The 288,358-nt window shown below is 41.0% G+C and overlaps 7 protein-coding genes and 1 long non-coding RNA gene across 10 annotated transcripts; 5 read left to right on the top strand and 3 right to left on the bottom strand.

Moving 5' to 3' along the window:
- The first annotated feature begins 5,258 nt into the window (after positions 1-5,258).
- LOC106568052 (uncharacterized) lies at positions 5,259-6,398 on the top strand. The gene is made up of 3 exons (XR_001320221.2): positions 5,259-5,460; positions 5,617-5,685; positions 6,002-6,398. It is a non-coding gene; the product is annotated as an uncharacterized lncRNA (long non-coding RNA).
- A 17,031-nt stretch (positions 6,399-23,429) lies between these two features.
- eda2r (ectodysplasin A2 receptor) lies at positions 23,430-33,701 on the bottom strand. Of its 2 annotated transcripts, XM_045692324.1 has the most exons (10): positions 33,481-33,701; positions 32,186-32,285; positions 30,754-30,932; positions 30,468-30,556; positions 29,946-30,110; positions 29,640-29,741; positions 28,809-29,425; positions 26,742-26,787; positions 26,279-26,398; positions 25,877-26,017 (listed from the first exon to the last, which is right to left on the bottom strand). In XM_045692324.1, the coding sequence occupies exons 2-9, from the start codon at positions 32,267-32,269 to the stop codon at positions 26,313-26,315; spliced, it is 1,368 nt and encodes a 455-aa protein (XP_045548280.1). In that variant the 5' UTR covers positions 32,270-32,285; positions 33,481-33,701; the 3' UTR covers positions 25,877-26,017; positions 26,279-26,312. The 2 variants fall into 2 exon arrangements, with proteins under 2 accessions (XP_013992992.1, XP_045548280.1); XM_014137517.2 differs by lacking the exon at positions 26,279-26,398 and having other exon boundaries at positions 23,430-26,017; positions 33,481-33,693.
- Positions 33,702-57,120: 23,419 nt separating this feature from the next.
- On the top strand, positions 57,121-123,594 carry LOC106567785 (androgen receptor). Its single transcript, XM_014137515.2, has 8 exons — positions 57,121-59,218; positions 70,346-70,497; positions 73,750-73,866; positions 114,060-114,338; positions 114,541-114,685; positions 117,349-117,479; positions 118,919-119,070; positions 119,244-123,594. The coding sequence occupies exons 1-8, from the start codon at positions 57,786-57,788 to the stop codon at positions 119,400-119,402; spliced, it is 2,568 nt and encodes an 855-aa protein (XP_013992990.2). The 5' UTR covers positions 57,121-57,785; the 3' UTR covers positions 119,403-123,594.
- A 6,167-nt stretch (positions 123,595-129,761) lies between these two features.
- On the bottom strand, positions 129,762-174,073 carry ophn1 (oligophrenin 1). The gene is made up of 23 exons (XM_014137514.2): positions 173,558-174,073; positions 161,196-161,291; positions 156,360-156,421; positions 150,429-150,500; positions 149,033-149,134; positions 148,709-148,819; positions 148,109-148,213; positions 147,844-147,973; positions 146,727-146,827; positions 146,383-146,474; positions 145,539-145,617; positions 145,271-145,304; positions 145,052-145,114; positions 143,947-144,021; positions 141,238-141,322; positions 140,225-140,283; positions 137,390-137,495; positions 136,820-136,979; positions 136,471-136,621; positions 134,781-135,104; positions 134,421-134,568; positions 132,939-132,989; positions 129,762-132,000 (listed from the first exon to the last, which is right to left on the bottom strand). The coding sequence occupies exons 1-23, from the start codon at positions 173,709-173,711 to the stop codon at positions 131,946-131,948; spliced, it is 2,415 nt and encodes an 804-aa protein (XP_013992989.1). The 5' UTR covers positions 173,712-174,073; the 3' UTR covers positions 129,762-131,945.
- A 6,423-nt stretch (positions 174,074-180,496) lies between these two features.
- Positions 180,497-187,306, top strand: LOC106567783 (protein YIPF6). The gene is made up of 7 exons (XM_014137513.2): positions 180,497-180,629; positions 181,170-181,298; positions 184,582-184,660; positions 184,986-185,028; positions 185,147-185,272; positions 185,464-185,621; positions 185,886-187,306. The coding sequence occupies exons 1-7, from the start codon at positions 180,597-180,599 to the stop codon at positions 186,005-186,007; spliced, it is 690 nt and encodes a 229-aa protein (XP_013992988.1). The 5' UTR covers positions 180,497-180,596; the 3' UTR covers positions 186,008-187,306.
- Positions 187,307-197,651: 10,345 nt separating this feature from the next.
- stard8 (StAR related lipid transfer domain containing 8) lies at positions 197,652-237,367 on the top strand. Of its 2 annotated transcripts, XM_014137511.2 has the most exons (15): positions 197,652-197,815; positions 198,831-198,864; positions 212,099-212,170; positions 215,403-215,484; positions 220,251-220,314; positions 220,595-221,931; positions 222,142-222,315; positions 223,991-224,150; positions 224,384-224,582; positions 224,996-225,206; positions 232,762-232,876; positions 233,244-233,465; positions 234,215-234,432; positions 235,327-235,503; positions 236,217-237,367. In XM_014137511.2, exons 1-15 carry the CDS (start codon positions 197,771-197,773, stop codon positions 236,332-236,334), a joined length of 3,228 nt encoding a protein of 1,075 aa, XP_013992986.2. In that variant the 5' UTR covers positions 197,652-197,770; the 3' UTR covers positions 236,335-237,367. The 2 variants fall into 2 exon arrangements, with proteins under 2 accessions (XP_013992986.2, XP_013992987.2); XM_014137512.2 differs by lacking the exons at positions 197,652-197,815; positions 198,831-198,864 and adding an exon at positions 207,799-208,113.
- Positions 237,368-239,798: 2,431 nt separating this feature from the next.
- Positions 239,799-242,541, bottom strand: LOC106568031 (relaxin receptor 2). Its single transcript, XM_014138037.2, has 4 exons — positions 241,813-242,541; positions 241,249-241,659; positions 240,548-240,760; positions 239,799-240,411 (listed from the first exon to the last, which is right to left on the bottom strand). Exons 1-4 carry the CDS (start codon positions 241,832-241,834, stop codon positions 240,215-240,217), a joined length of 843 nt encoding a protein of 280 aa, XP_013993512.2. The 5' UTR covers positions 241,835-242,541; the 3' UTR covers positions 239,799-240,214.
- Positions 242,542-270,878: 28,337 nt separating this feature from the next.
- On the top strand, positions 270,879-277,248 carry steep1 (STING1 ER exit protein 1). The gene is made up of 7 exons (XM_014137510.2): positions 270,879-271,152; positions 271,830-271,947; positions 272,166-272,207; positions 272,568-272,712; positions 273,395-273,484; positions 273,703-273,795; positions 276,945-277,248. Exons 1-7 carry the CDS (start codon positions 271,029-271,031, stop codon positions 277,005-277,007), a joined length of 675 nt encoding a protein of 224 aa, XP_013992985.1. The 5' UTR covers positions 270,879-271,028; the 3' UTR covers positions 277,008-277,248.
- The last annotated feature ends 11,110 nt before the right edge of the window (positions 277,249-288,358 follow it).

The raw sequence follows: 288,358 nt of genomic DNA on the forward strand, positions 1-288,358 counted from the left end.
GTTGGGGTATGTAAATACCGTCACTGTGGGTGCGACGTCATCAATGCACTTATTTATGAAGCCAATGACTGATGTGGTGTACTCCTCAATGCCATCAGAGGAATCCCGGAACATATTCCAGTCTGTGCTAGCAAAACAGTCCTGTAGCTTAGCATCTGCTTCATCTGACCACTTTTTTATTGATCTAGTCACTGGTGCTTCCTGCTTTCATTTTTGCTTGTAAGCAGGAATCAGGAGGATAGAATTATGGTCAGATTTGCCAAATGGAGGGCGAGGGAGAGCTTTGTATGCGTCTCTGTGTGTGGAATATAGGTGGTCCAGAGTTATTTTTCCTCTGGTAACACATTTAACATGCTGATAGAAATTTGGTAAAACTGATTTAAGTGTCCTTGCATTAAAGTTCCCAGCTACTAGGAGCACCGCCTCTGGGTGAGCGTTTTCTTGCTTGCTTATGGCGGAATACAGCTCATTCATTGCTGTCTTAGTGCCAGCCTCTGACTGTGGTGGTATGTAAACAGCTACAAAGAATACAGATGAAAACTCTCTCGGTAGGTAGTGTGGTCTACAGCTTATCATGAGGAACTCTACCAGAGGTGAGCAACAGCTCAAGATTTCCTTAGATATCGTGCACCAGCTGTTGTTTACAAAAATACATAGACCGTTGCCCAGTCTTACCAGACGCTGCTGTTCTATCCTGCCGGTACATCGTATAACCAGCCAGCTGTATGTTGATGTTGTCGTCGTTCAGCCACGACTCCGTGAAGCATAAGATGTTACAGTTTTTATTGTCCCTTTGGTAGTTTAATCTTCCGCGTAACTCGTCGATTTTTATTCTCCAAAGATTGCACGTTTGCTAGCAGAATGGAGGGAAGTGGGAATTTATTTGATCGCCTGCGAATTCTCAGAAGGCAGCCGGAACTTCGGCCCCTCTTTCTCCGCCTCCTCTTCACGCAGATCACGGGGATCGGGGCCTGTTCCCGAGGAAGCAGCGTATCCTTCGCGACGGGGTCGTCAGAGTCGTGAAAGGAAAAAGAGGATTCTGCTAGTGCGTGGTGAGTAATCGCAGTCCTGATGTCTAGAAGTTCTTTCCGGTCATAAAAGACGGTAGTGGAAACATTATGTACAAAAGAATAAAAAAAAGAAGTTACAAACAATGCAAATAAGCGAACAAAAAAACACAATCGGCTGGGGGCAGGTAAAACGTCTTCCATTGTCACGCCTTGACCATAGAGAGTCTTTTTATTCTCTATTTTGGTTAGGTCGGGGTGTGACTAGGGTGGGTAATCTAGGGTGTTTATTTCTATGTTGGCCTGGTATGGTTCCCAATCAGAGGCAGCTGTTTTTTGTTGTCTCTGATTGGGGATCATATTTAGGCAGCCATTTCCCCACTGTGTTTTGTGGGATCTTGTTTGTTTGTGTATGTGCTTGTGACACTATGACTTCACGTTCTTTGTAAGTTTTGTTGTTTTGTTTCTAGTTTCACTTATATAAAGATCTGGAACTCAAGACACGCTGCGCCTTGGTCCGCTCATTTTGAAGAATGTGACAGCCATCTTCTCCGGTGCCATCTTATGTGATGCATTTTCTGAATGTTTATAGAGTAATTGGTATTCATCATAAATACGGCATCCCTATGTGAATAAGCTATCTACGGCAGCACTGACATAACAGATATGTGTGTTTTTAGCAGCTTATACTGTGACACCTCATGATGAATGATCTTCAAGGTGTCACTAAAGTCCCTGGTTCGAATCCAGGCTGTATCACATCCGGCCGTGATTGGGAGTCCCATTGGGCGGCGCACAATCGGCCCAGCGTCGTCCGGGTTTGGCCCGGGTAGGCCGTCATTGTAAATAACAATTTGTTCTTAACTGACTTGGCTAGTTATATCAAGATAAAAATAAAAAATGCGCTTACATTTCAAGCCAGAACATTGTACATTTTTTGTTTGACTTCAATATTGTGAAAAAAGGAGGAGCAGAGGAAACAACAGACAATATAACATTACAATGCAGTGATACACACATCATACACACTGTATAGGCAGCAGATTTATAGATCAGTGTTTTAGAGGGAACAATAACAATCAATGAATCTGGCAGAGAAATTGTCTTTTTGTTCTAAGATAGCGAACTCAATGGATTGGCATGCATTCTAATAATTTTCACATGGTATAGGCATGTGTATTTCGTAAGGTGTAGAAAGAACAGCATTGAAAGAGAGATGTGCAAGGCCAAGGAGTTAGAAGACGGAATAGCCAGCTATGCAAGGTAGCTTTGCTTTTAATGAATGATCAAGCGAGCGGAAGCTAGCCTATATAGTTCAGCCCCCAGAATAATGACTTGACATGGGTTAATAGGACCTGGTTTGCTTGCTGAGAAATATGTGTAGCCCTAGGAAGAGCTACTGTCATAGGACGAAAGAGGTGCACGCGGAAATGAAATGGTTTTAGCTTCAAGATGAATACCACACAGTTTGGGGTCAACACACAAGTGCAAGAGCACCTTTCTTCTCAAACCAATCAATCAAAGGCCTTTTTATTCCCCCCTCTTTCCACCCCCTCTTCTTTTACAGTCCTGCATATTTGAGCAGCTTTCTCACTCCCAAATATACTAGTGTTACCCATCAAAGCATTTAAAAGATCCAGTGCTATGAACATGGGTCATAGGGTCATGATAGGCCTACCCTACAGGAGATGACACCTTATTTGCTGTAAGAAGATATTAGTTGTTCTACTGAACCTTTTTACACTCATATGTCAAACATTTCTTGTTTCAACAGTGTCTTAAGTGACTTGTATTTCCTTCAACCACACAGTGTAATAATAGAGAGAAGTGAATGAATGATCTGAGGAAGTGTTTTTTTTTTCTTTCTTTTAGAGGTGAACTGAATGTTCACACTCACACACCATGTGAAACAAAGCTGTGAGTTTATATATTTATCTCTGAGATGCACTCATTTTCAGTTATTATGGATGACATTTAAGGGAATCATATAAGCTAGAAAGCAACTGAAAGATACTACAGTAGAAGCTGCTAGGTTGTACCTGACTAAACATGACTACACGTTACTACACATTCAGTGACAGTTGTATAATTGCGGTACCATTGATTCAAAATTTAACCATGATAATACGCAGTGTTATTCTGTAGCTATTGTAGAACATGGACTTCTATGGTTCAATATCTTCAAGTACCAAGAAAATAGCTTGTGTTGTGTGACATGCATCAATGACCTCTGACATTGCTGACATGTTGAAACAAACATGACCCACACTCTATTACAAGGGTATTGAGTCCCTCTAATGTTATTGCATTGCATTGACAAGTAATTCTTCAAGGATTGGGTGAGAGTCAGGCTGGTAAAGAACACAGTGCATTCGAAAAGTATTCAGACCCCTTCACTTTTCCACATTTTGTTACATTTCAGCCTTATTCTAAAATGGATTAAATAGTTTCCCCCCTCATCAATCTACACACAATACCCCATAATGACAAAGCAAAAAAAGTTTAGAAATGTTTCTTAATTTATTGAAAATAAAAAACTTAAATATCACATTTACATAACTATTCAGAGCCTTTACTCAGTATTTTTGTTGAACCACCTTTGGCAGTAATTACAGCCTTGAGTCTTCTTGGGTATGACACTACAAGCTTGGCACACCTGTACTTGGTGTGCCATCACGTTGGATGGGGAGCGTCGCTGCACAGCTATTTTCAGGTCTCTCCTGGTATGTTCGATCGGGTTCAAGTCCGTGCTCTGGCTGGGCCACTCAAGGACATTCAGAGACTTGTCCCAAAGCCACTCCTGTGTTCTCTTGGCTGTGTGCTTAGGGTCGTTGTCCTGTTGGAAGGTGAACCTTCGCCCCAGTCTGAGGTCCTGAGCAGTCTGGAGCAGGTTTTCATCAAGGATCTCTCTGTACTTTGCTCCGTTCATCTTTCCTTCGATCCTGACTGGTCTCCCAGTACCTGCCACTGAAAAGCAAAACCACAGCATGACGCTGCCACCACCATGCTTTACCGTAGGGATGGTGCCATGTTTCCTCCAGACGTGACACTTGGCATGCAGGCCAAAGAGTTCAAATTTGGTTTCTTCAGACCAGAGACAAAAATTATAGTTATTTCAATCAAATGAAAGCATACTGTACATGTTTGTTTTATTAACAAGGAATAATGAGTAGAAAGCCGAGGACACAGACTGTTTCCAAACTCATGCTATCTACAAAGAACTCGTTACAGGCCACGGTCAGCGCAGTAACCAAGATGACAAACTCCTAAAAGTCCACTAACCGGGCTGTCATGTGCCTTTTACTGAGGAGTGGCTTCCGTCTGGCCACTCTACCATAAAGGCCTGATTGGTGGAATGCTGCAAAGATGGTTGTCCTTCTGGAAGGTTCTCCCATCTCTACAGAGGAACTCTGGAGCTTTGTCAAGAGTGACCATCAACCACCCGATTGCTCAGTTTAGCCGGCCAGCCAGCTCTAGGAAGAGTCTTGGGGGTTCCAAACTTCTTCCATTTAAGAATGACAGAGGCCACTTTGTTCTTGGGGACCTTCAATGCCACAGATATATGTTGGTACCCTTCCCCAGATCTGTGCCTTGACAAAATCCTGTCTTGGAGCTCTGCGGACAATTCCTTCGACCTCATGGCTTGGTCTGGCATGCACTGTCAACTGTGGGACCTCATATAGACAGGTGTGTGCCTTTCCAAATCATGTCCAATCAATTGAATTTACCACAGGTGAACTCCAATCAAGTTGTAGAAACATCTCAAGGATGATCAATGGAAACAGAATGAACCTGAGCTCAATTTCAAGTTTCATAGTAAAGGGTACTTATCAATACTTATGTAAATAAGGTATTTCTGTTTTTTTTTTTTTTTACATTTGCAAAAGTTCTAAAATCCTGTTTTCACTTTGTCATTATGGGGTATTGTGTGTATATTGATGAGGGGGAAAAAATATTAAATCCATTTGAGAATAAGGCTGTAACGTAACAAAATGTGGAAAAAGTCAAGGGGTCTGAATACTTTCCGAATGCACTGTAAGTAATATATTGTTTGTCACAATAGCTGTGGACTATTGAACGCAAATAAGATATAATGTGCTTTTACTTTCATCAAGAGCTAATTCCTTTTCAACATTGTATTTCATGTGCATGGATCTCTGAAACTGTATTGACAAAGTGGCTCAATTTCAAACTGCCATCGGAAGCATTTCACAACCATGACATGTTGTCACTGTGGTTCCAGATATTTCCTGCTAACTAGCCTTGCAGTTGTCTTCCTCATTTTAGCTTCCTCTTTGTGATGTTAAGGCTTATTAATGATCAGGCGTGTTGTCAGATGCACAGTATCATCAGCGTCTCTGTCGCCGTTTGGTTAAAGGAGAGAACTCAACCAAGGAATCATTGGGGCACGCACTAAACATCCACCATTTCAACTAGAGGTCAAATCATTCAGGTATAACATTATATTATTTCATGGTTTCATTTCTAATTCATTCAATGTACATAACAAATCTGCACAATTTTGGAATATATTATACAGTATAATGTATTGCTTTTTCTAAATGTAATGGGCCTTTAATCATTGTTTCTATTTGACTTGGGGCGGCAGGTAGCCTAGTGGTTAGCGCGTTGGACTGGTAACCAAAAGGTTTCAGGATCGAATCTTTGAGCTGACAAGGTAAAAATCTGTCTTTCTGCCCCTGAACAAGGCAGTTAACCCACTGTTCCTAGGCTGTCATTGAAAATAAGAATTTGTTCTTAACTGACTTGCCTAGTTAAATAAATAATAATTGTGGTTTTATGAAGATATGAATGGAAGTGTTATCTACCCTAAACAAACAGTTGAAAGGGGTTGGTCCACTGGTTTCACTGAAGTACAGTTAAGTACACCAAAACAAAAAAGTACATCAACAATAACCTGGAGTTAAATGTTTGGACAGGGAATACGTTAATGTTTAAACATTACACAAATCTCCCTTCTGTTCATACTACAGGTTCATCATCTGCAACTGTGAGAGCAGGCCCCCCACTTAGTGTATTTGACAAGCTGAGTTGGACACTCAGTATGACAGGGTGTCAGTTTGTCAAATACCCCAAGTGAGGGGTCACTTGTCTGCTGAGCATCTCCCATCAGACTGACTTCAAAGAAGAACACTTCATTAACCTCCAAGTGACTTTCACTGTTAAGACTTTCTCAGAGGCAAAACATTTTGATTATGTGAAAAATATTATATTTTTCTACTACGCGTAATTATGTGCAATTGATCACGCACTGTCACAAATGTCTCATGTATTTCGTGTAAGTTTGTATGATGGAACTTAGTACACTGTGTAACAAATGTGTATCTCTGTATTAAATACTGCATTAAATAAGTACTGGGTTATACAAAATTTAGGTCCCAAGTATATTTATAGACGATGTGTAAAGATTAATAGGAATGAATAGAAATGGAATTATGATTGCATTTATATAGATAACTTTTCATCAGGTTTCTATCCACTTTATGTAGGCCTGCATTATGTGTAAGGGCGACTGACCCGCTACTACCAATGTAAAGTAATCACTGGGTGATGCACAGGGACAGTGAGTGGTGGCACATTGCTCTAGAATTCTCAGCACACATCAGTTATCACAGAGGAAATTAAAGGAGAGTTTGTGCTAATATGAAGCAGAGTCTAAACATTGCTTTCAACTAATTAAGGGAGATATAGGGACGATATATCAGTTATTTATCTTGCACTCTGTGCTTTTACAAGGCCTATTATTATGGTCAACGACCTGCCTTTGGATACTTCTATAAAATACCACCCATTATCTGTCAGTCCCACATGCTTCCTGTGCTCACAAAGCCACATGAGCTAGAATAAGAGCGGATGTCTGTGCTATCTTGTGATTAGATAGCAGTGTGTGACTCACATACTGCATAGCAATGGCGGTCAAAAAAGATGGAGTCATCACCCATCAGTGTCATGTGTCATCAGTAACACTGAATATCGTTGTAATTTACCGACATCGTACCAAAACCACACAATATGACTATACTGTATGTATTTCCACACAGTAACTTTCCCATTGTGATTTCCTCTGAGATTAGACTAATTCAACCCCGTTGGTTGGCCTTGAAGGGAGTCTTCAATCAGTCAGGTAAAGGTATACTCAGGATTGGGTAGGTTACTTTCTAAATGTAATATCTGTTATAGTTACTAGTTACCTGTCCAAAATTGTAATCAATAACGTAGCTTTTGGATTACCCAAACTCAGTAACGTAATAGCCAAGCTTCCTGCAATCCAGGACCTATATAATAGGCAGTGTCAGAGGAAAGCCCATAAAATTGTCAGAGACTCCAGTCACCCAAGTCATAGACTGTTTTCTCCTCTACCACACGGCAAGCGGTACCGGAGCACCAAGTCTAGGACCAAAAGGATCCTGAACAGCTTCTACCCCCAAGCCATAAGACTGCTGAACAATTAATTAAATGGCCACCGGACTAATACATCGACCCCCCCACACCCATTTGTGTTGTACAGTGCTGCTACTCGCTGTTTATTATCTATGCATAGTCACTTCACCCCTACCTACATGTACAAATTACCTCAACTAACCTGTACCCCCGCACACTGACTCGGTACCGGTAACCCCTGTATATAACCTTGTTATTGTGTTACTTTTTATTATTTTTTACTTTAGTTTATTTGGTAAATACTTTCTTAACTCTTCTTGAACTGCACTGTTGGTTAAGGGCTTGTAAGTAAGCATTTCACGGTAAGGGCAACACTTGTTGTATTTGGCGCATGTGACAAATAAAGTTTGATTTGATTTGATTACATTCCATTACTTTTAGATGACATGGGCTCTCAAGCCTACACAGGGCTCCCGAGTGGCACAGTGGTTTAAGGCACTTTGTGCTAGAGGTGTCACTACAGACCCTGGTTCGATTCCAGGCTGTGGCCGTGATTGGGCGGCGCACAATTGGCCCAGTGTCCAGTGTCGTTAGGGTTTGGCCGGGGTAGTCTGTCTTGAGTCAATAAGAATTTGTTCTTTATTGACTTACCTAGTTAAATAAAGGTTAAATAAAAAAGTATTAAAAAAAGAATTAAGAGGCATTAGAAGAAGACATAAATGCATGTTTTCAATTGAACAACATCTATTGCAGGATAAATCAATGTTAAAGTTTACGTAGCTGGCCATATATGGATGTTACATTTTACTTTATGGGTTGGTTATGTAGGCTTCTTCTAAACCATCGCTTTCTAATACATATAATAAGACGATTAAGTTATAAGTTATATCTTTACATTAAAAACCAAAATCTATCAGAATTCCAGTCATTCCAATTATCAGACCTCAGGATAAGATCCAGATGCAGACAGTTCGAAGTAACAAAAGTTTATTACAAAACAGGGGGCAGTCAAACGAAAGGTTGAGGGCAGGCAGAGGTCGGTAATCCAGGGCAGAGTCTGTAAGGTACAGAACGGCAGGCAGACTCAGGATCAGGGCTGGCAGGGGTCAGTAATCCAGGGCAGAGTCTGTAAGGTACAGAACGGCAGGCAGACTCAGGATCAGGGCTGGCAGGGGTCAGTAATCCAGGGCAGAGTCTGTAAGGTACAGAACGGCAGGCAGACTCAGGGTCAGGGCAGGCAGGGGTCGGTAATCCAGGGCAGAGTCTGTAAGGTACAGAACGGCAGGCAGACTCAGGGTCAGGGCAGGCAGAGGTCGGTAATCCAGGGCAGAGTCTGTAAGGTACAGAACGGCAGGCAGACTCAGGGTCAGGGCAGGCAGGGGTCAGTAATCCAGGGCAGAGTCTGTAAGGTACAGAATGGCAGGCAGAATCAGGGTCAGGGCAGGCAGGGGTCAGTAATCCAGGGCAGAGTCTGTAAGGTACAGAACGGCAGGCAGACTCAGGGTCAGGGCAGGCAGGGGTCAGTAATCCAGGGCAGAGTCTGTAAGGTACAGAACGGCAGGCAGACTCAGGGTCAGGGCAGGCAGGGGTCAGTAATCCAGGGCAGTGTCACAAGGTACAGAACGGCAGACAGGCTCAGGGCAGGCAGAATGGTCAAAACCGGGAAAACTAGAAAACAGGGACTAGAGAGAAAAACAGGAGTATGGGAAAACTGCTGGTAGGCTTGATGAGACAAGGCGAACTGGCAACAGACAAACAGAAAACACGGGTATAAATGCACAGGGGATAATGGTGAAAATGGGCGACACCTGGAGAGGGGTGGATACAAGCACAAGACAGGTGAAAGAATAGAACTTCGAAATATTGAACTATATATTAACCAAATTGTTTTACATGAGCATAACCCCAAAACTAAGGACTTATTAGCCAGCCCTACTCTGTTGTTTATGTTTGTTTTGTTGTCATGGAGGACTGATTGGGCTCATTGATTCGAGTTGAAAAATAAATGCTGCGCTCATAGAATGGCATGCTTTGAGCACTACTGAAAAGTGCTATTTACATCTGCTGCATTAGCTATAGGCCTATTGTTTACCTTTTTGTTGGTGACACTTTGATATCTTGATAATATGCAGCTGTTTAAAGGGAAAATCCACAGATGAAACAATAACAAAATGGGCGCCCCGCCTTTGTTTTGGTAAAAAGATGAGGGATGGGCCTGGAGAAGTGTAACCACTCTCAGATTAATAGACAGAGCTATGGATGCAAGGACTGACCATCCACGATATGGCATTATTGTTTTAACCATGTTATGAGGCTATAAAGTATTTGTTTACATTTACAATGTTTACAAACATGGAATAAAACAAGCTTATATTTTGGGTTCTCATAGAGTGTCATAGTTGAACTAAGCTCATGAGGCCTTTATAAGTTATATTATTCAAGAATCAATGGATATATATATATATATATAATTTATAAACCTAAAAATTGACGTAGCAACTACAGATTGCCCCTTTAAATCTGTCAAGTGTGCAAGTTTGAGCATGTGTCCATTAGGCCTATGGATTTTATTTATCAGCATGAATTAGATTGAGCAATAAAAGCCCCACTTTTATTTCACTAGCTTGGATCCACACTATGCAGCTGTTGCAAGAGCGCATTCTTCACTGGCTGTCCACTGGTTTCAAAAACAATGATTGATAGGCAGCTTAAACTTCTTGAATTCAACCATTATTGGGTTCAGATACACATGTAGATTTGTGAACAGCCATCCACAACAACCACAATCCGTAAGTAACAAATAGCTAAATGATAGAGCAGCAGTAAGAATAATTCACATCAATGGGCTATGTAGATATCAATAATAAGTTATATCCGTATCGCCATAGACTACACCACTGCTGTCATCCTTACCTCCAAGCGTTAATTCAAATTGAATAATCTTTGGATCCCGACAGCAGTCGCACTTTTGGAAGACATAACTTGGACTGTAGACTACAAAAGCCTATTCCTGCTCTTTTCCAGCGATTCATCAAACCCATTTGGTTTGTCATCATAGTGGTCTCTGACTTCAGGTCAGACTCGCTCAGGCGGAACAAACTTAAATTTGCGCCATTTTTCAATACTGATTTGAATGTCATTGAGAAAACAGAGAAGTGTCAAATATTTTTTAAAAGTAATCCTCGAAGTAGTCATCTAGTTTTTCAAAATGATCTGTAATCTGATTAAAATATTTTTGCTGGTAATGTAACGGATTACAGTTATTGTTTTTGTAATCCCTTACATGTAACGGAGTAACATCCGTCACTCCCCAACCCTGGGTATACTAAAAGTAAAGTAAAAGTCTAAAAGAGAGAGAAAACATTCAGAATTTCCATACAATATTTACTGTAATAGGTATATCAAGAAGGCATAGCCACAACCTGTGCAATAGAAACAATGGAATAGTCCCAAAAGTGAAAACCCTGCTCATCTGTCACCCCAGACAGGCTCAAGCAAATACATTTGAATGGTTTATAAATATTATTTCAATCAAATGCTTCGTAAGCAACAAGTGTAGACTAACAGTGAAATGCTAACTTACGGACCCTTCCCAACAACGCAGAGAGAAAGAAATGAGCGAAATAATAGAAAAGTAATAACACGTAATAATAAATACACAATGAGTAACGATAACTTGACTATATACACGGGGTACAAGTACCGAGACGATGAGCAAGGGTACGAGGTAATTGAGTTAGATATGTACAAATAACTAGGAATAGTGTTACTAGCCAACATGATAGATAAGAAACAGTAGCAGCAGCGTATGTGATGAGTCACAAAAGTTTGTGCAAAAAGGGTCAATGCAGATAGTTAAATAGTTAAGCAAATAGCTACCTGGAATAACCATTTAGCAGTCTTATGGCTTCGGGGTATAAACTGTTCAGGGTCCTATTGGTTCCAGTGCATCGGTACCGCTTGCCGTGCGGTAGCAGAGAGAACAGTCTATGACTTGGGTTGCTGGAGTCTTTAACAACTTCCTCTGACACCACCTGGTCTAGTGTTCCTGGATGGCAGATGTACTAGGCCTTACGCACTACCCTCTGTAGCGCCTTCCGGTCGGATGCCAAGCAGTTGCCAAACCAAGCGGTGACGCAGCCAGTCATGATGCTCTCAATGGTGCAGCTGTAGAACTTTTTGAGGATCTGAGGGCACATGCCAAATCTTTTCAGCCTCCTGAGGGGGAAGGGTTGTTGTCATGCCCTCTTCACGACTGTGTTGGTTTGTGTGGACCTTGATAGATCCTTAGTGATGTGGACACCGAGGAACTTGAAGCTCTCAACTCGCTCCACTACAGCAGCTGTCGATGTGAATGGGGGCGGCCTTCCCTTTCCTGTAGTCCACGATCAGCTCTTTTGTCTTGCACATGTTGAGGGAGAGGTTGTTGTCCTGGCACAACACTGCCAGGTCTCTGACCTCGTCCCTATAGGATGTCTCATCGTCGTCAGTGATCAAGCTTACCACCGTTGTGTTGTCAGCAAAGTTAATGATAATGTTGGAGTCATGCGTGGCCATGCAATCGTGGGTGAACAGGGAGTACAGGAGGGGACTAAGCACACACCCCTGAGGGGCCCCCGTGTTGAGGGTCAGTTTGGCGAATGTGTTGTTGCCTACCCTTACCACCTGGGGGCGGCCCGTCAGGAAGTCCAGGATCCAGTTGCAGAGGGAGGTGTTCAGTCCCAGGGTCCTTATCTTAGTTATGAGCTTGGAGGCCACTATGGTGTTGAATGCTGAGCTGTAGTCAATGAACAGTATTCTCACATATGTGTTCCTCTTGTCCAGGTAAGAGAGGACAGTGTGGAGTGAAATAGAGATTGCGTTTACAATTTATGTACAGAATAACACTAAATCCTCTGAAACCAGGTTGTCTCCATTGGTGGATAGGTCGAGAGAATGGTTTATTTCATTACATGGTATCAACAGACACTAATGCTGAATTATTTGGCAAAATAATCACAAATACACAGTACACAAGATATCCATCAATACAATAATCATTATAATATCCTAATAATACATTATGTAGGGCTATATTCCCATTCTTTCATTCTAAGTTAATGGATTTTACATTATAACATATTTATATTTTATGTCCACCTATGGAAACCATTGAAGGTTCGTTGTTCAATGTAGGCCTAGCAGAATACCTTATTTCTGGTGCGAACGCAAGTCAAACAGACGACCTGAAAGAGCGCTGGATCTGTGGTTAGCTATGCTTCGAGTCAAATGATCTGACCAACCAGTTTAGACGCGGAGGAATACATGCTGCAGCACCTGTCATTTATACACACAAATGATCAAGGAATGGTGAAGCGAAGTTCCTCATTGCAAATTCGCGCGTGTTAGTTTTCAATGATGGAAAGAACAAATAGTTCCGCATACTTTTTACAAGATATTTACACACAGTCAGATCATTTATCATTTTGGAATTTTTATGTTGATGAAGGACTGTATGGCAACGGAACTAAATATGAGGCAGCGTCACAGAATTCAACAACCAAGACTTTACTCATTATAGTTTATTCAGTCATTATCATAATTTAATATTGTGGTTTGCCACGTTGTGATAAAGAACAAGAAGATGCATTCTGTCACAAGTTTGTTTATTATAAATTTTGCGGTTGCTGATTTAATGATTACTCTACTCAACACTCCTTTTACTCTGGTAAGTTACCTGAGCTAAATAGTTACCACAGATATGGTCTATACATGTTTGTGACTATGTCGTACGCTCGTTGTTTTCAAATGTATCATTTTAAATAATGACTATATTTTGCAGAATAGGCTTCTTATAAAGACATTTTTTTTTACATTTTAGTCATTTAGCAGAAGCTCTTATCCAGAGCGACTTACAGTAGTGAATGCATACATTTCATACATTTTTTTTTTTTGTACTGGCCCCCCGTGGGAATCGAACCCACAACCCTGGCGTTACACACACCATGCTGGCGTTGCAAACACCATGCTCTACCAGCTGAGCCACAGGGAATGCTACTTACTAAGGTTAGTAGCCTAAAACTCAACTTGTTAAAATGTTTGTTGACGCTGGAGAATTTACTCACAAATGTAGCATAATGTTTTCTCTCATGGAAAGATAAAAAATAATTTGCTCTATTGTTTACATTTTTATGGGTGGACCACTCTTTGGGGGTAGGCTGTGGTGTAATTACAGATCATGTTTTTTTTACACCAGTAAGCCAGTGACTCAGCCCCCGTAATAGGGGTAGAGGCAGAGAATCCCAGTGGAAAGAGGGGAAACCGGCCAGGCAGAGACAGCAAGGGCGGATCGTTGCTCCAGCCTTTCCGTTCACCTTCACACCCCTGGGCCAGACTACACTTAATCATAGGACCTACTGAAGAGATGAGTCTTCAGTAAAGACTTAAAGGTTGAGACTGAGTCTGCATCTCTCACATGGGTAGGCAGACTATTCCATAAAAATGGAGCTCTATAGGAGAAAGCCCTGCCTCCAGCTGTTCGCTTAGAAATTCTAGGAACAATTAGGAGGCCCGCGTCTTGTGACCGTAGCGTACATGTAGGTATGTACGGCAGGACCAAATCGGAAAGATAGGTAGGAGCAAGCCCATGTAATGCTTTGTAGGTTAGCAGTAAAACCTTGAAATCAGCCCTTGCCTTAACAGGAAGCCAGTGTAGGGAGGCTAGCACTGGAGTAATATGATCACATTTTTTGGTTCAAGTCAGGATTCTAGCAACCGTATTTAGCACTAACTGAAGTTTATTTAGTGCTTTATCCGGGTAGCCGGAAAGTAGAGCATTGCAGTAGTCCAACCTAGAAGTAACAAAGGCATGGATTAATTTTTCTGCGTCATTTTTGGACAGAAAGTTTCTGATTTTTGCAATGTTACGTAGATGGAAAAAAGCTGTCCTTGAAACAGTCTTGATATGTTCTTCAAAAGAGAGATCAGGGTCCAGAGTAACGCCAAGGTCCTTCACAGTTTAATTTGAGACGACTGTACAACCATCCAGATTAATTGTCAGATTCAACAGAAGATCTCTTTGTTTCTTGGGACCTAGAACAAGCATCTCTGTTTTATCCGAGTTTAAAAGTAGAAAGTTTGCAGCCATCCACTTCCTTATGTCTGAGACACAGGCTTCTAGCGAGGGCAATTTTGGGGCTTCACCATGTTTCATTGAAATGTACAGCTGTGTGTCATCCGCATAGCAGTGAAATTTAACATTATGTTTTCGAATGACATCCCCAAGAGGTAAAATATATAGTGAAAACAATAGTGGTCCTAAAACGGAACCTTGAGGAACACCGGAATTTACAGTTGATTTGTCAGAGGACAAACCATTTACAGAGACAAACTGATATCTTTCCGACAGATAAGACCTAAACCAGGCCAGAACTTCTCCATGTAGACCAATTTGGGTTTCCAATCTCTCCAAAAGAATGTGGTGATCAATGGTATCAAAAGCAGCACTAAGATCTAGGAGCACAAGGACAGATGCAGAGCCTCGGTCTGACGTCATTAAAAGGTAATTTACCACCTTCACAAGTGTAGTCTCAGTGCTATGATGGGGTCTAAAACCAGACTGAAGCGTTTCGTATACATTGTTCGTCTTCAGGAAGGCAGTGAGTTGATGCGCAACAGCTTTTTCTAAAATTATTGAGAGGAATGTGTAACGGTTGTCTTCATGAATGGACCAAGGCGCAGCAGGTATGTGAATACTCATGGTTATTTATTACCAAAACAAGAGTAAAGCATCCACTTGAAAAAAACAATGACGGTGACAACAGTAGCAGTTTTACAGGCTATACACGCAGTGTAAAAACAACTACCCACAAACCCAAGTGACAAACATACTCCTACATATATGACTCCCAATCAGGAACAACGATCCCCAGCTGTTCCTGATTAGGAGCCACAAGACCAACACAGAACACAAGACTGCCACGTCCTGACCCCAAAACTACAACAACAGCTCCATCTGCTGGTCAGGACGTGACAGTACCCCCCCCTCAAGGTGCAGACCCCGGAATGCACCTAACAATGAAAAAAACACCAACAAACAAAAATCCCCAACAAAACCCATAAACAATAACCCCTAAACAATAAGGGAGGGAAGGGAGGGTGGCTGCCGTCACCGACGGCACTGTGCTACACCCTCCCTCCCCAACCCACCTATCCTGGAGGTGGCTCCGGTGCAGGACGTGGACCCTGCTCCACCCTCGGCGTCGCCCACTTTGGTGGAGCCGATAGCTGCACCAGGCAGACGGACCCCTCGAGCCGGGCCGGAGGACAGGAGGGCCCCTCGGGCTGGGCCGGGGAACAGGAGGGCCCCTCGGGCTGGGCCGGGGGACAGGAGGGCCCCTCGGGCTGGGCCGGGGAGCAGGAGGGCCCCTCGGGCTGGGCCGGGGAGCAGGAGGGCCCCTCGGGCTGGGCCGGGAGCAGGAGGGCCCCTCGGGCTGGGCCGGGGAGCAGGAGGGCCCCTCGGGCTGGGCCGGGGAGCAGGAGGGCCCCTCGGGCTGGGCCGGGGAGCAGGAGGACCCCTCGGGCTGGGCCGGGGAGCAGGAGGACCCCTCGGGCTGGGCCGGGAGCAGGAGGACCCCTCGGGCTGGGCCGGAGAGCAGGCGGGCCCCTCGGGCTGGGCCGGAGAGCAGGCGGGCCCCTCGGGCTGGGCCGGAGAGCATGCGGGCCCCTCGGGCTGGGCCGGAAGGCATGCGGGCCCCTCGGGCTGGGCCGGAAGGCATGCGGGCCCCTCGGGCTGGGCCGGAAGGCATGCGGGCCCCTCGGGCTGGGCCGGAAGGCATGCGGGCCCCTCGGGCTGGGCCGGAAGGCATGCGGGCCCCTCGGGCTGGGCCGGAAGGCATGCGGGCCCCTCGGGCTGGGCCGGAAGGCATGCGGGCCCCTCGGGCTGGGCCGGAAGGCATGCGGGCCACTCGGGCTGGGCCGGAAGGCATGCGGGCCACTCGGGCTGGGCCGGAAGGCATGCGGGCCACTCGGGCTGGGCCGGAAGGCATGCGGGCCACTCGGGCTGGGCCGGAAGGCATGCGGGCCACTCGGGCTGGGCCGGAAGGCATGCGGGCCACTCGGGCTGGGCCGGAAGGCATGCGGGCCACTCGGGCTGGGCCGGAAGGCATGCGGGCCACTCGGGCTGGGCCGGAGGGCATGCGGGCCACTCGGGCTGGGCCGGAGGGCAGGAGGACCACTCGGGCTGGACCGGAGGGCAGGAGGACCACTCGGGCTGATCCTGACAGGCCGGGCACCCTGGCAGATCAGGGCAGGCGGGCACCTCTGGCAGAACAGGGCAGTCCGGCCACTCTGGCAGAACAGGGCAGTCCGGCCACTCTGGCAGAACAGGGCAGTCCGGCCACTCTGGCAGAACAGGGCAGTCCGGCCACTCTGGCAGAACAGGGCAGTCCGGCCACTCTGGCAGAACAGGGCAGTCCGGCCACTCTGGCAGAACAGGGCAGTCCGGCCACTCTGGCAGAACAGGGCAGTCCGGCCACTCTGGCAGAACAGGGCAGTCCGGCCACTCTGGCAGAACAGGGCAGTCCGGCCACTCTGGCAGAACAGGGCAGTCCGGCCACTCTGGCAGAACAGGGCAGTCCGGCCACTCTGGCAGAACAGGGCAGTCCGGCCACTCTGGCAGAACAGGGCAGTCCGGCCACTCTGGCAGAACAGGGCAGTCCGGCCACTCTGGCAGAACAGGGCAGTCCGGCCACTCTGGCAGAACAGGGCAGTCCGGCCACTCCGGCAGAACAGGGCAGTCCGGCCACTCCGGCAGAACAGGGCAGTCCGGCCACTCCGGCAGAACAGGGCAGTCCGGCCACTCCGGCAGAACAGGGCAGTCCGGCCACTCTGCCAGTTCAGGGCAGTCCGGCCACTCTGCCAGTTCAGGGCAGTCCGGCCACTCTGCCAGTTCAGGGCAGTCCGGCCACTCTGCCAGTTCAGGGCAGTCCGGCCACTCCGCCAGTTCAGGGCAGTCCGGCCACTCCGGCAGTTCAGGGCAGTCTGGCCACTCCGGCAGTTCAGGGCAGTCTGGCCACTCTGGCAGTTCAGGGCAGTCTGGCCACTCCGGCAGTTCAGGGCAGTCTGACCTCTCTGGCGACTGTTGACTGGCGGGCAGCTCTGACGACTGTTGACTGGCGGGCAGCTCTGACGACTGTTGACTGGCGGGCAGCTCTGACGACTGTTGACTGGCGGGCAGCTCTGACGACTGTTGACTGGCGGGCAGCTCTGACGACTGTTGACTGGCGGGCAGCTCTGACGACTGTTGACTGGCGGGCAGCTCTGACGACTGTTGACTGGCGGGCAGCTCTGGTGACTGTTGACTGGCGAGGCTGGGTTGACACACTAGACTCCTGATGCGTGGGGCTGGTATAGGACGTGCCAGCCTGGAGACACGCACCTCCATGCTAGTGCGTCTGGCGGGAAACACCGGACCGAAAGGGCGCACTGGCGGTCTTGAGCGCAGGGTTGGCATCACCCGTTCCGGCTCGATGCTCCTCTTGCCCTGGCACCTGCGGGCGCTGGTACTGGGCGCACTGGGCTGTGCGTCCGTATAGGCGAGATGGTGCGCACCTCAGCGTAACATGGCGCCCTCCACCTCGTCACGCACCTCCCTGTAGTCACGGATAGCTGGCTTACGGCTCTTCCCTGGCCTGGCCAAACTACCCGTGTGCCCCCCCCAAAAAAATCTTGGGGCTGCCTCTCGGGTTCCCTTAGCTCCCTTAACTTGTCCGCCCAGAATTTTCTCTCGTCCTGCCAGGTCCATTCCTCCATTTCCTTCTCCTGTGGCTTCCTCCTCTTCTGCTGCTTGGTCCTTTGGTGGTGGGTAGTTCTGTAACGGTTGTCTTCATGAATGGACCAAGGCGCAGCAGGTATGTGAATACTCATGGTTATTTATTACCAAAACAAGAGTAAAGCATCCACTTGAAAAAAACAATGACGGTGACAACAGTAGCAGTTTTACAGGCTATACACGCAGTGTAAAAACAACTACCCACAAACCCAAGTGACAAACATACTCCTACATATATGACTCCCAATCAGGAACAACGATCCCCAGCTGTTCCTGATTAGGAGCCACAAGACCAACACAGAACACAAGACTGCCACGTCCTGACCCCAAAACTACAACAACAGCTCCATCTGCTGGTCAGGACGTGACAGAATGGAAGATTCGATATAGGCCGATAGTTTTTTATAATTTCTGGGTCAAGATTTGGCTTTTTCAAGAGAGGCTTTATTACTGCCACTTTCAGTGAGTTTGGTACACATCCGGTGGATAGAGAGCCGTTTATTATGTTCAACATAGGAGGGCCAAGCACAGGAAGCAGCTCTTTCAGTAGTTTAGTTGGAATAGGGTCCAGTATGCAGCTTGAAGGTTTAGAGGCCATGATTATTTTCATCATTGTGTCAAGAGATATATTACTAAAACACTTTAGTGTCTCCCTTGATCCTAGGTCCTGGCAGGGTTGTGCAGACTCAGGACAACGGAGCTTTGGAGGAATACGCAGATTTAAAGAGGAGTCCATAATTTGCTTTCTGATGATCATGATCTTTTCCTCAAAGAAGTTCATGAATTCATTACTGCTGAAGTGAGGGCCATCCTCTCTTGGGGAATGCTGCTTTTTAGTTAACTTTGCGACACTATCAAAAAGAAATTTCGGATTGTTCTTATTTTCCTCAATTAAGTTGGAAAAATAGGCTGATCGAGCAGCAGTGAGGGCTCTTCGATACTGCACGATACTGTCTTTCCAAGCTAGTCAGAAGACTTCCAGTTTGGTGTGGCGCCATTTCCGTTCCAATTTTCTGGAAGCTTGCTTCAGAGCTCGTGTATTTTCTGTATACCAGGGAGCTAGTTTCTTATGACAAATGTTTTTAGTTTTTAGGGGTGCAACTGCATCTAGTGTATTGCGCAAGGTTAAATTGAGTTCTTCGGTTAGGTGGTTAACTGATTTTTGTCCTCTGACGTCCTTGGGTAGGCAGAGGGAGTCTGGAAGGGCATCAAGGAATCTTTGGGTTGTCTGAGAATTTATAGCATGACTTTTAATGCTTCTTGGTTGGGGTCTGAGCAGATTATTTGTTGCGATTGCGAACGTAATAAAATGGTGGTCCGATAGTCCAGGATTATGAGGAAAAACATTAAGATCCACAACATTTATTCGATGGGACAAAACTAGGTCCAGAATATGACTGTGGCAGTGAGTAGGTCCAGAGACATGTTGGACGAAACCCACTGAGTCGATGATGGCTCCGAAAGCCTTTTGGAGGGGGTCTGCGGACTTTTCCATGTGAATATTAAAGTCACCAAAAATTTGAATATTATCTGCGATGACTACAAGGTCCGATAGGAATTCAGGGAACTCAGTGAGGAACGCTGCATATGGCCCAGGAGGCCTGTAAACAGTAGCTATAAAAAGTGATTGAGTAGGCTGCATAGATTTCATGACTAGAAGCTCAAAAGACGAAAACGGTGTTGTTGTTTTTTTGTTGTTAAATTTAAATTTGCTATCGTAAATGTTAGCAACACCTCCGCCTTTGCGGGATGCGCGGGGGATATGGTCACTAGTGTAACCAGGGGGTGAGGCCTCATTTAACACAGTAAATTCATCAGGCTTAAGCCATGTTTCAGTCAGGCCAATCACATCAAGATTATGATCAGTGATTAGTTCATTGACTATAACTGCCTTTGAAGTGAGGGATCTAACATTAAGTAGTCCTATTTTGAGATGTGAGGTATCACAATCTCTTTCAATAATGGCAGTGATGGAGGAGGTCTTTATAGTAGTGAGATTGCTAAGGCGAACACAGCCATCTTTAATTTTGCCCAACCTTGGTCAAGGCACAGACACGGTCTCGGGAGGGGCAGAAAACAGTTTTCAACCAGCGATTGAGTTGTGAGACTGCTGTAGAGTTCATCACTCCCCCTAACTGGGAGGGGGCCAGAGACAATTAATTGATGCCGACACATCTTTCTAGCTGATTTACACGCTGAAGCTATGTTGCGCTTGGTGACCTCTGACTGTTTCATCCTAACATCGTTGGTGCCGACGTGGATAACAATATCTCTATACTCTATACACTCGCCAGTGGATACTGTAATGGTAAATAAAACTAATGTGATTTTGCATGTTATGTGTTTTTTCAAAACATGATAGCCTACGGATACAGAATTCAAGTAAAAAAATATTTGTTTCAGTGTCTATTCTTCTTTTATAGTATAATGTTTGTAAATGTGTAACTGTGCACAGAGTAAACTCGAAACATTCACTATCATGCATTAGTTCACGCTATTGCATAGGGCTATTCAATTATGTCCCTCAAGAGATGTACAGTAGTACTGCTGTTTTTCTTTCCTCCCTGGTAGTTAGTTGATCAGTGTATGTCATTGGCCTAAACTTGACTCACAATTTATTCTCAGGGCTGATTCATTCAGTCCCTGATCAGATGGAGGAAGTAAAATCACCAGTTCTGTGTGTGGCCCTCAAGGATTTTTCCTGGCCCTGCCATAGCATTATGCAATTAGTCAGATCCTATGAGCCAAGATTAAGCAAGTGTGAATACTTACTGGTGGGAGGGTGGGATCTTTTTTATGTGTAGGCTATGTCATTGAGGTTCATAATTAAATAGCTATTTACATAATTTTCCATTCACCACATATGTAGTAGATGGTATCAGACCAAGTTCACTTAATTGAATGATATGTGCTTTTCACTGAATTACCTTTAAAGGAGTACCCATAATGTCATGTCATTACACTTGAAATAATTCAAATAATCTGAGTTGAACTATCTACTAATATAATTGCTTTCCCATAAATGTTTTATTTTTCTTATAATTGCTTAATTCAATAATTTCATGAATTTATATAATTAGATAGATAGATGATCATTAAAAATCCCAAAGTTATTGAATGGCTTGGATTGACCAATCAGCATGCCTGATAGAAAAATGTACTTTTCTCACCAGACACCATCTGCTGGTTGAATCATAGACAATCATCATGTATAAAATTGGTTGAATACACACTGTGAAATAATGTCAGGGCCAGGGGAATCAGATGTGCTTATGTGTGAGTGTTTCATTTGGATTTAAACTAAATGTATTTGTATTTGAGTGTTTACCAGCATTTGTAACTTGAGTCTGATCATTATCTGTACAAAACAGATAATCTGATAATACTTGTGGAATCTAAAAATACTTGCTTGTTTTCCAGTTTCTTGAAATACTTTGCAAATAAGTATTTCTATGTGAAAACTGAAATGGTTTATTAATTCCTTTTACAATTTAGCAGATGTTCTTATCCAGAGCAATTTACAGTAGTGAGTGTTGCAAGTGCCATGTGTTGCAAGTGCCATGCTCTACCAACTGAGCTACATCATCACATCATCACAAACCACTTGATGTCTCAATGTAATCAATTACTGTATTGTGCATTGTTTTTCTTCATGGTGATGGAAAGTCTACAGGTACAAACCTAGATGACCAGCCTATGTACAATACAGTAATGAACATTTACATTAAGTGGTTTGTAAGGATGGTAAATAAATACTGCACAGAAAGTGGTTGTTTTCAATGTTATTTGATCTAGAAAAATAAAGCAAGGTATGACATCAATCCATGCTTTGGTTTAGTTTCCCTGGCACTGTTTCCACATACTAACGTTCTAGCATTTGTGGCACAAATCCCATTCAAGTCATGGGACCGATATCTACATTTTTCAAGTATTATGTCAAAATCATTCAAAACTATCTAAAATGTATTATGAAGCTCAACAAAGTCACTTATAGATGATTTGAACATGATGCGGGAAAAATGCTAATATCGGTCCGATGACAGAAAAATGCTAATATCGGTCCAATGCATGGATTGCTGTCATACCTTGTCAATAGACTGCTGGTTAGGAAACCAATATGTCATTTTGTTATTTTGGTGAACTATACCTTTAATGCCAACAAGCCAGAGACCTGGCCGTGTGGTGCCAGGATAAAAACCTCTCCCTCAATGTGATCAAGACAAAGGAGATGATTGTGGACTACAGGAAAAGGAGGACTGAGCACACCCCCATTCTCATCGACGGGGCTGTAGTGGAGCAGGTTGAGAGCTTCAAGTTCCTTGGTGTCCACATCACCAACAAACTATCATGGTCCAAACACATCAAGACAGTCATGAAGAGGGCACGACAAAGCCTATTCCCCCTCAGGAGACTGAAAAGATTTGGCGTACGACCCAGTACATCACTGGGGCCCAGCTTCCTGCAATCCAGGACCTTTATACCAGGCGGTGTCAGAGGAAGGCCCTAAAGATTGTCAAAAACTCCAGCCACCCTAGTCAAAGACTGTTCTCTCTGCTACTGCACGGCAAGCGGTACTGGAGTGCCAAATCTAGGTTCAAAAGGCTTAACAGCTTTTACCCGCAAGCCATGACACTCCTGAACAGCTAATCAAATGGCTACCCAGACTCTTTGCATTCCCCCCCTTTTACGCTGCTGCTACTCTCTGTTTATTATCTATGCAGTCACTTTAACTCTACCTACATGTACATATTACCTCAATTACCTTGACTAACCGGTGCCCCCACACATTGACTCTGTACCGGTACCCCTGTATATAGACTCGCTACTGTTATTTTACTGCTGCACTTTAATTATTTGTTGCTTGTACTTTTTAAATAGTTTTATCTATTTTTTACTTAACACTTATTTTTCTTAAAACTGCATTGTTGGTTAAGGGCTTGTAAGTAAGCATTTCACTGTAAATACCTGTTTTATTTGGCGCATGTGAATACAACAATTTTGGACCTAGACTTGGCACAGCCTATAAGACAATATTTCATCGCAGTAGAACATCATCCTACTCATGCCACCTGGTGTATAATATTGTGAACTACCTCACATTTGAATTTCCACTATATTTTCATAATATTATGGATTAAAGTGCCAGAATTATATTATTATTTTCAATAGATCACCAACTAGAAATGTCATATCACAAAATAAGACACACATTTTCTTTTACATATAGCATGTTTGTCAATCTCAAATTAGATGGTCTTTCTGGGAAGTCAGCTTTGTAACAGTTTACAGTTTTACCACATAAAAAACAACACCATAAGGTATAAGCAAATGATATTGGTATGGTTGTAAACAATACATTATGATTTTGGTTGCTAATACAAATTGGTTGTCTCATTGATGTCACTGAAATCATGATATCTACTGTAATACACATAGAGAACATCAGAGGGCTCCATCAGCTTGTTCATGACTGTAAAACAGTAAAATAGCTTTACTTGACCATACAATATAAAAGTAATAATATCCAGTCTCCTATAGATGTACAATTATTGTACTTTTTCTATTTTTGACTGTGGATTGTGATGTCTTCGTGTACATTTATTGTTATTCTATGCTGTACTTGTTTGGAAAAGTAAATGAACAATGCTGAGAAAAACTCAAGTTTCATTTCTTAACAAAATAATTTGTGTTGTTACACAATGTGAAAGCCTTGCTAAAAGGTAGCTTAGTAGAAATGTCAGTAGTGTGGCATTAGTTCTGCAAATCTTAATTTTACATCTGCTTTTCAATTATGTACTGCAGAAATACAGCAACTGGCCATGTTTTCTGTTCAAATCTGTCTATGACTATATACTTCTTTATTACGTAATGTTTATGACAAATTACATCACAACACAATTACCATGAATAGGAATGTAATTTTTGTTTTGTTTACAAAAGTCCAAAACATGTATAAAAAGTAATACTAATACAAAATTCAGTACAGCCATTAACATAGTTTGTACAGTATGCATTTAAAAGAATGTATCTTCTGACAAACCTTTTAGATATGAATGCATCATTTTCATGGATAGCATTTGATGCATGACAAAATATCTGAAACATAGAGTAAATTATGTCACATTAACATACATTACATGTGAAACCAGGTAAAAAATAACATTTGATCTATTCCGAATAAAAAATATAGCTGCCCAGGCTTGATGACAGAAAGGACTCAAGATTAATAGGATAAAAAAAATCAAGCACCCTATCATGTAGGAACTATCTTCCTTTATGTGGAATCAGTGAAAGCATTACCATGTTTATCTCTCAATACCACAAGGACATCCATGATAGCGATGACAAGTTTCAAGTTGATAGGCCACTATGTAGTGGATTTACAGTGGTTTAAATGGACACGTAAAATCAGATTTTTGATTTGTCAATAACTCAGCCATCTTTCGACCAATACGTTAGCTGAAACTAAGTTATGGCATGCACCATGGGCCTACATTCCAAAGTTGGTGTCATTTGGTCCAATGGTTCATGAGATTTAGATTTCAAATATGAATCTACTGGTATAGTGTGGACATCTTTGAATGTACCAACATTATTTTCTCAAATAATTATTTTCTCAAATGCTTTATGGACTACTGTCCAAAGACAAAATTTGGAGTGAATCTGACTTTTAGTCGATGAGAAGATTTAAAACAATTATTTTTAGTATTAGCGTTATATAGTGAAAAAAGGGAATTGTTAATAGTGTCCATATTTTTAAGATATCAATTCCAAGTGTAGCATGGCTCATCGTGGTAATGTATTTGATTATTCTAAAAAGTTTCAAGTTGATAGGCCATTTTGGGGTGGATTTACAAAGGATTTAAATGGACACGTAAAATCGGTTTTCCTGATTTATCAATAACTCAGCCATCTCTTAACCAATCGCTTAGCTTTTCTCAAACTAAGTTATGAAATGTACCATGCGCCTACATACCGAATTTCATGAGAAGAAGTTACCTATGGTTCATGAGAAATTTTTCAAAGGTTTTCCAAAATGTCCAAGATGGAGGAAAATCTGTCCCGACAGACCTTATGGGTACTTGAGGCAAATTTGTTCAGTATGGGGAACAACACCTAGATACAACGTTTCAAGTCTCTAGGTCAAATGAGGCGGCGGATATGAGGGTTTAAGTGAGACTGCTTATAACAGTGCCACATATAGGTCAATCAGTGCCATTATATTTGACCAAGTTATTCAGGTCTCTAGTTTCTGTGTGTAAAATTTGAAAAAAGTTTCCAATGTGTTATTTGACCATGTCAAGGAAAACAAATAATCTAATACTAACAATAGGTTTTACAGCTTTGCTGTGAACCCCTAAATGTTTACACATCCACATATGAGTTTGAGCAGTTATGTTGTTCCAGGTAGGTTCTAGTTCAGTAGTACGCATACTGATCATATTATAACCTGTTGATGTCAGCCTTCTAGGTTGTGTTGGCAGAAGTGTTGTTAGCATCAACAGTTAGCATGTTCATCCTGTGGCATAGCGCTGCAGGGCATATTCACATAGCAGGAGCAGGGTGTCAGGCCTTTGCAGGAGATAGAAGGTGTGGAGCAGTTCAGGTACCGTCAGCAGAGTGCAGGAGGAAAGGTACCGAAAGACCTGATCAAACCCGCGCAGGTCTTTCAGCAACTCGTGAGATATGCCCATCTTCAGCGCCACCTGCTGGTAGTTCTGTACTCCTGGGAACGTTGGGTCCAGCTTCAGAGCCAGAGAATCCACCAAGGCCTGCGGCAGCCTGCCTAGACGGACACCTGGAAGTAGAAGATTCACAGGCCAATGGGGAAATGAGCGCAGATCCCCCTGACCACCTACCACAAGTGGTTAACTATTCAGCTATTACTGGATGTTACTGTTTCTACATTCAACATTTGAGAATGTCTCATGGACAGTGACAGTGTGCAAATAACGGTATCCTCTGCAGACCACACACCAGGTCAGTTGGTGTGTTGCTTCACCAGGAAGCCTACAGGTAGCAAATTCTAGCAATTGTATCATGCTGTCATCATTACTACCTCAGGACTAGCCCATGCTGTAAAGGGAAAACATTTATCCTCTTCTTGAATATTTAGCCAGTGGTGCCAAGTATGCAGCTAAGTCTCTTGGCACAACGATTGTCTGTTTCTCCATGTGGCCTGTAGAACAGTAAGACATTGTATATTTGACTATTCCTCTTGGCCAAGATAAAGACATGTTTTAAAACCATCAAGACACAATGAAAAACAACTTTAAAAACTACTGGTATAAACTGCTGCATTAACTTTGAAATCCAGAACCATCAAGCACAAGATTTGAATCTGTGAATACGTAGCTCAACTAAATCCCTAGCCACAACAGCAACAGAACTTCACCTCATCAGTCACATATACTGTGTATTGTGGTTTCTTTGAGATTTGCAATGTTTCATTTTGTTTCTGTTGAATGTGCTCCAGCATTAAAATAAGCTTTAGATATCAAGTAAACTGAAGAATAACCCACCTTGCATGATTCGGATACACTTCTTCAGCAGGCTCACGGTTTCCATCTACAAATATAAATATTAATGAATGAATACTTTTTTTGCTTCGTCCAGGAAAACATTCTCTACTAAATGAGTGAATCTGTAAACTTAATTTGTCACAGCTACAGTGAGGGAAAAAAGTATTTGATCCCCTGCTGATTTTGTACGTTTGCCCACTGACAAAGAAAGGATCAGTCTATCATTTTAATGGTAGGTTTATGTGAACAGTGAGAGACAGAATAACAACAAAAATATCCAGAAAAACGCATGTCAGAAATGTTATAAATTGATTTGCATTTTAATGAGGGAAATAAGTATTTCACCCCCTCTCAATCAGAAAGATTTCTGGCTCCCAGGTGTCTTTTATACAGGTAACGAGCTGAGATTAGGAGCACACTCTTAAAGGGAGTGCTCCAAACCGCAGCTTGTTACCTGTAAAAAAGACACCTGTCCACAGAAGCAATCAATCAATCAGACTACAAACTCTCCACCATGGCCAAGACCAAAGAGCTCTCCAAGGATGTCAGGGACAAGATTGTAGACCTACACACGGCTGGAATGGGCTACAAGACCATCGCCAAGCAGCTTGGTGAGAAGGTGACAACATTTGGTGCAATTATTCGCAAATGGAAGAAACACAAAAGAACTGTCAATATCCCTCGGCCTGGGGCTCCATGCAAGATCTCACCTCGTGGAGTTGCAATGATCATGAGAACGGTGAGGAATCAGCCCAGAACTACACGGGAGGATCTTGTCAATGATCTCAAGGCAGCTGGGACCATAGTCACCAAGAAAACAATTGGTAACACACTACGCCGTGAAGGACTGAAATCCTGCAGCGCCCGCAAGGTCCCCCTGCTCAAGAATACATATACATGCCCGTCTGAAGTTTGCCAATGAACATCTGAATGACTCAGAGGACAACTGGTGAAAGTGTTGTGGTCAGATGAGACCAAAATGGAGCTCTTTGACATCAACTCAACTCGCCGTGTTTGGAGGAGGAGGAATGCTGCCTATGACCCCAAGAACACCATCTCCACCGTCAAACATGGAGGTGGAAACATTATGCTTTGGGGGTGTTTTTCTGCTAAGGAGACAGGACAACTTCACCGCATCAAAGGGACGATGGACGGGGCCATGTACCGTCAAATCTTGGGTGAGAACCTCCTTCCCTCAGCCAGGGCATTGAAAATGGGTCGTGGATGGGTATTCCAGCATGACAATGACCCAAAACACACGGCCAAGGCAACAAAGGAGTGGCTCAAGAAGAAGCACATTAAGGTCCTGGAGTGGCCTAGCCAGTCTCCAGACCTTAATCCCATAGAAAATCTGTGGAGGGAGCTGAAGGTGCGAGTTGCCAAACGTCAGCCTCGAAACCTTAATGACTTGGACAAGATCTGCAAAGAGGAGTGGGACAAAAGCCCTCCTGAGATGTGTGTAAACCTGGTGGCCAACTACAAGAAACGTCTGACCTCTGTGATCGCCAACAAGGGTTTTGCCACCAAGTACGAAGTCATGTTTTGCAGAGGGGTCAAATACTTATTTCCCTCATTAAAATGCAAATCATTTTATAACATTTTTTCTGGATTTTTTAGTTGTTATTCTGTCTCTCACTGTTCAAATAAACCTACTATTAAAATTATAGACTGATCATTTCTTTGTAAGTGGGCAAACGTACAAAATCAGCAGGGGATCAAATACTTTTCCCCCCCACTGTAGCTAATGATGTCTTAAATGACAAGTGGGAAACATGAAACAAATTATCTATGGGCTTCCAGTCTCTTGCCTATAATGGGAGGGTATCACAACTTATGAGATCAGCCAGTGTGTGTGTGTGTGTGTGTGTGTGTGTGTGTCTTTACATTGCATCCCATGGCCACAACTTAAGAGTGAAATGAAGGGTGCCATTTGCTTGAAAAAAATTCTGTGTAAGCATAAAATACAGCTACATCTAGTGACTGCTCACTCAAACTCACTACTGTTGAGTAAATGGTCATCTGTGTGAGAACAGGTGAAACAACTCTGTCTTTCCTAAAGGTAATTACCGCATTACTGCCTCCCAGACTTCTGTTGCAGGGTTGTTGACGGCTGCTCCAACAGCTGTCAGTTTGCTCCTCTGGGCAGTCAGATGGACTCCTCCTCAGTTGTCTTCCTCCTAACCTGTCTCCGGATGAGCCGTCCCTAATCTCAGATATTTCAGTAATCCCCAGGCTCACAGAGCTACAGTCTGGGTCTGTAGTACTGTCGAGGTCCAGTGTTGAGACTGCAGTGCTGTGGAAGTCTAGCTCAGTGCACTCCACTGGGACATGCTGATGGAGAGGGCTCTCCTGCAGCTCAGAGGCACAGTATCCCTCACTGCTCTGCAGGAACAGGGACCCTGCGACATACTCCCCACTGTCTATTGGACCCACAGGGATCTCCATTGTGAGTGGGACGTCCCCACTGACTGAGGGCGGCTCAGAGGATATCTGACAGACAAACCCAGATGAGCAGTTACTGCAGGTGGAGTTCTGCACCAGCGGCTGGGTCACCAGGAGGTATCTGTGGTCCTGAGTTTTAAGGTCAGGGCTTAGTACAATGGACCCCAGAGGGACAATTATGTCCACTTTGGACTGCAGTCTGGCCAATGTTTCTGCAGTGGTGGTAGAGTTATCACATGCACCTGTAGGAAGACAGGTCATCAGAGGGTTACATTAGTACCCTAACAAACCCCTTATGAACCATGCGTTCACAAATTGACTAGAATATGAGTCAATTCGGGGACGTTTAAGGCCCTTATTCATCATGTGTGATGTCTGTTTTAGTGAGACATCAATGGACTACTAATAATGTGCTGGTCAATAAAGCGTGGTGGGTGGTTTTACTCTGATAATTACCTGAGTCTTGGCCTTCCTGCTCCAGGTTCAGTGTGACCCTGTTCACTGGGTATGCTGCACACTCCATGTCATTCTGACTTGTGCTTTGAGGAGCCAGGCATCCTTTCAGAGAGAGAAGATAATTAATGAGCTAGAGGAGGCACAGTTTGAGGAGGATTACTTGTACCCTGCGTGTTACTATAAAAGTGATTTCAACAAACACACTGACAGAATCCACATTATTACAGTTTCATCAGTGGTTGTGTGAAAATCTCATGCAACAAAAACTTCATTAAAGGAGAGATTTGCATGTGGATAATGAGATACCTTTAAATATTTTCTTTAGTAAGGTATGTCTGAAGTATATAAACAAGGCAGCAGCTAGGATGATTGCCATGGTAACCAGGGCTACAGAAATTGTGGCGTTAACAGCAGCATTATGGGCTGGGCCTTCTGGGCTCCAGACCTTTTCCACATCAACTTCTCTGCTTCCTGCAAAACAAAAGGATTCAGGTTGGTGCTGAGCAAACGGCTGAGCAAATGCTTAAACACACAACATTTATTTGATGTTTTAAATTTCTGACTTTGATCCTTTGGCAAATACAATTATTATAACACTATTCTATTAATAAAGAACAGTGTTATAATTCTTAAATATCTCATAACCCAAACAATTCATTCTCTACGTCAACAATTGCACACAGAAAATTAAGCTAATAAAAACATGGGTAATTAAGTTTCCAGCACATGGAGGTAATTTTCTAATATAACAGTAGGCTACACAATTGACATCAATAATGAAGTTGTTTTCCTTTCTCAGAGTCCCGTCCAAGCTTTACTGAGACTTACGGCTGCACTGCTGCTCAGTAGTGGAGGAGGGACCACATGGCATGCACTCCAAGTCCTGCAAGCCATCTATCCGTGTCTTACTGTAAAAGCTGAAATCAGATAAAAGTAGAGCAGGAAAAAAAGTCTGAAATAGTTATATTTCAAGTAAACGAGCTAATAAAACTAAGTCCACATGTTCTGTTCTGGATGAAGAGCTTTTATGACTTAAAAGCACAGATATGGCTTAACTATAAAGATGTGTAGATACTATATGTAAGAATGCGATGAGATAATGTACAGTACAAACCCTGGTAAACACTCCCCACAGACTGCATTGCTTTTAGAGGTGCACAGTGACTTCTGGTGCCTGTTTATGCGTTTACATGACTGGCAGAATCTGCAGAAGTGGTAACCCCGACCCTCTTTATAAGTCTTGACATTACAGGGGATGCAATAAGCCGACCGTCCACTTCCATAACCACAGTCCTGCCGGGAAATAAGAATCAAAATATACAGTGCAGACCTGTTTACAGCTAAGGATTTCACTGAAGTGAATTTCTTAAGCAGACGGTTGCAAAACAGAAATAGAAGTGAATATGATGATTAGAGGTCTAGATTACAAAACACATGACTGTTCCCCCTTCCAATGAGCACTGGGGTTATTTTAGGTCATGGGTAAACCCAAATGTGAAGATCCTTAGCATGCCTGCCAAGTGGACTTGTGTGGATTTGGAACAAAGTTCTCTGCCAGTGGAATTATGTTAGAGTGAGATCACCACAGACAGTAAAACCAAACTTTTTGTGGTTTCATAAAAATGTAGGATGTTCATTTGAGCCAGTTTGCTACAGCAACAGGAAAAGTGAATTATTATGTGGATAACTAATGGACATTTCTGTAGGGGTTGAGAGGCTATATTTTTCTAAAGGAAATATCAAGGCCGACATTTCTCAATGGAAATTACACATTTCAGAAACTTTTTTAAACCTAAAATACACTACACGTTTTACATTTCCTGTATTGCAGGAAAGTTATCCTGCAAATTAAGGATACAATTAAGATCCTACACCTGTTGTAATGACAAATCCTGGTTCTGCAGTAAAAGGTGTGAACATTTGAACCTTAAAACATTTAAAGGAAATTGGGATCCTAAACGTTAAGAGAAATCCCTAACCGAGTTATCGTAAGCACCAGAGCTAATAAGTCTCCTCCGTTCCTAGAAGAATCTAATCTTGACACTCAGAAATGGGGAAATGGGAGTCGACACCGGGAGTTGACGTGCAAGGAGTCGATGAATCAATTATTTTGGAGTCAGTTGGAAAAATGGCAGAGAAAGGCAAGCGACAACTGTGAAATCCTGTCTGGCAATACATTGAGAACTTCGATGAGAAGTTAATGCAAGGTGGAATTGAGTTACAGTAATGGTAGTACAGGTGTAATGCTTAATCATTTGAAAGGGACGCACCGTGTGACCCAAACATGAGACCCAAACCGTTGCAGGCAGCAGCACAGCTGCATTCTGAATTCACGTGGAATTTTTCTTATTTTTCTTTTTCTTATTATTAACTCAAAACCCATAATAAAATGTCCGTTAAAACGTTAAGAAATGTTTTCCATTCGTCACACGTCTACTGCTCAGCTGAGTTGATAGGCTACTAGACATGGCCTATCTGTCTATAGGCCTATCTGTTTGTTGTGAAAACAAAACAAAAATATTCCTCTATAATGTAATAACACCCACCTCTGACAGCTCTTGTCCTGGTCCACATTGCAGACATGGGTGGCAGTTCCCATTCAAGTAGTACTGGGTTTCAGAACAATCCATGACAGCAATGTAACTCCTAGAAAAATTAAATATGTATGATAGTTTATAGCTCAGTAGTTAGCTCCTTTTTTATCTTTATAATTAACACAGAGTAAAATGGAAACAAAATGCATAGAGATTGCTGTATCTTAGCCACTGCACTGAATATTGCATTTTTTAATTTTATTTATTGAACCTTTATTTAACTAGTCAGTTAAGAACAAATTATAATTTACAATGACGGCCTACAAAAATGCAAAACGCCTCCTGCAGGGATGGGGACTGGGATTAAAAATAAAAATAAACAAAACGCACATCACGACAAGAGAGACAACACAACACTACTTAAAGAGAGACCTAAGACAACAACATAGCATGGCAGCAACACATGACAACACAGCATGGTAGCAGCACAACATGGTAGCAACACAAAACAGGGTACAAACATTGGGCACAAACATCACAAAGGGCAAGAAGGTACAGACAATACATCACGCAAAGCAGCCACAACTGTCTGTCCATGATTGAGTCTTTGAATGAAGAGATTGAGATAAAACTGTCCAGTTTGAATGTTTGTTGCAGCTCGTTCCAGTCGCCAGTTGCAGCGAACTGAAAAGACGAGCGACCCAGAGATGTGTGTGCTTTGTGGACCTTTAACAGAATGTGACTGGCAGAACGGGTGGTGTATGTGGAGGATGTGGGCTGCAGTAGATATCTAAGATAAGGAGGAGTATTGAATACATTGAATGAAATGTATTGCTTGTGTGCATGTTGAACAACGTTCAATATCCCATCACTTGATGTCACTGAAGTACACAAAAAATGCAGACAACAAAACACAAACAAGAGGATATAGAATTACAGGAAAAGAATGTCTAAAGCTGAAATCAGCTAGGCTCCATCCATCATCTCTATGTGTTGTGTTGAGGGGTGAAAAGCAAGATAACACTATTGAGAAAGAATACACGCAGAGGTTTTAGCATACTGTATCCTCTACTTTAAATTACAACCCTGCAATACTAATATTGATTGGTGAGATTACTTAACAGTTTTATGAAATGCCATAAAGCAAAACCACTAAGGTTGAACAACAGCTCATTGGCAACTGGAAAGATCATTCATTACCAGCGGTGCGTATCTGATACAGCCATCAGTTAGGCTACAAGCTAATAATTTACACCTCCCACCCTTAGTATCACAAGACATTTAAATATATATCACTGTCACATTACCTTGATCCATACGGTTTACGAAGATACTTAAACACACTTTTTTAAATCGTTTTCACGATCCTATACTTTAGCACGCTATCGATAGGCAGTGCCACTTCATCCAATTTGGACATGCCCTGACATGCCTTACAGACTTGCACGTCGGGCGGCCAAAACCATCATCATTGCGCACTAATTAGGAAACTTCTGTAGTTCTGCGTAAAATTATCTATAGGGAATATGCAGCCGTATCTTTGTTAGAGCAGTGCTGGAATATTGGCTAATTACAGAGAATAAACACACGGTAGAAGACTGCCTGTGTAATAGTAGGGCTACTCTATGTGCAATGTAGTAGACCTATAATAGCATGTGTACAGTATGTAATAGATAAGGACTGTGTAGGCTAATAGTATGTCTCTGTGTAATTTAAATGATCAAAAATAATATTAATTAAATACAATTGTTTTTGTGACAACAATTAAAACATTTTAATGTTTCTCTCGGCTAGAGAATTATAGCTCATTTGAGTTATTTAGAAATTGTTGTCCTAGTATGAAAAGTAAACATCAAATTGCTTCAATTGGCGGTTTAATATGTGCTTGTCAGTAAAGGATCAAAACTGCGGTAACACAATCTTTCCTCATAATTTCACAACATAACACACCAGCATGTTGACTAATGTTGGAGAATGCATTTTCCCTTCATCCAGGGTAGACTAAATCTCTGTCAAGTTTTGATACTTCTCTCAATAGTGTACTTTCAATTTGTGCCATCTCCATTGTTTACTTCTAAATTCCATCCACAAAATTCCATCGCTGACCTGGTTACTGCTTGAAACAAGTTATCTTTTTCCAAGCAAAGCATTGTTCAGTCTACATAGGTCCACTTACTTATCATCTTTCACGAAGGACAGGGAGTAATCCAAGTGTGGGATGACTTTCACACAGTCTTCATAACCCCCTAAAACAAACCTTTGGGGTAGGCTACAGAGAATCAATATCCACCCATTGTAAGAGGACATCAAAATGCTCAACCCTCTCAGTTGAACTGTAGACTAAATCCTTTATTTGAAAGCAGCCAAACAATGTAGATGTGACTCAGATCACATAGTCCAGTTGATGTTTATCATTTGCGGAGGGTGATGTGGAGAGGAGCAGGTCAGAGTGGACCATTGGTAATGGAGGTGAACTGTACTTAGGTGACGTTTACTTTAGACCTGGAGACTCCTGTCATCTCCTTAGAGCCAGAAACTATGCAGATCAGTGGGATAACGCAGCATTATGTAAGTCAAGAGGACGACCTTCTTTCAATATCGGGTCAGTTACACCACAGCTGCTATAGTATAGGGTATGTATGGATTCAATAGACATGACATAATGTTCTTCTGAAAAGCCTCCAAATTCCATTGTTTGATATAGATGACATGGAGATGTCTGATTGTTGAATGTGCCTTGCATAATCTTTTCGAGAAAGTTATGGGAAGCTAAGTATTGTTTGTCGCCAATATGTATGTTTTAGCTGTTGGACAGGTGTTATGTTTTGTGAGAACTAGAGAATTCCATTGGATGAGGAAACAGAGGTCATGCACAGTGTCACGAACGTCGTAGGAACATTCAGACCAAAGCTCAGCGTGATATCGGTTCGACATATTTTTATTATAAGTCAACCGCACAAAACAAAAAAATTAAAAAATACACGACACGTGAAGCTACAGCGTGCTCACAGGCAACTACACATAAACAAGATCCCACAAAACACAGTGGGGGAATGGCTGCCGAAATATGATCCCCAATCAGAGACAACGATAAACAGCTGCCTCTGATTGGGAACCATACCAGGCCAACATAGAAATAAACACACTAGATCACCCACTCTAGTCCCACCCCGACCTAACCAAAATAGAGGCTCTCTAAAAGGCTCTCTATGATCAGGGCGTGACACACAGTCTTCATCAGACTTAAATGCCATTGTTACGGTGGAGGAGCCTTCTGTATTCTGGTAGACTACAAACAAGAAGATAGTGAATTCTCTCATATTCATAATCTCAACTATTTGCAGTGAATGATGTGACCTTGGTATTACACTGTTGTGCTTACTGTCTTTGTCATTCCAACATAATTTTCCTAATATCGAATGTAGTCCTCTAAGAATGCAAACATCATTATGATAAAAAAAAATAACAATAGGCTGATGGCAATTTAGTGTGTGAATGTATGCAAACAGTTCGATTACTAGTAATGTTACTTTCTACAACTGTACTCTATTATGGAAAGAAGCTCCGCCCACTGTCTCAGAGTGCCTGCAATGTCTCCCTTTGACCCAGCAGGGAGACTGGCTCATTCACTGTGCTTCTCTTATTCAGAAGAAGCACTCAGACTACCTAAGAAAGTGGAGTGCTGACTTTGTATAGTGTGGAATGTTATTTTGTAGCTAATTCGTTTTTTTTCTCAATTTTCAAATATTGCAGCATTTTCTTCCCATCTCTTTAACAATGTTTAAAATAGCTAAACTCAATTTTGGTGTCATGAAATACTTTTCAAGATGTTTATTTCTCAAACTCAAAAAGGAACTGTCACCCAGTGCTCACCAATAGGTTTATGTTTAGTTTACTGTCATGTGGTGTTAACCATGGATTTATTTACTTTGTTTACCACCAAAGGACAGTCATTATTTTTTAAATACGTAAATAAGTCAATGTCAAAGCGTTATTCAAACATGTAGCCATATTTTGCTAGGTCAACAAAGAGGCTTCTGTATCTAACCATAAACATAAGCAAACAGGGCATTAATGTGACCGTTTTAACAATGCATCATAATGCTGTCTTAGCTGCTTTGGAAGGAATCTCGAGTGCTGACAGAAAGCAGCCAGTGGTCTTTTACCTAGTGCTGTGTAGCCTACTTGAAGGACTGTTTTTTGATCCAGTGGGAGCTGGTCCTCCGAAGGCCATGAAGGACTGCCAAACACAGACAGGCGGACACAGAAATGCTTAAGATAAGAACCCTGACGGAAACATTTAACACCTGCAGCCAAAGGGAAAAAATGTAGTTTTTGTCAAACACATTTGTCGCTTGCCCAAGTAACCTCGCCAGCTCCCTAAAGAGATAATCACCAGTTTATCCGTAGCTCCTCATCACCATGGGAAAGAGGAATTTTCCAGTGTCCTGATAATATTACAACCTGGAACATGCTTTGTCTTAAGTGGTTTCAAGGGTATAAAACAGAGCATTACAGTAATCATCCCATCCATTCTGAAGCCTAAACATCCTTTAAAAGATTACCCACAAAAGGACAGCATTTTATGAAAGTAAGATATGATGTTGGCTGTGCTATTGTCTGATATACTTGTCCATATGACTTTATCAAGGACAAAGATGCCCATGTCATTTTGGTCTAATAAATCTCATTTTACTGACTGGACAGTCAGCAGACTTTAACTGGACAGTCCGTGTCTTTGAAATGTAGTATATATAACAAGACATACAGTCATTTAATGTTACCCCTGGGAGGATTTATACTGTTTTGTCGCAGTGTGCCTGTCACTGCAGAGTTAGTGGTGACTTGTATGAATCCATGAAAAATATGAACTACTTTCTACTTTTACCACATCAAATTTCTGAGCTACTGTATGTGATTTTAGATCATCCAATGGCACAGTGAACACTGACCAGATGACGTTGATAAATCTTAGTGAGTTCCATCTGGCTGCTTCTCCTTTATTCTCATAGGCCCATTGCAGACAATGGTATTTGGCACAAGTGTATTGGTCCACATCTCTTACACACCAGACATGTTGGATGTGACTAGGCAGGAAGAACCCAAAATTCAATTGGAATATCAGACTTCTTCTCTTTTGAAAGGATGGTTACCGTACCAATGATAATATTTAATCTGTGGGTAGCCTCAGAGTACAGCACAACACAACCACAGCAGAGCCTTGCAGAAGTGGTTCCAAACTTTTACTCGACCCCAAATTGACACTAGAAAATGCAGGGAACCACACATGGACAAATTATATTCCCTAGTTAACGCTGTGTGTTCATATTCACTCAATTTTAGGTTCTACACGCTGTCTCAACATATAATAATGACATGAAAGCGCATTCTAATAGTGTAAGTTATTAGTTGACACTAAAAGGTTATATTCTATACCCATTTGAAGAGAAAACATTTCTTATTTTGTTTGATAAGATTACAGATTTTTTTTCAGGGGACCCATTTCAATTTCAAGGGACCTCACATTCGGGAACCCAAGTTTGGGAACCACAGCCTTACAGGAAGAGTGGCGGTAGGCCACTAGGCACTAATAGCTCAATGCACTGCAAGTCACCTCTGTTGTTGTTTATAAAGCCAAGCTTTAAATGATATCAGACAATAGGCAGAATCTACTGCACACCCAGAGCTGATTAGTGAAGGTGCTGGAGGCAAAAGGCAAAACTGGAGAAACAGGAAAAAGTCTCTGCAGACTGCCAGTCAGATGCACTTTTCTTTAATAGTGAATAAGCTTTCGGTCAATGATATCAAACAACAAATCCCTTATGGTTCAAGAGTCCTAAAACATGAGGTTCCTTTGCCAAAAGGTACCTGCCAGGCATTATGCAATATACAATGACAATCCTTTATGAGAGCTTCACATAGTTCAAGTAACAGACACATCTCAACATCAACTGTTCAGAGGAGACTGTGTGAATCAGGCCTTCATGGTTGAATTGCTGCAAAGAAACCACCACTAAAGGACACCAATAATAAGAAGAGACTTTCTTGGGCCAAGAAACACGAGCAATGGACATTAGACCAGTGGAAATCTGTCCTTTCGTCTGATGAGTACAACCGCCGTGTCTTTGTGAGACGCAGAGTAGGTGAATGGATGATCTCGTGTGGTTCCCACCACTAAGCACGGAGGAGGAGGTGTGATGGTGTGGGGGTGCTTTGCTGGTTACACTGTCAGTGATTTATTCAAGGCACACTTAACCAGCATGTCTACCGCAGCATTATACAGCGATACGCCATCCCATCTGGTTTGCGCTTAATGGGACTATCATTTGTCTTTCAAAAGGACAATGACCCAACACACCTCCAGGCTGTGCAAGGGCTATTTGACCAAGAAAGAGAGTGATGGAGTGCTGCATCAGATGACCTGGCCTACAAAATCACCTAACCTCAACCCAATTGAGATGGTTTGGGATGATTTGCACCACAGAGTGAAGGAAAAGAAGCCAACAAGTGCTCAGCATATGTGGGAACTACTTCAAGACTGTTGGAAAAGCATTCCAGGTGAAGCTGGTTGAAAGAATGCCCAGAGTGTGCAAAGATGTCATCAAGGCAAAGGGTGGCTACTTTGAATAATCTCAAATATAAAATATATTTTGATTTGTTTAAGTGTGTTTAACACTTTAACACTTGAATGAGTAGGTGTGTCCAAACTTTTGACTGGTACTGTAAATCCATAATTTCAAACATGATTTAAAAGCCTATTTTACAGAGAATGTTACAAATTGGAATATATACTGAACAAAAATGTAAGGGGGGGGGGTGCTTGAGCAGTATTTCTGTCTGTAATAAAGCCCTTTTCTGGGGAAAAACAAATTCTGATTGGCTGGACCTGGTTCCCCAGTAGGCCTATGCCCTGCACAGTCATGTGAAATCCATAGATTAGGACCTAATGAATTTATTTAAATTGACTGATTTCTTTCTATGAACTGTAACTCTGTGAAATCTTTTAAATTGTTGCAGGTTGCGTTTCTATTTTTGTTCAATATATGTAATAACTTACTTTGAAGAGATGGTGATTGGCGTTTGGTAGTCTAAATTCAGTATTGCCATTTCCTGATTGAAAGACTTCTCACGTAACAAAAAACAAATTCTCATCTTCAGAAGCATCTGCATTCACCACATTTTGTGTGGTTATCCTTAGATATATTCTCCAGACTTTTACAGAGGGAATTGTTTATTCTGGATAAAATTTTCTTCAGAAAAATGTGCCAAAAATGCTTTTCATGTACATGTCTTCAGTATTTTACAGATAGAAATGTAAATGTCTGGTCCTGTAGTTTCTCAAAAAATGAAACCAACATTTTAAGGCTCACTTCACAGAGACCAGAAAAATGGATTTGCAGGATATGCAAATATGTGCATATTTAATGAGCTATCGCCTCATTTGCATATTGTTTATACAATATTTTAGTATCTGTATCTGCATTCAACTGGTAAAACTTGATTGTGATATGATTAAGAGGAAAAAATACCCTATTAGGGTGTGATGCCTGGCCTTAAATATTTATCCATATTTATATTGCTGACTTTTGGTAAATATGTACAAAGCAGCATCACAGACAGATGTTGGCTTGGCGACTCTTACACATAGGAAAATGACAAACCATGTGGAACTTATTAAAAAGGGGTACAGTATATAAGCCCCTTAGTCTTATTATTCACACACATTAGAATAGGAACAGGGGAATAAAGTGATCTTCTGTACTCTTTTTCAATGGTTATGTCTAAATAGTCTACAGGCATTTGGCCTACATCCTCTGTGGATCAGGTTGGAAAATGTGGAATGTTGTACAGTTGAAGTCGGAAGTTTATATACACTGTAACGGCTGTCTTCAGAAATGGACCAAGGCGCAGCAGGTATGTGAATACTCATATTTCATTTCAAATAAGGAGTAAAGCATCCACTTAACAAAACAATAAAGGTGACAACAGCAACAGTTCTGCAGGCTATAAACGCAGTGCAAAAACAACCACCCACAACCCCAAAGAAAAACACACACACCTATATAGGACTTCCAATCAAAGGCAACGCAACACACCTGCCTTCAATTGGAAGTCCCAATCAACAACACAAACATTCCCATACACAAAACTGCCACGTCCTGACCCCAAAACTAAAACAATAGCTCCATCTGCTGGTCAGGACGTGACATACACTTAGGTTGGAGTCCTTAAACTCGTTTTTCAACCACTCCACAAATTTCTTGTTAACAAACTATAGTTTTGGCAAGTCGGTTAGGACATCTACTTTGTGCATGACACAAGTAATTTTTCCAACAATTGTTTACAGACAGATTATTTCACTTATAATTCACTGTATCACAATTCCAGTGGGTCAGAAGTTTACATTCACTAAGTTGTCTGTGCCTTTAAACAGCTTGGAAAGTTACAGAAAATGATGTCATGGCTTTAGAAGCTTCGGATAGGCTAATTGACATCATTTGAGTCAATTGGTGGTGTACCTGTGGATGTATTTCAAGGCCTACCTTCAAACTCATTGCCTCTTTGCTTGACATCATGGGAAAATCAAAAGAAATCAGCCAAGACCTCAGAAAAACAATTGTAGACGTCCACTAGTCTGGTTCATCCTTGGGAGCAATTTCCAATAGCCTGAAGGTACCACGTTCATCTGTACAAACAATAGTAAGCAAGTATAAACACCATGGGACCAAGCAGCCGTCATACCGCTCAGGAAGGAGACGCGTTCTGTCTCCTTGAGATGAACGTACTTTGGTGCGAAAAGTGCAAATCAATCCCAGAACAACAGCAAAGGACCTTGTGAAGATGCTGGAGGAAACAGGTACAATGTATCTATATCCACAGTAAAACGAGTCCTATATCGACATAACCTGAAAGGCCGCTCAGCAAGGAAGCAGCCACTGCTCCAAAACCGCCCAAAAATAGCCAGACTACAGTTTACAACTGCACATGGGGACAAAGAGTATACTTTTTGGAGAAAAGTCCTTTGGTCATAATGACCATCATTTTGTTTGGACGAAAAAGGGGGAAGCCGAAGAACACCATCCCAACGGTGAAGCACGGGGGTGGCAGCATCATGTTGTCGGGGTGCTTTGCTGCAGGAGGGACTGGTGCACTTCACAAAATAGATGGCATCACGAGGCGGGAAAATTATGTGGATATATTGAAGCAACATCTCAAGACATCAGTCAGGAAGTTAAAGCTTGGTCGCAAATGGGTCTTCCAAATGGACAATGACCCCAAGCATACTTCCAAAGTTGTGGCAAAATGGCTTAAGGACAACAAAGTCAAGGTATTGGAGTGGCCATCACAAAGCCCTGACCTCAATCCCATAGAAAAGTTGTGGGCCGAACTGAAATAACGTGTGCGAGCAAGGAGGCCTACAAACCTGATTCATACCAGCTCTGTCAGGAGGAATGGGCCAAAATTCACCCAACTTATTGTAGGAAGCTTGTGGAAGGCTACCCAAAACATTTGACCCAAGTTAAACAATTTAAAGGCAATGCTACCAAATACTAATTGAGTGTATGTCAACTTCTGACCCACGGTGAATGTGATGAAATAAATAAAAGCTGAAATAAATAATTCTCTCTACTATTATTCGGACATTTTACATACTTAAAATAAAATGGTGATCCTATCTGACCTAAGACAGGGAATTTTTACTAGGATTAAATGTCAGGAATTGTGAAAATCTGAGTTTAAATGTATTTGGCTAAGGTGTATGTTAACTTCCGACTTCAACTGTACATGTATTACAGGGTAACTCTGGTTAACTCCAGTTAACTCTGAATATCTATCTAGTTGTTACTTTTGTCTTTTGTTTTGTCTTTGATATTTCATAATACATAAATCCCTGACATTTCCCAGTAAACCTATTTAAGTGGTAATACTGTATCAATCGCCAAAACTACAGTGGGTTAAAATCCCAGCCATAGGTGGAAAAACTATTTATTACTCTGTTCACTGTTTGTAACCTTTAATTAAAAAAAATGCTATAGCCTTGGCATTTCTTCTCTTGGAAACCTTGCCTTTTTCCTCTTTCCCTCTCCCACACATTCACTCCTCTCTCTTCACCCTGTTTCAACTGGCCAGCCTTACATTAAAGAATGAAAATCACAGACTCGCATGAACAAAGTACATTACTCTTTTTTTCACAAATCTTGTCTGATATCTCATATTAAGCTAAATTGGGAGTCTTAAGTTGGATCCCAAAGATACATTCCGAGGGTACAGAGACAAGTCATTTCAGCTGAGACACTGTTTTTGATCAAATGTGTGAATAACAATGTCATTATTACTTATTACTGTAGGCGTCCCCAGAAATCTACCTCGCTGGAGCTGACATCCTAACTAGTGCATAAGTATGCCTTTGGAGCAAGACAAAGTGCAATTTAAATTAACTTTTTTACTACAGCATTCTGGGACAGTAATTTATTTTGGATTTTGTTTTGAAGTCAATTAATTCATTAATCACATAATACATTGGGACTTATAGTACATACATTGTAGATGGTTCTATTGTGTATGTTTCAGGGTGGTCTGGATAGTCCATGGACAGCATCTCTCTCTCAGCAGGAACCACAAAAGATTACTCTATTCATAGTTTTTCAATCATGTAATTGTAATTCATAGATGAAAGCCCTTCTTGATTCAATGATTTCAACAGTACTCCCCATCGGGTTATTTCCTGCATGTTTTGTCTTTTGCACATAATAGAACTCCCTGTTCTTACTCTCCTTCAAAAAAGTGGAGGAGAACTATACATATTCTAACAGTCATTTTAGGTATAAACTGGAGTGATGTTAATGAATCTCATCTACTATATCCTATAGGAACTATTTTGCTTACTGTAAGCCCAATTCTGAAAAGACAAGGATATGGTAAAGACCGAAGCTGAAATGTGTTTCTTGTTATGTCTGATATCTAGGACCCAGAGATTACTTGGTCAAGTCAAGTGATCCGGAAAACTCCTGTCCCTACTGATGATACATAATAAAATACATTATATGGATATGCTGTTGGTTTGTAACCAGGAAGCAACAAGGGGATTGGGATCAGGAGGATATTGTTTCAGAGAGATCTTGAAGAGCAGATGCCCCAGTGGTTCACAGTGATATTGCATTGATATCTGATCGGACATGTTGCCCATATTGAACCCCATAGCTATTATACCATCGTCACTTACGCTGTCCAAACCAAGCAGTTTTTTAACACAACTCTTGGTTATAACATTGCCTCTATTATACCAGTTCTTTGTCCTGCAACAAATTATTTTGTCTCCACACAAGATTGGCATAATGATGACAGAACGTGTTTTGTTTTATGGATTATTATATACTATTTGTCTATAAATTAAAATATTGAAATAGTTCCACAAAAAAATCACTAATTCCTAACCTGGCATGTATAGAATGGGATGGCCTTACTGAACACGCAGACAGCCTTGAGTTAACCCTCTTAGATACAATGTTCTGTTTCAAGGTTGACTTTCATTAGAGATTTTGACCCAGCCTACAATAGATGGGTCGTGGTGTGATGTTTGTTAATTAATATACAAAAGTTCATGGCGTTGATAAATATGAAGCTACATACATACATTTAGTACTTGTGTAAGTATTCAGAATTTTGACAAGTGTCACGTCCTGACCAGTAAAAGGCATTATTTGTCATTGTAGTTTGGTCAGGGCGTGGCAGGGGTTGTTTGTTTTGTGTGTTTCGGGTTTTTTGGTTTATGTTCTATATTTTCTATTTCTTTGTGTATATCTAGTTTTCTATTTCTATGTTTTTTTTTTCAATGACCTCCAATTAGAGACTGTTTTTGTCGTTTGTTTATTATTGATTAAGTGTTTTCTTTAATAAAAAAAGAAGATGAGCACTTTACCCGCTGCGTTCTGGTCCACTCCTTACGACGCCTATGACAGAACCACCCACCAAACAAGGACCAAGCAATGGGGATTGGAGCACCAAAGAAGGACCAAGCAGCGGAGGAAGGAGCAGCAGGAGAGCTATTTGGAGTCATGGACATGGGAGGAGATCCTCGATGGCAAGGGCCCATGGAGCCAGGCTGGGGAGTACCAGTGCCCGAAGGAGGAGCTGGAGGAAGTGAAGAGGGAACGACGGAGGTATGAGGCATTATATCCTCCATTTCAGTTTAGCTAAGTCAGGGGGAGCCCTGCCCTAACTTCCCGGGCGTACATGAGAGAGCCGTGGAGCAAAAAGGAGCCAGTCAAGGAATCAAGCGAGGAGCTTGACGCAAGATTCCGGAGAGAGGTACTGGCGGAAAGGGCACGAAGGAGCACCTGTGCTTACTATGGGGAGCGACGGATCAAGCAAGCACCATGTTATGCGGAGATACGCACAGTGTCGCCAGTGCGCAGCTACAGCCCGGTGCGCTTGGTGAAAGCTACTCACAGGTGTCATGCTAGGGCCAGCATCGAGCCAGGACCGGTGATGCAAGTTGCAAGCATCAGACCACCGGTGAGGGTCCAGGGCCCAGTGTATCCTGTTCCTGCTCCTTGTACTCTTCCTCCAGTGCGCCTATCCAGCCCAGTACGTCCTGTCCTGCTCTTCGCAATAGCCCTGTGGTGCGTTACTAGTCTGGCGTCTCCAAAGCCAGCCCCACGCATCAGGCCTCCAGTGCGCCTGCCCAGCCCAGTACGTCCTGTTCCTGCTCCCCGCACTAGCCCTGTGGTGCGTGTTACTAGGCTGGCGCCTCCAAAGCCAGCCCCACACATCAGGCCTCCAGTGTGCCTGCCCAGCCCAGTACATCCTGTTCCTGCTCCCCGCATTAGCCTTGAGGTGCGTGTTACTAGTCTGTCGCCTCCTAAGCCAGCCCCACGCATCAGGCCTTCAGTGCGCATTCCCAGTCCAGAGCTTCCGGCGACAGTTCCCCGTCCAGAGCTTCTGGCGACAGTTCCCCGTCCAGAGCTTTCGGCGACAGTTCCCCCGTCCAGAGCTTCCGGCGACGGTTCCCTGTCCAGAGCTTCCGGCGACAGTTCCCGTCCAGAGCTTCTGGCGACAGTTTCCCGTCCAGTGCTTCTGGTGACAGCCTACAGTCCGGAGCCTGCGGAGACGGCCATCCGGAGCCCACGGCCTCCAGTCCGAGACGGCCTCAGTGACGCACTCAGCCCAGGCCTTCAGCGGCGCGTCTGCAACCCAGAGCCTTCAGCGGTGGTCTGCAACCCAGAGCCTTCAGTGGTGGTCTACAGCCCTGAGCCTTCAGCGGGGGTGGGCAGGTTAGAATGGGGACTAAGGATTGGGTGAAGGGGGGGTGTAGCACAGGGACCGTCGTTGACGGTGGCCACCCTCTCTTCCCTCCCTTTAAGTTTGGGGTTGTTTTTTGTGGGGTTGTTTTTTTGTGGGGTTTTGTTTTTGAGGTGCATTCGGGTCTGCACCTTTGGGAGGGGGGGTACTGTCACGTCCTGACCAGTAAAAGGGGTTATTTGTCATTGTAGTTTGGTCAAGGCGTGGCAGGGGGTGTTTGTTTTGTGTGTTTCGGGTTTTTTGGTTTATGTTCTATATTTTCTATTTCTATGTGTATATCTGGGTTTTCTATTTCTATGTTGTTGTTTTTTGCAATGACCTCCAATTAGAGGCAGCTGGTTGTCGTTGTCTCTAATTGGAGGCCATATTTAGTTGGGTTTGTTTTCACTTGTGTTTGGTGGGTGGTTGTTTCTAGTATAGTCTGTGCACCTTACTGGTCTGTTTTCGTCGTTTGTTTATTTTGATTAAGTGTTTTCTTTAATAAAATAAGAAGATGAGCACTTTACCCGCTGTGTTTTGGTCCACTCCTTATGACGCCTATGACAACAAGTAACTCAGTTTCCTCCTATTTCCTCCTAAAAATACCCTACTTGTGGTATATCCTTTTTTGTGTTTTCTATAGGCGGAATAGGAATATAATTTACTACCTGAAAGATTAGTGGAATTTGTGTGGGTAGCTGGACAGGTAGGATGACTGACAGTGAGGGTGAACAGGTGGTCACGGGTCAGGTGACAGAGGAATGGATGAGACTGAGGCAGGAATTCCTTTAACCAAAAAGTGGTATATTTACTGAGTGGTGGATTCATGGATGCACGGAACTTCTGGATTAGACAGAGTGAAGGAAGAGAAAGCAGCGCGATCGGGCGATGGTGATTTCCTCCTTTTATGGAGTGGAGAGCTATCGGACATTTCCACCTGACCTAATTAAAGCGCCCCTGGCCCAGCTGAATAAATGGCAATGAATTAAAGGATTATTCCACCAACTCCATGGGCTTTTTCTACAGCCACCCCGGAAATTGGTTAATTTCCACACTCCTCAAAAAAGGCTCATTGCTCCCCGTCCTCTGTCATCTCAGGGAGAGGAATTAGTCGGGCAACTGGCCGGATATATGTCCGGTTCTTTACCTGGATCTCCACTGATCTAACATGACCATCGGTCCCAGGCATGATCTTAGTGATACGGCCCACCGGCCAGGAGGCTCGAGGCAGCTGAGGGTCCACCATCATTAAGACTTGGCCAGTTCCAGGCTGGCCATTTCTCTCCGCCATTTCCCTCTGTGCTGTAGACTTGGTAGGTAATCCCGAATGAATCGGGCCCAGAAATGGTCAGCCAAGATCTGGCTGTGTCGCCACTGGCGCCTGCCAACGAGGTTGGTATCAGCGTACATGGCTTGACGAAGTGACGCATCTCGGCGTCCCATCAAGAGCATATTCGGTGTAACCGGATCGGGGTCAGCGATGTCTGCAGAGAGATATCCCAAGGGTTTGGAGTTCAGTATCCCTTCCACCTCTATCAGGACAGTCCGCAAGACAGTTTCCGTGACAGTTTGGTCCCCCAGTACGACTCGTAAGGCCGTCTTTACAGATTTGATCTCTCGCTCCCATGTTCCTCCAAAATGAGGAGCTCCTGGAGGGTTAAATTTGAATGAGATTTGTTGGTCCATCAGCTGATCCTGGAGGCTGGGTTCCATGGCTTGGAAGGCTTCCTCTAACCTGGATTCTCCTGCCTTGAAGTTTGTGCCTCTGTCAGCCAGGATCTCGTAGGGTTTCCCCCGTCGGGAGATAAACCGCCGTAGGGCCATGAGGAAGGCTTGAGTATCCAAACTCTCCAGTAGGTCCAGGTGGACACATCTAGTGGTCAAACACTTGAATAGAATGCCCCAACGCTTTTCCACTCGACGACCTAGCTTGATCGTCAAGGGGCCAAAGCAATCGACTCCTGTTGACCAGAAGGGTGGTTTGAGGAGGCGTAAGCAAGCAGGGGGTAAATCTGCCATTTTGGGCACCGTGGCTCTGGCCCGCCATCTCTGACATTCCACGCAGGCGTATTGGTGCTTACGAATGGCTCCTCGTCCTCCAAGTATCCAGTACTTCCGCCTCATCTCCCCATAGACTCTCTCTGGCCCTGGGTGGAGAAGCCTCTCATCATAACTCTTGATGAGGAGCCTGGTACTAGGGTGTCTGGAGTCAAGGATAAATGGGTGGATAGCATCGGGATCCAAAACTTCTGCTTGGCGCAGCCTCCCTCCGACTCTGATCACTCCAAGGATTTGATCATATTCTGGGGCAAGAGAGAGAAGACGGCTGTCCTTAGCTAACTCCCTACCAGCTTTCAGAGCTTTTAGCTCCTCAGGGAAGCTAACTGTTGTGCATGCTGGAGGAGTAGTTTCTCTGCCGCGAGGGAGGTGGGTATGGAAGCCACCCCATCTGAGGTCTGGTTTGTGGCGGTGATCAGATCCGGCAGGGTTTGGGATTGTGTCAGGTCAGGGAGAGCTATTGTTGGTTCCGTAGAGATGCTGTAGCATTGGGCGTACTTCCTTAACTCATGAGCTTCAGTTGGTTGCGGAGGGGCTGCACGCCTGGGGGCTGTCGGCCACTCGTCCTCTGGTTGGGACAAGAATGGTGGCCCCAAACTCCAGCGATGGGGTTGAGCCAGTTCCTAAAGTGTTTTACCCCGAGTAACGTCATCAGCAGGATTGTTTACGCTGTCAACATACCTCCAGTCTTGGACTTCTGTTAGGTCTTGAATTTCCGCAATGCGAGTTCCGACGAACACCTTATACCTGCAGGACTCCGACTTGAGCCAGGTCAATACAGTGGTTGAATCACTCCAGTAGATGACCCTTTGGATTGGCAAGGTGAGCTCGGCTCGCAAGGTTGATGCCAACTGGGCTCCGGAAAGGGCAGCACTGAGTTCCAGCCTAGGCATTGACAACTGCTTCTTGGGTGCAACCCTGGACCTGGCCATGACGAAGGATACATGGATGTGGCCTGCCTTATCCTCCACTCTTAGATAGGAAACCGCCCCATAAGCTCGCTCCGAAGCATCACAGAACACATGCAGTTCCAGGCATGATCCCAGTTGGTCAGCACAGGGTGGTACATAACATCTTGGCATTTGGACTTCAGAGAGCTCCGATAACTCTGTTTCCCAAAAGATCCATCGTTCCACTAGGTCAGCCGAGTGGATCGGTTCATCCCAGTCCCTCTTGGTCTGCCACAGGTCCTGGACTAAGACTTTGGCCCGGGTTGTGTATGGCAGAATATACCCAAGGGGATCGTATTGACTGGCCAGGGTCCGATAGATGGTGCGCAGAGTGGGGGTTTCGGTACTCAAGGCGGAGCGGTGCTTGTACCCCAGGGTATCCGCTATGCAGCTCCATCTCAGTCCTAGAGTGGGCTCTTGTGGGTTAGCGCCAGACTGCGATAGCCATAGTTCACTGCTACTAGACCTGGCTTGTTTCGGGAGGTGCTGGATAACCTCCGCTCTGTTACTCGCCCACTGTCGGACCTCAAATCCCCCTTTGGACAGGAGATTCCGTACTTTGTCAAGGAGTGCTTTCGCTTCAGCCGTGGACGGGACGCTCTGTAAGCAGTTATCCACATAGAAGGCATTTTCCACTGTATCCCATACTTCTGGGTCACTGTCTGGGTGCTCCCGTGCGTGTCTCTGCAGAGCGTATATGGCACAGCAAGGACTGCAGGTGGTGCCAAATGGGAGTACTTGCCATTCATAGATTGTGGACTCTGTGTCTCATTCCATATCTCGCCATATGAACCAGAGCAGTGTGGTGTCGGAAGGCAGCAGACGAATCTGATGAAACATGGCTTTAATGTCTCCACTGATGGCTGTAGAGTGCTGCCGGAACCGGAGAAGGATACCGAACAAGGAAGGACCTAAAGTTGGTCGGGGGAGTAGACAGTCATTCAGGCTTTGACCAGCAGCTTGGAATGAACAGTTGAAGACAAGTGTGTACTTCCCACCGTGTTGCTGGATAACATGGTGAGGGAGATACCAGGATTCGCTGAGTGCGTTTCCCTCTTCTTGAGCTGTCACTTTGGTGACATAGCCTGCCTTTACAAGGTTATGAATTTCTCGGTTATGAACTTCAGCAAGCTCAGGATTCTTCACCAGGCGTCGCTCCGTTCCACACAATAGTGGGAGTACAGCCCGTGTCGTGGTTGCCAGAGGAGGATGGTTGGGCACCCGTAGCAGTGGGGTCGCGTACCTCTGAACGCCATCCATTTCAGTGGTGGTGGTGCGCTTCTCCAGGAGGTCTAATGCATAGGAGTCTTGTTTAGAGCGGGTGACCTCCTGTAGCTTCCGATTGGCGAATGTATTAATGCTTTTCCCTTCACTCCACAGAGACCCAATCAGGATAAGTGGAGCTACCCTGGCCAGGCTAGGAAGAGGCAATCCTCGGAGATGAGGATATTGTTTCTGTAGAACACTTACCGGGCAGGAGTGCTCTGCAAGATTCAGGCTATCTGCCGTGAAGTCATTGGTGATAGTATAGGCCACGTCCCTGTTTCCTGAAGGTGAAATGCTGAAGGTCACAGCAGAGCCTTTCATTTGGATAACATCATGTCGCACCGTTCTGAGATTAAGGGTCTCGGGGGTCCCCTCCAGGTTAAGCTGTCGGGTGGCCGCCGGGAGAATGATTGTTCGTTCAGACCCATCATCTAGGACGGCGAATGTATCAATGCTTTTCCCTTCACTCCACAGAGTGACCTTGACCACCTTCAACATGACCCTTGGAGACCGGTTCTGCTGGTCGAGGTAGAGCTCCTTTACAGCTCCTACCATGAGCATACTCTGCTCTTTCTGTGCTTGGGGAATTACATCATGCAACACTGTGAGATGGATTTCCGTACAGCGATTGCAGGGTTTCCTCAATGTGCAGGTCTCCGCCTTATGGCTACGGGCACACTTGTAGCATTGGGTGAGATTCCTCCCACCTGCTGTCTTTGGACTGGCCTGGTCCAGGCCCTGGACGAGAGGAACGATTTACCATGGTTGGTAATTGGCGGAAAGGCGAAGGAGTGATGCTTTGTCTAGATGGAGGAATGCTAATTTCTGTCACTGGCATAGAAGGCGTTGGCGGAGTAGCCTGTCCCCCGTGCTCCGTGTTGGCTGTTGACCTCAGAGCCTCCGGGGACTGTGTGCCATGCTGTACCAGAGGGGCAGATTGGGAAAGAAAGGCAGCCAGGTCAGGTCCATCTGGTGGGGTGGTCAGGTCAGCTCCCAGTTCGTTCCTCTCCAGGAAGGATGAGACCATCCGTGCCTCCTCCAATTCCCTTCTTGCCTGACGGTGCCGTCGCTGCTGTGCCAGGTCCTTGGCAATGAATTCCCTTTCCTGTAGAGCTCTACGGGCCTGCACATCCAATAGGTGACATCGTTCGTCAGCCTGTCGTTCCTCCTCAATCTGACGCTCAATTTCCTCCAACGCTAATAGTTTCATCCTCTCTTGTAGTACAGCAGTCCGTGATTCGCTGAGGGCTAGTGAATGGCGGCTGCCATGGCACATCCAAAGGGGTATCCACTGGTCGAACTCTCACTCCGTCTAGAATGCCTTGACGATTTCCCTTCAGTTAAGGGGTGAGCGGAGCCGGTCTCAGGAAGCTGGTTGACCTGTGCGGTGGGAGTTACCTCCTCCATAGGTTCTTCCTGTAGAACACTTTCCCGTCCCAAAGCAGTTTCTGGTGCTTGGCCGGGAGGGGATGGTTGATGGCTGAAACGTACAGCTGAGCCATCACCACTTTGAGTTCTGGTGGGCTTGCCCTTGGATGTGGGAAACTCAACCACATAATCCTTAAGATAACCAGGTGCTTGCCTGGTTCTCTGGTGCTACTGGTGGTTGAGGATGAAGCCTTTGTTACTTTAGGCTTAGCTCCTGGACCTTTTCTTTGTTCCAAGACCTTTCCCTTCGCTGCTCTCTCTTCCTTTCTCCCTCCTTCCAGTGGAGACAATTCCTTCTTCTCCTCATTCATTTCCTTTTCACCTGTCTTTGGTTCCATCATCATCCGGTTCGAAGGACCATTGAAAGATTAGTGGAATCTGTGTGGGTAGCTGGACAGGTAGGATGACTGACAGTGAGGGTTAACAGGTGGTCACGGGTCAGGTGACAGAGGAATGGATGAGACTGAGGCAGGAATTCCTTTAACCAAAAAGTGGTATATTTACTGAGTAGTCTGTGGTGGATTCATGGATGCACACAACTTCTGGATTAGACAGAGTGAAGGAAGAGAAAGCAGCGCGATCAGGCGATGGTGAATTCCTCCTTTTATGGAGTGGAGATCTGTCGGACATTTTTACCTGACCTAATTAAAGCGCCCCTGGCCCAGCTGAGTAAGTGGCAATGAATTAAAGGATTATTCCACCAACTCCATGGGCTTTTTCTACACTACCAAACCATCCTTGCTTGCCTGTAGGTGCTGCATTTTGTATCTATTAGGTCTACATTGTGCAAGAATGTTCTTTTAATATTTGTTGTGTTTAATTTTTAGAATTTTAATTTCACATATGTTTTTTGAACACATTAGATGACATTTGCATAGTTAATCAAAGGGTGTTGGAATTATAACTTTTTTTTTACAAGGAATTATTTAAAATGTTGTTATATAACAACCTGTGTTGTTAGGAAAGCCAGATCTTTGCCCATGGACTCTGCATTTACAGTGGGGGAAAAAAGTATTTGATCCCCTGCTGATTTTGTACGTTTGCCCATTTACAAAGAAATGATCAGTCTATAATTTTAATAGTAGGTTCATTTGAACAGTGAGAGACAGAATAACAACAAAAAATCCAGAAAAACGCATGTCAAAAATGTTATGAAATGATTTGCATTTTAATGAGGGAAATAAGTATTTGACCCCTCTGCAAAACATGACTTCGTACTTGGTGGCAAAACCCTTGTTGGCAATCACAGAGGTCAGACGTTTCTTGTAGTTGGCCACCAGGTTTGCACACATCTCAGGAGGGATTTTGTCCCACTCCTCTTTGCAGATCTTGTCCAAGTCTTTAAGGTTTCGAGGCTGACGTTTGGCAACTCGAACCTTCAGCTCCCTCCACAGATTTTCTATGGGATTAAGGTCTGGAGACTTGCTAGGCCACTCCAGGACCTTAATGTGCTTCTTCTTGAGCCACTCCTTTGTTGCCTTGGCCGTGTGTTTTGGGTCATTGTCATGCTGGAATACCCATCCACGACCCATTTTCAATGCCCTGGCTGAGGGAAGGAGGTTCTCACCCAAGATTTGACAGTACATGGGCCCGTCCATCGTCCCTTTGATGCGGTGAAGTTGTCCTGTCCCCTTAGCAGAAAAACACCCCCAAAGCATAATGTTTCCACCTCCATGTTTGATGGTGGAGATGGTGTTCTTGGGGTCATAGGCAGCATTCCTCCTCCTCCAAACACGGCGAGTTGAGTTGATGTCAAAGAGCTCCATTTTGGTCTCATCTGACCACAACACTTTCACCAGTTGTCCTCTGAGTCATTCAGATGTTCATTGGCAAACTTCAGACGGGCATGTATATGTATTCTTGAGCAGGGGGACCTTGCGGGCGCTGCAGGATTTCAGTCCTTCACGGCGTAGTGTGTTACCAATTGTTTTCTTGGTGACTATGGTCCCAGCTGCCTTGAGATCATTGACAAGATCCTCCCGTGTAGTTCTGGGCTGATTCCTCACCGTTCTCATGATCATTGCAACTCCACGAGGTGAGATCTTGCATGGAGCCCCAGGCCGAGGGATATTGACAGTTCTTTTGTGTTTCTTCCATTTGCGAATAATCGCACCAAATGTTGTCACCTTCTCACCAAGCTGCTTGGCGATGGTCTTGTAGCCCATTCCAGCCTTGTGTAGGTCTACAATCTTGTCCCTGACATCCTTTGAGAGCTCTTTGGTCTTGGCCATGGTGGAGAGTTTGGAATCTGATTGATTGACTGCTTCTGTGGACAGGTGTCTTTTTTACAGGTAACAAGCTGCGGTTAGGAGCACTCCCTTTAAGAGTGTGCTCCTAATCTCAGCTCGTTACCTGTATAAAAGACACCTGGTAGCCAGAAATCTTTCTGATTGAGAGAGGGTCAAATACTTATTTCCCTCATTAAAATGCAAATCAATTTATAACATTTTTTACATGCGTTTTTCTGGATATTTTTGCTGTTATTCTGTCTCTCACTGTTCAAATAAACCTACCATTAAAATTATAGACTGATCATTTCTTTGTCAGTGGGCAAACGTACAAAATCAGCAGGTTTTTCCAGTTTAGATGGTTTAGGTAGTCTCATATCTTAGTCTTGCCAACCTAGCAGTCATTCTGAATGCAGGTTGCAGGTGTGTAAAAATGTTGGGTATCCCCACTCTGGCTGGATTCCAATAGGAATTACACATACAGTGCCTTGCAAAAGTATTCATTCCCCTTGGCGTTTTTTCCTATTTCGTTCCATTACAACCTGTAATTTAAAAGAATTTTTATTTGGATTTTATGGAATGGACATACACAAAATAGTCCAAATTGGTGAAGTGAAATTAAAAAAAGAACTTGTTTAAAAACAATTCTAAAAAATAAAAAGCGTAAAAGTGGTGCATGCATATGTATTCACCCCCTTTGCCATGAAGCCCCTAAATGTTATTATTATTTATTTCTATTTATTTCACCTTGATTTAACCAGGTAGGCCAGTTGAGAACAAGTTTTCCTTTACAACTGCGACCTGGCCAAGATAAAGCAAATCAGTGTGACAAAAACAACAACACTAAGATCTGGTGCAAATAAGATCTGGTGCAACCAATTACCGTCAGAAGTCACATAATTAGTTAAATAAAGTCCACCTGTGTGCAATCTAAGTGTCACAATATCTGTCACAAGATCTCAGTATATACTATACACCTGTTCTGAAAAGCCCCAGAGTCTGCAACACCACTATGCAAGGGGCACCACCAAGCAAGCGGCACCATGAAGTCCAAGGATCTCTCTAAACAGGTCAGGGACAAAGTTGTGGAGAAGTACAGATCAGGGTTGGGTTATAAAAAAATATCAGCAACTTTGAACATCCCACGGAGCACCGTTAAATCTATTATTAAAAAATTGAAAGATTATGGCACAACAACAAACCTGCGAAAGGGGGCCGCCCACCAAAACTCATTGACCAGGTACAAAATACCGGCTGCCACAAGGCATGGGTATAAAACAGAACCCGGCACAAACCAGCCGGAAGCGTACCAACCTCGACAATAAACTATTTCACTCACAGACATGGGGGGAACATAGGGTTAAATACACTACAAGTAATGAGGGAAATGTAAACCAGGTGTGTGGGAAACCAAGACAAAACAAATGGAAAATGAAAAGTGGATCGGCGATGGCTAGAAGACTGGTGACGTCGACCGCCGAACGCCGCCCGAACAAGGAGAGGAACCGACTTCGGCGGAAGTCGTGACAACACCTCTCATCACCCCGAGGACACTATCCCACAGTGAAGCATGGTGGTGGCAGCATCATGCTGGGGGGATGTTTTTCATCGGCAGGGACTGGGAAACTGGTCAGAATTGAAGGAATGATGGATGACGCTAAATACAGGGAATTTTCTGAGTGAAACCTGTTTCAGTCTTCCAGAGATTTGAGACTGGGACGGAGGTTCACCTTCAGCAGGACAATGACCCTAACCATACTGCTATAGCAACACTCGAGTGGTTTAAGGGGAAACATTTAAATGTCTTGGAATGGCCTAGTTAAAGCCCAGACTTCAATCCAATTGAGAATCTGTGGTATGACTTAAAGATTGCAGTACATAAGCGGAACCCATCCAACTTGAAGGAGCTGGAGCAGTTTTGCCTTGAAGAATGTGCAAAAATCCCAGTGGCTTGATGTGCCAAGCTTATAGAGACATACCCCAAGAGACTTGCAGCTGTAATTTCTGCAAAAGGTGGCTCTACAAAGTATTGACTTTCGGGGGGTGAATAGTTTTGCACGCTCAAGTTTTCCGTTTTTTTTGTCTTATTTCTTGTTTGTTTCAAAATAAAATATATTTTGCATCTTCAAAGTGGTAGGCATATTGTGTAAATCAAATGATAAACCCCCCCAAAAAATCTATTTTAATTCCAGGTTGTAAGGCAACAAAATAGGAAAAATGCCAAGAGGGGATCAATACTTTTGCAAGCCACTGTAACTTTGTAAGCCATCATAATGTGACGTGAGTCCCGAAATCCTTGAGTTTCAGGCCACTGTATTAGGGTAGATACTTGTTGTATTGTGTAAAAGAATGTAATTTTAATGGTAATATATTCACTTAGGATTTCACTTGGTAAAGATCACAGGACTGAAGATGTATGAAATCAACAACCATGTCACTAACAAATACTGTCATGGGTGGTAACACTACAATTCACTTGAAAGGCAACGTACTCTGGGAAATATGCAAATAAGGCTTTACACTAAGCAGTGTGTTAATTTAACACTAAAAGGTGTAGACCCCTATAGTCACTGGACCAGTGTTAAATTGATTTAACACTGGAGAATTTGCTGTGTGCATGTCCACTACACTCAGCCAACTCCAACCTTTTTATTATAGGCTACTTATAGGTCCTCATTTCAACCCAATCTTATCTAAGTAAGACATTTCATGATTTTCATATTTTATATTCACATTGAAATACGTTTGACTGTCTAGCCTACTCGTATCAATAGGATATTTATATATACACTACCGTTCAAAATTTTGGGGTCACTTAGAAATGTCCTTGTTTTTGAAAGAAAAGCACATTTTTTGTCCATTAAAATAACATCTAATTGATCAGAAATACTGTGTAGACATTGTTAACATTGTAAATGACTATTGTAGCCGGAAACGGCTGATTTTTTATGGAATATCTACATAGGCATACAGAGGCCCATTATCAGCAACCATCACCCCTGTGTTCCAATGGCATGTTGAGTTAGCTAATCACTTTAAAAGGCTAATTGATCATTAGAACTTTGGCAATTATGTTAGCACAGCTGAAAACTGTTGTTCTGATTAAAGATGCAATAAAACTGTCTGACTAGTTGAGTATCTGGAGCATCAGCATTTGTGGGTTCGATTACAGGCTCAAAATGTCCAGAAACAAAGAACTTTCTTCTGAAACTCGTCAGTCTATTCTTGTACTGAGAAATGACGGCAATTCCATGCGAGAAATTGCCAAGAAACAGAAGATCTCATACATCAGTGTTTACTACTCCCTTCACAGAACAGCGCAAACTGTCTCTAACCAGAATAGAAAGAGGAGTGGGAGGACTCAGTGCACAACTGAGCAAGAGGACAAGTACATTAGTGTCTAGTTTGAGAAACAGACGCCTCAACTGGCAGCTTCATTATAGTCCTGAACTTTGAAATCTAAAATATATTTTTTCAGTTTTTGCTTACTATCATAGTTTAATGTCTTCACTTTATGTAGAAAATAGTATAAAAAAACCCTTGAATGAGTAAGTGTCTCTATACTTTTGACTGGTACTGTATATATATATATATATATACATACATGTATTTTGAATTACTTTCTGTGGGCCAACTGGCCTTAATCCAATGATATTTATTTAGTCATTAAGGAATCCTGCCAAACTCACAGGCTGACGACAACAAGCGCCCAAGGACATTGGAAGATAACTTTGTCCCTGCGCAAACTTGCAGGAATCCAAACATTCTTAAAAACCAAGCATTAATTGCTGTTCTTCCGGGGTGTGTTCAGTTGTCCGACGAGTTTTTTGGGTGCATCACTCTTTTGTAGGCTTGCAACTTTATGGATATTAAACGTTAGCCTACTAGAGGAGTTTAACAGCCACCGCTTCACTCCGGTTTCGCATTTGCCAGATTGGACACAGACAACAGGGAAAAATAGCCACGATTATAGTCCATCGACTTCAGAACATCACTTCAGTCAGGACAAATTTCATTTTCGCCTTCATGGATGGTGAGCGCAAATCTGACATGTAGGATACTTCTGTTGGCTTTATAATGTCAAAATGTATGCATTAACTTTTTTATATATGAATCCGTAAGCATTTTATGAAATAACGACATATTTGTTTTCATAACCTTTTTATATAAACTGAGTAAATCATTTTTGGTGTAGGCTAAATATTTCGGACAAAAAATCGATTAAATTACGCAATAGGCCTATCCTCCTATTTTTTAAAGATAGGTCTAATTAGCTGACTCATTGTTTTGTGACTTTTTACTTTCTTGTCAATGAACTTGGTCAATAAGTTTACGTTTTCACAAACCTAATTTTTCACAACTCAGACGGCCAATCACCGTAAACGCCGTTTTTTTTGGACTATGGAGACTCCGGTTGGATTAGGAGGAGTTTGTGACTCCCCAAACCTAGTTTTTCGCGGACCTTTCCAAAACGTTTTCCACAACGTGCAAGCACTGCCGAGTAACACGACTGTCACTGAAAGCTTGGACTTTTGTAGTTCAAAGTACAGTTTCTTGCAGAATAAACAACCCTGGGAGATGCGCCAAACGAGCCGGCAATCACCCCGAAAAGAAATATGGTCAGAAACGGCTCGCAATTCTGATATTGAAGTGAGGGAAGACGACAGCGTTTGTTTTTGCAGAACACTCGAATCAGTGGCATGTCGTATCCATTTTGCCAAAAGCTCAAAAGGGAACAAAGCCGGGTTTTCCTATTTGAACGAATCAGACAATCCAAACGCGAATGAATACGGATCGTGTCGCTCTGGACAGCAAGTCTCCAACACGGAACAACAGTCCTGTCAACCTTCTGTGTCCCATCACGGAAATGAGTTAAATCCTAACAGTGAGGCCTGTGTGGCGAGCAGTTGCTCCAGTTCTGCCTGCAGCACCATCTCAAAAACGGCGAGGGAGCTCTGCAACGCTGTCTCTGTGTCACTGGGATTGACCATGGACGCAAATGAGATGACTGACCTGGGACCTAGTCACGCACCATCCAGCGTAAATCACCAAAGTCAAGGAAACTATTTGTTTGAGGTGCCTCTATTGAAATGTTCTGGAGCTGGAGAAAACGTCTCCATAACAGAATACCAATGCCCCAGTGAGCGCAATGCCAAGCCACTACAAAGTGATAAACAACTAGTTGAGATGTTTCAACGTTCCCCTGCAAACAACCTCACAGAAAAACTGTCGACTATACAGCACCTTAGCTCCGGACATCCATCCACAGATGAACAGGAGTTTAGACTGAATGAAAACAGGGATGACCCGACTTCAAAAGAAACAGATCATTTTTTGAATACAGGAGCTCGCTCAGCGTCTTATCATTTTGACCAACTGTTGCCAGCACACTTCAGTCAAACCGAAACAGACAGAAACTCTTCTCCTGTGTTCTACAAACCCCCAGCACATGTCGGTGAAACTGGAGAGACTATGGAGGACAAATATGCTGACTACTTACAACAACAGTACAGTGTCAAGATAAAATCTGAGGCCTTTAATAGGCATAATGAACCTGCCGGAACGTCATGGGACTTTCAGTACAGGTATAATGACAATGACAATACACAATATGGACCGAGGCAGGGTATGAATTCATACTTTGCGGGACCGGACACTGCGTTCATTTGTAACCCTCATGAATTTGAGAGGGGTGGTGGACTTGTGCGCAGAGAACGGCCAACTCCTGAGCAGTGGTACCCGGGCGAGATGCAAGGGAGGATGACCTATCCCAACTCCCCATGCATAAAGAATGAGGTTGGTGACACTCTGGATGTCTCTTACACAGATGCCAGGTAAGAACTTTATTGACATGCACAAATACACAGAAACACTTTACATTACAGTGCCCTTATTATGGTGTAATTAACCTACATTTGTAATTTCAGTGTAACAAAGCAATCTGCCACCTGTCACATTTTACAATGTTATGGGCTGCATAATTCTTAATTCCCTCTTCCAACAGACTATCACAATGTACTATAATAGGGTGGCTACTGTGATATTGATAATATGTATTTGATGAAAAAAAACGACCCCTTTGCCATATGGTAATATTGCAAATTATACAGTTTTGTGTTTATTTTATTATCTTTAATAAATGTAGCACTCTCAGTATTACTCTCTGTGGTGGTTACTGCAGTAGTAACATAGAATGAATTCTGCATAGGTTAGGCCACTATTGATCCTGAAAACGATAGCCATGAATAGTGTTGAAGGAACAGAAAAAACAACACATTTTAACAGTTCAGATTTGTACATCCTAGAGGAATTGCAAAGTTGCACCTCCATATCATTGTCATTACAGCAAATAAAGGTGTTATAAGCCTACTTTGTAGACTACTTTGAGCATCTATAGTTCTAAGCTCTGACTAGTGTATAGCCATAGTGCTTGTCTGTTTTTGCTTTTTTAAAGAAATAAGACCTTCTAGGCTTCATTAGAACTTATTTTATTATTATGTTGTCTGTATAACTTTTTCCTAGAATTTGATTGGACACAAAGCCACATGCCGCATGATTTACGTATCTCGATCGCAAAATAATAAATGTGTTGTTGAATTGATTAACAATGCTTTTCATAGGATACTTCGAAAATTAACTGTTGTCCAACTTAAATCCTGCTTGTGGAATGTGCAACTAATATCATGCAAAAAGCAAGCATCATATCTGTAGTGTCTGTATTACACTGAGTACGGTCGTTGAGCAAATTTTGTTGTCTTTAATGTTTTACTCACAGTGATTTGGTGTTTGGTGTAGTAGTATGGATGGAATGACACAAATAGAGCCCTTATTGGTGTACACTATTTTCATTCAAAGGTAGTCAAATCAATGTCTCAACCTTAAAGTGAACCTGTAATTTTTCAAGAACTTGTCATGTTGCCTACAGAATAAGAGAAATGCATTATATATACAGACTACACTCTTAGGAAAAAAAAGTTCAGCTTCAGCTGTCCCCATAGGAGAACCCTTTTTGGTTCCAGGTATAATAACTCTTTTGGGTTCCATGCGGAACCCTCTGTGGAAAGGGTTATACATGGAACCCAAAAGGGTTCTTCAAAGGGTTCTCCTATGGGGACAACCAAAGAACCCTTTTAGGTTCTAGATAGCATCTTTTTTCCTAAGAGCAGGGTTCCCCAACTGGTAGACCGCCAGCCAAAACGTTTTCTGAGAATTTTTTTTTTTATAAACTCAAAAATTTCAGCAAATCAGCTCCAAGTGCTTTTAATTTTGAAAATCTGGTCCAAAGTATTTCCACACATAATAGAGAGACACGTGATTGTATACAAATGTAAGCAGGTGTGAAATTATGTTTTAGTCAAATGTATGTATTTGGGCTTTGTAGGCTGTCAATTTACAGTCTACAAATTATTTGTAATTATGTTACGGCCCCCTGATCAACCACTCAAGGAAAAATCAGCCCGCAGTTGACTCTAGTTGATGATCCCTGGTGTACAGGCTCTGTGAAGATAGGCTTTTGAGGGGCTGTAACAATTCAATGAGCAGACTTTCTTATCTTACACACAAGACACTGCATCCCCTAACACTGAGTGGAGGGAGAAGTTTGTTATCGGTCCAGTCACATTTTTTTTACTCCAAAAATGGCTAGTGATGATCTCAATTCTCATATATTCAGAACAAGAAATGCTATAAAATCTTGTTTACGGTATAAACCATTTACTAACATGATCATATGAGACGTGGGCCACTTCATTTAAATTTAGTTACAAGAGATTTAGAAACAACATTCTTCCTTCCTGCCCATGAGAAAGCATTTTTGAATCTCAAACATGTTTGAATCTGTAGCTCAATTATTCCCAACCAGAAGACAAAGACTTAGACAATATGCATCTCTATAATATCTGTTACAGGGAGTAATATTTCTCCAATTCAGGATAATAGTGCATCATTGGTGCCCTTACCTGTTGATTCATTTTGCCCTGTAGTTTGGAATTTTGGTATTTGCATTTACAAGATGTTTCTAAGATAGTGAAGTGGTATGGAATTTATATCAAACAGTTGCATGTATTGTAATGGGTAGCAATAACACTAGATTTGCATGTTTGTGTGTACGGTATTCCTCGTTTCCACATTGTCAGAAGTTTGTACATTTAGCACTACTTTGATTAATGTCATGAGACAGAGATCTAGTTTTACATGAGTTAACTGGTGATCTACTTTACTGCCCGTTTGACAGCAGCCCCACATCATTCATACACATGGCCATATTTTAGAATATCTTTGTCTGACTTGGGGAGCTCATCTATATACATTTTTAAATGGTCTGATAGGCCCACTATAACTGAGCCCTAGCTTGAGTTCCTATGTGAATTTGATTGTTTATTGAATTACCCCGTAGACAAAGTAATATTGTCTCTGTCAGAAAATGTTTCACATTGTGGCATTAACACTTACATTGTTCTGATCTGCAATATAACAGCAGCAACTACAATTATACCAAACATAGACCTGTTACATCACATTGAATGCTTTTAAGATTTGTATTTTAGTCAACATAAACAGTAACCCCTCTGGTGTGTTCACAGTCCTAGAAGTATCCTATAGCCAGTTTATAACTGTGAAGGGACATCCAGACCATGTCTTTTCAATTACACATGAGTGCTAATTGTTATAGCTTCCTCTATAGCCCTCAAACTCAACTCTGGCCTCGAAGCCAACTGCATTCCCCTCTAATCATGGACTGATTTAGACCAAGGACACTCATTTTTTTCCTTTCAATTAAGACCTAGACAACCAGGTGAGGTTGAATACCCCTGCTCTATAGAATGCTTTTATAAGCAATGTATTATCCAATGGTGTATTTTTTTTTTAACGAACTGGAACTATAACAGAGCATGTCTGATCAGGCTTCATCCAACTCTGGAAGTAAATACAAACATCAGAGATAATTCACCAACCATGTGATGTTACGGTGTACTATGGATAAATGTTAAAATTGGTCAGTAATAATATATTATCAATAGAGAATATATACTGTGGTTCCAAAAAGCTCAGCACAGGAACATGGAACATGGAAGTGTGGAAGAACAAGATAGGCCTCTAAAAGGCTTGTTAGACAAAGGGTCAATTAAGTTGTCAATTTCTGTTGCAGAAATTATGCTCTGTTTGGTGTGAAAATTGATTTTTGTCTTACTAAGCAGTCACTGGCACCTAACACTTATTTTTGGACTGTTCCTTACCTTTAGCTGTCATCACCATGTCATATGAGAGGCATATTTGCATATTTGTAACTATTAATGAAGATGACGTTCTATCGTTTCCACATTATAGCAGCCGGACGGATTTCCACCCAATATCACACAGGCAGTATACTTCTTTACACTGTAAGTTTCAGGTTTAAAAAAACAACAACTATTAGTTACCACCACATTGAGCATATTTACTTAACATTTCAGGATGATGGTTTGAGTTTGTAGTTAAATTGAAAAAAACCCGCCAATAAAACGTATATTCCTGCATTCGCTATTCAAAACTATATAAAATTTGCTTTAAAACTAACTCTATCCATGAAATACTGGTGTTTTTAATGAGTTTTCTCTAGAGTATGTCAAATGCGATGCTGTTAGTGCATTCAGTGCATATTGTTTGCTCAGTACTGTTACTATATGTGTGTTTATTCCACCATCACTCCCAATCAGTGTAGGAATAATAATCCCTGTGGTATTTCATCAGAATTGTTTTGGCTGTAAAGTTTAATCATCTTTACCAGAGATGGCTCACCCCTTCCACCACTCCCTCTCTCAGATCACTCTCACTCCCCACTGGACTAAGAGTGGGCTTCATGCCTCAGATCCCTCTTGTCCTATTTGATGTCGCTTCCTTGGCCCCATGGCTCATTATGGCATTGTTTATATACACTCACAACACAAGTAGGTGGCAGCCTGCAGTGCACTGGGCTTTATGACTGGGAAAGGTTGTTTTGAATTTGTTTCGTCATTTGAGGTGTGTGTGTGTGTGGGGGGGGGGGGGGGGACACGTTTTGAGGACAAAGGGCTGGATGCACTAATGGTCAGTACTCCACTGCTGATTTTGATGACCTAACCATCTGATCCACTCACTAAATGAGACAGTGAATTTACCTGAGATTCTAAATTACTCTCCAAATTGCACCTCAAGCATGAAAGTGCTGTGCTAATGACAATTCGCATGTCAAAGTCACACACCACCTGCAGTGTAAAATATTATATGGATTCCAAGGTCTAAAATGTCTAAGTGCTATTTGCTTCAGTTTTTGAACTTACAAACCATATGGCTATTAGCTCCAATTGGCTTATGGGCAGCATTCTTGATATCAGCCTCCTGTTATATCAAAATCAGAATAGCTTATTATGCTCATGTGGAGTAGTCCTTCACCTAGGCGACATTTATTGGGGGAAATGTTGAATGTGAATTTCATTTCAAACTGGTTAGATGGGGTGGGTAGTGAAGAACCGGGATAAAAGTAATACTTACTTATTTTCCTAATTACTCAGAGATCAACAAAAAAAAAAAATATTGTTATTTAACCTTTATTTAACTAGGCAAGTCAGTTAAGAACAAATTCTTTATTTACAATGACGCCTACCCTGGCCAAACCCAGACGACCCTGGGCCAATTGTGCGCCGCCCAATGGGACTCCCAATCACAAAAATGACATATGTTTGGAACCTTAAATAACTAAACACAACTCTACAACCAAAAAACACTTCCTGGTCTGTTTTTTACTTACATCGCTCATAACCAGTTTTTGTTGATAACTCTGCGAAACATGGTGGGACTAGGCTGTTTCTTTGCAGTGAGCTCATCCTCCACATTAGGAACGTGCTGACTTGACTACATCATTCTAGCTTCTGTGTTATCTGAGAAAATGGGCGTGTTACTTTCACCACGTTACTTTTGTCCCGGCTCTCCCTGACAAAGGACATCCGCTTTGATTCAGTAGAATTCTGTGGTTACAAGTCTTTGACAGTGAGGCTGAACGGTAATTTCAGAGGAGTAAGATTCTTTCCAATATAAAATGACATACTTTTTTAATCCTTGATGATTTTAACAATACAATTTATAAAGTGGAGATGTTTTGCCTAATAGAGTTTTATGAATAGTCCAAATGGTCAGAACCAGTCTGAAATACAATTATTCAGCTTTTCTGATCATTTCTGTTTTCCCCTGCCTTGCCATGCCTGCCCTATACATTCACATTAATACGCCATGTTGACATCCACAGGATATGCCATCAACATATTAATGTCCTGCAGTATTGCCACCTATCCTAAATGCACTTCTCATTTTGGAATTCCAAGAATTCTAACTATTTCCCTGAAATGTTTATTGCAAAAGTGGATAACGTCTACAATTTTTTTTCGGAGGTCTTTGCTGATTTATTTTCATTTTCCCATGATGTCAAGCAAAGAGGCACTGAGTTTGAAGGTAGGCCTTGAAATACATCCACAGGTACATCTCCAATTAACTCAAGTGATGTCAATTAGCCTATCAGAAGTTTCTAAAGCCCACATTTTCTGGAATTTTCCAAGCTGTTTAAAGGCACAGTCAACTTAGTGGATGTAAACTTCTGACCCACTGGAATTGTGATAGAGTGGAATATAAGTGAAATAATCTGTCTGTAAACAATTGTTGGAAAAATTACTTGTGCCATGCACAAAGTACCGTAATTTCCGGACTATAAGCCGCAACTTTTTTCCTACGCTTTGAACCTCGCGGCTTAAACAATAACGCGGCTAATATATGGATTTTTCCCACTTTCAATTTTTTTTTAAAGGAGATGACTTCAGTGGTTTCAGTGCATAGGAGGAGGAAGATAGTGACCAATGACTTTCTTGGTAGGCTACTGTTTACTGCAAATTTTTTATTTTTTGTTACAAGCCGTGTTTCATTAAAGCCTATTTATTTTTGTTACAAGCCGTGTTTCGTTAAAGCCTATTTATTTTTGTTACAAGCCGTGTTTCGTTAAAGCCTGTGTAAAGTTCATTTGTTTCAATGTACCGGTAGGCACCTGCGGCTTATAGACATGTGCGGCTTATTTATGTTCAAAATAATACTTTTTTTAAAATTCAGTGGGTGCGGCTTATATTCAGGTGCACTCAATAGTCCGGAAATTACGGTAGATGTCCTAACCGACTTGCCAAAACTATAGTTTGTTAACAAGAAATTTGTGGAGTGGTTGAAAAGCGAGTTTTAATGACTCCAACCTAAGTGTATGTAAACTTCTGACTTCAACTGAATATAGTCATGTCAAATGAAATATTAAGCCACTGATAGCTGTTCAGAGGTAACTATGACAAAACTGAGCCTTGTGCTTTATTCCCTTACAGCTGGCCTCTCTTGCTCTAGATTCTGACCGAGAGTCAGTGGGCATTTAGCATACTGCAGAAACTGTAGAGATGACTGTTTTGGTGATTGGTTATAAGCTTTGTCCTTGCCTTCTTTATATAGAGCCTTGACATCTTACATTACGTGTCATTGAATTATAGTTATGTCTGTACACACTGTCCAATCTCTTCCTGTGCTCACGGCTGCAGTAGAGCACCCCTCTTGCCCCCCTGGCCCTGGCACTTCTGTTCTCACCTTTCCCACACTCTCTCATCATCACACCCTCTGTCCAGCTCTAATGGGAGATCAGACAAATTCTGATCTCACTTAGAAACTGTGAATCTGAGGGAGAAAAGTGAAAATTATTCAATAAATCTGGATCTGTTAATAAAATAAAATGTTGGTTAAATGCATTTGAATTTAATCAGCATCCCTTTTGATTTAAACAAAACTTTAATGTAAGAAGTGGTCAGAAAGGGAATGTTTGGACCTGAATGCCCAAACATTCATGAGATAAAGATGCTCAAAGTTGAGCCATTTTGCCTACTTTACCATACCATGAGACATCCATGTCTTCATCCCTGGAAAATAAGTTTGATATAATTTAAAAGCTCACACACAGTGTTGTCAATCAATTGTATTATTTAAAAATATAAATATATATAAAAATAAAGGAATACAAATTGTAATTTACAACCTATAAACATAAATGATCGAAAACGTGTAAACTCTCCATATTTGCATATGTTATAGCTTACACTCTATTTCACATCATCTGAGGTTTTGTGTTGTGCCCACCATCGGTTAAGACATGACATGCTCTCGAATACAGATTGGGTGTCATTTCAGTCATAGGTCCATTCTATGAATTATATTTCTATCTCTTCAGACCATTGCAATGTAGCTGGTACACCGTTGACATTTAAATTGAATTGAAATTTTAACAACTAATTAGTTACTATACCACAGATCCACCGGTTGTATGTCAACTTAAACGGTCAAGTCTATTCTATTATCTATATTGCTATGATTTAAATAGGTTTCCTATGGAGGATTGACAATAACATTTAAAACAACAGATATACCCATTCAAGTCAACATTCTCTGATGTGTGGATCTCCAAACATCTTTGTGGTATCATTTGAAAGTTGACATTTTATTTGTATTCCCATTTCAGTACATTTATCAGCCAAAACATTGCACCCACCTTGTATTCAAGAGCATGTTATGTCAAAACCGATGGCAGGCACAACACAAACACCTTAGATGATGTAAAATAGGGTCTAAGCTACAACATATGTGATTATGAATTTGACGCTTTTCTAGATAATTGAATTGTTAAAATGTCATTTCTTAAATAAAATAAATACAATTCTCTAGAAATTATCTTATACTTTGACAACCCTGTTTGTAAGCTTTTAAATGATATCAGTCTCAACCGTTTATCCATTACAGTGGTGAAGACATGGATGTGTCATGGTAGGGTGGGGTATGCAAAATAGGTCAACTTTGAGCACCTTTATTTATTTATTTTTTAAATATTTTTTTCGCCTTCATTTAACCAGGTAGGCTAGTTGAGAACAAGTTCTCATTTGCAACTGCGACTTGGCCTAGATAAAGCAAAGCAATTCGACACATACAACAACACAGAGTTACACATGGAATAAACAAAACATACACTCAATAATACAGTAGAACAAAAGAAAACAAAAAGTCTATATACAGTGAGTGCAAATGAGGTAAGTTAAGGCAATAAATAGGCCATGGTGGCAAAGTAATTACAATATAGCAATTAAACACTGGAATGGTAGATGTGCAGAAGATGAATGTGCAAGTAGAGATACTTGGGTGCAAAGGAGCAAGATAAATAAATAAATACATTATGGGGATGAGGTAGGTAGATAGATGGGCTATGTACAGGTGCAGTGATCTGTGAGCTGCTCTGACAGCTGGTGCTTAAAGCTAGTGAGGGAGATATGAGTCTCCAGCTTCAGAGATTTTTGCAGTTCGTTCCAGTCATTGGCAGCAGAGAACGGGAAGGAAAGACGACCAAAGAAGGAATTGGCTTTGGGGGTGACCAGTGAGATATACCTGCTGGAGCGCGTGCTACGAGTGGGTGCTACTATCGTGACCAGTGAGCTGAGATAAGGCGGGGCTTTACCTAGCAGAGACTTGTAGATAACCTGTAGCCAGTGGGTTTGGCGACGAGTATGAAGCGACCAACCAACGAGAGCGTACAGGTCGCAATGGTGGGTAGTGTATGGGGCTTTGGTGACAAAACGGATGGCACTGTGATAGACTCCATCCAGTTTTTCGAGTAGAGTGTTGGAGGCTATTTTATAGATGACATTACCGAAGTCGAGGATCGGTAGGATGGTCAGTTTTATGAGGGTATGTTTGGCAGCATGAGTGAAGGATGCTTTGTTGCGATATAGGAAGCCGATTCTAGATTAAATTTGGGATTGGAGATGCTTAATGTGAGTCTGGAAGGAGAGTTTACAGTCTAACCAGATACCCAGGTATTTGTAGTTGTCCACGTATTCTAAGTCAGAGCCGTCCAGAGTAGTGATGTTGGACGGGCGAGCAGGTGTGGGCAGTGATCGATTCAATAGCATGCATTTAGTTTTCTTGCATTTAAGAGCAGTTGGAGGCCACGGAAGGAGAGTTGTATGGCATTGAAGCTCGTCTGGAGATTAGTTAACACAGTGTCCAAAGAGGGGCCATAACTATACAGAATGGTGTCGTCTGCGTAGAGGTGGATCAGAGAATCACCAGCAGCAAGAGCAACATCATTGATGTATACAGAGAGGAGAGTCGGCTCGAGAATTGAACCCTGTGGCACACCCATAGAGACTGCCAGAGGTCCGGACAACAGGTCTTCCGGTTTGACACACTGAACTCTATCAGAGAAGTAGTTGGTAAACCAGGTGAGGCAATCATTTGAGAAACCAAGGCTGTCGAGTCTGCCAATAAGAATGTGGTGATTGACAGAGTTGAAAGCTTTGGCCAGGTCGATGAATACGGCTGCACAGTAATGTCTCTTATCGATGGCGGTTATGATGTCGTTTAGGACCTTGAGCTTGGCTGAGGTGCACCCATGACCAGCTCTGAAACCAGATTGCATAGCGGAGAAGGTACGGTGGGATTCGAAATGGTCGGTAATTTGTTTGTTAACTTGGCTTTCGAAGACCTTAGAAAGACAGGGTAGGATAGATATAGGTCTGTAGCAGTTTGGGTCTAGAGTGTCACCCCCTTTGAAGAGGGGGATGACTGCGGCAGCTTTCCAATCTTTGGGAATCTCAGACAATACGAAAGAGAGGTTGAACAGGCTAGTAATAGGGGTTGCAACAATTTTGGCAGATAATTTTAGAAAGAGAGGGTCCAGATTATCTCTTGAATGTTTTGGCATTCAGGTCCAAAAAGTCACTTTCTGGGCACTTCTACAATGGAAAAGTTTGTGGTCATATGCACATCCTTAAAAAACATAGGTGCTGGGCTAATAAAGAATACTAGTAAATAAGAAGAAGGCCTGCACACTCTTTAAGTTCCCAATTCACCACTTATTGCCTATGTTTCGATTTGAAACTAATCTTCGCCAGGTCAAACAAAAAAACCTGAAGAAGATCGGTTTCAGATCGAAACGTAGTCAATAAAGCAGTGAATTGGGAGCTTAAAGAGTGTGCGGGCCTTCTTGTTCTTTACTACACCTCTACAATGGGCAAATATGTATGGAAATACTACACCTCTACAATGGGCAAATATGTATGGAAGGTTTCGTTCAAGTCAAAAGGGGTGATTCAATTCAAATGGATTTACCCTTTTCACTATTTCTATAGAACCACACAAATAGGTGATGCACTTGATGGTAGTAGTATTGCACCTGAGCCTTCAATGTGAGGAGTCCTATAGAATGCCAGCCAGAGGCAATCACGTTTCATTTTGGTCATGGACTATGGTCCAGATTGGGTGTCAGCTTCTATGTGAGGTGTTGGTCATTTTGCCTCTACTAAGTCAGTGGCTTATAGCTAACCATGTTTATTTTTAGCAGAAGATCAACTTGCTTATGTGACATGCCTTGCATAATGTTAATTTCATCAGAGCAATTGCTCTGTTTGTCAATTATCATGTGGACAATGAAGCTCTGCAGTTATACTATGATAGTTTTGATGAATTTGAATATTTTAGACAAGTCCACTAGTCCTTTCTCAATGGTTTAACCCCTATAGAAAAAAATACAGGCCTCAAGCATTAGGTTCATGGTCACTTCATGGTCCTGTATGGCTCAGATGGTAGAACATTGCGCTTGCACTGCCAGGGTTGTGGGTTGATTCCCGGGTCCACCCATATGTAAAATGTATGCACGCATGACTGACTGACTGTAAGTCACTTTGGATAAAAGTGTTTGCTACATAGCATGTATTATATTACTTTTGTTAAAATGGCAGGAAACGGCTTATCAGAGTGTATGTAGTGGCAATAGAGAGAGGCAGAAGATAATAGGAACGCATATACTTATTGAATGATGCTGTTGACTAATTCTGTACTGTTTGTGTATATGTTTTTGTTGTTTTCTAAAAGCTTTTACTATATTCCTAAAGGTTTGAGGGTGGCAGCGACCACATGTACCCCATGGAGTTCTTCTTCCCGCCCCAGAGGACCTGTCTGATCTGTGCAGAAGAGGCATCCGGCTGCCACTATGGAGCACTCACCTGTGGCAGCTGCAAAGTGTTCTTCAAGAGAGCTGCAGAAGGTAAGACTTGATTAAGTAATATGCCGTTGCACCTCTCCACACAGAAGACAGAGCAGAGCATTAATGGTGGAAATGGGATCCATATGTCAGAGCCACCTCTCATGCTTTTTGGAAATAATGTCTTTATGTATTACACTGAACAAAAACATACAGTGCATTCAGAAAGTATTCAGATCCCTTGACTTTTTTCACATTTTGTTACGTTACAGCCTTATTCTAAAGTTGATTTAAAAAAAAGAAAAAAAATCATTAATCAACACACAATACCCCATAATGACAAACCAAAAACAGGTTTTGAATTTTTTGCAAATGTATAATATATTTATATATAAAACTTAATTACATAAGTATTTAGACTCTTTGATATGAGACTCGAAATTGAGCTCAGGTGCATCCTGTTTCCATTGATCATCCTTGAGATTTTTCTACAACTTGATTGGAGTCCACCTGTGGTAAATGTAATTGATTGGACATGACTTGGAAAGGCACACACCTGTCTATACAAGGTCCCACATTTGACAGTGCATGTCAGAGCAAAAACCAAGCCACGAGGTCGAAAAAATTGTCCGTAGAGCTCAGAGACAGGATTTTTGTCAAGGCACAGATCTGGAGAAGGGTATCAAAACATTTCTGTGACATTGAAGGTCCCCAAGAACACAGTGGCCTTTGTCATTCTTAAAAGGAAGAAGTTTGGAACCACCAAGACTCTTCCTAGAGCTGGCCGCCCGGCCAAACTGAGCAATCGGGGGAGAAGGGCCTTGGTAGGTGACCAAGAACCCAATGGTCACTCTGAAAGAGCTCCAGAGTTCCTCTGTGGAGATGGGAGACTTTCAGAAGGACAACCATCTCAGCAGCACTCCACCAATAAGGTCTTTATGGTAGGGTGGCCAGACTTAAGCCACTCCTCAGTAAAAGGCACATGACAGCCCGCTTGGAGTTTATCAAAAGGCACCTAAAGGACTCTCAGACCATGAGAAACAAGATTCTCTGGTCTGATGAAACCAAGATTGAACTCGTTGGCCTGAATGCCAAGCGTCACGTCTGGAGGAAACCTGGCACCATCCCTACAGTGAAGCATGGTGGTGGCAGCATCATGCTGTGGGGATGTTCATCAGCGGCAGGGACTTTGAGACTAGTCAGGATCGAGGGAAGATGATCAGAGCAAAGTGCAGAGAGATCCTTGATGAAAACCTGCTCCAGAGCACTCAGGACCTCAGACTGGGGTGAAGGTTCACCTTCCAACAGGACAAAGACCTTAAGCACACAGCCAATACAATGCAGGAGTGGCTTCGGGACAAGTCTCTGAATGTCCTTGAGTGGCCCAGCCAGAGCCCAGACTTGAACCTGATTGGAGAGACCTGAAAATAGCTGTGCAGCGACGCTCCCCATCCAACCTGACCGAGCTTGAGAGGATCTGCAGAGAAGAATTGGAGAAACTTTCCAAATACAGGTGTGCCAAGCTTGCAGCGTCATATCCAAGAAAACACGAGGCTGTAATCGCTGCCAAAGGTGTTTCAACAAAGTACTGAGTAAAGGGTCTGAATACTTATGTAAATTTAATATTTCAGTTAATTCTTTTTTTTAATACAAATAATGTCTAAAAACCTGTTTTTGCTTCGTCATTGGGGGTATTGTGTGTAGATTGATGAGGGAAAAAAAGATTGAATCAATTTTAGAATAAGGCTGTAACATAACAAAATGTGGAAAAAGTCCAGGTGTCTGAATACTGTAAATGCAATATGAAACAATTTCAGCAATTTTACTGAGTTACGGTTCACATAAGGAAATCAATCAATTGAAATAAATAATTTGGCCCTGATCTATGGATTTCACATTACTGGGCAGGGGTGCAGCCATGAGTGGGCCTGGGTGGTCATAGGCCCACCCACAGGTGGGCCAGGCCCAACCAATTAGAATCTGTTTTTCCCCACAAGGGCTTTATTACAGCCAGAAATACTCCTGTTTCATCAGCTGTCCAGGTGGCTGGTCTCAGACGATCTGGCAGGTGAAGAAGCTGGATGTTGCAGTTCTGGGCTGGTGTGGTTCCATGTGGTCTGCGGTTGGACGTACTGCCAAATTCTCTAAAAACTATGTTAGAGGTGGCTTATGGTAGAGAAATGAACATTCAATTCTCTGACAACAGCTCTGGTGGACATTCCTGCAGTCAGTATGCCAATTGTATGCTCCCTCAAAACTTGAGATGTCTGTGGCATTGGGTTGAGTGACAAAACTGCACATTTTAGATTGGCCTTTTATTGTCCCTAGGACAAGGTCCACCTCTGTAATGATCATGCTGTTTAATCAGCTTATTGATATGCCACATCTGTCAGGTGGATAGATTTACTTGGCAAAGGAGAAATGCTCAGTAACAGGAATGTAAACAAATTTGTGCAACAAATTTGAGAGGAATAAGCTTTTTGTGAGTGTGGAACATTTCTGGGATCTTTTCTTTCTGCTCATGAAACTTGAGACCAACACTTTTACATGTTGCGTTTATACTTTTGTTCAGTACAGATGTAAATTATGTCATAAGGAAAATTGATAAATGTATTTCAAAGGAAAATTCCCATGGTCCATAGTATGGTTGATTTGGAATATGTCAACAGAAATCTATGTAATTCTTTACAGAATTGCCTAAAGTTACATTCATCCTAGCCTATCCCTCTGGGAAATCAGATTTAAACACAAACATTCTGAGCTACCAAGGCAAGTTAATCAGGCTTTTACTGACAATTACATCTAATCCATTACTATTTCAGTACAATGGCAGTTTTGGATGCAAAATATTTTTGGATGCAATATAGTTTCTCTTTAATTGACCATGCTCTGCCATGAAAATAACAGAAAACACCAGCTCAAATGCTGCCTTCCAGCTCCTAGGTATTCATTTGTTTTGTTCAGTATTTTCCTTTCTTAATTGAACTGTGCGTGGAAGCCGCAAAACTGCCATCAAACCATGCCATGTAAAATGATAGATTTGATTAATTCAATATGCTACTTTTAGAGCATGTCAATGTACTCTTCAACAAAAGTGTGTACACTGAGGAGATTTTATAGTCTAAGCTCCTGCTTTTTATGATCATCACACTGGACATGATAAGCAAGAGAGCAAAACATATAACTGTTCCGGCTGTGATGATTCATGATGTAACTAACAACCATGTTACAACTTACAACCATGACGTACCTTTCTTAATCATTCAAAGTAGAATTTCGTATTCTAATTCTTATCTTTGTTTGCATCTTTGTTAGGGAAACAGAAATACCTGTGTGCCAGCAGAAATGACTGCACCATCGATAAGCTGAGAAGGAAGAACTGCCCATCATGTCGACTGAGGAGGTGTTTTGAAGCTGGGATGACCCTCGGAAGTAAATACAACTATTATGTCAATTTCTTAAGTCTATGAGAAATAATCAAAGTACTTAGCCATCCATCCATCCATCCATCCACCCACCCACTGATCGATAATCATGGACAAAAGTTTGTGAATGTACAGTTACATACACTCACCAGCCAGTTTATTAGGTACACCACCCCGTTCACAAAAACATATCGCTCCTACAGACAGTGAGTCACATGGCTGTGGGTTGCTATATAAAGCAGGCAGACAGGCATTGAAGCATTCAGTTACTGTTCGATTGAACGTTAGAATGGGCAAAATAAGTTGTGTGGTATGATCGTCGGTGCCAGGTGCGCCGGATCCAGTATCTCAGAAACAGCCGCCCTCATGGGCTTTTCATGCCCGACAGAATCTAGGGTTTACCGAGAACGGTGCGACAAACAAAAACATTCAGTCAGCGAAAACAGCTTGTTGATGAGAGAGGTCAAAGGAGAATAGCAAGAATCGTGCAAGATAACAGGTGGGCTACAAACAGACAAATAATGGCGCAGTACAACAGTGGTGTGCAGAACAGCATCTCGGAACACACAACTCGTCGATCCTTGTCACGGATGGGCTATTGCAGCAGACAACAACACCGGGTTCCACTCCTATCAGCTAAAAACAAGAAGAAGCAGCTCCAATGCTAGACAATTGAGGAGTGGAAAAACATCGACTTGAACATTACAGCGAGTTCAGTTTACTTAAGTCCCAAGACCTCAACCCAATAGCATAGCTGTGGGAAGTAGGGGTGCTGAGGGAACTGAAAAAATACAATAAAAATAGTGCACTTGGCCTTTATTATTCCCCACAGCACCCCCACCCAGCGGCAATGCCCAATAGAGTATCTTTGGGATGAGATGGAACGGGCTGTTCGCAGCATTAATGTACCACTGTCCAATCTACAGCAACTGCGTGATGCCATCGCATCAGCATGGAACAACATTCCTGTGGAATGTTTCCAACACCTTGTAAAATGTCTCCAATACTTCAAGTGGTTCTGGAGGCAAAGGGGGTCCGACCCGGTACTAGATGGCTCTACCTAATAAACTGTCCAGTGAGTGTATATGGGCCATCCTACAGAAGTGGTGCAAATTGGGGGTTGAAAAAAAAGCTAATTTGTATCTTATTTTTCCCCAAACATTCAGCACGTCTTCCAACATACAGTGCCTTCAGAAAGTATTCACACCCCTGACTTTTTACACATTTTGTTATGTTATAGCCTGAATTTAAAATAGATTCAATTGAGATTTTTGTCTCTGGCCTACACACAATACCCCATAATGTCAAAGTGGAATAACCTATTATTATTATTATTTTTAACAAATTCATAAAAAAAGAAAAGCTGAAATGTCTTGAGTCAGTAAGTACCCGAGTATTCCTTTGTTATGGCAAGCCTAAATAAGTTCAGGAGTAAAAATTTGCTTAACAAGTCACATAATAAGTGGTACGGACTCACTTTGTGTGCAATAGTACATTTTAACATTATTTTTTTTATGAGTACCTCATCTCTGTACCCCACAAATTATCTGGAAGGTCCCTCAGTCGAGCAGTACATTTCAAACACAGATTCATCCACAAACTCCAGGGAGGTTTTCCAATGCTTCGCAAAGAAGGTCACCAATGGGTACAAATAAAAAAAGCAGACATTGAATATCCCTTTGAGCATGGTGAAGTTATTAATTACACTATGGATGGTGTATCAATACACCCAGTCACTACAAAGGTACAGGCGTCCTTCTTAACTCAGTTGCCAAAGAGGATGCAAACTGCTCAGGGACTTCACCATTAGGCCAATGGTGACTATAAAACAGTTACAGAGTTTAATGGCTGTGATAGGAGAAAACTAAGGATGGATCAACAACATTGTAGTTATAGTACTCCACAATACTAACCAAATTGACAGAGTGAAAAGAAGGAAGCCTGTACAGAATACAAATATTGCAAAACATGCATCCTGTTTGCAACAAGGCACTAAAGTAATACTGCAAAAAAAATGTGGCAAAGCAATTAACGTTTTTTCCTGAATGCAAAGTGTTATGTTTGGGGCAAATCCAATACAACACCTTACTGAGTACCACTCTCCATATTTTCAAGCATAGTGGTGGTTGCATCATGTTATGAGTGTGCTTGTAATCGTTAAGGGCTGGGGAGTTTTTCAGGATAAAAAATACCACTCTCCATATTTTCAAATACCACTCTCCATATTTTCAAGCATAGTGGTGGTTGCATCATGTTATGAGTGTGCTTGTAATCGTTAAGGGCTGGGGAGTTTTTCAGGATAAAAAATAAACGGATTGGAGCTAAGCACAGGCAAAAAAGCAGAGGAAAACCTGGTTCAGTCTACTTTCCACCAGACACTGGGAGATGACTCTACCTTTCAGCATATTTGAAATATTTACCTGAATTCCTTACCACTCCACTAAATTTGTCCCTACCGAAACATAGTAAAAAAGTTGCAATAAAGGGAGAACCAGTAGTGATCATTTTGATTAACCTTCTATTACAGATACTTTTTTGAAATTGCATTTTCATACAAAATTAACAAAATAGTAAAAACATGATTTTTTTTACCTGATTTTCAAAACCTAGAGAAATATAATCTCTACTGTTCTCTGTAAAATGTTTAATGTTGATTGTATGAATCTGAAACTTGTTTATCGATTGAATTAGTTATGCATCTAATTAATTATATTCTTAGATGTTTAAATTATTCCTTTACCGATGTTTATTTAGGAAAAATAAGAGGTGTTTCGGTATGAAGTGTCAATCATATAAATAAGTTGAGGACTCTAAATGGATGTAACTTGTTTTAGTATAGACATTGCCAAGACCAAGACCACTAGATCAAGAGTCCGTGGGCCCTTTCTTCAATTGTAAGATACTCAAGTAGAGTAAACTCGAGTATGGTATAGTAGAGCACAGAGTACATTAGAGCACAGTACATTAGAGTGCAGGAGAGCACAGTACGTTAGAGTGCAGTAGAGTATGGTACAGTACAGTAGAGTAGGGTACAGTACAATAGAGTACAGCACAATACAATACAGTAGAGAACAGTGAATTACAGTACAGTATAACACATTATAGACATCCAAGTTTTGGCCAAATAGATGTCAATGTTTGGGCTCTTGAAGGGTTGGAGCCCCCTGCTGACTAAGCATCTCAATACTCTACACTTTTTCTTGAAGCGTGCATTTGTCGACTACCCACATGGTGATCCTCTGTAGCTCAGTTGGTAGAGCATGGCGTATGTGACTTTGTAATGGAGATGGCCTCAATGATGCTGCCCATGTTGTCACAGACTCCATAATGACACAGATACAAAGAGGAGATCTCTGTATATCTCTATGGTTTCATTATAGTTTCGGTTGTGGCCGTTTTGGTTTGGACAATTTTTACATATATTTTACATTAAACTGCAAATTAAAACGGCAAAAAACAACGATTTTCCATCAATAGAATCAATGTAGGGACATAGGCGGTGGGTGAGTTTCGAGTTTGGAGAAGCTAATTTTCACCATAAAAATTCACCTTTCTAAAAAAATCATCACATTTGTAGACTTATGTAAGATAGCCTACTATTCGTAATGTGATGAGTAGATTGGATACTCATTTAGGCTAATAATATAACTCAATCACTGTTCACAAAAAAGATTGTTCAATGCATGGCGTATAGCGTAGAGTAGGCCTAAGCTATATGCTAGCCTATATCAGACACGCTTCTTCATTCTTTGCATGGGATGTGGCCTTTTTATAAACAAATGTTCTGCAATTCTACTACACTTTATATGACTGGAGACATTAGCAGAATCTTGTTTAATATGACAAGTTGCAAGGGAGCCTACTCTAATGACACTGACAAACAGATTGATGAAAACGACATTGTCCATATAATAGGCCTACGAGAAGGGGAGACACAAATTGAATATGACGTCCAAAAATTTGGCACTGAGCCAATGATAAAATTTGAATGTGCGCACTTACCAGGGATATGGCCAATGCTCTTCTCTGGTGCCAAAAAGATAGGCTATACTGTTGTTCACACAATTAAGTTGAGAATTTTGATAACTAAAAGCCAGATTAGAGTATTTTCATTGTATTCTCTTTACAGCAATAGCCATTTGCTTTCCAAACTATGTCTTCCCGTGATTGTATTTTTAAATATTGCGTTATGCCTGGCTGGGCCTCTCTACTTTTCACTGACAGTCGCAACTCAACAATAATCTATTTGTTATTTGCCGTGTAAGCTGCACAAATTGGTTGCGCTGCCCTTCCTTCCGACTGTAGGCAATGCAATTTAATACAATTATTTGAAAATAAGCTAATTATCCTCTGAGGCCAAATCATGCATTAGTAGCCTATTTTGATAGATTTTATTTCTGTATAGGCAGGAGTAGGCTAATTAGGCTATATATTTTTTGTCAATTTAATTCAATTTACTTTAGGGAAAGCTTCCTTTAGCCTAATGGATGAGCCGCCTATGTGTAGGGAGGTAACTTGATATCGTGAGGGAATTGCTTAGACCACACTTACCGGTAGGACTAGATATCTCACGAGCTCTGGCAGAGAAGTAGCCTTTATGACCTCTTTAAAAGTATCCTAAACGTACAGATAAACTATCCATCACCAATAAATGAAGGAACTTCAGAGATAATAGGCTGGTTTATGCTGAGATCAACATGCTTTTATTAGCCTACTAGAATCTCCTACAAAAATAGTTTTGTGATAGGCCATCAATTAAAACCCTAGACCCCCTCCAATTCACACACCGCCCCAACAGATCCACAGATGACATAATCTCAATTGCATTCCACACTGCCCTTTTCCACCTGGAAAAAAGGAACACCTATGTGAGAATGCTGTTCATTAACTACAGCTCAGCGTTCAACACCATAGTGCCTACAAAGCTCATCACTAAGCTAAGGACCCAGGGACTAAACACCTCCCTCTGCAACTGGATCCTGGACTTCCTGACGGGACGCCCCCAGGTGGAAAGGGTAGGCAACAACACATCTGCCACGCTGATCCTCATCACTGGGGCACCTCCGGGGTGTGTGCTTAGTGTCCTCCTGTACTCCCTCTTGTACTCCCTGTTGAAGTCGTGGCCAAGCATGACTCCAACAACATCATTAAGTTTGCTGACAACAGTGGTAGGCCTGATCACCGACAACGATGAGACAGCCTATGGGGAGAAGGTCAGAGACCTGGCAGTGTGGTGCCAGGACAACAACCTCTGTCTCAATGTGAGCAAGACAAAGGAGCTGATCGTGGACTACAGGAAAAGGAGGGCCGAACAACTTACATACACTAAGTTGACAATGGTCATTATGGCCAAACAGTTCTATTTTTGTTTCATCAGACCAGAGGACATTTCTCCAAAAAGTACAATCTTTGTCCCCATGTGCAGTTGCAAACAGTAGTCTGGCTTTTTTATGGCGGTTTTGGAGAATTGGCTTCTTCCTTGCTGAGCGGCCTTTAGGTTATGTCGATATAGGACTTGTTTTACTGTGGAAATAGATACTTTTGTACCTGTTTCCTCCAGCATCTTCACAAGGTCCTTTGCTGTTGTTCTGGGATTGATTTGCACTTTTCGCACTAAAGTACGTTCATCTCAAGGAGACAGAACGCAGTTCCTTCCTGAGCGGTATGACGGCTGCTTGGTCCCATTTTGTTTATACTTACGTACTATTGTTTGTACAGATGAACATGGTACCTTTAGGCATTTGGAAATTGCTCGCAAGGATGAACCAGACTTGTGGAGGTCAACAATTTATTTTTGAGGTCTTGGCTGATTTCTTTTGATTTTCCCAAGATGTCAAGCAAAGAGGCAGTGAGTTTGAAGGTAGGCCTTGAAATACATCCACAGGTACACCACCAATTGACTCAAATGATGCCAATTAGCCTATCAGAAGCTTCTAAAGCCATGACATAATTTTCTGGAATTTTCCAAGCTGTTTAAAGGCACAGTCAACTTAGTGAATGTAAACTTCTGACCCACTGGAATTGTGACACTCTGAATTATAAGTGAAATAATCTGTCTGTAAACAATTGTTGGAAAAATTACTTGTGTCATGCACAAAGTAGATGTCCTAACCGACTTGCCAAAACTATAGTTTGTGAACAAGAAATTTGTGGAGTGGTTGAAAAACGAGTTTTAATGACTACAACCTAAGTGTATGTAAACTTCCGACTTCAACTGTACATTTCTTGTGTTACTTTTTAATTGATTACATTTTTTAAACTTTTGTTTATTTAGTAAATATTTTATTAACTATATTTCTTGAACTGCATTGCTTGTAAGTAAGCATTTCACGGTAAGGTCTACACCTGTTGTGTTTGGCGCATGTGACAAATAAAATTAAGACATAGTAAACTTTCATGATGACACTTCGTTTAATCGTTGAAGTGTTGGCTAATGGTTTACTGAAACATAAGGAAGCTATCCGATTTTCATAGCACCCATGACAACAACCTATTAATTTGATGATAAGGGAGAACCGTGCATATTGGATGGATTTGGCGGACTGGTTCCAAAATATATCCTCCCATTGCAAGGATCAACTTGCTGTGGCATGCAGTTTTATAGACTCATGCAGTAGTAGCAGTAATAATAATAAACTATTCCTACCTTACTATTCTATGCAAGTTGATGCGGTCTGATTAGACTATTTCAAATACTTCAAGCAATAGTCAAAAGCCACTTTCTGGACCCCAAAAATTCTGAGGTGTGCACAGATTATTTGGACAATAATGTTGTGTGGAGTCGTTTTTTATTAGCGGGAAGAAGTTTAACTAATGTATAATTCTGTCTTTGGTAAACAAAAGTGTCACAATACATAGGGGCATATTTATCAATCAGGGCATTTGAAGCCGAGCAGAGATCTTCATGCCTTCTGCCAAACCTGGTCTGATATCGCAAAGGAGATTCATCCTGTCCCTTTGGGGATTTAGATTATTAAACAGTATTTTAGGTACCGCAGATTATCTGCGTGGAGCTGTTTTTACGCACACCTGGCCCCTATTCCCAGTGATTAATAATTGTGTCCTTGGTTTACCATTGTCATGTCGATTATTGTTACAAACAAATTATTATTTACAATGACAGCCTAGGAACAGTGGGTTAACTGCTTTGTTCTGGGGAAGAACGACAGATTTTCACCTTGTCAGCTCAGGGATTCGATCTAGCAACCTTTCGGTTACTGGCCCAATACTCTAACCACCAGGCTACCTGCTGCCGTTGTGGATTGTGCAGATGATTACGGGTCTAGTCCCGTGTGTTAATCATTGTGCGCGTGTGTTATTATTCAAGGTACTCCTCGCTCTTTTTTTTGGGGTTCAACCCTGTGTTTTGTCACGTGTTTGTTTGGTATTCGTCCCTGTGCCTTTACACGGCACGCCGTAATTTGGGTACAATAAAAAAAACTATTACGCATTCCTGCGTCTGTCTCCCGAATCATTCATACCAACATGACAATTGTGCATGCCCTTGGTGGCAGTCTGGTTGATTACAGCCAAAAGCTGTTTTGTGTGGTTTGTAATGAGTCTCTTATAGAACGTCTTATCAATCAGTTGCCTGAGTACTTCAGTCATATAGACAGTGTAGTTGTGTACAATAACAGCACCTCCCTTGTCCGCTGGGAGGTTGAATATAATATGTGTCATTCTGGAGATTTAATACTAGAGCCGCCTGGCCTTTTAGCCTATAAGTACCCGCTAGAGAACGTTGCCGGGTGTCACCTTTAGCAGTTCCATCAGATGCATAGCAACCTGCAACAAACATACTATAAGCATGAAGGCTTGATAAATAGTTCATAAACTATTATAAAGGATTAATTGCATGAATAAATATGAATGGAAATATATACATTTTCAAAATAACAACAATAGTTATTTGTTTAGAGGGTCAAGGATATGTTTTGTATAATTCTATAAAGTCCTAGAAAAAACGTAGGCCTGTAGCCTATTTTAATTTCCCTTACAATAAAAACAGAGTGTAATCCATTTAATCAACTTTATTTGTAGATTCGATTAGTAACAGAGTTATAATAATTAATAAAGTCCAGTTACAGCTTCTTTAGACAAAGTAGAAACTAAAAAGTTAAGTCCAGCCAGGTGCACAGGTGAAATAATTTGCCGTGTTCCTAAACAAAAGCACCAGTGCATGAACAATTGTATACATAAATAGGATATTTTAATTTAATTATGTGTATTGTGTTACTAGTTTTTGCTTAGTAGCCAGAGCAATGCTGGCCACGCAAGTGGTCATGCATATACAGCACGGATATTCTTGGAAAAAGTGACATTTGGAAATAGAGGTTCACATCTTGAATTATGAGAGTTATTTGACAAAGGTACACTATATAGACACCTGCTCGTCGAACATCTCATTCCAAAATCATGGGCATTAATATGGAGTTGGTCCCCCCTTTGCTGCTATAACAGCCTCCACTCTTCTGGGAAGGCTTTCCACTAGATGTTGGAACATTGCTGCGGGGACTTTCTTCCCCGCAGCAATGTTGGGCGATTAGGCCTGGCTCACAGTCAGCGTTCCAATTCATCCCAAATGTGTTCAATGGGGTTGAGGTCAGGGCTCTGTGCAAGCCAGTCAAGTTCTTCCACGCCGATCTCGACAAACCATTTCTGTATGGACCTCGCCTTGCGCACTGTGATGCTGAAACAGGAAAGGGCCTTCCCCAAACTGTGCCACAAAGTTGGAAGCACAAAATCGTCTAGAATGTCATTGTATGCTGTAGCGTTAAGATTTCCCTTCACTGGAACTAAGGGGCCTAGCCCGAACCATGAAAAACAGCCCCAGACCACCATGCATTCGGGCAGGTAGCGTTCTCCTGGCATCCGCCAAACCCAGATCCGTCGGACTGCCAGATGGTGAAGCGTGATTCATCCCTCCAGACAACGCGTTTCCACTGCTCCATAGTCCAATGGCGATGAGCTTTTCACCACTCCAGCCGATACTTGGCATTGCGCATGGTGATCTTAGGCTTGTGTGCAGCTGCTCGGCCATCGGAACCCATTTCATGAAGCTCCCGACGAACAGTTCTTGTGCTGACGTTGCTTCCAGAGGCAGTTTGGAACTCAGTAGTGAGTGTTGCAACCGAGGACAGACGACTTTTACACGCTACGGGCTTCAGCACTCGGCAGCCCCATTCTGTGAGCTTGTGGGGCCTACCACTTCGCGGCTGAGCCATTGTTGCTCCTATGCGTTCCACTTCACAATAAGAGCACTTACAGTTGACCGGGGCAGCTCTAGCAGGGAAAACATTTTACAAACTGATTGTTGGAAAGGTGGTATCCTATGACGGTGCCACGTTGAACGGCACAGAGCTCTTCAGTAAGGACATTCTACTACCAATGTTTTGTCTATGGAGATTGCATGGCTGTGTGCTCGATTTTATACACCTGTCAGCAACGGGTATGGCTGAAATAGTCAAATCCACTAATTTGAAGACTTTTTCCACATTTTGTTATGTTACAGCCTTATTCTAAAATAGATTAAATTGTTTTTCTACCCTCATCAATCTACACACAATACCGCATAACTACAAAGCAAAAACCGGTTTTTAGAATTTTTGTCAATTTATAAATAAAAAAATAAAAAGCATTCAGAGCCTTTACTCAGTACTTTGTTGAAGCACCTTTGGCAGCGATTACAGCATTGAGTCTTCTTGGTTATGACGCTACAAGCTTGGCACACCTGTATTTGGGGAATTTCTCTCATTCTTCTCTGCAGATCCTCTCAAGCTCTGTCAGGTTGGATGGGGAGCTGCACAGTTATTTTCAGGTCTCTCCGGAGATGTTCGATCGTGTTCAAGTCTGGGATCTGGCTGGGCCACTCAAGGACATTCAGAGACTTGTCCCAAAGCCACTCCTGCGTTGTCTTGGCTGGGTGCTTAGGGTCGTTGTCCTGTTGGAAGGTGAACCTTCACCCGATCCTGACTAGTCTCCCAGTCTCTGCCACTGAAAAACATCCCCACAGCATGATGCTGGCACCACCATGCTTCACCATAGGGATGGTGCCAGGTTTCCTCCAGACGTCATGGAAAGAGTTCAATCTTGGTTTCATCAGACCAGAGAACTCCAAATGGACTGTCATGTGCCTTTTACTGAGGAGTGGCTTCTGTCTGGCCACTCGACCATAAAGGCCTGATTGGTGGAGTGCTACAGAGATGGAAGAACCTTCCAGAACGACAACCATCTCCACAGATCAACTCTGGAGCTCTGTCAGAGTGACCATCGGGTTCTTGGTCACCTCCCTGACCAAGACCCTTCTCCCCCAATTGCTCAGTTTGGCCGGGCAGCCAGCTCTAGGAAGAGTCTTAGGGATTCCTAACTTCTTCCTTTTAACAATGATGGAGGCCACTGTGTTCTTGTGGACCTTCAATGCTGCAACATTTTTTTCCACCCTTATGCAGATCTATGCCTTGACACAATCCTGTCTCGGAGCTCTACGGACAATTCTTTTGACCTCATGGCTTGGTTTTTGTTCTGACATGCACTGTCAAGTGTGGGAGCTTTTATAGACAGGTGAGTGCCGTTCCAAATCAAGTCCAATTAATTGAATTTTCCACAGGTGGACTCCAATCAAGATGTAGAAACATCTCAAGGATGATCAATGGAAACAGGATGCACCTGAGCTCAATTTCGAGTCTCATAGCAAAGGGTCTGAATACTTATGTAAATGAGATATTTCTGTTTTTATTTGTAATACATTTGCAAACATGTCTAAAAACAGTTTTTGCTTCGTCATTATGGGACACTGTGTGTAGATTGATGAGGGAAGATGTTTGTTTAATCTATTTGACAGAACTCTGACAGAGCTTTTTGACAAGAGACGGTGCTGGAGAAGATGGCTGATGTTTTACGTGCTCCTAACCGATTGTGTATTTATGTTAGTTTTTTAGCGTAGTTTGTAACTTTTTTAAAACTTATTTTGTACATAATGTTGCTGCTACCGTCTCTTATGACCGAACATAACTTCATTAGAACAGCGATTAATCACCACGAACTGGCAGAAGCTTTTTTTCCTTTAACAAGTCCGATGAGCCCGACGTGAACGACATACTGCTTTCCCGGGAACAAGCCCAAATCCCAGTCATTTGCGTGAAGAGACGACGGAGAAAAAGAGGACAAAGGTCGGGCTGCCTTCTGAGAATTCATAAGCGATCGAATACCGCCCCCCCCCGCCTTCCGTTCTACTAGCTAACGTGCAATCATTGGAAAATAAAATCGATGACCTACGAGGAAGATTAAACTACCAACGGGACGTTAAACTGTAATATCTTATGCTTCACGGAGTCGTGGCTGAACGACGACATTATCAACATACAGCTGGTTGGTTATATGCTGTATCGGCAGGATAGAAGAGCGGCGTCTGATAAGACAAGGGCTATGCATATATGTAAACAACAGCTGGTGCACAATATCTAAGGAAGTCTAGGTTTTTCTCACCAGAGGCAGAGTATCTCATGATAAGCTGTAGACCACACTATCTACCTAGAGAGTTTTCATCTGTATTTTTCGTAGCTGTCTACATACCACCACAGACCGATGCTGGCACTAAAACCACACTCAATGAGCTCTATTCCGCCATAAGCAAACAGGAAAACGTTCATCCAGAGGCGGTGCTCCTAGTTGCCGGGGACTTTAATACAGGGAAACTTAAATCTGTTTTACCAAATTTCTATCAGGATGTTAAATTTGCAACCAGAGGGAAAAAAAACTCTAGGCCACCTTTACTCCACACACAGAGACGAGTACAAAGCTCTCCCTCGCCCTCCATTTGGCAAATTTGACCATAATTCTATCCTCCTGATACCTCCTCTTTCTATTCTGGTTAGAGCCAGTTTGCACTGTTCTGTGAAGGGAGTAGTACACAGCGTTGTACGAGATCTTCAGTTTCTTGGCAATTTCTCGCACGGAATAGCCTTCATTTCTCAGAACAAGAATAAACTGATGAGTTTCAGAAGGAAATCCTTTGTTTCTGGCCATTTTGAGCCTGTATCGAACCCACAAATGCTGACTCTCCAGATACTCAACTAGTCTGAAGAATGCAAGTTTTATTGGTTCTTTAAGCAGAACAACAGTTTTCAGCCCTGCTAACAAAATTGCAAAAGGGTTTTCTAATGATCAATTAGCCTTTTAAAATGATAAACTTGGATTAGCTAACACAACGTGCCATTGGAACACAGGAGTGATGGTTGCTGATAATGGGCCTCTGTACGCCTATGTAGATATTCCATTACAAATCTGCCGTTTCCAGCTACAATAGTAATTTACAACATTAACAATATCTACACTGTATTTCTGATCAATTTTATGTTATTTTAATGGACCAAAAAATGGCCTTTCTTTCAAAACAAGGACATTTCTAAGTGATCCCAAAATTTTGAACGGTAGTGTATTTCTAAATTCTAACAAAATACACCAGTGACATCATTTAGGAGATTAAGGTTGTGAGCATAATGTTTCTAATCAGATCGACAAATATCTTCTAATGTATGCGTGTCTACGATGCCATCTTTAGAGCACAGCATTTTCTGCTTGGTTTCCAGAGCTTTGAAAGAGAGAAGTTAATTAGTCTACTACAGAGGTCTGATGATGCTTCTGTTAGTTAAAGGCGTATTGTGGTGGGTCGGGTGATGTGCCATCACCTGGTGATATTGGTTGGCTTATGACACATTCATTCTACAGTCTTTTAGTGTGTATTTAGGTAGTGACATCAAAAGGTGGGACAGCATTTTTTTTTTTTAAAGATGTTTAACAATAAACAAAACTACTAATTAGATCAGTATATTTCAGTGTAATAATATAACAATTCAATATGTTTTACTGAAAAAAGCAGTGTTTAAAAAAATGATAAAATCATTAATAATAGTGTTAATTTTCAAACAAGAAGTTTAGGAGTTTGGGACAGCCACCTTTCAATACAAATAGGTGTATAAACAATTACTTTTGACTATATTAATTTAACAATATGTTTGTTATTGCTTTGGATTGAATTTGAACATATCATGATGTAAATAAATGCCCTGTTTGGAGACTTAACAGTTTTTTTAAAATAGTTTTTTGGGGGTGGGACTGCAATTTGCCTCAGTTCTGTAGAATCCCCCATATACAGCATAAGACCCTCAGCACATTTCCAATTTTAGGGCATACAACTGAACTTCAGAGAAACTCAGCATGGATTATCTTTCAGAAATGGTCTTCTTTAGAATAAGTACCAGATTTCTTGTGAATGTTGCAACCCGTACTACACATCTTAGCCAGCTTTGTTGAATCGCTGCATCACAAAGGAGAATACTACTGGTAATCAAGCCCCTGGCTGTGCCACCAGGCAATTTAGACCTATTTCATTCACTTTTCCTTAGCTGTTTGTCGTATGAGGTCTCAAAGATGGACATGTTCTGGACTAATTTTAGTTCTTGTGTTAAATTTTCACTCCCTTCCATTTTCTCATTCTGTTAATGGTGACAACTGCACAGAGAAGCACAAAGTAGACATGAGACACGTGAATTAAAAGAGCAGAAATGCTGGTAATTTAGCCACCAGATGCTGACAAGCCCATGGGGGGAAAATGTGATGTGATGCTGTGATTGTCAGGGAAAAGGTACCTCCATTCCGGATGTAGTTAGAAAGAGCCTTCCTTCCCCTCAGATGCTTCTCTCATGGATTTTTATTGTGCACTGTGTACTTTCTCACAGAAACGTTTTGGACTGTAATTTGAAAGCTCAGACGAGAGCTTCAAATGTGAAAGATTCTTCTCTGATTACGGAATAATGCATTGTTGAATTTGCTACTACTGAAAAACGGAAGAGATCAGTCAAGTATCATTGCATGGAGGTTTTCATTTAGAATGCTGAATTCCATATTACGTTATTACTCTCAGAACTATAATTACTTTCCATAATAGAACATTTGATATGGCAGTTCATTTTACAGATCCACTTTTCGCTATTTAATTTAGCAGAGGTTCATTGAAAGAGAAAAAACCTTGAAAATATAATCGAATAACCTGGGTGACCTTTTCTTGCTCCCAACCTTCTCATTAGCATATAAAAAGAGACATGTCTTGAGATCATTGACAAGATCCTCCCGTGTAGTTCTGGGCTGATTCCTCACCGTTTTCATGATCATTGCAACTCCACAAGGTGAGATCTTGCATGGAGCCCCAGGCCGAGGGAGATTGACAGTTCTTTTGTGTTTCTTCCATTTGCGAATAATCACACCAACTGTTGTCACCTTCTCACCAAGCTGCTTGGCGATGGTGTTGTAGCCCATTCCAGCATTGTGTAGGTCTACAATCTTGTCCCTGACATCCTTGGAGAGCTCTTTGGTCTTGGCCATGGTGGAGAGTTTGGAATCTGATTGATTGATTGCTTCTGTGGACAGGTGTCTTTTATACAGGTAACAAACTGAGATTAGGAACACTCCCTTTAAGAGTGTGCTCCTAATCTCAGCTCGTTACCTGTATAAAAGACACCTGGGAGCCAGAAATCTTTCTGATTGAGAGGGGGTCAAATACTTATTTCCCTCATTAAAATGCAAATCAATTTATAACATTTTTGACATGCGTTTTTCTGGATTTTTTTGTTGTTATTCTGTCTCTCACTGTTCAAATAAACCTACCGTTAAAATTATAGACTGATCATTTCTTTGTCAGTAGGCAAATGTACAAAATCAGCAGGGGATCAAATACTTTTTTCCCTCACTGTAGTCGGCTCGGGGATTTTAACCAGCGACCTTTCAGTTACTGGCCCAGCGGTCTTAACCGCTAGGCTACCTGCCACCCATGAATAACAGACTCACTACATGGAACAACTGATAGTCTCCCAAAAAATCTAAAGGAATTTTATTCTTAAGTGTATGTCCTATATCTGAGACATATAAGAAAGATCAGGAAACATTTGTTAAACATTTTTTGCCATGTATTTAACCCCTTATTTTTGACACTAAACAGTCTCCTTATATACTTCCATACATTTTTTAACTGGTAACGGGGGATCTTGAGACGAGTCATGTGAGGCCTGTGGGCGTCTCACCTTTGCACAGAGGGGTCATATTAGTGTGTAGCCCAAACTGTTCGGACGCTACAGACAGGAGTTGGCAGATCGGCTGTACCGACTTAAGAGGAGTCCCAAGACACTTGTGTTCGTGAGAGTCTCATCGTTCCATAGAGGTCATAATAGTTTGTAGGCGGTGGATTGCGGTGGATTGAGACGCATGCAATGCAAAAAAAATCTCTAGCTTAAACTGACGGATTTTGATAGGGATTTTTGTATTATGCTAATTAGATTTCAGTGGGCCGTGGACATCGACCTAACGGGGTTTCAGACATGAAACTGAAACCATAACTACTCGCTCGCATGCTTAAACCTAACCCATTCCAGTTGTGCTTTACTCACGTTTGTTTAAGATCTTTATATCAGTATCAATTAGATCTAAATTATCTCCATATTTTATGCATCATGTAGTTATATGCTGTGTTATGTAACATTGTTATATTTAAGTCATGTCCACTTGTAGGCCAAGCCCAAGTTGTACCCTTTGTGTAAACTGATTAATATACTGCAACCACATAATGCATCCACATAATATACCGACTGTACAAAACATTAGGAAAACCTGCTCTTTCCATGACATACAGTATATCTACAGTAAAACAAGTCCTATAGCGACATAACCTGAAAGGCCGCTCAGCAAGGAAGAAGCCACTGCTCCAAAACTGCCATAAAAAAAAGCCAGACTACGGTTTGCAACTGCATATGGGGACAAAGATCATACTTTTTGGAGAAATGTCCTCTGGTCTGATGAAACAAAAATAGAACTGTTTGGCCATAATGACCATTGTTATGTTTGGAGGAAAAAAGGGGATGCTTGCAAGCCGAAGAACACCATCCTAACCGTGAAGCACGGGGGTGGCAGCATCATGTTGTGGGGGTGCTTTGCTGCAGGATGGACTGGTGAACTTCACAAAATAGCTGGCATCATGAGTAAGGAAAATTATGTGGATATATTGAAGCAACATCTCAAGACATCAGTTAGGAAGTTAAAGCTTGGTCGCAAATGGGTCTTCCAAATGAACAATGACCCCAAGCATACTTCCAAAGTTGTGGCAAAATGGCTTAAGAACAACAAAGTCAAGGTATTGGAGTGGCCATCACAAAGCCCTGACCTCAATCCTGTAGAAAATGTGTGGGCAGAACTGAAAAAGCGTGTGCGAGCATGGAGGCCTACAAACCTGACTCAGTTACCCCAGCTCTGTCAGGAGGAATGGGCCAAAATTCACCCAACTTATTGTGGGAAGCTTGTGGATGGCTATCCGAAACGTTTGACCCAAGTTAAACAATTTAAAGGCAATGCTACCAAATACTAATTGAGTGTATGTAAACGTCTGACCCACTGGGAATATGATGAAAGTAATAAAAGCTGAAATAAATCATTCTCTCTACTATTGTTCTGACATTTCACATTCTTAAAATAAAGTGGTGATCCTAACTGACCTAAGACAGGGAATTTTTACTAGGATTAAATGTCAGGAATTGTGAAAAACAGAGTTTTTAAATGTATTTGGCTAAGGTGTATGTAAACTTCTGACTTCAACTGTAGACTAACCAGGTGAATCAATGTAAAAGCTATGATCCCTTGTTGATGTCACTTGTTAAATCCACTTCAAATCAGTGTAGATGAAGGGGAGGAGACCGGTTAAAGAAGGATTTTTAAGCCGTGAGATAATTCAGACATGAATTGTGTATGTGTGCCATTCAGAGGGTGAATGGACAAGACAAAAGATTTAAACGGGGTATGATAGTTGGTGCCAGGCGCACGGGTTTGAGTGTGTCAAGAACTGCAATGTACGCTGAACAGTTTCACAATATGTATCAAGCATGTTCCACCACCCAAAGGACATCCAGGCAACTTGACACAACTGTGGGAAGCATTGAGGTCAACACGGGCCAGCATCCTTCTGGAATGCTTTCGACACCTTGTATAGTCAATGTAGAGTGCAACTCAATATTAGGAAGTGTAATGTGGGGCTCAAGTATTAATTCATTTTCAGCTTGACATTGTTTAGCTATACCTACAAATCTGAAATAATACCAAATGCCATGTGTACCTCTTAATTAATAGATCTCCTCCACTCGTCTGAGCCATTCCGTAAAGAATGTGGAAATCAGTATATTGTATATGTTTAGATTTCTTCTAAATTGGGTGAGTTACAGAGAAAACCCATGTCTTTGCTGCCTTTGTTTGGATTGGCATCAGTTTGAAGGAGGCGTAGATCTTAACCTGACCTATTTACTATGTGTTCTGCAAAGATCAGTGCCAAGATAAGACACTAAAATTGTTAATATATTTGGGAATCCTTGGAGGAATGTTTTAATTATTTTCTTTCTCTAAATTACATTAAAGGTTATTTATTACATCTGAAATAGAAATGTCATGATTTACCAGCTTATGATTCAGCTACTGAGGCACTTTTCATTACGCAGATTGAAAAAATAAAATGAACAATAATACTGGGATCCAAGGGTGCACCGATGGTTCACTCTACATTTCCTTAAAGGGGCAATCTGCTGTTGCTTCATCCATTTTTGGACAGTGTTTGGTTTTTGCCAGACATAAAGGGAACCATGTCGTCCAACAAGTTTGGGGCATCTAGCCATATAACATTCTTCCAAGAGACTTGACCAGTCTTGACAGGTGCGTTTTGGCAAACTTGAGTTGACTTTTTAACGACATGAGTCTCGTTATGTCTGGCAAAAACCAAACACTGCATTCCATAGTAAGAACCTCATACCAATGGTCAAGCATGGTGGTGGTAGTGTGATGGTTTGCTGCCTCAGGACCTGGATGACTTGCCATCATTGAAAGAACCATGAAATCTGGTCTGTATCAGAGAATTCTAAATTAGAATGTCAGGCCATCCCTCCATGAGCTGAAGCTTAAGTGCAGCTGGGACATGCAGCAAGACAATGATCCAAAACACACAAGCAAATCTACATCAGAATGGCTGAAAAGCAAGAAATATAACATTTTGGAATGGCCTAGCCAAAGTCCAGACCTAAACCCAATGTTATAGCAGGACCTGAAATGAGCAATTAATGCTCAAAAACCCACAAATGTTGCTTAGTTAAAGCAGTTCTGCATGGAAGAGTGGGCCAAAATTCCTCCACAGCCATGTGAGAGACTGATCAACAACCACAAGAAAGTGTTTGGTTGCAGTCATTGCAGCTAAAGGTGGCACAACCAGTTATTAAGTGTAAGGGGGCAATAACTTTTTCCCACAGGGGCATTGGGTGTTGTATAACTTTGCTAATTAAATAAATAAAATAAGTATACAAATGTGTTATTTGTTCACTCAGGTTTCCTTTATCTAATATTAGGTTTTGGTTGAAGATCTGATAGCATTCAGTGTAAAAAATATGCAAATATAGAAAAAACAGAATGTGGGCAAATACTTTTTCACGGCACTGTACCCCTGGTAGACACTTATAGAAAAACAGCATAACATATTACAAACTACACTAATCCCAACGTTAAAATATGGAAACAATTTGTTTGCTGTGTTGAAGTACATCCATTATAATACTGTAACAGTACAGTAAATGATTGGTACATTTGTTCAGCTGCTAATAATATCAAGGTGTATCCCTGTGACATGGTGTGCCCATTGACTCTGCCAAGTGTGACCTTACCAAATGCTCTGCCTACTGTTGCTATGGCCATTGATTCCCAACATACAATCCTCCCCCTCACATTGCTCACCTAGTTATCCTTCACAACTGGTATATTTTTTTCTCTGTGGAACATTGGACTCTTTTAACAATTCAACTCTCAAACATGTGTGACACTAAATGCATGACCATGTGTCATCCCTTGCCCTGGTGTATTTATCTTTTATGCATTTGGAACAATTATGGTAATATTCAAGATGAGATTTTTCCTTTCCTGTGGCTGGGTTTCTATGGATGGCTTAGCTAGATAACGTATTGGTAGTACATGATACGTTTTGGGGATTAATATGCAATGATTTCTCTGCCATTATATTTACAATTGCTTCCAAACATGTATTTCACATGAATAGGCTCTGAGAGGGTTAAAACAGGTGTTCACATGTACAGTATACTGTATTAGAACTGGACAGGTCTATTCTGGGCCTGTGCTCATAAAGCGATATGCCAAGCTAGAATTGAAATAGTTCTCAGAGCCATGACCTAGTGCCTTTGAGGAGGGTAGTGGTAGCTAAGCCTGTTGAGGCACACACTGAGCACATTCATAATTGTTACTCATTTATTATATTAATAATTTGTTTAATAATACTGTTCTCAATATTACTATGCATGTTTTAAGCATAACGCCCTTCGTTAATGGCACAAACACAAAGACTGAGAAGATGAAGTCTCAAGTTCCCATGATTGCATCCAGGTTAGAGCTACTATGCATGCACCACATGTTGAGGGACATCTATAGTCAATGATTCAGGGGCTTCTTAAGCCTGGGATAAACGGGGAAGCAGACTGAAGATCCCATATACGCAAATCCCTTATCCTCTAGATTCCATCTAGTGTCCCACTGTGATGAACTAAACTACTGACCTGAGAAATAACTATGCACAGGAAAACTATTCTCACCTTAGACTTCAACAAAACATTGTAAAAGCAGCGAGGATGTCTCTTATCAACCTTAGCCATACCATTCAGTTAGAGTATTTGAAATGCCTATTAGGTTATTGATCCGATAGTTGGGAGGCAACAATTAGTATTTCTCTGTCACTCACACTCCCACGCAAGTGCCAAGCACGGGGTGGCATGTAGCCTAGTGGTTAGAGCGTTGGACTAGTAACTGAAAGGTTGCAAGATCGAATCCCCAAGCTGACAAGGTAAAAATCAGTCGTTCTTCCCTTGAACAAGGCAGTTATAACCCACTGTTCCTAGGCTGTCATTGAAAATAAGAATTTGTTCTTAACTGACCTGCCTAGTAAAATAAATATGAAATAACTGTGTGAACCTAGAGCTCAGCAACTCCACAGTGTTGGTGTTATCTGGCAGAAATAATTATATTGAGTGAATGGTGGGTTATATACAGTTGAAGTCGGAAGTTTACATACACTTAGGTTGTAGTCATTAAAACTCATTTTTCAACCACTCCACAAATTTCTTGTTAACAAACTATAGTTTTGGCAATTCGGTTAGGACATCTACTTTGTGCAGTACACAAGTAATTTTTCCAACAACTGTTTACAGACAGATTATTTAACTTATAATTCACTGTATCACAATTCCAGTGGGTCAGAAGTTTACATACACTAAGTTGACTGTGCCTTTAAACAGCTTGGAAAATTCCAGAAAATGATGTCATGGCTTTAGAAGCTTCTGATAGGCTACTTGATAATCATTTCAGTCAATTGGAGGTGTACCTGTGGATGTATTTCAAGGCCTACCTTCAAGCTCAGTGCCTCTTAGCTTGACGTCATGGGAAAATCAAAAGAAATCAGCCAAGACCTCAGAAAAACAATTGTAGACCTCCACAAGTCTGGTACATCCTTGGGAGCAATTTCCAAACGCCTGAAAGTACCACGTTCATCTGTACAAACAATAGTACGCAAGTATAAACACCATGGGACCACGCCGCTGTCATACTGCTCAGGAAGGAGACGCGTTCTGTCTACTAGAGATGAAAGTACTTTGGTGCAAAAAATGCAAATCAATCCCAGAACAACAGCAAAGGACCTTGTGAAGATGCTGGATGAAACAGGTACAAACGTATCTATATCCACAGTAAGACGAGTCCTATATCAACATAACCTGAAAGGCCGCTCAGCAAGGAAGAAGCCATGGCTCCAAAATTGCCATAAAAAAAGCCAGACTACGGTTTGCAACTGCACATGGGGACAAAGATTGTACTTTTTGGAGAAATGTCCTCTGGTCTGATGAAACAAAAATAGAACTGTTTGGCCATAATGACCTTCATTATGTTTGGAGGAAAAAGGCGGAGGCTTGCAAGCCAAAGAACACCATCCCAACCGTGAAGCACGGGGGTGGCAGCATGATGTTGTGGGGGTGCTTTGCTGCAGGAGGGACTGGTGCACTTCACAAAATAGATGGCATCATGAGGGGCGAAAATTATGTGGATATATTGAAGCAACATCTCAAGGCATCAGTTAGGAAGTTAAAGCTTGGTCGCAAATGGGTCTTCCAAATGGACAATGACCCCAAGCATACTTCCAAAGTTGTGCCAAATGGCTTAAGGACAACAAAGTCAAGGTATTGGAGTGGCCATCACAAAGCCCTGACCTCAAACCTATAGAACATTTGTGTGCAGAACTGAAAAAGCGTGTGCGAGCAAGGAGGCCTACAAACCTGCCTCAGTTACACCAGCTCTGTCAGTAGGAATGGGCCAAAATTCACCCAACTTATTGTGGGAAGATTGTGGAAGGCTCAATTTTTAAAGGCAATGCTACCAAATACTAACCACCGTGCTTCTACACCTGCATTGCTTGCTGTTTGGGGTTTTAGGCTGGGTTTCTGTACAGCACTTTGAGATATCAGCTGATGTAAGAAGGGCTTTATAAATACATTTGATTTGATTTGATTAATTGAGTGTATTCTTCTTCTGGCCCACTGGGAATGTGATGAAAGAAATAAAAGCTGAAATAAATCATTCTCTTGACTATTATTCTGACATTTCACATTCTTAAAATAAAGTGGTGATCCTAACTGACCAAAGGCAGGGAATTTTTACTAGGATTAAATGTCAGGAATTGTGAAAAACTGAGTTTAAATGTATTTGGCTAAGGTGTATGTAAACTTCCGACAGGTTTATCTTTTTTCTAAAATGTCCGCGAGTTCCGGTAATTTAGTGCTAGCAAAGAAGAATGTCAAATGGGTTCATGGTGAGACGTCATTAGTAGAACCTCTTCCCGTAGTGTAAATTATGCTATGTTATGCTTGAAAGTGTACAAAGCAGGATTAGCTTGCAAGAGATGCTTAAGGTAACAAATGGAGAGCAGCCATTTTTGTTTTTCCTTTGTCACGTTGAAATTCCTCCGTCTTGTGCGACGGAAGTCCTACCCCTCTGTACTTCCGTTTGATGTCAGCTTTCTGCGATCGTGACCCCTGGGGGAGAAGAATCGTCAGTAAAAAAAAAAAAGATTCATTATTTTTGTGTCACCAAACGTGTATCACATTTATATCAAGTGGTTACTTATGATATCCAGCCAATCTCAACTGATTTGGATATCGTTGTCTCATTCAATTTAACTAAGAGGTAAAATTGCCAGACAACCTTTTTCAAATGGACATTTTAAATAATATCCAAATTGATTGGTTTCTACAAATGAGACAATTTAACCTTTTAATCATTAATCTTGGTACAGCTACGCTTTCAGGTTAATTAAAGTTTAATTCCCAAATAGCCTATACAGGTTTGAATTATCATTAACATTGATTAATCAGTCAAATTTGCTTTTGCAAAGCTCATTGATTATAACTACCCAGTACTGACGGAAGTCCCGCGTTTGCGGGAATCCCATGTGGCTTCGACCATAGGGTATGTGAACCTGGTGGTGAATGCACCCTAACATTTAAAGTCCTGGTTACACTTATGATAATCCAGCCATTCTCAATTGATTGGATATCATCGTCTCATTTAATAAATTAAATTGTCGAACATACCTTTTCAGGTTCTTCCAATCAAATTAGACATTTTAAACTTTTCCATATTAACCTAGATGAAGAAATGCTCTCAGGTTAATTAAAGTTTAATTCCCAAATAGCCAATACAGTTTGATTTATCATTAACATTGATTAATCAATTCAATTTACTTTTGCAAATTCGTTCACGTCCACCTCCAGCATTCTTGATGGTTCATTAACGTCTATAAATAGATTAAAATCAAAACTTTAGAAAAATAGGAGAAAAAAAATTCCCCCCTCTCAAAAGTTCTAATAATGTGCAAGCTATCAGACGGGGTGGTCCCCACTCCCTCGCTAATTAATGAACACCTCACACATAAAAGGATTGATCTCTGACCTCAGCAGCGATACCAACCCTAACTATGCCATTAGCGGAAAAACAGTAGAAATCGCGACAAAGGCGGAGAGAACTGGGAAACGAATGACAAACGCAGAAAAGGGAAAAATACTGCTAGCTATGGAACTGCGTTTGAAAACTGAACAATTAAAAGTAATCACAAAAACTTATGACGATGAACGAGCACAAACTCTTCAACAAAATCGTCTTCTACAGGAACACAATCGTCTTCTCCAGGAACAACTCAATTTAGCCAAAACTAATTACGACGATGTCCACGCCAAACTAGATAAATCTGACGAGTTATCTACGAACAAGAGCGCGCAACTTGATAACATGCATGAAGTTTTGTTGAACGTTACTCAAAGTAACAATGTTCTACTCCAAATGCTGCAGACCAAAGACGATCAGTTAATGAACATAATGACTAAGTTGGATGACAAATCAGCAGAACTCATTGAAGTCGCTGACCTAATGAATGATGAGAGAACTCAGATGATGAAGATGGAAATATTGATTTCTATGCAAGTGTAGGAAATCTCATCACTGAATCTTTCGCTCCGTACTCAAGACCTCTATCTGCAAAACATGACAGATAAGTTTGAGACCGAACGGAGCAAGTGCGACACTCAGGTGTCCAAAATCAGCACTCTAAGCGCTCAAGTGGACTCTGCAATGCAGCAGAATACCACCCTTAGGTACCATGTGGAGGAATTCCAGAGCAGTCACGCGCTAAAGCGTGACTACCCAACCAAGTCTTCTCCTCTTGGCCATTCGGCACTGAGTAATATGGCGCCTCTACACAAACGAAGCCAAAGCTTGGCTTTTCTTCTTGGCCTTTCAGCCCCAATTTCCCCACAGGATGAAGCCAACTCTTTCCGCCCGCTTGGTTCGGAACGCCTTGACAGACTCGTCAAAAATTTCCCCACCTTTGACCCCGTTCCAGGTCAGCCAAACGATACTGAGACATTCCAAGCTGACATAGAGGACACATGGATGGCTGCCCGAACGCTACGGGTTCTAACAGTGTTAACCTGTTGAAGCGAATGTCGAATAGACACATCTAAAACAACAACACGTGCTAAACGACTACGCTAAACTTGAAATTAGAATTCAGTGGTTCTACGACTCGCAAACACAATAGCTCACTGGCTAACACTGTCAAACAAGCTCGGAATTAACACAGCTTACTATCATAGGCTTCGGTCAGCTTACTTTGGCCTACTCACTGAAACAGGAATGGAAGAGCTGTTAACATTCAAACAAATGTTTCTGTCAAACATGTATCCCACCTTCATTACCTACTTGGGCCCTACAGCCCACGTTTGCTTGCCTATCTTACAACAGAGAGCTTGCAAGCACAGCTTTTGAGGCATCAAAAGCTCACAACACTAAGAGCCCTGACAACTCGGTTTTTAAGTTTGACCAGGAACACTCACTCCAGTTAGAGGGTGCATTATCAGGTATTGGAACGTTGAGAGATGATGCACAACAGCGGTTTCTACCACAACTCCAATAACCACCGCGGTCTAAATAAACGTAAAGTATGTCGCCATCGAAACGACTACCACTACAATCGACCTGTTCGCTATGTTCCTGCACCCAACCCACTCAAAGTGTCAGAGCACAAGTGTCACGTGTGCTCCCTCTCCGGCCTCTAGGTCACCAGGCTGCTCGTTATGGTGCACACCTGTCACCATTGTTACGCGCACCTGCGCATCATCAGACTCACCTGGACTCCATCACCTCCCTGATTACCTTCCCTATATATGTCACTCTCTTTGGTTCCTTCCCCAGGCGTCATTGTTTCTGTTTCAGTGTCATGTCTGTGCGTTGTTTGTGTTTTCTTGTTTTGTATTATGTTACGTTTATTTATTAAAACACTCCCTGAACTTGTTTCCCGACTTTCGGCGCACACGTTACAACAAGGGTAACAAAGCGTTAAAGGACGATCAAAACGTAGACCAATGTTCTCTAGAAGTTCCACTATGTGAGGAACTAAAGCGAGAAAAATGTGAGAAAAAGGGTAAAAGATAAGTCATAAGGACTAGACAGGGAATTACCGGATACCAGGTCTGCAGGAATTAACACCTTTAGCAAGGACGTTAAAAATCGAATTTCTCCCGCTCTTACTCGAGACCCTGTCCAGGGCCCGCTCGATCAAGAAACAAGCCCACAGGTTTTGTCTATAGACTCTGATACAAAAGTTGCAAAGAAAAAGGTCAAAAGCGTCGCTAAAGCCAAGCCCACTCAAAATCCGAAAGTCGATCTGCTTTCACCTTGAACGGAAACGGCACATCACGTTGTTGCAAACGACTGCTTAACTTGTCATTTGCTAATTGTTTCGGGCGCGACAATATCGCTTATCCCTCAAACATTGTTCAATGATCTCAAAAGGGTTTTGAAGCCAACTAAACGTTGGTTAAACGTAGAATGATGCGAAACTACACTTCGAGGTTTCACTCAGACAACCTCGCCACTCACATTGAGAATAATGCAAGCATTACACTTCCAGGATGTATCGCTTGGTCACCCTGTGTATGTTACCAGCCTCAAATCTGAACCCCTGCTACTCGGAGCAGACTTGATGGATCGGTTACTCCCACTGATGGATTGGAACAGCAGCCATGTATGGTCACAGTGCCTTCCCCACTGACCACACTGTCTTTCCCCAATGCTAACTGCAACACAGTCATCCACGAGGGGCATCTGTCGAAAGCACGCCTTGGGAAAAATACTTTCGAAACCTCTCGGTGCAGAATCCGATCCAAGGAGATATTACGATATCTTGACACATTCAATCAGCAAACCTGATTGACCATTCTTTTCATGATTTTGAGCCAGCAGTCTCTGTGAATGAGCAACTTCTGTAGTTGAGATTAACTTCTCTTGTTCTTCTGACACTTCCGCAAGCACTGCGGCCATCTCAGCAGGTAAAACATTGACGCGCAGAGTCTGTCACGCCGCTATAAACCCTGCGGCTACACCCTCGCGGCTATACCCTCGGATCCCGAGGCCATCCTTCCCACCTCGTGTCTAGCGATGGCACTCAGCTGGGGAATAGGGACGCAGATCCGTGAGGTGCAGCATTCCCAGCCGAACCCCGGGGGGGCCCAGATAACCGGATGTTTGTGCTTGATGCTATCCCCTCCTCGGTCCTGGAGTCGGCCCACTCCTCCAGGCTTGCCTGCCACCCAGGCTCCCGTTGGACCCTGGCCTTTGTGTGGCAATACTTTTGGTGGCCTACCAACGGTCCCGGACGTCTCCGCCTGCACGGTCTGTGTGCAGAACATGACTCCTCTGCAAGCAACGGCTGGTCTCCTTCAACCACTGCCTGTCTCTCACTGTCCCTGGGCTCACATATCCCTTTACTTCGTCACGGGTCTTCCCCCGTCTGATGGCAACACCGCCATCCTGACAGTATTGGACTGGTTTTCCAAAGCCGCGCACTTTATTCCTCTCCCCAAGCTACCCTCTGCCATAGAGACGGCCCAGCTCATGGTGCAGCAAGTCTTCCGGATCCATGGACTCTCGGTGGACATGGTCTCCGACCAGGGTCCTCAGTTCTCGTCCCCATTCTGGAAGGCATTCTGCATGCTCATTGGGTTGTCGGCCAGCCTATCCTCCGGGTTCCACCCCCAGTCCAACTGCCAGTCGGAGCAAGCCAATCAAGACCTGGAGATGACTCTTCGCTGCCTTGTCTCCGTCAATCCCACCACTCTGTCAATCCCAAACCTATGTCTCACAGCCCTTTGTCTCCTGTTTCCAAGCCCACCCCTCTCCCTCGTCTCATCCATGGCCAACCGGTGTAGACGGTGAGACGCCTCCTGAAGGTTCAACCGCGGGGCAGGGTATTCCAGTACCTGGTTGACTGGGAGGGTTATGGCCCGGAGGAGAGGTGCTGGGTCCCCGCTAGGGACATCCTGGACCCAGGCCTCATCGCTGAGTTCCAACGCCCGCACCCTGGTCAACCAGGTATGCGCCCCTAGGGGGGTACTGTCACACGCTGATCTTTTTCACCTGTCTTTGTGCTTGTCTCCACCCCCTCCAGGTGTCGCTCATCTTCCTCATTATTCCCACTGTATTTATACCTGTGTTCTATGTTTGTCTCTTGCCAGATCGTCTTGTCAGGTCTTACCAGCGTGTTTCCAGTCTCCCTGCTTTCTCAAGTTATTTTTCCTAGTTCCCCGGTTCTGACCATTCTGCCTGCCCTGACCCCGAGCCTGCCTGCCGTTCTGTACCTGCCTGACTCTGACCTGTTAACTTCTATGGGCTATGTGGGACGCTAGCGTCCCACCTGCGGGACACAGCCAGTGAAATATCAGGGCGGCAAATACAAAAACAACAAAATGTCATAATTCAACTTTTTCAAACATACAACTATTTTACACCATTTTAAAAAGATACACTTCTCTTTGATGTAACCACATTGTCCGATTTCAAAAAGGCTTTACTACGAAAGCAAAACATTAGATTATGTTAGGAGAGTACATAGACAAAAATAATCACACAGCCATTTTCCAAGCAAGGACATGTGTCAATAAAACCCAAAACACAGCTAAATGAAGCACTAACCTTTGACGATCTTCATCAGATGACACTCCAAGGACATTATGTTACACAATACATGTATGTTTTGTTCGATAAAGTTCATATTTATATCCAAAAACAGCATTTTACATTGGCGCGTGATGTTCAGAAAATATATTCCCACCAAAACGTCCGGTGAATGTGCACATCAATTTACAAAAATACTCATCATAAACGTTGACAAAATATATAACAATTATTTAACCTCTATGGGCTAGGTGGGACGCTTGCGTCCCACCTACGTAACAGCAACTGGCAGCCTGTGGCGCGATTTTCAAAACGTTAAAAATCCTATTACTTCAATTTCTCAAACATATGACTATTTTACAGCTATTTAAAGACAAGACTCTCGTTAATCTAACCACACTGTCCGATTTCAAAAAGGCTTTACAACGAAAGCAAAACATTAGATTATGTCAGCAGAGTACCAAGCCAGAAATAATCAGACACCCATTTTTCAAGCCAGCATATAATGTCACCAAAACCCAGAAGACAGCTAAATGCAGCACTCACCTTTGATGATCTTCATCAGATGACAACCCTAGGACATTATGTTATACAATACATGCATGTTTTGTTCAATCAAGTTCATATTTATATCAAAAACCAGCTTTTTACATTAGCATGTGACGTTCAGAACTAGCATACCCCCGCAAACTTCCGGGGAATTCGCTAACATTTTACTAAATTACTCACGATAAACGTTCACAAAAAGCATAACAATTATTTTAAGAATTATAGATACAGACCTCCTCTATGCACTCGATATGTCCGATTTTAAAATAGCTTTTTGGTGAAAGCACATTTTGCAATATTCTAAGTACATAGCCCAGGCATCACGGGCTCGCTATTTAGACACCCGGCAAGTTTAGCACTCACCATAATCATATTTACTATTATAAAAGTTTGATTACCTTTTGTTGTCTTCGTCAGAATGCACACCCAGGACTGCTACTTCAATAACAAATGTTGGTTTGGTCCAAAATAATCCATCGTTATATCCGAATAGCGGCGTTTTGTTCGATGCGTTCCAGACACTATCCGAAATAGTAAAGAAGTGTCGCGCGCATGGCGCAATTCGTGACAATAAAATTCTAAATATTCCATTACCGTACTTCGAAGCATGTCAACCGCTGTTTAAAATCAATTTTTACGACATTTTTCTCGTAGAAAAGCGATAATATTCCGACAGGGAATGTCCTTTTCGGCAAACAGAGGAAAAAATCCCAAAGGCGGGGGCGGTCGGGTCACGCGCATAAGCCCAGTGTCCCTTGATCGGCCACTTGAGAAAGGCGATAATGTGTTTCAGCCTGGGGCTGGAATGACGACATTCTGTTTTTTCCCGGGCTCTGAGCGCCTATGGACGACGTGGGAAGTGTCACGTTAGAGCAGAGATCCTTAGTAAATGATAGAGATGGAAAAGAAGTTCAAGAAATGGTCAGACAGGCCACTTCCTGTAAAGGAATCTCTCAGGTTTTGACCTGCCATTTGAGTTCTGTTATACTCACAGACACCATTCAAACAGTTTTAGAAAATTTAGGGTGTTTTCTATCCATATGTAATAAGTATATGCATATTCTAGTTACTGGGTAGGAGTGGTAACCAGATTAAATCGGGGATGTTTTTTATCCAGCCGTGTCAATACTGCCCCCTAGCCCTAACAGGTTAAAGAACTATAAATAGACTACCCCTGGATGCAACCGCTGTGTCAGATTTTAAAATAGCTTTACGGAGAAAGCACATTTTTCAATATTCTGAGTACATAGCTCAGCCATCACGGTGAGCTATTCAGACACCCGCCAAGTTCGGGGCAACCTAATCTCAGAATTAGTATTAGAAATATTTTCTTACCTTTGCTGATCTTTGTCAGAATGCACTCCCAGGACTACTACTTCCACAAGAAATTTTGTTTTTGTTGGAAATAATCCATATTTATGTACAAATACCTACGTTTTGTTTGTGCGTACAGATCACTTATCCAAAGGCATAACGCGCGAGCGCGGAACGAGAGACGAAAAGTCAAAATGTTCCATTACCGTACTTAGAAGCATGTCAAACGCTGTTTAAAATCAATCTTTATGGTATTTTTAACGTAAAATGGCGATAATATTCCAACCGGACAATAGCATATTCATTCAAGAAGAAAAAGAAGGAACGGCGTGCTCGCGTGACTGCGCATATCCAATCCCTTTGTTGCTAGGCAATCCACTCAGAAACTGAGCTCCTATTATCTGCCCAGTGACAGGAGAATGCTCAAACCACTTTCTGAAGGCTTTAGACAGCCAATGGAAGCCTTAGGAAGTGCAACGTCACCCCACAGACACTGTAGCTTCAATAGAGAATCAAAAGAAGAACTACAATTCTCAGACTTTCCACTTCCTGCTTGGATTTTCCTCAGGTTTATGCCTGCCATATGAGTTCTGTTATACTCACAGACACCATTCAAACAGTTTTAGAAACTTCAGAGTGTTTTCTACCCAAATCTACTAATAATATGCATATTATAGTTTCTGGGCCAGAGTAGTAACCTGTTTAAATTGGGTACGTTTTTCATCCGGCCGTGAAAATACTGCCCCCTAGCCCAGACAGGTTAACGTACTTCTGCCTGTCCGGACCCCGAGCCTGCCTGCTGTTCTGTATCTTATTGACTCTGCCCTGGATTATGGACCTCTGCCTGCCTTTGACCTGTCTTTTGCCTGCCCCCTGTTTAGGTCAATACACATCTGTGACTCTAGCTGTCTGCATCTGGGTCTTATCCTGAGTTCTGATATGAGATGTTTCTACAACTTGATTGCAGTCCATCTGTGGTAAATTCAATTGACTGGACATGATTTCGAAAGGCACACACCTGTCTATATAAGGTCCCACAGTTGACAGTGCATGTCAGAGCAAAAACCAAGCCATTAGGTTGAAGGAATTGTCCGTAGAGTTCCGAGACAGGATTGTGTCGAGGCACAGATCTGGGGAAGGGTACCAAATATTTCTGCAGCATTGAAGGTCCACAAAAATGAGGGGACAAAAATGAGGGGACACGAACAACAGGTATAGGCCAATCAAAAAGGTTCAACTGTTTTGTCTGGAGTATGACTGGCAACTCAAGACTTTCTGGCTTACTCTCAACCTTATTACGAGAGGCAGCACGGGTAACAGCACAAACTGGAAATACCTCAGGAGATACACAGTTGCGATCTGGAGATACCCTTGCTGGGGACACTGAAGGTTGCTTCGTAAAGATGTTTAGTTTGCCATCTGCCCACACCTTACTACCTGCCAAGTCATTCCCCAAAATCATGTGGACTCCCTCTACTGGCAACTGGGGTCTAACCCCAACATCTACATCACCCTCTACCAGACCACATTTTAGGGTAACTTCATGTAAAGGAGAAGAGAATGGAACTAAACCCATACCACGTACCATTACACAACTGCCAGTATCAGAATCCTTACAGAACGGCAAAACAGATTCCAGAATAAAATAATCTAAAGCTCCAGTGTCTCTTAAGATCTCGATTGAAACATTTTGGTTGCCATCTACCAGGGACACTACACCATCTGAAATAAAGGCTGAAAAATCACAATGGGAAGACTGAGAATCAAACTCAACTAGTGGCTGAAAAAGCTCACCCTGGTAGTCAGAGGCTGAAACAGGAGCTGCCATCACAGCAGGTTTAACTTGACCTGACTTTTTTGATTTAAGTAGAGGACAATCTTTCTTCCAATGTCCTTCAACTAAACAGTAGCGACAGGTATTAGCATTAACCGGTGCTTTAAGTCCTCCAGACCCAAACTTCTGCTGAGGCCTTTGGAAAGAAGCTCCAAAAAAGGTGACCTACTATTCCTAGAAGTAAAGTTATTTTTATGGTACATGTCACTGTTTGACTCAAAATGGCTTTTATGTGTTAGCCTCTACTCAATTCAATTCGCTTTATTGGCATGACGTAACAATATACATATTGCCACTGTACTCATCTGCAAGGACTGCTGCATCACTTGGAGACTTAACTTTACGTTCATTCATGTATGTAGCAACCTGGTCACACACAGAATTTTTTAACTGTTCTAACACAATCAAATTAGACAGACCCTCAAAAGTACTAACTTCAGAAGCTGTACACCAACGATTAAATGCAGAAGTCAAATCACGAACAAACTCAGAATAGGTTTGTGAATCTAACTTTTTCCTGTAACGAAAACGTTGACGATATGCCTCTGGCACAAGCTCGTAGACCTTCATAACTGCTGATTTAACTTTAGCATACACTTTACTGTCAGCTACACTCAGTGCTGCAAAAGCCTCACGTGCTTTACCTGTAAGTACACATTGCAACAACACAGTCATGTCCAAATCTGACCAAGCTCTAGCTTCCGCAATACGCTCAAATAAAGCAAAGTATGTGTCTGGATCTGACTCATCAAATTTAGGCAACAAACAAAGATTTTGTGAAACATCAAACTGTGGTAGTCCTTCTGGTCTATTAGCGCGATTGAGAAATGCTATCTCCAACTGCATTTGCAACATCTCCCTCTGCTGCTCAAAAGTTAATGAAGGGCTAGACTGAAAACTTGTACCCTCACTACTAGCAGACTGACCCCCAAAAAAACACCTATTTCCCTAAGACCCTGCTTTAATTTAGCTTTAACAGTCTCTTTAATTTTTTTAATCAACAATCTCAATCTGATAATGTTCAGCAATTTCAATTAACTGCTCCTTAGTACACAACTCTAAGGCTACCTCTGAAGGAGCTTGGACAAAACTACTCAGAATGGAAGACATTTTCCTCAACCAATACAACTATTACAAATGCTCAACAACAAAAAATACACAACTCACCTGCTGTCAGTCTGGGTTCAAGGACAGGAGCCACACCCCACTATCCTCCAAAAACAACTAACTTACTGGCCTGGTCTTTGTGCAGTCACATGTGGTGGGGTTTTATGCACACAAAACCAGTGGAGTGGAAAAGATAACCAGAACTGGCGGCCCCCCCATAACCACGGAGGTGCTCCCGAGCCGATGTAGGGGAAAAGGAAAAGGGAAGCTCTACCCACATTCACTGCCACCTAAAACAAAAACACCACAAGCCTCCTATTGACACTCGATAAGCCTGAACAGGAGAGGACTCCCACTTGAACAAAAACCCAGAAAAACCCAGAGTGAATTGCTAACCAAATTTAGCTACCAAGCTAACTGAACCAAAAGAACACATGGCTCTCAACGCTCTCTTCAACAATATTGGCCCAACCAAAACATCCCCTCAAACAAAAAATTTGGCAATCTGAACTAAACTAACCCAAGTTAACTATAAAACAATAGTCAAATAAGCCAAATTACAAATAAACAAACGTATCAATAATAAAGCAAAGACAATCTAGACAAAACCTTAACCAACAATGACAAAATGTTAAAGTAAAATAAAATACTAAAGTAAGACTAAAGTACAATTAACTTTAATTTACAGACGAGCCCCCACTTGTCACAGGCCGGCTCATAGCCTGTGGCAAAAATGAGGGGACACAAACAACAGGTATAGGCCAATCAAAAAGGTTCTTTATTATAAACCAAAAACTATTAACTTTAAACAAAGAAAAAGGAATGAGATGTGGAAATGTCATAACGTAGGGTGTATGTAAAGTGCAGGGATGCATGAATCTGTGTGTGTGAATATGACTGAGTGGAAACTACGTAAAACTACAAAGGTACAAACAAAACAGGATCATACCTGGAGGAGCAGAGAGAGAGAGAAGAGTGGTTAGTGAAGCAAATTAAATACCCTGAGCCCAGGTGGCTCAAATCACTAACGACCCTCCTCTGCCTGCAGGAGGAACCGCCCCTGCACTGCAGAGGAGGGGCCGTAACAGTATATAAATACACAGTTTGAAAAACAGTATCAAGGAAACAGGAAGTGTCCAGTCTCTGTATACAATACATGGGACAGCATCGTTGGCTGTGTGTTTGAGTGTATGTGTACAGTGCCTTCGGAAAGTATTCATACCCCTTAACTTTTTCCACATTTTGTTATGTTACAGCCTTATTCTAAAATGGATGAAAATGTTTTTTCCCTTATCAGACACACATTACCCCATAATGACAAAGTAAAAACAGGTTTTTAGAATTGTTTGCTAATTTATATAAAAAATAAATAAAAAATATCACATTTACATAAGTATTCAGACCCTTTAACTCAGTACTTTGTTGAAGCACCTTTGGCAGCAATTACAGCATCAAGTCTTCTTGGGTATGACGCTACAAGCTTGGCACACCTGTATTTGGGGAATTTATCTCAATCTTCTCTGCAGATCCTCTCGAGCGCTATCAGGTTGGATGGGGAGCGTCGCTGCACAGTTATTTTCAGGTCTCTCCAGAGATGTTAGATCGGGTTCAAGTCCGGGCTCTGGCTGGGCCACTCAAGGACATTCAGAGACTTGTCCCAAAGCCACTCCTGCGTTGTCTTGGCTGGGTGCTTAGGGTCGTTGTCCTGTTGGAAGGTGAATCTTGACCAGAGAATCTTGTTTCTCATGGTCTGAGAGTCTTTAGCTACCCTTTGGCAAACTCCAAGCAGAATGTCATGTGCCTTTTACTGAGGAGTGGCTTCCATCTGAACACTCTACCATAAAGGCTTGATTGGTGGGGTGCTGCAGAGATGGTTGTCCTTCTGGAAGGTTCTCCCATCTCCACAGATGAACTCTGGAGCTCTGTCAGAGTGACCATCGGGTTCTTGGTCACCTCCCTGACCAAGGCTCTTCTCCCCCGATTGCTCAGTTTGGCCGGGCGGCCAGCTCTATGAATAGTCTTGTTGGTTCCCAACTTCTTCCATTGTGTTCTTGGGGACCTTCAATGCTGCCAACATTTTTTGATATCCTTCCCCAGATCTGTGCCGCGACACAATCCTGTCTCGGAGCTCTACGGACAATTCCTTCGACCTCATGGCTTGGTTTTTGCTCTGACATGCACTGTCAACTGTGGGACCTTATATAGACAGGTGTGTGTCTTTCCAAATCATGTGCAGTCAATTGAATTTACCACAGGTGAACTCCAATCAACTTGTAGAAACATCAAGGATGATCAAAAGAAACAGGATGCACCTGAACTCAATTTTGAGTCTCATAGCAAAGGGTCTGAATATTTATGTAAATAAGGTATGTTTTTTTTATACATTTTCAAACATTTTGTTTACCCAGTTGCCACCGGGTAAATCAATGACGTTAAAATGCCTATTTACTCTGTTCCTTCTGACTGCGCAATCCGCTATCTCATCAGCCCAGCCAGGCAACTTATAAACTTGATCTCCACTATAAAAAGCATCTATCTCGACCTTCTCACATTTCTTTTAGACTAACATTTAGTTTAACAGCCGAGATTTGTATAAACCTTGCTGTCTGTCTCTCCGACATTTACAACATTATATATAAATTATCATTAGAAAACCATTTTGCAATTATGTTAACACACCTGAAAACTGTTGTCCTGATTAAAGAAGCAATAAAACTAGCCTTCTTTAGAATAGTTGAGTATCTGGAGCATCAGCATTTGTGGGTTCGATTACAGGCTCAAAATGTCCAGAAACAAAGAACTTTCTTCTGAAACTCGTCAGTCTATTATTGTTCTGAGAAATTAAGGCTATTCAATGCGAGAAATTGCCAAGAAACTGAAGAGCTCGACTCCTCACAAGTCCTCAACTGGCAGCTTCATTAAATAGTACCCGCAAAACAGCAGTCTCAACGTCAACAGTGAAGAGGCGACTCCGGGATGCTGGCCTTCTAGGCAGAGTTGCAAAGAAAAAGACATATCTCAGACTGGCCAATAAAAAGAAAGATTAAGATTAAGAACACAGACACTGGACAGAGGAACTCTGCCTAGAAGTCCAGCATCCTGGAGTCGCCTCTTCACTGTTGATGTTGAGACTGGTGTTTTGCGGGTGCTGTTTAATGAAGCTGCCAGTTGAAGACTCTGTGAAGAATTTATTTGGGCTCCAATTTCTGAGGCTGGTAACTCGAATAAACTTGTCCTCTGCAGCAGAGGTAACTCCGGGTCTTCCTTTACTGTGGCGGTCCTCATGAGAGCCAGTTTCATCAAAGCTCTTGATGGTTTTTGCGACTGCACTTTTCCAGATTGACTGACCTTCATGTCCTAAAGTAATGATGGACTATCGTTTCTCTTTGCTTATTTGAGCTGTTCTTAACATAATATGGACTTGGTCTTTTACCAAATAGGGCTATCTTCTGTGTCACAACACAACTGATTGGCTCAAACACATTAAGAAGGAAAGAAATTCCATAAATTAACAAAGCACACCTGTTAATTGAAATGCATTCCAGGTGACTACCTCATGAAGCTGGTTGAGAGAATTCCAAGAGTGTGCAAAGCTGTCATCAAGGCGTGGCTGCTTTGAAGAATCTCAAATATACAGTTGAAGTCGGAAGTTTACATACACCTTGGCCAAATATACTGCTCAAAAAAATAAAGGGAACACTTAAACAACACATCCTAGATCTGAATGAAAGAAATAATCTTATTAAATACTTTTTTCTTTACATAGTTGAATGTGCTGACAACAAAATCACACAAAAATAATCAATGGAAATCCAATTTATCAACCCATGGAGGTCTGGATTTGGAGTCACACTCAAAATTAAAGTGGAAAACCACACTACAGGCTGATCCAACTTTGATGTAATGTCCTTAAAACAAGTCAAAATGAGGCTCAGTAGTGTGTGTGGCCTCCACGTGCCTGTATGACCTCCCTACAATGCCTGGGCATGCTCCTGATGAGGTGGCGGATGGTCTCCTGAGGGATCTCCTCCCAGACCTGGACTAAAGCATCCGCCAACTCCTGGACAGTCTGTGGTGCAACGTGGCGTTGGTGGATGGAGCGAGACATGATGTCCCAGATGTGCTCAATTGGATTCAGGTCTGGGTTACGGGCGGGCCAGTCCATAGCATCAATGCCTTCCTCTTGCAGGAACTGCTGACACACCAGCCACATGACGTCTAGCATTGTCTTGCATTAGGAGGAACCCAGGGCCAACCGCACCAGCATATGGTCTCACAAGGGGTCTGAGGATCTCATCTCGGTACCTAATGGCAGTCAGGCTACCTCTGGCGAGCACATGGAGGGCTGTGCGGCCCCCCAAAGAAATGCCACCCCACACCATGACTGACCCACCGCCAAACCGGTCATGCTGGAGGATGTTGCAGGCAGCAGAACGTTCTCCACGGCGTCTCCAGACTCTGTCACGTCTGTCACGTGCTCAGTGTGAACCTGCTTTCATCTGTGAAGAGCACAGGGCGCCAGTGGCGAATTTGCCAATCTTGGTGTTCTCTGGCAAATGCCAAACGTCCTGCACGGTGTTGGGTTGTAAGCACAACCCCCACCTGTGGACGTCGGGCCCTCATACCATCCTCATGGAGTCTGTTTCTGACCGTTTGAGCAGACACATGCACATTTGTGGCCTGCTGGAGGTCATTTTGCAGGGCTCGGCAGTGCTTCTCCTGCTCCTCCTTGCACAAAGGCGGAGGTAGCGGTCCTGCTGCTGGGTTGTTGCCTTCCTACGGCCTCCTCCACGTCTCCTGATGTACTGGCCTGTCTCCTGGTAGCGCCTCCATGCTCTGGACACTATGCTGACAGACACAGCAAACCTTCTTGCCACAGCTCGCATTGATGTGCCATCCTGGATGAGCTGCACTACCTGAGCCACTTGTGTGGGTTGTAGACTCCGTCTCATGCTACCACTAGAGTGAAAGCACCGCCAGCATTCAAAAGTGACCAAAACATCAGCCAGGAAGCATAGGAACTGAGAAGTGGTCTGTGGTCCCCACCTGCAGAACCACTCCTTTATTGGGGGTGTCTTGCTAATTGCCTATAATTTCCACCTGTTGTCTATTCCATTTGCACAACAGCATGTGACATTTATTGTCAATCAGTGTTGCTTCCTAAGTGGACAGTTTGATTTCACAGAAGTGTGATTGACTTGGAGTTACATTGTGTTGTTTAAGTGTTGCCTTTATTTTTTTGAGCAGTGTACATTTAAACTCAGTTTTTCACAATTCCTGACATTTAATCCTAGTAAAAATTCCCTGTCTTAGGTCAGTTAGGATCACCACTTTATTTTAAGAATGTGAAATGTCAGAATAATAGTAGAGAGAATGACTTATTTCAGCTTTTATTTCTTTCATCACATTCCCAGTGGGTCAGAAGTTTACATACACTCAATTAGTATTTGATAGCATTGCCTTTAAATTGTTTAACTTGGGTCAAACATTTCGGGTAGCCTTCCACAAGCTTCCCACAATAAGTTGGGTGAATTTTGGCCCATTCTTCCTGACAGAGCTGGGGTAACTGAGTCAGGTTTGTAGGCCTCCTTGCTCGCACACGCCATTTCAGTTCTGCCCACAAATGTTCTATAGGTTTGAGGTCAGGGCTTTGTGATGGCCACTCCAATACCTTGACTTTGTTGTTCTTAAGCCATTTTGCCACAACTTTGGAAGTATGCTTGGAGTCGTTGTCCATTTGGAAGACCCATTTGCGACCAAGCTTTAACTTCCTGACTGATGTCTTGAGATATTCCTTCAATATATCCACATAATTTTCCTGCCTCCTGATGCCATCTATTTTGTGAAGTTCACCAGTCCCTCCTGCAGCAAAGTACCCCCACAACATGATGCTGCCACCCTTGTGCTTCACGGTTGGGATGGTGTTCTTCGGCTTGCAAGCATCCCCCTTTATGGCCAAACAGTTTTATTTTTGTTTCATCAGACCAGAGAACATTTCTCCAAAAAGTATGATCTTTGTCCCCATGTGCAGTTGCAAACCGTAGTCTGGCTTTCTTATGGCGGTTTTGGAGCAGTGGCTTCTTCCTTGAGCCTTTCAGGTTATGTCGATAGAGGACTCATTTTACTGTGGATATAGATAATTTTGTACCCGTTTCCTCCAGCATCTTCACAAGGTCCTTTGCTGTTGTTCTGGGATTGATTTGCACTTTTCACACAAAAGTATGTTCATCTCAAGGAGACCAAAGACGTCTCCTTCATGAGCGGTATGACGGCTGCGTGGTCCCATGGTGTTTATACTTGCGTACTATTCTTTGTACGGATAAACGTGGTACCTTCAGGAGTTTGGAAATTGCTCCCAAGGTTGAACCAGACTTGTGGAGGTCTACACATTTTTTTCTGAGGTCTTGGCTGATTTCTTTTGATTTTCCCATGATGTCAAGCAAAGAGGCACTGAGTTTGAAGGTAGGCCTTGCCAATTAGCCTATCAGAAGCTTCTAAAGCCATGACATCATTTTCTGGAATTTTCCAAGCTGTTTAAAGGCACAGTTAACGTAGTGTATGTAAACTTCTGACCCACTGAAATTGTGATACAGAGAATTATAAGTGAAATAATCTGTCTGTAAACAATTGTTGGAAAAATTACTTGTGTCATGCACAAAGTAGATAACCAACTAAATTCCCCAAATACAGGTGTGCCAAGCTTGTAGCGTCATATCCAAGAAGACTTGATGCTGTAATTGCTGCCAAAGGTGCTTCAACAAAGTACTGAGTTAAAGGGTCTGAATACTTACGTAAATGTGATATTTTTTTTCATATAAATTAGCAAACAGTTCTAAAAACCTGTTTTTACTTTGTCATTATGGGGTATTGTGTGTAGATTTATGTGGAAACATTGTATTTAGTCAATTTTAGAATAAGGCTGTAATGTAACAAAATTTGGAAAAAGTAAAGGAGTCTGAATACTTTCCGAAGGCACTGTATATCATAATTAAACTTTGAATGGGATATTATTTGAAACAAGTTGGCTTTTCACTATAGCTTACAGTGTGACATATCTTCTTAGTCTCACCTGTCAAGAGTATGCTCTCCCTTGGTACGTCCTTCTTTGTTGTTCTTTTGTTATATTTAAACTTTCATTCCTCTTACGTTTTCCTTTCCTCTGATTTGGCAATTGTTAACAGTGTTGTGGAAATTCATGAAAACTGAGAGAGACTTTGTCATTTCTTCAAACAATCATCTTTATTTAATATTGCAATAATGAAGCTGGTCTACCGCACACTCTCAGGTGTGTTGCTGAGAGTTTAACCTTTAATGAAAAAAAACAGATCTTTTATAGGAGACCTAAAAATGCTTAGTCAGGGCTGGTTCCACCCCTCCAATGCTGATCGGGGGCATCATAAGTCACCTTGGGTTAATCTCCTGTGGGCATCTGCACCCGGTGCCATTTCCCAGATGCAAGAATGATTAGACGCAATAAGGGATTGTTATACTCCTCCAGGCTATCTCTATCTCGGGTCACACACACCACATCTTATCTATGGAATGCCAGCTGTAGGTTTTTAATCACCAAGTCATGAATCAATAGTCCAGAGGCTCCAGAGGCCCAATCAGTCCCAAAGACACAGATGAGAGAGTACTCATCAAAGCTATTAGAGATGCATAAACAGTATTATAACATAATCTTGTAATTTTTCTCTTACAACAGCTGCACCAAATATTACACTATTCTTCTACCATTACTCATCCGTGTCCCATTTCTTGACCTTATGTAGCACGTAAACTGAAGAAGATTGTACAGCTGAAGAGTCTGGAGGAGGATCTGCCCACCCAAGGCCCCACTGATGCCATCCAGGGAGTCTCTCCCCAATCCGGCCTGAGCTTCCATTCCCAGCTGGTGTTCCTTAACATCTTGGAGTCCATTGAGCCAGAGGTGGTAAATGCAGGACATGACCAATGCCAGCCGGACTCAGCTGCAGCGCTGCTCACCAGCCTCAACGAACTCGGGGAGCGCCAACTTGTCAAAGTGGTCAAGTGGGCCAAAGGCTTGCCAGGTACAGTACTGGAATAGAAGGAATGTATTTCCATGTTGTCCTTGATAAGTTAATTATTTAGAAGATGTCATTTGATTTATAACAAGTTTGCAATGGCATTGCAGCACATTGGAGGTAGTGAAGGCATTTATCATATTTTGATAATTATATTGTAATCAATGATGGTTATCCATTTCCATGTGGTTATTCATTTTCTTCTCAGGTTTTCGGAATCTGCATGTGGAGGACCAAATGACAGTCATCCAGCATTCATGGATGGGGGTGATGGTGTTCGGCTTGGGATGGAGGTCCTACAAGAATGCCAACGGCAGAATGCTCTATTTCGCTCCGGACCTTGTTTTCAATGAGTATGTGATACGATGTGATAGTGAATTCAATTATCTCCTCTAAATTACCTTATTACCACCAGGGCCACCAACTCAGTGTTGTCCCCATTATGTTGGTGGAGATTTCCTCCAGTGAGTTGGCTGTAATAAGTATGACAGATACCAATTTTCATTTTTTTGTCCATCTCTTTCTGTCCCTGTCTCTCTCTCTTTTTCTCTCACTCTATCTTTCTCACCGATATGTCTAGAATTACATGTGCACAAGGGCTTACAAACCTGGCTTTCAGTAACATTTATATTTAATTTCCCTTCTTTGCGAGGCATTGGAAAACCTTCCTGGTCTTCGTGTTTTAAATTCACTGGTCGACTGAGGGACCTTACAGATAATTGTATGTGTGGGGTACAGAGATGAGCTAGTCAATCAAAAACATGCTAAACACTATTATTTCACACAGAGTGAGTCCATGCAACTTATTATGTATCTTGTCAAGCACATTTTTACTCCTGAACTTATTTAGACTTACCATAACAAAAGGGGTTGAATACTTATTGACTCAAGACACTTCAGCTTTTCATTGGTAATTCATTAGTAAACATTTCTAAAAATATAATTCCACTTTGACACTATGGGGTATTGTGTGTAGGCCAGTGACAGCAAATCTCAATTTAATAGATTTTAAATGCAGGCTGAAACACAGCAAAATATGGAAAAAGTCAAGGGGTGTGAATCCTTTCTGAAGGGTAGTTCAGATCTGAATATTACTGAGTACGCTAGTATCATAGATGACTGAGGGAGTTCAATAACATTTAATGTAATTCATTACTGAGGAATGTGCACAGATTTACACTATATATACACAAAAGTATGTAGACCCCGCCTTCAATTAGTTTGTTTTGTCTATTTCAGCCACACCTGTTGCTGACAGGTGTATAAAATCGAGCACACAACCATGCAATCTCAATAGAAAAACATTGGCAGTAGAATGACCTTACGCTCAGTGACTTTCAATATGGCACCAACAAGTCAGTTTGTCAAATTTCTGCCCTCCTAGAACTGCCCTGGTCAACTGTAAGTGCTGTTGTGAAGTGGAAACATCTAGGCCACACAAGCTCACAGAACGGGACCGCCAAGTGCTGAATCGTAGCGCGCAAAAATAGTCTGTTCTCGGTTGCAACACACTACCGAGTTAAACTGCCTCTGGAAGCAATGTCAGAACAAGAACTGTTCGTCGGGAGCTTCATGAAATGAATGGTGTTCCATGGCCGAGCAGCCGCACACAAGTCTAAAATCACCATGCGCAATGACAAGCGTCGGCTGAAGTGGTGCAAAGCTTACTAGGCCCCTTTGTTCCAGTGAACAGTATACAATGACATTCTAGACGAAACTGTGCTTTCAACTTCGTGGTAACAGTTTGGGGAAGGCCCTTTCCTGTTTCAGCATGACAATGCTCCCGTGCACAAAGCAAGGTCCATATAGAATCTTTTTTTTTTTGATTCTTGTGGAAGAAATTGACTGGCCTGCTCGGAGTCCTGACCACAACCCCATTGAACATCTTTGGGATTAATTGGAACGCTGACTGCGAGACAGACCCAATCGCCCAACAACAGTGCCCAACCTCACTAATGTTCTTGTGGCTGAATGGAAGCAAGTCTCTGCAGCAATGTTCCAACATTTACTTGAAAGCCTTCCCAGAAGACTGGAGGCTGTTATACTAGAAAAGGGGGGGACCAACCCCATATTAATGCCCATGAGTTTGGAATGAGATGTTCGACGTGGAGGTGTCCTCATACCTTTGGTCATGTAGTGTATATTACCTATAATGAATGCATTATTATTGGTAATATAAAATGTTGGAACTAGAGCACCCTTATTAGCATTGATCCATGTAGCTAAGTAATATAGAGAATATAACCTTCTAACATGTACTATAAGCAGTGTTGGGGAAGATTATATAGTTTACCAAGCTACCACACTGGAAGAAGTTAAGCTACACTAAAGCTACCCTTGAGTAAAATATAGTTTACTTAAAGTTACTTCGAAAAAATGTGTTCACTACATCCAAACTATTTTGTAATATTTATCATATCTAGATCTGAAATGTCATAGACTACAAATTGCAAGAACAGATCACTTCTGAGTCAGATGTTAACAGAATGTGTCATTTAGCCTATGAAACACAAAAACTATGATTCAAGTGAGAATTAGGCAGGTCTGATGCCGAAAAAGGAAATTCTTTCATACTTCTTTATGCAAAAAATGTGTGTGAGCTTCCAGTAGCTACATCTCCACATTACATTGTTTTTTTATTAACTGCAAAAAATAAAAATAAAAAAGATTCAGTACCAATCACTGCAATCCTGTATTCAGACGGTATACCCTGCGGGCACAACTGGTTGAGATGACATCATTACAACCATATTTGCCTGCTTAGCAGTAGGTCAAAGGTCACATATAACTATCCTCAAAAAGAGGGAGGACGCTAATTTTGTAATCATAAGTTTCACATACTGGTCTCACCATCTTATCCTCTCATCTATTTGCCCCCTCTATACATAATCTCTCATAGCAACAGGTGATTCCTTTCTTAATATATTCCCCATAGGCTACCCCCCCAGTCTTTTTATTGGCTCATTCTCAATATACTCAATCTCACCCTGTTCCTCCTCTTTTCTCACGTCCCCAGCCATCGGATGCACATCTCCAGCATGTTCGATCACTGCATACGGATGAGACACCTCTCCCAGGAGTTTGTCCTGCTGCAAGTCACTCAGGAAGAGTTCCTCTGCATGAAGGCCCTGCTCCTCTTCAGCATCAGTGAGTGTTGTTGCCCAGACAAAGGCTGAGAGGTCCATTAACAGACTATAGAAAGCATCACATTGTGTATTTCTTCTTTCATGAAATTGACTTGCAAGCAATTTCCTCTAAGCCATTTTCATAATGCTGTCGAAATGGAGTGCAATTTGAGATATACTACATGACCAAAAGTATGTGCACATCTGCTCGTCGAACATCTCATTCCAAAATCTAGGCCATTAATATGGAGTTGGTATCCCCTTTGCTGCTATAACAGTCTCCAATCTTCTGGAAAGGCTTTCCACTAGATGTTGGAACATTGCTGCATGGCCTTGCTTCCATTCAGCCACAAGAGTATTAGTGAGGTCGGGCACTGATGTTGGGTGATTAGACCTGACTCGCAGTCGGCATTCCAATTCATCCCAAAGGTGCTCGATGGGGATGAGGTCAGGGCTCTGTGCAGGTCAGTCAAGTTCTTCCACATCGATTGACAAACCATTTCTGCATGGACCTCACTTTGTGCATGGGAGCATTGTAATGCTGAAACAGGAAAGGGCATTCCCCAAACTGTTGCCACAAAGTTGGAAGCACAGAATTGTCTAGAATGTCATTGTATGCTGTAGCATTAAGGTTTCCCTTCACTGGAACTAAGGGGCCTAGCCCGAAACATGAAAAACAGCCTCAGACCATTATTCCTCCTCCACCAAACTTTATAGTTGGCACTATGCATTGGGGCAGGTAGTGTTCTCCTAGCATCCGCCAAACCCAGATTCGTCCGTTGGACTGCCAGATGGTGAAGTGGGATTGGTTCATCACTCCAGAGAACGCGTTTCCACTGCTCCAATGTCGGCAAGCTTTACACCACTCCAGCAGACGCTTGTCATTGCGCTATGGTGATTTTAGGCTTATGTGCAGCTGCTCGGCCATGGAATACCATTTCATGAAGCTCCCGACAACAGTTCTTGTGCTGATGTTGCTTCCAGAAGCAGTTTGGAACTCTGTAGTGAGTGTTGCAACCGAGGACAGATGATTTTTACGCGCTACGTGCTTCAGCACTCGGCGGTCCCGTTCTGTGAGCTTGCATGGCCTACCACTTCACAGCTGAGCCGTTGTTGCTCCTAGAAGTTTCCACTTCACAATAACAGCACTTACAGTTGACCAGGGCAGCTCTAGCAGGGCAGAAAGTTTCCGCATTGAAAATCACTGAGCTCTTCAGTAAGGCCATTCTACTGCCAATGTTTGTCTATGGAAATTGCATGGCTGTGTGCTCGATTTTATACACCTGTCAGCAACAGGTTTGGCTGAAATAGCCAAATCCGCTAATTTGAAGGGATGTCCACATACTTTAGTATATATAGTATAGTGTAGCTTCCATTGAAACCAAACAGTGCATTTTTTATAGTTTAACAACAGAGATTCAATATTGTGGACAAAACAACTACATGCGGTCTCATTTGCAGTTCCAGTGGACGGTCTGAAGAGTCAGAAGTACTTTGATGAATTGCGGCTGACCTACATCAATGAACTTGGTCGCGTCATTAACTATGGAAGGAAGTCCAACTGCTCTCAGAGGTTGTATCAACTCACCCGTCTCATGGATTCCCTCCAACCGGTGAGAGACAATGTGTATCCTCAATAACTGTATTTGATTTATTCTGTTGTCATAGCAGATTTTATCATACATTCTAAGTTATGAAATTCTTACTTTGTTTTCCAAAGCAAAATTGTAGAATGTGACAGAATTGTAACTTTTGTCTTGTCGCTGTCCATTTTTCCAACCCCCAGGTTGTGAGGAAACTCCAGCAGTTTACATTTGATCTGTTTGTCCAGGCCCAGTCTCTGCCCAACAAGGTCAACTTTCCAGAGATGATTGCAGAGATAATCTCAGTACATTTGCCAAAGATCCTGGCAGGCTTGGCCAAACCAATCCTGTTCCACAAGTAGCAGGATTTGCCATCATACTGAGAAAAATCCAATCCAAGCTGCCTCTATATACTTCAGCCAAGGCTCTGTAGTGTTTCCCTTGTAATGTTCTCTCGCTCCCTTTTTTTATGTAATAGCTCAATGTACCATTTCTGAAATCATTGTATCATTACAGTAGTTTAGCCGCTTAGCAAACATAATTGAGATAATTTTCTCAGAAGGGCAGCAAGGTTTTAGCATTTATTTCAAGTTGCAAGGTGTCACCTTGTTGACAGCCCAATCTGTCCTGTATTTCAAGAAGAAAAAAATACACAAGACTAGTAGTGTTATGTCAAATGTAAGAAACAGAAGAGTATCATCCATTGACTAGATGAAGACAAAACTAAACAAAATGCAGAAACAGTTAAACATAGCTATGCATATCTCTACTTTAGGAACTTTCATGAGATTGTGCTATGCAAAAAAAATATATATATTACCAAAAGGAATGTGAAACAGTCATTTGCAGTATACTCTTACATACAGAGTCTATCTGTATTTACTAGCTAACTACTCAACGGTTGTATCTGACTGACTATGGTGTACAACAATGCTATTTTCAATATACATATACAATGCATACATCACTACATGTATTGTACAGTATTTAAAACTTTCTTGCTAGTTATTTAGGTAGTGAACAAACAGTAATTCTAATGGTACGGTCATACTTTCATCAATTCACCCAAAGTGACTAACTAATTCCAGACACAAAGTGAGACAATTGGAATGAATAACTTTACAGAATATTTTCAGTGGCAGTGGATCTCTATTGAGTTATTTAAAAGTAAATTATAGTATGAAAGCTTTTAAAACTTGGCTGCACATTTAGTCTGCATGTAGTTTCAGATGACTCTTTTGCGTCACACATGATAGTACTGTGCCCAAGTTAGTTGGTCAAACTGAACATACTCATAATCTATCAATGCTGAAAATCCTCTAAGGTTTAACGCGGCCTGAATATTTGCATTCTTTAGTTCATCAGAACATACAGAGGTGCATGCGCCATGTGTTTGTAGATGTTAGAATGATTTAATCTTTATTGAAAACAACAGGGGCGGATCTCTGGTTTTAGAGGTGGGGGGGACATAGCATGCCAAATTCATGTAGCCATTTGTAACCAACAATTGCTCTATAATGAGGTCCATTAAATGCAAACAAATGTTCAAACCAGGGGAGAACGAATGCCTCTTCTCGTTGAAGCCTTGAAGTTCAAGTCCGACCGTGGTACTGCAGGCATTGTTTGAAGAAAACAGGATCCCCCATTATAGTGAATGGGAAAATAGCAATCTTCGTGGTCAATCGTGTAAAAAAATAACAATCATGGTGCCAATAATTACCTCTATTACACCAAATGTATGTCCCCGAACCAATTATTTAAAAAAAAAAAAATCGCCCAAGGACAATTTAGTAGCTAATGGCAGCCTGCAGTATCCCAGTCAGCCTTCAACTTTAGTTACTCAATGAGAGGGGGCAGCATAGAGCTAGCCTGTAACGTCACTTCCTGGAGAAGCTCAAACTGCGCATGTTATGTACGCATGATACGCCATCTTAACAGGCTTCCTTGGCTTCAAATGCTCTATTGAGTCTTCACATAGGAATGAATGGTGTCCATTCATATAGTCATTAGTTCAAACTGAGTGACATTTTTGTTCAGATACCTCAACAAAATAAAACTTTGGATTCAAGGATAGCACAAAACAATAGTTTAACTCAACAAATTCCCTGTCTTTGTTTTTATATGCCAACTGTGGCTTAAATTACTTAATAAAATCAAAGTTTCATACTAGATGAAATGCATTATCACATTAAGAATGTAATTATATGCCTTTAAAATGCTGAAATCTTCATGTAGATATCTTGAAAACAGAAAAAACTCCAGAAAGATCCCATTTTCATGGTCTTCGACATCTGATTGAACAAATGGTGGTATCCTAGTGGTTAGAGCGTTGGGCCAGTAACTGACAGATTGGAATCTCCAAGCTGACAAGGTGAATAATCTGTTCATGTGCCCTTAAGCAAGGCACTTAACCCTAATTGCTCCTGTTAGACGCTCTGGATAAGAACTGGTGCACCTGGCACCGACAAACGCTCAAATTCACTTAGGTCACTCGTTTTGCCCATCCCAACATTAAATCGAACAGTAACTGAATGCCTCAATGCCCGCCTGCCTTCTTTATACAGCAAGCCACAGCCACGTGACTCACTGTCGGTAGGAAGAACCATTTCATGAAAGGGGTGAATAAAAACTGGCCACTGAGTGTATATCTCTTCAATAGCTTGTGCATAAAGCTGTATTTACATTGTGACTTAAACCCTTTCTCTATAACGCATATTACTGTCAATTGACATGTGAGAAATATTTGTTGTTGACGACCATAATTCTTATAAAAATGGACTGCAATTCTCCAAGTAGCTCAATTCAATCAAACCCCATTGCAATTTTCAAACAGTAGCATGTATATAAATATACTATTTCCCTTACAAACAATCGATCAATTGTATTTTATAAAGTTATTTTTACATTAGCAGTTGTCCAAAGTGCTAAACAAAATGGCAAAATGCTTTTGGTAAAAACCGCAAATGAAGACACGTGTACATTACAGAAGTTGTGTAATGTACACGTTGCTCACCTGAAAATATGACATTTTCTCTTCTGGAGAGACATCGGCTATGCCTATAAGCAATGACATTGTTAATTTGAATGTTTAATACATCAGATGACAATTTGTTAAAACCATGGGTACATACTGTACATTGATTGGTATTGTTTTATTCATTTGTTACTCATCTTGAGAAGAAAATATACTCATTACAGGGTTTTCCTTAAAAAACATCTCAAATCAGGCAACCCAAATTGGAAAATATCTTTGAGTACGAATTCAAAATGTACTATAGGGCCCTATAATTATATATATATTTTTTTTGTCAAATTCAGTTTAGTATTTTCCCCATTTACGTTTTCTGATTTCAGATTGGTTTTCAATTTTTGTTTTGCACTGTAAAAATTACAATACCCACAATACAGTTATCATTAGCATCGCTAACTGGTTACACAAAGTGCGGCCACCACACAGACAGGGGCATTCACATGCCATTGCTTCTTCAGAAAGTTTCAGGAAAAAAAATAACAGATGCATCATTTTCATATCTTGTGAGGAACTTGTGCAAATAAACATTTGATTCCTATTCTACTAAATTCAACACACTTTTGAATATTGTTGAAATCCGTTTATGTCTGGATTCTGTGATGTCTGCAGATTTTATAGGGCCCTAAATATGAAGGCCATATAATTGCCTTAAAAAAGCATAGATGTTATACCATATATTATTTTACAGTTCATGTAACTTTTAAATAATCTGTAAAGTAAAATGAGCAGCAGTTGTGTCTACCATACTGAGTCCACATTACTTAACTTGAATTCTGAGGTAAATAGATTTAAGGAAATGATCAAAGATAAAGCTATTTCTCTTTATACACCCAGTAATCATGCAATTACTATTTTGTTTATCATTATACATGTTTTCAACATTTTTAGATTGACTTGGAGAACAGGATTGCTCTGTCAAGCAAAAAAACGATTTTCCATCATTAACTTCATTACTTTAAAATGTACCATGGTAGACCAACATTGAAATGTCCATATAAGCCTACAAGTAAATGACATCACAAATATATTAAAAAGTCAAAATGGACATAGCTGTATAAATGTATACATTTGTATATTAACCTGTTTTTGTGTAAATGGTACAATTACTTTGTGTACATGTTACTGACATTTTATGTCTGTTACAAAATGTAATGGCTGAACATGCAAAGTTGCATGACTTCTTAAAGATATGAGGCAATTCTGACCATCAAAATGGTGTTACCGAATCTTTTAAAGTTTGTTGTATTTTTACAACGTCTCTTATGTGAAGTGACTATTATTGAATGAGTCTATTTAAGAATGACCCCCACCCGTAACCTGTAAATTGATTGTCCATTTTCAGCTATTGATATGATTTGTCAGGTAGGTCTTAGTGTACATGTTGTGTTCCTTGTTTATTTTCCTTTGCATATTATTAAAAACAATCAAAAGTGTAAATGTGTTTCACTTACTTTAAAATGTACATACGGTAGTTGTTTCATGTCAACTTTCCTTTTATTTTTCATAAATCTCTGAACCCAGAACCAAATCTTGTGTGCACTATCTAGCTAACTACTTGGTTTATGTTTGGGGGTTAAAATCTGAGTGCAAAAGGGAGATTCAGCCCCTCCCCACTATGTAAAATCTGGCCTCCACTTCGATCACTACCTTGATTCGTCAAGAGAATCAGTGATGCTGTGCTCTTACCCGGAAAATGTTTGTTCCCCTATCTAAGATGAAGCAAGTATCGGCAACAGATGTCTACATTTGTGTTTATATTCTGTCACAAGAGTTTAGCTATATACCATGAAATGACGTGGCATTTTTACTTCCGGGTTCTTGTTTTGTAGGCTAAGAATGAGTCTCAAATTTGCATCGTCAAAGTCATTCAAATGCGGTCGTTTAATATACATTTTAAAATGTATACGTGTTTCTCTGTAAAATGTACTTACAAAAGGACAGTTTAACTTATTTGACGGCCAAAAAGAAGCACGAGGCCTTAAAGTTGGAATCGTTTCATTTGAATGACAACTCTCACCAGGGCTATACTGTACAGTATGTCTATCTTTCAAAAAAGTATAATTAGGAAGTCAGGAGCGATAGCATTGCAAAATACACAACATGCAAATCGACATTTGGTAGCGCATCAGCAGTTTTCCTCTTATGTCAGCCACTGACAATCAATCTATTAGCCCATATCACCTAACATTTTATAGATTGCTAGGTAAGTTGGTCCAGCCAGCTAATTAAACCTTGTAGTAATCATAGCCAAATTACTGAGGGGAAACCAAAGGAACATGCCCAGGGGCCCTGACTTCCAGGGGCCCCCCATTGATTTTGTTAGTCTCTCACTCAGATGGCTTATGCCATGTACATATGCTATGGCAAAATGTGTAGAACTGCAAGGATGTAGAATTAAAACTGCAACATTTTCTCTCTATTCCATGACACAATAAGTAGAATCACATGAAATTTGTTTTAAAACTGCCCTTAGAAACTTGGTTGCAATGGTAAAAATGTAATACATCTTTAATACTGGTAATCAGAATGTATTAGGTATCAAATTTTATTGCTATGATTTGATTAACGTTTGAATTGTAATTTCATTAAAAAAAGCAGTCGTTTCAAGACCTAAAATGCAATGTTTTACATTTTATATTTAAGCAATAAGGCACGAGGGGGTGTGGTATATGGCCAATATACCAAGGCATTAGGGCTGTTCCTTAGTACGACGCAACGCGGAGTGCCGGGATACAGCCCTTAGCCGTGGTATATTGGCCATATACCACAAACTCCAGAGATGCCTTATTGATATTACAAACCGGTTACCAACATAATTAGAGCAGTAAAAATACATGTTTTGTCATACCCGTGCTATACGGTCTGATTGATATACCACGGCTGTCAGCCAGTCAGCATCTAGGGCTCAAACAACCCAGTTTATAATTCTAAATAAAACATGTCTATTTGTTCAGTCCAGGGCCCACCAGGCCAAAGGTTTGAGTTCTCCTGCCGTAAGTACTTTATATAATACAAAAAAAGTTTTGCAGTATAAACCACTTGCATTATGTTTTGTCATTGATACACAGTTACACATCAAATGTTTTGGTTGATATTGAACTGTCATTAAGTATTTTTCACAGTTGCAAATCCGGGGGACAAATGCCACCACAGTTCAATAATTACATATAAATTCAATACAACTTGTCCCCTTAGGGCAATTAATAACTGCGTCTGCTTATTGACAAAAATAATAGAATCCAATCTATCTTGTAAATTCCTTCTTGATAAGACCATAGAGCATTTTGAACAGGTTATTAGTACGCTTTAAAACTAGAAGCTGGTTCCCCTGGATTCTTAAGGAAACGCAGCTGTTTTTATATCAATATCAAATCATTTCTGGATAACTATTAAAAACCTCACTGTAATAGATTTCCATGAAACTGACAAAAATAGGTTTTTAGCAAAACAATATTTCTTAAGCAAACAAGAATTTTGCTGGGACTGCCTGGGGGGAGTCTGAGTGGGGAGGCGAAAACTAGCTGTAATGAATTTTTTCCCCTCAGTAATCTACACACAATACACCATAATGACAAAGCAAAAACTGTTCAGACATTTTTGTAATAAATAAATCACACACACCACAGGAAACCAAATCACATTTACATACAGTACCAGTCAAAAAAGTTTGGACACCTACTCAATCCAGGGTTTTTATTTTTACTATTTTATACATTGTAGAATAAGTGTGAAGACGTAGTTTTGACGTATATGGAATCAGGTAACCAAAAAAAGTGTTAAAACAAATAAAATATTTTGTGTTGGAGGTAAGCAGCCACCCTTTGCCTTGATGACAGCTTTGCACAATCTTGGCATTCTCTCAACTAGCGTCATGAGGTAGTCACCTGGAATGCATGCCAATTAACAGGTGTGCCTTGTTAAAAGTTAATTTGTGGAATTTCTTTCTTTCCTTAATGCGTTTGAGTCAGTTGCGTTGTGACAAGGCAGGGGTGGTATAGAGAAGATAGGGCTATTTGGAAAAAGATCAAGTCCATATTATGGCAAGAACAGCTCAAATAAGCAAAGAGAAATGACAGTCCACCATTAATTTAAGACATGAAGGTCAGTCACTCCGGAAAATTTCAAGAACTTTTAAAGTTTCTTCAAGTGCAGTCGCAAAAACCATCAAGCGTTATGATGAAACTGGCTCTCATGAGGACCGCCACAGGAAAGGAAGACAGAGTTCTTTGCTGTAGAGGATAAGTTCATTAGAGTTACCAACCTCAGAAATTGGAGCCCAAATAAATGCTTCACAGAGTTCAAAGTAACAGACAAATGTTCTGATCAGACTGCGTGAATCAGGCCTTCATGGTCAAATTGCTGCAAAGAAACCACTACTAAAGGACACCAAGAAGAAGATACTTGCTTGGGCCAAGAAACATGAGCAATTGATATTAGACTTGTGGAAATCTGTCCTTTGGTCTGATGAGTCAAATGTGAGACTTTTGGTTCCAAACGCCATGTCTTTGTGAGATGCAGAGTAGGTGAATGGATGATCTCTGCATGTGTGGTTCCCACCGTGAAGCATGGAGGTGGTGTGATGGTACTTTGCTGGTGACACTGTCAGTGATTTATTTAGAATTCAAGGCACACTTAACCAGCATAGCTACCACAACATCCTGCAACAATACGTAATCCCATCTGGTTTGTCAGCAGGACAATGACCCAAAACACAACTCCAGGCTGGGTAAGGGCTATTTGACCAAGAAGGAGAGTGATGGAGTACTGAATCAGATGACCTGGCCTCCACAATCACATGACCTCAACCCAATTGAGATGGTTTGGGATGAGTTGGACCACAGAGTGAAGGAAAAGCAGCCAACAAATGCTCTGTGTATGTGGGAACTCCTTCAAGACTGTTGGAAAGCTGTTGAGAGAATGCCAAGAGTGTGCAAAGCTATCATCAAGGCAAAGGGTGGCTACTTTGAAGAATCTAAAATATATTTTGATTTGTTCAACACTTTTTTGGTTACTACATGATTCCATGTGTTATTTCATGGTTTTGATGTCTTCACTATTATTCTACAATGTAGAAAATAGTAAAAATAAAGAAAAAGCCTGCAATGAGTAGGTGTCCAAACCTTTGACTGATACTGTAAGTATTCAAACCCTTTAACTCAGTACTTTGCTGAAGCACCTTTGCCAGCGATTACAGCTTCGAGTCTTCTTGTGTAAGACGCTACAAGCTTGGCACACCTGTATTTGGGGAGTTTCTCCCATTCTTCTCTGCAAATCCTCTCAAGCGCTGTCAGGTTGGATGGTGAGCGTCGCTGCAAAGATTTTCGATTAGGTTCAAGTCCGGGCTCAGGCTGGGCCACTCAAGGACATTCAGCGACTTGTATCAAAGCCACTCCTGCTTTATATTGGCTGTGTGCCTCGGGTCATTGTCCTGTTGGAAGGTGAACCTGTTGGAAGGTGAACCCAGTCTGAGGTCCTGAGTGCTCTGGAGCAGGATTTCATCAAGGATCTCTCTGTACTTTGCTCCGTTCATCTTTCCCTTGATCCGGACTAGTCTCCCAGTCCCTGCTGCTGAAAAATATCTCCACAGCATGATGCTGCCACCACCATGCTTCACCATAGGGATGGTGCCAGGTTTCCTTCAGACGTGACGCTTGGCATTCAGGCCAAAGAGTTTAATCTTGGTTTCATCAGACCAGAGAACCTCGTTTCTCATGGTCTGAGAGTCTCCAAGCGGGCTGTCATGGGCCTTTTAATGAGGAGCGGCTTCTGTGTGGCCACTACCACAAAAGGTCTGATTGGTGGAGTGCTGCAGAGATGGTTGTCCTTCTGGAAGGTTCTCCCATCTCCACAGAGGAACTCTCGAGCTCTGTCAGTGACCATCGTGTTCTTGGACACGTCCTTGACCAAAGCCCTTCTCCTTCGATTGGTCAGTTGACTGGGCGGCAAGCTCTTGGAATAGGCTTGGTGGTTCGAAATTTCTTCCATTTATGAATGATGGGGGGGACCCGTCAATGCTTCCAAAATGTTTTGGTACCTTTCCAAATCATGTCCAATCAATTGAATTTACCACAGGTGGACTGAAATCAAGTTGTAGAAACATCAAGGATGATCAATGTTAACTGGATGCTCCAGAGCTCATTGTCCAGTCTCATAGCAAAGGGTCTGAATACTTATGTAAATCATTTTCTTTTAAATTTTCTTTATAAAAACATGTTTTTGCTTTGTCATTATGGGGTATGGGTGTAGATTGGATTTTTTTTAATTCCTCATCATTTTAGAGTAAGGCTGTAATATAACAAAATGTGGAAAATGTCTTGTTTGTTTTTTAGTCCTCATTTGGACTAATCTTCCAAGATATTGCACATGAACATATCTTCCAATATGTTCATGTGCAATATTTAAGACATTGGTACTGTAGCCCGCATAAAACCAAACTGTTGACTTTATTTTCCCACGACTGCAAGGCCAAGCATGACTCCAACACCATCATTAAGTTTGCTGATGACAACAGTGGAAGGCCTGATCACAGACAACGATGATACAGCCTATAGGGAGGAGGTCAGAGTCCTGGCAGTGTGGTACCAGGACAACAACCTCTCCCTCAATGTGAGCAAGACAAAGGAGATGATCGTGGACTACAGGAAAAGGAGGGGCGAACAGACCCCCATTAACATCGACGGGGCTGTAGTGGAGCGGGTCGAGAGTTAAGTTCCTTGGTGTCCACATCACCAACAAACTATGATGGTCCAAACACACCACGACAGTCATTTAGAGGGCACGCAACACCTTTTCCCCCTCAGGAGACTGAAAAGATTTGTCATGGGTCCCCAGATCCTCAAAACGTTCTACAGCTGCACCATCGAGAGCATTCTGATCGGGTGCATCACCGCCTGGTATGGCAATTTCGTGGCATCTGACCCTAAGGCGCTACAGAGGGTAGTGCATACGGCCCAATACATTACTGTGGCCAAGCTTCCTGCCATAGAGGACCTATATACTAGGCGGTGTCAGAGGAAGGCCCCCAAAAAATAGTCCAAGACTCAAGTCATAGAGTGTTCTCTCTGCTACTGCACGGCAATCGGTACCGGAGCGTCAAGTCTAGGCCCAAAATGCTCCTTAACAGCTTCTGCCCCCAAGCCATAAGTCTGCTGAATAATTAATCAAATGGCCACCGGAGTATTTACATTGACATCCCCTTTGTTTTTACACTGCTGCTACTCGCTGTTTACTATCCATCTATCTATCTATGCATAGTCACTTTACCCCCACCTACATGTACAAATTACCTCAACTAACGACTCGGTACTGGAACCCCCTGTATATAGCCTTGCTATTGTTATGTAATCTTGTTGTGTTACTTTAGTTTATTTAGCAATGAACTGCATTGTTGGTTAAAGGCTTGTAAGTAAGCATTTCGCGGATAAGGTCTACAGCTGTTGGATTTGGCGCATGTGTGACAAATAACATTTGATTTGACTGCTGCATGTATCATGGCCACTGTTCATCGAAGTCTCCCTTTTCTCAAATTCTGACAATGAAAATCCCTCTTAGAAAAAAACGCATTGGAGTAACTTTATACAGTATTCTCTTGCCCTGCATTTGAGTTATAGTTGTTTTTTTTGTCATGTGGATATGACCACGCTAGTCCCCTTATGCTCAACTAATTAACCATTCTGATCACACTTTTCAATGTTTTTGAGAAAGAGTGGAAAGTTGATTTATTTTACTTTTCATGCTGATACATGGGGCATGTTTCTTGATAAATCAATACAACACTTACACAATGCATACAATGGAAAAATAAAAGCTGACAATTAGTTTAAGACAGGACATTGAAGAGCATATTTGTTTTATACAATCAACATAAAAACATCAATACAGCTGTTGCTGTTAAATATTTTGTTGACAGACAGGATCAAGCAGGTAAGAGAGACAAGACAAGGAATGTTTCTTTGTCCAAATGTTCACAGAAATCAAAATGGGAGTGAAGACAACATTTTAAGATGAGCCAAAAACCTCTGGGAATTCTAATGATGAGCTCTTACCTGCGCTGTCAATCATTCACAAAATATTCTGAGACAGAAATCATTGAAGACAAACTTTTTTAATGCTATACATATTAGCTTTGCATAAACCTCCCTTCACAATATAATGCTTTCTTAAAATTACACAGTATTCTCCATTGTGAGGTTATCTGCAATGGTGCAAGCCACTAACAGGTATAACAGTTGCTAGTACTATGTAGCAATATGGCCCCACACTAGGTACAATGTACAGTAGCTGCCAATGTAATTACCATGTAAATGATGGCCTTAGTGACACTACATACGAAGTAGGACCAAAATAAACAATATTGGAGTGTTGTATGAATGACAGTACCCAAATGGAAACAGAGAGATACCAACAAACGGTAAAAAAAACAAAAACAATTGCAAACATTTGAACTGCTGATCATTCTAATAAACCAGTGGTTATTTGGATTCCACAATCTAAAATAATTTAGTTAAGAGTTCTTAAAGCTGAGCTCCGCATTAGGTGAAACAGCGCCACTGGTCGCCCCAGGCGCATTTGTTACATGTTTTGTTTATGAAGAAGAGGACAGAGGAGCATCCAGCATTGTGGTGAACATTTTTAAAATAAATTGTATTACATACTCTGCTGTTCTATCGCGTGTGCAAGGATGTGCAATGATGTCCTACAAAATAAATAAAACATGTTTGAAGTAACATCTTCGTTGGACGTGGCAGTTTCACCGCTACGTATTCCAGCTTTAAGGGTTCTTAAGAACATGGGAATGATGAAATACATCTAACTAGATCTAACAAAGACACAGCATTCTGTAGTGTGACAGTGTGGATAATTTGTTACTTATCATTGTTGGTATAGTAGGACTAACCTCAAGCTTAACCAAATGTATTATGGTATTCAGCACATCAGAATTTCCGTGGTCTGTTTTCATTCATCAAAGTGCATCATGAACAGGAGTAGATAGCAATGCATATAACTCAACTCAGACTTTCTTAGGACCTGCACCTTTTGTTATCAGTTTTGATTTAAGATGCTAGTTAATAATATTGTGCTACAGCTGAGCAACTTGGGGTGCTTTAATGTCAACCTGGAACAATAGGGTACTACATTATAGAATATGTGAATTCCAAATGGTATCAGGTAGCTACAGTAGCTTTTTTTTTAGCAGTTTGAAATTGAATGTGAAACGTGTCATAATATTGTGTGTCAAATTCCTGGATACTGGAACTAGCCACTTGGACCAGGATTAATTTAGTTAACACATTATATTGGAGTTGATCCCATATAATATCGATCCAGATGCCAAAAGCTAAAAGATGCGGATCAGACGGAGACATGTAAAGGCATCCTATCTAGACCGGAGCTCCTTTATCACAAGTTAAACAACATGTTAATTGGGTCCCTTATAACAACAAGCAGGAGGATATCCACTGACAGGACAAAAGTGCTGTCATTCTGAGAGCATGCCTCCATTCCACAACAGGACAGTGTGTGTCCAGATACTCACTGCAGTTCCACAGGAGTAGAGGCCATGGTAACAGACTAATCAACTTAAATTATAAAGGAAAATAAAGATTGCACTTTGTAATCAAAACCAAAGTAAATCGTTTTTGTAAAATCTATTTCAAAGATTTATGGGCCAAATAAGTTCATAAAAGCTGAGCAAGGCCAATTTCAAACAATAACATGCATCTGAAATACAGTTTCAGGTACACGTATGAAGCCAAGCTATTATCTCAACTACCTCTAAATCACCTCTGCAGCATCTCACTCAAACCATTACCCTCCCTCTGTCTGCCTGTTCCCAAAATGGAGGGGGTGGGAGAGAGAAAGAAATTATAGGACATCATACCTCTTCTTTCACATTGAGCAAAGTAGATGCTGGAGGTGAGACCGATGAGCTACATGAGGGAAGCAGAACACATTACACATGAAATATGCAACAATGTCAGATGCAAATACCATTTTAAAAATACATTTGAATTTCTCCAACAGTTACAGTTTGCAAGCACAACTATTGTCTAGATTAACCCGTTAGCTTGAAAGCTTCTACTTCATTATTCTGTATGTGCTTTACCTGTCTGGCTTGTGTATACACAATTCTTTTATTATGAAATACTCTTAAAATTGATGGAAGTTCATCATTACAGTACATAACAGCATACAATCATTTACTGGATTTGAACCAAACAGTCCATGAGGCTACAAATAATTTGACATTTGAGGTTGGCCTCTATGCTTAATTTGGGACAAAACAACAGCTGTGCAGTCTGTGCCCCTCTTCTTTATTTAGTCTGAAACTCAAGGTGGCTCTGTCAAGGTTTTACTCAGAGTTACCAGGTTACACCTGACACCAGGAAGCCACATAGTCACTGAATGTAACATCAGCTCAACCCCTTGTTTAAAGCTTTTTAGTGGAAAACAATGTAGGTCTGTGGCAGTAAGATTGTTAGTGGGGAGAAAATGTGTGTCTGTGAGAGTTATCACAAGCTTATCACGTCAGTCATACAAGCATGGACATAGTCTGATGATCAAGATTGGTTTCAATATTCACTTGAGCTACTTCAAGACAACATCTCAGCTCCTCTTCAATTCTAAATCGTCAAACAACCTGAGATCAGTGACAGGGACTACTTACATTTTTAAGACCAGGATACTTTCATTGGTTCATCATTAAAGTCAACTGATCGATTTATTTCTCAGCAGTCACAGGGACGCATTACGTTTAAACAACTTGGCTTTGCAGCATGTTGAGGCCTTGCCAACCCTGACTGTATCCACTGCCATCTCATCATCTAACAAAGGGGCGTGTGGAGATAGAGCTTTGTTTTGAACCTACCTTCCAAATTGCCTTGAAGCATTCTCAAAAAACTTGGCTTTGGAAGCAACGCTGGAGAAAGAGAAAGACAGATTCATCCCAGTTCATCCCTGAGACATGTTGGGCTTTACAGCAGACCAAACACTCTTTTGGAGTACAATGACAAAACGTTATGGGCAACATTTTCTGCCCACTAAATAGCCCTGACAATGTGAAAATGGCATGTTACTTAGGATGTTACAAAACAATAATATTTAAAAATAGACAGGAGGGCATGTAATACAAAAGGAGTTTGGCAGCTTGTGATCTCATCTGTTGTGCACACTGTTTACTTGAGATGCACGTACATTATTGCCATTATCTCATTTTAATTAGCTATATTTTTCCTTCTCCTTCCTTTGTACTTTTATTTTATTATGTTATGATGTGAAGCACTTTGTTACTCGTATTGAAAAGCGTTATAAAAAAATGAAGTGCTTATTATTGTAAAAGAGAGCTTTTGAGATGCACCAGAGTGCAAGTATTATGATTAATACTTTTCCATTTTTGCATTTTGTTGGCGTTTAGTGGGCAGAAAAATTCACCCTAAATATACACTGAGTATACTAAACATTGAGAACACCGTACTAATATTGAGCACCCCCCATTTTGCCCTCAGAACAGCTTCAATTGGTTGGGGCATGGACTCTGCAAGGTGTCGAAAGCGTTCCACAGGGATGCTGGCCCATGTTGACTCCAATGCTTCCCACAATTGTGCCAAGTTGGCTGGATGTCCTTTGGGAAGTGGATCATTCTTGATACACATGGGAAACTGTTGAGCGTAAAAAAAACAGCAGCATTGCAGTTCTTGACACAAACTGGTGCACCTGGCACCTACTACCATACCCCGTTCAAAGGCGCTTAAATATTTTGTCTTGCCCATTCACCCTCTGAATGGCACACATACACAATCCATGTCCCAATTGTCTCAAGGCTTAACAATCCTTATTTAGCCAGTCTCCACCCCTTCATCTACACTGATTGAAGTGGATTTAACAAGTGACATCAATAAGGGATCATAGACTAACCGGGTGAATCCAGGTGAAAACTATGTCATGGAATAGCAGGTGTTCTTAATGTTTTGTATACTCAGTGTTATGGCATCGCACTGCATACCCCTTGTAAAACAACAGGAGCAGGCATGTACAGAGTACAAGACTGGTCATTGGGTAGTAGCAAATTGTAGGTTATTTTGTAGCTACAATGTGATAAATTGACACTGAAATCACAGTGGGGAATATCTTAACACACTAGCGAAAGAGTAAAATCTTTGACCTAAATGCAGCCAATGGAATTAGTATGTTGTGAAGGGTTCAAAACACATTTAACAAGACTTACAAGGACTGGAGAAAGACCAAAAGGAAACAAGGCTAAACACATCATTTTGTGATTGTTCTCTTGATTAAGATTTTAATCAGTCTGGATGGAATGTCTGGGTCTGGCTGAGTTCTAAGGTCTACTCACTACGACGCCGGGGTGTCCTCGCTGGGGGTTGCAGTGGGGCTCTTGTGGGGTGCAGGGTATCGGCTAGGGGGGTCAGGGGGTCTGGTTGGAGGTCTGCAGATGGCAGGCTTCTCAGCCGGAGACCTCGTTTTGATCACACCGTCACTTTCTGCAGCAATACAAGGAACGAAAACCTTAGCTTCCATAACAGAACCAAGAGCTAACACAATGAAATCCACTTTCAACCTTCTTTCTCATTGAACATGATATCAGTACCACAGAGCAGCTAGGTACTGTACTGCTGCACTGTTGTTAAGCGGAGTATAAAATGCAGTCTAGAATTCATAGCGTGTTTGTATAGGCCACAGGTTGTTCCGCTACCTTCTCGAATGACCGCAACACTTCGAGGTGGTCTTCTGCCTTGGAAGGACTGCGCTCGGTTCACAGTGACTCCCGTCTCTCCATTGGCTGTTGCATCTGGCCTCTGACCTCCATCCGGTAGCTTAGCAACCAGTTTGGCGACGTCAGAGTCTGAGTGTCTGTCCTGGCGGATGGATGGCCTGGGCAGGAGGGCCTGCCTCTGAGGAGGTTCTCGAGGGAGCCGTGGAGGGGCAGTTATGGGTTTGGTCCTCTGGAGAGGTGTGGGGCTCGTTGGGGTGTCCCCACCAACATCCACCCCCTCTGGTCTGCTACCATTCTGCTCATCTGTGAGACAAACACAGGAACATTTTCAAATCAACATACAAATAGAGTACACATTCAGCCCAGGCATATGCCTGGATTATCTTCTTGTGGTTGGGTTTAGTGCAGAGGTTGTTTTAACTGATTTTGAACTTGATATCATTACTTCTCCTGAGCTCCTACCTATCATGAGTAGTATACTTCTACTTACAGAATGGTATGTCTATACATGTAGTATGAGTGATCGTAGCATATTTTAATAGCATACCTATTAGAAAATGAATAATTAAACCCAATAAAAAAAAATATTAACCATTATAAAAAATAAATGAAAGATTATATGATTTTATTTGTTTATTTGGATCTCATTAGCTTTTGCAGAAACATCTGGTACTTTTCCTAAGGTTCGTAGAGTATTATAAAAGCAAGTCTAATGTTGGCATTTGGGCGGATGCATTTAATAATGGCAGAAAGCACAAAACCTTTACAGTTAAATACATTTATGGATTAATAGTCTGAGCTGGAGAAAAATATGGTTTTAAGGAAAGTGAATTGTGTATAACAATGATCTATTTATCTAGGAGATTAAAAAGTAAACAGGTGACTGGGTTGCACTCTCATCTGGAGTCATGATGTTGGCCAGGTTTCCAGTGGTACCTACACTATTCAAATGCTGCGAGGGATTTAGACAGGTGGTAGTTTGTTGTCAAGCAAATCGGAGCTGGTTATTTAGTGACTCCAAGCAGGAACTCAGAAGAGTGATAAATAAAATACCACACAATGAGGGGAGGACACGCTGCAAGTGTTCCACATCTTTCCATACGACAGTAAAATGAAAGGCATGACTCACACAGACATTTAACCCCAAGTTAAAAGAGATATAAATTACATGATTTAGCCTAAAGCAATAACTTCCATTCAGTGAGCATGGCCTAAGCAAGACCTCCAACTGCCTTTCTTTAAGCGCAGTTAACAAAAACAATTAATGGTTCAACTTGGCTGAGGAGGAGGTCGTAGTAAGCCAACATCTGGATATGCCATTGGCCACTATGCAAAAAAATGTAATGCTTATTGTTTACGAATCAACAAAATGGCTTGATAAAAATGTCCCATCAAAGGGAATGCGATTCATGTAAAGATCAAACATTTAGAAAGAAAAGTAAAAGCACCATTCTATTTTTGCAATTCACAACGAGTACTTAAGATTCACACTTGCAGTAATACTGTGCCCAGAATAAACGTCAGCCACCAACTGTATAAATCACCTTACACATACCAAGTGTACACTGTAATAATCCTAATATAATTATTTGCATTCACAGGACAAGGGATGGTAATGATAATAATGGTGATCATAAGGATGATGATTAAACCAGAGGCTGATAATTACTCTCAGTGTTCTGGAGCTGGCCATAATTAACTGCTGGGTAGACGCGGGGCGTGCGCTTGGAGATGGTGATTGGTTGCCGTTTCCTTGGGGTAATCCTTGGAGGCGGCATGGGTGGGGCTGTGGAACTCTCCTCTGGCGCAGTGTAGAAGATCTGTAATCACCCCAGCACATCCAAAAGGACTTACATTTTATAGACATTCAACTTGAGAACATGCATTTAATAAAATCTAGAATGTAGTGTACCATGGAATACTTGAATGTTTATGATGCCACAGTGCATTAAATAACAATCACATGACTCTTGAGCTCTTTGCAAAGGAGGAAAGGTAATGACATTTTTCAAATTCACCTTGGTGTAGTCCTCGATTAGAATCTCAACAACAATGTTCTGGAACTTTATATCCAACATGGCTGCCACAGTCTCTTCCTCTGCCCTCATCAGGGTGGGGCCAAAGATCACACCCATGTTGGAGGGAGTCATCAGGTTGTCTCCACTGTTGCTGCAGACACTGCCAACAGGAATCCAGACGGGTTCGTAAACAACATGATTCTCTAAAGACATGTCCAACAGGAACAAACACCTCTCAAATAGGGAACAAGTTAATGCCAGTTAATGTCAATTTATAATTGCACAACTACAATTAATGCATTAAATAAAAGTATTATTTTAGGAAGATTGGACCGGTATTTTCCTGTTTAAATTTACATTAACACTATGCATAGATGCATGAGTCTCAGTCAGATACTTTACCCATCTGAACAGATGCCACTTAATCCCTTCACTGATACACATGCAACACCACAAATGCAATTACAAAACAAGAAAAGGCCTAAATAAGCATAACTTGTATAACTTCATCAGTTAGGAGGCACAGAGAGACTGAAGCACAGTGGCATGTCATTTCAGGTTAGCTCTTACTTCACCAGGTGTTGGATCAGTAGGCTTAGCATTTCTCGATTCTTCTCTGGGAGTTTGTATGTCAGGGAGTGGATTGCACCCAGTCGATCATCTAGACTATCTGATTCTAAGAAACAAGATAAAAAAAAATTTTTACATGAGCAATAACTGACATATTGTCCATAAGTTAGATTGAGACCTATTATGTTAAGAGCAATGTGAAAGTATTCATTGGTAATTAACACAATCCATATAACACACACACACACACACACACACACACACACACACACACACACACACACACACACACACACACACACACACACACACACACACACACACACACACACAGTACCAGTCAAAAGTTTGAACGCCTACTCATTCAATTTTTTTTTTTACTATGTTCTGCATTGTAGAATAATAGTGAAGACATGAAAACTATGAAATAACACATATGGAATCATGTAGAAACCAAAAAGTGTTAAACAAATCCAAATCTATTTTATATTTGAGATTCTTCAAATAGCCAACCTTTGCCTTGATGACAGCTTTGCACACACTTGGCATTCTCTCAACCAGCTTCATGAAGTAGTCACCTGGAATGCATTTCAATTAAAAGGTGTGCCTGGTTAAAAGTTAATTTGTGGAATTTCTTTCCTTCTCAATGCATTTGAGCCAATCAGTTGTATTGTGACAAGGAAGTGGGGGTAGTATACAGAAGATACCCCTATTTTGTAAAAGACCAAGTCCATATTATGGCAAGAACAGCTCAAATAAGCAAAGAGAAATGACAGTCCATCATTCATTTACGACATGAAGGTCAGTCAATACGGAAAATGTCAAGAACTTTGAAAGTTTCTTCAAGAGCAGTCGTAAAAACCATCAAGCGCTATGACGAAACTGGCTCTCACGAGGACCGCCACAGGAAAGGAAGACCCAGAGTTCATTGGAGTTACCAGCCTCAGAAATTGCAACCCAAATAAATTCTTCAGAGTTCAAGTAACAGACAACGCAACATCAACTGTTCAGCGGAGGCTATGTGAATTAGACCTTCATGGTCAAATTGTTGCAAAGAATCATCCACTACTAAAAGGACACCAATAAGAAGAAGAGACTAGCTTGGGCTTGGTCTGGAGTCCAAATTGGAGATTTTTGTTTCAACCGCCGTGTCTTTGTGAGACGCGGTGTGGGTGAATGAATGATCTCTGCATGTGTGGTTCCCACCGTGAAGCATGGAGGAGGTGGTGTTATGGTGTGGGGGTGCTTTGCTGGTGACACTGTGATTTATTTAGAATTTAAGGCACACTTAACCAGCATGGCTACCACAGCATTCTACAGCGATACGCCATCCCATCTGGTTTGGGCTTAGTGGGACTATCATTTGTTTTTCAACAGGACAATGACCCAACACACCTCCAGGCTGTGTACAGTATGGGCTATTTTACCAAGAAGGAGGGTGATGCATCAGATGACCTGGCCTCGACAATCCCCCGACCTCAACCAAATTGAGATGGTTTTGGATGAGTCGGACCGCAGAGTGAAGGAAAAGCAGCCAACATGTGCTCTGCATATGTGGGAAGTCCTTCAAGACTGTTGGAAAAGCATTCCAGGTGAAGCTGGTTGAGAGAATGCCAAGTGTGTGCAAAGCTGCCATCAATATAAAATATATTTTGATTTGGGTAACACTTTTTTGCTTTATATGCATAGACATTGTGTATGAGAAAGTTCATCAGCAAAGCCTAATCCTCATCCCAGTCAAAATATTTCAGGTGTCCAGTTGCACACCTGCTGCTACATTGTGGTGTAATGTGAACCTCAAAAAGTTAAAAGATAAGCTCCCATGCCCCAGGACACCATCTCAGTTAAGAGGTTTAGAGCTGGTGTATAACATGCTTTTACCATTTAATTATGGCATGTTCAAACACAATATGGAGTTTTTCACACCCACTATGATACTGTGGATCCAGTCTGTGGAGAAACGGACCAAAACAAAATTACGTTAGGAGGCAAGGGACTAGGATCCCCCGCAGGAGAACTGAATAAGATATCCAGAGGTAGGAACTTTAATTGACTGGATCTAATAAAAGAAAATGCCTGATGCTATTATACCCTTTTTCTTTGTTATTGCTTTTTGTCACAGGGAACACACAGATGGTGTGTGTATTTTTATAAAAAAATGTATAAAGAAAAAAATTAATAAATAGGGATTTGACTTTAAATTTACAGTACTGAACAGAGAGAATGTTTTTCTCCCCTTCCCTTTTATAGCTGTAACCCAGCCTGTTGAACTTGAGAGTGAACTCACTCTGATGGAGAACAAATGTACAATTAACTGTAGAAAGAGCACTTGGAAGACATAAAACAAGATGTGGAAGTAAACCACCTGTTGCTCAGCTCCCAAAGCCAACCTTAAAATGTAATTTTACATTTTAGTCATATCCAGAGTGACAGTAGTGAGCGCATACATTTTTATATTTTATTCGTACTGGTCCAGCGTGGTAATCGAACCCACAACCCTGGTGTTGCAAGAGCACTGCTCTACTAACTGTGCTACACATTACTTCTAATGACTTGTACGATACCCAAAAAGTGTTCGACAAAAACATGCCCTCGCATGAGAAGGAAAAGTAAAATGTGCCATGAGACTATCCTAAAGATCTAGAAATCTGTCCTACTACTGTACATGTTCTGATAACAGAAATCCATCAGTTCAGTGGCCTGGTGCAGATTTTCTTTTTAAAGTGTGTAAGCCATGTGCAAATAAAATGTTATCGGATCTTGAAGTGGGTCTGAATAATTGTTTCTCCAAGTCATTGTTGTTTTTACATCAGTAAGTGTGAAAACACATCTTACTTGCTGCTAAGATGAGGTCCCTGTTGAGACCGTAGGTCATCAGAGGCTCTGTTAAACTCCTGTGGATGAACACACACGATCAGGTAAACAAGTACAGTACAAATACTCCAACACTCACATCATACCCTAAAACAGCCTTTTTAATAACTGCTACTGAATTGTTGCTTATGCACTTTCAGCATCAACAAGTGCTACAGTACTCATTCTGAATGAATTTAAGAGTCCACTGACAAAGGTCTCCTTATCAAAATGTTCCTTCCTAGTCTGAAATTAGACTTAACAATGCAGTATTAAGGCATGAGTGACCAAAGGCCTAATGTAAGCCTTCAAGCAGCGGACTGGCCTCCTCAAAGTGTGGAGACAAAACCTGTGAGTAAATCATTATGAGGGGTATTGGGGGAGGATAAAAACCTGGCCTTGAAGACAAGAGGCCTTGAAGACAAGAGGCCTTGAAGACAAGAGGCCTTGAAGACAAGAGGCCTTGTCACTGAGCACTTTAAACAGCAAACAATTATACTAGGCCCATGGAGCAGAGAGAAACCTCTCATCCTTTGCCAGCATAGATGATTACAACTTTAATATGTAGTATATCTAAATCACAGCACATAACTTATTTCAAAACATGGCATTATATTTTCTCATAAAACAAAGAATACAGTCCGGAAATTGCAGAGCGCTGTTTCTCCCTCTTTAAATGTCTCTAATTTAGAAGCTGAGTGCTAATGGGCATCAAACAAAGCTTGGTCTAACATCGTTCTATAGAACATGTTGTTCCAGAGCAACTGGCTGTTGAATGTCACCTGCTAGATGATTTAAGACAGGGGTGTCAAACTCCTTCCATGGAGGGCCTAGTGTCTGCGGGTTTTTCTTTTCAATTAAGACCTAGACAACCAGCTGAGGGGGAGTTTCCCACTAATTAGTGACCTTAATTAATCAATCAAGTATAGAGGAGCCTGTAAAGGAGCTGCCTATAAAGAATGAGTTTGACAACATTTAACAGGACAGGAACATACCGGAGATAAAACTTCATGGCACTTGTGATGGTTTTAATGTCCCAGTCACAGCTGTGGAAATCCACATCCCCTGGGCATTTCTGGTCTACAGGAAGAGGAGAAAGCCGATTAAAAACAAACAAGAAAACACAATTCTGAAGAGTGACAACAAGTACAGGTTAAACTCAAATAAAGCATACTATTTAATAGCAAATAAACCTGAAACACCTCGCAGCCCTCCCAAAACAAATAAACAGCAAACCAGTTCTAATTTGAAAAAAATAAGGATAAACGCTTTAATTAGAAACACTATTCATACCAATTTTAAACACTTCTACAAAAATCTGAATTAAATAGTTGGACTGATCCTACAGCCTTCTTAGACTCAATAACTTTGAAACAACCATCAGCAGCTAGAAAAAGATCACCCAAGAAGAAATATTAGACACTTAAAACATTAGCGCAGAGGAAAGCACAATGGGCATCTTTCCCATATCATTTTATTTGATATTCTGGGACAAAGTAGTGCCCCTATTTACTCAAATGACAACACGCGTCACTCAATTCAGTGCTTCTGAGTTTCATGTATCAAACAGTTATTTCAGTTATATTAAAAAATATGGAGTCCCCATCAGATTACAGACCCATAAATGTAATAAATTGTGACAATAAAATAATAACAATACTCATAAGCAACAGAATGGCAGAAGTATTACCAGACTTGATACATATTAAGCCAACATGGTTTATTAGAAATATACACTTACAAATAAAACATGTGTCAGTATAATACAGTACACTAAAAAACAAGATGTATCAATAATGGCTGTTGATACTGAAAAGGCTTTTCACCGTCGAGTGGCCTTTTCTATTCAAAACTTTGGAAGCCTTCAACTTTCCACCTGAAATAATACATTTCATAAAAATATCCTGTATTGTGGCTTTGCTGGCATGCATCCCACTTTTTTCTCTCTGCTCCATGAGCCCCCCCCCCCCCCAAGAATTACATATTATAAATGACCACTGGGTACGAGTTTGCGATGTCCTCTCCCCCTCATGTTTGCACTGACAATACATGAAAATAGTCTGGGGATTAGCATGCGCATCTTCCATATGTAACCATTGTTCCTCTTTAGTGCATTTAACAAGTAAAAGCCTTTCGTGACGAGTTGATAGAATCTCAAGATAAAATTAACGTGAAAAAAATGAAATTATGGCAATAGGAAAAATACAATTTAACTTATGATCTACAGCACTCCTTTAAGTGAACCATAAAAAAATGTAAATACTTAGGATATTTAAGTGACAATAAAACAAATCTATTAAGATAACTTTATCCCAGATCTAATTCAGATCTAATTCAATTAAATAATCTCCCCATAAATGTAACAAGTAGAATAAACCTCTTTAGAATGGCATGGCTACCAAAGTTTGTATATTTATTCTCAGTAATACCAATTACCCACCAAAGACATTCTTTAAACAAAAAGTATACTCGGCCATAACAGACTTCATATGGGCAAATAAAACTCTGAATAATTAGGAACGTTTTACATCCCTAAATCGGAGGGTGGTTTTAACCTTCTAGATTTGGAATTGTATCAACTCGTCACCCAAGGCTTTTACTCACGACATATTGTTAAATACACTAAAGAGGAACAATGGTTACATATTGAAGATGCGCATGCTCATCCCGACTACTTGTTAAAAAAAAATATATATATATATATATATATATAAAAAAAAGTAAAAAAATGGAAAAAAGTTAAAATATTACCCAAAAAATTAAGCAGAAATGGTAAAAAAAAATTTTTACAGGGGCCCTTGCAAACGTTCTGATTAGTGTTCTTTTTTTTCTTTTCTCAAGGTCACTGGCAAGTTATCTACAGTAGGTGCCGCCAGTTGAAATATCTGACTGTATTGGTGAATTAAAGTATTCATTTACTTTCCGAGTTTGTCTCAGATTATTTTATTTATCTTAAAATGCAAGTAAATATAAAATGCCAGTGTCTTTTGCACTGTTTCCACAACAATAAAACTATTATGGCGGGTTGGATACAAGATTATGATATTGATACAATTTTATGATAAATTAAGCCTTTGCAGTAGCACAGTGACATCTAGTTTAATATTGGGAAAAATAAATGTTATATCCGGTCACAGTCATCTGCTTTAGGGGCAAGGGAATTACATAAACTACTTCATAAATATACATTTGGTGCTTTTTAATATTGCTTCAAAATCTGCTGTGTGTTTGCCTGGCTACCCAAAATACTTGCTCCGCCCAAACGCTACGCCACACCCACGGACATTACTTTGTTCTCCGCAATGAGTCTGGATCTGTGTAGCTCCCTGACGACTTCTAGAATGCAAACGCATTCTAACCGTTCTGATTGGTCCAAGAAAAACTGCTGAGTTGGGCCAGAGTCAGAACACACATGGGTAAAGCAGCTTTTTAAAAATGTGTCATTGGCTTTGATACTATGATTAGTTAGAAATGATCCAATCACTGAGGTCTTAATTTTGCACAACAACTGTCTCAACCATCTAAAAAAAAGCAGAATAATTCAGTTTGAGTTCTCAGGCGTGCCAGTAAAACAGGGAAATGTAACAGTTTAATCTCTGTACTGTGCTTCAAACAGCCCCTCTGCATGAAACATTCTTCAATCCCATCTATCTATCTATCGAGAGAGCGAGAGCGAGAACATGTTGACTAGGTAATTTCCTCACCAAAGAAAGCATTTAAAAGCTTCTGCACTTGGATGTTACTGCCAACAGTTCTGTATACTCCTTCTTGTGTGAGTCCTGTAAAAGAGAGAAGGAGAGAGTGGGTGGGGTTTAGGTAAAAGGAAAGAAAAGGGGGAGTTTCCTCCAGAGAAATTCAGAGCAGTGGAAATGTACAGGCTGTTCCTCAGTGCAGGCCTGTATCAACTGGAGTGAAAATAGGGACGTAGCAGACAACGCCTTCACAACGTTAGCCTACTTCCCAGCCTCTTCCAAATGAATGATTTGCTTCACTGCTCCAGTGGATGGCTGGAGTTTATGTTATCATACGAGGCCTGTATATCTTACCGGTTGTGAAAGATAAGAGGATAATTTAATGTATGTATAATGTATGCCATTTAGCAGACGCTTTTATCTAAAGAGACTTACAGTCATGCGTTAATACATTTAATGCAATCTTGGCCCTGGGAATCGAACCCGCAATCCTGGCTTTGCAAGCGCCATGCTCAACCAACTAAACCATACAGGACCATAGTGCTGGTGCCTCACCAAACTCGTAAATAAATTGGACGAGTGAATTAGGGAGGGCTGAAGTGAGAAGCCCCATGGAATCTAAAGAATTTGAGCAGCTTGAGAGATAGCAGTTGAATGTGCCCACACATTTAACAGTTTTCTGATGCCACATGGTAATATACTCTCTCTGGAGTAATACATTTGTTGCCTACATAGTGGTATGATTCTTAAAAAGCTATGTATAGTACTGGTGCGTTATTAGTTATATTGCTGTAAACAAAGTAAAACAGCAAATGTAGTATGGACTGAAGTGCTCTACTATAAGGACATTTATTGTGGTGAGCTAAATGGTAAAGTTAAGCTTCCTGACTGGACGTCATAATGCAGCCGTTGTGTTTTTATTTACTGCTGGCCTTTGGTGAGAAAGATCATTTAGGATAGCAGTGAGGCTTTAGAGTCCCTCATTTCAAACACAACTCATCTCTGCCCTCTAACGGGCAATATGGAAAACTGACTTGACTATGACGAAACTGGCATGAAATCTGATAGGCGGCATACAAAACGCATGGTATGGACTAGAACTTTCTGGTTACTTTACCTTTAGTTTCAACGAAGTTAATGCATTTTCTTACAAACTTGAATCCAACTTCATTCAATTCCACTGTGGAAGACAAGTAACATTTAACAGATTTCACAAGCAGTGGAATGACAAACAAATGTGTCTTTATGGATGTTCAGTGAGGTTAATACGGTTTAATTTACTATATTATACTGCAGTAAAAAACAACAAATAATGAACATTGGTAATGGTACATACTTTCAGCTTGTTTGTGAATTGGGGAATGATAAATCTGGAATGAAAGGACAATGTAAAACACCAAAAACAAATATCTCTGGAGCTTTCTGTGGCCATCATAAAAATAACCCTGAATATATGATATTATTATAAAGATACGACTTTCATTATCATATTTCATTACCAAAGAAAAACAGCAAGATTAGGAATATAAAACACAATGCCTTTACAGTACAGAATAACATTTGGACCAAGGGGGCTGTATGGACCCTCCAGTAAAGAAACTCACAGGCTCTTTTCCATCCATGGCCTCCATCCATAACTTCCTGTTGGCCTCTGAAACAGCCTGGAGAGTGACAGGTATGTTTCTATGGTGATAGGAACAAGTGTCACAGTTAGTGCATAGCATGTTTGACTAATATATATATATTTTTTAATTGGCTGGTGTCTGAGCTCCCTTTTTTAGTTTAGTTTATTAAATCGACCATTAAAAAAACAAGCACACATAAAATGTGAAAAAGCCTTACATGCACATTAGTAAAATCATCAAAGATATCACAATAAAGTCTGAGACTTATTTCCATTGTGGTCCCTCTGTCTGATAAAAAATACACCTTATGGAATAGCGTGGACTGTGAAGTAACAAACATAGGCACAGACACATGCATGCACACACGATAACATACACACTATGCACACGTACACATGGATTTTTCATTGTAGATATGTGGTAGTGGAGAATGGGCCTGGGGGCACACAATGTGTTGTGAATTCTGTGAATGCCTTGGCAGCAGCTAATGTGGATCCATAATAAATACAATGAAATGTTAGTGTACGGCTTGCGTCCCTCTGCTGTAAATATTGTAAAGAATGCCTTGCTTGTATAAATATGAGTTCATGGTGTTCCCTTCCCCTGAAATCACTGAGTTTGCCATCTACTTCCAGCAGGAAGTAGGCACCTGCTGCCAACTGATTGTGTGGGCTATCATCCACTCTGTACATACACACACTCAGCGTCCTTGTAGACCACCTGTTCACCTCACTGCTCAAAATTGTTTATACCACAAGGCATGTATGATCTTATACGAAATTTACCTCATCTCGAAGTCTCAAAGTGGCTTGTTTGTACTAACCTCTCGTAAGTTTCGATATCAAAGCAGAAGCGCTTGTCTATGGACTCGGTCTTTCGGCGGAAGCAGGATTTAAGCTTCAGCTCTGTGGGGCCCTGGAAGAAAGCATCACAGTGTGTGGGTAAAAGGAAGGTGGAGAGGCCTAGAGAGATAATCTCTACATTACAGCTTTGGAGAAAGTAAAAAAAATACAAAAAAAAAATACAAAAAGAACAAAAATTAAAATTAAAAAACAATCATAATATGAGCACATATGCATTTGAATAATTTCATTGACTTATATCAGAGATGAACAAATAGTTGTTCAAGTGTCTAATGAAGATTCTATGACCAATTTTATGACCTACCTGTTTGGTTGCGGGTTTTGGTTCAGCAGGGACCATGACAAACAGCTTGCTGTCTTTGTGATACTTGCAGTAGTACTTCACCCATGACACACCCAAGGCCCCTGGGAGAGCAGGGTGATAGGATATCATGTCAGGGCTCATTCAATACAACATGTTGAGAGGAATATAGCAGGTTCGTTCCACCAATTAGGTGCCTTTTGAGAAGTGTAACTTGGTTGAAATTCACTTTTGATTTCACCTAATTTTAACATTGTCATAAAGAGCGCATGTTAAACCTAAAAAAAACGACTTTCCAATCTCAAGATATAATAAGTGCCTATATAGAGCCAAATAAAGTAATAGGTTGACCGTAACAGGGTTGACGATAAATAAATCCCCTTGTGAAAGGGGGAATGGAAGCTTATTGTGTGCAACAGGGAGAGGCAAATGAATGAATTTTTTTTTTTTTAACATGAACTTGATAGATGGGCAAGAATTGATTTATCTATGGGTAACAGGGTTGACGTGTTTATGCTCGACCTGCTCAGTTTTCCACCATAAAAATGCCCAAAAAGTATAGAACCAGCTCACCTGCTTTTACGTTATGATTTGACTATTAGATGTTCAATGTTTTTTTTGTTTTCTTTATGGAATAGTTTCACCTTATTAAAACGAGAGTTCAGTTCAAGTACCAGGGTTGACCTTAAAAATGAGGGACAGACAAATGAATCACTAACCACCTGAAATAAATAATATTCAGAAATTACTTTTTCAAAGGAACAAAATAATATTCTGAAATTATTTTTTCAAAGGAACAAAATAATTAGGTCTTTACAATGATTGTGAAAGTTGGAGAAATGTAGGGATTAAGTGAGTTAAAATCTTTCTAGAAGTGACATAGGGTTGATGAGGGACATGTCAAAATGCTGAATTTTGGCACTTTAGCAAGCCTTTATTAATATAAAAAATCTGATTGCTTGAATTTTCCATGTGGTCTATATTAAAGAGCACTTAATTTAATATAACAGGCTTTTAAAATTCAATATTGGTGCACAATTTCTACTTAAAATATCAAAGGGCACTCATTTTGTGGGAAGACACAGCAGGTTTACGAACAAACTGTAACATGAATACGTACACTTCTCCTGAGAGTACAGGTAGCCCTCAATGGTTGGCTGGCCGTGCATTTTGCCGATCTGGGTTGGATGCTTCATTCTCTTCATCAGCTCCTCCATCTCCTCACGAGTGCTCTCAAAGTGGTTCCGCGTCTGCAGATAACAGCAAAACAGTCCATGTTGGATGGTTATAAGAAAGCCCTATTACAGCTTCCTGAAGTCCTAACCAGACCAATCACCACCATCATTAGGCATCATTGAGTCTCATTATCATCGGTAGCTACTCACATTCTGCAAGCTGAGCTGCAGCTCCTGCTTATAGGGCATGAAGTCCTGAGTCATCTCCACCGTCAGGTTGTTGAGTGTTAGGATACTGTGAAGAAATGCCAGCACCTGTCCATTGAAAACACAACATATAATTATATTGATAATCATTCAGAAAATGGTCCTGTCACTATATTCTTCTAATGGGCAAATGTATTTCATAATACTTAATGAAGTGAAGTGTAAGAGTTCACCTCCATACCTGCCTTGAGTACCAGATTTCTAAGCTCTCACAGCTGTTCAAAGGCTGTTCTTAACACTCACTCATAATGTACTCTAACACTAACCTATTTCTACTCTAGCATTTAGGCCCAATGAGAAATCAATGCAATTGTGAGTAATTGTTTCCTAGTGCCATGCTAGACTTGCCTTCCTTAATATGCAGGTGTTCAGAGGTAACTATAGTTAGTTCAGGATGAGGGCTATTGATCCACTGTGGCCGTATCATATAATAGGTTACACAGGCAGCATCTATAGCCTTGTGTGTGTGTATGTATGGATAGCCATGCAGCAACACAGGGAGGCATAAACAGGAAGTGTGGGAGACAAGAAGAAAGCACTTACAGGCTCCACCACATCAAACTTCTTTCGGTCCTGCACCTGCTGGATCTGGTACACATACTCCACTGACGACTCATAGAAGTTCAGCCTCTCTTTGTCCAGCAGCTCGTCAGCCTGTGGAGGAATCAAATGGTGATTACAAAAGCAGCTTATTTCCAATTAGTCTTAGCTCAATTAGTCTTAGCTCATCTTTAAGCCATTGAGCTAGTTGAGTTATCCAATTATGGAGCATTAATATACAATAAAGACATTTTACAAACAAAACTTTGTAAAATAAAATCCATTGAACTCTTTACAGGAAGCCTATGTTAAGGGATTTCCACCAACCTCCTGCAGCTGAGTTTCCTTCTTCTTAGCAGACAAATTCAGATGTTTATCTAACTGAGAGTAATATTTTTCGCTCTCTTTCTCAAACTTCTTCCTTCTTTCCTAAAAGAACGAAGTTAATTCAATTACACCATAATTCAACAAAACATTTACAATCTTTTTTTCAGCGTGAGACTTCATCATGAGTCAAGAAGAATAATAGCAAGATCTTAATCACAACAGTTTGTACATGCACATGTTGCTCCACACAGCCATAACTGGCCTTGATCTGTTGAGATCAGAGTTTCCCCAACCCCCTCCTGGGGGACCACAAAACAGTCCACATTTTTGTTATAGCCTTGCACATCTGATTCAACTACTCAAGGGCTTGGTTATTACTTGAATCAGGTGTGTTAGTGCAGGGCTATAACAAAACTGGACTGTCTGGGAGGTCACCCAGGACAGAGTTGGGGAACACTGGTGTACATAGTCCTGCCAACACATTTGGAAGGCCTAGCATTTGTTTAAGATCATGTCTCAGCTGAGGTCATCTGTAGTTGATTACAGACGCCAAAGCACTCTAGTCCACAACCCATTTTGGACTCAGACACAGCTGCCTTGGCAGAGAGGACAGAGGCACACAAAGGGTGAGTAGGAGAAAGAGACGCTAACACTTTTTGAAAGCAAATTCCATGTTTTTAGTACAAACGCTGAGCCTAATACAATATGTACTAGAAAGATCTCAAATCAATTGTAGTCAAAAGTAGGTCAACAGACCAAGGGTATGTGAAAAATGGATATCCAGTCCAGAACCACTAGGCAGCTCCAGTTTTCCATAGGCAGCTTTCAAAAACTCAGTTGATTTATTTAGCGATTATACATTTTCCACATGTATACTGTGCAGTACAACACTAGCGGTGTTACTACACCCCATCTGACAGTCAATCTAAAAAGGCACAATTCAGTCAACCTGCATTGCAGCATAAGCAATCATAGAACTAGTACATTTGAATAGTCTTTGCAATGGTAAAAAAGTTTAACGTTGATCAACTGGGGCAGTTTATGGGGGCACTGGGTAAGTATACTAAAGAGATACATTTAGTTTGACTGAAAGCCTTGCTGAATAAGGTTGGTGTCATGGTGAGTTTCCAGCTAAATTTTCACAGCAAGCAAATCTGTAGGAGGGTGCCATCTCAGCGACACATGAGAGTGGTTTATATGTACTGCCAAAACTCAGATCCTCTTTTCTCCCATCATGTGCACACACTTGTTAGAAGGAAAGAGTGCTGCTTCAGCTCATGAATGTCTAATAGAAAGTGAGTATACTCAACAATCCAATAACCCATAATTGTAAAATGTACATACTGAAGTATCCATCACCCTAAATAAATGAATAAAAAGCTCTATATGAACTCACTTTTGTCACTCCTATTTGCTCCTTGCGAAACTTCTCCAGTGGCTTGATAAGCAGATCACAAGCATTCTGAACCTGAACCAGGAAGAAAAAAAAAAATACATTGCATGACATATTTACAGTGCCGTCCGTAATTATTGGGAAAGTGATGCATTGCTTTATTCTTTCAGCTCTATACTCCAAAACTTTGTATTTGAAATCAAACAATGACTATGGAGGTTAAACTGGAGACTGTCAGCTTTAATTTGAGGGTATTTCCATCCATATCGGAGAACCGTTTAGACATTTCAGGGCACCAAAAATATTGGGACAAATTCACTTGTGTATTAAAGTTGTGGAACGTTTAGTATTTGGTCCCATATTCCTAGCATGCAATGATTACACCAAGCTTGTGACTACAAACTTGTTGGATGCATTTGCGTTTCAGATTATTTTGTTCCCAATAAAATTAAATGGTAAATAATGTAGTGTCATTTTGGAGTCACTTATTGTAAATAAAACACTTCTACATTAATGTGGATTCTACCATGATTACGGATAGTCCTGAATGTATCGTGAATGAGTGAAAAAGTTAGACGCACAAATATCATACCCAAAACATGCTAACCTCTCACCTTTACAATAAGATGGGTATGATATTTGTGCGTCTAACTAACTCACTCACGATACATTCAGGACTATCCGTAATCATGGTAGCATGCATATTAATGTAGAAGTATTTAGAAACATATTGTTATTTACAATAAAATGGACTCAATATAACACAATACATTATTTAGCATTCATTTATATTGGTCACAAAATAATCTGAAACACAACAAAAACAAAAAGCAAATGCAGCCAACAAGTTTGATGTAATCATTGCGTGCTAGGAATATGGAACCAAATACTAAACTTTTGAACATTTTATTACACATAAGTGAATTTGTCCCATTACTTTTGCTCCCCTAAAATGGGGGGATGGGACTATGTACAAAAAGTGCTGTAATTTCTAAACGGTTCACCCGATATAGATGAAAATAACTAAAATTAAAAGCTGACAGTCCACACTAACTTCATAGTCATTGTATCATTTCAAATACAAAAGTGCAGGAGTACAGAGCTAAAATAATTTAAAAAATGCTTCACTGTCCCAATAATTACGGAGGGCACTGTATGTTCTGGCTGAAAAGATTTGGGATGAGCCCTCGGATCCTCAAAAAGTTCTACAGCTGCAACATCGAGAGCATCTTGACTGGCTGTATTATCACTTTGCATGGCAAATGCACCGCTCTCTACCACAATTGGCAAACTGTCTAAACTGGTTTTTGCTTTGTCATTATGGGGTATTGTGTGTAGATTTAAGATGTATTTGTTTTATTTAATCCATTTTAGAATAAGGCTGTAACGTAACACAATGTGGAAATAGGAAAGGGGGGGGGGTCTTAATACTTTCCGAATGCACTGTACACACACACACACTACACTGACACAAAACCCACACACAATGACAACACACAGTTTTACACATCATATCCTGCTGCTACTCTGTTCTTTATTTTAGTCCTATTATCCATCCTGATGCCTAGTCACTTTAGCCTGCCTTCATGTACATATCTTCCTCAAACACCTCGTACCCCTGCACATTGATCTGGTACTATGTATAATGTGTCATTTTGGAGTCACTTATTGTAAATAAAACACTTCTACATTAATGTGTATTTTACGCCTATTTAATTTTTTACAAAATGTTTAACTCCGCATTGCTGGGAAGGCAGCATTTCACTAAAATGTACACCCGTTGTATTCAGTGCATGTTACAAATACAATTTTATTTGACCATTTGGCAAAAACTTTCATACATTACATTAAACACACAAGGTGAGTTATGATAAGAATGCGTGAAAAGGGGAAACCAGCAACTATAAGCCTAGAAATCAAACAAATAAACAGCGAGATCTCTTGCACTCCAGCAGGTGTTGCTCTTCTTCCCCTCAAAAAGAGCATCAGCTATGTTTAAAAACATTCTTAAAGCATCCAGAAAGCCTAGTATAATAGGATCTGCTGCTTTTCACTGCACGCTGATAATGCAGTGTCACAACATAATGACTTCTAAAGCACAAAGCCACAGACTAGAGTTCATTCCAGGGACCAGATCTTCACTACTTTTTAATCTGGATCAGAATGATCCAGATTCTGTAATCCTCTTTTTTGCAATTCAGGATCAGATCAATTTGGCCGTTAAGTAATTTATGATTATTTATTTTTGTATTAATTTTTTTTTAATGAATAATCATAATAATATAATTATTATTATTATTATTATTCGGAGAGGATCATTCTGATTGAGATATCAAGATCACAGAATCCAGATTTTCAGTGCTTTGAAAAGTCCTACACCTTGCCATAGTGAACAGGTTGTGGTACTTCTGGACTATTTGCATTGTGTGTCCCTCCCCCCAACCCCTCTTTTACACTGCTGCTACTCTGTTTATCATGTATGCAGTCACTTTAACCATACATTCATGTACATACTACCTTAATTAGCCTGAGTAACCCGTGCCCCCGCACATTGGCTACCCGGGCTGTCTGCATTGTGTCCCGCCACCCACCAACCCCTCTTTTACGCTGCTACTACTACTACTCTGTTTAGCATATATGCATAGTCACTTTAACCACACCTACATACTACCTTAATTAGCCCGACTAAGTGGTGCCTGTATATAGCCTCGCTACTGTTATTTCACTGTTATTTTTTAAAATAATTTTAAATCTCTTTACTTATCTATTGTTCACCTAACACCTATTTTTTACTTTAAATTTGTACCGTTGGTTAGGGCCTGTCGGTAAGCATTTCACTGTAAGGTCTGCTGTATTTGGCACACGTGACATTAATTTATTTATTTTTTAAATTAAAAATGGTTTTGATAGGAAAACAGGAGTAACCTACATGAAAAAAAAGGTATATACACAGTGCATTCGGACAGTATTCAGACCTAGACTTTTTCCACATTTTGTTACGTTACAGCCTTATTCTAAAATTGATTAAGTTGTCATTTTTTCCTCATCAATCTACACACAAAACCGCATAAGGACAAAGCGAAAACAGTTAAGAAATGTTATAACAAATGTATATATATATATATATAAAAAAAAGGTACGTAAATCTCACATTTACATAAGTATTCAGACCCTTTACTCAGTACTTAGTTGAAGCATCTTTGGCAGAGTTCACAGCCGAGTCTTTTTGGATATGACGCGACAAGCTTGACAAAGCCGGTATGCCTTTCTCCCATTCTTCTCTGCAGATCCTCTCAAGCGCTGTCAGGTCGGATGGGGAGCGTCACTGCACAGCTATTTTCAGGTCTCTCCAGAGATGTACAATCAGATTCAAGTATGGGCTCTGGCTGGGCCACTCAAGGACATTCAGAAACTGGCTGTGTGCTTAGGGTCATTGTCCTGTTGGATGGTGAAATGTCGCCCCAGTCTGAGGACCTGAGAACTCTGGAGGAAGTTATCACTGTACTTTGAGCCGTTCATCTTTTCGCATGGCTTGGTTTTTGCTCTGATATGCACTGTTAACTGTGGGACCTCGTATAGACATGTGCGTGACCTTTCAAATCATGTCCAATCAATTACATTTACCACAGGTGGACTCCAAACAAGTTGTAGAAACAAAGAATGATCAATGGAAACAGGATGAACCTGAACTCAATTTCAAGTCTCATAGCAAAGGGTCTGAATGCTTATTTACATAAGGTATGTTTATTTGTAATAAATCTGCACAAAAGTCTAAAAACATTTTTTTTTGCTTTGTCCTTATGGGGTACTGTGTGTAGATGGAGGAAAATGTTTTGTTTAATACATTTTAGAGTAAGGCTGTAAAGCCTTATTCTAAAATGTGGAAAAAATTAAGGGTCTGAATACTTTCTGAATGCACTGTAGATGAAAATAGAACCTGCCTGCATATCACTTATAAATAAGTAGATGCATCTATTTGACACTTCTCAATATAACAACTGCACACATACCAACAGACCAGTCAAAAGTTTGGACAACTACTCATGCAAAGGTTTTTCTTTATTTTTACAATTTTCTACATTGTAAAATATTAGTGAAGACATAAATTAATGAAATAACACACATTGAATCATTTAGTAACCCCCCCAAAAAAGTGTTAAATCAAAATATATTTTATATGAGATTCTTCAAAGAGCCACCCTTTGCCTTGATGACAGCCTTGCACCCTCTCAACCAGCTTCATGAGGTAGTCACCTGGAATGCATTTCAACCAACAGGTGTGCTTTGTTATAAGTGCATTTGTGGAATTTCTTTCCTTCTCAATGTGTTTGAGCCAATCAGTTGTTGTGTTGTGAGAATGTAGGGGTAGTATACAGAAGATAACCCTATTTGGTAAAAGACCAAGTCCATATTATGGCAAGAACAGCTCAAATAAGCAAAGAGAAAACGACAGTCTATCATTACTTTATTTTAAGACATGAAGGTCAGTCAATCTGGAAAATGTCAAGAACTTTGAAAGTTTCTTCAAGTGCAGTCGCAAAAAACATCAAGCGCTATGATGAAACTGGCTCTCATGAGGACCGCCACAGGAAAGGAAGATCCAGAGTTACCTCTGCTGCAGAAGATACGTTCCTTAGAGTTAACTTCACCTAAGATTGCAGCCCAAATAAAAACTTCAGAGTTCATGTAACAGGACATCAACATCAACTGTTCAGAGTAGACTGTGTGAATCAGGCCTTCATGGTTGAATTGCTGCAAAGAAACCACTACTAAATGATGCCAATAAGAACAAGAGAAACATGAGCAATGGACATTAGACCCGTGGAAACCTGAGCTTTGGTCTGATGAGTCCCAATTTGAGATTTTTGGTTCCAACCAGTGTCTTTGAGACGCAGAGTAGGTGAAGAGATGATCTCCGCATGTGTGGTTCCCACCGTGAAGCATGGAGGTAGTGGTGTGATGGTGCATTGCTGGTGACACTGTCAGTGATTTAATTTAGAATTCAAGGCACACTTAACCAGCATGGCTACCACAGCGATACGCCATCCCATCTGGTTTGCGCTTAGTGGGACTATCATTTGTTTTTCAACAGGACAATGACCCAACACGCCACCAGGCTGTGTAAGGGGTATTTGACCAAGAAGGAGAGTGATGGAGTGATGCATCTTATGACCTGGCCTCCACAATCACCCGACCTCAACCCAATTGAGATGGTTTGGGATGAGTTGGACCACAGTGAAGGAAAAGCAGTCTACTAGTGTTCAGCATGTGGGAACTCCTTCAAGACTGTTGGAAAAACATTCCAGGTAAAGCTGGTTGAGAGAATGCCAAGAATGTGCAATGCTGTCATCAAGGCAAAGGGTGGCTACTTTGAAGAATCTCAAATATAACATATATTTTGATTTGTTTAACACCTTTTTTGGTGAATACATGATTCCATATGGGTTATTTCATAGTGTTGGTGTCTTCCCTATTATTCTACAATGTAGAAAATAGTCAAAATAAAGAAAAACCCTTGAATGAGTAGGTGTCCAAACATTTCACTGGTACTGTATACTGTGGTCAATTCAACATAATGAACCTTTGGTTTTCAGATGTAAGAAAGTTCTTTAAACCTTTAGATACCTTGACATATCTTGGTTGTAGTGCCATTCAAATGTTTAAATCCACCGTTTCAGTGATAATCCTTATTTTCAGCATCAAATCAATCCTAATCACTACCTTTGAGTTATGAAAAACGCAAAAACAACATACAATCCTGATTAAAGGTCAGATTGGATTACCAAATTCTTATCCCTATATGGAAGATAAGAATCAAATTTTTCTGCCTTAAATCCCAATTCTATCATTTAGTCCTAACCGATTGTCAGTATCCAGTCAGATATCTTTTGAAAAACTGGGCACAGTTCCAGAGAAGTGCTGCTGATAACCCACCAGCATCATCCGGTCATCCTCCACTTCCTGTAGGAGACCAGCAAACTCTTGGAAAGACTCCGCTGTGGACAAAAATAGATATGTTATCCATGTTTAGTGAGATAATTGGGCAAAAATGAAGCTCATGGCACAGGGGAGGATAGGAAATCAATACAGGATTGTGTGCCATAACATGTGTGCGATAACATAATATTGTGTGCCATAAAATGAAAATGTTTCACATCCTAATTCCATGAAGTAAATTACACTGAAACATCAATACAGCTGTTGCTACACAGACTCAATGCTAGGGGGTAAAGTAATAAGGCTGACTACAGCCATATATAGATTAAACTCAAAAACAATATATTTTAAGTCTTTAGGTCTTAAGTCAAAAAAGGACATTTACATGAGCATCTCAAGGCCTACTTCACCCACCAAGGTTTTCCAGCACACAGCTTTGAACCTATATGTTGTTGGACTATTTAAGTGATAATGGCAGAGAAACCAGTGTTTGGAGGATGGCACGGGTGTTAGGCCCGACACGAAGTCAAGGGCCGACCCAGTCGTTCTAAATGTTCCATTGCCATACTGACTGGCAACGTTCTAGTAACACTTATTTCGATACATCCATAACAATATGTTGATAACCCGTTAGGGCTCCCCAGTGGCGCAGCGATCTAAGGCCCTTCACCTCAGTGCTAGAGGCGTCACTACAGACCCTGGTTCGATTCCAGGCTGTATCACAAACGGCTGTGATTGGGAGTCCGATAGAGCGGTGCCCAATTGGCCCAGCATCGTCCGGGTTAGACCGAGGTAGGCCGTCATTGTAAATAAGAATTTGTCCTTAACTGACTTGCTTAGTTAAATAAAAGGTTAAATTAAAATTTAATTTAAAAAAAATAAGCTGATGGGGGCCGATTTCGCCTGGAAAAGAAAATGTGCTCACTCCTCAGGACGTTCAGAGGAGCTAGCCAACAACACAGCTATAGTAACACAATCACGTCAAACAGAAGGAAAGACCGCAAATAAGCTGCGTTTACTTTACCTTCTTTCAATATATATACACGCATACAGTGGGGGAAAAAAGTATTTGATCCCCTGCTGATTTTGTACATTTGCCCACTTACAAAGAAATGATCAGTCTATAATTTTAATAATAGTAGGTTTATTTGAACAGTGAGAGACAGAATAACAAAAAAAACAGAAAAACACATGTCAAAAATGTTATAAAATGATTTGCATTTTAATGAGGGAAATAAGTATTTGACCCTTCTGCAAAACATGACTTCGTACTTGGTGGCAAAACCCTTGTTGGCAATCAGAGGTCAGACGTTTCTTGAAGTTGGCCACCAAGTTTGCACACATCTCAGGAGGGATTTTGTCCCACTCCTCTTTGCAGATCTTCTCCAAGTCATTAAGGTTGAGGCTGACGTTTGGCAACTCGAACCTTCAGCTCCCTCCACAGATTTTCTATGGGATTAAGGTCTGGAGACTGGCTAGGCTACTCCAGGACCTTAATGTGCTTCTTCTTGAGCCACTCCTTTGTTGCCTTGGCCGTGTGTTTTGGGTCATTGTCATGCTGGAACACCCATCCACGACCCATTTTCAATGCCCTGGCTGAGGGAAGGAGGTTTTCACCCAAGATTTGACGGTACATGGCCCCGTCCATCATCCCTTTGATGCAGTGAAGTTGTCCTGTCCCCTTAGCAGAAAAACACCTCCAAAGCATAATGTTTCCACCTCCATGTTTGACGGTGGAGATGGTGTTCTTGGGGTCATAGGCAGCATTCCTCCTCCTCCAAACACGGCGAGTTGAGTTGATGTCAAAGAGCTCCATTTTGGTCTCATCTGACCACAACACTTTCACCCAGTTGTCCTCTGAGTCATTCAGATGTTCATTGGCAAACTTCAGACGGGCATGTATATGTATTCTTGAGCAGGGGGACCTTGCGGGCGCTGCAGGATTTCAGTCCTTCACGGCGTAGTGTGTTACCAATTGTTTTCTTGGTGACTATGGTCCCAGCTGCCTTGAGATCATTGACAAGATCCTCCCGTGTAGTTCTGGGCTGATTCCTCACCGTTCTCATGATCATTGCAACTCCACGAGGTGAGATCTTGCATGGAGCCCCAGGCCAAGGGATATTGAGTTCTTTTGTGTTTCTTCCATTTGCAAATAATTGCAACAAATGTTGTCACCTTCTCACCAAGCTGCTTGGCGATGGTCTTGTAGCCCATTCCAGCCTTGTGTAGGTCTACAATCTTGTCCCTGACATCCTTGGAGAGCTCTTTGGTCTTGACCATGGTGGAGAGTTTGGAATCTGATTGATTGCTTCCTTCTGTGGACAGGTGTCTTTTTTACAGGTAACAAGCTGCGGTTAGGAGCACTCCCTTTAAGAGTGTGCTCCTAATCTCAGCTCGTTACCTGTATAAAAGACACCTGGGAGCCAGAAATCTTTCTGGTCAAATACTTATTTCCCTCATTAAAATGCAAATCAATTTATAACATTTTTGACATGCGTTTTTTCTGGATATTTTTGTTGTTATTCTGTCTCTCACTGTTCAAATAAACCTACCATTAAAATTATAGACTGATCATTTCTTTGTCAGTGGGCAAATGTACAAAATCTGCAGGGGATCAAATACTTTTCCCGCCCCACTGTACATATACACACAGTTGAAGTCGGAAGTTTACATACACTTACGTTGGAGTCATTAAAACTTGTTTTTCAACCACTCCACAAATGTCTTGTTAACAAACTATAATTTTGGCAAGTCGGTTAGGACATCTACTTTGTGCATGACAAGTAATTTTTCAATTGTTTACAGACAGATTATTTCACTGTATCACAATTCCAGTGAGTCAGAAGTTTACATACACTAAATTGACTGTGCCTTTAAACAGCTTGGAAAATTCCAGAAAATGATGTCATGGCTTTAGAAGCTTCTGATAGGCTACTTGATAATCATTTTAGTCAATTGGAGGTGTACCCGTGGATGTATTTCAAGGCCTACCTTCAAACTCGGTGCTTGACATCATGGGAAAAATCAAAAGAAATCATCCAAGACCTAAAGATTTTTTTGTAGCCCTCCACAAGTCTGGTTCATCCTTAGGAGCAATTTCCAAACGCCGTTCATCTGTACAAACAATAGTACAAAAGTATACACACCATGGGACCACGTAGTTATCATACCGCTCAGGAAGGAGACGCATTCTGTCTCCTGGAGATGAACGTACTTTGGTGCAAAAAGTGCAAATCAATCCCAGAACAGCAAAGGACCTTGTGAAGATGCTGGAAGAAACCGGTACAAAATTATCTATATCCACAGTAAAACGAGTCCTATAGCGACACAACCTGAAAGACCGCTCAGCAAGGAAGAAGCTACTGCTCCAAAACCGACAAAAAAAAACAGACTACGGTTTGTAACTGCACATGGGGACAAAGATGGTACTTTTTGGAGAAATTTCCTCTGGTCTGATGAAACAAAAATAGAACTGTTTGGCCATAATGACCATAGTTATGTTTGGAGGAAAAGGGGGAGGCTTGCAAGCGGAAGAAAACCATCCCAACCGTGAAGCACAGGGGTGGCAGCATCATGTTGTGGGGTGCTTTGCTGCAGGAGGGACTGGTGCACTTCACAAAATAGATGGCATCATGAGGGGCGAAAATTATGTGGATATATTGAAGCAACATCTCAAGACATCAGTCAGGAAGTTAAAGCTTGGTCGCAAATGGGTCTTCCAAATGGACAATGACCCCAAGCATACTTCCAAAGTTGTGGAAAAATGGCTTCAGGACAACAAAGTCAAGGTATTGGAGTGGCCATCACAAAGCCCTGACCTCAAACCTATATAACATTTGTGAGGAGAACTGAAAAAGCGTGTGCGAACAAGGAGGCCTACAAACCTGACTCAGCTACACCAGTTCTGTCAGGAGGAATGAGCCAAAATTCACCCAACTTATTGTGTGAAGCTTGTGGAAAGGCTACCCGAAACATTTGACCCAAGTTAAACAATTTTAAGGCAATGCTACCAAATACTAATTGAGTGCATGTAAACTTCTGACCCACTGGGAATGTGATGAAAGAAATAAAAGCTGAAATAGATCATTCTCGCTACTATTATTCTGGCATTTCACATTCTTAAAATAAAGTTATCCTAACTGACCTAAGAATGTTTTTTTGCTAAGGTGTATGTAAACTGCAAATTCAACTGTGTGTGTGATATGTCTTTCCATAAAAATGATGCCAGCTGAATCATGATTTCGACTGGCTGAGAAACACGGCCTGTCTGGCTGTCTGTCCCGACACGTTCATTACTATGAGACAGCAGGAGATATAATTTGAATACTGAAACAATGTTGCAAATGTCGGAGAGACAGACAGCAAGCTTCATACAAATCTCCGCTGTTGAAAACTAAAATGTTAGCCTTAAAGAAATGTGAGATAATGTCTACCTGCTTTTTATAGTGGATATCAAGTTTATAAGTTTCTTGACTGGGATGATGAGACAGTGAATTGTATAGTCAGATGGAACAGAGTAAATGGGCATTTTAATGTCATAGATTTAGCTGGTGGCAATTTGTGGAATGCATTTTTAACCAATCAGCATTAGACCCAACCGTTGTACAATGTCCTTCAAACAATGTGTAGGCAGGTTGCTTCGGAGTCACACCATCACAAGCAACCTAATTCATACTCTTCGAGGAGGTGCTCCCACAAGAATGTGATTTTTACTGCATACAAGGTAATGTATTGCATGCTTTCCACCCCACACTAAGACATTATTCCCATATAGTCTTAGGCTGACCATTGAGGAAAGTGTTTGTGTGACATCACATCCCTATATGAACTTACCAATATTAATCTCGTCATCTGTCAGGGAATCACCAATGAAGTCGAACTGGAACACGTTGAGTGTCTGGGAGAACTTATGAACTGCCACAGAATAACCTTAATAAAAACACATACATTGCATATTATCAACACAATCTACATAATTTGGTAACAAATATAGTGGATGTATTAGGACTTTATAAATTAAACTGTGATTGTTATTTTGATTGCCAAATATTGGGCTTAAATGTGTTTGTTAATCCTACAGCTATTGGATGCAGTAATCATGAGCCTATGAACCAGAGTTACACTGTTAGCACTGAGGCAGTGTGCCCTAGTAGGAAGACCACTTAGTGCAGGGTGAGCTGCACAATCAAGTCTAGTTCTTATAAGCTTCACAGTAAAGCATTAAAAACAATCAAGCAACCCAGAAGTGCTAAAAAAAAGAAAAAGAAAATAAAATAAATAGGCTGCATATGTTAATATGGGCTAAGAAACAAGGTCCATGAAGTCAATAACTTGCTTGTAACAGATGACATTCATATTCTTAAACTCACTTAGATAATACAGTGGTAGCAATACATGGTTATAACATTTATCGAAAAGACAGAATTACCAACGGGGGCAGTGTTGCGGTCTATATAAAGAACCACATTCCTGTTAAGCCTAGAGACTTTCTAATGTTAAATACTGTTGAAGTAATATGGCTACAGGCTCATCTACCTCACCTAAAGCCCATTTTTGTGGGAAGCTGTTATAGACCACCAAGTGCTAACAGTCAGTATCAAATTTTATTGGTCACATACACATGGTTAGCAGATGTTATTGCGAGTGTAGCGAAATGCTTATGCTTCTAGTTCCGACAGTGCAGCAATACCTAACATGTAATCTAATAATTCCACAACAACTACCTAATACACAAAAATCTAAGTAAAGGAATGGAATAAGAATATATACATATAAATATATGATTGAGCAATGACAGAGCGGCACAGGCAATATGCAAAAATGGTATAAAATACAGTGTGATAGAGATAGATAGAGATATACACACACACACACACACACACATACATAGTAATGTATTGCATACATACAACAATAAAGTGACATTATTAAAGTGACTAGTGATCCATTTATTAAAAATCAGCCAATGACTTCAAGTCTGTATGTAAACAGCAATCTCTGTGTTAGTGATGGCTGTTTAACAGTCTGATGGCCTTGAGATAGACGCCATTTTGTTTCCTACCTTCACCACCTGGAGCGGCCTGTCTGGATAACATATGTGAAATGCTTGATAATGTATGTGATAGAGAAGTATATATTCTGGGTGATTTAAAATATTGACTGAATCTCATCAATAAAAAACTTCAAACTGTAACTAGTGCCTGCAACCTGGTTCAGGTTGTCAGTCAACCTACCAGGGTATTTACAAACAGCACAGGAATTAAATCAACATATATTGATAACATCTTTACTAATGCTGCAGAAATTTGCTTTAAAGCAGTATCCAAATCCATAGTATGTAGTGATTACAATATAATAGCCATATCTAGGAAAACCAAAGTACCAAAGGCTGGGCCTAATAGTGTATAAAGAGGTCATACAAGAAATTTCGTAGTGATTCATATGTTGATGATGTAAAGAATATTTGCTGGTCTGTGGTGTGTAATGGGGAGCAACCAGACACTGCACTTGGAATGCTCCTTTTGCCAGAGTGCATAAAACCCCTCGTGAAGAATTAACACATCGACCAAGAAGGCGGATGGTATTGAACCGGATGTCACGAATGGTTAGAATCTAGGAGACCAGAAAAACATGGAGCGTGGCTGTACGTTGAAATGGTAGGAATTTAAATCTCTAGAGATCAGTACATTGCCGGGTTGCTACGGGCATGTAAAATGGTTCTAGCTCTACATTAGACCAGCGTGACAGACCATGTGAGCTGAAAGGTATGTAATGGTTAGAAACTCTGAAACTCTCTCGAAGAAGACTACACAGGAACATTCAGTGTGCAGCTGTTTAAGTACTTTAGTCTAGTAAACTCGACCGAGAACCACCGGGTGGTACTTTGAAAGTTCCAATCTAACGAACACTTCCTCTGGAAGAGCTGTTCGAACAGACACTCCGAGACAGAGAAGCTACAGCTGCAAAGGACATGGTGACCTCTGGTGGACAACCAGAAACTTTGTCGAATTACTCCCCATAGATGGATCGGGTGTTTTCAACAGAAACAGCAAAGCCATACACACGTAAATATGTACATTGCAATTTTTTCGAATGAGCGGCCATTCATATGCAAAGTATTTGCATTACCATGAGCATAGTTATCAGCTGTATGTACGATAGTGGAAGTCCTTTGTCTCTCCCTTTCCCTCTCTTTTGAATCTGACATTTTGTGTAACAAGCAGTCATCTCGGTTTAGTCCACTAGGGACTTTTCATTGCATTGTGTAGTAATCAATGTGTAAGCTATCTTGTGTGATTTTTTTGTTAGTAAATAAATAAGCCAATTTGTATATTGCTGATTCATAATTTATGCTAGGGTTCGTGCAGTTATCCAAGAGTTTTGCGACATTCAGAATGAGACTGATAAGGTAAATAAGAATTAATGAATTGACTGTGACTGATGTAAGATATATTTATATCTTTAGAGTTTAGTCGGGAGATAGTAACTCGTTAAATAACTTTTCCTGTGGTGCCCCAGATTACTACTTATTTGTTATATGATTAATTTAATTGTGTAATAATTGAATGTGGTATGTCACAATCAAACACAATGATTGTCACGACAGCAAGTTGAAGTGACTAAACTGCTTGGAGTTACCCTGGATTGGTCAAAACGTATTGATAAAACAGTAGCTAAGATGGGGAGATGTCTGTCCATAATAAAGCGGTAGTGTGCATTCTTAACACTATGAACAAGGCAGGTCCTACAGGCCCTTGTTTGGTCGCACCTGGACTACTGTTCAGTAGTGTGGTCAGGTGCCACAAAGAGGGACTTGGGAAAATTGCAGTTGGCTCAGAACAGGGCAGCATGGCTGGCCATTAAAAGTACAAGGAGAGCTAACATTAATGACATGCATGTCAATCTCTCATGGCTCAAAGTAGAAGAGAGATTGACATCATCATTATTCGTTTTCGTAAGAGGTGTGAAGGGACCGAGCTGAAGGGACCGAGCTGTCTGTTTAAAATATCCATGCACACCCCACAAGACATGCCACCAGAGGTCTCTTTACAGTCACCAAGTCCAGAACAGACTATGGGAGGAGCACGGTACTACATAGAGCCATGACTATATGGAACTCTATTCCACAACAGGTAACTGACGCAGTAAGTAAAGTAAATATACAACTTATGCAGTAAGTAAATATACGCAGTAAGTAAATATACAACTTATGGAACAGTGGGAACTGTGAAGTAACAAACGTAGGCACAGACACCGGCACAGACACATGCATACACACGATAACATGCACACTGTACTGTATGGATTTTGTCTGGTAGATATGTGGTAGTGGAGTATGGGCCTGAGGGCACACAATGTGTTGTGAATTCTGTAATTTATGTATTATAATGTTTAAAAAAAAATGTATAGCTGCCTTAATTTTGCTGGACCCCAGGAAGAGTCGCTGCTGCCAGGGATCCATAATAAATACAAGTATCGTGTAACGTGGCAAGGAAACAAAGAACGAAGTGGATTTAACTTTTTTAGGAAAACAGCTCTGATGTTGGAAACAAATATCCTTATGTTGTCATCAAGTCACAATGCTTTAGGACCAAAGCGTTTGTCTACTTCATGTTTTCATTTGGTTTAGAGCAGAGACATTCAATCCCCTCCTGGATCAAGAGCCCTGTTGCCTAAATGGTTTATTTTTTATAGCGCTCCTTGTGTGCACATTCGGATATACCGTATGGTATAGGAAAGGTATGACAATCTGGATACGTAATCGTCCGAAGTGGTTTCAACAGGCTCTTCCGTTGCGACGCCGCCGAAGGCCCATCTGCTAGCCCCGGCCCGCAAGCTGTCTGAATCGCTGTCTCTCCAGCTCGCCATAAAGCCTTTTTGAAATCTGACACGGCGGCTGGGTTAACAAGTTAAGCTTTATTTGATGTATAACACTTGTATTTTCATGAATGTTAAATATTAATATTTCTGTAATTTGAATTTCGTGTTCTGCAATTTCACCGGATGTTGTCAAGGTGTGCGCTAGCGGGACGCCTAGCCATAACAGGTTTTAACCTTTATTTAACTAGGCAAGTCAGTTAAGAACAAATTCTTATTTACAATGACGGCCTACACAAAGCTCCACAGATGCATAGAATATCTGCTTTGAGAAGTCTATGTTCTCTCTCTCTCTTCTCTAGCTTTATTGTGATGTATTACACTTGTGATTTTATGAAAGTTAAATATTTATAATACTGTAGTTTCAATTCCGCGCTCTGCAATTTCACCGGATATTGGCCAGGTGGGATGCTACCGTCCTACCTGCCCATAAGAAGTTAACTTCTGTAACCGTAAAAGCCTTGGTTTCATGCATGTTAACACCAGAAGCCTCCTCCATAAGTTTGTTTTATTCACTGCTTTAGCATACTCCGCCAACCCTGATGTCCTAACCATGTCTGAATCCTGGCTTAGGAAGGCCACCAAAAATCCAGACATTTCCACAAAAGTCCCCAACTACAACATTTTCCAACAAGATAGAACTGCCAAAAGGGGCAGAGTTGCAATCTACTGCAGAGATAGCCTGCAGAGTTCTGTCATACTATCCAGGTCTGTGCCCAAACAATTAGAGATTCTACTTTTAAAAATCCACCTTTCCAGAAACAAGTCTCTCACTGTTGCCGCTTGTTATAGACCCCCCCCCCCTCAGCCCCCAGCTGAGCACTGGACACCATATGTGAATTGATTGCCCCCCATCTATCTTCAGAGCTCGTACTGTTAGGTGACCTAAACTGGGACATGCTTAACACCCCGGCCGTCCTACTAGATGCCCTCAATCTCACACAAATGATCAAGGAACCTACCAGGTACAACCCTAAATCCGTAACCATGGGCACCCTCTTAGATATCATCCTGACCAACTTGCCCTCTAAATACACCTCTGCTGTCTTCAACCAGGATCTCAGCAATCACTGCCTCATTGCCTGCGTCCATAATGGATCCGTGGTCAAACGACCACCCATCACTGTCAAACGCTCCCTAAAACACTTCAGCGAGCAGGCCTTTCTAAACGACCTGGCCCGGGTATCCTGGAAGGATATTGACCTCATCCCGTCAGTAGAGGATGCCTGGTTGCTCTTTAAAAGTGCTTTCCTCACCATCTTAAATAAGCATGCCCCATTCAACAACATTGAGAACTAAGAACAGATATAGCCCTTGGATCACCCCAGCCTTGACTGCCCTTGACCAGCACAAAAACATCCTGTGGCGTTCTGCATTAGCATCGAATAGCCCCCGCGATATGCAACTTTTCAGGGAAGTCAGGAACCAATATACACAGTCAGTTAGGAAAGCTAAGGCTAGCTTTTTCAAACAGAAATTTGCATCCTGTAGCACTAATTCCAAAAAATGTTGGGACACTGAAGTCCATGGAGAATAAGTGCACCTCCAAGCTGCCCACTGCACTGAGGCTAGGAAAATCTTAGCCTTCCCTGTAGCTCAGTTGGTAGAGCATGGTGTTTGCAACGCCAGGGTTGTGGGTTCGATTCCCACGGGGGGCCAGCACAGAAAAAAATGTAAGTCGCTCTGGATAAGAGCGTCTGCTAAATGACTAAAATGTAACACTGTCACCAGCTGGCCATGCTTTCCACCTGGCTCCCGCTACCCCGGCCAACAGCTCTGCACCCCCTGCATCAACTTGCCCAAGCCCCCGCCCACTTCTCCTTCACCCAAATCCAGACAGCTGATGTACTGAAAGTCTATGGGGGTGCCACAGGGCTAAATTCTCGGGCCGATACTCTCTGTATATATCAATGTCGTCGCTCTTGCTGCTGGTGATTCTCTGATCCACCTCTACGCAGACGACATCATTCTGTATATATCTGGCCCTTCTTTGGACACTGTGTTAAACCTCCAAAACGAGCTTCAATACCATACAACACTCCTTCCGTGGCCTACAACTGCTCTTAAATGCTAGTAAAACTAAATACATGCTCTTCAACCGATTGCTGCCCACACCCACCCGCCCGACTAGCATCACTACTCTGGACGGTTCTGACTTAGAATATGTGGACAACTAGAAATACCTAGGTGCCTGGTTAGACTGTAAACTCTCCGTCCAGAGTCACATTAAGCATCTCCAATCCAAGATGTAATCTAGAAGTGGCTTCCTATTTCGCAACAAAACATCCTTCACTCATGCTGCCAAACATACCCTCATAAATCTGACCATCCTACCGATCCTCAACTTCGGCGATGTCATCTACAAAACAGCCTCCAACACTCTACTCAACAAATTGGTTGCAGTCTATCACAGTGCCATCTGTTTTGTCACCAAAGCCCCATATACTACCCACCACTGCGACCTGTATGCTCTCGTTGGCTGGCCCTCGCTTCATATTTGTCGCCAAACCCACTGGATCCAGGTCATCTATACATCTTTGCTAGGTAAAGCCCCGCCTTATCTCAGCTCACTGGTCACCATAGCAACACCCACCATAGCACATGCTCCAGCAGGTACATTCCACTGGTCATCCCCAAAGCCAACACCTCGTTTGGCTGCCTTTCCTTCCAGTTCTCAGCTGCCAATGACTGGAACGAATTGCAAAAATCTCTGAAGCTGGAGTCATATCTCCCTCTCTAACTTTAAGCGTCAGCTGTCAGAACAGCATTCATTTTTAGGCGAAATTAGGCGCGATTTTACCTGGCATAGAAAAATTGCTCACTCGTCAGGACACTCGTTGTTCAGAGGAGCTAGCCAACACAGCTAACACAATCACTTCAAAATAAAGCTGGAAAGACTGCAAACTAGCTGCACTTAATTTAGTTAGACTTTTTTTTTTTTATGTACATTTCTTTGTATAGATCATAAAAATTATGCCAGCTGATTCATGATTTCGACTGGCTGAGAAACGTTGCCTGCGCGCGTCTCGTCCCAACACGTTCATTACTATGGAACCGCTAGAGATCGAATTTGAATACTGAAACAATGTTGCCCTCTGTCTCTCCGACATTTGCAAGGTTTATACAAATATCCGCTGTTGAAAACAAATGTTAGTCTAAAAGAAATGTGACATAATGTCTAGATGCTTTTTATAGTGGAGAGCAAGTTTAGAAATTGCTTGGCTGGGCTGGTGAGACAGTGGATCGCGCAGTCAGATTAAACAGAGTAAATAAGCATTTTAATGTCATAGATTTAGCCGGTGGTAACTTGTGGAATAGACACCAGCTGGAATGCTGTTACCCAATCAGCCTTCAAGATTAGACCCACCCATTGTATAATATACAGATAAATAAGACATGGACATGCTAATGGCTAGAATGGTTCTTCAGGTTGGGGCATAGATCAACAAGGTAAAACACTACAAGAGCTGTGGGCAAACTCAGCTCTAGGTTCAGCCTACTTCGCTGGACCCAGAATTAGGAACGTTGCTACACTGCTTAATTGCCGACTCCTGCTCTGCTGCCAAATACATTCTTAAATTACATCAGAAGAGGCGTGTCAAATTCCTTTCACCTCAGAGGTGTGCCAATGAGGAGGACCAAGATAGACAGACTAGTGAAACCGGTATGAAATAGCTGGCTAGTTAGCGGTGCGCGCTAGAAACATTTGAAATCGGTGAAGTCACTCGCTCTGAGTCCTTGAAGTAGTTGTTTCCCTGCTCTGCAAGGACCGGGGCTTTGTGGAGCAATAGGTAACAGTCCTTCAACGGTGACTGTTGTTGATGTGTGCAGAGGGTCCCTGGTTCAAGCCCAGGTTGGGGAGAGGAGAGGGACAGAAGCAATACTGTTACACAGGGCTGCAGTGGAGCAGGTCGAGATCTTCAAGTTCCTCTGAGTCCAAATCACTAAAGACTTAAAATGGTCCAAACACACACTCTACATGTGCATGGTCCTGAAGAAGGTGTGACAGGGCCTCTTCCCCCTCAAGAGGTTGAAATAGTTTGGCATGGGCCCTGAAAGTTCTACAGCTGTACCATAGAGCATCTTGACTGGCTGCATCACTGCCTAGTATGGCAACAGCACTGCCCTCGATCGCATAGCACTACAGAGGGTGGTGTGGACAGCTCCCTGCCATCCAGGACACCTATATCAGGTGGTATGGAAAGAAAGCCCGGAAAATCGTTAGTCTATGGCTTGGCTGGTTGGAGTCTATTCTCTCTGCTTCCACACGGCAAGCGGTACTGGTGCATCAAGTCTGACACCAACAGGCTCTTGAACAGCTTCTATCCCAAGGAATAAGACCGATAAATAGCCAACAAAATAAAACAAATTGTATTTGTCACACGCGCCGAATACAGATGTAGACCTTACCGTGAAATGCTTACTTAACCAACAATGCAGTTGAAGAAAGAGTTAAAATATTTACTAAATAAACTAAAGTAAAAAAATATATATCTAAATCAAAAAGTAACATACATTTACATAACAATAATGAGGCTATATACAGGGGGTACCGGTACCGAGTCAATGTGCGGGGGCACAGGTTAGTCGGGGTAATTTGTAAAGTGACTATGCATAGTTAATAAACAGAGAGTAGCAGCAGTGTAAAAACAAAGGCGTGTGTGTGTGTGTGTGTGTGTGTGGGGGGGGGGGCATTGATTAGTTTAGTTGTCCAGCAGTCTTTTGGCTTGGAGGTAGAAGCTATTAAGGAGCCTTTTGGTCCTAGACTTTCCGCTCCGGTACCGCTTGCCGTGCGGTAGCAGAGAGAACAGTCTGACTTGGGTGACTGAATAACTACACGGACTGAGTTAACCTTGTATCTTTATTGACCTTTTGTTTTTGCACTGTCTCTATGCACACTCACAGGGCCCTACATACTCACTCCATCCTCTGCTTACTCACACATAATATGCACATACATTTATACCGACTCTACACACACCCACATACAAGCTGCTGCTACTCTGTGTATCTTATATCCTGTTGCCTAGTCAACCCTATACATATCTACCTCTATCACTCCAGTATCCCTGCACATTGTAAATATGGAATTGGAACTGACCCTGTATATACTAAAGTATGCGCACATTTGTGTTCTTCATATTTCTCATGTTTTTCTTGTATTACATTGTTATTGATTATTACATTGTTAGATTGAGTTAGCAAGAAAGGCATTTCACTGTACTTGCGCATGTGACAAGAAAAACTTGAAATAATAACCCATCCTTTCAGTCAAAGGAAAAGCTATTATTAGGGTTTTTCATTTTTTATAAAGTCCACCTCCTCCTGAGTTTTACACAACACTGAGTGTATAAAACATTAAGTACACCTTACTAATATGGAGTTGCACCCTCTTTTGCCCTCAGAACAGGCTCAATTCAGCAGCGCATGGACTCTACTACGCATCGAAAGCATTCCACAGGGATGCTGACCCATGTAGACTAATGCTTCCCACAGTTGTGTCAAGTTGGCTGGATGTCCTTTGGGTGGTGGACCATTCTTGATACACACAAGAAACATGAAACATGTTGAGCATGAAAAACCCAGCAGCGTTGCAGTTCTTGACACACTAAAACCAGTGCACCTGGCACCTACTACCATACCCTGTTCAAAAGGCACTTAAATATTTTGTCTTGCCATTCACCCTCTGAATGGCACACATACACAATCCATGTCTCAAGGCTTAAAATCCTTTAACCTGTCTCCTCCCCTTCATCGACACTGATTGAACTGGATATAAGAGGTGACATCAATAATGGATCATAGCTTTCAGCTGGATTCACCTGGTCAGTCTGTCATCGAAAGAGCAGTAGGGCTGGGAATTGCCAGGGACCTCACGATACGACATTATCACAATACTTACGTGCAGGTACAATATATATTGCGATCCTATACTGCGATTTGACGTTCCAAACATATTGCTCAGTATGTGTCTGCTGCAGAGATACAAGAAAGCATGAGAAAACAAGTTTTGATCAGTGAGGTAAACAAAAGTGCTGAAAACATATTGGCTCACTATTTAAAAAGAAGCTGGAGAACAAGCTATAGGATGAAAAATACTGTTTTTACTCAGGTACAGCAGACTAACGCTAGCAAACGCCACACACAGTACCTACATATATCATTAACTCCACTTCAAAAAATATGATAAATATTTTCAGGATGGTAAAACACTTTCAGTGTAAACTTCAATGACTAAAACCAGATATAAAGTATAAAGAAAAGATAATGGAGCAATTTATTGGAGCCCCCACTGACTTTGCTATAATGTTTTAGTCACTCAAACATAAGAACACGGCAATAGCCATTGCAACATTTGTGGAATTGCAGGAAATTAGCTTTAACAATAATAATTTTAAAAAAGTCTTTGCCCCATGGCAAAATTTGTAAAATTGCAGCTTTAAAACAGCAACATTATGTCTCAGCAGCCAAGAGGGTCTCTAAAATGTATGGTCGGAGAGTATGCCATTGGCCACGCCCACTACCACCCCCCCCCACCACACTAACTTTACTACCGCTGCTAAAGAAATCCTAGGGGACTCACTGTGGACTTGTTTGCACCCCCAGATGGGTGTTGTTAGGCCTATGACTTATGATAACTCAGTATATCATGGGGGGGAACTCTTATTTCAGACCAATCCCTTGTACCTCGACAATGAACACTCTTCAAGTGATCCCCCAGTTATCACCAAGACTGAATAAGTGACATATCCCCTACTCAGCACTTCATCTCTCTTTACAATGGCAGTTTCTGTTTTCAAGATAAAAAGCTTGACATTGGTGAATTGGGCTACGGAATGGAATCTTGGTGGGTCAAACAATGCAAATACTGTTCCAGTCATTTGGTCCTATACCAAGAGGCAGTGGTACTCATGGAGAATGTCCAAGAGCTGACGTTTGGGATTAGCACAGTGGTACTTCGGTGAAATACTGAAGTTAGCCTTCAATAGCTTAAGTAAGATCAACTCCAACAGTGCAAAAGGCATCAACCAAGTTTTTGTAAACACAAGGGCAAACACACTGGTCAGCATACATTATTTGGTTGATGAGTTGTACATTTTTGCTTCCTTGAGACCTGCAAAGGCAGCATTCTCGCTTTTTATGTAGAGTAGAATATCATATGGCAGTGGTTTTGGTGGAGAGAAAACAGGAAGGAAAAGAGACAGGACCATGGCATGGATAATAAACGCAGAGCACGACAACATTGACAAAAACATGGTTATAACGTATGCTACAAGTTCATCTTGTGTATAATAAGGAATCACTAAGGGCTTCCATTGTTTACTTATGCTTGTTTAGCACGTGGTTTGGGTGTGGTTATAGACTGTGCTGCAAACATCAAATCATATTTTTCTATGATTTAAACATTTATGCCTACCTACATAAGGCCTCTAAATGATTCCTGATCTTGACTCCATAGGCTATCCACCATCAGTGCTCTGTGGATTTGGACTGACTTTATGAAGCATAGTATAGAAGGTGCATGAGTCACATGTGGGGCGGCAGGTAGCCTAGTGGTTAGAGCATTGGACTACTAACCGAAAGGTTGCAAGATCGAATGCCCGAGCTGACAAGGTAAAAATCTGTCATTCTGCCCCTGAACAAGGCAGTTAACCCACTGTTCCTAGGCCGTCATTGAAAATAAGAATTTGTTCTTATCTGACATGCCTAGTTAAATAAAAGGCAAACATGCACAAGTCAGCATGGAATGAGTCATACCAGGGTTCAGAGTTCATTTACAATGTAGCTTTAAGTTGTCTATCAGGTCATGTTTTTGACATCTTAAGTCGGTTACATAAAGAATAGTCTGCTGTCACAGCCCACTGCCATCCACTCATTTCTTATCAAGAAAAGTTCAATGTTAGGCTGATAAATCGGTTGAAATTGTGTTCTCGTAATTCAGCTGCTAATCAAATGATGAACTTGTGGTTGAAGTGCATTCACACATGTATTTTTACAGGAATCCATCAGGACAACAGATGCAAGGAGTCAGATGGGTTTAATTTGGAGAGGGCCAGCCCTCTCCCCTTTTCACACCACTGCACAGTGTGCATCTTTCAAATTGGCTAGAGTAGATTCTTTCCATCTGTCAGGCTCTGCTTCACCATATCTAATCAGATTATCTAGTGGTCAAGTGAAAGCATCAGGCAGGCTTTGTTTTTGGAAACAATTGCCCAACAATGAGGTTCCTCTCCTACAAACAGTGTGTAGGCTGTCTCGTGAGCCACAAACAGCCTATAAAGTAATACATTAAAAAGGGGAGAAAGACAGAAGCTTACCCTTGATTGCATTGATTACACTGTTGCCATCTTTGATTACATCTTTGAGAAATTTGCTTGTTCTTTCCAATTCTAATTCATAGCATTTTAGTCTTTCTCTAAAATCCGGACTATCCCCATAGCAGTCGCTGAACTCAAGCGGAGGATGCCCCATTACTTATTTGTAGAATGTTGTGCAGCAGCCTAGATGTTGGAATGAGAAATCTTCGGATTAAAACAACATATTGCAGAACATTGATCAATTTTCCAGGTTGAGATTTGGTTAGCCCGCTCCTCCAAAAATGAATGCAGTCGAACCGGACCCGTGAAACGCAGTAATTCTTGATGAGAGATTCTTGAAGCATTCATTCATCAAGTAAACAATGTTAGGTGATTTTTGTTATAAAGTATCTTCGAGTATATCTGGGTCCCGTTTTTTACATCTCATAAAGGTTTTTTCCTTGGGATACTTTTTCCTTTTTGCGGGGGTTAAAATAGTGACTTGCGAAAAGCGGCTTGGCCAAGCACATCCTCCTTTCACACCCATAGTAGAATTCTTAAAGGGACAGCTACACAAAAATATTTTCCATATGCACGATTTTGATGATATAAAATTGGAGATGTGTTAATACATTGTGATATTTGACTGCCTTTGTCTATTCATTTGTGTTTACTTCGTGTCAACTTGACAAGGCAAGACAATATACTTTGTTTGTTCTCTGAACCACTCTTGAACAGTGCAACGGCATAGTCAAATGTTCCATAATTTGCTAATATGCTGTGTTCATAAATGGTAAAAATATACGACTGGGAAAAATCCAACTGGTAATTAGTAACTAGTGGGAAACTCCTCTATCATCCCTGAGCTCCAACTTCTCCCACATGCTGACCTCCCCTAATAAGGATATTACCTCTATAACAGCATTTTCCACAGTTAAATCCAACAACAAAACATTATTTATAAAACGCAATCTATTAATATAGATTTTGAACATATCATTTGTCTAAAAGCATGGTAGCTGTACCTTTAGTGTATCGTTGATGAAGCTTGTTAGCCATTAGCCAATCAGCATTTCTCAACAAGTTCAAAGCAAGTAAATGCTTACAACTGGTATTTGCGAGTTCACAACTAGTAATTACCAATTGGCTATGAACGCAGCATTATTATTAACTGCTGCTGTAAACACATTTTCTATAAAAATGTCTATACACACCAGCATATACATAAATATTTATATTCCAGACTCTAACATTGCTCGTTCAAAATTTTCTACATTTCTAAATTCCTTTATTTTCATTTTTGGGATTTGCGTGTATAGTATTGTTAGGTATTACTGCATTGTTGGAGCTAGGAACATAAGCAGTTCGCTACACTCACGATAACATTTGCAAAATATATGTACGCAACCAAATCAAATTTGATTTGATATTGAACAGGCAAAAGCGGTGAGGGAGGAGTACCCTTTTCAAATCGAACAGTAATCTCTGCTGCTTGGTCATGTTGTCAACAAGGCAGCATGGCATCATCCAGAAACATACAACATATCTTTTCCATAAAATATATGTTTGAATTTTCTAAATATACTGAACAAAAATATAAATGCAACATGCAACAATTTGTAAGATAATTTTTATTTATTTGTTTATTTAACTTTTTTTTAGCTAGGCAAGTCAGTTATGAACAAATTCTTATTTACAATGACGGCCTACCCCGGCCAAATCCGGATGACACAGGGTCAATTGCTCGCCGCCCTATGGGACAGCCGGATGTGATACAGCCTGGAATCAAAGCAGGGACTGTAGTGACGCCTCTTGCACTGAGATGCAGTGACTTACACCGCTGCGCCACTCGGGAGCCAAGTTATGGTTACAGTTCATATAAGGAAATCAGTCAATTGAAATGAATTCATTAGCCCTATTCTATGGATTTCACATGACTGGGCAGGGATGCAGGCATGGGTGGGCCTAGGAGGGCATATGCAGACAGGCCCACCCACTGGGGAGTCAGGCCCAGCCAATCAGAATGAGTTTTTCCCAACAAAATGACTTTATTACAGACAGAAATACTCCTTATCAAAAGCAATCACTTTTGCATGTGAAAACACAGAATCTTACTCATTACTCCATGTGTTTAATTACGTCACTTTTTTTTTGGAGCCGACTTCACCATGGGCTTTGAACGGGGCACCTGGCTCATGCCTGGGATGCAGCCCTGTTCCAAAAAGAATGCTATCAACTTTCACTTGGTGCAAAACACGCCTATCCGGGCACCCGGGGCCAGATTAATCGAATCCCCTTATAATAAACTGGGTAGTTTGGGTCCTGGATGCTGATTGGCTGAAAGCCAAGGTATAATATCAAACAATACCATGGGTATTATGCAAAATTACTTGTTTACAGTTCTAATTATGTTGGTAAACAGTTTATAATAGCAATAAGGCACCTTTGGGGGTTTGTGGTATATTTCCAATAATATACCATGGCTAAGGGCTGTATCCAGGAACTCAGCATTGCTTTGTGCATAAGAACAGCCCTTATCCTTGGTATATTGGCCAAAAAACCACACCTCCTCGGGCCTTATTGCTCAATTATATAGCTCAGTGATTATTTGCATCAGTCACCGTTTATACTAGTATTGCATCCTAACCGTAATGTATTCCTTTTGAATAAGTGCTAATCTTAGAAATTCTCAAAACATCTTAGTAATTCTAAAACATAAACATTTGTCTACTTTGTCTAGTTTGTCAGCTTTTTTTCTCTCCAGCCTGTAACTCCAGCCTGTAACTTTGGTTATTAATGATGCATAACCAAATGAGAAGGTGATATTTACCACTAACCTTGTCCACAGGCTAATGCACACAGGACTCCCTAAAAACACATAACTTCAATACAAGTAACTTTTCATAGGAGAGGAGGTTAGGAGAGCATTTTCACTAAGCCTAACCCTTTTCGTAATCTTAACCTAATTCTCCTAACCTGCTATGAAAAAATTGTAGCTGTATCAAAGTGGCGTGTTTTTTCAGAATCTCTATTGTGAACAGCACATATACTGTAAGCCTGGTACATCAACGATTCCAAGGTGGCCTTAGTGGGAGTGACCATACTAAGTAAAGTATTTGTGCTTGTGGTGTGCTAGCGTACAGGTAGGGTTAGGGGGAAGTTGTTGTGGGAGAAGATTGGTTGGTAGATTAAGCCAAATATGCCTATGCGCCGGGAGTTTCTCTCAGTCTTTTTTTACCCATCCACCACCTTCGGAGGACTCATCTTTTTTGGTTTTACAACTTTTCTGCGACATATACATACATTTTACATATACATTTTACGTACATGGTACTTTTATATACAGCAATCACATAACAACAATACATTGCTTCTCTCAGTCTTTCTGTATTAGCAAGTTCGACGTGTTGGTACAACAGACTTCATGAATTAAAAAGGAAAAGCTGAAATGTCTTGAGTCAATATGTATCCAACCCCTTTGTTATGGCAAGCATAATAAGTTCAGGAGTAAACATTTCCTGAACAAGTCACATAATGAGTTGCATGGACTCACTCTGAAATCAAATCAAATCAAATTGTATTAGTCACATGTGCCAAATACAACCTTACAGTGAAATGCTAACTTACGAGCCCCTAACCAACAGTGCAGTTTCAAAAAATACGGATAAGAATAAGAGATAAAAGTAACAAGTAATTAAAGAGCAGCAGTTAAAAAATAACAATATATACGGGGGGGTGCCGGTACAGAGTTAATGTGCGGGGGCACCGGTTAGTTGAGGTAGTATGTACATGTAGGTAGAGTTATTAAAGTGACTATGCATAGATAACAACAGAGAGTGGCAGTGGTGTGGAGGGGGGGGGGGGAGTCATTTGACTAGATGTTCAGGAGTCTTATGGCTTGGGGGTAGAAGCTGTTTAAAAGCCTCTTGGACTTAGACTTGGTGCTCCGGTACTGCTTGCCATGTGGTAGCAGAGAAAACAGTCTTTGACTCGGGTGGCTGGAGTATTTGACAATTCTTAGGGCCTTCCTCTGACACCGCCTGGTATAGAGGTCCTGGATGGTAGGAAGCTTGGCCCCAGTGATGTACTGGGCCATTTGCACTACCCTCTGTAGTGCCTTGCGGTCGGAGGCCGAGTAGTTGCCATACCAGGCAGTGATGCAACCAGTCAGGATGCTCTCGATGGTGCAGCTGTAGAACCTTTTGAGGATCTGAGGAACCATGCCAAATCTTTTCAGTCTCCTGAGGGAGAATAGGTTTTGTCGAGCCCGCTTCACGACTGTCATGGTGTGCTTGGACCCTGTTAGTTTGTTGGTGATGTGGACACCAAGGAATTTGAAGCTCTCAACCTGCTCCACTGCAGCCCCGTCGATGAGAATGGGGGCATGCTCGGTCCTCTTTTTCCTGTAGTCCACAATCATCTCCTTTGTCTTGATCACATTGAGGGAGAGGTTGTTGACCTGGCACCACATGGCCAGGTCTCTGACCTCCTCCCTATAGGCTGTGTCGTTGTTGTTGGTGATCAGGGCTACCACTGTTGTGTCGTCGGCAAATTTAATGATGGTGTTGGAGTCGTGCCTGGCCGTGCAGTCATGAGTGAACAGTGAATACAGGTGGGGGCTGAGCATGCACCCATGAGTGGTCCCAGTGTTGAGGATCAGCGTGGCGGATGTGTCGTTACCTACCCTTACTACCTGGAGGCGGCCCGTCAGGAAGTCCAGGATCCAGTTGTAGAGGGAGGTGTTTAGTTCCAGGGTCCTTAGCTTATTGATGAGCCTTGAGGGCACCATGGTAGTCAATGAATAGCAATCTCACATACAGTAGGTTTTCCTTTTGTCCAGGTGGGAAAGGGCAGTGTTGAGTGCAATAGAGACGGCTTCATCTGTGGATCTGTTGGGGCGGTATGCAAATTGGAGTGGGTCTGGGGTTTCTGGGATGATGATTTTGATGTGAACCATGACCAGACTTTCAAAGCACTTCATGGCTACAGATGTGATTGCTACGGGTCGGTAGTTATTTAGGCAGGTTACCTTAGTGTTCTTGGGCACAGGGACTATGGTGGTCTGCTTAAAATGTTGGTATTACAGACTCGGACAGGAAGAGGTTGAAAATGTCAGTGAAGACACTTGCTAGTTGGTCAGCGCATGCTCGCAGTACATGTCCTGGTAATCCGTCTGGCCCTGCGGCCTTGTGAATGTTGACCTGTTTAAAGGTCTTACTCACATCGGCTGCGGAGAGCGTGATCACACAGTCTTCTGGTACAGCTGGTGCTCTCATGCATGTTTCAGTGTTATTTGCCTCGAAGCGAGCATAGAAGTAGTTTAGCTCATCCGGTAGGCTCGTGTCACTGGGCAGCTCTCGGCTCTGATTCCCTTTGTAGTCTGTAATGGTTTGCAGGCCCTGCCACATCCAAAGAGCGTCAGAGCCGGTGTAGAACGACTCGATCTTAGTCCCGTATTGACGCTTTGCCTGTTTAATGGTTCGTCGGAGGGCATAGCGGGATTTCCTATAAGCTTCCGGGTTAAGAGTCCCGCTCCTTGAAAGCGGCAGCTCTAGCCTTTAGCTCCGTGTGGATTCTGCCTGTAATCCATGGCTTCTGGTTGGGGTATGTACGTACGGTCACTGTGGGGACGACGTCATCGATGCACTTATTGATGAAGCCAATGACAGGAATCCCTCAACATATTCCAGTCTGTGCCAGCAAAACAGCCCTGTAGTTTAGCATCTGCTTCATCTGATCACTGTTTTATTGATCTAGTTGCTGGTGCTTCCTGCTTACATTTTTGCTTGTAAGCAGGAATCAGGAGGATGGAATTATGGTCAGATTTGCCAAATGGAGGGCGAGGGAGAGCTTTGTATGCATCTCTGTGTGTGGAGTATAGGTGGTCCAGAGTTATTTTCCCGCTGGTTGCACATTTAACATGCTGATAGAAATTTGGTAAAACTGATTTACGTTTCCCTACATTAATGTCCCTGGCTACTAGGAGCGCCGCCTCTGGGTGAGCGTTTTCTTGTTTGCTTATGGCGGAATACAGCTCATTCAATGCTATCTTAGTGCCAGCCTCTGACTGTGGTGGTATGTAAACAGCTACAAAGAATACAGATGAAAACTCTCTCGGTAGGTAGTGTGGTCTGCAGCTTATCATGAGAAACTCTACCTCAGGCGAGCAATTGCTCGAGACCTCCTTAGATATCGTGCACCAGCTGTTGTTTACAAAAATACATAGACCGCCTCCCCTTGTCTTACCAGGTGCCTCTATTCTATCCTGCTGGTACATCGTATAACCAGCCAGCTGTATGTTGATATTGTCGTCGTTCAGCCACGACTCCGTGAAGGATTAGATGTTACAGTTTTTAATGTCCCGTTGGTTGTTTAATCTTCCCAGTAACTCGTCCATTCTATTGCATGTTTGCTAGCAGAATTGATGGAAGTGGGGGTTTATTCGATCGCCTCTGACTTCTCAGAAGGTAGCCCGCTCTCAGGCCTCTCTTTCTGCGCCTCCTCTTGAAGCAGATCACTGGGGTCGGGGCTTGTTCCCGAGGGAGCCGTATATCCTACGCCTCGGGCTCATTAGAGTCGTGAAAGAAGAAAAAGGATTCTGCTGGTCAGTGGTGAGTAATCGCAGTCCTGATGTCTGGAAGTTATTTTCGGTATGTACAAAAGGAGTAAAAAAATAAGTTACAAACAACGCAGATAAACGAACAAAAAACAGAATCGGTTGCTAAAATGTAAAGCGTCTGCCTTCTGCTCCGGAGTCATCAGTGAGCAATAATAGTGTTTACATGATTTTTAAATTACTTTATTGAGCTTCACAATCAATTTAAGATACTTTCGGATGATTTGGACATGATATGCGAAAAATGCTAATATCGGTCCCATGACTTGAATTGGATTTGTGCCACAAAAGCTAAAACGTTAGCATGTGGAAACTTCCCAACTGGTATTTACGATTTCACAACGGTAAATACCACCTTCCCACTTGGTTGGAACGCAGCATTAGCCACTTGACATCCTGGTCAAAACATTTGGATGACGTTTCATATCCGTGTGGACAGAGAAAATGGCGGAAGTGGAGAAGACAAGTAAACTTATGGTAAGAAGAAAGCACATAACGTAACTATTCGTATTCATATATAAAACATTTACATAGTATAGATTAATGTTTTTGTAGGCGTGGTGTTAATATTAAATACAGATGAGGGAATGTCAACATTAGTGTTGAAGTTGGCTAGCACTACACATCCAACACTCCATGGATAGGAAAACGCTTGCAGTATCATTGTTGTATGTTCAGTAAAGTCACCGTCCATGCAAAAGTTCTCAATGGCTTCCAAAACCTGGAGAGAGAATTGATTAGTTCTTTAACTAGCCATGTAAACAATGGCTCGTTGCGGGACGAAGCAAGAGGGAGAACAGTAGCTATCTAACGTTACTGTATTATCTGTCTGTTTAGCCAAGCTAGCTCTCCACCATGCATGTGCCAACAGCAGCACCCAAACCACATTTTGTAATAAGACCGCATTGAATTATCATGAAGAAACTAACTTTATAGCTAAGCTGAAATAGAATAATCGGTTGTCATTATTGAGAGCCAAATGTCTCATTTATTTGTACCTGTGTATCTTATTTCCAGTTTGCAGGTCTGTCAGATGTGTCCATTTCAGGGGACATTCCTGTTGAGGGGGAGATCAATGTCCCTGTTGGAACACCGAGTCAGGACAAAGAATACTCCACACTGGATGAACCTGTCAAAGACACAATAGTAAGATTTCCCTCTTTGTGTACATACTTGAATCTTTAAAGGCCAAGTGCAGTCAAAAATGTTTCCCCCCTGGGTTTTATATCAAATTGTACAACAGCTGATGAAACTAACACTGTAAAAGTGTGAAAGATTTATATCAGTGTTATTGCCTGATAGTTGCTGGTTGAAAATACAATCTACTCAGGACCTTCTAATCAGCAGGTTTGCATGGATGGGAGTTTCGGCTTTCCATGGTAACATCACCATGCGGAAAATTGGTTAATTAAGTAATAAAACATGAGAACCAGAGGATTATCGTGTAATAAATAAATAAAGTAATAAATAAATAATATAAATGATAAAGTAATCCTTCTAACCCCCCCCCCCCCCCCCTTAAAAGATTTAGATGCACTATTGTAAAGTGGTTGTTCCACTGGATATCATAAGGTGAATGCACCATTTTGTAAGTCGCTCTGGATAAGAGCGTCTGCTAAATGACTTAAATGTAATGTAAATGTAAATGTAAATAAATCCCTTTTAGGGCCTTATTGCTTTTATAAAACGGTTGCCAAAAGATTAACGTCATGTTTTCATTAAAAAAGGTTATTTAAATAACCTTTTCGGCCGCCTTTCCTTCCAGTTCTCTGCTGCCAATGACTGGAATGAACTGCAAAAATCACTGAAGCTGGAGACTCATATCTCCCTCACTAGCTTTAAGCACCAGCTGTCAGAGCAGCTCACAGATCACTGCACCTGTAAATAGCCCATCCAACAACCACATCCCCATACTGTTATTTTTTTCTTTTTTTTCTCCTTTGCACCCCAATATCTCTACTTGCACACATCTTCTGCACATCTATCACTCCAGTGTTTAATTGCTATATTGTAATTATTTCGCCACTATGGCCTATTTATTGCCTTACCTCCCTTATCCTACCTCATTTGCACACATTGTATATAGACGTTTTCTATTGTATTATTGACTTTTGTTTATTCCATGTGTAACTCTGTGTTGTTGTGTCGCACTGTTATGCTTTATCTTGGCCAGGTCGCAGTTGTAAATGAGAACTTGTTCTCAACTAGCCTACCTGGTTAAATAAAGGTGAAATAAAATAAATGAGTACATTTGATTAGTTTGAGTTTATCCTTCCACCAGACGATATAGTCGGGAGCAAAAGCCAGTTGTTAGTTCTGAAGTTGCTAACCAAACAGGCTGGTCATGAATTATTTTGGGATGTTTTGACCCAGTCGTTCATCCAATTCATCCCACGATGCTATGCTAAACAAATCATTGGCATGTAGCTAGCTGGCTAGCATAGATTCAATGATGATGAGAGACAAGAACTTCAATAAATGTTTTAATAAATATTGTATAAATAGGCAACAAGAACTTCATCAAATAATGATTTGTTAAATAATATATGAATAAGCAAAAACCAGCAGATTGTCAAGTCAATAATATAACATTAACGTTAGTTATGAAGGCTAGCTAGGCAAATTACGTTACTCCTCCTTTGTGTGTAGTTGGCTAGCTAGCTAGCAATCACATCAAGCAACTGAAATAACAGCAAGCTATGTGCATTTTCTTTGGATATATCCATTATAATGATTCTGATAAATTAATTATCTTGTCTCAGAGAAGCTGCCAGTCTCGTCACAGTCATGCATGGCGCGGTGGAGATGGCAAAAATAAACTGCAACATGTTGCACAGGTCAGATGGGCACACAGCGAGGCTTACATTAACCTCCGCTGTACCAAACCAAATGCTAGGCAAGAAGCATGCGGAAATAATGTCTTGACTCTTTTTTCCCCCCCAGGGGAGATGAAGTTTATGAATGCCTGGTTGGGTTGCGGAACAGTGGATGCCCATTGTTACTTGAATTTTAATTAAGGTATCTTTCGGGAATTATTGTGAATAACTCCCTGCTATCAACCAATCAGCATCCAGGATTCGAACAACCTGTTTTATAATTAAGTGATAATGCCCAACAAGCTGGTGTTTGGCAAACTGTGCTAATATATCCTCCAAACACCAGCTAAAAGGGCATTATCACTTTTATACAACGGGTTACCAACGTATTCAAATAATGATTGACATATTTTAATTTTAAAAACTATTCATACTATTTCATTCTTCCTCAAGATATAGTCTCAACACAAATCTAGGGTTGCTACCCAAGCCGGCTGGTCGTTCGTTCTATCAGTTCGGTTGCCAGAGACGCGACCCAGTCGTTTAGTCTTTTTGTTCTGTATCTATGGACGTGACCCAGTCATTCTTTCTAAATGTTCCATTGTCATACTGGCTGGCAACATTCTTATCCCATGCTTGCTAGCTAGCCAACGACGGCAAACATAGTCACTTCAAAAAGTGTATCAAGAATAACAGAAAAATAGCTGCATTTGCATTTGTTTAAGCTGTTTTCTAGTAACATTTATTTGGATACATCCATAACAATGAGCTAATGAGGTGTGATTTCGCCTGACATAGAAATTGTGCTCTCTCATCAGGACACTGTTGTTTAGAGGAGCTAGCCAACAACACAGCTAACACAATCACTTCAAACTGAAGCTGGAAAGACTGTAAACTAGCTGCACTTTGTTTCTTTTTACCTTTTTTCAATTGACATTTCTTTGTATATATCCATAAAATGATGCCAGATGATTCATGATTTCTACTCCCGACACGTTCATTACTATGGGACAGCAGGAGATGGAATTTGAATATTGAAACAATGTTGAAACGTCAGAGAGACAGACTGCAAGGTTTATACAAATCTCCGCTGTTGAAAACAAGATGTTAGTCTAAAAGACGTGAGATAATGTCTAGATGTTTTTTATAGTGGAGATCAGGTTTATTAAGTGCCTGGCTGGGCTGATGAGACAGTGGATTGCGCTGTCAGATGGAACAGAGTAAATCAGCATTTTAACATCAGATTTAGCTGGTGGTAACTTGTGGAATAGACACCAGCTGGAATGCACTTTTAACCAATCAGCATGCAGGATTAGACACATCTGTTGCATAATAGACCAATAACAGAGTTCCAAACCTCTCTGCCAATAACGGCTAGTTTTCCGTTTTTTCCTCCCACTCAGACCACTCTTATTCTTGCTTGAGAAATAGTTTTTTGCTAAAAAGCTATTTTTGCCTATTTGAAATCTATTACAGTAAGGTACTTTTTACCCAGAAATTATTTGATAGTGAAATAAAAATGTATGCATTTAATGACACCTTTAATTTGTCCCTTCCCTGATACATGGCATTTTAAAATCTCTACTAAAATCTCCCTCATGTCTCATTTACAGTTGCGAGATCTGAAAGCAGTGGGGGAAAAGTTTGTTCATGTGATGTATCCCAAGAAGAGTTCAGCGCTACTGAGAGACTGTGAGTACTGTGTACTTTGAAAGATTAATTCATCTTTTAAACTATTCCAACACAATGAACAAGTGGTGTTATATGATGTGACATAGCAGTATCTAACTTGCTAATATATTTAACCAATGTGTACAAGAATAACAGTATAATGATATGAAAAACATTATATTTAATGACATTTGTAGTATTACCTAGGAAAATGTGGCAAACAAAATGTGCCAGGTGTTTTAATATTATTTTAGCTCTCTCCAATACTACCTAGGGAAATGTGACAATGCTAAATGTGTTTGATGTTTTAGTAGGAATATTGTGTTTACTTCGTCTTCTTTTCCAGGGGACTTGTGGGGACCATTATTGCTCTGCGTGACACTGGCTCTGTGAGTATTCACGTTTCAATGTAGTAGCAGAATATGACTGCTAACACTCTTTGAGAATGAAGGATGACTAGAGAAGGATGAGCTATGGATTGATAATGTTTCCTTCCTGTTTTTTTAGGATGCTGCAGGGGGGTTCAGTTGACAGTAAGGATGACGGAGGGCCCCAGTTTGCAGAGGTGTTTGTGATCATCTGGTTTGGATCTGTCATCATCACACTGAACTCGAAGCTGTTGGGAGGCACCATGTACGTGTCTGTCATTTCCAACTGCCCAACTTTATAGCTGGCTTCCAATCATTATAGTGAAATTATTCCAGTATTAAAAATAATGACATGAGAGCATTTAAACATGCAAAAACTGTAATATGATTAGTTCCTTAATTTAATTTATTAATTGAAACCTTGTTTAAAAATGCCTGTTTTCCCTCCCTCCCTAGATCTTTTTTCCAGAGCCTGTGTGTGCTAGGCTACTGCATCATGCCTCTGACCGTGGCAATGGTTGTCTGTAGGCTAGTGCTGCTGGGTGGGTCTTGGGGGTTCAGCTTTATCGTCCGACTAATTGTGGTCACAGCATCATTCAGTTGGTCCACGTTTGGTAAGGAAGGTCCTTTTCATAAGGAGACAATTATATTTGTTTAAATTTAGTTGGCTATATTTATTGGTGCAAACACACCTCTACAAACACATTGACTATTTGCAGTCATAGTGACTTCCAGTAGGTGGAGCTGTTGCATAAAGATTCACCTTCTAATGTTCCTCATAACATTAGTACTACATTTGAATATATTATTACTGTCTAATCTTATCATAAAACAAGTCACTGATAACTCATGAATGTATGTATATGATTTCCCCCCAGCCTCTACAGCTTTCTTAGCAGATTGCCAGCCTCCCAATCGCAAAGCTTTGGTGGTGTATCCCGTCTTCCTTTTTTATTTCGTCATTGGATGGATGATTTTCACATTCTCACCGTCTGCGTAACAGTGGACTTATCTCTCAACTGAACTTATCCCAATCCTTTTGGAATAAAAGGATACAAATCAACACCTTGCCATTTGTGAAAGCTGAGTGGAGTGTTGGGAGTACTTTTGATGGAAAACTTATATTTCTTTGGAGCAACAAGGAAAATGGTGAGATATTAACCATAGTGCACAATGCTTTGCCTCTTTCTCTTTTTGTGGCTCTATTATTGCTAAGCTTAGCTAAGAACTACAGTGGAGTACAGTGGACAAAAGAGTCAAAGTGAGTCCCTATAAGGATGTCAGAAAAGCCTATCTGCTTGATTAAACAAGCTCTCTGTGTCTCACATGAAGAGATTACTTATCTCAATTGTTTCCTGCCTTGTAAATTATCTTACAATGCCAACTAAGGTTCCTACACTAAGCACATTCCCCACTGTAATGCTAATAATTCATCATAACATGTAGACTAGCAGGAATAAAGGGGACCATGCGATCTACATTGTATGTGTCATGGTCTATTGCCATTTACTTATGAATATGTGATGCCAGTATGTATACAGTACACTGCCTCACTACATCCTACTGCATATGCCCTATCACTCAAACACTGCTTGGAAACAGGTTTCTGTTTTATTTAGGAATACATAAAACATTTTCAAGTAGTATTATCTTATTCAGAAGGTAGGACTTGATTATCCACGGATAGTAAGTGGCAGTGTTGCTCGATTTTGATATGCGCAACCTAAAAAGTATGTAGGTGGCTGTAGTTTACATTTTCACATTTTTACTTTCACAAAGTTATGTTAAAATATATCTATACATTTCTGGTTCTCTCTCAATATTTGAATGTCATTCTATTTAAACAGAAATGCTGTGGGGAAAAAAACAATGGCACCCTCCAAAACTTGACTCATTTCTATTTGTTTCTATAATTGTGTTTTTATTTCAATGTTGTAATACGGTACAAAATCAGGGATTCCTGTCTTAAAGACATTGATGGAATCAGAAGCTAAATGGGGAATGATGGTGGAATAAGAGTCCTTGGTATACAAATTTCTTCAGTCACTAGCGATATAGCTCCAATATTATGCAAGAACTCTGGACTACACCAGCAGCAGTTAAACTGAAAAGTATATTTTGATTAGTTTGATAGCCTGTCAGAAGCCTCTGATTGTTATGGGTTAGTTTGCCAACATATGTGTAGCTCCTGACTGTTGACTCAAGGCGTGTGTGAAGAGAAATCATTTATTGGGAGTATAACCTGCCCTGAAACCTCTTAAGTTTGTACTCTGTTTAAATAAAGCCCCTCTAGAGATTTTTTTCTTCTGAAAATCATAGCACTTTCAAAACCCCAAGCAATGCAAATGTGTCTGTTTCCATGATGTTTGTACTTTTGTATAACACTGTAAACCTATAATAACTAACGGGAAGTAAATGCATCCATTTCCTTTCAAATGAATAGTTTTTGTGAAGCTACTTAGGCTACATGGTGCTGAATTACGGTGAGTAGTCCCTCCTCACAGCTGCCCATGTCCCTTAATGTTGATGATATGGTTCTTACTGACAAGAAGCACATGGCTGAGCTCTAATCACTTCCGTAAGTCAGGATTCCTATTTGACTCAGCCGTGCCTCCTTGCTCATCTAACATTTCCTCATCACACACCCCTTCTAATGTGACTAGCCCGATGCTCTTCCCTCTTTTTCCCCTGCCCCGCTACAGAGTTTTTCCCTGCAGGCAGTCACTGAGTCCGAGGTGCTAAAGGAGCTCCTTAAACTAGACCACGTCTGGGCAATTATTTTTCATGGATGGCCATATTAGAATATATTTTTGCCATCGCGGGCCAGAATCATATTACAGGATTATCCATCATGTGTATAACTGTGTTGACAGATATATCTACTGTAAATCACGTCCAGATATGCTACTTATTTAACATGCACAGAAATAAACCAATCCATGTTCCCTTTTTGGTAGGTATTTTCATTATTAAACATTCAATAAACTACCCGGAGGGAAAACTACGCTGTGCATTCAGCACCACGGACAGAACTTGTTAATGGGTATGCACAAAAACACAAGAAAGAGAGAGCTCAACATTACATTGAAACTACTCAGTCAGTGTGAGGAGTGATGGGTATTGACTAGAGCAGTGAAGTCAGTTTCTAACGTTGCTATGCGCAGGATTGCTGAGAGGTGAGAGTAAGATATGATCTGTGCTTTGACTTGTTATATTTCATCACTGAAAATGTCTGTTCACATACATAGGTTGACCCAAACATCTGAGCAGGACTCCTAATCTTTGGAAAGTTTTGTTCATCGAGAGATGCATAGAACCACATAAGTGACATTGTTTTGAATTGTTCTCCAATCACTTCGTAAGACTGAAGATCGCTAAGCTCAAGTTGCAGGTCAGTGGTAGCGTTATCCACATTGAAGGTGAAAGGAGAAGAAACCAACACCATGTCATTTTCCAACACTTTGAAATCCTCAAAATGATGAGAAAACACCGTTCAATGTTCGCAGCAGCAATGTATACTTTTCACGCTGGTGATCTGATAGGGAACAGACTAGTAGTGACGGAAGGTGGGTGAGATTGTTGGCTTCTACTTGGCGGGTCAAGAGTAGTACATTTCCCTTGAAGGCTTTGACAAGGCTGTAAATCTGATGTGCAAAAAGGCCCTTCCCTTGTAGTTCGGAATTCAGTTCATTCATGAGTGCCAGGATGTCCACGGTGAAGGCAAAATCAGCCAACAATTTATCTTGCAGTTGAGGGAGATCCACATATTTTCCTTTCATTTGCAGAAACTCAACAATCTCCAACTTCAGGTCCCACACCCTTTTAAGCACTTTCCCCAAACTCATCCATCTCACGTTTGTGTGGTAGGGGAGATCTGCATGACCCGACTGTCTCTTCCAGCAGGGAGACAAACTGCCTGTGGTTTAAAGATTTTGCTCTTATTAAGTTTACCACTTTAGTGACTGTATCCACAACATGGCTCATTTTCAGAACACATTTACAGAACACCTGATGAATAATGTAATGCAGGAAAATCATTTTCTGATCTGGGTTGAGTTCAGCTACTTGATCTTCTATCCTTTTCAAAAGGCCAACATTTTGTCCTGTCAAGTTTGGGCACCCATCAGTGGTCAGACTGGATAACTTTTCAAAAGTCAGTCCCAGCTTTAACACACTTATTAACCACCTCCAATAAACCTTTCCCTCTGTTTGTGCTCTTCATTGACTGCACTGAAGCAAGCTCCTCTGCAATTTAAAAGTCTGGGGTTATGCCTCGTAAGAATATCAACAACTGCGCCATGTCACGTGCATCACTGCTCTCATCCAGGTCCAAGGATAAATAGATGAAATCCTTTACTTTTCAACTGTTGTTCCATATTCTCTGCGATGTCCTCAACACACCATGTCACTTCGTCTTGACAGGGAAACATTTTCAAACAGCTCTTTCTTGTCGGGACAAAGTATTGCTGCAGAGTCAATTAAACATTCTTTAATGAATTCGCCCTCAGCGAATGGCTTGCTATGTTTAGAAATTTTGTGGGACAGTACATAGCTAGCTCTCGCAATTCCGTCGTTTGCTGAATGCAGTTGCTGAAGTCCTTGCTGCTTTTGCAACTGAAAAAGCAACTCTTTCGATGCACTTGGCCTCTGCTCAGAAGACATTTTCCTATGCTTCATCTGGAATAGTCAGGAGAAGTTGTAGTTTTTCAAGACAGCGATGCTCTCTTTTCACACTAAGCACACAGCTTTCCCTGATACCTCAATAAATAAATATTTCGATGTCCACTCTTGCTGGAAACCTTACATTCATTGTATACTTTCTTTTTCTTTGAAATCTTTGAAAAACAAATTTTTGCGCAATTTCTAGCTAGCTTCTATTTGTAACTGTGACGTGTGTCAGCCTGTCAGTCACTCTGTCCTCGTGCAGTTGGTATTTATACGTGCCTTCAAAATAAACCACAAGCAGTGGGAGTTGAATCATTACACAAAGGCGAGTATTCATTGGGCTTTTCATTTGAATAACAAATACGTTTTTCAAAATTTTACTATTGAAAATTCTTTATGTGATATGAGCATGATTCCGCGGGCCGTATTGAATCAGGTCACGGGCCTGGGCCTTGGCCCGGGCCTGGTTTAGACTCTTCCTTCATTAAGGTTGATGCCCCTATCATTTTTAACCTGGCTCTCCTCTCTTGGGAGGTTCCCATTGCTTGGAAGGCAGCCACGGTGTGTCCTTTATTTAAAAGTGGAGATCAAGCTGATCCTAACTGTTATAGGCCTATTTATATAGTGCCCTGTTCATCAAAAGTGTTGGAAAAACTTGTCAATAATCAACTGACTGGCTTTCTTGATGTCAATAGTATTCTCTCTGGTATGCAATCTGTAATCCGCTCATGTTATGGATGTGTCACTGCAACCTTAAAGGTCCTCAATGATGTCACCATTGCCCTTGATTCTAAGCAATGTTGTCTTGCTATTTTTATTGACTTGGCCAAAGCTTTTGATACGGTAGACCATTCCATTCTTGTGGGCCGGCTAAGGAGTATTATGTATCTGAGGGGACTTTGGCCTGATTTGCTAACTACCTCTCTCAACGAGTGCAGTGTATAAAGTCAGAACATCTGCTGTCTCAGCCACTGCCTGTCACCAAGGGAGTACCCCAAGGCTCGATCCTAGGCCCCACGCTCTTCTCAATTTACATCAACAACATAGCTCAGGCAGTAGGAAGCTCTCTCATCCATTTATATGCAGATGATACAGTCTGGCCCCTCCCCAGATTTTGTGTTAAACACTACAACAAAGCTTTCTTAGTGTCCAATAATCTTTCTCTGCCATTAACCTTGTTCTGAACACCTCCAAAATAAAGGTCATGTGGTTTGGTAAGAAGAATGCCCCTCTCCCCACAGGTGTGATTACAACCTCTGAGGGTTTAGAGCTTAAGGTAGTCAGCTCATACTAGTACTTGGGAGTATGGCTAGACGGTACACTGTCCTTCTCTCAGCACATATCAAAGCTGCAGGTTAAAGTTAAATCTAGACTTGGTTTCCTCTATTGTAATCGCTCCTCTTTAATCCCAGTTGCCAAACTAACCCTGATTTAGATGACCATCCTACACATGCTAGATTACGGAAACGTCATTTATAGATTGGCTGGTAAGGGTGCTCTCGAGCGGCTAGATATTCTTTACCATTCGGCCATCAGATTTGCCACCAATGCTCCTTATCACTGCACTCTATACTCCTCTGTAAACTGGTCATCTCTGTATACCCATCACAAGACTGACTTGTTGATGCTTATTTATAAAACCCTCTTAGGCCTCACTCCCCCCATCTGAGATATTTACTGCAGCCCTCATCCTCCACATACAACACCTGTTCTGCCAGTCACATTCTGTTAAAGGTCCCCAAAGCACACACATCCCTGGGTCGCTCGTATATTCAGTTCGCTGCAGCTAGTGACTGGAACGAGCTGCAACAAACACTCAAACGGGACAGTTTTATCTCAATCTCTTCATTCAAACACTCAATCATGAACAGTGTTACTGACAGTTGTGGCTGCTTTGCATGATGTATTGTTGTCTCTACCTTCTGGCCCTTTGTGCTGTTGTCTGTGCGCAATAATGTTTGTACCAGTCAAGCAGTGAATATCAAACACAGATTCAACAACGAAAATGTAAATCTAGGGTAAGACCTGAAAATGGTTGTCTACCAATGATCACCAACCAATTTGACAGAGCTTGAAGAATTTTGAAAATAATAATGTGCAAATATTGTGCAATCCAGGTATGGAAAGCTCTTCGAGACTTACAGTGGCTTGAGAAAGTATTCATACTCCTTGGCATTTTTCCTATTTTGTTGCTTTACATCCTGGAATTAAAATAGATTTTTTGGGGGTTTGTATCATTTGATTTACACAACATACCTACCACTTTAAAGATGCTAAATATTTTTTCTTATGAAACAAACAACAATTGAGTAAAGAAATCTGAAAACTTAAGCGTGCATAACTATTCACCCCCCAAAGTCAATATTTTGTAGAGCCACCTTTTGCAGCAATTACAGCTGCAAGTCTCTTGGGGTATTTATTTATTTATTTACCGTTATTTTACCAGGTAAGTTGACTGAGAACACATTCTCATTTACAGCAACGACCCGGGGAATAGTTTCAGGGGATAAGAGGGGGATGAATGAGCCAGTTGTAAGCTGGGGATGATTAGATGGTATGTCTCTATAAGGTTGGCACATCTAGCCACTGGGATTTCTGCCCATACTTCAAGGCAAAACTGCTCCAGCTCCTTCAAGTTGGATGGGTTCCGCTGGTGTACAGCAATCTTTAAGTCATACCACAGATTCTCAATTGGATTGAGATCTGGGCTTATGTTTGGGGAGTCTCCCACATGCCTTTTGGCGAACACCAAACTTGTTTGCTTATTTTTTTCTTTAAAGTGATCCTTTGGGCAGATACTCCAATCTCCGCTGTGGAGCTTCGCAGTTCCTTCAGGGTTATCTTTGGTCTCTTTGTTTCCTCTCTGATTAATGCCCTCCTTGCCTGGTCCGTGAATTTTGGTGTGCGGCCCTCTCTTGGCAGGTTTGTTGTGGTGCCATATTCTTTCCATTTTTTAATAATGGATTTTATGGTGCTCCGTGGGATATTCAAAGTTTCTGATATTATGTTATAACCCAACCCTATTCTGTACTTCTCCACAACTTTGTCCCTGATCTGTTTGGAGCGCACCTTGGTCTTCATGGTGCTGTTTGCTTGGTGGTGCCCCTTGCTTGGTGTTGCAGACTCTGGGGCCTTTCAAAACAGGTGTGTATATATACTGAGATCATGTGACAGATCATGTGACACTTAGATTGCACATAGGTGGACTTTATTTAACTAATTATGTAACTACTGACGATAGTTGGTTGCACCAGATATTATTTAGGGGCTTCATAGCAAAGGGGTGAATACATATGCATGCACCACTTTTCTGTTTTACATTTTCTTTCTTTTTTTGAAACAAGTTATAATTTTCATTTCACTTCACCAATTTGGACTAATTTATGTATGTCCATGACATGAAATCCAAATAAAAATCTATTTAAATTACAGATTATAATGCAACAAAATAGGAAAATGCCAAGGGGGATGAATACTTTTGCATGGCACTGAACCCAGAAAGGCTCACCGATGTAATCACTGCCAAAGGTGCTTCTACAAAGTGTTGACTCTGGGGTATGAATTCTTATGTACATTTGATATTTATGTATTTAATTGTCTATAAGGTTGCTAAAATGTCTAAAAACATGTTTTCACTTTGTCATCATGTAGTATTATGTGTTTAATCAATTTATAATTCAGACTGGAACACAACAAAATGTAGCATAAGTCAAGGGTTATGTATAATTTATGAAGGCACTGTATGCCTCATCACAGTTCTATCTTGGAGATCTACAGACAGTTCCTTGGATTTCATGGTATAGTTTCTGCTCTGACATACACTGTCAACTGTGGGACCTTAGACAGGTGTGTATATTTCTAAATCATGTCCAAACAATTGAATTGGCCACAAATTCCCTGTCTTGGGTCAGTTAGGATCACCACTTTATTTAAAAAATGTGAAATGTCAGAAGATTAGAAGAGATTAATTTATTTCAGCTTTTATTTCATTCATCACATTCCCAGTGGGTCAGAAGTTTACATACACTCAATTAGTATTTGGTAGCATTGCCTTTAAATTGTTTAACTTGGGTCAAATGTTTCGGGTAGCCTTCCACACGCTAAATTGGGTGAATTTTGGCCCATTCCTCCTGACAGAGCTGGTGTAACTGAGTCAGGTTTGTAGGCCTCCTTGCTCGCACACGCTTTTTCAGTTCTCCCCACAAATGTTCTATAGGTTTGAGGTCAGGGCTTTGTGATGGCTACTCCAATACCTTGACTTTGTTGTCCTTAAGTGATTTTACCACAACTTTGGAAGTATGCTTGGGGTCATTGTCCATTTGGAAGACCCATTTGCAACCAAGCTTTAACTTCCTGACTGATGTCTTGAGATGTTGCTTCAATATATCCACATAATTTTCGCCCCTCATGATGCCATCTATTTTGTGAAGTGCACCAGTCCCTCCTGCAGCAAAGCACCCCCACAACATGATGCTGCCACCCCCGTGCTTCATGGTTGGGATGGTGTTCTTTGGCTTGCAAGCCTCCCCTTTTGTCCTCCAAACATAACGATGGTCATTATGGTCAAACAGTTCTATTTTTGTTTCATCAGACCAGAGGACATTTCTCCAAAAAGTACAATTTTTGTCCCCATGTGCAGTTGCAAACCGTAGTTTTTTTATGGCGGTTTTGGAGCAGTGGCTTCTTCCTTGCTGAGCGGCCTTTCAGGTTATGTCGATATAGGACTCGTTTTACTCTGGATATAGATACTTTTGCACCTGTTTCCTCCAGCATCTTCACAAGGTCCTTTGCTGTTGTTCTGGGATTGATTTGCACTTTTCACATCAAAGTACGTTCATCTCTAGGAGACAGAACGTGTCTCCTTCCTGAGCGGTATGACGGCTGCGTGGTCCCATGGTGTTTATACTTGCGTACTATTGTTTGTACAGATGAATGTGGTACCTTCAGGCATTTGGAAATTGCTGATTGGCTGATTTCTTTTGATTTTCCCATGATGTCAAGCAAAGAGGCACTGCGTTTGAAGGTAGGCCTTGAAATACATCCACAGGTACACCTCCAATTGACTCAAATGATGTCAATTAGCCTATCAGAAGCTTCTAAAGCCATGACATCATTTTCTGGAAATTTCCAATCTGTTTAAAGGCACAGACAACTTAGTGTATGTAAACTTCTGACCCACTGGAATTGTGATACAGTGAGTTATGAGTGGAATAATCTGTCTGTAAACAATTGTTGGAAAAATTACTTGTGTCATGCACAAAGTAGATGTCCTTAGCGACTTGCCAAGACTATAGTTTGTTAACAAGAAATTTGTGGAGTGGTTGAAAAACAAGTTTTAATGACTCCAACGTAAGTGTATGTAAACTTCCGACTTCAACTGTATGTACATTCAATTAGATATTTCTGTATTTCATTTTCAATACCTTTGCAAAAATGTCAAAAAACATGTTTTCACTTTGTGTAGATGGGTGAGATTTTTATTTATTTAATACATTTTGAATTCAGGTTGGAACACAACAAAATGTGGAATAAGTCAAGTGCCTACTTTCTGAAGGCACTGTAGTCCCCACCAGGTCAAGTGTTTTCCCGTGGATGACCATTAATATATTCTTGCCATCCCCACAATATATAAATATTACATTATTTTTCATCCCCAACAATAACATAAACTTGGTTACAATTTAATAGAGACCACATGGAACCCTCACATAAAAATTGCACACAGTGTAGTCTAGGGCTCAGAACATGCTTCAGTTGTAACGGTTGCCGTCGGGAATAGAGGACCAAAACGCAACAGGAAGGTGGATGCTCATCTTGTATTTATTTTAAAATAAAGAGAACACCAAAATAACAAAACGAAGAACTCACGAACAACAAAACAGTCTTGTCAGGCTCACACAGGCAAAACAAGAAACAATCTCCCACAAACACTTAACCAAACACATACCCATATATAGGACTCTCAATCAGAGGCAACTAGAAAACACCTGCCTCCAATTGAGAGTCCAACCCCAATAAACTAGACAAAGAAATACAAAAGACTAGAGACCACATAGAAATACAAACCTAGAACATAAACCCGGAAATAATAAATCAAACACCCTACTAAATAAAACACCACCCCGAACCACATAAACAAAATACCCTCTGCCACGTCCTGACCAAACTACAATAACAAATAACCCTTATACTGGTCAGGACGTGACATCAGTTGGATGGGTTTTTCTCTCCATAATTATTGAAGTTCCCACAAATACCAGAGACGACCTCTATTAGGCCTATCTGAAACTCTTCTAAGACCTTGATGGGACTGAAGACCATCACCAACAGAACAGAGCCGATACAGCAACTTAATTTAAGTTATTTCCTATTACCATCTCACCTCCATTATTTAAGTCCACCAAAGCTTTAGAAGGATCTTTGGAAAAATAACTATCTTGGCCCAGGAGGCAACAGGTTGATATTCTTGTAGAGGAGGAAAAGCCGGTAAGATTGCCACTTCCCCTGAGTTGAGAGGTCAGGCTTAACTGCCAGCGGGCAGACACTTTTTCTATCACATCACCCTTTATGAATCTGTTATAATATCTTCAACAAACAGTGTTCTAGAAATGTCCCTCAAGCAACACTGTTCTTTTTCTGAGTGGACATGTGCATTTACTGGTACAGGTCTGTTCAATTACCAATGAGCTTTTGTATTAGGCCTGTCTCTTATAGCAAGCAACACACATACACATTGTTTGTGTCATGAAAACAAAGACATGTAATGAATGCATGTAGTGTAGAAAAATGCACTGTGATGAATTCCAAGAGGGCTTGAACAATTCTAAGTATGACTGGCATGCAATCCCCACCAGGTCAAGTGTTTTCGCATAGATGACAATGATTATATTGTTGCCATCCCCACAATATAGAAAAAATCCATTATTGTCATTGTTGACAGCTCGCCATTTATTCTGCATTATGTTTGTCATTCTGCAAGGTGCTTGCTTCTCTATGCATTTACGATAGTGCCACAAACAATACATGTGTGTTCTATATTCTGCATGTAGTCAAGAGTGAAAGTCATCTGATTGAAGGCCATACATCACCAGTCATTTCAAATTCAATCAAATGTATTTTATAAAGCACTTACTTCAGCAGTTGTCACATAGTGCTATACAATTCAAGGGTTCTATGAGGACTCTATGACATTGTAACCACGTTTATGTTATTGTTGGGGATAAAAACACCAGATTATGCAGTCTTTGAGTTTTGTTGACTTAATATATTGGAAATCCATAAAAATACAAAATATTCAGATACTTGGAAGCCAAAGATAATGTTGATCGGCATGCTTGCTTTCATCATGACAGGCCTGAATGACAATATTAATCAAAATAGGTGTGCTATCCTGGTTAGTTGAACACACAGTATTGTATTTGAGATGGGGCATAGAAATATAACAATATTGTCCATTGTTCTGTTGTAACGCATCACACGGTGCGTGGGTATAGCATGGTTCCAGAGGACATTCCGTGGCCTTCGCACATTGGGACTTCATTGCATTCTATATCAGTCAACAGTTGTTTATGTGTTCACTCATCATTGAAATTCGTAAATTTAATATTTTCCATTACTGGGGGCTGGGAGGATTATGGTCTTAAATTGCTTAGAACTGTCATGAAATCCCTTCAGTAGTTCTGATACACTGTGCTTCCGCTCCTGAACAACAGAGAGAGTGAGAGAGACAGATACTGCATGCCGAGCCCCGCCTAAGCTGCAGTGAATCCAGCCATCTATTGGTTTCAGAGCTACATTATACTGTATGCTGTTTTTTGAGTGGCCTTTTTTTTTCCAGTTCCAGAGTCCAGTGCTTCAGCCATTGGTATGCATAAAGCATCCTTTGGATCAGGCTTGTGCTACTGCTGTGATTTACTGTCCCAAGCCCTGCCCACTTCCCTCAGCCAGCTTCTCAACATCCTGCCTCCCAGCTCCAGCTCCAGCTCCAACTCCAGCGCTGGGCTGTGGTGGACACTGAACAGCCATGCAGGACCCAGCACCTTTGGCCCCCCTGTGACCTCGGATACAGGACCTGGGACCTTTCATAGGACACCTGAACATGGCCTTTTTCAGCTGTTTGTGCTCATTGTTTGGAAGAGCAAAGGTAAGAACAATTTCTTTAACGTAAACAAACTTTTAAAAAGTTTAAAATATTTTGGTATATTGTTTGAAATGTGTACTGGTAAAGATAAGAATGAATGTGATAAAGATAATCTGTTTTTAAATGTAGATTTAAGTATTTATCATACTCCAACTGTGTTTTGGTCATGTATGGCTCAGTTGGTAGCTTGCAACGGCAAGATTGTGGCTTCGATTCCTAGGACCATCCATACGTAAAAATGCATGCCCGCAAGACTGTAAGTCCCTTTGGATAAAAGCGTCTGTTAAATGACATATATTATTACTATATATTTTGTATTTAATGGGTTCCTCTGCTTTTTAAGAAGTCATTCTAACTCGTTGTAATAAGAAACTCCTCACTTATTTTTTTTATAAACTACATATGTATATAGTTGCAGTTATATACTATTGTTCGGAAAGAAACGTTAAAAAAGGAGAGTTCTCATAACTTGCTACAGTTTCATAGTAGTGGTCTGTTCAGCATGTGACTCCCAAAGTAACGGACATTCCAGGCAGTTGGGAGTGGGTGTAGGAATGGAGTGAAGGCTGGCTTGTTTTCAGTGAGCATGCTCTCAAGGAGGTGTTAGCCCAGAGTTACCGCAGCAACGGGATTCAAATGTAGCCTTTCACAAGCTTCCACTTGGAGCCAATCGTGCTCCTTTTAGAAAGTTCTGACATCATTGAAAATGTAAGATCATAATATAAGGCTGGAACTACACAGAATAGTTGATTCTTTGTTGAATAAATGTCACAGTCTACTACATTTCTCAAGTCTTACTTAATTTGTCTAATTTTACTTCAAGAATGTTGTGCATATGACCCATATATAACAAAGTTGTAACTTAAATAATGTTTTCTAACAATGTATTGACAACACATTTAAAATACATGTTATATGTTAGAAAATAAATAAAGAGTTACTGCACTTGATGCTGCAAAACATTCCATATGAAACATTCCACGTATGGAAATGACATGCTCTATTTTCCTTCTTTCAGCTGATGTCCTCATCATGGGGCTACAAGAGAGCAGGTAAGGATAAAAGACTATCATTCAGAGAAAATTGATTTAAGAGCAAAGCATTGAGAGCAAATATGTGCATCTCTTTTGTTATTGTTGGTTAATCAAATTGTCTACTCTACCTAGAAGTGGTCTTCTCAAAGAAAAACAAAGCCTGGTATTAAATAAATTGAAAGTAGTAGCCAGTGATTTATATATATACTACTTGACTGACAGAGAATGCTGTCTTGAAGTCACCGCACCTCCATCTATGCACTCCTCTCACCAAAATAGTTTGGATGCCATAGAAATGCATTTACAATTGTCTACATTTGTTTTTGCCATAAGTATTATATTACAGACAGCTTAATGCATACATTTAAATAATATTTGTAAGCTAAACAAACAAACAAAAAATATTATGTACAGTACCAATCAAAAGTTTGGACACACCTACTCATTCAAGGGTTTTTCTTTATTTTCACTATTTTCAACATTGTAGAACAGTAGTGAAAACATCAAAACTATTAAAACAAATATTTTATATTTGAGATTCTTCAAAGTAGCCACCGTTTGCCTTGATGACAGCTTTGCACACTCTTGGCATTCTCTCAACCAGCTTCACCTGGAATGTTTTTATAACAGTCTTGAAGGAGTTCCCACATATGCTGAGCATTTGTTGGCTGCTTTTCCTTCACTCTGCGGTCCAACTCATCCCAAACCATCTCAATTGGGTTGAGGTCAAGTGATTGTGGAGGCCAGGTCATCTGAGGCAGCACTCAATCACTCTCCTTCTTGGTCAAATAGTCCTTACACAGCCTGGAGGTGTGTTGAGTTATTGTCCAGTTTAAAAACAAATGATAGTCCCACTAAGCGCAAACTAGATGGGATGGCGTATCGCTGCAGAATGCTGTGGTAGCCATGCTGGTTAAGTGTGCCTTGAATTCTAAATAAATCACTGACAGTATCACCAGCAAAGCAACATCAAACCTCTGCTTCAATGCTTCATGTTGGGAACCACACATGCAGAGATCATCCGTTCACCTACTCTGCGTCTCTCAAAGACAGGGTAGTTGGAACCCAAAATCTCAAGTTTGGACTCATCAGACCAAAGGACAGATTTCAACCATTCTAATGTCCATTTCTAGTGTTTCTTGGCCCAAGCAAGTCTCTTCTTATTATTGGGGTCCTTTAGTAGTGGTTTCTTTGCAGCAATTCGACCATGAAGACCTGATTCACGCAGTCTTCTCTGAACAGTTGATGTTGAGATGTGTCTGTTACTTGTGAAGCATTTATTTGGGCTGCAATCTGAGGTGCAGTTAACTCTAATGAACTTATCCTCTACAGCAGAGGTAACTCTGGGTCTTCCTTCACTGTGGCGGTCCTCATGAGAGCCAGTTTCATCATACCGTTAATGGTTTTTGAGACTGCACTTGAAAATATTTTCTGGATTGACTGACCTTCATGTCTTAAAGTAATGATGGACTGTCATTTCTCTTTACTTATTTGAGCTGTTCTAGCTACAATATGGATTTGATCCCCCCCACCTTGTCACAACACAACTGATTGGCCCAAACGCATTAAGAAGGAAAGAAATTCCACAATTTAACTTTTAACAAGGCACACCTGTTAATGAATGACAAAACAAGGTATTTCTGTTTTTTATTTTTAATACATCTGCAAAAATGTCCAAAACCCTGTTTTTGTTTTGTCATTATGGGGTATTGTGTGTAGATTGATGAGGACATTTTTTTCTTTAATCGATTTTAGAATAAGACTGTAACGTAAGAAAGTGTGGAAAAATGGAAGGGGTCTGAATACTTTCCGAATGTACTGGACAATTTATTGAATTCCAGACATGGGTTATATTAGCTTCTGACTGAACATCACTTGTTGTTCATCTTCAAAGTAGAAGTCTACACTGCTGTTTTAAATCCGCTATGCATCATGATTTGAAGGACAATTATAGCCATGAACTTAATATCCCACACCACACCAGAGAGTACTGTAGTAGTCTATGCATCGTGTGCCATTCATTTATTGCAGCGGGAAAGTCTGAAAGATGAATTCAGTATATCTTCATTGAATACAGGACATAACTACAAATTACTTCACAGACTACATCTGGAAAATGCTCTAGGTCAGGAAGTTTGAAAAGTCAAAAGAAAGCTATAACAGACAACGGTTGCTGCTGAGAATGGATAGTGAAACTTGTAATGGTTATAAATCAAAGTCCCCAACTTTTCAAACTCAAGACTGCACGCATAAAGCGAGTGCTTTATTGCAAAGGAATTTAGACCACCAACATGTTGCAGGTAAATTGTAAAAGTAGGCTATGCCTAAGTCTGTAATTGGTTAATCTATTAAATAGGCAACCACCGCAAAACATCAATTATGACATTTTTTACTGCCAGACTGTCTTCACAGCTACACTTTCCACTCAATTAATGGCTGCAAATCCTGATCAACCTATTCATTTTAGTTTAGTTACTGGGAAAGGATTGCACATCAATTTAAGCTATGGTATTGTCGTCTACAACAGAGTGCTGTTGAAGACAGAGCTATAGGCTATATTAAAATATGTTTAGGTAGGCTATGGATGCATCCAGATGATCCTGTAATAGCTTTAGCTCTATCTAAAGAAGGCCCACCTTTGATCGACAGCCTCCAAATAGGAAGCTACCCAGGGCACCCAGTCATAATGCAGCATTCACAACACAACTGTCTCTCATGAGCTAGCTGTGTTATCATGTATGTATTTGCTAATAAACAGAAAGACATGCTTCTCATACTGTGAAATGCAACAAGATGAGCAGTCCCTTTTGTTTCACATTTTTTCATTATATTTGTCATTTCCTCTCATCCTTTTCCTTTGAGCCCATTTGAACTCAGTTCCATAGAAGAGATATGATAGGCTTAATAAAGCAACAGCTGCTCTCCAATCACAGGCTCAGGTTTAAAGGCCATGGTTTCCCTAGAGACAGCCCAGTGCCATTAATAACATGGTGAAGGGCTGAGGGTGGTGCTTTTTCTACTATGAAAGATTTTAGAGCTTCTAAAAAATCATAGATCTAGATGAGATTAGAATTGTCTCCTTTAAATAATACTTCAATGACCTTATTACTACGATCTTCAATGTTTAGGGAAAAAGCTATATGGGTGGATTATGTCCTAGTCTCATGCATAGGACTTGATGTCAGAATGTAAATGTACTGCAAAGCAGGCCTACCTAGCTGTAATTACAAGGGCTCTGTTCAGTGAACATTATAATTGAAACCTCTTATTTATGGTAATGCTCTTTCTACTGACAGTTGCACAGGTGATTGCAGTCATGTGGAAATGTTGTTGATCATTGTCTCTATTCTATATCCCTCTTGTGAAAGTGTTTCTCCTCTATAATATCACAGACAAAGCATGTTCCACCCTACCAGGCATTGCACAAATTGTCCTATACTATAGTAAGAGGTGACATGATTCAGGATTTATGGCAGGCGATGCACTCAGTAAAAAGGACAAATCCTGTTGAGATGAAACAAGAATGAAAGGGTATATCTGACATATTATATATAATTTCTTCAGGCGATGGAAAGTTGTGCGGCACTGAGCGCAGCCATGTGTTGGGCACCAGTGCTTGACTTTGACAGAAATAGGAGACGGTACTCATTTTGGATGCCGGTACTGTGTATTATTTAGGTGCAGGAGTTCCACAATACTTTTGAGCGGATATTCTATAAGAGGTGCAGGATCTCAAGCAGTAGAAGATTTGAGGTGCTGGTACTCAGCTCCGGTGAGCTCTTACCCAAGTTAAGCACTAGGTGGGCACACAGCATCACATGGACTACCCACTCTGAGGAATGACAATGGTGTGAGGTATTGGGCACATGTCATCCTGGTAGTGGAAGAGAATAAACATGTATGGTCTGTTCTTTTTGATTGATTTATGATTGATTTGTTGTTACTCATTCTGTTCCAAAATTGAAATTTGAGGAGCAGGTGCAGGTTCATGACCTATGTGAGAAATGTGAGTGTTTGTACATATTGAATGTTTGTGTATTGGAATATTACAGCAGGGTATATACCATTTTTAGAACAATTTTCGAAAGTAAGGTTTAATTACGCAAAGAAAAAGATCAGAGAAGCAGACCGGTGTTTAGGAAGATTATGACATTATGACATGTTCTAGTCTACCAGCCTCCTCTAACAACTCATTTCCTGAGAGGTCAGCTCTTCTGTACCACACCTTTTCCTTTTGCTGTCTGTGTTACATATTCACTGTAGTTTCCCAGAAGGACATATCTCCCTCTGAACCCATCTGCCGGTATGCAAGGAAATGTCTGTCATGGATTAGTCATAGAAATGGAAAATGAAAAGAGAGAAAGTTCCAAACTGCTTCTGAACTTTGATCTGATCATGAACATCAGACCCTAATGGCCTTTCCTCGGGTAGATTTAGCTTATCTGGAAACAGTTATGAAGAGTATGCCATCATATAGTGTGCTATTGCAAAGCTTTATGTGGAAGGTTGAAGGTTAAACTTGTGTTGCTCTACAATACGATAACAGCTAGGTCCACTGGCCTTGAGCTTGACCTCTCAAATGGCAAATATACTGTACAGACAGGGACAAAACAAGTAGAGGGAAAAAGATGTGAAGAAGACTACAGACAGTATTTCAGTATGTCATTTAACCCCACAAACCCCACACAAACACCCCCAAGAGTGATGTCAAGTATTTGTATTTGTATTTATTATGGATCCCCATTAGCTGCTGCCAAAGCTGCAGATACTCTTCCTGGGGTCCAGCAAAATTAAGGCAGTTTATACAATTTTAAAACATTACAATACATTCAAGATTTCACAACACACTGTGTGCTCTCAGGCCCCTACTCCACCACCACCACATATCTACAATACTAATCCATGTGTATGTATAGTGTGTGTGTGTGTGTGTGTGTGTGTGTGTGTGTGTGTGTGTGTGTGTGTGTGTGTGTGTGTGTGTGTGTGTGCCAATGTTTGTGTTGCTTCATAGTCCCCGCAGTTCCATAATGTGTTTTTTTTTAATCTGTTTTTAAAATCTAACTTTACTGCGTCAGTTACTTGATGTGGAATTGAGTTCCCTGTAGTCATGGCTCTGTGTAGTACTCTGTGCCTCCCATAGTTTGTTCTGGACTTGGGGACTGTGAAGAGACCACTTGTGGCATGTCTTGTGGGGTGTGCATGGGTGTCCGAGCTGTGTGCCAGTAGTTTAGACAGACAGCTTGGTGCATTCAACATGTCAATACCTCTCATAAATAAAAGTAGTGATGAAGTCAATCTCTCCTTCACTTTCAGCCAGGAGAAATTGACATATTAATATTAGCTCTCTGTGTACACTACCGTTCAAAAGTTTGGGGTCACTTAGAAATGTCCTTGTTTTTCAAAGAAAAGCACATTTTTGTCTGTTAAAATAACATCAAATTGATTAGAAATACAGTGCAGACAATGTTAATGTTGTAAATTACTATTGTAGCTGGAAACGGCAGATTGTTTATGGAATATCTACATAGGCGTATAGAGGCCCATTATCAGCAACCATCACTCCTGTGTTCCATTGGCACGTTGTGTTAGCTAATCCAAGCTTATCATTTTAAAAGGCTAATTGATCAACAGAAAACCCTTTTGCAATTTTGTTAGCAGGGCTGAAAACTGTTGTTCTGATTAAAGAAGCAATAAAACTGCCCTTCTTTAGACTAGTTGAGTATCTGGAGCATCAGCATTTGTGGGTTCGATTGCACGCTCAAAATGGCTAGAAACAAAGCACTTTCTTCTGAAACTCGTCCGTCTATTCTTGTTCTGAGAAATTAAGGTTATTCCATGCAAGAAATTGCCAAGAAACTGAAGATCTCATACAACGGTGTGTACTACTCCCTTCACAGAACAGCGCAAACTGGCTCTAACCAGAATAGAAAGAGGAGTGGGAGGCCCCGGTGCACAACTGAGCAAAAGGACAAGTACATTAGAGTGTTTAGTTTAAGAAACAAACGCTTCACAAGTCCTCAACTGGCAGCTTCATTAAATAGTACCCGCAAAACACCAGTCTCAACATCAACAGTGAAGAGGCGACTCCGGGATGCTGGCCTTCTAGGCAGAGTTCCTCTGTCCAATGTCTGTGTTCTTTTGACCATCTTAATCTTTTATTGTTATTGGCCAGTCTGAGATATTACTTTTTCTTTGCAACTCTTGCAAAAGGGTTTTCTAATGATCAAGTAGCCTTTTAAAATGATAAACTTCGATTTATTACAAGATTTAATTGAGGTTCAGGGTTTAGTGAGTGTTTTGTTCCAAATACAATGCTTTTAATATTAGAAATATTTAGGACTAACTTATTCCTTGTCACCCACTCCGAAACTAACTGCAGCTCTTTGTTGAGTGTTGCAGTCATTTTAGTCGCTGTAGTAGCTGACGTGTATAGTGTTGAGTCATCCGCATACATAGACACTCTGGCATTACTCAAAGTCAGTGGCATGTCGTTAGTAAAAATGTATAAAAGCAAGGGGCCTAAACAGCTACCCTGGGGAATTCCTGATTCTAACTGGATTGTATTTGAGAGGCTTCCATTAAAGAACACCCTCTGTAACTCTTTATCCACATTATAGCAGGGGGTGTAAAGACATAACACATACATTTTTCCAGCAGCAAACTATGATCGATAATGTCAAAAGCTGCACTGAAGTCTAACAAAACAGCCCCCGCAATCATTTTATCATCATCATTTCTCTCAGCCAATCATCAGTCATTTGTGTAAGTGCTATGCTTGTTGAGTGTCCTTCCCTATAAGCACGCAGAAATTCTGTTGTCAATTTCTTTACTGTGAAATAGCATTGTATCTGGTCAAACACCATTTTTTCCAGAAGTTTACTAAGGGTTGGTAACAGGCTGATTGGTCAGCTATTTGAGCCAGTAATGTGATGATACAAGTGCTGAAAGCACAATTCTGTCTCGAACAATAGTATGTGTATGTGTATTTGGTCTTGGTTTTTGTGATTTCCAGATGTTTTCCCAGTCGTACATGACAGGGATGTACAGTGCCTTCAGAAAGTATCCACACCTCTTGAATTTTTCCCATTTTGTTGTGTTATAGCTTGAATTTAAAATGGATACAATTTAGATTTTTTTTGTCTCTGGCCTACACACAATACCCCATAATGTCAAAGTGGAATTATGTTATTTGGCATTTTTACAAATTAATAAAAAATGAAAAGCTGAAATGTCTTGAGTCAATAAGTATTCAACATCATTGTTATGGCAAGCCTAAATATGTTTAGCAGTAAAAATGTGCTTAACATATCACATAGTAAGTTGCATGTACTCTGTGTGCAATAATAGTGTTAACATGATTTTTGAATGACTACCTAATCTCTGCACTCCACATATACTAATCGCTGTGATGGGAGAAAACTGAGGATGGATGAACAACATTGAAGTTACTCCACAATACTAACTTAATTGACAGAGTGAAAAGAAGGAAGCCTGTACAGAATACAAATATTCCAAAACTTACATCCTGTTTGCCACAGGGCACTAAAGTAATACTCCTGAGTGGCTCCTGAGTGGCGCAGCAGTCTAAGGCACTGCATCTCAGTGCTTGAGGCGTCACTACAGACACCCTGGTTTGAATTCAGGCTGTATCACAACCGGATGTGATTGGGAGTCCCATAGGGCGGTGCACAATTGGCCCAGCGTCGTCCGGGTTTGGCCGGTGTAGGCCGTCATTGTAAATAAGAATTTGTTCTCAACTGACTTGCCTAGTTAAATAAAGGTTAAATATATATTATTTTAAATACTGCAAAAAAATGTGGGGCAAATCCAATACAACACATTACTGAGTACCACGCTCCATATTTTCAAACATAGTGGTGGCTGCATCATGTTATGGGTATGCTTATAATCGTTGAGGACTGGGGAGTATTTGAGGGGGAAAAAATACAGAATGGAGCTAAGCACATGCTTTCCACCAGACACTGGGAGATGAATTCACCTTTCAGCAAGACAATAACCTAAATCACAAGGCTAAATCGACACTGGAGTTGCTTACCAAGAATACAGTGAATGTTCCTGAGTGGCCGAGTTACAGTTTTGACTTAAATATACTATGGCACAACCTGAAAATGGTTGTCTAGCAATGATCAACAACCAATTTGATAGAGCTTGAAGAATTTTGAAAACAATTATGGTCAAATATTGCACAATCCAGGTGTAGAAAGTTCTTAAGAGACTTACAGCTGTAATCACTGCCAAAGATGCTTCTACAAAGTATTGACTCAGGGGTTTGAATATTTATGTAAATTAGATATTTCTGTGTTTCATTTTCAATAAATGAGCAAAAATGTCTAAAAACATGTTTTCACTTCGTCATTATGAGGTATTAAGTGTGTAGTGTGGTGCGAAAAAAAATATTTAATCCATTTTGAATTCAAGCTGTAACACAACAAAATGTAGAATAAGTCAAGGGGTAGGAATGCTTTCTGAAGGCACTGTATATTGTTTCCTCTCCTCAGATCTGGCTTGTTGGCTTGTTTCAACAAGTCTGCTGTGTGAACAGAGCTCACACAGCCTACAGTTCCTACCCCTTGGTTTGATAACATTTGTGACAGCTTCAGAGAAATGTTTAAATGGTTGAAATAAATAACTATTTCAGAGGTGTCATAGATTTTAGAAGTTAAACAAGAAAGTTATTTACTGAAGCTCTGAAAGGACAGTCAGGGAAGCAGTTTTAGGCCTAAATTTAGGGTAGTTAAGTAAAAAGAATAAAACATATTATAATTGTGCATACAGTTATAGTTTGAAAGGAAGAAATTGAACCATCTTTCTGTATTAAAGTTGTGGTTTTTAAGTCTGTGTTAGAGTTTGCGAAAGCCTGTAATTCACCCCCTCACTAGCTCAAATGGTATGGCCTTCCTGGAGGGGGGTGGGGTGTCTGAGGTGGGACAGTTGTTCAAGAGGAACCAGATGGTTTTCAGCATGAATGGGGTCATGAAGGGCAGGTTCTGTTAGGCTGGTACAGTTGTTCGCATATAGAAACGTAGCGATAACTGGAATCCCTGGCTTCAGTTCCCTTGCTTGGTTTCTTTTGCCTGCTTGAAACTGTTCTTCTTGGATTTGTGTAACTAACTCTCAATCACTTATGGAATCTGTAAAGTTTTGACCTCCACCACCAGGCTACTGTTGAGTGTTTTGGGCTTCAATGCCCTTTTTATTTGTTAATGAGTGGTCGGACTAAGTTTCAGCAACTGCTCGGGAAAAATGGTGAGTATGAGACTTATCCTTTCTGAAATTATCTTATTTTTTAGTTAGTTTATTTACGTCAGTATATTATGGAGACCCAAGGAGAGAAAAAGAGAGGGACAATTAGAGCATATGATTGATTTCTTCTTATTAAAAAAGTTCAGAAAGATCTATTAAGATTTTACTGATTAAGAATTAAAAACATAGAATGAAAGGTATGATTTAGAAAGCTTATGATGTGCTTTGAAAAGACGTTCTGTCTTCTAAAGAAATGATCTTTTTAGAGTCATTATACAGCTGTATCTACTTCTAAATACATTCTGATTCATTTTTAAAGCCCATTGTAGTGAACAATTAAGCAGCTTTTAACCTTATGCTAATTATATATTATAATGTTAAAGCCATCTACTGTGTCGAGAGAATGAGACCTTTGAACTCCTGATGTCACCACACACGCTCAATCCTGTTGGAATTTTAATCAAATGGAAATGTACAGTAAGACTTGTTGATCGTGTGGGCTTTGAACCCTTGGTGATCAATGGCTTGCATTGTGGTAGCTTAGCCGTTCATTGAAAAGTTGGGTTTGAAACAATGGCAGCCTTACATCTCCTGCGAACAATACCAATTATTCAGTTTTGAAAGAGAAATGGGAATGCAGGGATTTGTGGTCACTGAGAGAATATCCCCTCTCTGTCTTTGGACCACTGTGTTTTTCTTGTGTTTATGGTGAAGTACTGATAATAACATTTGCATTAATTCAGTGAATAATAAAAGTTGTTTGAAATCAAAAGTTAGATTTTTTTTAAGGTATAAAATGGTATCAAATATAAATGGTATGAAAAAAGGCACACACATTTCATTCCTCTATTTGTAGATTTTTAGGTAATACTTTGAAGAATGTGGAACTCGTACCACAGCAAGGCTTTTTAAGCCAATCACAATGTTGGCTTATTTATTTTCTGGTTTTAATAGTCCTCAGCAATTCCCCTGAGAAGTACAGCAGTCAGAGAAGAACATGATCATTAGATAGCACGTAAACGATTGGTTATGTAGTAATTGATGCCCTCAACAGCACAGAGAACACACTATATTATAAAATATGAAGAGCCCCTTAGCACACTCTGTGGTATAAACGTCTCCCTTTGTGTCAACACTCCCTCCCAGTGCTGGGGATTTCCTGTCAGCCATTAGCCTCCCATCCACCCTACCCCAGTCTGCCCCGCATGGCTCTCTCTCTTCTCTGTGGTGTCAAACCATCTTCTCCTCAGATGAGGAGTTTAAACAGAAGCAACACCTCCACCACCAGAGAGATAGACACCTCTCCTGATCAGTACTCTCTCCCCCAACTCAACCCAGAGATAGGCACCGACCGTTCTGCCCCTTTGCTCACTCACACCCAGACAGGGAAACAACAGCTCGCTCTGTGGTTAACCTTCACTTCACTCTTGATAAAAAGGCAGCACTCTGCTCCCTCATAGAGAACCAGGTCTTCCCCGTCTAACCTTCAAGTCAACTTGACAGGCAGGCAGGAGAAAGATAGGCAGGCAGCCCTCCTGCTCACCTCTCACCCCAAGAACAATAGTCCTCCCTTCTGTTCACCCCCAACCCCTGAAGAGACTGCCACATTTACATTCAGACACAACGGTCATAAAATCTACAGAACGTGACTGGTCAAAACTCACAGTCTAATCAAGCATAGTAACAAGTCTCATAAAAATGCTTTGCTTCACCTTCTGTCCAACTTTCAAAGTGCTGATGAATGAAAAGACTGTTGTTGAAGTGTCTGTAATATGATTTACACGAATGCAGCAAATCCCCTTATTTTTTTGTAAACATATGCTAGCAATTTAAGGAATTCAATCGTCACTTGTAGAAATTCAGTATGGCATCCATATTATATACTTAATTAAGCTTGTTGATGGTGGTAGTGAAGTGCAGAAGTCAGAGGAGAACATGATCAGTGTTCCCTTTTAAGGAGCTCTGAATGACGACTTGTTAATGGATATTATAAGGTGAATGCACCAATTTGTAAGTCGCTCTGGATAAGAGCGTCTGCTAAATGACGTAAATGTAAATGTAATACTCCCCAAGTCTCAGCTGTTCAGGTATCTGATGGTGTCAATGTTCAATGGGCGGCTTCAAGCCTCAGCATGAGGGAAGGACTAGACTCCAATTGGCAGGCGGCTCAAATGAAAACCGTAGAGAAGGAAAACCAGATGGTAGCGCTGGTCAGGATGCTGCACTTTCCTCAAGGCAAATCTGTTTGAAGTTTCAACAGCTTTCCAGCTGCTTCTCTGACTGATTACAGGGGAGGGACAGTCGATCTTTAGAGATGAGAGGAAGGATATGGAATATTATACTATTTTTGCAGTGAAGGAGCTTTCTGACATACAGTACCAATGGGAGATTCCTCTAAGCGTCAGTCACTGTAGTAGTTTCTTCGTCTTTCTTCTTGGGTGTCTTAGGTTTTGACTTTCCTGTTGGAAATTAATCATGTTGCTTACTGACCTCAAAGCAGAGAGGATTCTGCTGGTTTGGCTTAAATATGTAATAGAAACCCATGAACTAAGAAGGCATGAGGCTAACCAAGTCTCAATGGTAGAAGTATATGTCATGTAGCTATTTTAGTTTCAGTGGGTGGCTTGTACTGTTTGAGTATGTATTCAATGAGTAATCCCAATGAGTCTGCATATAGGCTACAACTGGCCTTTTCCTGGAGCCAGTGTGCTGTAGGGTAGGGCAGTTAGGGAGGAGATATCTGCATGGGAAGGAAGCATGGCTTCCCTGGGGACCCACACAGCTCACTCTACAGGTCTTTCAGCTTGGAACTCATGAATTAACGAGAGGTCCCTTACAATTATACTCATCATCTCAATAATGATATAGGCCACACAGATTTAGTTCATGTTCCTTTGATATCAATTGTGATGTTCTGAATAACTGAGTAGACTGGTAATTTGGCAATTGTTCAGATACCGCTCTATACCTTCTGAAAGTTGATGTTGCGAAGACCTATTTCGCAAATTCTCTTTTACTGCTGGAGTTTCAGGCTTTCCCTGGTGGATAGCACAGTGCTTGAGAACACAGGCCTCAGTTATGATATCCAGTCGGAGCTCTGGGTATATGGGAGTTAAGGAATGTCATAAGGAGGTGGAGTCTCCCGGAGAGGAAAAGAGAGGGACAATTTAGACGTGAGTCAAACATACAGTAGTCTATAGTACAGTAAACTGATGCAAGAGGTCTTTGTGTGAAAGGCTCACTGGTTATTGTATGTCCATTCATTACCTTTTAGATAAACTATCTTCATATAGAGAGAGGTACTCACACACACAATCTATGAATTGTCTCTCCATTAAAAATCCAACGCTGTAGACTACTAAATAATATTTACTAAGCAGGAAGAAGAATGTACAATTTTGCGATCATTTTCAGAATTTTCAAAGCATGGGTTGAATTTCATAATGGGCTTCATTTGTAACCTTCCGAGGATATGTTCTTCACATATTAGAATTTTGTGGTCAGACCTCATAAATATGTTCTATTTACCTCGTATGTTGCCAGGTGGTTATCTGAACCAACCATATTGCTAAAAGGCCACATTGACAATCTACCGGAGGCAGTAATGTCAGTGCATCCACATATCCCACACAGATGAGGTCTTACAGACGTGTTTAGTTTCTATGAATTTTTGCCTGTGTCAAGCCAATGTCATGCAGTAGTGACAGTATTGTTAAACTGTGGAATGTTGTAAAGTCAAATAAAATGATAAACCAACTTGATAGATAAGCCTCTGCTTTGCCTCCGTGCATTGGGGTCTTTCATTTGGCCATCATCATTGCCTTCTATCAGGCTCTCCGAATCTGGTTGGAGGAATATGTATAGTGAAACTAATGAGTCAAGTCATAGCAACCACCTAACTTTTCATTTAGAAGACGTACTTAGGTTGTAACTGTAGTACAATACATGTGTCTGTGTATCTTTATGCGTTTTATTTTTTCCTTTTCAGAACTGGAGGCTAAAGAAGCTTGTAATTGGCTGCGGGCTGCTGGATTTCCGCAATATGCCCAGCTCTACGAAGGTAATCAATAGATGTCCCTGTGGTTTATGGACTCTAGACTCTATAATGGTCAACCAAGTTAATATGACTACTATGGTCCAGAGAGACTCGTTGTGTTTGGTTAGCTCCTACAGTACAGACAGGTTTGCATCCATGAACTTCTAGCTCATCAATGCATGCACAGTACTATAGTAAAATGAAACAAACCAGATTTGCTGCTATATACACAATGTAATCTTCTCACATCACCAATTACTGTACTGTGTTACAGGATGTTAGAGCTAAATTTGGGTACCAAAATAAACCTGACTGTAGGCTACATGTCACTTATGATGCAGAAGCTGTCAATGAGCAGTGTTATTTGCCTCCACTCAGCAGTCTTCTAATCAAGCTATCCCCATGTCTAGCAAACACGATCATTTAACATGCTGCTTTCATCAGGTTGAAAGCTAATTTACAGTGGGTTGCAAAAGTATTCACCCCCCTTGGCATTTTTCCTATTTTGTTGCCTTACAACCTGGAATTAAAATAGATTTTTTGGGGGTTTGTATCATTTGATTTACACAACATACCTACCACTTTGAAGATGCTAAATATTTTTCCCTGTGAAACAAACAACAACTAAGACAAAAAACTGAAAACTTAAGCGTGCATAACTATTCACCCCTCCCAAAGTCAATACTTTGTAGAGCCACCTTTTGCAGCAATTACAGCTGCAAGTCTCTTGGGGTATGTCTCTATAAGCTTGGCACATTTAGCCACTGGGATTTTTACCCATTCTTCAAGGCAAAACTGCTCCAGCTCCTTCAAGTTGGATGGGTTCCACTGGTGTACAGCAATCTTTAAGTCATACCACAGATTCTCAATTGGATTGACGTCTGGGCTTTGACTAGGTCATTCCAAGACATTTAAATGTTTCCCCTTAAACCACTCAAGTGTTGCTTTAGCAGTATGCTTAGGGTCATTTTCCTGCTGGAAGGTGAACTTCCGTCCCAGTCTCAAATCTCTGGATGACTGAAACAGGTTTCCCTCCAGAATTTCCCTGTATTTAGCATCATCCATCATTCCTTCAATTCTGAACAGTTTCCCAGTCCCTGCCGATGAAAAACATCCCCACAGCATGATGCTGACACCGCCAAGCTTCCCTGTGGGGATGGTGTTCTCGGGGTGATGAGAAGTGTTGGGTTTGCGCCAGACATAGCATTTTCCTTGATGGCCAAAAAGCTACATTTTAGTCTCATCTGACCAGAGTACCTTCTTCCATATGTTTGGGGAGTCTCCCACATGCCTTTTGGCGAACACCAAACTTGTTTGCTTATTTTTTTCTTTAAGCAATGTTTTTTTTCTGGCCAGTCTTCCGTAAAGCCCAGCTCTGTGGAGTATACGGCTTAAAGTGGTCCTATGGACAGATACTCCAATCTCCGCTGTGGAGCTTTGCAGCTCCTTCTGGGTTATGTTTCGTTTCTTTGTTTCCTCTCTGATTAATGCCCTCTTTGCCTGGTTGAGTTTTGGTGGGCGGCCCTCTCTTCGCAGGTTTGTTGTGGTGCCCAGTCTTTCCATTTTTTTATAATGGACTTAATGGTGCTCCGTGGGATGTTCAAAGTTTCTGATATTTTTCTATAACCCAACCCTGATCCGTACTTCTCCACAACTTTGTCCCTGACCTGTTTGGAGAGCTCCTTGGTCTTCATGGTGCCTCTTGCTTGGTGGTGCCCCTTGCTTAGTGATGTTGCAGACTCTGGGGCCTTTCAGAACAGGTGTATATATACTGAGATCATGTGACAGATCATGTGACACTTAGATTGCACACAGGTGGACTTTATTTAACTAATTATATGACTTCTGAAGGTAATTGGTTGCACCAGATCTTTTTAGGGGCTTCATAGTAAAGGGGGTGAATAAATATGCACGCACCACTTTTCCTTTTTTTTTATTTTAAATTTTTTCATTTCACTTTACCAATTTGGACTATTTTGTGTATGTCCATTACATGAAATCCAAATAAAAATCTATTTAAATTACAGGTTGTAATGCAATAAATTAGGAAAAACTCCAAGTGGGATGAATACTTTTGCAAGGCACTGTAATTGCAATACCCAATTATTGTTGAACGAATCACATTCTCTCAATTAGTTGGTTGTGCAATGCATATTCTATGGAGAATGAACTTCACAGGTAAATCATAGATTAAAGTCTGACAAATTTGAAATGCCCAAAGTTCAATGTTGATAATTCACATGAATTAGACATGAAGGAAATGCACCACTGCCAGTCAGAATAAGCTGTAGTGAAAGACAAGTGTGAAAGCATTATGACTAAACCTTGTTAATGCTTGCAGTTGGTTGGTGGTACTGTATATGTTAACAAATAATCTCTTTATTCTCAGCCTTAATCTAAACAATCTTAATTGTTTATCAACTTTGTTCTAAATGCCAGGAGGTAGTACTCATCAGATGTAAGGAAAGCACCCTCTCCTAACAGTGTAGCCGCTGCAAAAGGGAAGTAGAGAGAAACAAAAGCTGGAAATGAGAAGCCTCTGGAATGTTGTGTGACGAACAGTTTTCTTTCTCTAATATCCCTACGCACACAAAAATAGCCCCTCGTTAAGCCACATAGAATTTTTAACCACTTTTTACAGTTTTAATCAAACTGTTGTAAAAAAAATCATGAGATTTGGAGATTAGTCCATAGCATCCAGTCATTGATCAGTAATGTAAAGGCTTGTCAAACTGTTTAATTTTGCTGATTTAGTCGCGAATACATAATACTGTATAAAATGCATGCATTGCCAAGGACTGCAGGCAGCATGTCTCAAAATGAATGTCTGCACATAACCGGTTGGCATGAATTTTATATCATAGACATTTACATTTTAGTCATTTAGCAGACACTCTTATCCAGAGCGACTTACAGTCGTGAGCGCATACATTTTCATACTTTTTTTGTACTCGTTCCCTATGGAAATTGAACCCAGGACCCTGCCGTTGCAAGCGCCATGCTCTACCAACTGAGCTACATGGGACCACCTTTAATGTTTAAAAGAGAGTAATATTTATGACCTCAAGAGGTTGGTCATGTTTTCCTAGAATCTGACCAAATCACCCAACAGTATAACCTACCCGCAAAACATACATTCATAAATTTGATATGGCCATATGCTGTTAATCTGGTGTCTTTGGTGCCGGGAGAGTAAAGTTCCCATAAAAAAAGTCTAAACACACCTATTAACATATCCACCTCTCTTGTTCTGCAGCGGGACAGTTTCCTTTAGACATCTCCTCTGTGAAAAAAGACCATGGGTTTCTGGACCAGGATTCACTGAAGTCACTATGCAGGTAAGGTATTCACATTTCCATTACCTTTCACGTCTGCATCCAAGTCTCATACTATGAGGTATGCTATGCATTGTTGGTAATGATTTTGCAATTCTTAAAAATGAACTTGAATTAAAATGATTTGTATTTGTTTTCTGGGAAGTATAGGAATCCCACTATAATGATGTGGATTGTTATCGTTGCTATTATAAATACAATAATTTATTTTACACTTTTTTTTAAGAATATTTTCAATAATTATTCATACCCATATCCATCTTTTGAGGTGTGATAAAGAGGGTTTTCACTGCTGGTCATTGACTCAAACATCAGTTGCACAAATCTATAAAAAAATGACTCTGTTGAACAGAGTTCTGGTTGGTGGCAAACTATAACTTGAGTTGATAGACTTTGTGTGTGTGTGTGTGTGTGTGTGTGTGTGTGTGTGTGTGTGTGTGTGTGTGTGTGTGTGTGTGTGTGTGTGTGTGTGTGTGTGTGTGTGTGTGTGTGTGTGTGTGTGTGTGTGTGTGTGTGTGTGTGTGTGTGTGTGTGTGTATTTGTGTGTGTAAGAGCAGTAGAGACATGGTGACTGAATTTCCAATCAAATCCCAGTAAATCACCTGATCTCCCAGAGTCACCATGCTGCCAGATTGTCCTCAGAGGAGTAGCTATGAATCTATTCTCTCAGAATACAAATATACACTTCTAAAAAATATAGGACAGCTGGGCATTCCAATAAATATGTAATTGAGAACATGGCATGTTTGACTAATCAAATGTTTCTCAAGATAGCACATTTCTTATGAAAAGAAAATGATTGAGTGATATTGTTACATTGATAAGCATTAATCAGTGATATGTTTAAGATCAGTCTTATATCTCATGAATTATTGTAAAAATATTGTCAATATTGTCAACACCAGAATAAATAATGAAGGCAGAGAGAGGCCTTTCGATATGATACGATACAATAATGATAAAGACAAACTTTTTTACTGTCTACCAAGTTCCAACTATGGAAACTTTGAGCTGTAAGAGAAAAGTTGAACTGCTGTCTGTCTTCAGAAAAAGGACATGAATCAAGCATAAATTTAAACGTGTTCAAGTTCACTGTAGACTTTCTGACTCTTGAAATGTATGAAATATAATTTGACACATTTTTCCTAAATAAACCTGTTAGTGAAATGCCTCACATACAGACTCATTTAAATCTGTGGTGCAGCAATTGACATGGTGTGAAATTCAGTCTGGGGTGGCGTGATGTAAAAATAAAACAGCCTGGCTCAAGGCCTGCATATCTGCATACTCGTGCTCTAAAAAAGTAATGCATTTTGAGCCATCAACGATGTGTGAGCCTTGAATTTTTTTTTCTGGGACGGGGGAACGGGGACAGAGGTTGGCGTTTTCATTCACTATCAAGTCGTGTGGGACCTAAAATAACTGCTTAAAAATATAAACTAATGCATGAGATGCAAACTGATCTGGAACACAGTTACTAAGGGGTGCCATGGGAGTAGTCCTTGAAAACATTGAAAATATTACACATTGACTTGAAAAACAGAATGTTTTGTTTTTGTGAATACTGACAATTCTATTTCTTATCAACTAACAAGCTAAGCGACCTATCTAACCAACGACATGACCCTATTTTTTTGTTATTGTTAATAAATTTGAAACAGAGAATACTGCTACTGTCAGATAATTTATAGATAGCTATCTACACTGAACAAAAATATAAACGCAACATGTAAAGTGTTGGTCTCATGTTTCATGAGCTTAATTAAAATATCCAAGAAATGTTCCATATGCACAAAAAGCTTATTTCTCAAAAATTGTGCGTACAAATTTGTTTACATCCCTGTTAGTGAGAATGTATATTTTGCCAAGATAATCCATGCCAGGTGTGGCATATCAAGAAGCTGATTAAACAGCATGATCATTACACAGGTGTACTTTGTGCTGGGGACAATAAAAGGCCACTCTAAAATGTGCAGTTTTGTCACACATCACAATGCCACATACAGTGGGGGAAAAAAAGTATTTGATCCCCTGCTGATTTTGTACGTTTGCCCACTGACAAAGAAATGATCAGTCTATAATTTTAATGGTAGGTTTATTTGAACAGTAAGAGACAGAATAACAACAAAAATATCCAGAAAAACGCATGTCAGAAATGTTATAAATTGATTTGCATTTTAATGAGGGAAATAAGTATTTGACCCTCCCCCCCCCCCCCCCCCTCAATCAGAAAGATTTCTGGCTCCCAGGTGTCTTTTATACAGGTAACGAGCTGAGATTAGGAGCACACTCTTAAAGGGAGTGCTCCTAAACACAGCTTGTTACCTGTAAAAAAGACACCTGTCCATAGAAGCAATCAATCAATCAGATTCCAAACTCTCCACCATGGCCAAGACCAAAGAGCTCTCCAAGGATGTCAGGGACAAGATTGTAGACCTACACAATGCTGGAATGGGCTACAAGACCATCGCCAAGCAGCTTGGTGAGAAGGTGACAACATTTGGTGCGATTATTCGCAAATGGAAGAAACCTTTATCCTCCTTATCTCATTAGACAAGGTAGGAATCAGAAAGTTCATGATCTCAGGCGCTGGGACCATAGTCACCAAGAAAACAATTGGTAACACACTACGCCGTGAAGGACTGAAATCCTGCAGCGCCCGCAAGGTCCCCTGCTCAAGAATACATATACATGCCCGTCTGAAGTTTGCCAATGAACATCTGAATGACTCAGAGGACAACTGGTGAAAGTGTTGTGGTCAGATGAGACCAAAATTCAGCTCTTTGACATCAACTCAACTCGCCGTGTTTGGAGGAGGAGGAGGAATGCTGCCTATGACCCCAAGAACACCGTCTCCACCGTCAAACATGGAGGTGGAAACATTATGCTTTGGGGGTGTTTTTCTGCTAAGGGGACAGGACAACTTCACCGCATCAAAGGGACAATGGACGGGGCCATGTACCGTCAAATCTTGGGTGAGAACCTCCTTCCCTCAGCCAGGGCATTGAAAATGGGTCGTGGATGGGTATTCCAGCATGACAATGACCCAAAACACACGGCCAAGGCAACAAAGGAGTGGCTCAAGAAGAAGCACATTAAGGTCCTGGAGGGGCCTAGCCAGTCTACAGACCTTAATCCCATAGAAAATCTGTGGAGGGAGCTGAAGGTTCGAGTTGCCAAACGTCAGCCTCGAAACCTTAATGACTTGGAGAAGATCTGCAAAGAGGAGTGGGACAAAATTCCTCCTGAGATGTGTGCAAACCTGGTGGCCAACTACAAGAAACATCTGACCTCTGTGAATGCCAACAAGGGTTTTGCCACCAAGTACTAAGTCATGTTTTGCAGACGGGTCAAATACTTATTACCCTCATTAAAATGCAAATCATTTTATAACATTTTTGACATGCGTTTTTCTGGATTTGTTTGTTGTTATTCTGTCTCTCACTGTTCAAATAAACCTACTATTAAAATTATAGACTGATCATTTCTTTGTAAGTGGGCAAACATACAAAATCAAGTTTTGAAGGAGCATGCAATTGGTATGCTGACTGCAGGAATATCCACCAAAGCTGTTGCCAGAGAATTTAATGTTAATTTCTCTACCATATGCCGCCTGGAACGCCATTTTAGAGAATTTGGCAGAACGTCCAACCGGCCTCACAACCGCAGACCACGTGTAACCAAGCCAGACCAGGACCTCCACATCTAGCTTCTTCACCTGCGGGATCATCTTAGACCAGCCACCCGGACAGCTGATGAAACTGTGGGATTGCGCAACCAAAGAATTTCTGCACAAACTGTCAGAAACCGTCTCAGGGAAGCTCATCTGCATGATTGCCGTCCTCACCAGGTTCTTGACCTGACTGTAGTTCGGCGTCGTAACTGACTTCAGCGGGAAAATGCTCACCTTCGATGGCCAATGGCACGCTGGAGAAGTGTGTTCTTCACAGATTAATTCCGGTTTCAACTATACCGGCCAGATGGCAGACTGCATGTATGGTGTCATGTGGGCAAGCAGTTTGCTGATGTCAACGTTGTGAACAGAGAGGCTATGGTATGGGCAGGGATAAGCTATGGACAACGAACACAATTGCATTTTATAGATGGAAATTTGAATGCACTGAGATACCGTGGCGAGATCCTGAGACCAGCTGTTGTGCCATTCATCCGTGACCATCATCTCATGTTTCATAATGATAATGCACGGCCCCATTTTGCAAGGATCTGTACACAATTCCTGGAAGTGGAAAATGTCCATGTTCTTCCATGGCCTGCATACTCACCAGACATGTCACCCATTGAGCATGTTTGGGATGCTCTGGATCGACGTGTATGGCAGCGTGTCCAGTTCCCCCCAATATCTAGCAACTTCACACAGCCATTGAAGAGGAATGGGACAACATTCCACAGGCCACAATCAACAGCCTGATCAACTCTATGGAAAGGAGATGTGTCACGCGGCATGAAAAAAACAGTGGTCACTGACTGGTTCTCTGATCCATGCCTCTAGCTTTTTTTAAGGTATCCGTGGCCAACAGATGCATATCTGTATTCCCAGTCGTGAAATCCATAGATTAGGGCCTAATTGATTTATTTACATTGACTGATTTCCTTATATGAACTGTAACTCAGTCAAATCTTTGAAATTGTTGCATGTTGCGTTCATATTTTTGTTCAGTGTAATTTGAATTAGCACTGCACTTGTAAACAAACCAAATATTTTGATATTTCCTGTGTTTTTTCATTTGATCTCTTTCATTTCCATGTAGGAGGCTGTCAACCTTGAACAAGTGTGCCTCCATGAGACTGGAGGTCCATTTTCAGTGCAAACAAGTGAGTAGACCTGCACATAAGATCTGTCTGTCTCAAAGTTTGTTGTGTGCAGGCCAGCCACTAGATCCACTGCTATAGCTTGTTACATGTCTCTCTGACTTTCACAGTCTATCTGAGTTTGCTTGACGGCCTTGTATATTACAATTGTTTTATTTTCCATTGTACATGCACAAATAAGTCAATATTTGCTTTGCACTTAGACATAGCCCTTGTCAATGCAAATTATCCTTCCATAACCATGTTATAAAATGGTCTCTAATTTGTCTATCATCTGATGCAGAGTGAAGACTCTGAGGAGGATGACCTGTGTGCCATCAGTGACCGCTGGGCATTCCAGCGAGAGAGTAAGACATGGTCCCGACTGCGTACCCTCTCCCCACACATCTCCCCTAGCATGGAGATCCACTCCTCCACCACCCTGCACCCCTTGAGGGCCTCTGCCAGTAGTGAGAGCATCCTGAGTGACTTCAGCAACCTGGAGGTCACCTCCACCCACAGCAGTAGCAGCCTGAGTGTGAAGAGTGACAGAGGTACCACGTTCAGCAACCCCTCCAGTCAGGTCACCAGCACGGCAGAGACCTACACCCTTACCTCCCACCATGACTCCCATGGTTCCCACTCTCCCAATGGATCCGCTTGTGAGGACCAGCCTGTGTCTCCCAAAGACCTGCTTACTGTTCCTGTCAGCAGAGAGAAGACCAAGAGGTGTTCCAATACCTTCCTGAAGAGAATGGAGTCGTTCAAGAGAAAGGATAAAGAGAGGGAAGTGACAGATGGCCAAGTTGTGATCTCTCCGCTGCAGTTCCCTCTAACCCCTGGCAGTTTGCATTGCACTTCCAATGAAAGTCTTCCTGGTTTAAAAAATAACACTACAGAAAAAAGCAGTGTAAATTACAGCAGAAAAGCCCATACTATCTGTCGCACAGGCCGTAGGTCCCCAGTTGTGGACAGAGCTAATGCGAAGAGCAGTTGGCTCTATCTAGAGGACTATGACATGGCAGGGTGGAAAGGGGCTAAACAGGTTATTCAGAAGTGTGGCTATAAAAATGGACTGGATTGTCTGGTTCATCTGCCAATGGACCACAAGCCAGGCACGTTCCCCAAGTCCCTATCCATCGAGAGCCTGTGCACTACTTCCACCTCTCACGAGCTGCGTGAATTGCAGATGGAGGACGTAAACCTCTCCCTGGGCAGCAGTCACGAGTCCCAGGAATTCAACATGTTTCCTAGAAGAAGAAACTCGTGTTCCTCAGTGGGGAGCATCTATGACAATGTGAATGAGGCTAGTGGCAGTTCAGACGAATTGAGAGAAAAGGTCTTTGAGCACCTGGATGATATCCTTCAACATGTCCATGGCCTTCAGCAGAATATAGACCAGTGGTCCAAGAAGGTGTGTCAGGAGCTCAGTGACAAGCATGAGGAAGAGGAGGACACTGACGAGACCAGAGAAACAACATTCTCCTCCAGCCTCCATTTTGAGGAGCAGTCTATGTCAGATGTAGGCACGATGGCCAGTGACTACGACAGCACAGGAAACTCTTTGAATGAGGTGGAGGATGTTGAGACAAGAGAACGAAGGGACTCAGGAGTGGGTGCTTCCTTAACCAGGCCAAGCAGGTAAACATACATTGTTATACATAAAGATGATAACATGTTCAGGTTCATCAATATTTTACCAAATGTCAAATAGCTCTTGACATTTAGACAGTATAATAGTAAAAACACATAAATTAATTGATTTAATCGCCTCTAAGATATACCACAAATGGGCACTCATATAGATCAAAACATTGACCTTTATTCCCAATACATTTCCCCTCTCTCTAGGAAGCTACGGTGGCATAGTTTCCAGAACTCCCACAGGCCGAGCCTGACTTCAGCCTCCCAGGAAATTAACCGTCAGTCAGCCGCTCAGCTCAACCTTCTGCAAAAGTTCTCTCTACTCCGGCTCACTGCTATAATGGAGAAATACTGCGAACCCAACAAACATGGCTGGAGCTGGTGAGTGGAGGGCCCTTGGGTGTGGAGAGTGGAGATTCAAAAATAGATAAAAGGCAGAGACGTAGGGAAGTGCACTTTATTATACTGTCCCTTTCATATGCATTTAGTCAGGGCAGTGAGTATTGTTTTGTGGTAAGGATATTGCTTTTTAAAATGCATCGTATATGTTTTTCCATATGGCAAGGCCTTTGATCTACATTTATGCAGCTAATGAATAGTAGTATAAAGAAAGCTGTTAAAACGTTAGATTTGTAAAATTTCACAACTGTCTCATTCAGCTCTTATTTCTCATGCAGATGACTCTTGCTTCGCAACAATCAATCACATCATACACAATGAAACCATTATCTATAATTGCAGTGGCCATTTTAGCACATGCTCAGTTAGGAGGTTTTATTCTCCATCCAAAAAGTTTCAAACTTTAATTTCTCTTGCATCATCAGCCATGTGCTGTCACCCAATTAGGCTTCATCCCTTAGTGTAAAAGCATTATGTGAATATGCATCAGACAAAATTGAAACCGTTTTGTTCCAAAATAGACTGATTAGGATTTGGCGATAGACCAAACTGTTTTCATCCAAAAAAGACATCAGGTGTCCAAGGAGAATATCTAATTTACATTTTTACATTTTAGTCATTTAGCAGACGCTCTTATCCAGAGCGACTTACAAATTGGTGCATTCACCTATAATATCCAGTGGAACAACCACTTTACAATAGTGCATCTAAATCTTTTAAGGGGGGGGTTAGAAGGATTACTTTATCCTATCCCAGGTATTCCTTGAAGAGGTGGGGTTTCAGGTGTCTCCGGAAGGTGGTGATTGACTCCGCTGTCCTGGCGTCGTGAGGGAGCTTGTTCCACCATTGGGGTGCCAGAGCAGCGAACAGTTTTGACTGGGCTGAGCGGGAACTGTGCTTCCTCAGAGGTAGGGAGGCGAGCAGGCCAGAGGTGGATGAACGGAGTGCCCTTGTTTGGGTGTAGGGCCTGATCAGAGCCTGAAGGTACGGAGGTGCCGTTCCCCTCACAGCTCCGTAGGCAAGCACCATGGTCTTGTAGCGGATGCGAGCTTCGACTGGAAGCCAGTGGAGAGAGCGGAGGAGCGGGGTGACGTGAGAGAACTTGGGAAGGTTGAACACCAGACGGGCTGCGGCGTTCTGGATGAGTTGTAGGGGTTTAATGGCACAGGCAGGGAGCCCAGCCAACAGCGAGTTGCAGTAATCCAGACGGGAGATGACAAGTGCCTGGATTAGGACCTGCGCCGCTTCCTGTGTGAGGCAGGGTCGTACTCTGCGAATGTTGTAGAGCATGAACCTACAGGATCGGGTCACCGCCTTGATGTTGGTGGAGGTGCTGTTTGGGTAGTTTCTGCCTTTTTTCCACTAGGTTGAATGACTACCAATTCACCCACAACACATCCAAACAGTTTTCATCCAAACAGATTTCACCCAAACAGTTCAAACATTTTTCATCCAAAAATGACATCAGATGTACAAGAAAAATATCTAATGTTACCTGTGGTGCTGTTTGCATAGTTTCTACCCTTTTCCCACTCCGTTTAGACTAACAAATCACCCACAACACATCCAATTTGACAATATTACATGGTAACAACCTTTATGGTGATATCTACATGAAAAGATTGAATCTAGTCCCCCTTTCCCTCTGTTTTGGCAGGTCTATTCCTAAGTTTATGAAGAGGAGTAAGGTCCCTGACTATAGGGACAAACAGGTTTTTGGTGTTCCACCAATCATCAATGTCCAAAGGAGTGGGCAACCCCTACCCCAGAGCATCCAGCAGGCCATGCGCTACCTCCGCAGCCAATGTCTGGAAAAGGTAGTCACTCTCATCCCCTCAAAGTAAACGTGTTCCCTCATGCTACAGTGTGTGTATAACCTTATGATTTTAGTATGTGTTCCACTCCAGATATGTTATGTTACTGTATTTCTATTGTAGTGAGATTTCATGTACTTGGTGATACATTATATATTATCATGCATTGATGTTTATGAATAATGCTAATACACCAATGACAGTATCAACTGTTTTTCAATCCTATTCCTGTCAAGGTTGGCATTTTCCGTAAGTCTGGGGTGAAGTCTCGGATCCAGACTCTGCGGCAGCTGAATGAAAATTCCCCAGACCACGTGAGGTACCAGGGCCAATCAGCCTACGATGTGGCCGACCTGCTGAAACAGTACTTCAGAGACCTGCCTGAGCCTGTCCTCACCACCAAGCTCACTGAAACCTTCCTGCAGATCTACCAATGTGAGTCAGTGGCTCTAAGTGCTCCCCTCTCATCCACTCTGGGAAGCTCTGAACCCCTGTGTCTGGTTTAAATTGCCCTTCAGCATACACTTATCAGATTGAAATCATTGACTAGATAAAGTCTCCTTTGAGAAGTCAATCAACTAATTGATAGGCACAGTAATCATACTGTACTCTATGATGTCCTCCAGCTAGGATTTTACAGCTAGAGTTAGGGTTTATCGAGGTTTTGCAAACATGGCATTAAGTTACTGTCTGTATTTGATGTCTGGTTATGATGTATATGGAATGTCTACTGCTATAATTACCAGGTGCATTCAAATGTCATCAGTTTTGTCATCAGTATCATGCTAAGATCTTAAAACCAACATAGCAATTCACATTCAGATGTATCTGTCATGTGTGTTTCCCAGGTGTCCCGAAAGACATGCGTCTTCAGGCGGCCCAGGCTGCAGTCATCCTTCTGCCTGACGAGAACCGGGAGGTACTGCAGACCCTGCTCTACTTCCTCAGTGACATCGCCTCTGCTGAGGAGAATCAGATGACAGCTGGGAACCTGGCCCTGTGCCTGGCCCCCTCCATCCTACACCTCAACATTTCCAAGAAAGAGGGCACCTCCCCCAGGTATGTACTGGTATTCGTGTTTCTGTGTATGTTTTCATCATGGCATGTTTTGATTTGTATTGGCGTGTGTTGCCTGGCACTTAGGGGCAGATTCAGACTTAAGACAGTTACACTTTTCCTAGACATTCCTTTCCTATGCACTTCTCAGTAGTTGGTATTCAGACTTACATATTGCAGGCGCATAATGCGCTCTACGGATGTGGCTACCTTGCTCACACTAAATAAATGTAATTCAACTGCTGAAAACCCTCCCACTTGCTGGCCAACAGTTTTTCTCGTGGAGTTTTCATTCAATAGGGTTTTCAGTAAATTGATCTTAAGCCATCCCTTTAATAGGGTTTTCAGTAAACTGATCTTAAGCCATCCCTTTATATATGGTGTACCTTTAATAAGAATTTTGTAGACAAACTCACTAGAATACATAAAGAGAACGAATACATAGAGAGAACAAATTCTGAACATAGGGATCAATGTAAGAAAGCCGTCTAAATACAGTACCAGTCAAAAGTTTGGACACACCTACTCATTCAAGGGTTTTTCTTTATTTTTACTATTTTCTACATTGTAGAATAATAGTGAAGACTTCAAAACTGTGAAATAACACATATGGAATCATGTAGTTACCAAAAAAGTGTTAAACAAGTCAAAATATATTTTATATATTAGATTCTTCAAAGTAGCCACCCTTTGCCAATTTGGACTCATATGACCAAAGGACAGATTTCCACTGTTCTAATGTCCATTGCTCATGTTTCTTGGCCCAAGCAAGTCTCTTCTTATTATTGGTGTACTTTAGTAGTGGTTTCTTTGCAGCAATTTGACCATGAAAGCATGATTCACGCAGTCTCCTCTGAACAGTTGATGTTGAGATAATATAGATAATATGGACTTGGTCTTTTACCAAATAGGGCTATCTTCTGTATACCTTGTCACAACACAACTGATTGGCTCAAACGCATTAAGAAGGAAAGAACTTCCACAAATTAACATTTAACAAGGCACACCTGTTAATTGAAATGCATTCCAGGTGACTACCTCATGAAGCTGGTTGAGAGAATGCCAAGAGTGTGCAAAGCTGTCATCAAGGCAAAGGGTGGCTACTTTGAAGAATCTCAAATATAAAATATATTTTGATTTGTTTAACACTTGATTCCATATGTGTTATTTCATAGTGTTGATGTCATCACAACTTTCTACATTGTAGAAAATAGTAAAAATAAAGAAAAACCCTGGAATGAATAGGTGTTCCCAAACTTTCAACTGGTACCATATATGCATATTCATCTCTGTTTCAGCACTAACTGGTAGATATAGAAATACACTGATCTTGTAGAGTATTTGGCACATTTTTGGGTTAGGAAAGTATGTAAGTATGAATCATAAAAAACAGGTTTGGAGAGCCTTTATGGAAAAAATATATTGAGGAATGACAAATACAGTGGTTTGATTCATCCTGAAAGTTGCCATATTCAAGTTCAATCCATTAAATGTTGGAAGTTGGAAAAAAGTGGACAAGAGGGGTTAAACAACAGTTCTATAAATCTACCCTAATCCTCACTAATCATTGAACTGTATGACAACGGTCCAATCGTCGTGAATCTTGAGCCAGGCTCCAGGTTTAAACTGCTACTTGTGGTCTGAGTTCCATGATTATTCAAATGCACTACATGTCCCAAATGATTGCACGTTAGCCTAATATGATCCACTATTGCTAGCGACCATCAGGAACAATTTACACTGACGTGACAGAGGAAAGAAAGGTAAACAGAATGGAATAAATTCATACAAAATGTTGGCTACAAATTGAAGGAAACTAACACTAAAGTGACACTAGACAGTAATAAATGTACACTGAGTGTACCAAACATTAGGAACACCTTCCTAATATTGAGTTGCACCCCCCCCGATATGCCCTCAGACCAACTTCAATTCGTCGGGGCATGGACTCTACAAGATGCCGAAAGCATTCCACAGGGATACTGGCCCATGTTGACTCCTTTTGCTTCCCACAGTTGTGTCAAGTTGGTTGGATGTCCTTTGGGTGGTGGACCATTCTTGATACACGCGGGAAACTGTTGAGCGTGAAAAACCCAGCAGCGTTGCAGTACACAAACTGGTGCGACTGGCACCTACTACCATACCCTGTTCAAAGGCACTTACATTTTTTGTCTTGCCCATCCATGTCTCAGTTGTCTCAAGGCTTAATTTTTTTTTTTTTACCTGTTTCCTCCCCTTTATCTACACTGATTGAAGTCGATTTAACAAGTGACATCAATAAGGGATCGTAGCTTTCCTCACACGTAAAGGTGGTTGAATTTCTAGGGAATTAAGTCAAGGTCAGAATACGGTGTATCTGTAGACACCAGTGGCAGTCGGTGCCATTTAAGATGAAGGAACGTGATAAAAAAAACATTATGAGCATGGCCTTATTTATGATACAGCATATTGGATGACTGTCATTCATATTCTATTCACCCAGCACAATGTAACATCGATAGGCTTGGGCTACTACATGAACATTTCCTGTACCCATCATGAGGTTGCTTCAACCTAGCTTGTGAATGAAAGTTTACAATGTATGTGCACAGGTTGAGAGAATTTTGAGTAGTCAAGGTGACAGACAGTGACACATTCAATACCGCCTTGCACACTCTTGCCTGCATCTACAGTAGCTGATCTAGGGTGTGATCATCAGTCCAACAGTTGTAAATGAGAGCTATTATTGGACAAATTCACTTATGTTTTGTTCCGTTTGTTTCCATTTAAGAAGCGTTTTTCAACAGAATCTGCAGAATGAATACACCACAATCACACGCAAACAGTTCACTTTCATAGCAGCCACATAAAAACAGCATGAACATTTTGTTCATTGTATATATAATTTCTTCTCGCAACTATCTATGCGCTCTCCTCCTCTCGCCTCATCCCTTCGCTTGTAGACTTCAGTGCACAACACATCAGCTGTCTGTGACCAGGCAAATAAAACTTTCCAAGCCAAACCTTCATATCATGACAGCTAAACGCTACACAGCATCGTCAACTAGAACTGACGTGTTAGTAAACCCACTACAATCATGCAGTACAGTGTAAAGTCCAAAAATGGTTTAGCAGTTACACAGGCAGGACCCGGTGGCAAGAAATTAATTAAACAAAAAGCTTGCCTTGACTTGGAAGAGTTCTAGTGTTGGATAGCCATAGCCATAGCCAACTAGCTAACATAGCATCCCTCTTTGTTTGAGCCGGGTGTTTGAGTAGGCTGAGCTAGCTAGCTGCATAAGCAGTTTAGCAGTTACACTGGTTGGCCCCGGTGGCAATAAATGAATAAAACCAAACGTTTTCCTTGACTTGGAAGAGTTCCAGTGTTGGATAGCCATAGCCAGCTAGCTAATATAGCATCCCTTTCTGTTTGAGCCTGGTGTACACTAAACTTGCTAGCTGCATTGGATAGCTAATTGAAAGTTTAAAAAAAGAAATACAACCAAATACAGCTAGCTCTCTCTCTCTTGCTTCTCCTAAATTTTGGAAGAAATGAATTTGTACAGAACTGTTCAACTCTTGTCTTTCTCTCTCTTTGAGTCAACTACTCACCACATTTCATGCACTGCAGTGCTAGCTAGCTTTAGCATTCAGTACTAGATTAATTCAGAGATTAATTCTCTGATCCTTTGATTGGGTGGACAACATGTCAGTTCATGCTGCAAGAGGTCTGATAGGTTGGAGGACATCCTCCAGAAGTTGTCATAATTACTGTGTATATCTCGTTTCAGGTAAGACCCAAATGCAGACTGTGTTGAAGTAACAATGTTTATTACAGTAACAGGGGCAGGCAAACGACAGGTCAAGGCAGGCAGGCAGGGGTCGATAACCCAGAGTAGTGGCAAAAGCACAGGATGGCAGGCAGCCTCAGGGTCAGGCAGAGGTCGGTAATCCAGAGAAGGAGCAAAGGCACAGGACAGCAGGCAGGCTCAGGGTCAGGCAGAGTGGTCAGGCAGGCGGGCTCAGAGTCAGGACAGGCAAAGGTCAAAACCAGGAGAGCGAGAAAAAGAGAGACTGGGGAAAAGCATGCAAATACAGTATGTCTTGACAATTAATTCACAGTGTAAAGCACCAAGTTCCTGACATCTATCACCACTTTCACTGTAAATTCAAATCCCTCAGGGAGTGATCATTTTTCCTTCGAAATTTTGATTTTCAATTGCAGTCATTACCTTGAAAATTAAGATTAAGAATGAAGATTTCTTCAGCCTTGTTCACGAACACTGCTAGGGCCTTATAATCATACAGTATTATAATACATATATTGCATAGATGTGTATCCCTAAATGTAGGCCTATATATTTTTATATGCATTTTTGTAATTATCTACTTCGTTATTTGACTTCAGGACCAACAGTGGAGTGACATTTCCTTAAAAAAAACGTACCCTAAATGGGTTTTGAACTCAACAATCAGCCAACAATCCAACTGTCTTAGCGGACTGTGCCACCAACCAGTTATGGTAGTTGGGTGAAAAAATGCAAACACTTGACAAGACCACCATCATCTTTGATTTCGTTTTAGCTACGTATAATCCTTGTAGATGTTATTTTTTTTCGTAAAAGCACATAGAGGTGTACAAAACGATAAGCAAAAACATGTAATTCTGTCATATATCCAGAAATGTGCCTTACGGCCTTTTGAATTTTGTGTAACATCAGTAGCATTGTCAAGGAAGCATCATGCAAAATTAGGGCTGCCAAACAGTTAAGATAATGAATCGAGTTAATGATTATATGATATTACAGTTTGTTTCCATATGACTGGTTTCACATTCATCTCCGGGGATCATCTAAAACAATTGCTATGTGTATTTAGAATCCCCTTCTCCAAACGGATTACTCATTTACCTAGCTCTTATCAATAGCTCATCAATTTGAATGTTTTTCATGGCATTTTCACCATAAACAACACAAAGTCACTGTAACATACATCCATTAATGCTCCCAATGTTTAAGTAGGCCTACTTCCTCTTATCAATGTTCTTGAAGTTAAACACTTGCGTGCAAGCACACACACACACACACACACACACACACACACACACACACACACACACACACACACACACACACACACACACACACAGTGCGTCCAACAGGCCTCACAACTGCAGACCACATGTAACCACACCAGCCCAGGACCTCCACATTCAGCTTCTTCACCTGCGGTATTGTCTTAGAACAGCCACCTGGAATACTGAGGAGTATTTCTGCCTGTAATAAAGCCCTTGTGTGGGGAAAAACTCAATCTGATTGGCCGGGCATTGCTGCGCCCCTGCCCAGTCAAGTGAAATCCATAAATTAGGGCCTAATGAATTTATTTCAATTGATTTATTTCCTTATATAAACTGTAACTCAGTAAAATTGTTTCAATTGTTGCATGTTGCGTTTATATTCTTGTTCAGAATGTTATGAATTCCACAGAAGATATTAACAACAGACCAGCCAGGTCTGAGTTCATGTAAAATATAATAGCTACAGCTTTTAGATCTAGCCTAGGCTACTTATCCATGTTCTTCAACATGAACTAGTCACAAGCTGCTACTTCTACAATTGGGATAATTTGCTAAAGCTTTACATCTGAGAACTAAAAGTTTTCCTTCAAAATTGTTCTTCAAAATTTGCACACATAGTGAACTAAAATAGACTAACAGCACTACCTGAAAAGGTATCTGTGCGTTAGAGACCTGTCTAACGGTTTCCACTAGTTACAGTCAAAATTGGCTATATCGAGAGATAAAAAATCATGAAAACAAAAATGTGCTTTTTGGTCTTAATTTAAGGTTAGGCATAAGGTTAACGGTGTTGTTAAGGTTAGGGTTATGTGTAAAATCAGATTTTAAGAAGATAAATGGTGGAAATAGGCGGGGCTTATGACTTTGTGGCTGTGGTAACTAGTGACGACCCTCTAACGCCGAGAAAGCCCAGATTCACACTCACCAGCTCTGCAACCGTTATAATGCAAAAATACGTTCTTTGATCACCAAATATATGGAGTTTCGCTGCCCAACTATCTTAATTTAGTCCCATTACGGCCGGTATGCACTTCCAAAATACTGTATGTGCTGAATAGTCGTTTTTGTCCGGTTGCTTGTAAAAAATAAATGTACTCCTTTTTTGCAAGTACGTAACGGGAGTAAATTAAGATAGTTGCTCACCGAAACTACATATTTGGTGATCAACGAACGTATTTTGACATTATAACGCTTGCAGAGCAGGTGAAGAGGAATTTGAATCTGAGATTTTGGGGCGTTAGAGAAGCCTAAATACGTTTAGCGCTATCGTGCCTGTCATGTGCTGTGTTTAAAAGGGTCCGTGCGGAAACACGTGCGCTAAAAAAGGGTCAGTGCAACCCGCAATTCGGGGGGTTCCAGCATGTGGGCATTCCTGCATCTACAAGACCCCCCCCGATTGTGTGATTAAAATGTGGGTAAAAATGGAAATAAAAGTATTATCTGATTTTTTTCAGGGACAAAGGACACTGTCTACCGCTGTACTAGCTAGCTACCACTGTTGCCCCAGCTCCTGTGTACCAGAGACCTTTTTACAGTGTCGCCCCGCCTGCTTTATACCGGAGACCTCCTACTAGCTTGCTAACACATAGTGTCTTTCGCTCCTGCCTGCCGAACATCTGCCCTCGCCGTCTTTACCAGAACTGCAGGAATACAGTGCCAGAAAGGCGAAAGCGATGGACACTGTCTACCGGTGTACTAGCTAGCGAGCTACCTCTTCTTCTGTGGGGTTTATCAGCAGTTGGCATCCAACGTTATAGTGCAATACCACCACCTACTGTACTGGAGAGCCCCACCTCCCGCCTGTGCATCGGAGTCTTAGCTTAAAAAGGACCAATAAAAGTGTAAAGAGGGGTTCCTGCAGATGCAGGAATGCCCACATGCAGGAACGCCTCAATAATGGCTTCTCATTAATGGCATCCAAAAAATCACGCCATTAAAAATGTTGCGTGTTATTAACGCGTTAACTTTGACAGCCTTATTCAAAATATATCGGCACATTCCACTTATCAAGACCATTGGTAATAAACTAATCCAAGCAGTTGGGTGGTTTAACATTCTCCCTCTGGTGGCCAAATTGACCTTTAACAAATGCAATCGGATGATGGTTGTACCGTTTAAGGTATATGATAGGTTAATTCATTATTTAGTTACCATATTTAATTATCTGCTCAGCATCGTGGCTAATTGTGCCAGGTTTTCCTATGAGAAAAGCTAGCAGCTATCCATTTAAGACCAATGGCTTAAACCAATGGTTTTAGCAAAAGCGTTGGACCAGTGGTTTTCCTCTGGGCTAAAGAAATGTACGAACTGCTGCATATTATTAACATCCTCATGGATGTATCATGTCAAAATAAAGCCCACACAAAACTACCGAGGACTGACAGTTAGACCATTTCATTTCCTCATCAAAATGCTGCATATTAACAACATTGTACTGCTGTTGAACTCAAAGCTGAGAGAACGATTGTGATGTGTGTTGACTATGTTCCATCTTTGTGGAAGATTAATCCACCGAAGGGGGGCAGGGGGAAAACCGGACCACAAGGACCTGAGTGAGAACATGGCTGCCACTCAAGGACTCAGCCACATGATTGTGGAGTGCAAGAAATTATTCCAGGTATTATACATAATATATGCACAGTCCTTGAAGTAAAACAATCTCTTTTCTGAATAGGATGATCCCTCAGAACAATCAATCTCTAACAAAACACCACCCACATGCATTGACTATTTATTGTCCAAAAAATGTGAGCCATTTGAAGAGTGGTTTATTTTTAGAAAGCATTTATTTAAGAATAAATGAAATAGACATGGTTTCACAGTTTACAGTGTATAGAGTAAATGCCATGTCGGATATGAACTTGATGTACTTTCACAGAGGAATTCAGTAGGCTGCTCTATATGCACTGTACATGACAACCGCTATATATGTATTTTTATTCATAAAAAAAATAACCCAGTTGACCGCTAATTTGGTGCGACAGATCCCTCATGAGATGATGCTGCAGTCGCGGAACTCCTATGTCGCAGCAGATGCCCAGCCACTCCCTCTCCACGGCTTGGGCCTGAACATGAAGGGCGAGCCTGTGGATTACAGAGCCTACCTGGAGGATAATATCCAGGCTCTACTGCGGGAGTCCACAGAGAAGAGCAAAGGATGGCACAGCGCCCTGGGCCCAGACAACACAGAGCTGACATACAAGAAGGTACTGCTCAGTGACACTGCTGCATACTGATACTACGCTGTCTGTTCTCATACAAAACCAGAATGTACTGCTCAATAACACACTAGTGCAGAGGTCGGCAACAGGCGGCCCGTAGTGATGGCCTGCAAGTGATTTTTTTGGCCCCCAAATTTTTTAGCTATGGTTTTAGTTTTTGGTCAACATTTTTTTTTCTTTAGGAAGTCTGTTCCCAAGTATTCCCACAAAAAAAGAGACATATGCGATTATGTCAATGTAATCAAGGTATGAAAAAATATATATATTTTCAAATACAATCTCTCTTTGGGCTTAGTTGTGGTCAATTTGCAGTGTACAAATGATTATAATTATTTTCTACCCCCCAGACCATTCACTCCGATGACAATCAGCCTGCGGCTGGATCTAGTTGCCTCCCCCTGCACTAGTGCATACTAATATTATTGTTGTCTGCAGGTCCTTCAATCACAGGTCCATGTTTGTCAATGTTGTTATATTAAAGATACATTTTGCTTTGATTTTGCCCTGCATTGTCACAACAGTATGGCCTTCAATCATAGTATGATTGAAAAATGTTTAATTCCCTTTTTTACCGTAAGCCTCCATGGATAATTGAATTTACCATTTGGCATAGCTTCTTTGGCTGTTAGAATGAAGTAAATTCTGTCCATTTTGAAGAGTGATGGCATTTTAGCTAGCTACAGTATACTTTTCAGTCCTGAACCATAATCTCACAATGCATTTGTTCTATTCAGGTAGGGGACGGCCATCCCATCCGTCTTTGGAAAGTGACCACCGAGATCGAGGCCCCGCCCCAGACAGTGTTGCACAGAGTTCTGCGTGAGCGCCACCTGTGGGATGATGATCTGCTCCACAGCCGTGTAATCGAGGCTCTAGAGAACAACACAGAGGTGTACCACTATGTGACTGACAGCATGGCACCTCATCCCCGCAGGGACTTCGTAGTGCTGAGGTACGCATGGAGGGCGAGATTAGCTCATCAATAATTGTCTGTCTTGCCTGGGGCTCTATCCAAGGCTTTATTTGGAGACATTGGTGGAAGGGCAGAGTGGCCAGAAGCCGATCATACATGTGTCTGCCCTTTTCGCAGGGGTAGTCAAGTTGTCAGTTCAGTAAGGTGCGGTGTTAAAGGCCCAGTGCAGTCAAAAATGGTTGGAATAATACTGTGAAATTGTGAAAATTGTGATAATGCCCTTTTAGTGTAAAATCTGTTGAAAAGACTGCCTGACACTTATGCCTGTTTTGGTGGGATGGAGTTTTGGCCTTCCATGGGGATATCACTATGTTGTAAATTAGTTAATACACCAATAGGAAAGAGAGTTCCAACCTCTCTGCCAATAACAGCAAATGTTTTGTTTTCCCTTTCCCACTCAGACCACTCCTAGAGAGTCCATGGCATTTTCACCATAAACAACACAAAAGTCCCTGTAACACACTCCCAATGTTAATGCTCCCAATGTTTAAGTAGGCCTACTTCCTCTTATCAATGTTCTTGAAGTTAAACACTTGTGTGCACATGCGCACACACACGCACACACATACTCAAGTACTGTTAAAGCTTCAGGCATTCTAAATGAGTGTTCTCCTAATTTCTGATTGGAGGGTTCACTATAAGAAAAAATAACTGGCTCTTGTTTGAGAAATTGACCTTTGCTAAGAATCTATTTTGTTTCTTTTATTACCATTTTAACTAAAAACAATCACAGTAAGGTACTTAATTGTAACCCAGAAATTATTTCATATTGAGATGAAAACTGCTGCATTGGACCTTTACATCTTGCCTCACGCTGTTGATTTAAACTAAAGATGACAGTAATGACCCTTGCTGTATTTTTCTCCTGCTTAGGCGGTGGTGTAGTGACCTTCCTCAGGGCCTGTGTCTGCTAGTGTCCTCCTCTGTGGACCATGACAATGTGCACCTGGAGGCAGGGCTACGGGCAGTGCTGCTCACCTCACGGGTCCTGATTGAGCCCTCAGGGATGGGCCGGTCCAGGCTGACGCATTACTGCAGAGCAGACCTCAGGTAGGGATCCAGCTTCTCATCTATGCATTCTTTTCCATTGGACTTGACTCATGTATTTCAATGATGATTTAAATGGCTAATTGATTAACTCCCTATGAACATAGTCTGTACATAATCCATCTGTAAATAGCCCACCCAAACTACCTACCTCATCCCCATATTGTTTTTATTTACTTTTCTACTCTTTTGCACAACAGTATCTCTACTTGCACATCATCATCTGCTCATTTATCACTCCAGTGTTCATCTGCTAAATTGTAATTACTTCGCTACTATGGCCTATTTATTGCCTACCTCCTCACGCCATTTGCACACACTGTATATAGACTTTCTTTTTTTCTATTGTGTTATTGACTGTACGCTTGTTTATTCCATGTGTAACTCTGTGTTGTTGTTTGTGTCGCACTGCTTTGCTTTATCTTGGCCAGGTCGCTGTTGTAAATGAGAACTTGTTCTCAACTAGACTACCTGGTTAAATAAAGGTGAAATCAAAAAAACAACAACATGTTGACCTAGAGCTCATGCAATTAATTTGGAACTTTCAAACATTGGCATAATTACCATTAAAATAATTATGCAACATAAACATGTTGCGTGAAAGAAACTCTAATTCCATTGAAATATCCTTCTGATGAGTGGGGGTACCTCCCCTGCTATTGAATTGTGTAACTGGATACGAATTTCTTATTTGACCTTTTGTTGTAATTTTTCAGGGGACGATCACCTGAGTGGTACAACAAAGTGTTTGGCCACCTCTGTGCGGTGGAGGTTGCTAGGATACGGGGCTCCTTCCCTGTGCTGACAGTGAAAGGAACCGAGACAAAGCTTTGAACTTTGAGAAGGACCGCCGGCCCACTTGAGACACGTGCTGCCTACAGCACACAATGACTCAAATGAAGGGTGCCTATCTGTAGCATTATATTACATATGCCTGATAAACTCTCCAGTGTCATCAACAGGGGACTGTCAGGATGTGGACTCTCACTCAGATTGCACTGATTCCCCATGAGGAGCCACTGAGGAAATGTCAGCAATATTTACAAATCTAAATCAGCCTATGCATTAACTGACCCTAAAACATTAAAATGTACCATGAAAGAAAGTAAATAGACAGTTTCTTTATGCAAAAGCCATTCTTTTGAAAGCTTTATGAGTCCCACCGCGACATCCGTGCGATTTGGACTTCTTACCCCTTTAACATCATGTGTTTGAGCTACAGATTTCTGGGTTGTACTATTGGATTCGTCTATTTCTTCTTCATCTGTGTGATTAACGGGGCTGAGCTAGAGCGGAGTCTGTGAGACTGGTGGATCCCGAAAGGGCCCGGGGCCGGATCTTTTTACAAAATAATAGAGAGTCCGAATGGTTTGAGCTACACTATTAAAAGCTATCTATGAAAAGTTGGGATTCTCACAAATACAGACATGTAACATGTTTTGCTTTATGACACACAAGCTACACAACAGGTGTTAGAAGGTAAGGGGTTCTTCTACATAGAAGATCACAGGAAATCCCAGGACATAGTGTCTATAATACTGTAAGGGGTTCTTCTACATAGAAGATCATAGGAAATCCCAGGACATAGCGTCTATAATGCTGTAATAAGCACACATAGTTGCTGTCACAAACTCCAAACTCCACAAAGTTGTCACTGACTACCGTAATTTCCAGACTATTAAGCGCACCTGAATATAAGCCGCACCCACTGAATTAAAAAAATATATATTATTTTGAACATAAATAAGCCGCACATCAGCCGCCGTCTAATCAGCCGCCGGTGCCTACCGGTACATTGAAATAAATTAACTTTACACAGGCTAACAAAAATAAATAGGCTTTAACGAAACACGGCTTGTAACAAAAATAAATAGGCTTTAACGAAACACGGCTTGTAACAAAAAAAATAAAAAATAGCAGTAAGCTTTAGTTGTCTTTTTGCACTGAGTCAATTCCTCACGCTGCTGTTTCCAACGTCTTATCATCGACTCATTAAGACCAAGCTCCCGTGCAGCAGCTCTATTTCCTTTTCCAACAGCCAGATCAATCGCCTTCAACTTGAAAGCTGCATCATATGCATTTCTCCGTGTCTTTCCCATGATGAGGGTGACAAAATGACTACCGTAATCAGAATGATGGGAAGTTTGAGAGCGCTCGATTTAATCTAAACAGTATACAAAAAAGTTGTTTGACCTTAACCTGTTCGGCAATTTCATTGGTCTAATGAAAGCTTCATGCCGCCAAAAAACTGAGCACGTCACAGAATGTGTTTTTTTGAAAAAAAAAAATTGAAAGCGGGAAAAATCCATATATTAGCCACGTCATTGTTTAAGCCGCGAGGTTCAAAGCCTGGGAAAAAAGTTGCGGCTTATAGTCCGGAATTTACGGTAGTTGGATATTAATTTCCCACTGAGCAAACCATTTCTGTGCTTACAGCATTCATATCAATTCATTTTTATCTGGTTTTGCTTTGGCTTTTATTTTTTTATTGACTTTTGACAATAAAACACATGAATGCAACTGTTTATGTCACATTGTTGCCCTGGTTGCCCTGAAAAGAAAATGGTTAAACACTTAATTGTGAAGCTAAATATAATGGCTGGACATGCAGATAAATGAAAATAAAATAAATGAAAGGCCAATTTTTGCTGGTGTCTCGGGACTGAAAGGGTTAATGCTGACTTATCAAGACTTATGGCGATGATGCCAAAATGCCATGGAATGTTTTTAGCTGCAACTAGCTTTACACAATAATTCAGGAGAGCTCTATAGAAACCATTCATGTTTGTACTGTATGCTATGCAATTTCTTCATGATAAATTCACAGAGCTAATATATTTTACTATTGTCATTAGATGTGTCTCAAACTTGAGAATGGCACCTTACCTTGCTATTTCAATAGCTAGCCTCAGTGTTGATAATGCAAACATACTTAGATGTTAGAGAGAAAAGGATTTGTTACTGAGGCTTAGTGGGTGGTAGTATGTCTTAAAACACTGTGCATTTTCAGGCCTTGCTTCAGCCCTACATTCTCAGTAACTGTTTATTTTACTCAAGTGTTTATCATAAGAGGGGACTCTACTCTGGACTTCCTGTTATGTCTCTTATTTTTACTCTTCTCTTTAAAAGTCTAACTGGTTAACCTCCTCTCACTCTAATTTAGCTATTGCTTAGCTGCTATATAGATCATTCTTCTTCCTCAGAACTTCAGAAGTTTAGAAACAGGAACAGAGCCATTTGTGAAATAGGCAAATATCTGTCCACCAAGCACCAAACTATAAGATATAAGCATGGAGCTCAAACATTTGCATAATTCACACTTTGATGTCAATTTAAGATTTATTCATGAGTAATTGCTTGTCAGGATTTGCGATCACAATGAGAAGGGACAAGGATCATGACACGCTCGAAAGTGGACAGACAACCTGAGCTTTAGACAGCGTTTGTGTAGATTGCTTAATTACTGTGTGTGTCTGCAGTATTATTGTATTTTATTGTGTCTCAGTAATCCGTGTTTTATTTATGTCTGTATGAATGAGTCTTTGTATGAGTCACAGGAATGTGACTACCTCTGTCTGTACAGAATCGAACCATTGACGTATTTTTCTGTTGGCATTATGTACAGGAATGATTTTTAATTAGATCTAATCTTAATCTGAGTTATGCAATGGGTGGAAGTGCAATGACTAAATGCATGTAACTTTTTTCAGTGTTTCCATATGCTTTACATACATACATTAATAGCCCGTACACCTAAATGGGATTACTCCCATTGAATAACTAATGTAATGAACATAATTTAAACAATTGTGGGGAAGTAATAGCCATAAACACAAGTATTACATATCTGTGAACTACAGGGTAGTTTTGAGTGAATACTACTTGTAACATAACAGGCCCTTGTTAAGTATTGTACTCAATGAAGCAGTTGTAAATAACTTGCATTTTAGCCCACATCAACGTGTTCATCTTATTTGTCTTATCTAAAACTATTTACTCTTCCTTTACTACCTATTTGTATTATACTGCTCTGACTGTAAAATAGAGTAGAAAATCAATAAACAAATATTGAAAAACAAATGAATGTTATTTTGAGTTCTGGCTTTGTGAAATGTGTAATTTCTCTCCCAAAATCCCCCCGGACCTTTTTCACCATCATTTGTTTCCAATTGTCACAGTTGAGCTTCAGAGGCAAGTAGTAACATTGCATCTGAATGTCAAATTTATCAAACCAAAGAAAATGTCACACCCTAAAACCCAAAACACCTCACTCATTTACACCTTTTCAATTACATATATTTTTTCAATATTTTTTATTATACATTTATACAATACAATTTGTGTAATATCAATTGGGTACGCAAAATAATTTGTGATTCTGCACATCTGTGTTTACAATAACTGTATTCACACAAAACATTTGTTAATAAATTGGTTCCCAGGAAACGTGTTCTCTTGCAGGTAAAGAATGATTACAAGAATACATCTCTCCCCCTATCAAATACGGACATGGGTAGCCAACCCTCCTGGAGAGCCACTCAGTATGCAGGCTTTGCTCAAGCCCTGCTCAAACACACTGATCCTACTAATCAGAAGCGTAGCCAGATCTTGATGTTTTAAATTTTGTGTGTTCCAGAAGAGCTGGAACAAAAGCCTGCATACCCAGGCAGTAGCTCTCCAAGTGGACGGTTGGCCAACGGTTGGGTCCTTTTCGTTAAGGGGGAGCGCTGGGGTTCTGATAGGCTTCAGATACTTTTTGGGACGTTTCTCTGAGCTCAGCCTGTTTGCACTTGGCCTTCAAGCAGAGTTTGAGTTTGTCCTGGAAGGAGCTGGCAGTGATGGTGTACAGAATGGGGTTTAGGGCACTATTGATGGGCAGGATGAAGATCACCACCCATAGAACGATCGTTCCTGGAGGACAGGGAGGAAGAGGAGGAGGAGAGGGTGGAGGAGGAGCCGGAGGAATAGGACGAGGAGTTCACAAAGATTAAACATAATGATAGCAATTTAATTGTAGTAATCATATAACCACATGTATCTGGTTTACCTGCTATTTCCACTCGTAAAAGGGAGAGGATCTTTAGGATGAATATAGGTGTCCAACACATGGCATCTGTGAAAACAATGAAGAAAAACCTCTTGGCTATAGAGACCTCCTTGTTGTAGACAGACTGTCTTGCTGTCTTGGCTGTTTTCTGTACAGAGTAAAACATGCTGGTGTAGGAGAAGACAATCATGATGAATGCAAAGAGATTCAACCCTGAAAGACAAAATGTGAAAAGCATGCTTTCATTACACTTTACAATATACCCGTCCTAACATATGTATTGAATAAAACTAAATTATGTCAGTAAAACCACAATCCGCGTAAAGGTATTGCAAAACTTGCTGAAATTTGGGATCTACCTTTTCTCATGGAGATTTGAACTGATTGGAACTGATTAGAACTAATTGGTATATAATAAGTCTAGCTGAGATCTAAGATGATGATGATGAGATTATAAACCCTTTTTTTCATGGCAGTCTCATGTCCCCCCAGGGAAATACATGGAACACAATCCAAGGCCTGTGCAATTCCAACCTCATCTTATATTATCCCCATTCCATTATCTTGTTGATTCACCACCATCAGAGCTGATTCCTATCCCAGTGAGCACAATACATTTTCAAACAAAAGGACACATTTTCAACCAAAAATATGTATTTTCAGCTTATTTTTTTATGTGCTCAGACGAATGTTCCTCTTACCCAGAAATATTCCAGTGGAGTAGCATCGGGCCCCTGGTTTCTCCATCTCGTCTGAGTGAAGTGGAAAACACACTCCATTCCTGCCATAGTAATTCCCGAACGTCTGCTTGTCCCATAAGGGAATGACGGCAATAATGAAGCCCAGGACCCAGATGAAGATGAGATAGCAGAGCGTCTGTTTACGTCCGGCTCTGTAGTTGTGGAAGGGGAACACAATGCACAGGTACTTCTCCAGAGTCATGTAGGTCAGAAGCATGACTGACACCTCAGTGGACAGCATGGCCAGACAGCCAATCAACTGGCACTGCAGGCTCTCCATCCACAGCTGGGCGTGTCTGTTGTACTCTCCACAGTACTTGATGTCAAACGCACCGATGAAGAACAGGTAGACTCCCATGAGGCAGTCAGCACCTAACAGATATAGCATGGATTTCAGGGATCTTAGTTAGTAAGTATACTTTGTTATGAGAGGAGTTTTATGAATCTCAATAAATAATGAGTTACCTAAGTACAAGGTAATGAGAAGTGATTGCTGCCCTCGTTGTGGTGAGGTATTCTACTCACAGCACAGTGATATGATGGCCATGGTGTGGTGCTGGTTTTCAGATGCAATGCAAGACCTCAGGCAGATCACAAAGATGTTGCCGAAGCAGATGATGAAGGCCACCACCCACACAAAAACACGAAGGATGATGTTCGCAAGAAGATTCTCAAATGTTGAAATTCCGTCAGTGTTTGGCTTGCAACTTCGCACATTAGGAGAGTAGCCGCAGTATTCAAATTTCTTAAAATAACTGATTCAGGAAAAAAGATACAAATAATATCACAATTAATCACCTTTGAACAAACTTCTGAAGTTTTACTTTTATCTTGATATGGTTGACAGTTGTATGAAGAGAGATTATCTAACAAATGGATACAGTTATACAGAGTCCTAAACTGCCCTCTAACTAGACTTTGGTGCTTTATATGCAGTGTGGACCTGACCTGTGCTGACTAAACATTATTTGTAGTAACAATACCTCACTGTACACTAAGCAATACAGCTGTTAGGAGTACATTTACTGTATAATGGCCCAATTAAGCCTGTACACGCTGTTGATCCACTATTTGTAAGTAGCTTATCAAACACTTTTAAAAAGTCCTGTATTATGCATGCACAAGAAGCCATGAATTCATTACTTGTTGGTAGGTAATTGGCAATGAATGTTTAGACATTTACGCATGCTATATTTATTCCATGTTTTTACCCTGGAAAGTAAGCTTATAACACATTAAATGAATTAAATCCCAATTAGAAGCTTCTACATGCTTAGTGCCTTACTGTTTATACAGTATGAAATAAAATGTTGTTGACATAAGAATAATAAATGAAGACAGAATATATACTCACATATGGGACAAGTTGCTAAGAGAGCGAAACATCTGAATACTGATGTTTGGTATTTCAACCTCCTCTATACTCCTGAGGGGAGCAAAAACGTTACTCTTTCTCCAATTCCCTAAAGCTAGTAGACCATGACACATAAGTACAGTATGAAATAAAAACTATTACTTACAGGGATTGCAAATTGACAAACATGTCAAACTGATCATCATAGATATGAGTTAGAGGGTTATTTGAGATGTTCCTGAGAGAAGAGGGGGGACATCAAGATTATATCACTTTGATTTATCACCCCTGTCTCTGTGGTCAACATGGCCTCAAGGCCAGGTTGATGGAAGACTCATTGAACAGTCAAGTTAATAAACTGCAACTCAACAATATACAGTTAGCATTTCTCCTACTTGATCGTACAAAGTGGATCAAACGCTTTCAATAAATCCATTGTAAGTAACAATAACATCTTTCAAAATAGTATATACAGTGAGTACACAAAACATTAAGACACCTGCTCTTTCTATGACATAAACTATGAATCCAGGTGAAAGCTATGATCACTTATTGTCACTTGTTAAATCCACTTCAATCCGTTTTGATGAAGGGAAGGAGACAGGTTAAAGAAGGATTTTTAAGCCTTGAGACAATTGAGACATAGATTGTGTATGTGCCATTCAGAGAGTGAATGGGAAAGACAAAAGACTGAAGTGCCTTTGAAAGGGTTGGCAGGTAGCCTAGTGGTTAAGCATGTTGGGCAAGTGACAAAGGTTGCTGGTTCAAATCCCTGAGACCTGGTTTGAATCTATGTGCCCTTGAGCAAGGCACTTAACCCTAATTTCCCTGGATAAGAGCATCTGCTGAATGACTAAAATGTAAAGGGGTATGGTAGTAGGTGTCAGGCGCACTGGTTTATGTCAAGAATTGCAACGCTGCTGGGTTTTTCATGCTCAATAGTGTCCTGTGTGTATCAAGAATGGTCCACCACCCAAAGGACATCCAGCCAACTTGACACAACTGTGGGAAGCGTTTGAGTCAACACGGGCCAGCATCCCTGTGGAAAACTTTCGACACCTTGGGGAGTCCATGTCCCGATGATTTGAGGCTGTACCGAGTGTAAAGCGGGGGGTGCAACTCAATATATGGAAGGTATTTTTAATGTTTGGTATACTCAGCGTATATTAGGGCTAGGATTCAAATAGCAATTGGATATACTCACAACTGTTTTAGGTTTAGAAGATTTCTAAACATAGTTGGGGAGAACTCCTCAAATTTGTTTACAGATATGTCCCTGGAATGATAAAGAAAATATTTTCAACAATGAAATACATTAATGTATTTGGACATTTTACAGCATTATTTGACCCATATAATGTTGTGTTAAGTACAGTTAACTCACAGGTCTATCAGGTTTGGCATTCCAAAAAATATTCCCTCCTCAATGGTATGTACTCTGTTTTTTCGAAGAGCCCTGCAAAATAAATGTCCCTATAAGTGGTAATTGTTGATCAAGAACCTACTAACTAGACCAACTACATGACTTGAATAGTAGTAGGGCCTACAATAATTTACATACACTGCTTGTTAGATTTTATTTGGAGTTGAATCTGGATAGTAGGTATATCCTAAAGATATTGGGTACTATTTATATAAAAGCAAAACAAATTCTTTCCTCCCACTGATACCTATCAAACTCAATTTGATGTGTTGCTACTTATCCCTCACCAGAGGAAATCCAGCCCAGCCTCAATAATCGCACATCGAATGTGGATCAAGTGTTGAAGTGTTCGTCTGCTGGTTCGGCCACTGTGTTTTAGGGACCACCCGCATTTTTCACCTGATTCTGCAATTAAAATTGGTGCGCACTCTGCAAATTACAAAAAAGTACTCTCCACCAGCACACGATATTGGTGTCTGGGCACTTCTCGAACACATACTCTGTGTGTACGTATTTTGAAGCATGCATCGATGTAAGCTTAACGGAAAGTATGCACAGAAATATGATGCAACCACGTAAAAATCAATGGCAGATATTATTTGAGCGGAAGCGAGAGAAAATACACTCTGACTTCGGAAAGAAATGTTGCCTATTCACATCTTATATGTTGCCTGACAACAATATTTTATCTTGATATGTTAATAAATACAGTTTATTAGGAATGTATTCAGACCCGTTAACTTTTTCCACATTTTGTTATGTTACAGCCTTATTCTAAAATTGATAAAAAATGTATTTTTCTTCCTCAATCTACACAAAATACCACATAATGACAAAGCAAAAACAAGTTTTTAGAAATGTTTGTAAATGCAAATGCAAAAAATAAATAAAAATGGTTACATCATATTTACATAAGTATTCAGACCCTTTAGCCAGTACTTTGTTGAAGCACCTTTGGCAGCGATTACAGCCTTGAGTCTTCTCGCTACAAGCTTGGCACACCTGTATTTGGGGAGTTTCTCCCATTCTTCTCTGCAGATCCACTCAAGCTCTGTCAGGTTGGATGGGGAGCGTTGCTGCACAGCTATTTTTAAGTCTCTCCAGAGAAGTTCGATCGGGTTCAAGTCCAGGCAAAGGCTACTCAAGGACATTCAGAGACTTGTCCCGAAGCCACCCCTGCGTTGTCTTGGCTGTGTGCTTAGGGTCGTTGCCCTGTTGGAAGGTGATCCTTCGCCCCAGTCTGAGGTCCTGAGCGCTCTAGAGAGGGATTTCATCAAGGATCTCTCTGTACTTTGCTACGTTCATCTTTCCCTCGATCTTGACTAGTCTCCCAGTCCCTGCCACTGAAAAACATCCCCACAGCATGATGGTGCCATCACCATGCTTCACCGTAGGGATGGTATTGGCTTGGTTTCCCCCAGAAGTGGTGCTTGGCATTCAGGCCAAAGAGTTCAATCTTGCTTTCATCAGACCAGAGAATCTTGTTTCTCATGGTCTGTGAGTCCTTTAGGTGCCTTTTGGCACCTAAAGGCCTACAGGGAGGAGACGAGGGCCCTCGGAGTGTGGTGTCAGGAAAATAACCTCACACTCAACGTCAACAAACAAAGGAGATGATCGTGGACTTCAGGAAACAGCAGAGGGAGCACCCCCCTATCCACATCGATGGGACAGTAGTGGAAAGTTTTAAGTTCCTCGGCGTACACATCACGGAAAAACTGAAATGGTCCACCCACACAGACAGCGTGGTGAAGAAGGTGCAACAGCACCTCTTCAACCTCAGGAGGCTGAAGAAATTTGGCTTGTCACCATAAACACTCACAAACTTCTACAGATGCACAATCGAGAGCATCCTGTTGGGCTGTATCACCGCCTGGTACGGCAACTGCTCCGCCCACAACCGTAAGGCTCTCCAGAGGGTAGTGAGGTCTGCACAACGCATCACCGGGGGCAAACTACCTGCCCTCCAGGACACCTACACCACCCGATGTCACAAGAAGGCCAAAAAGATCATCAAGGACAACAACCACCCGAGCCACTGCCTGTTCACCCCGCTATCATCCAGAAAGCGAGGTCAGTACAGGTGCATCAAAGCTAGGACCAAGAGACTGAAAAACAGCTTCTATTTCAAGGCCATCAAACTGTTAAACAGCCATCACTAACATTGAGTGGCTGCTGCCAACATACTGACTCAAATCTCTAGCCACTTAATAATTCAAAATTGTGTGTAATAAATGTATCACTAGTCACTTTAAACAATGCCACTTTATATAATGTTTACATACCCTACATTACTCATCTCATATGTATATACTGTACTCTATACCATCTACTGCATCTTGCCTATGCCGTTCGGCCATCGCTCATCCATATACACTGCTCAAAAAATAAAGGGAACAGGTGGAAATTATAGGCAATTAGCAAGACACCCCCAATAAAGGAGTGGTTCTGCAGGTGGGGACCACAGACCACTTCTCAGTTTCTATGCTTCCTGGCTGATGTTTTGGTCACTTTTGAATGCTGGCGGTGCTTTCATTCTAGCGGTAGCATGAGACGGAGTCTACAACCCACACAAGTGGCTCAGGTAGTGCAGCTCATCCAGGATGGCACATCAATGCAAGCTGTGGCAAGAAGGTTTGCTGTGTCTGTCAGCGTAGTGTCTAGAGCATGGAGGCGCTACCAGGAGACAGGCCAGTACATCAGGAGACGTGGAGGAGGCTGTAGGAGGGCAACAACCCAGCAGCAGGACCGCTACCTCCGCCTTTGTGCAAGGAGGAGCAGGAGAAGCACTGCCAGAGCCCTGCAAAATGACCTCCAGCAGGCCACAAATGTGCATGTGTCTGCTCAAACGGTCAGAAACAGACTCCATGAGGGTGGTATGAGGGCCCGACGTCCACAGGTGGGGGTTGTGCTTACAGCCCAACACCGTGCAGGACGTTTGGCATTTGCCAGAGAACACCAAGATTGGCAAATTCGCCACTGGCGCCCTGTGCTCTTCACAGATGATAGCAGGTTCACACTGAGCACGTGACAGACGTGACAGAGTCTGGAGACGCTGTGGAGAACGTTCTGCTGCCTGCAACATCCTCCAACATGACCGGTTTGGCGGTGGGTCACTCATGGTGTGGGGTGGCATTTCTTTGGGGGGCCGCACAGCCCTCCATGTGCTCGCCAGAGGTAGCCTGACTGCCATTAGGTAGCGAGATGAGATCCTCAGACCCCTTGTGAGACCATATGCTGGTGCGGTTGGCCCTGGGTTCCTCCTAATGCAAGACAATGCTAGACCTCATGTGGCTGGAGTGTGTCAGCAGTTCCTGCAAGAGGAAGGCATTGATGCTATGGACTGGCCCACCCGTTCCCCAGACCTGAATCCAATTGAGCACATCTGGGACATCATGTCTTGCTCCATCCACCAATGCCACGTAGCACCACAGACTGTCCAGGAGTTGGCGGATGCTTTATTCCAGGTCTGGGAGGAGATCCCTCAGGAGACCATCTGCCACCTCATCAGGAGCATGCCCAGGCATTGTAGGGAGGTCATACAGGCACGTGGAGGCCACACACACTACTGAGCCTCATTTTGACTTGTTTTAAGGACATTACATCAAAGTTGGATCAGCCTGTAGTGTGGTTTTCCACTTTAATTTTGAGTGCGACTCGAAAATCCAGACCTCCATGGGTTGATAAATTGGATTTCCATTGATTATTTTTGTGTGATTTTGTTGTCAGCACATTCAACTATGTAAAGAAAAAAGTATTTAATAAGATTATTTCTTTCATTCAGATCTAGGATGTGTTGTTTATGTGTTCCCTTTCTTTTTTTGAGCAGTATATTTATATGTACATATTCCTATTCATTCCTTTACACTTGTGTTTTTAAGGTATTTGTTGTGAAATTGTTAGATTACTTGTTAGATATTACTGCATGGTCGGAACTAGAAGCACAAGCATTTCGCTACACTCGCACTAACATCTGCTAACCATGTGTATGTGTCCAATAAAATTTGATTTGGTGTGTGCATTTCCAAATCATGTCCAATCAATTGAATTTACCACAGGTGGATTCCAATCAAGATGTAGAAACATGTCAAGGATGATCAATGGAAACAGGATGCACCTGAGCTCAATTTCGAGTCTCATAGCAAAGGGTCTGAATACTTATGTAAATAAGGTATCTGTTTAAAAAAATATATATATATACATTTGCAAGCATTTCTAAAAACCTGTTTTCGCTTTGTCATTATGGGGTATTGTGTGTTGATTGATGAGGAAAATGTCTTATTTAATCTATTTTAGAATAAGGCTGTAACATAACAAAATGTGGAAAAAGTGAAGGGGTCTGAATACTTTCCGTATGCACTATACGGTCGTGGCCAAAAGTTTTGAGAATGACACAAATATTAATTTTCACAAAGTCTGCTGCTTCAGTGTCTTTAGATATTTTTGTCAGATGTTACTATGGAATACTGAAGTATAATTGCAAGCATTTCATAAGTGTCAAAGGCTTTTATTGACAATTACATGAAGTTGATACAAAGAGTCAATATTTGCAGTGTTGACCCTTCTTTTTCAAGACCTCTGCAATCCGCCCTGGCATGCTGTCAATTAACTTCTGGGCCACATCCTGACTGATGGCAGCCCATTCTTGCATAATCAATGCTTGGAGTTTGTCAGAATTTGTGGGTTTTTGTTTGTCCACCCGCCTCTTGAGGATTGACCACAAGTTCTCAATGGGATTAAGGTCTGGGGAGTTTCCTGGCCATGGACCCAAAATATCGATGTTTTGTTCCCCGAGCCACTTAGTTGTCACTTTTGCCATATGGGTAAACATAGGGTTTATAGATAAATGCCAAAAATAAGGTATGTGGTAAACACAGGTTCAAGAGATCTTAGTCTTCCCTGTGGCTCAGTTGGTAGAGCATGGTGTTTGCAATGCCAGGGTTGTGGGTTTGATTCCCACGGGGGGCCAGTATAAAAAACAAAAAAAATGCATGAAATGTATACATTCACTACTGTAAGTTGCTCTGGATAAGAGCGTCTGCTAAATGACTTACATGTAATCTTATGTTTTGTTCTGAGATAATCTTCATTAGTTTGTCACTTTTTGTGAATTTGGAAATTATAAAGGTCATGTTAACTGACTGCTATTATCTCTATTATTCTACAATGTTGTAAATAGTAGAATATCTCATAGAACAAAACGTGTTACCCTCAGATTGTGTTAACCTCAGACCTTATTTTCGGTGTTCATCCCAAAACCCTATTCTTTCGCCATTCATTCCCCCCCCCATAATGATGGCTGTATGAACCCAGAGATGAAGAGGAAGAGAGGCCCAACTCGGAGGAAAATCTCTCTCCAGCAGGTGCCCATTTTTCTTTGATTCGCCCACCAAGCAAGGACTTTTTGTATGGTCAAGAAAAACATTTATGGCTTATTTGCTACGTGAGATTTATTTGATCAAATAGAAGTTTCATAACGCTTAAGTTGTTACACGTGTACTGATATACAGTACCATTCAAAAGTTTGGACACCTACACATTCAAGGGTTTGTCTTTATTTACTATTTTCTACATTGTAGAATAACAGTGATGACATCAAAACTATGAAATAACACATATGGAAACATGTAGTAATCAAAAAAGTGTTAAACAAATGAAAATATATTTGAGATTCTTCAAAGTAGTCACCCTTTGCCTTGATGAAAGCCTTGCACACTCTTGGCGTTCCTCTCAACCAGCTTCATGAGGTAGTCAATTATAATGCATTTCAATTAACAGGTGTGCCTTGTTAAAAGTTAATTTGTGGAATTTCTTTCCTTAATGCGTTTGAGCCAATCAGCTGTGCTGTGACAAGGTAGGGGTGGTATACAGAAGATAGCCCTATTTAGTAAAAGACCAAGTCCGTATTATGGCAAGAACAGCTCAAATAAGCATTATTTCTTTAAGACATGAAGGTCAGTCAATCCGGAAAATGTCAAGAACTTTTAAAGTTTCTTCAAGTGCAGTCGCAAAAACCACCAAGCGCTATGATGAAACTGGCTCTCATGAGGACCGCCACAGGAAAGGAAGACCCAGAGTTACCTCTGCTGCAGATCATAAGTTCATTAGAGTTAACTGCACCTCAGATTGCAGCCCAAATAAATGCTTCACAGAGTTCAAGTAACACACATCTCAACATCAACTGTTCAGAGACTGCGTGAATCAGGCCTTCATGGTCGAATCGCTGCAAAGAATCCACTACTGAAGGACACCAATAAGAATAGACTTGATTGGGCCTTAGAAACACGAGCAATGGACATTAGACCAGTGGATATCGGTCCTTTGGTCTAATGAGTCCAAATTTGAGATATTTTTTGCTTCCAACCGCTGTGTCTTTGTGACGCAGAGTAAGTGAATGGATGATATTCACATATGTGGTTTCCACCGTTAGGCATGGAGGAGATGGTGTGGGGCTGCTTTGCTGGTGACACTCTCAGTGATTTATTTAGAATTCAAGGCACTCTTAACCAGCATGGATACCACGGCATTCTGCAATGATGCGCCATCCCATCTGGTTTGCGCTTAGTGGGTCTATCATTTTGTTTTTCAACAGGACAGTGACCCAAAACACACCTCCAGGCTGTGTGAAGGCTATTTGACCAAGGAGAGTGATGGAGTGCTGCATCAGATTAACTGGCCTCCACAATCACCCGACCTCAACCCAATTGAGATGGTTTGGAATGAGTTGGACCGCAGAGTGAAGGAAAAGCAGCCAACAAGTGCCCAGCATATGTGGGAACTCCTTCAAGACTGTTGGAAAAGCATTCCTCAAGAAGCTGGTTGAGAGAATGCCAAGAGTGTGCCAAGCTGTCATCAAGGCAAAGGGTGGCTACTTTGAAGAATCTGAAATATAAAATATATTTTGATTTATTTAACACTTTTTTGGTTACTACATGATTCCATATGTGTTATTTCAGTTGTGATGTCTTCACTATTATTATACAATGTAGAAAATAGTACAAATGAAGAAATACCCTTGAATGAGTAGTTGTCCAAACTTTTGTCTGGTACTGTATGTAGGACACTTGAAATCCCATTAACTTTGAGAAAAAAACACATTATATTGGAGTTGTCTCGAGATGGCTATACATTTTCATGAAATGAGGCTAGTAGCATAGCATCTCTCGCAATTGAATACAGGCGATTGACGTCAACAACCCTAATCGAATATTTAAAAAAGGATTACAATAATGAGATGTATCAACCAATTCAAAGAAAGGATAGGCGGGAGCTAGACAGCTCACCATTCCACTTTGTGGACAACGTCTCCCATTCTGAGGGCAGAGAGACATGTATGTTGTCAGTATATCCATAATCTTTGACGACCCAGAGGTAACTCATTTTAGGACTACAAGCTGGTGAGCTATCCTCGTCAGTATCCAAAAACTAGACTATGAGCCAATCGGAGAGCACAAATCCTCACGTTGGGGAGCCAACAATTAAAAAAATTAAAAATAAATTAAAGGAAAAAATAGGGCATTTTCCTTTAAACTAGCTAACCACGGTAGCTTGATTAATTATAATGAAATCACAATGGATTAACTAGTTTCCATGAATCAGATGCCTGCGTTAGCTGCTGAGTTAGTGCCTTGTCCTTAGCTAGCCAGCTAGCTATGTTGTGTGAGCTAGCGAATATGCTAACGTTAGCAAGCTAACTAAACATTTGGCTATGGGCTGGCATTATGGGCTTATGAGAGAATTAAATTGTTTCTTTGTCATCTTGCTAGGTAGTAATCTAGCTGTAGACATCTGGCTAGTATCAACAAGGGCTTTCTATAAAATAGCAAAATGATTGCAGATAGCTTCGAATCTAGACCATAAGCAATACGCACAGATATGCATTGCCAAGCAATTCTATTTTAAGGCTGAGTGGCTGACGACTTCCAAGGTCATGGCTGTGTGAACACAAATAGGTTGACTGCCGACACTCTGTTCAGAGGTGTTAAGTACTTTAGGCAGGCAAACTTTTGACAATCCTACCGGTGTCTGAGCTTTAATACACCCCACACATTTCAGAATTTTTCTTCCCTGACTGTGCTGATTGCTTCTAAGGCCATGTGTGATGGAGAGAGTAATCACCAATGATAGAAACTGCCAACGTAATGTGTGTGGGCTCCAATGGTCTCACACCCTCAGACTGAATTTCATTACCAGCTGTAATAGTGCAGAGGCTCCAGACTGAAGTACATAGCTTTAGCACCAGCGCCACTTACCAGTCTGGGTTTTACAGCAGGAAATTTGTCCTTAGGGTAGGACAACATTTATTTTGAAATATAAATCATATGAAAACCAAGCAAGTGTCTTCTTTCATTGCGTTCATCTCTCTAGTGTAGTTGTAATTGTTGTAAAATAAATTAATGAATGTGAAGGCATTCTATGCAGTTGGATTTGGTACAAAGATTACAAAATATTGTAAAGGAGTTGAGGAAATTATCTATTTTTAATTAAACATAACTCACAATACTGTCAGAGTGGTGCAGTTTTGAAAGCTGGAAACCCACAAAGATGATATCCTGTTCCCCTCCAGTTCTCTGTGAAAAAGATGTCAGGCCATTCTGGCATTAATTCATGATATCAGCATCAGTATCTGGTAGTTGGTAAATGCTCAAAGTAGTGTTTTGATGAGAAAATTGTACATTTCTGAAAACAGATACTGTTGCAGAGTGATTATGGCAAACATTCATAAATAATACACATGGTTATGAGGAAACATGATTTAAGCGTTGTCAAATACAGTAAAATATATTTTCCATCATAGTGGGTTAGATGTTATTCTGTTACTTACAGCCAGTTTAATCTAGGCATTTCCAGGCAGACAGATTTCTTGGGGATGGATTCTAGGGAATTATTCAGCAAAGACCTGCAGCCAAATTAAATTTAAAAGAGTGTGTTGGTTAAATGATGATACAAATCTCATGAACTCTTAAAGTGAGAAGCACAGTGGCATGATACTTACAGGAAAAATAAAGATTTCAGGCCCTCAAACGATTTCTGTCTCATAGATGTGATTCTATTTTCGTCAAGAATCCTACACCCAGAGTAAACAGAGAAATATATCCATTTGTGTCCTACTCCACCAGACAACAACGGTGTCCATGAGTTCCTCTGTTTCTGGGTATATAGCAAAAAGGGCATAATTGCCAAAATCTCAAACTATCCCTTTAAGGTCATTGAGAACAACTGCCCAGTGCAGCACATTTCCCAACAAGATATACAGGTGTTTTTGTATCAATGAGATAAATACTGTCTACAAATCTCATGAATCCCACTGAGACACTGAAGCATTTCCTAATGAAGGTCTCTTTAAGGTCACTGGAAAAAATTCTCCACACCAGTTCACTTACAGCCACTCCAGGTTCGAGAGGTCTCCAAAAATGCCAGCCTTCAACGATGTAATCCGATTCTGACTGAGAAATCTTAGCACAGCAGGCCAGTTTTACAGGGAGGGAAAAACATACATCAAAGGGGATGAGGATGTACATTTTAAGATGAAAAGCCAGATAATAATAATGATAATAATAATAATAATATAGTAAAGAAAACAATATTGACAAAGGGACAGTTGTACATGCAGATCTTACTTCTGCACTTCCACTGCTTGCAAGTAATATGGAATGTGGTAAGGAAGGGTAACACATCCACCTGTTCCTCATGCAAATTCTATCTGAGACTATTAGGACAGAGCACTGACACATTTTCCTTGTCATTGTTTGTTTCCCACAGCCTTACACCGATAACACCCTGGGACACTCTGCAGAGGAGAGACACTAAATCAAAGCACGTTTTATTGGTCACATGCGCCGAATACAACAGGTGTAGACTTATCTGTGAAATGCTTACTTACGAGCCCTTTCCCACTAACATTAAGCTGGATGTGAAAATAGCTGTGACAAGTGAAAAGTAGGAGTAGTTGATTTTGCTGTTAACTATCCAAGACTATCTGTCAGAGTGACTAGTATATAATCTCCAAGATACTCTGTCCTCTGTGCATATCCTGACAGAGGAGGTTGAAAGGTTTCCATGTCTTCCTTTTAATTACAGACCGGCCGGGCTTCATCTGATTTATGTCTACTAGACCTGGGCACTTCACACGTCTTAGGTTTGAATAGCGGAGAAAGACTACAGTATCTGAATCTGAATCTATTTACACTTCTCAAGGATGCGCCAGTAAATGAGTCGGTGTATTCATTGACTGGTTCTCTTTGATTTCCCTACATATTTTGTTCTCAAGGAGCTCAACATACATTGTTGGCCCACTTACACATCCTACAGTATTACATACTACATAACTTACAATACCTTTTCATGAAGTGTGATGTAGGGCAACCATTAGAGGTGATGTAGGGATGTACGCATGGTACCGCAGGTCAGACCGTGGCCCATAATGAATTAGGACTTACAGTCTTCTTAGTGAGTAGAGTCCTGAGAATGCCTGCTTGGAGATTCTTTTGATCCTGTTGTCTTCCAGGTGTCTGTGGAACAGAAACATATTCAAAGGTTTTAATGACAAAGCCCTGGTATAATAAGAAAGAAAATAAGATCTCATCAATAATGAGACACAACTACATGATGATCGTCAGAGCGAGGATAAATATATTGAGGATTATGTTAGTATGTGACAAACACCACTTTCTTAATGGACAACTTTCTTACAACATTGGCTTTATCGTTCAGTTGAATGGAAATACTGTACCATTCAAGGCCACACATTGTTGGTGGATGCAGTCCTCTGTTAATGGTGTAACAAAGAGAGACTGGACAATCTGGACAATTATTTATGTAGGACATTCCACAAAACATTTGAACATTCAACAGAAGTGGCTCTTGAAGGTAAAGGTACCGCTACATTCTGCCTTTTCATAAGTATGGATGAATTGATTATTGACAAATTATTTTGTGGTATTTTATTGTCCAGGGTTTTAAACCCTCTTTGTGATTTGAATGAAGACTAATTCACATTAGACATTGCATGCATTTAAAGGTCCTGAACAGTCATCCTATTTCCCAAGTAAAATATCAATATTTGTTCCCGTTTTAAAATGATGTACATTTTCTCAAATTCGGAGCATCTCTCATTTCCAACTATCAGTAAGGCTGAAGGACCAGGCTGAGTTGGTGGGAAGCTAATAGGCTGAGTGGGTGGGGAGCTCACCTTGACTCACAGTTCTTTGAAACTCCTATGTCAATTAGCTTGGACACAATGTTGCAGTGAAATCATCTCAAGCAAACAAGATTGATATTGCATGCAACATCCAATCCTGTCATACATCAGATGATGGTTTCACAAATGATTTGGTTATTGTAACAGCATTTATATAAATACATTTCTGGTGGTAAAATGTATAGCCAAAATGAAACTGCCAGCACTGTTATATCAAGCTAGCTATGTAGCTCAGTTCATGTTGGACAATTTCAGTTGAAACTGGACAGGGAAAGGTCTGGGTTCACTTCATAAATTATACATCTCAGGTTTGACATATCCCATCTGTTGCAGTTCGCAGAGGCACTGACAGGTGTGTTGACATGACAACTGGATGGGAGTTCCGAACAGAATCATAGCCTACATTTCTACCCATCTTTTTCCATGCAGGATGGAGAAGACCTAGCTAGCCAGTAACTAGCTAACACCAAACACTTATAGTTTTCCCCTTTATCTGTATCTTTGACAGAAAGCATAGGCAGCAGCTCTATAGAGATGATGACTTGGAATGAAACAATAAAGTCATCAAATAAAACAAATGTAACATACACAACAACTGAAATATTTTATTTAAATAAAGTAATGTGAATAAATGATGGTTAACAAGTGATAATCAGTACTGGGCATTCACTACCATCATGGGACTTTTATTAATTGTTTTATTCTGTGTTAACAGAATTCATCCCACATAATGCATAGTGCATTTTTTATTTATTTTATTTTTACATTAATCAAAACTGTGATTTTTAAAATAATCAAACCGAAACCGAACCGACCTCAAAAAGCACTAATCGCTCAGTACTACCTGGAGGTAGAACTGAGCGATTTCCCTTTAGATATTACAGCTGCAAAGTCAAAGTTGGCTATACTGTAAAAATTCTATTTGCTTTTTGGTCTTAATTTAAGGTTAGGGTTAGCAGTGTGGTTAAGGTTAGGTTTAAAATCTGATTTTATGACTTTGTGGCTGTGCTAGCTATTGACCACTGCATAGCTGCCTCCAGAATAAGATTCATGCCGAAAAATGCTAACCTGCCCAGTAATCAAACTTTACCAATGTACCAGCAACAGTAATTTTTCATACTTTGGTCCATCCCATTTGATCTGGTTTCACCCAAATATCATCCAAATTGAAGAAAAACTTGTTTTGGACTGTTCAGGACCTTTAAACAGATTGAACATAAACACTTGTCAGAGTCAGTGCAGAGAAAGAAGGAAAGGTCAAAAAGGGTTTCACACTCACAGTCTCTCAAGGTGTCTGTAGCGGATGAACTGGTCTGGTTGGAGAGCTGTTATCTGGTTGCTGTTCAGCTCACTGAGGGTAGAGAGAGCTGCTAGTTTGACTGCCAATACAGCATCATAGATGTACACATTTTGTCCAGATGTTACAATAGGAATCTACTCTAGCAATCCCAATACCTATAACTGTGCTCTGGTGTTAGACTTCACAAGGGTAGGAATCCAGTATACTCACAGAGCTGTTATATTGGAAGACACAGCTGGGACGCTGAGTAGTCCCTTTTTGTTACAGTTAACTCTCCCGGCCTCACAGAAGCATACCTCTGGGAACACGTCCAGCACTGCAGAAAAGAAGCACAGAAGAAACATGCACACACATGTAGATAGATGCCCCACATACCATTTCCTGGAATTATTGTTTCTTAGAATTGCTCAAATTTATTTAGACTATTTACAGTAACAGAATGATGTGAATGGATGACCTCAATGTATGATTTCCAATGGGTTGATGCATTTTTAGCTTTAGTTAATGTATTAATTTAAACCAGCGCAACATTAGATATGTAAATAATTGCATTTGCTTCTGAAAATGTATACTCACTGCATTCCTTGGACTCTTCAACATTTTTCTTCATAAAGGCATCAAAAAGATGTGGCCACCCGCTGTTGTCCACTGTTCAGGGAAAGACAATAGAGACATATTGAATTTTTGTGCATTTGTATATCTTTGTGCGGAACTTAATTGTGTGAAGTTATCAACATGTTTGTTCATATTTTGTGTGACCTTGACAAATTGCTTGATGAATATCTCAGTACAGATGCATTGAAGCAGAAATTAGTCTTCTAAATGCTATCTTATTTCCCCCACCCCTGCCCTCCCTTCCACTTCAACAACCAGACACTGCACACTAACCATCTGTTTACCCTCCTGAAGCTGCTGTTCAAGACTCACCACAGTTCTCCTCATCAGCTCCATTAGCACAGTCCTGGACCCCATTGCAGTGGTAGAGCTGGGGCAGGCACACAGACAGGTTGCCACAAGGGAACTGGCCCAGTGGGCAGACATCAGCACCAGAATATAGGCTGCTGTCTGTGGATGATTCTGGAGGAGACACTCAAACATATCTGATTCAATCCAAAACGACATTAAACAACTTTCTTATTCAGGTTTCCTAGAGCATGGCCGTATTTTGAGTATCAATGGACAGAAGCAATCAAAAACAAGATAATGAAGTCATATAGGCGATATCAGGCAGTGTCAGAGGAAGTCCCAAAAATTGTCAGTCTCCAGCCACCGAAGCACTAGTTCTCTCTAATACCGCATGACAAGTGGTACCATTACACCAAGTCTAGAACCAACAGGACCCTGAACAGCTTCTACCCCCAAGCCGTGAGACTGCTAAACAAGACTGGTAAATGGCTAACCGGACTATATGCATTGACCCTTGCTCTAATTCTCTTACACTGATTCTATGCGCACACAATGGACTCTACTCACACATACTTACACTGACACCCCAACACACATATACAATACATAGGCCCACACACACATGTGCATACATGCATACTGACGCCATGCACACAAGCACACACTTTCACACTCACCAAATACGCTGCTGCTACTGTCTATCTTGTTGCCTAGTCACTTTACCCCTCCAAATTTTGTTGGTACAGCATGAAATGAAAACTTATTAAAGTATGTTTTTTTCTCACGCATCTACAGTGCCTTCGGAAAGTATTCAGACCCCTTGACTTTTTCAAAATGTTGATACACTACAACCATATTATAAAATGGATCAATTAAAATAAAATCCTTTGTAATCCACACACAACATCCCATAATGACAAAGTGAAAACAGGTTTTTAGAAATGTTTGCAAATTTATTACAAATCATGGTAAACAATTTTTACACCTGAATTTATTTAGGCTTGCCATAACAAATGGGCTGAATACTTATTCCCTCCAGATACTTCAGCTTTTCATTTGTAAGTCATTATTACACATTTCTAAAAACACAATTCTACTTTGACATTATAGGGTATTGTGTGTGTGTGTGTGTGTGTGTGTGTGTGTGTGTGTGTGTAGGCCAGTGACAAACTCTCAATTGAACCCATTTTAAATTCATGGCTGTAACACAAATGTTGTTACACAACAAAATGTGGACAAGGTCTTGTTACTCATTGTTATTCACTGTATATTTATTCCTTTTGTCACTATTTATATAATAATTTTAAAAAGTTGAATCTATCTTGAACTTTGCATCATTGGAAAATAACTTGTAATATTTAATTTGACATAGAAAATTCAGAGAAATATGACATGTAAAACTGATGAAAAACTGAAAACATTGTATGAGCATAATGGCTTTGTATATGGCCTGCTTGGAGGTATCAGGAAACAGCTAAGTGCACCTATTTGTTACTGTCAAATTTCATATGGAGACCATAGATTTATTCTAAATAATGCATGACATTTATTGAGCGCCTGTGGTTAAATACAGTGATTGAAATAAAAACAAATGATCAGGCTTTTTGATATATAACAAGTAGACAGTCCTACATCAAAGACCTTGACGATACATGACATCTATGATGGTAGTTTTTGCCTTCTTGTCAAGATGTCTGAGTTCGAGATGCTGTCAGGTCACATGACTGATGGAAGCTGTGCTTAGAACACTGACTGATCTGCCACCACTCGTGTGACCTCACAGCCTCAAGACGTCACGCAGGTTCCCCTTCGTTCACCCACATTCCCCATAGTAGCAGTGGAACAGCTCCGGGGGTGGAATGGAGGTTTTTCTTCTAAATTACTACAACAGTTTGCCACACGTGTAAAAAATAAAAAAACTTTATACAAGTTCACTTTACTGTTAAATTGTTTGTATTTGTAGAACTGAGATACCCAAAGGAATTAAGACAGACAGTTTATTACTGTACATTTAATTTCACACAATGCACATCGTAAATGTGATGCTCTGCATAATCACAAGCAACATCCCACTTGGCACAAACTGGTTGACTCAGTCATTTCATTATAATTTGTCAACCTATTGCTACGTGGAAAATACATTGGATTTGAAAACAGTAGATTGGATGTGATGTTTTTAGGGTGACTTTTCAACCACAGGATAGCTTCAATATATACTGCTCAAAAAAATAAAGGGAACACTAAAATAACACATCCTAGATCTGAATGAATGAAATAATCTTATTAAATACTTTTTTGTTTACATAGTTGAATGTGCTGACAACAAAATCACACAAAAATAATCAATGGAAATCCAATTTATCAACCCATGGAGGTCTGGATTTGGAGTCACACTCAGAATTAAAGTGGAAAACCACACTACAGGCTGATCCAACTTTGATGTAATGTCCTTAAAACAAGTCAAAATGAGGCTCAGTAGTGTGTGTGGCCTCCACGTGCCTGTATGACCTCCCTACAACGCCTGGGCATGCTCCTGATGAGGTGGCGGATGGTCTCCTGAGGGATCTCCTCCCAGACCTGGACTAAAGCATCCACCAACTCCTGGACAGTCTGTGGTGCAACGTGGCGTTGGTGGATGGAGCGAGACATGATGTCCCAGATGTGCTCAATTGGATTCAGGTCTGGGGAACGGGCGGCCAGTCCATAGCATCAATGCCTTCCTCTTGCAGGAACTGCTGACACACTCCAGCCACATGAGGTCCAGCATTGTCTTGCATTAGGAGGAACCCAGGGCCAACCGCACCAGCATATGGTCTCACAAGGGGTCTGAGGATCTCATCTCGGTACCTAATGGCAGTCAGGCTACCTCTGGCGAGCACATGGAGGGCTGTGCGGCCCCCCAAAGAAATGCCACCCCACACCATGACTGACCCACCGCCAAACCGGTCATGCTGGAGGATGTTGCAGGCAGCAGAACGTTCTCCACGGCGTCTCCAGACTCTGTCACGTCTGTCACATGTGCTCAGTGTGAACCTGCTTTCATCTGTGAAGAGCACAGGGCGCCAGGGGCGAATTTGCCAATCTTGGTGTTCTCTGGCAAATGCCAAACGTCCTGCACGGTGTTGGGCTGTAAGCACAACCCCCACCTGTGGACGTCGGGCCCTCATACCACCCTCATGGAGTCTGTTTCTGACCGTTTGAGCAGACACATGCACATTTGTGGCCTGCTGGAGGTCATTTTGCAGGGCTCTGGCAGTGCTCCTCCTGCTCCTCCTTGCACAAAGGCGGAGGTAGCGGTCCTGCTGCTGGGTTGTTGCCCTCCTACGGCCTCCTCCACGTCTCTGGACACTACGCTGACAGACACAGCAAACCTTCTTGCCACAGCTCGCATTGATGTGCCATCCTGGATGAGCTGCACTACCTGAGCCACTTGTGTGGGTTGTAGACTCCGTCTCATGCTACCACTAGAGTGAAAGCACCGCCAGCATTCAAAAGTGACCAAAACATCAGCCAGGAAGCATAGGAACTGAGAAGTGGTCTGTGGTCACCACCTGCAGAACCACTCCTTTATTGGGGGTGTCTTGCTAATTGCCTATAATTTCCACCTGTTGTCTATTCCATTTGCACAACAGCATGTGACATTTATTGTCAATCAGTGTTGCTTCCTAAGTGGACAGTTTGATTTGACAGAAGTGTGATTGACTTGGAGTTACATTGTGTTGTTTAAGTGTTCCCTTTATTTTTTTGAGCAGTATATATATATATATATATATATATATATATATATATATATAAACTTCAATATAGACAAACCTTGTATAGAATATGTTGAATTTGTACATCTAAACATCAGATCTTCAACATTATATCCACTATCAGTCTGGGCAGCTCCTCCTACAGAAGAATTTATCAATCTACAGCTACCCTTTGGACTCCCAGCCAAGGTTTTAACCAAGCCCTGCTTAGCTATGCTATTTGTCACTAACTATTACCAATGTGCTATCATGAGAATGATTGTTGAGAGAACTCAACTGAAAAACAAGATAGATTCCCTGTTTCTATCGAAGTCATTCCAAAGGGTAGGTTTAATAAAGCAAATGAAATGTGACCATACTTTATCACTCATATCAATGATATTTAGGCCTACGGTTTGTAGCATTTAAGTCATCAACAATTGTTTCAACTAAATCCAGAATTCAACTAAAAACATTTATTTTGGTAAAAACAGTAGGATAAATACACATGTAGGTAGAATCCGATTTCACATGTAATGATATTTAATATTATACAACAGATGTGTCTAATGTTGATTGGTAAAAACTGCATTCTAGCCTGTGTCCATTCCATAAATTACCACCGGCTAAATCTATGATGTTAAAATGACTTACTCTGTTCCATCTGACTGTGCAATCCACTGTCTCATCAGCCCAGTCAGGCAATTTATAAACTTTATCTCCACTATAAAAAGCATCTAGACATTATCTCACATTTCTTTAGACTAACATTAAGTTTTCAACAGCGGAGATTTGTTGCTGTCTCTCTGACATTTTGTACATTGTTTCAATATTAAAATTCGATTTCCAGCTGTCGCATAGTAATGAACATGTTCGGATGAGACAGATAGGCAGGCAGCTTTTCTCAGAAATCATGAATTAGCAGAATTTGTATGGATTTATACAAAGAAATATCAATAGAAAACAGGTCAAACGAAACTAAGCTAGTTTGCAGTCTTTCCAGCTTCAGTTTGAAGTGATTGTGTTAGCTGTGTTGTTGGCTAGCTCCTCTGAACAACAGTGTCCTGACGAGAGAGCACATTTTCTATGCCAGGTGAATTAGCATTGTTATGGATGTATCCAAATAAATGTCACTGGAAACAGCTTAAACAAATGCAGCTAATTTGAAGTTTTCTGGCTGCATTGTTTGACATGACTAAGTTAGCGGTAGTTGGCTGGCTAGCAAGCAAGGGATAAGAACGTTGCCAGCCAGTATGACAATAGAACATTTAAAAAGCGAACGACTGGGTCGCGTCCATAGATCCAGAACAAAAAGACTAAACGACTGGGTCGTGTCTCTGGCAACCGAACTGATAGAACGAACGACCAGCCGGCTTGGGTAGCAACCCTAGATTTGTGTTGAGACTATATCTTGAGGAAGGATGGAATGGTATTAATAAATTAATCAAAATCACGTTTTTAATTAAAATATGTAAATCATTATTTTAATATGGTAATCCATTGAATAAAAGTGATAATGCCCTCGAAGCTGGTGTTTGGAGGCTATATTGGCATGGTTTTCTGTCCCTCTGTCCTTCCAATATGGATATTTGTCTGCATTGTCAATCAAACACAATTCAATATTACTTTTATAATACAGTATATAGCCTAAAGTTAAGGCTTTTAAACTAATGAAACATTCAACTGTAAAATGAGTACCACATCCAGGGCCACATTGAGGTTACTGTAACTATAAATTTCTTCTTATGTTATCATATATGAAGTGTACGTGTTCAAGATAGCATGCATAGGTTTTCGCAAGACTGGAGAGATCTTCACAATTGCTGTAATAATCTGTGCAGAATCTTGAACGGCATTGATCACTTGCACCATGTACTTTTCATGTAATCTCAACTGCAGTTCAGGTCATTTGGTTCTGCTATTAGATGAAGCACAGTGATAACACTGTTGTATAAATAAGCAACATATCAGACATTGTTTATCCATTGGAATTTGGTTGTGCTTTAAGATGGTTGAAAGCATAATGATAACACATTGAAAATTCAACTAATTTTGGCTGTCTTTTTGAGTGGGTGAATTATACACTCAGTAGCTGGTTTATTAGGTACACCCATCCAGTACCAGGTCGGACCTCCCTTTACCTCCAGAACAGCCTGAATTCTTCAGGGCATGGAAACATTGCTCAATTAGTATAAAGGGACCTAACGTGTGCCAGGAAAATATTCCCCACATCATTACACCACCGCCACTAGCATGTGCCATTGACAGCAGGCAGGATGGGGCCATGGACTCATGCTGTTATTTGCCATATCCTGACGATTCAAGAACTGGGATTTGTCAGAACAGGGAATGTTTTTCCACTCTTCAATTGTCTAGTGAAGGTGAGCACATGCCCACTGGAGCCGCTTCTTCTTGTTTTTAGCAGATAGGATTGGAACCCGATGTGGTCGTCTGCTGCAATAGCCCATCCGTGACAAGGACTGACGAGTTGTACGTTCCGAGATGCCGTTCTGCGCCGTTATTTGGGGCCCGCCTGTTAGCTTGCACGATTCTTGCCATTCTCCTTAGACCTCTCATCAACAAGCTGTTTTCACTCACATTATTGCTGCTGACTGGATGTTTTTTGCACCATTCTCTGTAAACCCTAGCACTGTCGCGTGTGAAAAGCCCAGGAGGCCAGCCTTTTCTGAGATACTGGAACTGGCACACTTGGCACCGACGATCATACCATGCTCAAAGTTACTTAGGTCACTAATTTTGCCCATTCTAACGTTCAATCAAACATTTTTTTATTTATTTAACTAGGCAAGTCCATTAAGAACAAATTCTTATTTACAATGACGGCCTAGGAACAGTGTGTTAACTGTCTTGTTCAGGGACAGAAAGAGAGATTTTTACCTTGTCAGCTCAGTGATTAGATCTAGCAACCTTTTGGTTACTAGCCCAATGCTCTAACCACTAGGCTACCTGCCACCTCCATGCCTGTCTGCCTGCTTTATATAGCAAGCTACGGCCTCATGACTGTCTGTAGTGTACCTAACAACTGGCCACTGATTGTAGGTTGTAATCTCATTGATCAACATCTCAACCAAATATTACCCAATTATCCACGTTGAAATGACAGGGTGTGCCCAGTGGGATACCACACGAACTCATTCAACAGTTTAATTTCCATAAACATGTGGTTCTTTCAATCATACATTGCTTCTGTTCAGTGCAGTTACTAAATGTGGGTCTTACATTAGTGCTTTTCTTATCATAAAACAACAGCAAGTCCTTCCATGTTTAACACTATTTCACATTCTGCAAACAATCACTGCAAAATACACGACAAGGGGAATCCAAACAAAATCTGTATCTAAATGAGTGTATGTCTACTCTATAGAGACACTAATGTATTCAGGAATGCAGTGTGGCATCACACTGATACAATTTCCTCATCACCTTCCATCCACACTGTTTCTCAGGAGATATTTTTTTCCTGTTTATTTTTAATAATGAATGTGCTTCTGAGTTGAGTTGGATTTAAACATACAATAAGCTAGTTATGATTATCATCTACTGTGGGAGATGTATTAATAATAATACATATGATGAATACTAATCATTTTTGAGCAGAAGGGTTATTCCTGTGGTGAAAAGCATTCAATACTCATACAATAATGATGGTGATGAGAAACCATATAGGTAACAGATATAATTATTATCCAAATGGGTTAATACATGATTAATTGTATGATACTCATATTCAGAATCATAATTACTGTTACCTTAATGTTTAAAATGCTATTTTGAGGAAGATGTCATACTTAATGGACTAATGCAAAACAAGTATAATGTAATGCTGCGTGTCAATGGCCCCATTATACTCAGGAGGGAAATTCATATATTATTTAGCAGACATTCACAGGCAATTCAAACCATCCGTGTATGTAATCACAAATAAGCTGTAAGGACTTTAAGTGCCATACATTAACAGTTTGATTCAACTTCTTCACTTTTCACTAATGAGAATGAAGTGCACATTATTCATAGATTCCGGCATATTCAAATTATTATTCCGTCTATACAGTTTTTATCCTATTATTGATACTCAAATGAACTGACTTACCTATGACGTCTGTCAGAGAAATATAAATGAGGATGCATAAAGGGTGCATTATAGGAGCAGTAACGAGAGGCATCTCTTGCTGTAGTCCTGATCCAAGTGATCGCAAGCGAGGCTGAGGCTCCACTGTCAGGTCTCTCAAACATATAACCACTTACAGTTAAATGCGTGCAGTGCAGAGCACATACAGTACATACACTCTCTCTCTCTCTCTCTTACTCACTCACTCTTTCTCTCTCAAACACACACACACACACACACACACACACACACACACACACACACACACACACACACACACACACACACACACACACACACACACACACACACACACACACACACACATTGCATTGGCTGAACATCCACTCATATAATTACTCTGCAGAAAACAATACAACAATAGCTGGTGATCTCTTGACTACCTACCTGGTACTGTACACTGCATGAGATAACCTTAGCATCTCATATTGAGTCAATTGTATAATTTATTGTCTGGATGAGGAGTGGTGTCTCATCAATCACAAAAAAGACAGAATTTCTGCCACAGCGTAACATCCAGTTTCAGATTTAACTGTTTTTTCAAAAGGGATTTACAGGGATTTTGTATTTCTCAACTTTTTACCTGCTTTATTACAAAATGTGTTTTTATCGCTTTGGTACAATTTCAGAAGTATGTTGTAAAATTTCACAACTCTTAGCACAAAACTCAAAACAAATCATCAAAACCATTTTCAATTAAAATGGTCCACCCACACAGACAGTGTGGTGAAGGTGACGCAACAGCGCCTCTTCATCCTCAGGAGGCTAAAGAAATTTGGCTTGGCCCCTAAGACCCTCACAAACTTTTACAGATGCACAATTGAGAGCATCCTGTTGGGCTGTTTCATGGCCTGGTACGGGAACTGCACCGCCCTCAACCGCAGGGCTCTCCAGAGGGTGGTGCAGTCTGCCCAACGCATCACCGGGGGCACACTGCCTGCCCTCCAGGACACCTACAGCACCCAATGTCACAGGAAGGCCAAAAGGATCATCAAGGACATCAACCACCTGAGCCACAGCCTGTTCACCCCGCTAACATCCAGAAATCGAGGTCAGTACAGTTGCATCAAAGCTGGGAGCGAGAGACTGAAAAAACGCTTCTATCTCAAGGCCATTAGACTGTTAAATAGCCATCATTAGCCGGCTACCACCCGGTTACTCAACCCTGCACCTTAGAGGCTGCTGCCCTATGTACATAGACATGGAATCACTGGTAACTTTAGTAATGGGACACTAGTCACTTTTTAATAATGTTTACATACTTCTTGACTCATTTCATATGTACAGTACCAGTCAAAAGTTTCAACACACCTACTCATTCAAGGGTTTTTCTTTATTTTTACTATTTTATACATTGTAGAATAACACAAATGGAATCATGTAATAATCCAAAAAGTGTTAAATAAATCAAAATATATTTTATATTTGAGATTGTTCAAAGCAGCCACCCTTTGCCTTGATTTTTCACCAAACCTAATCAGGGTTTCATCTAGAAATACCTTTCATATAAAGTAATCGCCTTTCACAATGCAATGCTCACAATACTTTTCATATAATTATATTCTTATTTGTTGAAATGCATTTGACCATCAATGAAATCAACTGCACTTAATGGTTAATCACTTAACCGTTTGGTAAACCTATAGATTTTAAACTGGTTTGTCTACTATATACAGTTGAAGTCGGAAGCTTACATACATCTTAGCCAAATACATTTAAACTCAGTTTTTCACAATTCCTGACATTTAATCAGAGTAAAAGTTCCCTGTCTTAGGTCAGTTAGGATCACCGCTTTATTTTAAGAATGTGAAATGTCAGAATAATTGTAGAGAGAATGATTTATTTCAGCTTTTATTTCTTTCATCACATTCCCAATGGGTCAGAAGTTTACATACACTCAATTAGTATTTGGTAGCATTGCCTTTAGATTGTTTAACTTGGGTCAAACGTTTTGCGTAGCCTTAAACAAGCTTCCCACAATAAGTTGGGTGAATTTTGGCCCATTCCTCCTGACAGAGCTGGTGTAACTGAGTCAGGTTTGTAGGCCTCCTTGCTCGCACACGCTTTTTCAGTTCTGCCCACAAATTTTCTATAGGATTGAGGTCAGGGCTTTGTGATGGCCACTCCAATACCTTGACTTTGTTGTCCTGAAGCCATTTTTCCACAACTTTGGAAGTATGCTTAGGGTCATTGTCCATTTGGAAGACCCATTTGCGACCAAGCTTTAACTTCCTGACTGATGTCTTGAGATGTTGCTTCAATATATCCACATAACTGTCCTGCCTCATGATGCCATCTATTTTGTGAAGTGCACCAGTCCCTCCTGCAGCAAAGCACCTTCACAACATGATGCTGCCCGTGCTTCACGGTTGGGATGGTGTTCTTCCGCTTGCAAGCCTCCCCCTTTTTCCTGCAAACATAACAATGGTCATTATAGTCAAACAATTCTGTTTTTGTTTCATCAGACCAGAGGACATTTCTCCAAAAAGTACGATCTTTGTCCCCATATGCAGTTGCAAACCGTAGTCTGGCTTTTTTATGGCGGTTTTGGAGCAGTGGCTTCTTCCTTGCTGAGCGCCCTTTCAGGTTATGTCGATATAGGACTCGTTTTACTGTGGATATAGATACTTTTGTACCTGTTTTCTCCAGCATCTTCACAAGGTCCTTTGCTGTTGTTCTGGGATTGATTTGCACTTTTCGGTCCAAAGAACGTTCATCTCTAGGAGACAGAACGCGTCTCCTTCCTGAGCGGTATGACGGCTGCGTGGTCCCATGCTGTTTATACTTTTGTACTATTGTTTGTACAGATGAACGTGGTACCTTCAGGCGTTTGGAAATTGCTCCCAATGATGAACCAGACCTGTGGAGGTCTACAATTTTTTTTCTGCGGTCTTGGATGATTTATTTTTATTTTTCCATGATGTCAAGCAAAGAGGCAGTGAGTTTGAAGGTAGGCCTTGAAATACATCCAGACGTACACCTCCAATTGACTCAAATTATGTCAATTAGCCTATCAGAAGCTTCTAAAGCCATGACATCATTTTCCGGAATTTCCCAAGCTGTTTAAAGGCACAGTCAACTTAGCGTATGTAAACTTCTGACCTACTGGAATTGTGATACAGTGAATTATAATTGAAATAATATGTCTGTAAACAATTGTTGGAAAAATTACTTGTGTCATGCACAAAGTAGATGTCCTTACCGACTTGCCCAAACTATAGTTTGTTAGCAAGAAATTTGTGGAGTGGTTGAAAAACGAGTTTTAATGAATCCAACCTAAGTGTATGTAATCTTCCGACTTCAACTGTATATAGTTTTTGAAAACTACAGCAATAAAATGTGTTTGTGTTTGTAAAGTATAAAGATCTAAATTACATGTACGATAACCATACATAATGACTACTCATTATTGCTAATTGATTTCACAGTAGTAACTACAATTGGTCACCATATACATGTAAAAGGGGGGGTGTGAGCACTTGCAATTTCTTTCAACATGGAAAAGGATAGACAGCAAGGGAGAGGAAGAAATCAAAGCGCTCATGGACAAGGGGCCTGTCAGAGAGGTGGGTATGGGCCCCTTCAAAGAAGTGGTCATCAGAGAGAGGGAGGCAGATGCCAGGGAACTGTTGTCTAATGAAGTCCGGCCCATCGTCGTTGACCATGTGATAAACAGAGACCTTACCGTGGCAGAGGATTCCCTATTAGTTCACCCCAATCTGAAAAGATCAACTGTCAATTTGATCATGAGAACATTTCACCAAGAAAAACCGTAAGTCTGCTGGATATGCTTACCATTTATGCTTTACCATTACATTTACAATAAATTACATATTGTAACGCGTGTAAATTCACAAAACATGTTACAGTATTCTTCCAGTATAATCTATTGACAGTATACTCCGTTCTACCCTCAGAATTGACAGAAGACCCCATGGTGGTGGCCGTATGCTGACCGACCAGCAGGAGTGGACAGTGGTGGAAATGGTGAGGGCCAGGAATGACTTACGGCTGTCTGAAATAAAGCAGGCCATTGAGGAGAACGATGACACCTTTGCCAGTGTGGCATCCATCAGCCTACCAACAATCGCCCGCCTTTTGAAGAGTCACAAGGTATCAATGAAACACATTTACCTGGTGCCTTTTGAGAGAAACAACAACCAGGTGAAACAATTGCGGGCCGATTATGTTCAGGTAGAGCAATATATACTGTATTACTGTTACTATTTGATGTGTATGCTACTTCACAATATCCTAGTAGAACTATACTGTAAAAATAACTAACCAAAATATATCTTTAGAGGGTGATGGTGCTTGATACTGCTGTGAACCATCACAAGTACATGTATATCTTTGTTGATGAAGCAGGCTTCAACCTTGCCAAAACTCGGTGCCATGGGCGGAACCTCATCTGCCAATGTGTAACCGTCAAAGTGCCTGGACAACGTGGGGGAAATATCTCCATGTGTGCAGCTATCTCAGAAAATGGTGTGGTAGGAAGATGTTGTGGTTCCACCCTCCTGGCCATGGATGAGGCATGCGATGACATCACTGCAGACCAATGTCAAGCTTGGATTTGTCATGCCAAAAGGTTTTTCCTGCGGTGCGTGAACAAGGAGGACATTCCCTGTGATGTGGATGAGAATTTATGGCCAAATGCTCAAGACAGGCTTGATGCAAATTAATGCGTGTTAAATGTTATGTTTTATTTTCATTATTTTCCTTTGTTTGATTTATTTTCTTACATTTGATTTCAGACAGTACACCTATGTTGCAATTATATCTGGAAAATTATGTTTTTTTTCACATGAATGATTGTAGAGACTGTTTTCATTGATCACACCTTTGATTACACATTGAATAGATATTATGGAAATTGTAGATTTACTGTCAATTTTGTTGGGCAATGTAAGTGTATTGACTAATGGGCTCCTGAGCGGCGCAACGGTCAAAGGCTCTCAGTGCAAGAGGCGTCACTACAGTACCTGGTTTGAATCCAGCCTGTATCACATCCGGCTATGATTGGGAGTGCCATAGGACAGTGCACAATTAGCCCAGCGTTGTCCAGGTTTGGCTGGGTAGGCCATCATTGTAAATAAGAATTTGTTCTTAACTGATTTGCTTACTTAAAACAATTTGAAGAATGTGTAATTTACAGTACTAGCATATTTCAGCACTTCTAAGGAAACACATATCTTGCATTGTTTGCTATTTGATTGACTGGTAGTTAAAACGACGAAATTGATTGATTAACTGGTAGTTAAAACTACGAAATTGTGTTGTGTAATCACCAAAACCACTCATTACATTTCACAATAAACTTATGTTGAATCAATTGTTGTGTTGAGAGGTGTTTACAATCCGAATGATAGATTTTGAATGAAAGACTGGCTGCGTTACAAGTGTGACCAGTTTGGAGTTTTATACTAAAAGTTGTGAAAATGTACCACATACTTGTGAAAATTGTACCAAAGCGATACTTCAACACCGCCACCTATCGGGAATGCTGGACAAGAAACGTTTTATACACGCCTTTATATGACGTACTAATGACTACGTAATCATTAATCGACAAGCTAGCAGTATGCTAACGTAGTTACATAAAGCAAACGTTTTTTGTCTATTGAATTTTTGCCTACCCCGTTTGCCCAATTTGAAGTAGCTAACTTTAGGAACAATGCCGAAAGTCGTCTCACGAAGTGTTGTTTGTTCAGACACCCGAGATCGAGAGGAATACGATGACGGCGAAAAGCCTCTTCATGTTTATTATTGTCTGTGTGGGCAAATGGTGTTGGTTCTCGGTGAGTAGCTAACTAGTTAGCTGGCTAGCCATGGTAGTTAGCAAACGTTGGCTAGCTCTAGTATTCAAAATGTGTTTCGAAAGTTCTGTATTTGATCTATAGCTAGGTAGTTAATCAAGAATAACATGTCATAGAGAGCGCTAACTAGTTTTCCGGGTAGTCGTGGCCCTAGGTAGGTAGTTAGCTAGCTAACTTATCTGCTACCACCACCACAAATATTAGTTTAGCACTAGCTAACAGTAGCTACCTCGGCCAATGTGTTACGCAGGCTGATAAGAGGCAGGGAAGTTACATTGCGGATTTTCACAGTCAATTACCTAGACAGGAGAAAGCTTTCAAATATTTCATCACACCACAGCCTTTAGTGCATCTATTTTCGTTGACCTCAAACCATCAGCATCACGCGCTGTTTACAGGGTGTAATGTTATTTCCCGTGAGTATTGAATAAGCAGACAATGTGTCGGGTTATTTAGGATGCCTATTGCCCAGCTATAAAGTGGAGGTGAATAAGAATGTTGTTTCAGCCTTTTTATATTGTCTTACCATAGTTCAGCTTATGGTTTCACAATCTTGAGCTACCTTAGAGAAAGTACAGCCCGTTTTTGCAGACTTGTCAAATGTTGTATTAGGACACGAAACTGACATGCCATCATGTTATTTCCCCTTGATTTTACAGACTGTCAACTGGAGAAACTACCGATGCGGCCACGAGACAAAGCAAGAGTAATAGATGCTGCCAAACATGCACATAAGTTCTGTAATGTAGAAGACGATGAGAATGTTTACATAAAAAGGTACTGAAAAGTTCACTGCTCATCTTGGTCTACTATCTAAATATCATGCTGATGAGCCTTCCACACCACCCATCTGTATCATTATTCATCAGTTTGATCTCAAATGTGAAAATTGCTTTGTGGTATTTGGCTACTCAATTTCAGTTGGTAAATGTGTTACTGAAAAAATGCCCAAAATATGAAACGTATGCAGATTGGTATTGTTTTTTTCATCACAGGGCAGAGGGAATTGAAAGGCAGTATCGCAAGAAATGTGGAAAGTAAGTTTGATTTTTACAGTGTAATTTAAATATGAGTGATTTTTAGGTTTCACAGTTGAACTGTAGGCCAAATAGCCAACTCTTAATCAACTTTGAGACTAATATAATTGTTATACGCTGTAATATTATTTATAACTATTGTTTAGTTACATTTTATGTAACTTATTTCTTCTCTTCTTTGGTCCTCATCCAAAGCCTCTGAGAACCACTCCTCAGTTCTCAGCCACAATTATAAATATAACACAAAAAATTGTAAGAAAATGTAAAAGTAAACTCAAGTGAACAGAAAAGAGTACAAATGTTACATTTCAAAATGGACTGGCTGACCTGTCTTCTTTTGTTCTTTGTCTTTCTGAACAGGTGTGGCCTACTTCTTTTCTATCAACACCAAATGAAGAATACTCCAGTTACATTCATCGTTGATGGAGCTGTCGTTAAGTTTGGTCTTGGGATTGGGAATACCAGTGTCTACAGTCAAAAGCCAGAGGCTCCTAAAAAAGTCAGGGTATGTGACACGTTTCCTCAGATTTTCAGTTTTGTAGTTACACTAATAATTTGCATTCATTAAACAGTTTCTTCCCAATTTCGATCTTGTCTCATTGCTGCAACTCCCCAACGGATTCCGGAGAAGCGAAGGTGGAGTCATGCGTCCTCCGAAACATGACCCGCCTAACCGCGCTCCTTAACACCCACCAGCTTAACCCGGAAGCCAGCCGCACGAATGTGTAGGAGGAAAGGGTCAGCCTGCAGGCACCCGACCCGCCACAAGGAGTCGCTAGTGCGCCACATGCCAAGTAAAGCACCCCCAGCCAAGCCCTACCCTAACCCGGACGACACTGGGCCAATTGTGGGCCGTCCTATGGGACTCCCAGGCGACGGCCGGTTGGGAATGAACCCGGGTCTGTAGTAACGCTTCTAGCACTGCAATGCAGTGCCTTAGATTGCTGCGCTACTCGGGAGGCCCAGTAATTTCTTTTTTATTACATGATTGGTCCGAAAAGTGTCAAGGCTTAGTGTGTTAAATTTGTCCATTGTGCTGTCAGTCAGTATTTCTGAGCAGACAAAGAGGACATGAAATCCCATTTATGTTCCCACGCTTCATTGATAGCCCAACTTCAATGAGGAAAAATCGAATACAAATGTTCCTTTCCTTGAGTTTAGCGTTTTTTTATTCATCCTTATACCAGGTAATGATGACAAAAAGGACCAAAGACATGGGGAAATTCAGCTCTGTCACCGTGTCTACCGTTGATGAGGAGGAAGAGGAAATTGAGGCGGTAGGTTTGCAGTTATGGTGTTTCGTGTGTGTGTGTTAAAGATTACATTTTGAATTGTTTAATTAAATCTTCAGCCCGAAGCCTAATCTTAAACCTGAAGATTATATGCAAGTCATTTTCCCAACCCTAAAATGATGTTGCTGGCTGGATGAACATGTGCTCAGAAACTGTAGAGATGATTATACAATACATATTATTGTTTGTTTCATCTTCTTCAGAGAGAAATTGCTGACTCATATGCCCAGAATGCTAAAGTGATTGAGAAGCAGTTGGAAAGGAAGGGGATGAGCAAGAAGAGACTACAAGAGCTGGTGAGGATTCCAATTCCATTCCTGTCAAGTGTTTTGAGCTTTATCCTGATCCTAGTGTGATCTTAATAGGATTTCTGACTCAGTTACCCAGTGTACACAACCATACAACTGTTATGTATTGGTCATACACTTAAGGTATACATGTAACATTTCAACCTGCAACTAGTGCCAAATATCAATTATATACAGTGCACTCGGAAACTATTCAGACCCCTTGACTTTTTCTACATTATGTTACGTTACAGCCTTATTCTAAATGGATTATAAATAAAAACTGTTACTAATCAATCTGCACCCCATAATGACAAAGTGAAAACAGGTTTGTTAAAAAAAAACTTGCATAAGTATTCAGACCGTTTACTACGAGACTCGAAAAAGCTCAGGTGCATCCTGTTTCCATTGATCATCCTTGATTGGAGTCCACATGTGGTAAATTCAATTGATTGGACATGATTTGGAAAGGCACACACCTGTCTATACATTTACATTTAAGTCATTTAGCAGACGCTCTTATCCAGAGCGACTTACAAATTGGTGCATTCACCTTATGATATCCAGTGGAACAACCACTTTACAATAGTGCATCTAAATCTTTTAAGGGGGGGGGGGGTTAGAAAGATTACCTTATCCTATCCTAGGTATTCCTTAAAGAGGTGGGGTTTCAGGTGTCTCCGGAAGGTGGTGATTGACTCCGCTGTCCTGGCGTCGTGAGGGAGCTTGTTCCACCATTGGGGTGCCAGAGCAGCGAACAGTTTTGACTGGGCTGAGTGGGAACTGTGCTAGAGGTAGGGGTAGGCCAGAGGTGGATGAACGCAGTGCCCTTGTTTGGGTGTAGGGCCTGATCAGAGCCTGAAGGTATGGAGGTGCCGTTCCCTTCACAGCTCCGTAGGCAATCACCATGGTCTTGTAGCGGATGCGAGCTTCAACTGGAAGCCAGTGGAGAGAGCGGAGGAGCGGGGTGACGTGAGGTCTATATAAGGTCCCACATTGGACAGTGCATGTCAGAGAAAAAAACAAGCCGTGAGGTCAAAGGAATTGTCCGTAGAGCTCCGAGACAGGATTGCATCGAGTCACAGATCTGGGAAAGGGTACCAAAAAATGTCTGCAGCATTTAAGGTCCCCAGGAACACAGTGGCCTCCATCATTCTTAAATGGAAGAAGTTTGGAACCACCATGACTCTTCCTAGAGCTCGCCGCCCGGCCAAACTGAGCAATCGGGGGAGAAGGTCCTTGGTCAGGAAGGTGAACAAGAACCCGATGATAACTCTGACAGAGCTCCAGAGTTTCTCTGTGGAGATGGGAGAACCTTCCAGAAGGACAACCAACTCTGCAGCACTCCACCAAGAAGGCCTTTATGGTAGAGTGGCCAGACAGAAGCCACTCCTCAGTAAAAGGCACATGACAGCCTGCTTGGAGTTTGCCAAAAGGCACCTGAAGGACTCTCAGACCATGAGAAACTAGATTCTCTGGTCTGATGTAACCAATATTGAGCTCTTTGACCTGAATGCCAAGCGTCACGTCTGGAGGAAACCTGGCACCATCCCTACGGTGGAGCATGGTGGTGGCAACATCAGCGGCAGGGACTGGGAGACTAGTCAGGATTGAGGGAAAGATGAATGGAGCAAAGTACAGAGAGATCCTTGATGAAAACCTGCTCCAGAGCACTCAGGACTTCAGACTGGGGTGACGATTCACCTTCCAACAGGACAACAATCCTAAGCACACAGTCAAGACAATGCAGGAGTGGCTTCGGGATAAGTCTCTGAATGTCCTTGAGCGGCCCAGCCAGAGCCCGGACTTGAACCCGATGGAACATCTCTGGAGAGACCTGAAAATAGCTGTGCAGCGATACTCCCCATCCAACCTGACAGAGCTTGAGAAGAATGGGAGAAACTCCCCAAATACAGATGTGCCAAGCTTATCACGTCATACCCAAGAAGACTGAAGGCTGGAATCGCTGCCTAAGGCCCTTCAACAAAGTACTGAGTAAAGGATCTGAATACTTATGTAAATGTGATATTTACGTTTTGATATATTATACATTTGCAAACATTTCTGAATCAGTTTTTGCTTTGTCATTATGGGGTAGTGTGTGTAGATTGAGGGGAACATTATTTTGTTGTCCATTTTTGGTTAGGGCTGTAATGAAACAAAGTGGAAAAAGTGAAGGGGTCTGAATACTTTCTGAATGCAGCAGTAGCAAAGGAATAGAAATCCACAAATAAAATATACTTTTTAGAACGCTGCAAATCAGCTTTTTTTAACCCAACTAGCCTGGTGTGTGTGCGCGCAACTTCCTGTATCACGATTTGGTTCTTATTCAAAGTTGACAACAATAGCAGAAACATTACCCATACAAATCTTCTTCACGTCCTGTCAATGGATGTTTTTTGGATTATGATAAGGTAAAAAGCAATACAAAGCCATTCTAACCTTTTCTAAGCAGTGTCCTTCAAAAAAACAAAGAAATCCAATTAATTGCTAAAACATTGTGTTCCTTTCAAAGGCCCTACAGGCACAATGCAACCATCGAATCATTTCTGGGTAACATTTTTGTACCCTACTGTTATAGTTTTCCATTAAAATTGTAAAAAATAAACATAGCTAGGCAGAGATTCTGAACTTTCTTTGTTAATGGTTTATTTAAGCACTAAGACCCGAGGGGGTGTGGTATATGGCCAATATACCACAGCTAAGGGCTGTTCTTAAGCACGGCGCAATGCAGAGTGCCTGTATACCGCCATTAGCCGTGGTATATTGGCCATATATCACAAACCCCGGAGGTGCCTTATTGCTTTTATTAATTGATTACCAACGTAATTAGAGCATTGAAAATAAATGTTTTGTTATACCTGTAATATACCACGGCCAATCAGCATTCAGAGCTCAAACCGCCCAGTTTATAATAAAAGGTATAGCGCCTGGTGATGTCACCAGCCAAGCCAAAACTCCACCCATGCAAAACCTGCAGATTAGAAGGTCCTGTGTAGATTGTATTATTAGGAAATAACACTGATTAAATTTGAGAGTTTTTACAGTGTTAGTTTCATTAGCTGTTGTACAATATGATTCAAAACACAGGGAAAATATAATTTTGACTGCACTGGGCCTTTTTTAATATACAAATAAAAAAGTATTTCTATCAACAGGCTGAACTGGAGGCAAAGACAACCAAGATGAAAGGCACCCTCATCGATAACCAGTTCAAATAGAGGGATATGGGATGTGAGAGAAGCAGGACAGTTGTACATAGTTTTTAACTCAAATGTACATAGAGATTTGCACTCTATGGCCCCTTTGAAATGTATTATGAAGCATTTTGGCTATGTTTTATATACTGTAAGAAAATTGTTATGTTGATTTAGAATTAAATGTGGAGCAGTGACATACAGTAATGTTATTTTGAATTTGAATTTGTCAATTCAGCTGAGAAATAAAATGTGCTTGAATTAAGTATTGATGCTTGAAGTACTATTGCACTATATATGGAAACCACATCAGGAAAAGTGGTTGTTATGGATTTAACAGGAATGCACACTTACATGAGATGAATTCCAATTTGTATTATTTTGTCACAACTGTTCTATAATGTGTATTTCTATGTTTTATGTGGATCCCAGGAAGAGTAGCTGCTGCACGTGCAGTAGCTAATATGGATCCTAATAAACTAAACTGCAGGTGAAGGTGCTGCTTTGTTTGGAACTATTGATGGCCCTTTGCCAGGTAGAGTTGCTTGCCTTTGACTGACCCAAACTTCTGTCCAAGACTCCATCGAGTTGCATGATAACATACAGTGCCTTGCAAAAGTATTCATCCCCTTGGTGTTTTTCCTATTTTGTTTTATTACAACCTGTAATTTAAATAGATTTTTATTTGGATTTCATGTAATGGACATACACAAAATAGTCCAAATTGGTGAAGTGAAAAAGGGAAAAAAATTACTTGTTTTGGAAAAAAAATGTAAATGGGGAAAGTGGTGCGTGCGTGTGTATTCACCCCTTTGCTATGAAGCCCCTAAATAAGATCTGGTGCAACTAATTACCTCCAGAAGTCACATAATTAGTTCGATTGCACACCGGTAGACTTTATTTAAGTGTCACATGATCTCAGTATATATACACCTGTTCTGAAAGGCCCCAGAGTCTGCAACACCACTAAGCAAGGGGCACCATGAAGACGGAGTGCTCCAAACAGGTCAGGGACAAAGTTGTGGAGAAGTACAGATCAGGGTTGGGTTATAAAAAAAATAGAAACTTTGAACATCCCACAGAGCACCATTAAATCCATTATTAAATAATAGAAAGAATATGGCACTACAACAAACCTGCCAAGAGAGGGCTGCCCACCAAAACTCATGGACCAGGCAAGGCGGGCATTAATCAGAGGCAACAAAGAGACCAAAGAGATTGGAGTGTCTGTCCATAGGATCACTTTAAGCCATACACTCCACAGAGCTGGGCTTTACGGAAGAGTGGCCAGAAAAAAGCCATTGCTTAAAGAAAAGAATAAGCAAACACGTTTAGTGTTCGTCAAAAGGCATGTGGGAGACTCCCCAAACATATAGAAGAAGGTACTCTGGTCAGATGAGACTAAAATGTAGCTTTTTGGCAATCAAGGAAAATGCTATGTCTGGCATAAACCCAACATCTTTCATCACCCCGAGGACACCATCCCCACAGTGAAGCATGGTGGTGGCAGTATAAGGCTGTGGGGATGTTTTTCCATCGGCAGGGACTGGGAAACTGGTCAGAATTGAAGGAACGATGGATGGCACTAAATCTAGGGAAATTCTTGAGGGAAACCTGTTTCATCTTCCAGAGATTTGTGACTGGGACGGAGGATTACCTTCCAGCAGGACAATGACCCTAAGCATACTGCTAGGGGAAACATTTAAATGTCTTGGAATGGCCTAGTCAAAGCCCAGACCTCAATCCAATTGAGAATCTGAGGTATGACCTTAAAGATTGCTGTATACCAGCGGAACCCATCCAACTTGCTGGAGCAGTTTTGCCTTGAGGAATGGGCAAATATCCCAGTGGCTAGATGTGCCAAGCTTATAGAGACATACCCCAAGATACTTGCAGCTGTAATTGCTGCAAAAGGTGGCTCTACAAAGTATTGACTTTGGGGGGGGGGTGAATAGTTATGCACGCTCAAGTTTTCAGTTTTTTTGTCTTATTTCTTGTTTGTTTCACAAGAAAAAATATGTTGCATCTTCAAAGTGGTAGGCATGTTGTGTAAATCAAATGATACAAACACACAAAAATCTATTTTAATTCCAGGTTGTAATGCAACAAAATAGGGGTGTGAATACTTTTGCATGCCACGGTATGCTGTGCAGTAGAAACCAGTTATGCCTGCTGCTTACAGCAATGTCACGAGAAAAATGCAGTGGTAGCAGCTTCATATCTATCTCCTGAAAAATATATGCTTTTTAATAGTTTAATTTGGTTTAATATGATCAAAAATATTTTGATATTAATTGAAACGGCAAGAGAAAGTGGTGACTTGGGAGATGATGTCAGGTGGAATTCACTGAACTTTACCACACTGCCAGATCAATTGTTTTAGCGTCAAAATGCTATGAAATGTTTTCATGAAGCATCTTACTGGGGCTGTACATTGAGACATCTGAGATCAAACGTGTCTATTAATGAGTGTAAGGCAAATACAACCATATTCCGCAGTTATGATTATACCAGGAGGAAGGCATGAATTTTAAGTACCCTCTATGCATGATAGGAAACAGCCCTTGTTGAGCAGCATGTTAAGGGAAAAGGTTATCCCTACTCCAGCTGGTTTGGACTGGGACTTGCTTAAATGGCAATGAGGATGTGAAGCTCAGGAAAGCCACTCATGCACAGGTAATGAGAGCTGAGGCAGGCAGATTTTCAATAAGTACACTATTAGTGCGCACTAATAATTCGATATTAAATGGATTATGGCAGCAGGCAGATTATGCAATAGTCATGTAAACACATTACTCTGCTTGTCTTAATCGGTGTAAATTCAAAATCGAAGTAAGCATACACCGAATAAAAACACCTGGTTTTCTGAGCAATCTTTCGAATTATTAGGACATGTAAACACCTTAATCGGCAATTCAGCGGTGTATTTGTTCTGCGCATGTGCTAGTACGAGCTGAGCAAACCTCCTTCTTTAGTGCTAGTGGAGTGTGTTCAGAACAACTGAATGTATGGGTAGTAGAAGTCGTTTTCACTTAACTTTATATGTCTGATTCAGAATCAAATATGCTTCCCAAAAATAACATGTTTGCTGTGGTAGAACGTTTATTTTGATTGACTATTTTCTGCATTCATCAGAGTGCCATCAGGTAGCTTGATTTCAGATTTGTCCATGTAAACAGGATTATTAGGGAAATCTATCTTCTTGCAAAGCATGTACATGTTTTAATCAAACTATTTTATTAATCTATCAACAATAATTGCGTTATTGTGTGCATGTAACAATACTCAGGTTGTAAATAAAACTCAGGGATCAAGTCTAAATTACTACACTACACCAGCAGCTGTGTATTAATAAGGGGTTTATACCCTACATTTAATCAATCTTAGGTTTTTTGATTAATCCTTGAAGCCACTTAAAGTTGTCTGGCTGTGCAAAAGAATGCAGTATGATAGGACTCAAAATAATTGCTCAAGGGTTAACCAGAGTATGGATGAAGGAAAATAATCATCCAGTTCCCAAGTCACTGCACCTAATTAATGTGCAAAATATGATGTTTTAGAGAATATTGCTTTTGAGGACAGATTTTATCCACTATTTACAGAACAACCACAGGCTTAGTCATAGACTGTATTGTATGCCAATTTACAGGACATAGTTACAGTACATGCATGAACTTACAGTAGGCTTACAACTATACATATCCCCAAAGTATAACAAACCTAAAATGTTACAAAACGTGATTATGATTGACAAAATAATCAAACAATATACGTATATTGACAGATTTATAAACTTCTCTCTTTTTTTGTGCAAATGTGTGGATGTTGTTTTTTTTGTTCAGTATGGGATAGGAGAGTTCTGGTAGCAGCCTGTTTTCATCAGTGGTAGGATGTTCTCCAAGAGGAAATAGGAGTTTCTACACATAGAGTAAAAGTTGTTTATTGCCTGACGTGGTTGATGTGCAGGAACAGATTAACTGTTTACAGAGCTCGATTGCCACCTGGTGGTGTACAGAAGCACATCCATCCATGTAATAAGAGCAATGTGTAGATCAGTATTTAACTAAAGCAGTAGCATACATGTTGTACAAATATGTGAAATAACTCAGTTTTTCCGAGAATAAATCATTATTCCAGCAATAATGAGTGCAAGAAGTGTCAACTGTATAAGGAGGAACAGGGGCATGTTGAAATAAGAACTGTGGTGTTCAATACTGACAAGCTGTCATCCTAACTTAATGGGGTATGTTAAGTTGATCTGTTTTTATAGGACATGGGCTTGCTGACGGGAGGAGAATGCATTATTGTCACCTTATAGCCACCGCAGCTGTAGTGACCAAGCTGGACATCTAAATTAGGCCATTACGATTGAATTACAGCCTACATTTTGTAGAAGTGTTTTACCATTATGCTTTTATGTTCTCTAATTGTAGATTTTATTTATTGTCTTCGTAGGGTTTTACTATCCTATCAATCAATCAATAACATTGTTTTTTAAAGCCTTTTTTACATCAGCAGATGTCACAAAGTGCTTATACAGAACCCAGCCTAAACCTCCAAAGAGCAAGCATTGCAGGTCTAGAATCCCAGTGGCTAGGAAAAACTCCCTAGAAAATCAGGAACCTAGGAAGAAACCTAGAGAGGAACCAGGGTTTGAGGTTTGGCCAGTCCTCTCCTGGCTGTGCCCAGTGATGATTATAAGAGTACATGGCCATTAAGGTCAGATTGTTCTTCAAGTTCTTCATAGATGACCAGCAGGGTCAAATAATAATCACAGTGGTTGTAAAAGGGTGCAACAGGTAAACACCTCAAGAGTAAATGTCAGTTGGCTTTTCGTAGCCGAGCATTCAGAGGTCGAGACTGCAGGTGCGAGCATTCAGAGGTCGAGACAGCAGGTGCGAGCATTCAGAGGTCGAGACAGCAGGTGCGAGCATTCAGAGGTCGAGACAGCAGGTGCGAGCATTCAGAGGTCGAGACAGCAGGTGCGAGCATTCAGAGGTCGAGACAGCAGGTGCGAGCATTCAGAGGTCGAGACAGCAGGTGCGAGCATTCAGAGGTCGAGACAGCAGGTGCGGTAGAAAGAGGGTGTTGATGATACTATGATGATCCTACTTTACAACCGCTCAGCAGCTGACAACCAATAGACTTTTATCATATAGTTCCACTTGGTGGCAGCATTAAGTCAAAGTTGTGTTCTATATATTGATGAGACTGTTCAAGGAGAAGCGGAACTACTCAGTTTAGTTTGATTTTAGTGGTCAAAGGGTTATCCAGCCAAGTAACTAGGCAAAATTATTGAAAGATGTTTGTACATTGAATAATGTACATTGGAAATAAATATGTAAGCCTACTCAGTTTACCAGTGCCCTTTTTTAGTGAGTCTTTGCAATGAAGTAAAAAAAATATCAGTATGTTGGAATAGGAAACTTAACACAATTTCAAAAACATCAGGGCTAACTAACAGTGTTAGTTTAAATGACGGGAAAAAAAATCAGGATTGGGCGCAATCAGTACCCAGCACGGTGTCCTATTACAATTACATACCCAAAATTGGCATGCCTGCACATTTCAAAACACAAGTAGGTTATAAACATAATTTAAGCTTGAGTGTTCCCTAATTTGTATTTATTGCTTGGGTAAAAGCGCCAGAGTTTTTGAAGAAATAACTCTACCAATTTTTAGTATTTTCAATGGGAAACATTTTTGGATCAGCGCCCTCAATTTAACTTTGAAAAGCAAATGTATTTTGGATAGGTTCTAAACAACTACAAAAATGTTTCATACGATGGTGTGTACCTGGAGTTGATTCATAATTCTACCCAATCTGATGATATGAAAATTCAAAAGGTTGCATACAGTTCGTGTTTAATTTACAGTACAGTGTTATTGTGTTTTGGTGATAATTTTGTCTAAAGCCTACTAGCACAACTACTAGCACCACATTTCAGTCAGAATTTCTCTGCTCTGCTGACTTTCATGTGTTTCTAATTGACCTTTTCTCCCTCCATTATTCCCTGTATCCCTGGGGGAGATCAGCTCTTATTCTATCCTTCCTGCATTACAGGAAATAGTCACATCATCGATGTGGAGCGATACTGCAGTGTGTTAATGGTAGGGGGTGATACTTTAGAGAAATCTGACACTACAAGCAATCTTGCCAATATTGGCATGCATTACATATCAGCACCAGAACGTATAGATGAGATTACATATACACTACATGACCTAGAGGTTGAATATCAGATCAATTCAACAGGGACTAATGAAGTGGGTTAGGCCATTAATATAGGAAATGATGGCATGAAATGCATTATTCACGTTTGGAGAATTGAGTGTGTAACTCAAAACCACAAAAGTGCAAGTCCAACATGTCAAGTAACAACAGACTGAGACCACGGACCAGGCATTTACCCAGTAAAGGAGGAACCTTTGCCCCAGTCTTAATCTTTGTTGTTTTTAATGGCTCTTAAACTGTGAAGACAATACAGAAATCATGCCATAGTGCTACATTGATGTACATTGATGTGTGATTGCCTCCAAATTGGGCCAGTCCAGGTGTATGTCAGTCCTGCAGTTTTCCATTTAGTGTTCAGGTGTAGAAAAAAAGTTACATTGAGATACATTTGGAGAGTCAATAGCACATTTCATGCATCTTGAAATATGGACTAGAGGAGAAATACCTAAGCAATGGAATGGCAAGAAGCCTTGTTCAATATTTTCAAACACAGTAATATATCTATAATACAATTATCTAGTACCACCCATAAAGTACCACACAACAAGTGAGTGTAACAAGTCTCAATAGAGATGCATGATGCTGTGCTGTCCTTGGTGCTAGCTGGTGATTGAGAAGACAGGAACAGTGGGGTTCTCTCTCATGCTGCCCTGTGGAGATAATGGCTCACTGATGTGGTTAATACAGACGGGCACCAGTCTGCAGCCTCGGTGACATCTCAATCAAGCGAGAAGGGCACCTTGTTGATACACAATTAATCCTCTCATTACTCGTGTGATCAGGCCTGCCTCACCAAGGGGCCACGCATTATGATCCGATTAGAGAGCAGTAATTGGGGGAGGGATCACATGCTCCTTTTGTTTCACTGGGAGGGTGAGTTCCTGGTTATCACTATCACACACTATCTATCTGAACAGTGAGGCTTTGTAAACAGACATGTACGCTCGGTCAGTCACATGATACAAATGAATGTATCAAATTTTATTTGTCACATGCACCGAATACAACCCTTAACCAACAATGCAGTTCAAGAAATAGAGTTAAGAAAATAAACTAAACTAAAGTAAAAAATAGAATAAAAGGTAACAAAATAAAATAACAATAGCGAGGCTATATACAGGGGGTACCGGTACCGGGTCAATGTGTGCGGATACAGGTTAGTCGAGGTAGTTTGTACATGTAGGTAGGGGTAAAGCCATCCACAGTACAGCAGTACAGTACAGCAGTAGGGTACAGCTATTGCAGTAAAATGCAGTAAAATTCTGATTAATTCAAGTTGATTAATGCTAAATTAGTTTGTAAAGTATAGGCCTACAGTAGGTTTCTTGTCTGAATACCAATATTTATTGGTATTCATATTCCAACATGAATGGGGGAGTTACAATCAAAGACAGTTTTTGTCATTGCGTGCAGTAAGTACACCGTACTATCTTTTGACAGTAACATTTCATCTGTCTGTATATATTGAGCTCTGGTTCATTGCACTGTAGATGAAAATAATTTAATTATCATGTATCTTCACAAATATAGTGAATTATTTCATGACATGTAAATATGGTGGATGTATATCAAACAACAAACTAAACTATTATGTAAATGAAAACATGATGCACTTCCATTTCTAAATTGCCATGAATGTATCATATCAAAAGAGAGGAATGCCTTTGAGATGAAACCAGAGAGAGACTCAATGGGTGCAATGACAAATGACTGTTAGACATGGCAGATGTCTCTTCAAGTCCCAATGGAGCATTTACTATTCATTGATTTACACCCTAAGATCAAAAGGGCTTTATTTTACAAGACGATGTGTATCATGTTGTTGCTGATATTAAATATGTTTCTGGGCCAAAGTTAATCCGCTAGTCCAAAGTGATGGGAGGTTCCCCTAAAATTACATTGAAAATGCTATCTTGCATGGACATTCTCTGTACTCATGACTAAAGCATGGCATCTACTGGCTTACTTGCCATGTCTTATGATATTTGGCTTACTGCTGAGATCCCCATAGTCCTATGAAACCTGCCTTCCAGCGCTCCAGAACCTCAACTTAGCTACAGCTTATGGGAGGTTTGGATGGTGGACTGGCTGCCCACAACACTATCAATTATCTGCCCATGTAATTAATCAGCCTGCAGTGGATTCTTTATGCCATGAAAAAACCTTGCCTCATGCAGAACAGATAAGTCAATCAAACAAACAATGCTCTTTAAATGTGAGCACAGGCCTACTGCAAAACACTAGCAAACAACAGCTACTAGGCCTATAGCTGTATAAAACAACAAGTGATTCAAATATGGTCATTTGTTACTTAATTGTAATCTATCAACTTTTCCACATTTGGTCAGCTTCCCAAGCAAAGTTGCTTCTATGTAGTCTAGTGAAACTGCCAATGAAACAAAAAACATTGGAGAGGACCCTGCTCGGACCCCTTACGTAAGCAAACTGTTTATTTTGAAATAAATAGACATGCAAGTTTTGGATTACAAGTTCAAGCGGCAGGCCTTTTGTGCTCTCAATTGAAGAGCATTCGTGTGGAAGTGATACTTCCTGACATTGGGCCCACATGAACTAAGTTATGTGAAATGGACCTCATCAGCACCAATCATATCAGCTCCTCTGAGACAGTGGGAAACTGGGAATGCAAGCTCTGCTAGCGACCTAGTTGGGATCTTAAAGAGACAAAGGCACATTTTGTTTAGGAACATTTCTTGACATCATGCTCGGATTAACATTTATTAAATGAAGAGACCATTCAGTGCATGTATACGAAGGCTAAGAAGCACCGTGTTTATGCAGTATCAAATCAAATGTTATTGTCACATGCTTCATAAACAACAGGTGTAGACTAACAGTGAAATGCTTACGGGTCCTTTTTCAACAATGCAACAATAAATAAAACATGTAAAAACAAATATAACTATAAACAGTGACACGAGTAATAAATACAATATAAATACTGCCCTTGTGGAAAACCTTTAGAAGGGACAGCGCTGTCCGTGAACTCCCATACTGAAAGCCACAATTATTATATTCTTTCTGACAACGTGTTAGTGAAATCTCAGATTGGGACTGACATATATCAACCTGGCTGTATTGACCTGCAGCAATGTCCCTCGCCGACTCTGTCACATGACATCACCTGTTTTTCTGTTTCAGCAAATAAATAGCATTCTGTCCCCTGCTCCAGACTGCCCATGTGGCACACTGTTAGAGGAGTTGTGTTAGCTACAGTAACTTAAAAACAAAAGGAAAGTGTTGCCAACCCCACCAAGTCTATAGTCTAAAGTGGAAACAAGGCCCCATTTTAAGAATGCTGCTCAACTGTTGCAATTATGACATGCTAATGAATAATGATCAGCTTGGACTCCTGGCACAGGGAGAGAAAAAGAATCTCGTAATCATGTCTAGTTAAATAAACTGTTTGGTCCTGGAATTTCCATGAAGCTAGCAATGACCATGCACTCATGCCAATCAAAAATAACAAAACAAAAACTAAAAAGTTAATTAAATATTATAAATATGCCAAAGAATGCAATATCAACGTTTTTGATAAATTATTGGACTGAATTACTGATCAATTCTAATTGGATGATTTCAGTATTTTTCAATTGTTGCTTTTACAGCTTCTGTGCCATTTTTATAAAGCCTGGTTTGTACCTAAACAGAGAACTATACAAATGTATGTCAACACATTACTGGCATACTTTACTGTATGTTCCCTGACCCAATCTAACAATGACAGGTTAATAGAGAAGGGAACCAGGCAGCTGCTAGTGGAGCCTCGCTGAGTGCTGCTGATCAGGATGAGGGAATGATTGGATGAGATGGCTCCCTTAATGGATGTGAAAACATGATCTGCCTCCATATCTACTGTGGGAGCACATAGGAGGAAATGAATCTTCCACAGGAACATGAATTTAAGAGGAAAAGTAATCAAACCCTCACTGCTCAACAGAGGACTCATTATATAGGTACTACAGAGACATGAAGTGGGTCTCTACGAGCAGACATGAACATTAAATGAGACAGCAATATTAGACAGATAATCTATTTTTACAATGGTATATGTGGGATAGGGAAAAAAGTAGTAACTCAATTACTGTAGGAGGGCTGTATCACTTCAACTGTACATAAAATAAACAGCCTGATTTAACACATTATACTGTATAAACATACATTTACAACAATTTACAGCTATGATTAAAAAAAACACACATAGTCAAAATAAAATTACTGCGATTATCTAGATGTTTAGCTACTTTGGGGCATGAAAAGTAGTAGTTAGGGTTGGATTGACAATTACTCACGCTATTTGAAACATTAGTAGGAAGGGAAATTATTGGGACCAATCCAGTTAGTTTGTGATGCACCAAGTAACAATCTCAAAAGCCTTCGTCAATTTAAACTACAGAGAGAGGATTATTTCCCCAGCCTTAGCTGTTGTTTTATTTAGACGTCAAATGTTAGACGATAACCCTAATAACCCTCATGCCTTGTGTTCCCTTACCACTGCCCTCTCAACAACCTTCAAAAAGGTACCATGTTTTTGGAATCTCGCCCTCAGGGCTAGATTGAACTTGTTGATTAATGGGTGCCATAATTTCTCCTTGTACTTTCTTTTTCAAATGCATTTTTTCCCTAGGCAGACGTGTAGCCTGCATGACCTCAGCGCAGGAACCACATCTGCTCAGTGCACTTTACACTTGGTAGGGCATGCTCAGAAGTGCACCTCTCACTGCTTTGACCTGAAGGCCTTTTATGTCTCACTCTCACTGTGTCATGCCGCTCAACAGAACAGGGGTTCGGGGCACTGCTGTGGCTGCACCATGACACTAAACACCAGTAAAGGATTTGTTACACCTTATAATAATTTTCATGAATAAGCCAATATACATTTTTATAAAATGTGAATAAATGAGTAAATATTTTATAAATAATTATACATTTTATAAATGAATTTGAATGCTTTTAACATTATTTAATACAAATATTTATGCATAATGAAATACACAATATGTAATTAGTACAATGTACATTATTTATAGATAATTTGTTAGTGCTTATTCATGACAGTTATTATTACGTTTCACCAAGGGTTTTTTGGGCAGGTAGAAGAACTTTTGTTACACATTGTGAT

The sequence above is a fragment of the Salmo salar genome, chromosome ssa13, assembly GCF_905237065.1.
Source record: "Salmo salar chromosome ssa13, Ssal_v3.1, whole genome shotgun sequence".
In the NCBI taxonomy this organism is placed as follows: Eukaryota; Metazoa; Chordata; class Actinopteri; order Salmoniformes; family Salmonidae; genus Salmo; species Salmo salar.

Bases quoted from the DNA above. Each gene is read 5' to 3' on its own strand.
- LOC106568031 (XM_014138037.2), bottom strand. From the start codon at position 241,834: ATGGCCATCATATCACTGTGCT. The intron at 240,761-241,248 runs GTAAGAGGAACA...TTTGTCTTTCAG, and splicing joins CTCCACTGGAATATTTCTGG to GGTTGAATCTCTTTGCATTC. The intron at 240,412-240,547 runs GTAAACCAGATA...CCTGTCCTCCAG, and splicing joins TTTACGAGTGGAAATAGCAG to GAACGATCGTTCTATGGGTG.
- steep1 (XM_014137510.2), top strand. From the start codon at position 271,029: ATGCCGAAAGTCGTCTCACGAAGTGTTGTTTGTTCAGACACCCGAGAT. The intron at 271,948-272,165 runs GTACTGAAAAGT...TTTTCATCACAG, and splicing joins GAGAATGTTTACATAAAAAG to GGCAGAGGGAATTGAAAGGC. The intron at 272,208-272,567 runs GTAAGTTTGATT...CTTTCTGAACAG, and splicing joins TATCGCAAGAAATGTGGAAA to GTGTGGCCTACTTCTTTTCT.
- stard8 (XM_014137511.2), top strand. From the start codon at position 197,771: ATGGCCTTTTTCAGCTGTTTGTGCTCATTGTTTGGAAGAGCAAAG. The intron at 224,583-224,995 runs GTGAGTCAGTGG...TGTGTTTCCCAG, and splicing joins CTTCCTGCAGATCTACCAAT to GTGTCCCGAAAGACATGCGT. The intron at 225,207-232,761 runs GTATGTACTGGT...TCTTTGTGGAAG, and splicing joins AAAGAGGGCACCTCCCCCAG to ATTAATCCACCGAAGGGGGG.
- ophn1 (XM_014137514.2), bottom strand. From the start codon at position 173,711: ATGGGGCATCCTCCGCTTGAGTTCAGCGACTGCTATGGGGATAGTCCG. The intron at 145,115-145,270 runs GTATGTACCATT...TGTCTTCCACAG, and splicing joins AATTCACAAACAAGCTGAAA to TGGAATTGAATGAAGTTGGA. The intron at 132,001-132,938 runs GTAGGTTCAAAA...TCCCTCATGTAG, and splicing joins GCTTCAAGGCAATTTGGAAG to CTCATCGGTCTCACCTCCAG.
- LOC106567785 (XM_014137515.2), top strand. From the start codon at position 57,786: ATGGAGACTCCGGTTGGATTAGGAGGAGTTTGTGACTCCCCAAACCTA. The intron at 70,498-73,749 runs GTAAGACTTGAT...CATCTTTGTTAG, and splicing joins CTTCAAGAGAGCTGCAGAAG to GGAAACAGAAATACCTGTGT. The intron at 114,686-117,348 runs GTATGTGATACG...TCACGTCCCCAG, and splicing joins CCGGACCTTGTTTTCAATGA to CCATCGGATGCACATCTCCA.
- LOC106567783 (XM_014137513.2), top strand. From the start codon at position 180,597: ATGGCGGAAGTGGAGAAGACAAGTAAACTTATG. The intron at 185,029-185,146 runs GTGAGTATTCAC...CTGTTTTTTTAG, and splicing joins CTCTGCGTGACACTGGCTCT to GATGCTGCAGGGGGGTTCAG. The intron at 185,273-185,463 runs GTACGTGTCTGT...CTCCCTCCCTAG, and splicing joins AAGCTGTTGGGAGGCACCAT to ATCTTTTTTCCAGAGCCTGT.
- eda2r (XM_014137517.2), bottom strand. From the start codon at position 32,269: ATGGATTGTTCTGAAACCCAGTACTACTTGAATGGGAACTGCCACCCA. The intron at 30,933-32,185 runs GTGGGTGTTATT...ATTTCCCGGCAG, and splicing joins CAGGACAAGAGCTGTCAGAG to GACTGTGGTTATGGAAGTGG. The intron at 30,111-30,467 runs GTAAGTCTCAGT...TTTGTTTTGCAG, and splicing joins TACTGAGCAGCAGTGCAGCC to GAAGCAGAGAAGTTGATGTG.